Source organism: Microcebus murinus, chromosome 18 (genome assembly GCF_040939455.1).
Source record: "Microcebus murinus isolate Inina chromosome 18, M.murinus_Inina_mat1.0, whole genome shotgun sequence".
NCBI classification, from domain to species: Eukaryota; Metazoa; Chordata; class Mammalia; order Primates; family Cheirogaleidae; genus Microcebus; species Microcebus murinus.
The window spans coordinates 15,330,792-15,615,405 of NC_134121.1; the positions used below are offsets into that span (position 1 = coordinate 15,330,792).

Here is a 284,614-nt window from a genome sequence, read left to right on the forward strand (position 1 = left end):
GTACACTTTAAATATGCAGTTTATTTCATGTCAACTGTTAACTAGATCAGAATTTAATTAGCGAGGTGTATACTTTAGAAAAAGGAGAGCTTTATTTCTTGTCGAAGGTAGCAACCTGGTGGGGGACATTCCAACAGGTCGGGAGGCTGAGCCATGGCCAGAAGCCAGGCACACGTGCTTCAAAGCAGAGACAAAGACAACAGGGTTTTATGCTGAGCGAGGGGGTCAAATATACATATTTAACAAGTTATAGGAGGCATCATGAATATTTATGAAGGAAAGTCATATGCATGTGATTCTGCTCTCTTTCTCCCGTGCAGGCATGGCTGGGAACTCAGTTTTCAAGTGTTTCTGGAGCCCCCTTGGCCAAGAGGGGTCCATTCAGTTAGCAGAGGGCTTAGAGTTTTATTTTTGGTTGACACAATAATGCCTCAATAACTGGGGTGGGGAGGAGACTGGGTGTCAGAACATGGGGGACTTGCAAGCCAGAGCCAGGGGTGCAGGTGATCCTGGGGTGATGGGCAAGTGCCCGAGCGTTTCTGACAGGATTTGGCTGTGGGAAGCCAGCGCTGTCAGCGAGATCTGGAAGAGACCGGAGGGCAAGGCAAGGTGCTGTGGTCAGAGATCCTCATGATGGTCCACAGAGGAGTGGGGATGGATTCTAGAGAGGAAAGGAGGGAGCTGCAACTGGATTTCTGATCATTTAGGGCCCATCCCCCAGCTCCAAGGACAGTCATTTGATAAACCAAATCTAGGGCAAGAAAGGCTCTTGGGGCCTTGAAAAAAAAAATCCTGCCATCTCTGCTTCTTTCTGGTTTCTACCTTGTGAGCAGCTCTTTCTGCTGACCACAAGCTGAGTGTCACTGCCTGTCAAAAAACCACTCTCTCAGCCCTGGCTCACCCAGCAAGAAGAGGCCCTAGATCCTGCCCCTGCGCCTGCCTGGTCTCCAGGGCAAAAAGGGGCCCCGGGGGCCAAGGGCTCTTCCTGCTGATCTGGGGGGCGCTGCCTTTACCCAGCTCAAGCCAGGAACTGGTTTCTCTCTAAAGTCATATTCTTCCTTCTGGCTGCCCTCTCTCTCTAGGTGTAATGTGAGCCCTGCGTTTTTAGCCCACCCTGTGACTTGCTCAAATGAGCCTGGAGTCAATGCCTGGCTTTCCCACCCACTGCCTCGCTACCCCTGGTCCCACCTCAGTTTACTCCCAAAATGCAGCAGCTGCCACTGTGCCCTGATTAATAGATGACCCCATCAGGCGACAGAAATCTAAATATAGCTGTGGCTGACTGGCTGGCTGGCTGGCTTCCTGTGTGCAATCAGGGCAAGAGACCAGTACTTGTGCCTCCACCAAACTGCAGATCCAGATCCTGGCTGCCTGGAGCAGCTGCAGGGTACAAGCTTGCTATGGAGAAGAGGAGAGGGGAGGGGAGGGGAGGGGAGAGAAGGAGGTATGTGGTAGGAAACAGCTCAGCCCAGAGAAAGATAGAGGTCAAACCCAAGGCCAGAGGCAAAGTTAAGAGCCTTGCAGAGGGACATCTCTAAGTGATGATTTCCTATAAGGTTCATTGTATCCAATGGGGAATCCATGATGAGCCTTTGATTGGATGCTTGAATACACTGCCCAAACCAAGTGTTTCATTCTTTCATCCATTTATTCATTCATGCAGCAAATACTCATTGAAGTCCTGGTTGCAGACCTGCATCCTGCCTTCAAGGAGTAGAGACTAAAAAACAAATCTAAAAATTATAAGTACTATAAAAGGACTCTAAGAAGGTCTGCAACCCAGATCTGGGAGAGGTTGGGTCAGAGAAGGTTTGCTAGAAGAGATCCCATTCAGACTCAAGTCCCAAAGGGTTAGTAGGAATAAATGGAGAGAGGCATGCCGGGGCGGGACAGATGGGTGGGAGATACCTTCAAGGAGCTCTAAGTAGTCTGGTTGTTGGGCACTTAGAGTGAGGTGGGGTTGGGGGCTAGGACAAGGTGTGGCAAAGGTGGGCAGGTTGTCAGGCTCCTGATCTTGAAGGCCTTCATTCATTCACTAACTCATTGATCAAATACTCACTGAGCACCTACTGTGGGTCAGACATTGTGCTGGGGAATTAAGAACAGTCTTGGCTTCATTTAGAAATTTGCAATCACTAGAATGCTCTCCTGACTTTTTTTAACAACTAAACATTTTTGAGCACATACTACCAATGATTCCAATTATTTGTTTATAATTACTCATACTACCATCATTAGTTTTCTCAAAACAGACTGCACACTCAGAATGAGAAGCATTGTTAATAATAGTGGGTGTAAATATGTATTTCAAACATTCTTTTTAATAATTTCTCTCACTACCTCCTGCTCATTTGCCAGATTTTTGTCAGATCCTATTAGATCATTGTTTTTGCCTTACAACATGGGTAACAAAGGACTTCTACCGGGAACAGGAGAAGCCTCAAGTCTGCCATTTCCTTGTTTGGGGCCTGTCCTGGCTTTATTAGTTTATCTTCAATCTGGATATCTTTGTAAAACACACATCCAGTTTTTGAGGGTTGGTTTAGTGATAACTGGATTAAACAATCGGAAAATCTGTTTAGCTGAGCCCACTTAAGCTGCAATACATCACAATATCATGAAAGTAAAGATCCTGGTTGTTGTGGTGTCCCCTGTTTCCCATCTGCTAGGGGGCTCCCCCTCCCCATTCAAGACACCTGTGCGCCCCACCCCACCTCAGGTGAACTGCTCTACACACCAGGATGCCAGTGCCAATCTGCATGATATTAATATATATTAGCCACACTTGCTGTATGCCAACCTATTTAGATTTAATACAAAATTTGCGGATCTCTGGAAACAGAACCAAGGCCCACAGTAGCTGCAATCTCTTATTTCAGAGGTGGAGAAAGCTCTGACACAGCCTACAGGAATCGTTGAATATGGGATCCTTGATTTCCTGGCCTAACGGACTCCAATGGTGTCTCACTGATTTGAGAAAAATTCAAATCCATTTCCATGGCCCTCAAGTAGAGCAAATATATCATTGATTGTCCAAACCCAAACACTTTTGAAAGTTGAAGGGGCAAAACAAATTTTGTTTGTTTGTTTTTGTTGTTGTTGTTGTTGTTGAGACAGAGTCTCGCTTTGTTGCCCAGGATAGAGTGAGTGCCATGGTGTCAGCCTAGCTCTCAGCAACCTCAGACTCCTGGGCTCAAGCAATCCTTCTGCCTCAGCCTCCCAAGTAGCTGGGACTACAGGCATACACCACCATGCCCAGCTAATTTTTTCTATATATTAATATAGAATATGGCCAATTAATTTCTTTCTATTTATAGTAGAGATGTGGACTCACTCTTGCTCAGGCTGGTTTCGAACTCCTGACCTCGAGCAATCTGCTCACCTCGGTCTTCCAGAGTGGTAGGATTACAGGCGTGAGCCATCACGCCTGGCTGCAAAAGAAATTTTAAACCAGGCAGAATTCAGATAATAGGTCTAAACTGGAATGAAAGGCCACCCTAGAACATGACCCAACCTCTCCAACCCCATGTTCCATCATAGCTGCCCTCTTCCTTCACAAAACTCCAGCCATGCTGGTTCTTTGGTCCTGCACCATGCTGAGGTTTTCTCCTTTTCAGGGGGTTCACACTTGCTGGTTCCTCCACCTGGAACCCTGTTCCCTCGCTTTCCACATGGCTGGCTCCTTCTCATCCTCCCATCCTTAGTTCAAATATCACCTCCTCAGAGAAGTTGTCCCCAACCACCCTACCTAAGTGTCATTCTCACCATGCCACACATTCCACTCTATCACCACATTGTGTTTTAAAAATATGGTAGGACACTCCAAAATGGACAGAAAAAAAAATAGTAGTTATCTTTTTTTCCAACTTGGGCCTGGCAGAATGGCTCCACCAAGAAGGGTGGTGAGAAAAAGGGCCATTCTGCCATCAATGAGGTGGTGGCCTGAGGCTACACCGGCAACATTCACAAGTGCATTCATGGAGTGGGCTTCAAAAAGCTGTCCCTCCCGTGCTCAGAGAGATCCAGAAATTTGCCATGAAGGAGATGGGGACTCCAGATGCGTGCACTGATATCAATCACGCTCAACAAAGCTATCTGGGCCAAAGGCATAAGGAATGTCCCGTACCATATCTGTGTGTGGTTGCCCAGAAAATGTAATGAGGATGAAGATTCACCAAACAAGCTCTATACTTTTGGTTACCTGTGTATCTGTTACCATTTTCAAAAATCTACAGTCAATGTGGATGAGGACTAACCTCTCATGGTCGTGTAAAATTATAAAATCGCAAAAAAGTAGTAGTTAGCACTAAGTAAAATTGTCTTTTTATTTATTTGCTTATATATTACATCTTTTCCACTAGATGGTATGTTCCATGAGAGCAAGGGCATTGTCTCTTTCATCTTGGTATCCCCAATACCTAAAACAGTGCCTGGTAAGTAGGAATCACTCTTTAAATATTGAATGAATGAATGAATACATGAAATAAAAACATTCTTGGGGCTTGGTGGCTTGGCCACGGTAACCTGTCTAGTAAGGGCAGATCTGAGGCTTACATTAGTCAGTTTCCTTCTGTTCAGTTACATAGCAGGGGCCTCAGAGCCCAGCATGGAGAGTCACATGGCCCTGGGGCAGAAATGAGGCCATTTGGATAGAAGCCAGCCTAGGAAAAAGACCCTGTGCCTGCTCATCTCTGTGGACTTGTCTTTCTGGTCTCTCCATGTAGAACGCTCTTCCCTGTCTTCATCTGGATAACTCCTATCCATCTTTTAGTTAAATGACAGGATACGGCATAAATTTATAAAAAGTAGAAACCATAGGGAAAATAGTCAAACCAGTTTGACTTTGCACATATTAAAAACCAAAACCTTTCATGTAGAGATAGACATTACAAAGTTAAAACATAGGCAATAGGCTAGGAGAAAATACTTATAACACATAGACAAAGGATTACTATCTATAATATATAAAGGGCTCCCATAAATAAATAAGAAGACAAATCAATTTTTAAAACTCAGGCAAAGTGGGTAAACAAACTGTGGTACACCCATGCAGTGAAATATTATTCAGTGATAAAAGGATATGAGTTATCAAGCCATGAAAGGACATGGAGGAAACTTAAATGAATGTTGCTAAGTGAAAGAAGCCATTTTGAAAAAGCTATGACTCCAACTGTAAGACATTCTGGAAAAAGAAAAACTTGAAGAGATAATGAAATGATCAGTTTCATGCCAGGGATTTGGGAGGAGTGGATAAAAGATGAACAGGTGAAAGACAGGAGAATTTTAGGGCAGTAAAACTATTGTGTATGATACTGTAATAGAGGCTATGTGACATTATGCATTTGTCAAAACCCATAGAAATTTACAGCACGAATTAATGTATGTAAATTTTTAAAAAATCATTTAAGATTTCAGGGAATCCCAGGAAGGAATTCGGACTATGATGAGAGAATCTACCTGTATTATAAATAAGTGAAACAACCCCACTGAAGGTGGTGGGGGGAGAAGGTGATGACTGGAGTAATGTTGGAAATGAGTGGAGTCTGTAAGAGAAAACACAAAAAGGAAAGTATGTAAGACTGAATTCTAGTTGATAAAGTTGTTTCTCACATGGATATGGGTGAACAATTATGGTACTACTATACATGTATACTAGAATTGAACAATTAAGTAAACAGCTGCCAAATGATGGGAACCAGGTTTCTCACTCTTGAAGTGGGAATTTGCAGAATATCAAGGGGAAGAGTCTAGAACTATTCATGTGCCAATGGATTAGAGTTGGAGAGATCAGTATGAACTTATGGTTAGCTTAAGATAGATATATATGTTCATAGTAGAAATATTTATAGCTATGTGCATATACACAGGTTAGTATACACACATGTATTTCTTTGCTCTGTCCTCTGAGAGAGTCTAAAAGAAATGATACTCCAGGAACAAGGAACACACCTAGCACCTGTATCTAGGTATCTAAAACCATTTTCCACTAAAGGAACCAGAGATCCTTGGAGAAATGGCTTATTATAAGACTGGGAAAGGAAATATACAAAGTGAGACTGAAATATCTTGAATTGCCAGAAAGTAAGGACATATTCAAGAAAATGAAACCAAAACAAACAACAAACAAACCAAAACAAAAAAAACCATACTGATGGGCGTATGTCAAATGATCACATTGATGAGGATATGTAAAAGAATCACAGGAGTCAATTGAAAGAACTCTGAAAGAGCTCCCAATTTCCAAAGCTAGAACCATTTGGGCAAAAAGATTAAGTAATATTGGATTATAATCTAAAGTATAAAATAGGTATCGGCAGCATGTGGTGGCTAACACCCGTAATCCCAGCACTTTGGGAGATCAAGGTAGGAGGATCTCATTAGGAGGGATAAGGAATGAAGAGATTAAAAAAAAAGAAAGAAAGGTAGGAGGATCGTTTGAGGCTAGGAGTCTGAGACCAGCCTGGGCAACAAGCAAGACCCCATCTTTACAAAAAAAATTTTTTTTTAATTAGCTGGGTGTGGTGGCATGCACTCAGGAGGCTGAAGTGGAGGATTTATTGAGCCTAGGAGTTTGAGGAGGCACTGAGCTATGATGATGCCACTGCACTCCAGGCTGGGTAACAGAGCAAGACCTTTGTCTCAAAAATAAATAAATAAATAAATATGAGTCCGTGTAATAAATAGGTGAATAAATCAGCAAATGGGGAAAAAGGGACAAATCTCCTTTGCAGAATTCCAAATAATTTATGTGGATACTCTGCCCTCAAGGAGGGGGAACATAACATTTTACTCCTTAGGTATGGGTAGCACATAATGACTTTCTTCCAAAGAGTACATGGAAATGGTGGAAAAAGAGTAATTTTACAGTGGAGAAAGCTGACAAACTCCACCTCAACCGGGTGATGAAGGTCACCATCACCAATCATAAGTCACGTTGATAGTAAGTATGCCTGGTACAATGTGATGATAATAGCATTCTGCCAGTGTGGCCTTCCATCCAATAACCCATGACCCCAGTCTTACCATGCGAGAAACATCAGACAAATTCCAGTAGCAAAGCATCCTAAAAATGCTTGACCAGTACTCTGCAAAAGTACATCAAGATCATCAAAAACAGGGGGAGTTGGAGCAACTACTGCAGTCAAAAGGAGACTAAAGAGACAGGACAACTAGATGTAACGTGACATCATGGATAGAATGCTGAAACAACAAAAGTGAACATTAGGTAAAAACTAAGGAATCTAAATAAAATGTGGACTTTAGTTAATAATAATGCACCAACAATGGTTCATTAGTTGTAACAGATATATGATACTAAGGTAAGATGTTAGTATTAGGGAAACAGGGTGTGGGGGGTATATGGGACTCCACACTATCTTTGCAATTTTTCTATAAATCTAAAACTGCTCTAAAAAATAAATTCTACTTTAAAAACTGCCCAAGATGCTATATACTTCAGTTACAACAATAAAAATAAAGCAGAGGCCAGGACATTGGGAAAAAAAACTAGAAAAGGATATGAATAAGCAATTCAAGAATGGAAATTAAAATGGGCATTTAATTTAAGAATAAACCAGTAACCAGACAAAGGCAAAATAAGACTTCACATCATTTTTCACCTATCAGATTGCCAAAAATTTAAAAGACTGATAATATACAGTGTTGTAGGGAAATATACCTTATTGGTAAGAATGTAAATTAGCAAAGTATTTTTTGAGAAAAAATTTTCAATTTGTGTCAAAAATAACTTTTAAATGCACTCCCACTTTTTAAGGGACCTAACCTATAGGGATCTAGTTTATTGAAATTTACTGGCTAAAGCTCTATGAGTGAAGCTACTATTCATTACAGCAGCATTGGCTTAAATTAGAAACAACTCACGTATTCATCAGTAAGGTGATGGATAATAGAAAATATGGTACATTTATATACTAAAATACCATAAAATACTACAAAAATGAGATACTCATCAGTACCCAGATGAAAATGTCCATGATATATGTTCAATTAAAAAGCAATTTAGGGCCGGGCGCTGTGGCTCACGCCTGTAATCCTAGCTCTTGGGAGGCCGAGGCGGGCGGATTGCTCAAGGTCAGGAGTTCAAAACCAGCCTGAGCAAGAGTGAGACCCCGTCTCTACTATAAATAGAAAGAAATTAATTGGCCAACTGATATATATATAAAAAATTAGCCGGGCATGGTGGCGCATGCCTGTAGTCCCAGCTACCTGGGAGGCTGAGGCAGAAGGATCACTCGAGCCCAGGAGTTTGAGGTTGCTGTGAGCTAGGCTGATGCCACGGCACTCACTCTAGCCTGGACAACAAAGCGAGACTCTGTCTCAAAAAAAAATAAAAATAAAAATAAAAAGCAATTTACTTGGCTGTGGCTTACACCTGTAATCCCAGCACTTTGGGAGGCCAACGTGAGAGGATTGCTTGAGGCCTCACTTTCATGGTTGCAATGAGCTATGATCATGCCACTGCACTCAGCCTGGGCAATAGAGCGAGACCCTATCTGTACTAAAGAAAGAAAAAAATCAGTGTTTTGTTTTAAAGCTCAATTAAAAACTTTTCCTTACTAATTTATTATTACATTTAATTTAAGGTCTGTCATCATTGGCTAAGTGATTTGCATTATAAACATAGAAAAAGTTCATTACTGCCTTCCAGGAACTTCAATTAGAACAAAAACCAAACTCATAGAATGCAACAGATGCAGAATATCCTGAAAAAGGTTTGGACTTGCTGCCACAAAATTCTCAGTACAGACTTGACAGTCACCAATTGGTTGTGTGACTTCAGATGTCAACTCTTGGAGGCTTTAATCACTTATTTAAAATGGAGATTAACAAAAACTCTAATGTCGGAGGTCTGAGAAGCAAAGATAGGATTACTGAGGGCAAAGGGAACAACAATGAGCCAAAGTAAGTAAAATGTTGGACTAACATTTGCATGTCAGATCCCACACACTTTACCCTCTCCCATAGTCCATTCAGAGTCATAGCTGTGCGAGAGAATGGATTTACACTTGTGACTGAAGGAAGAGCCCCATTGCATTATTGAAAAGACAGCCACAATAATCTCGTTGCTACTTTTAAATAATGATCTGAAGCTTCTGGTGCAATGAGACAAGAACAAAGAATGCGCTTGCTAGAAGTGTGGACTCAAAATGATAAGACTCAAAACTTTAATCCAGCCTTGGTCTAAAAAAAAAAAAAAAACTATTGGTCACAATATTTGATGAGAAGCCTGGAGAGGAAATATATTTTTGCCAAAATTATTTGAGCATGCAAATGTTGTTTTGGTTATTCCTATTTTAGCAAGAGAAGGAACAAAAGGTTAGCACTGTTGGAGATTAGCCAGGTGTCACCGAATATTTAATTTATGATTAAACTATACATGTTTGCTTCCTTGTCATCATGATGACAGTTCTTCTCAATGTGTTTACTGGTATTCAAGGAGAAGGAAGTACAGAGGTTCCAAGAGATATTATCTGCTAGAGTACAAGAGGTTTTTGTTTTTGTTTAATCTCACAGGAATGTAACATTAAACCACAAGTTTGGGATAATCGTAAAACTTGTACAATGTATTTATTATGACAAATTGTATTTGCTCATTTAGGCCACAAATGCTTGTTGTAGGAAACTGAATTTGTCCACTTAATTCAATGAACTCAGGGTTTTATGAAAATTAATGTACTATATTATAATGAAGTATTTACGTTGCATAGACATTGGTTGGCACAAAGAATTGCTGGGAGAGCTGGAGAACCAGGTTTGAACCTGGTTCAACCAAAATTATGGCATAGAATTGGTCTGACAAGAGGTCAAGAAGACCTCTGCTGCCATTGCAGAGGGGTAGGTGCTATACTTACACTGCTGATGGCACTGGGAACGGGAGGCCACCACTGACCATGTTGCCATTACTGCAACCGTCTCTACCACTGTTGGTGAGAATGCTCCACTGCCTCTGTTTATGCCTTGTCTCCAAATGCCAAATTCAGGACAGTGCATCTCATTAGATGCACCGAGGTCATGTGCTCAGTCCTAGCTGCAGACTGGGAAAGTAGGTATCTGGCGGTTTCAGCATCTATGTTAGGAGGAGGGACATGCCATTCACCCAGCCTGCTAGGATGGAGAAAGCAGTTCCAAATATAGGAAATATGGAAAAGGGGTTCCGATACATAAGAAAGGAGTTCTGAGTCTGAGCAGCCAGTAAAAATGATAAAAGGCCATTACACCTGCTTAGTACCAACTATCCTATTACTCTGCACCTGTGCCCAAACAAGTGAATGTTATAAGACAAAACAACCTCACCACACAGATTGAATTCACTTTCAGTTTATAGCTACAAGTCTCAAATGAGCTTGCAGCACTGCCAAACTATTCTTTTTATCCACTTTCCTAATAAATTCATTTTTCTACTTTCAGAGATATTATTTCATATTACTATCCCCTCAAATCTCCAACATCTCCCCCTCAACCCAGTGGTGTCTTCGTGAGTGAGCCCTAGAAGAAACAGATGAAATCTCGGGGAGATCTACTGATTCCTCCCTCCCACCAATGCAACCCATCCACTTGTTCTCTGGATCTCATCCCTTCTCGCTTACTCAAAGACTTCACTCCTGCAACCTCCTCTCTTTCATACTCTACTGGATCATCTCACTGGTCTAGAAAGAAACATGTCAATATCACTCATCTCCAAAAACATAAACAAAACAAAAACTTGGTTCAAGACCATCTCCTCCTGTAACTCTGTTCTCTTTCCTAATAAACCTCGCCATTACAATGGTCTATTCTTTCTTGTTCTCACTCTTCCCCGTCCCCAACTTTTCCTCAAGCCACTTCAACTGGCACTTGTCCTTACTAAATCAAGGTCATTAACGACCTGCATCTTGCCAAAGTCAATGTTTCTTTGTTTAATTTTTCTGTTGGCATCTTACTGAACTTCTTAGCAGCATCTGAGACTGTAGAAAACTTTGTCCTTTGTAAAACACATTCTTCTTGAGATTCCATGGCTTCATACTCCCCTGGCTTTTCTCTTTCTTCTCGGTCTGCTTAGCTTTCCCAGGAATCTGTCCTTAGTAGCCTTCTCTTCTCTATACATTTGCTCCCTAAGTGATTTCCAGCCCCTTTACTTAATTTGTTTTTCTTCATAATCATGTTTCCTCTCAACGTCTAGTTTTGCAAGATTTCAAGCTTACCAAAAAATAACAAAAATAATAACAATGAATATCTATATATTCTTCAATGAAATTCATCAGTTGCTAACATTTTGCCCACATTTGTGCACTCTCTGTCTTCCTCTTCCCTTCACCTTTCTCCCTTGCCCTTTACACTTTTTTTTTCACGTCAGATGGGTAATGTGCCTAGGACGTGGTAACAAGGTTTAAGGGAGGCACATCTCACGCATGCGTGTGAAAACCCAATAATCACGCTTATAAACTACAAAAGGATCTACACTTTATTTTTTGCTGAAACATTTGAAAGCAGGTTTGAATCAACATGATACTTTTCCCTTAAATACTTTAGCATGTACATTCCAAAACTGGAGTAAAGGTTTTCCTAAATAACTATACTATTATTAATACATCTAAGAACTTAACAATAAATTGATATCATCTAATATGCAGCCCATGTTCAAATTTCCCCAAATCTCCAAAATATGATCTCTATAGAAGTTTTTCTTTTTTTTTTTTTTTTTTTTTTTTTTTGAGACAGAGTCTCGCTTTGTTGTCCAGGCTAGAGTGAGTGCCGTGGCGTCTAGCTCACAGCAACCTCAAACTCCTGGGCTTGAGTGATCCTTCTGCCTCAGCCTCCCGAGTAGCTGGGACTACAGGCATGCGCCACCATGCCCGGCTAATTTTTTTTATATATATATCAGTTGGCCAATTAATTTCTTTCTATTTATAGTAGAGACGGGGTCTCGCTCTTGCTCAGGCTGGTTTTGAACTCCTGACCTTGAGCAATCCGCCCGCCTCGGCCTCCCAAGAGCTAGGATTACAGGCGTGAGCCACAGCGCCCGGCCAGAAGTTTTTCTTTGAAATCCAATCAAGACTATTACATTTGGTCATTATAGCTCTATTCTTTCTTATTGTAGAACACACATCCCACACACTCATATCTTTTTTTCTTCACAAAATTGACTTTTTTTTTTTTTCTCCAGCAAGGCCCATTGCTTCAGCAAAAATTGACCTTTTTGAAGAACTCACTCTTGTAGAATGCATTGTAGATCAGCGATTCTTACCTGGGGTGATGTTCGCCCCCTAGGGGACATTTGGCAAAGGCTGAAGACATTTTCGGTTGTCACAACTGGGAAGGTACTACTGGCATCTAGTGGGTAGAGGCCAGGGATGCTAATAAACATCCTATAAGGCACAAGACAGTCCCCACAACTAAGAATTATTCTGTCCAAAATGTCAGTAGTGCTGAGGTTGAGAAACTCTAGTCTAGATTTATCTGGCTGTTTATTCATGATTACATTCGGGTTCAATATTTTTTGTTGAGAAAGCCACACAAATGATACTATGGCTTTTTAGTGCTTCTCATCAGGAGGACCTGCCTGTCAGTTGTCCCTCTTGGAGGTCCACAAGTCTCATCACTTAGTTAGGTAAAGACTACTGGATCTCTCCATTGTAATACTACATTTCCCCTTTGCATTTAGTGAATAATCTGTGGAGTGATACTTGGGGATCTTGTGAATACTCTATTGCCCCCCAAATATTTTTCCAATACTTTAGCATCCATTGACGACCTTTGCCTGAACCAAATATGACACCAGAGGTTGCAGAATGGTTGTTTTCTTTTATTCTGTTATTCCTTCTGTGATTATTAGCTGGTGCTCTTCTGAAAAGAAAAAGCTTTTCATTTCTCTATTTTTCATTTTGGTATTACTATGGACTATTGGCAATTTTAAATTCAGTATACTGTAAGAATCCTTTCCATAATTATTCATGTCTATGCTCAAATTGTCACTAACTTGGCCACTGAAGCCTCTTCAAGCTATCTCCTGTATCCTTTTGACAATTCCCATTAATCTTTGAACACCTCTTTATTTTCTGGCACAAAATTATGACCCAGGTTGATTTTTCACACTTCCTGCCCCTGCCCTGGAATCATCCATTTTTCCAGATATTCCACATTTCCTTTAAAGGGGCATGGTATTTAGAAACCAAGAACTGGGTGCTATGTGTAGTCATTATTACAAGGTTATCATTACTTTTAGGCCCTCTCAGTGGACAGAGCAAAAATCACAAACTCTTAGAAAATTATCTACATTAAAAAAAAATCATAACTTAATACCAATACCACCAATTCAAATTCAACAAATACCACTGCGCCTTTGTCCTTGTATATTTGAATCTTCTTTCTCCCACAGTGAGAATTCTGGTCCTCAACAAAATCAATGTATTTTCTCACTTGCTCCACCCTATAATATTCACAAAATAGTTTGAGAATTTCTGCCTATACCACTCCCTAATTACTCCTTAGTCAGTGATTTTTATTAGTCTCTATCCTGTGTTTCTTTTTGTTTGTTTGTTTTTGAAAAATATGAAGGAACATAGAAGCACTTCCACAATGGCAAAGATCTTTGAAAATCTCCTTCTCCATAAAAGCCACAAGAACATTGGCAAAAATAGTCAAAATCAACTTTTTCTGAACTCCGAAAATTAACCAAAGGCTTGCAAAATTTCGAGGAGAATGTATTAAAAAAAAAACAACAGCTAAATATAGGTAAGAACAGAAAGCTTTGTGTCATTTTAACTTACTCTAGTCCCATCACTCTCTCTCCAGCTTTGCTAGCCTTCAAACTACAGTAGCTGTGAAAACCAGCGGTCTAGTAGCCACTGGAAGGGACAGAATAGGTTTGAAACTCCCCGCCTCCAAACTCCTATTGCAGAGAATTATCACTGTTTGATTTGTTTGGCAGCTCCCTAAAAGATCTCCACTCCTAGGCTTGTCTTTATTTGAACTGACTCAGAGCTCATTCTATGCAAATAATCCTATCCCCAGGACATTTGTTGAAAAAAAAAAATCAGCTGCAATTGTTTAATATTGCAGCTTCCTGAGGCAGTAATACTAGTGGAGACTAAATAAAGCTGACCAAAGAGCTTAAAAGGGAAAGCTGGAGAATGAGCTGTCTATAGAGGGCTTTGATAATCTCTGATTTATTCTTGGGACTCTAAAAGGACATGTGCATGTGCAGGGCTGTGCACACGCCCAAGAAAGATCTATAAACTGCTGGAGCATTTGAAAGTGTGACCCAACACACACACACAGCCCCTTGGCAAAAGCTGTGAAACTTATTGGTTCAAGGCTCTGTCCAATTATTAGTTAATCATTAAGTTAGTTGAGTAGACACTTCAGTAGCTGCACAGACAAGAAATACAAACTTTATAGAATTGGTTCAGGAGAGTCAGCAAGAGCAGAAACAGTAAACTGAAATAGCAACAAATCCTGGGGATAGGGGAATCTGATTTCCAGAGTTGCCTCATGATATTATCATTATTATGATTATTTTTTGAGACAGAGTCTCACTCTGTTGCCCAGGCTAGAGTGTCATGGTGTCAGCCTAGCTCATAGCAACCTTAGTCTCCTGGGCTCAAGTGATCCTTCTGCCTCAGCCTCCTGAGTAGCTAGGATTACAGGTGTGCACCACCATGCCCGGCTAATTTTTTCTATATTTTTATAGCTAATTCCTTTCTATTTTTAGTAGAGACAGGGTCTCGCTCTTGCTCAGGCTGGTCTTGAACTCCTGAGCTCAAATGATCCACCCGCCTCAGCCTCCCAGAGTGCTAGGCCTCCCAGAGTGCTAGGCTTACAGATGTGAGCCACTGTGCTTGACCTTATGATATTATTTTAAATGTTCAGTTTTCAAGAAAAAATATGAGCTGCATAAAGAAACACCAACATAGGGCCCATACACAGGAAACAAAGTAGGCAATAGAAGTTGTCCCTGAGGAAGTTCAGACATTGGACTTATTAAATATTTAAATCAGCCATTATATATATATTCAAGGAAGTTAAAGGAGCCATATCTAAAGAACTAAAGTTTGGGCCATGCGCAGTGGCTCACACCTGTAATCAGCACTGTGCGAGGCCAAAGTGGGAGCATTGCTTGAGCTCAGGAGTTCCAGACTAGCCCGAGCAAGAGTGAGATCCTATTTCTACCAAAAAGAAATTAAAAAAGAAAAACCCAGCAGGATGTTGTGGCACATGCCTGTAGTCCCAGCTACACAGGAGACTGAGGCAGAAGGGCTTGAGCCCAGGAGCTGGAGGTTACAGTGAGCTATGTTGATGCCACTGCACTCTACCCTGGGTGACAGAGTGAGACTCTGTCTCAACAAAAACAAGCAAGGCAACTGAGCACCCTATATGTCCATTTAGGTGTTGATCAGTTAATACCAATTTGTTGGTGAGTACATGTGGTGCTTATTTTTCCATTCTTGGGATACTTCACTTAGTAGAATGGGTTCCAGCTCTATCCAGGAAAATACAAGTGGTGCTAGATCACCATTGTTTCTTATAGCTGAATAGCATTCCATGGTATACATATACTGCATTTTATTAATCCACTCATGTATTAATGGGCACTTGGGTTGCTTCCACATCTTTGCAATTGTGAATTGTGCTGCTATAAACATTCGGGTGCAGGTCTCTTTTTTATAGAGTATCTTTTGTTCTTTTGGGTAGATGCCCAGTAATGGAATTGCTAGATCAAATGGTAGATCTACTTGTATCGCTTTACAGTATCTCCATATTGCTTTCCACAGAGGCTGAACTAGTTTGCAGTCCCACCAGTAATGTAGGAGTGTTCCTATTTCTCCGTATCCATGCCAACATTTATTGGTTTTTTTTTGGCCTTTTCAAATTTATTACAATATCATTTACTTATAATAAATTGCTCATATTTTAACTGTACAGTTTAAGTTTTTTTAGTTGTACTAAAACATATAAAATGTACTCTTAACCATTTTTAAGTGTACAGTTCAGTAATTTAACTATATCACAATGTTGTGCAATAGATCTGTAGAACTTTTTCATCTTGCGAAAGTGAAATTCTATTCCCATTGAACAATGACTCCCCATTTCCCTCTCACCCAACCCCTGGCTACCACAATTCTACTTTCTGTTTTTATGAGTTTCACTATTTTAGATGCTGCATATAAGTAGAATCATACAGCATTTGTCTTTTTGTGACTGACTTATTTCACTTAGCCTAATGTTCTCAAGTTTCATCTAGCCAACATTTATTATTTGGGAATTTTTTGATAAAGGCCATTCTCACTGGAGATAAGTGATATCTCATTGTGCTTTAGATTTGCATTTCCCTGATGATTAGAGATGTTGAGCATTTTTTCATATGTTTGTTGGCCATGATTCTGTCTTCTTTTGGAAAGTTTCTGTTCATGTCCTTTGCCCACTTTTTGATAGGGTTGATTTTTCCTTGCTGATTTTCCTGAGTTCTAAATAGATTCTAGTTATCAGCCCTTTATCAGATGTGTAGCTTGTGAAAATTTTCTACCATTCTGTAGGTTGTCTGTTTGCTCTTGTGACAGTTTCTTTGGCTGTGCAGAAGCTTTTTAATTTGATCAGGTCCTATTTATTTATTTTTGTTGGTTGATGCTGTGATTCCCTTTGGGGTCGTCATAAATTCTTTGCCTAGGCCAATGTCTAGAAGAGTATTTCTGTTTCCCTCTAGAATTCTAATAATTTCACACCTTAGGTTTAAGTCTGTTATCCAGCGTGAGTTGATTTTTGTGAGAGGTGAAAGGTGTGGGTCCTGTTTCAATCTTCTACATGTGGCTATCCAGTTTTCCCAGCACCATTTATTGAATAAGGATTCTTTACCCCAGTGTATGTTTTTGTCTGCTTTGTCAAAGATTATATGGCTATACAAGGATGGTTTTATATCTGGGTTCTCTGTTCTGTTCCACTGGTCAATGTCCCTGTTCTTGTGCCAGTACTAAGTTGTTTTAATTACTATAGCCTTGTAGTATAGTTTGCAGTCTGGTAAATTGATACCTCCCATTTTGTTTTTATTGCCTAGGGTTGCTTTTGCTATACAGGGTCTTCTCTGGTTTCATATGAAGCATAAAATTATTTTTTCCATATCTGTGAAACATGATGGTGGTATTTTAATAGGGATTGCATTGACTCTGTAGATCACTTTGGGTAGTATAGACATTTTAACAATGTTGATTCTGCTGACCCACAAGCATGGTATGGTCTTCCACCTGTTTACATCCTCTGCTATTTCCTTCTTCAGTGTTTCATAGTTCTCCCTATAGAGGTCTTTTACCTCCTTAGTTAAATATATTCCTAGGTACTTTATTTTCTTTGTTGCCATTGTGAAAGGAATTGAGTCTTTGATTTGGTTCTCACTTTTACTGTTACTGGTGTATATGAATGCCTCTGATTTGTGTGTATTGATTTTGTACCCTGAGACTTTACTGAATTCATTTATCAATTCAAGGAGTCTCTTGGTTGAATCCTTGGGCTTTTCTAGATATAATATCATATCATCAGCAAAGAGTGAGAGTTTGATCTCTTCTGCCCCCATTTGGATGCCCTTAATTCTCCTCTCTTGTCTGATTGCTATAGTAAGGACTTCCAGCACTATGTTGAATAGAAGTGGACATAGTGGGAAACTTTGCCTTGTTCCAGTTCTAGGTGAGAATGCTTTCAATTTTCCCCCATTCAGTATGATGTTGGCTGGGAGTTTGTTATATATGGCTTGTATCATTTTTAGGTAAGCCCTGTCTATGCCTATTTTGTTAAGCTTTTTTATCATAAAAGGGTGTTGCATTTTGAATGACATGATAAATCTTGAAAATATAATTCTTACTGCAAGGAGCCAGACACAAAAGACCAGACATTGTATGACTCCATTTATACGGAATGTCCAGAATAGGAAAATCCATATACATGGAAAACAGGTTAGTAGCTAGTTGCCAGTGGCTGGCAGGAAAAGAGGCTGGGGAGTGACTGTAATGAGTACAGGGGACAAATATGGAAACTTTCCATGTTGGAAGGCTGCATTAATTTAGCTGTAATCAAATAAGGCCACATTCAAGAAACTACAGTTAGATATACTTTAAAATGTACATTATTTTATAAAAATCTAGTTACTATGTAATTTCAAAAAATGAAAACTATTAAAACTTAAAGTTAAATTTAAAGTTAAATTTAAAGTTAACCGAACCTTTTAATGACTTTGCTTTGTCTGCTTTTTGTTGGAAAGCATTTGAATCTGTGGTTGCAGCATTGAGATCCACAGTTTCAGTTGATCCTTTAGATGGGTATCAGTCATTAGTTACCTTAAGGGTGTCTTGATTTGGATTAGGTAGGAGAATGTAGATTCACACAATAAGTGATTGAAAAGCAAGAAAGCATTTTGGGGCATGTTGCCAAAGGCCTAGGTATTCTACTGCATTATTCCATATTTCAATTGGATCTTTCTTAGCATCAAACAATGACTTTAAAATGTCATCTACTGAGAGCTCAATCAATTCCACCTGTAGTTCTTTAGGGGCATTGGTAATAACAACTAGGTGATGCTGAAATGCTAATTTGAGTGTGATGTCATGATTCTCAAAGTCAGTGAATCTTTCATTGCATTCTCCAATTAATAGGTCTATCACAGCTATGTATTCTTCAAATGATTTGCATATATCATCCTGCTCATCAAAGACCTTTTGTAACTGGGGAAAATGTTCATCCGAAATTTCCTTTTGAAGAAGTGTTTTTTTTTTGAGACAGAGTCTTGCTTTGTTGTCCAGGCTAGAGTGAGTGCCATGGCGTTAGCCTAGCTCACAGCAACCTCAAACTCCTGGGCTCAAGCAATCCTGCTGCCTCAGCCTCCCAAGTAGCTGGGACTACAGGCATGCGCCACCATGCCCGGCTAATTTTTTATATACATATTAGTTGGCCAATTAATTTCTTTCTATTTATAGTAGAGACAGGGTCTTGCTCTTGCTCAGGCTGGTTTCAAACTCCTGACCTGGAGCAATCCAGCCGCCTCGGCCTCCCAGAGTGCTAGGATTACAGGCATGAGCCACCGTGCCCGGCCTGAGGAAGTGTTTTGAAAAAAGATAGCTTTTGTTGAAATGCTTAGATTTTTTGCCACAGATCATATACATAGTTTTATTTAATACCTTGTAAAGAAATATTCAAGTCATTTTGATTTGACATGATATCACACAGAAATGCTGCATTCCTATGGAAATCTTCTTTCAATAATTCACATTGCTGATTCTGTTCTTCATAAAATTTAACTATCTGTTGTAGCAGAGATAAAAATTTTGGCTAACACTTGTCCCTGTGATAGCCAACTCACTTTAGCATGATACAGCAAATCCACACTGAATACCTCATCGTTCAACTTTAGCATGTTATGAAACCAACAGATGCTGTGCTGCATTTGCATGAATATAGTTAACAATACTTATAATTGTTGCAGAGTGTCACTTAAAATAGTAGCTTTAACACAGAAATTTTGCTGATGCATGATACAATGAAAAGAAATGAGAGCATCTGGATCTGTTAGTACTTTTTATTATCTGTGCAATAAACCTTTCATGTTTTCCTGTCATGGAAGGTGCACCATGTGTTTATACGCTTATTAAATTTACCAAATTCAGGCCGGGCGCGGTGGCTCACGCCTGTAATCCTAGCACTCTGGGAGGCCGAGGCGGGTGGATTGCTTGAGGTCAGGAGTTCGAAACCAGCCTGAGCAAGAGCGAGACCCCGTCTCTACTATAAATACAAAGAAATTAATTGGCCAACTAATACATATAGAAAAAATTAGCCGGGCATGGTGGCGCATGCCTATAGTCCCAGCTACTCGGGAGGCTGAGGCAGCAGGATTGCTTGAGCCCAGGAGTTTGAGGTTGCTGTGAGCTAGGCTGCCGCCATGGCACTCACTGTAGCCTGGGCAACAAAGTGAGACTCTGTCTCAAAAAAAAAAATAAATAAATAAAAAAAATAAATTTACCAAATTCAGTCCAACTTCACAATATTTATTTTGAAAGTTGTTGAAAATATCTATTCCTTGTGTTCTGTTTGCAAGAGTGTCCAAATGAGTAACTCTTCGTAGCAAAGAAAATCTGTTATGGGGCCAGGTGCAGTGGCTCACGTCTGTAATCCTAGCACTCTGAGAGGCCGAGGTGGGCGGATTGTTTGAGGAGTTCGAGACCAGCATGAGCAAGAGCGAGACCCCATCTCTCCTAAAAAGTAGAAAAAATAAGCCGGGCATGTTTGTGCATGCCTGTAGTTCCAGCTACTTGGGAGGATGAGGCAGGAGGATCACCTGAGCCCAGGAGTTTGAGGTTGTTGTGAGCTAGGCTGATGCCACGGCACTCTAGCCAGGGCAACAGAGTGAGACTCTGTCTCAAAAAAAAGAAAGAAAGAAAATCTGTTATGACCCGAATGAAGTATAAAACCTGCGCTGAGTCAGTAGTATCAGTTGAGTCATCCAAAGTGATTGAATGAATATATGTTTTCCTTTTGAAGTACTGCATGAAGTTGTTCTGTTAAGTTGAAGACTAATTCATGCTGCCAATCAGTTATAGTTCTCCTTGAAAGAGGAAGTTGTATATACTTTGAGATGTTATCAGGATCTAAGCATCCTACAACTTCGACAATGCATTCTTTCACAATTTCTACATCACTCAATGGCTTCCCTTTTCCCCCCAAGTATATAAGCTACTTTATAAGTTGCTTCAGTGGCGTTATTTCCAGGTCTGATTGATGCTTAAAAGAATTGTCTTTGCTTTGCTTTTCATCTTTTAGTTTCTGCAATACAACCTTTTTACGTCTCTCCCTCTAATTTAAAATGTTTGTGGTCTGTATGAGTGTTATAATACTGATGAGCTTTGAATTTCTTTAATGTTGATATTGCAGTATCACAAACCAAGCAAATCATCTTATCTTTAGCAGAAATAAGATAATATTGCAATTCCCAATCCTCCTTAAAAAATCTGTTTTCTTCCTTCAGTGTTCTTTTGGTCTTCTTTGACATGCTGGGCTGCTAAGCAGATAGAATTAAAAAATACTGCTGAGCTGTGCAACTATCTACACATTCCAACTCAAACAGCAACACAGTTCACCCTTATCAAAAGCTGATAACAAACTGGTCTATTGACCCCCCATAAACTCTTGCCAACCAGCCTCATGTGGCAATGGTGCCAGTTATGCAGGGGAAGTTAGAACTAAATCATGAGTGTAGCAGCCATAATTTAGCCCTTATAGCTTACTAATGTTCTAATTGTGCCAGTAAACCTGGGAGGATTATTTTGTTGAAATTTACTTTATTCTTTGGTATTTTAAATAATGTTCCATCTTAAAAATAAAATAAAAATATAAAATACAAACAAAAATGTGTCAATAAAAATCAAAGGATTTGTTCTATAAAATTTGGATTCAGTCAAAAGGCTGCATTTAAGGACCTAGAAGGCCACATGTGGTCTTAAGACTGCGGGTTCCTGACCCCTGGTACAAGGTTTCTTTTTGTTGTGATGAAAATGTTCTAAAATTGTGATGATGGTCATATATCTTTGTGACTATACTATTGAAGTGCATACTTAAAAGACTGAATTTTCTGTTATAGGAATCACATCTCAAAATTGTTATAAAAAATCAGGAAATACAGAATATACAGTCTTATTTCCTTATTTTTTCTTAACAAAATGTAACATATGTTTTTGAACTCTTAAAAATATATCATGACATTCACTTCATATTAGTACATAGAACTCCTCTTCATTCTCATTTATGGTCTCATAGTATTCAACTGTGTATCTATACCATCTTGAATTCAACAAGTTTCCTATCTGTGTGACATTCGGGCTGCTTCTAACATTTTGCTATTAAAAATAATGCCATGATTAATAACCCTGTGCCCTTGTTGTTTCATTTTTTGCAGTTGTATCCTCTGGGTAATTTCCTATAAAAGATATTACTGAGTCAAAGGACAAATATATATGAATATATAAGTTTGTTAAATATTGCCAAATTTTCTCTCCATAGTGTCTGTTCCATTTTGCACTTCCAACATCAAGGGAATAGAGTGCCTATTTTCCTCACAGCTTTATTAATATAGTAGGCTGCCACCTTTTGAATTTTCGTCAATCAATGAGTAAGAAACAGTATCTCAGTATAGTTTCAGAATTCTCTCTTGAGTAAAGTTGAGCTTCTTTTCATTCGTTTAAAGAGCTTTTGATGCCTTTTTAAATGAATTTGCCCATTTTTCTATCAGGTTTTCGGTCTTGTTTCTCTAGATTCTTACAGAGCTCTTTATATATTCTAGCTCATTGACTATAAATATCATTTAAACCTTGTTGACTCCCAAATCCATATCCCCACACCTGAGCTCCAGATTTGTGTACCCAGCTATCTACTTGACACTTGAACTTAGATACCAAATAGGCATCTCAGATCTACTGTGACAAAAAACAGAACTATATTTTGTACCTTAGCAAATCCTTATCTCAATAAATAATACCCCCAAACCTGACCATTTTCCTGTATCTCCTCTGGTGTAAACCTGGACCAAGCCAACATCATTGATCTCTCTGACTATGGCAGCACTTCCTAACTGGCCTCTCCACTTGCACCTTTTCTTCTTCCCTCCCCTATAATCCATTTTCCCAATAGTGACCAGGGTGATGTCTTTATAAGTATAAATCAAATCCTAAAGCTCTCTTTTAAGACTCTCCAATGGTTTCCCCTAGAATGGAATAGAATAGAATCCCAGTCCTTGTTGTGGCATCCATGACCTACAGGATTGACCATTTCCTGACTCTCCAGTTGTTTCCCACCACTCTGCCCCTCAGTCCTCTTGCTCCAGCCACCACGGCTTTCTTCTGTCTCTTTTTTTTTTTTGAGACAGAGTCTCGCTTTGTTGTCCAGGCTAGAGTGAGTGCCGTGGCGTCAGCCTAGCTCACAGCAACCTCAAACTCCTGGGCTCGAGTGATCCTACTGCCTCAGCCTCCCAGGTAGCTGGGACTACAGGCATGCGCCACCATGCCCGGCTAATTTTTTATATATATATCAGTTGGCCAATTAATTTCTTTCTATTTTATAGTAGAGACGGGGTCTCACTCTTGCTCAGGCTGGTTTTGAACTCCTGACCTTGAGCAATCCGCCCGCCTCGGCCTCCCAAGAGCTAGGATTACAGGCGTGAGCCACAGCGCCCGGCCTCTTCTGTCTCTTGAACATGCCACGCTCGTTATACTCTCAGGGTTTTGCAAGTTTCTCCTCTTTTTGTGTGAATATTCTTCCCCTTCACTTCTTCCCATGGCTGTCTGCATCTTCCCACTCAGGTTGCAGCAATAGTAGCCCCGCCCCCATCCTTTTTTGCTCTAGTTAATTTTAATCACAGTCTCCCCCAACAACGGTGACATCTTGGTTATATGAGTAGATAAATTTCCCTTCTTTTCTTAAACCAGTCTTGAGTTATTATTATTTTTTCACTTGCCACAAAAATAATTCTGTTTATAAACACACATACACACACAGACACACACACATAGGAATTTATCAACAATAAATGTAGGCATTTCAAATCAATTGGGAAATAATGATTTGGGGACAATTAACTATCCTTCTGAAAAAAATAAACTTAGATCCTCTACCTCAATATGTAAAAATATATTCCCAGTAGATTAAAAAGCTAAACATGAAAAACCCAAATTATAAAAATATTGGGAAAATATTGGAAAAACTATTGAGAATATGTTTATGAATTTGGGGTGAGAAAGATCTTCTTGAACAAGATGAAAAATCCAGAAGATATAAAAAGATATATAAATTGACAATTAAAATTTAAAACTTATGTAAATAAATAACACTACTAGTGAAATTAAAAGGCAAATAACAAACTGAAAGAAAATAAGAAAATACATCATATATAATATACAAAAGATTAATATCTTGAATATGGAAAATAACACAGAAGCCAACCTACGAGAACTTCCAGTAGCCAAAGCTGGGACAACTAGAGCAACAAAATGAATAATGATAGTATTTTATTATAACTCAAAGAAGAGAATGAATATTCATGAGTTCATACTGATGAGTAGATAAATAAATAAATTGGGGACGAAGGCCAATTCTTTCTTTCAAAAGGATTTCAAATAATAAATATAGAAGAAATGAGGAAAGTAGACTATTGCCATTAGAACACCATAAAAAAAGTGTGTTCACAGGAGGGGATGAGGTGAGGAATGACAGAATCAGGTATTTATTGCTGGTGGGAATATAAAATGATATGGCCACTTTGGGAAACAATTTGCCAGTTTTTTATGAAGTTGGCCTATACTTCCCATACAACTTTGTAAGTCCACCCCCAGATATTTACAACCCAAATAGAAACCCAAACTTCTATCAGCTGGCGAATGGATAAATTATGGTTCAGCCATACACTGGAATACTACTCAGCAATAAAAAGAAAACAACTACTGACAGGTAACAACAGGGATGAATATAAAAAGCATTATTTTAAAAAAGATACAAACAGGATACAATAAGAGCACCTATAAATCGACAATAAAAGACGTCTGATGACAAATAGGCAAAAGATATATAAAATACATCTTCAGTAAGAGAATAACAACCTTGGCATGTTCAAGAGACAAAAGAAACCCATGGTGGCTGGAGTAGAGGAAATACACACAGCTAAGAAAAATATGAAAAGATTCCTAACCTCATTGGTATTCAAGGAAAAGCTTATTAAAACAACATTAATATATAATCTTTTGCTCTTCAGATTGGAAGACATAAAGAAGAATGATTAAAGCAGATGTAGGCTGTACAAAAATGAATATGTTTATAATCTGTTGGTAAACATGTACCTTGGTGTGATCCTTTTTTTTTTTTTTTTTTGAGACAGAGTCTCGCTTTGTTGCACAGGATAGAGTGAGTGCCGTGGCGTCAGCCTAGCTCACAGCAACCTCAAACTCCTGGGCTCAAGCAATCCTGCTGCCTCAGCCTCCCGAGTAGCTGGAACTACAGGCATATGCCACCATGCCCGGCTAATTTTTTTTCTATATATATGTTAGTTGGCCAATTAATTTGTTTCTATTTATAGTAGAGACAGGGTCTCGCCCTTGCTCAGGCTGGTTTTGAACTCCTGACCTGGAGCAATCCACCCGCCTCGGCCTCCCAGAGTGCTAGGATTACAGGCCAGAGCCAGCGCTCCCAGCCCTGGTGTGATCCTTTTTGAAGGTAATTTGCCAGTATCTATTATAACGAAAAAGTGTTCTTGACTTTTAGTCTAGTATTTCCAAGTGGGTAGGTATCTATCCTAGAAAACTATTCATACAATTGCCTAAATAGGTCTGCATGCTCTTTGCAGCATTGTTTGTAAATAAATTGAAAACTTGGAATTGGAAAAATTGTAATTAACCTAATCATTTACCAAAATAGAAAGCTATGTGGGAGTTAATAAGAATGAAGTAGAGCTATATGATGATTATTAAGGAAATGAGCAAGTTCAGAATAATATGTATAACATAATCTTATTTATGCGAGGAACATAAAACAGAGGCACAGGTTTCCACATGTTCATAGATGCATAGAAAAATGTCTGAAAGGATTCATATAAAACTGACAATAGCAGTTTACCCCAGGGAGAGGTATGGGATTGTGTGAGGGGAGAGAAGAGGTTGAGAAGATACTTAAAAAAAATCTGTATTTTTAAAAAAATTAGGACTAAAATTTTACTGGAGTATTAAAAAAAAAAAACAAGAAACATAAGGGAAGGTAACTTTTGAAGCAATCTTTGAAAATTCCAAAATTAATTCAGTTGATAATAGCATAAGAGTTTAGAGGTATTTGCTGGTATCTCATAGACGTGGTTAACTAGCACCAACAGCAAAAAGCATACACTTTGGAGTCAGATAGACTTGGATTTGAATTCTGGTTCTTCTCTTTACAGTGTGACTTGGCCAGGTCATTTAACCTCTCAGAGCCCCAAGATAATAATGGAACCTACTTCCAAAGGCTGTTATAAGGATTAAGGACATACAAAAATCTTTAGTGCATACCAAGTGCTCAGTAAGTGTTGGGTATTAATGGTTAAAATTATGATCTGTAATACAATGAGAAGTGAGAAGCAGACAAATGGTGACCAAAAGGATTCTTATTATTTGCTCCATATTCTCCTACTGTAACTCATTTGTTTGTTCATTTATTCATTAAGTATTTATTGAGCATTGTATGTATGGTGTTAGGTACTATACATACAATGTTAGAAATAAACCATGCTGTCCCTATTTTGCTGGAGTTGACACCTTCCTCCAATGAGAGACACACATAGCTAGCTGGCAACATAACATAGTGGTTATGCATGTGGGCATTGGACCCAGACACCCTGACTCTATCGCTTATTCTATGATCCTGAAGGAGTTACTTAAGCACTTTGGTCCCATCATCTATAAAATAGGCTCACAACACGTCCCCTCAACCAATATCTCCATCATAAGCTTCTTAAGAAGATTAAATAAGTCAATACAAGGATAAAGCACCTTGCCTAGTGCCTGGCACATAGTATACACTAGTAAATGTCAGCCATTTTTATTTCCAGGCAATTATGCCACTGTGTGGTTGATGTTACAAGAGAGGAGTTTTGAGAGAAGTTCTACTTCCACCAACTCTGAAGATACTTGTCTATCTAGTAAACAACATACATCAAGTAATAGTGAATCCCTCTTTGTATTATTATTATTATTATTAGTTTTTGAGACAGAGTCTCACTTTGTTGCCTAGGCTAGAGTGAGTGCCGTGACATCAGTCTAGTTCACAGCAACCTCAATCTCCTAGACTCAAGCAATCCTTCTGCCTCAGCCTCCCAAGTAGCTGGGACTACAGGCATGCGCCACCATGCTCGGCTAATTTTTTCTATATATAATAGTTTGCCAATTAATTTCCTTCTATTTATAGTAGAGATGGGGTCTCACTCTTGGTTTCGAACTCCTGACCTCCAGCAATCCGCCCGCCTCGGCCTCCCAGAGTGTTAGGATTACAGGCATGAGCCACTGTGCCCGGCCCTTCTTTGTATTATTAATCAACAGCCAATTAGAACTGGAATAAGAACTTTTAATCAGCATGAGATAAGTAATATGATACAATATCTGTCCAAAGCAAAGAAACTTGACATTTTATCTAGAGTAAATGGGACAGTTCTGTTAGGCTTTTGCAAATATTGACAATTTCTGCCCTGAATCCCTAGGGGTACCTTCACACACTGACTTCTATGGTCCAGGACCCTTTTTCCCCCAGGATGGAAACTACTTATCTAGGGTCAAAAGGAAGGAAAAAAGGAGAGAAGGAGGGCAGGAAGCAGACACAAGTAGAACAACTACCATGTGCTAGGGGTTAGGTATTTTATCTCTTTAGCCTCCTGATGCACCATGAGGCTGGTGTGTTATTTCCATTTTAGACATAAGTAAACAGTGGCCCACAGACATTAAATAACATGTTTTGAGTCAACAGCTAATCAGTGCTAGAATTTCTAGGTTTTCTGATTGTAAGCCTGGAGCTCTGCCCTCGATATCAATGTACATCTCGTGAGAACCTGAGAGAGAAGTCAGCCTTCGGTGGGGTACTCTTCTATGTATTCCTCACTTGGCAGAGGATGGGGCAAGGATGGATTGGAGCAATGATGACTGATTGCCATCTTCCTTCTCTAGGTCCCTGGAAGGGAAGGTAGCCACTCGTGGCCAAATGGAGCAGGGATAATTGGAGAGTGAGAAACCAGCCTGGGGAATCACCCTGGCTGAGGATATCGTGGGTGTCTATACCTGGCGGGGTCTTCCTGGGAAGTCTTGGTGAGGAAGCCGGCACCCAGTTTGTGACTTTGCAAGGGTTTCCACCTGCCTGAAAGCAGATAAGTGTCCCAGAAGTAAAAATCCTGATTCTGCTCCTTCCCCCATAACCTGCACTGAAGCTGTCCCTTACTGAGGGCCAGGGAAGTATGGTGCCCTGGTCCTGCTCCCTGATCTCTTCCTGTTCTGAAGAATCTGGGTCCCAGACGGAGAGGAAAACCATCAATAATGAGTACTGTCAGCTGAATCCTGTGTTGGGACACTGGTCTGCCAGCCATTTGTATTTATCAGAAACTACAACATAGAATTCTTGAAATGGAATTTATCCAGGAAAATTTGGTTTATGTACTCTGTGTCTACTGTCCTTGTTTTGGGAATAAAATGAAATGACATTTATGGGAAACACCTAATAAACTTTAAAATGCAAAAAAATTATTATTGTCGTTGGTATTATGGAATCTTTGGGCTGAAAAGAATGATCGGGGTAGTTCAGTGTAATATCCTTACCCTAGTAGAAACACCTTCTCCAGCGTGTCTGACCACTTGCCAGCCAGCTCTGCTTGCATAATTGCAGTGACAGGCAGCTCACTCCCTGATAGGCAATCCCTTTCCTCTCTGGTCAGCTCTGAGGGAGAGAAAGTTCTTCTTTAGTTCAAGTTGAAGTCTCCCTTGCTGCAATCCCTGGGCATTTATACCCACCCCTATAAATGAGGGAATTGAGGACACTATTATACCCACCCCTATAAATGAGGGAATTGAGGACAGTACTCATGGCCCGAGTCATCTTTTTTCCCCCCAGTGTAACTTTCTTTGATATCTCCATGTATTTTACACAGAATAATTTTCAGATTCTTCATGCCTTTGCACTGTATCCACTGCAGCTGGTCATTGTCTTCTTGAAAATAATGGTGCCCAGAACAAACACAACAAAAGTCAGCCACTGATGTGATTCAATTGCGGCAAAGTGCAGACGTATCACCTCCTAGAATCTACACTGTGTTACTCTATTGATGAAGCACAAAGTGAGTGCTTTCCCAGCACTTCCATGGCACTTGCTCGTTTTAAATTTGTAATTGGCAAAAATACACCCAAATCTTTCTTACCCAAACTATGTCAAAGTTTGTGCTTCCCAGAGTTATAGATTAGTTTAAATGGACTCAGGTTAGGAAATATCAATTGCCAGCATGCTAGAAGGTACATTTTTAGGCGCCCTTTTTATTCATATACCTGTCCCTCTCTGGTCCAGAAACCACCATCATAACTTCTGTGATACTTGTTCTCTTCCTGTCTTTACAGTTTACCAACTATGTATGCAAAACGTTTAGTTTTGTCTGTTTTGGAACTCTGTGTAAGTGAAATTAGCCTGTCTGTATAATTTTATAATTGTCTTCTTTCCCTCAAAATTATGTTTGTGAGATTCATCTGTACTGAATATGTAGCTGTAGTTTGTTCACTTTCATTGCTGCAGAGTATTCCATTGTATAAATATTTTTAAAAAATTTAAATCCAGTCTACTGTTGATAAACATTTGGATCTTTTATTTATTTATTTATTGTATTATCAACTACGCCACTATGAATATTCCTGTATGTGTTCCCTGGGGCATATGTGCAATGTAATCGATAAGTAATTATTTCATGTGTTTATATCTTATCTCGCAATTTTCTTCACAATACTAGGAGCACATCTTTTATAGTTAATAAAGGCTTTTTTTTTTTTTGAGACAGAGTCTCGCTTTGTTGTCCAGGCTAGAGTGAGTGCCGTGGCGTTAGCCTAGCTCACAGCAACCTCAAACTCCTGGCCTCAAGCTATCCTTCTGCCTCAGCCTCCCGAGTAGCTGGGACTACAGGCATGAGCCACCATGCCCGGCTAATTTTTTATATATATATCAGTTGGCCAATTAATTTCTTTCTATTTATAGTAGAGACGGGGTCTCGCTCTTGCTCAGGCTGGTTTTGAACTCCTGACCTTGAGCAATCCAGCTGCCTCGGCCTCCCAAGAGCTAGGATTACAGGCGTGAGCCACCGCGCCCGGCCGTTAATAAAGGCTTTGAGCACACACGAGTTTACTCTAGAATATACATTTAGTAGTGGAATTGCTGGGTCTTAGGGTTTACCTAAAATATGAAAATGTATATAACTCTTGATGTTCTTATCTGATTTCAAAATTGCCTTTTCAACCACCTCTTTGGCACTGGGAGCTCTAGGTGTCCAAACCAGATGCCTGACCATTTTTGAGTGACCTTGATGTGGTCTGGCTTCAAGCCCAATTACCAATGGCAATAAATGTGTCACTCACTCACTGAAAGGAACCTCTTCTGTAGAGGGCATCAGCACCTGCTATCTTTATAACCCCTGCCTCATGTTAGTCATCACAAGGAGACAGAAGATGCCCTGGGTTGCCTGATCCTGGCCAAAGGTCTCCCTGCTGAGAGCATGGATTTGCTCATGCAGGAAACTCATTTATGGTAGAGCCCTGCATGATCTCTCAAAGGCACACTAGCCATCTGGGGATATTAATTGCTCAAAAACCTCCCCATATAGGCCCTCTTCTGACGTTAGCAAGGTCTGGGGCAAAAGTATAAGTGGATAGCACATGTGGACCTAAGTTATCTAAAATTATAAATCACTCCAACTAACTCCTAACCTTAATACATTCCACTTTTGTACTTTTTTTTTGTAGAGACAGGGTCTTCCTCTGTCACCCAAGCTGGAGTGCAGTGGTGTGATCATAGCTCACTGCAGCCTCAAATTAATGGGCTCAAGTAATCCTCCTGCCTTCACCTCCCAAAGCACTGGGATTACAGGAGTGAGCTACCACAGCTGGCCCTATTCCGCTATTTTGAAAAATATATATCTATATACCTTTAATGACTTGAAAGACGAGGTTCAAATTTAGAATTCCTGAACTCCTGACATTTATGCACTTGAATGAAGTGATGAGGGGAGCACAGGCTCTGGCCTAACTTTGGCCTATAACCCACCTGCATTCTTTTCTCTCCTCTGTCTTGCATCCTTAGGTATCTGTGGACATAGCTGCTCGAAGATCCAAGTGCTGTGCCACCTCCCTAAAACACAGCTGCCCTTTAGCCACTTTTAGGGATGCCCAGACTCTGCCCTAGAGAGGATGAACCTGGGGAGAGGCCACAGCTATAGCCATCTGGGGAGGGAATTCTGGGGTCACAGCTACCCAGAACTTGGTCCTTAAGCGCCAAACTCCGTGCACTCCTCACTTTGGGGGAGGAGTGTGGCCATCGGTGTGTGGGTGGGAGGTGAGAGAGGAGTCTAAAGTACCGGCCTAGGGCAGGTTCTCCGCCCAGGCATAAAGGCCGAACTTTCCGTATATGATTTGTCCTCTCAGGTCATGAGCGCACGGACTGTATCGGGCTGTACCCCCTGCACTTATCAGCACAGAAAAGCCAGACCGAGTGGCTTAATGGAAAGTACACTGGCCTATCCCTCAGAAGACCTGGAGTCTAGGCCCAGTACTGTGGGAAACAGTTCACACTTCATTACTTCATTTAAACTTCCCTTAGCTATTATACTGATAAAGGTTCCAAGGGGTTAAGCGACTCTCCCAAGGTCACGCAGCTAGGAGAGGTAGAAGCTGGATCTGCACTCCACCAAACGGCCTCCTCTTCTTTTTCTTTCCCCTCTGTGCAGGGGCAGAGACCTGGGAGCGGCCATTCGGAGAGGGCGCCCCTTTCCTGCCGCCCCTCGAACTAGCCTTCCCCCCGCGTCTGCCGCGCTCGGGCGCTCGGGCAGCGGGCGCGCTCCACCTGGCGCCTCTGCTCCCCGGGTTCTCTCCCACCCCGCGCGGAGCCCCGCCCCTCGCCTCAGGCCAGAGTCACGTGCCGCCCCATCCCCCCGCGCCTGCGCACTGCTTATTTCCCGCTGTCAGGATGAGGAGGCGGAGGTCGGCGCTCGGGTCCGTCTCTGCCCGCGGCTGTGGCGGCGCCGGCGGCTCCAGCCTTAGTGGTTCCTCCCTGGGCGGCGGCGGCGGCGGTTCGGTCGACGCCTCTTCCGCCAGCTGAGCCCGCGGGAGCCCGTGACGCCGCTTCCCCGCCCATCCCCGCTCCCCGAGGCCGGCCGCCTGGCCATGGCGCAGCCGGGCCCGGCTCCCCAGCCTGACGGTGAGGCGCCCACCATGGCAGGCGCGGCGGGCGCGGCCTGCCCGGCGTCGTCGCCGCGGAGGGACCTCGGGGCGGGCAGGCAGTGGGCGGGCGGCGGGAAGGGCGCCCGCAGGCCCCGGGGGTGACCCCGCCGGGCGAAGGCGGGCGCGCGCGGGCTCCGGCGCGGGCGGCGCGCGAGGGCGGCGCGGGCGCCTCGGCGGCAGTCGCTGGGGAGGGGGCGGGTGGCGCCGGTGGCAGCGCTCGCTGGAGGGCGGAGGGAAGGGCGTGGGGAGGCTCCGGAGCGTGGGAGAGTGTACAGAGGGAGGTGCTGTGGGTAGCGGTGGGACCGGCACGTGGGTTCTGCCCGTGGGGAGGATGGAAATCGAGAACGTGTGCTATATTCGTTAACGAAAAAAAAAATCTTTGCTTAGGAAGTGGTAGTGTGTCCTCCCCCTGCCCCCTATCGCCCCAGTCTTTGGTGTAGAGCTCTTTGCTCCCACTTCTGTGACATGTAAAACCAGGTGGCATCAGTAACTGGGTTTAGTAGCATTCCTTGAGTGGCAGTGTGGCTTAATGTAAGTGCTAGGGCCTGGAAGTCTAAAGGACCTAAGCTTCCACTAAGAAGCTCTGGGCGCATTTCTTAGCCTCTTTGAGCCTCAGTATTCTCACTCATGAATTATCTCTTGGATATATTTTGTCTATAAAGATGGCAACGTGTATGAATGCAAAGTGATAGGTTGGTATTATTATGGGAGTATTAGGAATAATGAGGAGGGTGGTGTTTGAGGATGCCGAAATCTAGGAAATGTGTCATTTATAGCATTTATATTTTATGAAGGATTAAGAGCCCCATGCCAAACAGTCTAAATTGGTTGTCAGAACCCTTCATGATCTTCTGGGAAGTGGACTAATCTCTGCTTCACAGATTGACCACGTCGTTCCAGGTTTTACTATGTTTGGAAAGAGTGTGCTTGGTCTTTTGCAAGATTCTGAAGTATCTGGTTGTGAAAGTTCTTTCAGGTGTATTTCTATTATCAGCATGTGTGCTTAGGCATCTTTAAGTGTGAGGAGAATGTTGGAAAATGGTGCCAGGCACAGAGTAGGTCCTTAAAAACTTGCCTTTGCCAATGGTTGTCTCTTAAAGTAATCTGTTATGAAAACCTTAGTTTTTGTTGCTGCCTTTGGGGAACTTGAAACTATGTTATCAGATTTTAAGGCTCTGGCTGCTGTCTGGAAGTGTGCTGCAAAGCTTGTTAGCCTCTGGTTTTGGGTTTTGTTAGTTGCCTAAGGGGAGATCTTCTGTAAGCCCCATCAGCTATTTCTGTTCCAGTAGAAGAGAAGGGAGACATTTGAGGGGGTGGGCTCTCAGAGAGAGGAAACTGGGATGTTTTCAGGCTACATTTTAATTCTCACCTTTTGCATTTGGAGTTAGGAAAGAAAACTTTGTTCTTCCACAAACCCTCTTTGTTACAACAGACAGAGGCACAATACAGAGAGCTCAGTGGTTTCTGGTTCTGATATAGTGTGGTAGGTGTATGCCTAGCTGGCTGCTGCCTTCTCTTGAGTTGCATGGAAACAAACGTCTAGGGCAGCTCAGGTGACATGATAGTCTGGAATTAAAATTCCCTCCCTCTTTCTAGATGTGAAATGGTCTTCCTTGTAAATAGGCAGAAGTGACTAAGCACTTGAAAGAGGCTAGGAAAAATTAGCTTTAGGAAATCTTGTATTCTTGCTATTCTTAGTGCAGGTTTGTTTCCTATTTTTCCAATCTTGTGACTAGGATGAGATTTAGTTTGCATAGATTGCAGTTTTTATTTTAAATTAATGTATTAAATGGGCAGCCACAACTGTTGTTTACAAAAGGAGAGATAATTTGGTATATTTGAGTGTTTTGTGTCAGTATTATCTTAGAAGTTCATCTTGGGGATTTAATTTTTTAAGGTGAACTTGTATAGACCACTTTAATTTTAGGCACTCTTGAATTTCCTAGTCCTGCTGATTTTTAAAAAAAACTATTGCAGAATTCTTTTGCTTCAAACAGGCAGTAAAAGATAACTGCATTGTCTTTGACTTTATCTTGTTTTTATCCCATTTTAGAGGCAATTGTCTTCCTTTCCTTTTTGATATATCTTGCCATGTTTTTCATGGAGGTATGGTAGATTAAGAAAAGATTTGTTTGTAAATTGACAGGATGAAATGTAATCATTTTCTTTTTATTCACTTAATTCCTTATTTTGTACATTTTTGGGAGAAAATTTGGCTTTTTTGATAATGCATCATCATTTACTTAGTTTAGAATAAAGGTAATTTTCAAGTTTCAATAGTCAAGTTTCAATTGATTAGTCTGTTTTCCCTTGAGAATTCAAAGATTATGTAAACATTTTCAAATTTTATTATTTATTTTAATCTAAGTTAAACTATATCTTAGAAGCATTTGCTCTGATTTTACTTCATTACTTTTTTATTCAAAAATACTGTCTTCTATAATTCCTCCATTAAAAAATATGTACAGCATTTTAAAAAGTAGAATTGTCTTCCCCCATCTCCCAGAAGTAATCACTAGTAAGTTTTCTGTCCTTGCTGACTCTTTTCTATAATTATGTAGGTATGCTACCTTTTACCCCCAGATAGATATGCTGTGTGTATACAGGTCTGCAACTTGCCTGTGTTGCTTAATAAATGTTAGCTGTCATTATTATATGCTTGTCAATGGTTATGTGGCCATGTAATCTGCTATAAGCACTGTAGGTATTATCTTGGGAAATCTTCAGGTTAGTGAGGTGAGTACTATTGTAATATTACTGCTCCAGTTTTATTGGTGAGGAAACTGAGGTACAGAGAAGTTAAAGAAGATAAACGTGCCTGAAGTTATACAGTTTGTAAGTAGGGGAGTAGGATTCAAATCCAGGCTATCTAATATCAGAGCCTTCTGGCCCATTTACTAGATCATGGACCATTTTTCAGGTCAGTGTTAAGGGTCTGCCTCATTCTTGTTAAGAGACTATTTCATTACATGCATGTACCAGGCGTGATTTATTTGCCAATTTCCCTGTTGATTGAAAAGTATATTGCTTTCAGTTTTTTCATCATTTTATAAACAGTGGTATAATATATGCCCTTGTGCATGTTTTCCAGGTACTCTTTTACTTCTGGATATATCAGTATATAAGACTAGTGAATTAAAGGACATAAGTTCTGAGTGATTTAAATTTTAATAGCTATTGCTAGTTTAGTGTCAAAAAGGCATCAATTTATGTCAGCAATTATGCCAGCAAGATAGGAGAGGGTGGATTTTTGCTACAATCTTACAAGTTGCGAATGATGTCAGTTGTTTGAAATTTGTGTCTGCCGGTAGATTTTTTTAAATTTTTTTGAGACAAAGTCTTGCTTTGTTGCCGGGGCTAGAGTGCAATGGTATAAGCCCAGCTCACAGCAACCTCAAACTCCTAGACTAAGGTGATACTACTGCCTCAGCCTCCGAAGTAGCTGGGACTACAAGTGTGTGCCATCACTCCTGGCTAATTTTCTCTTTCTTTCTTCCTTACCTTTCCTTTCTTTCCTTTCCTTCCTTCCTTTCTTCTTTTTTAGAGATGGGGTCTTGTTGTATTGTCCAGGCTGGTCTTGAACTCCTGGGCTCAAGCGATCTTCTTATTTCACCCTCCTGAATAGCTGGGATTACAAGACATGAGCCACTGCACCTGGCTAGACTAAATTTTAAAAGTATGGTGATATGCATACAAATGGAGCAGTCACTTGAGGGAGTAGTGTGGTTATGGCAAGGTGTGTGTTTTAAAAATAAAGATTTAAATAATGAAATAATTGTACATACTGGAGTAACTGCCAGTGGAAAGGGAGAAACTGCCTGGAGATGTAAAATGAAGGAGATGATAAGTAGGGCTAAGTTTCATGGGACTTGAGAGCAGATGAGGTGGAATAAGAGCATGGGTGCCAGTAAGAGAGACAAGGACTTCATCCTCCAAAACAGAAGGGAAAAAGGAAAAGATGATTAATAGAGAAAGGTAGAGAAAAGTGTGAGAAGAGAGAAACTGACTAAATATATGTAGTCTCCATTCTTTTATTCATTTATTCAAATATGTATGATTTGAGTATGTATTTTGAACAAGGCAGACAAGGTACCTCTGCTCATGGAGGTTATAGTTTTGAAAGCTTTATCACAGTCAAGTAGATAAGGGTATTTATACTGTCCTGGGTTCCTCCTGGGTTATCTTAACCAAAGAATACAGGAAATAATTTGGTTCTTTTCCCAGTTATCCTAAAGGTGATATAACAAGGACTGTTCCAGATGCACAGGAAAAAAGTTAATTCATTATATACATTGAATGCCTGGGCTTTATGGCTTAATTCTCTCGTGGACTCTGGTAGAGTACTAAGTACAGGATATGATTGAGACTTTACTGTGGGAGTTTGATGGGTTGGGGAGAACAAACCGTGATGTGGGTTGTCATTCCTTTGGTTAAGGCTATGAAAAATCAAGATAGGCTGCCAGGCTTGGTGGCTCACATTTGTAATCCCAGTATTTTGGGAGGCTGAGGTGGGAGGATAGCTTGAGGCCAGGAGTTTAAGATTAGCCTGGGCGATGTAGTGAGACTCCATCTCTACAAAAAAAATTAAAAAGAAATTAGCTGTGTGTGGTGTTGTACATCCGTGTTCCCAGCTACATGGAAGGCAGGAGGATCACTTGAGCCCAGAAGTTCAAAGTTACAGTGAGGCATGATCATGCCACTACACTCCAGCCTGGGTGACAGAGCAAGACCCTGTCTCTTAAAAATAATTAAAAAAAAAATCAAACTTGTTTTGCTGTTTAATCCTCAGTTGTTATCTACTTTCTCTAAACACCTGCTCTATTTATTGTCTATAAATAAACAACTGCCCCTATGTAGATCTTATCTCCCCAGCCTTCTTAGCTACTCAAAAGCAGAATCTTTTTAGCTGGGCATGGTGGTGCACACCTATAGGTCCAGCTGTTTGGGAGGTTGAGACAAGAGGATTGCTTGAGCCCAGGAGTTCAGAGCTTTAGTGTGCTATGATTGTACCTATGGAAAGAGCAGAAACTTTCTGAAACTACTGCTGTGTTTCATTTTGTGAACCTAGTAGGGGCTCTGTAGGGAGCAATGGAAGGACATTAACAATTTAGGTCTGTCTATATTGTAAAAAATTATTCTGCATTTATTCCTAATAAATGGAGATCCAGTCATTTTAGAACAGTCCACTTTTTGTGGTAGCTGTTTAAGTATTAGAAAATTCTTGATTGTGTTGGGCCAAAATTATTTCCCTTTTATACTTTGGTTATGACCCCTTGAATGAGTCAGAATTAGGCTATTTTCTATTCTATAAGAAAGGTATTCATATTTTAAAGAGCTTTCTTCTATGGTGGCAGTTCCTCACATAAAGATTCTCTACCCTCACCAGTTTGTGTGACCTTCTCTGCTAGGCTAGCCATATACTCTAATGCCATGTAGTTTTTATCTAGTGCTCTTCTTACAATGCTACACCTAAAATTGGTGAAAATATTCCAGGCATAGAATCCATGTGACTTGGGCAAAGAATAACAAAAACATTCTTTTGTAGTCAGGACCCTAAACTCTAATGTAGGCTAACATTCCCTTGATTTATGTTTTGATCCACTGTGTCATATTAATTGATAATAAAAAGAGCAATTCCCTAGTAACATATGACATTGAAAAATTTTTCATGTGATTAATTGACATCTGTGTATCTTCTTTGTTGAGGTATTTGTTCTGGTCTTCTGCCTGTTTTTTAGCTGGGTTTTTAATTTTCTCATTGGGGTTTAAGCGTTCTTTGTATAGTTTGAATAACAGCCCTTTATCAAATATGGTGTTTATAAATATTTTTTCCCGGTTTATGGCTTGCCTTCTCATTTTCCTGACAGTATCTTTTGCATAGCAGAAGTTTTTAATTTTAATGAAGTCCAACTTATCAATTATAGTTGACCCTTGAACAACATGTGTTTTAACTGCATGGGTCCACTTACATGTGGATTTTCTTTTCAATAAATATATTGGAAAATATTTTGGAGATTTGCAACATTTTGAAAAAACTCACAGATGAACTGTGTAGCCTAAAAATATCGAAAAAATTAAAGTATGGTGTGAATCCATGAAATGCTTGTAGATATTAGTCTCTTCTATTATTTACTATAAAATATATATACCAGTGTATAAAAAGTTAAAATTTATCAAAACTTATACAAACACCGACAGTACATATGCCATTTGCAGTTGAAAGGTAAACAAACCTAAATATCCAGTATTAAATCATAACTGCCTAAAACTAGTACATACTGTATTACTGTAGTAAGTTTGTAGTCACCTCCTGTTGTTATTGTGGTGTGCTCAAGTGTTGGGAGTATCTGCTTAAAACACTGTGTGGTAGGATGCTAATCATCTGCATGTGAGCAGTTGGTCTCTCTAGTAAATTGTGTATCACAGTAAAAAGTGATCTCTTGAGGTCCTTACATATTTTCCAGTTTTTCATCATGTTTAGTGCAATACTGTAAACTGTGAATAACACCATAGAACCTATAGAAAGTGCTGGAAACGCTTTCAAGAAGTAGAGAAAAATTATGACATTACAAGAAAAAAGATGAATTGCTTGATATGTAGTGTAAATCAAAATCTGTAACAGTGGTTGCTGGCCATTTCAAGATAAATCCAGCATAAGGACCCTTGTTTTTCTTTTTTTTTAAAAAAAAAAAAGCAAAGGAAATTCATGAATCCACCCTTGCAGCTACGTCAGCAGGTGTGAAAACTATGCACTTTTTGTGAAATACCTTTTTATAGAAAATGCAGATTTTATGTGGGTGCAGGATCGCTATAAGAAAGGCCTATATATAGACTCTCATAAGATTTGAGAAAGAGTTAAGTCATTATATGACAACATAATGGCAAAGGGAAGGTGAAGGATCTAAAGTTGGAGAAATAAGTACCAGCAAAGGATGGTTTAATAATTTTAGAAAGAGGTTTGACTTAAAAAAATGTCAAGATAACAGGAGAAGCAAGTTCTGACCAAAAGGCAGCAGATAAGTTCCCAGACACTATTAAGAAAACCAGTGAGGAGAAAGGATATCTATTTTGAATAGGCTTTTTTTTTTTTTTTTTTTTTTTTTTTGAGACAGAGTCTCACTTTGTTGCCCAGGCTAGAGTGAGTGCCGTGGCGTCAGCCTGGCTCACAGCAACCTCAGTCTCCGGGGCTCAGCGATCCTACTGCCTCAGCCTCCCGAGTAGCTGGGACTACAAGCATGCGCCACCATGCCCGGCTAATTTTTTTTTTGTATATATATTTTTAGTTGGTCAATTAATTTCTTTCTATTTTTGGTAGAGACGGGGTCTCGCTCAGGCTGGTTTCGAACTCCTGACCTTGAGCAATCCGCCCGCCTCGGCCTCCCAAAGTGCTAGGATTACAGGCGTGAGCCACCGCGCCCGGCCTGAATAGGCTTTTAATGCGGGCAAAAGTACCCTATTCTGGAAAAAAACTGCCACAAAGGACATTTATTAGTAAGGAAGAGAAGCAAGCACCAAGATTTAAGGCAGCAAGGGATAGGCTAACTCTTTTTTATCTGTAAAGCTGCTAATCACTGAGCCTTAAAGGAAAAAGACAAACACCAGCTGCTGTTCTTCTGGTTTTTGTAACAAGAAGGTCTGGAGAATGAGAACGTTTTCTAGATTGGTTTCTTTAATGTTTTTTTCCCTGAAATCAGGAAGTATCTTGCCAATAAAGGACTGCCATTTAAAGTTCTTTTGATATTGGGCAGTGCCTCAGCCATCCGGAACCCCATGAGTTCAACACCGAAGGCATGGAAGTGATCTACTTGCCCTTACACACAACGTCTCTAATTCAGCCTCTGGATCAGGGGTTATAAGGACCTTTAAGGTTTATTACACATGGTTGTCTGTGGAAAGGATTGTCAACTCTATGGAAGAGAACCCTCGTTGAGAGAACATCATGAAACTTTGGAAGGATTACACTGTCGAAGATGCCATCATTGTTAAAGAGAAAGACCTGATAGCTGGTCCGAAGGTAGTGTATTATCAGAACTTATTAACATTAGTGTCACTAAGGTTGGTATACAACCATCCACTGCTAAATTTGACAGGCTTAAAAAAAAGTGAAAACCATCAAGCCCAAAAGTGTAGATTCCTGCTGGATAAAATTGTGTCTACATGTCTTCAAAGAGTTTAAGATAGAGCCAATGGCCGGGCGCGGTGGCTCACGCCTGTAATCCTAGCTCTCTGGGAGGCCAAGGCGGGCGGATTGCTCGAGGTCAGGAGTTCGAAACCAGCCTGAGCAAGAGCGAGACCCTGTCTCTACTATAAATAGAAAGAAATTAATTGGCCAACTAATATATATAGAAAAAATTAGCCGGGCATGGTGGCATATGCCTGTAGTCCCAGCTACTTGGGAGGCTGAGGCAGTAGGATTGCTTGAGCCCAGGAGTTTGAGGTTGCTGTGAGCTAGGCTGACGCCAGGGCACGCACTCTAGCCTAGGCAACAAAGCGAGACTCTGTCTCAAAAAAAAAAAAAAGATAGAGCCAATGAAGGAAATCATGAAAGAGCTTGTAGATGTGGCAAACAAAACAAAACAAAACAAAACAAAAAAATGGTGTGTGTGTGGGGTGTTGAAAGGTTTCAAGATACAGATCTTGGAGAAATTCAAGAGCTAATAGACACCATACCAGAGGAAGTAACAGAAGACAACTTGATGGAAATGAGTGCTTCTGAACCAGTGCCAGATGATGAGGAAGAAAACATAGAAGAAGCAGTGCTGTTAAACAAACTGACATTAGACAGTCTGAGAGAAGGGTTCTTCTGATGATTCAAGACCACTTTTGACTTCTTTCATGACATGAACTCTTACGTAATACGGGCACTGAAACTAAAGAAAACAGTGGAAGAAGGATTGGTACTGTGTAGAAACATTTTTAGAGTAATAAAAACACGAAAAAGTCAGAAATTATGAGGGAGTTCTGTAATGTTACATTGAGTGTGCCTACCTCCCCTTCCTCCCCATCCACCTCCTCTAGCTCTTCTGCTTTGCCACCTGGAGACAGCAAGACCAACCCCTCTTACTCCTCCTCCTCAGCCTATCAACGTGAAGACATCAAGGATCAAGATGTTTATGATGCTCTACTTCCACTTAATAAATAGTAAATATATTTTCTCTTCCTTATGATTTTCTTTCTTCTTTTTTTTGAGACAGAGTCTCACTCTGTTGCCCGGGCTAGAGTGCTGTGGCGTCAGCCTAGCTCACAGCAACTTCAAGCTCCTGGGCTCAAGTGAATGCCTGAGTCTCCCAAGTACTACTCTCTCCTGGGACTACAGGCATGCGCCACCATGCCCGGTTAATTTTTTCTATATATTTTTAGTTGGCCAATTAATTTATTTCTATTTTTAGTAGAGATGGGGTCTCACTCTTGCTCAGGCTGGTTTCGAACTCCTGACCTTGAGTGATCTGCCCGCCTCCACCTCCCAGAGTGCTAGGATTACAGGCATGAACCACCTCGCCCCGCCCCTTATGATTTTCTTAATAACATTTTCTTTTCTTTAGCTTACTTTATTGTAAGAATACAGTTTATAATAGATATGGCATACAAAATATGTGTTAATTCACTGTTTGTGTTATTAATAAGGCTTCCCGTTGGGGGAGTCACATTATACATGGATTTTTGACGATGCAGGGGATCGGTGCCCCTTACCCCTTTGTTCAAGTGTCAGCTGTGTTTCTTTCATGGCTCATCTTTAGTATAACTAAAAAGTTACTGCCAAACCCAAGATCATCAAGATTGTCTCATATGTTATGTTGTAGGAGGTTTAGAATTTTGCATGTTTTACATTTTGGTCTGTAACCTATTTTGAGCTTATTTTTGTGAAGCATGTATCTATTTTGTGAAGTCTTGTGTCTAGGTTCCTTTTTTTTTTTTTATGACTATCCATTGTAGCACCACCATTTGTTATTGCCTTTGCTCCTTTGCCAAATATCAGTTGACTATATTTCTGGGTGAATCTGTTTCTGGGCTCTCTATTCTGTTCCTTTAATGTATTTGTCTATTCTTTCATGCTGTGTGTTTACACATTTCTGAATTAAATATTTTTTCCATCAAAAATGTTAAATGCTTATGGTAAAAAGAAAAGCCGTATAAGTGAAATAGGTCATCCGTTAGGGATAAAAACACTTGTTAAAGAACTGGTGTCTGTTTTTCCAATTTTTAAAAAAATGTGTATTCTGGTTATTTAAAAGTAGAATCATGCTACAAATGCTGTTATCAAGTTTCCTAGTCTCATCTTTGTTTTTAATATAGGTTATTATATCATTTTAAATAAATAATTATTTTCATGGCTGCATAATATAGATGCACAGAATTTTTAAAAGTAAGTTCCCCATTGATGAATATTTGAGACAGTCCAATAATACTGCAGTGAGTGGTCATGTTCATGTCCTTGCACACTTCTGTGAGTGTGTCTGTGTAATAATTTCCTTGAACTGGAATTACTGAGTCCAAGAATGTGCATTTTAAAAAATTTAATGACAAGTACCAAATTATCTTTCAAAAAGATTTGGCAGTTTATAGGCTCATCATGGTACAAGAGAACTTACAGCACCTTAAATTAAAAAGTTAAGTTATTTGCATATGGGAGAGTTGGCCTTCGTGATGTTTGTAACAAAAGTAGCAAAACTTCCTCAGTTTTTAAACTTTGAGATGTGTAGACATATGGAAGTATCTTAATTTTTATGTAATTTGGTTATTTTTTCCTTTATAGTTTCTAGGTTTATGTTCTGCCTCTTTGTCTATGCTATCTTCTATTTACTTTTAAATATTTGATCACTTTGGAACTTATTTTGATGTAAGGAGTGAGATAGGAGTCTAACTTTTACTGTTTATTGTCAGATGGCTAGCTAGCCAGTTGTTTTTGTACCATGTGATTTCTCTTCATTGATTTTTTTTCTTGATTTAATTGGAGATATAACATGGAATTTCTTCATTGATTTTGAAATGCCACCATTTATCATATGCTAAACTTCCAGGGATACTTGGGTCCATTTCTGAAGTTTATTTTGTTCATTTGATTTATCTATTCTGTCATACCACAAAGTCTTAATTACTGTTCCTTTCTACTTTTTATTGTTTGAATATTTTAAAGGATCAGTACCCTTCATTCATTTTCTAGAATTTTCCTCAGCTATTCTTAAGTATTCATTCAAATAAAATTGGTAATGAGCACATTAAATCCACCCACTGTGCTCCCTTTTCTTGTCTAAAAAATAACAAAAAGGACTTAAAAAATATTTCATTGAGAACTGGGTATGGTGGCACATGCCCATGCTCTCAGCTACTGAGGAGGATCCTTGAGGCCGAAGTTCAAGACCAGCCTGGGCAACATAGTGAGACTCCACCTCAAAAAAAAAAAAAATCTTACTGAGTTTATAAGCTAAGGAGAACATATATCTTTACCAGACATCTCTACAATTAAAGTAAAAGTGCATTAATTTAAATGCATTAATTATTCATTCTAATTTTTTAAAGGTGGTATTTACCCAATTGCACAGTTGAAGAAATGCAAATTTAGTGAGTTACCCAGAATCCAGGTTCCTATGACTATTTTCATTCCATGTACTATCTCTCAGGTCAGTTTTAGTGAAGTAAACTTTTAGATCATTAAAAAACAAGGGCAAAATTAAAACAAAACCCCTGTGGGGAAGTAGTTGAGGCAGGCCCATGAGAAGATCAGCTGCTTCTCCCCGCTGAGCCAAGTCCCTAAGATAGGATACAGAAAATTGTATCCACAGTTGTATCCTCTGTATCCACAGAGGATAAGGAAATTGATAGGAAATAGAATAAAAGAATACACAGACACTAAGGTATAGTTTATAGTTTTATATAAAAAGATCAGATATAACAGCAGGGTTACTCAGGAGACTGGACACATCTCCATGGACGTCCAGTAATATGGTTAGAGTCATACAGGTTTTTATAATCACAGATATCAATTACCAGTTGCCAGGGTAACATATTTGCATATCCGGGAATGCAGTTGCTAGGGGAGACAGGTAGTGGGTTAGGGTCAAAAGTCCTCTCAAAGGGCTTCTAATCTATGTAGGTGAGCAAACAGGTACAAAGTCTTTCAGGGGCTAACTTCTAAATTCTAAGAGGTAATTGTCAATTAACAAAGGTGTAACAAAAGAGGTGTAGTGACTATATATTTCTTTGATTAGTTATTGTGGACTTATAGGTAGACAGGAGAGAGCAGGAAACCGATCTCTAATAAATAGGTTGTTTATAACCACCAGGCGAATCTCTGGGCAAAGGGCACTCATTGTCTCTGGCTCCCATCCTGTGGGCCATGTTTGCCTTGTCTTGTCTATCAAGGCATAGGGAAGCTCACAGATTTTGAGATACTGGGGAAGCCTTCCTGGAAAACATCCCTACCAGAGATTTGAGAGCTCTCCCATGATAGCAGGCTCTAATAAGTGAACCGTTGAGTTCACATATTCCTTCAGGGCAAAACCCTGCAAACTCCTGTTTCTGTGTTAATATAGTAATATAGGGTGATACAATAAAAATAATGGTCTTATGAGCTACATTTTATTAATTCCTCAATCATATTTTCCCAACAAACTCCAAGTTTCTTTTTTGGTCATAAAGAAAGTGTAAAGGGCTGGGCGTGATGGCTCATGCCTGTATTCCTAGCACTCTGGAAGGCCGGGGCAGGCTGATAGCTCAAGGTCAGGAGTTCGAAACCAGCTTGAGCAAGAGTGAGACCTGTCTACTAAAAATAGAAAGAAATTAATTGATCAACTAAAAATATATAGAAAAAAATTAGCTGGGCATGGTGGTGCATGCCTGTAGTCCCAGCTACTTGGGAGGCTGAGGCAGAAGGATCACTTGAGCCCAGGAGTTTGAGGTTGCTGTGAGCTAGGCTGACGCCATGGCACTCTAGCCTAGGCAACAGAGTGAGGCTCTCTCAAAAAAAAAAAAGAAAAGAAAATGTAAAGAAAGCTGGACTTACCCATAGTTCTATCCTTCAGAGTAGTTTTTTTATTGTATATTTCTAGTCAATTTTTATACCTACAAATGTTATTTTAAAATAGTTAATAATTGCACATGATTTTGCATTCTATTTTTATTTTAATTATGATGTGAACAATTTCCCTATAAGTTATAAAAAATTGGCTTTTAGTCTGTTATTTATCATATCAGTGTATCATTTTACTATTACCCATTTTGATTATGTATCAGTTCTTACTATTAATAAGTAATTCTACAGGAAATGTTCTTGTACATTAATCTTTGATCTCATCTTTGATTATTTCCTAGAGTGTTCTGGATCAGAAATATGAGGTTTTGATGTATATTGCCAAATTGCTTTCAGAAAGCTAATTCTAGTTTATATTTCTGTCATTAATGCTGATGTCTGTTAGTCTCACCTTATCCTTGTCAGCATTAAGTATAGAATTAAAAATGTTCTTGCCAGTAGGATAGGCAAAAATACCCCAGATATCTTATTGATGTTTTAAATTGCATTTTTAGTATAATTGGCCTTTAAAAAATATATTGGCCATTTGTTTTCTTTCTTTGTGCATTGCCTCTTCATGCCTTTGGTATTTTCTTAGTAATTTTAAATATCTTTTGTTTTTTAGTTTCAGCATATCACAGGGGTACAGATGTTTAGGTTACACATATTGCCTTGCCATGCTTGAGTCAGAGCTTCAAACATGTCCATCCCCCAGATGGTGTGCAGCTCACCCATTAGGTGTGAATGTACCCATCCCCTCCACTCTCATCTCCCCAAACCCTGATGAGTGTTACTGCTATATGTACATGTAAGTGTTGATCAATTAATAGCAATATGATGGTGAGTACATGTAGTGCTTTTTTTCCATTCTTGTGATACTTCACTTAGTAGAATGGGCTCCAGCTGTATCCAGTTTCAAATGTCTTTACTTCATGCATATTGGCCTTTGTCTTTTATTTGTTAAGAAATATTTTCCAAGTTTGTCCTTTGTCTTATTTTGACTTTTGGATAATTTTTGATACAGAGAAAGCTAATATTTCATTTGAACAGACTTGCTGGTAATACTTTGACACTTTACAGAACCTCTTGTATCTGAAAATCATTTAGATAGCCGCTCATACTTTCTTTGTTTTGTATTTAAATTTCTTTTTCTAGATAGTGGCCAATTTTATCAATATAATTTTTTTTTGAGATAGGGTCTCACTCTGTTGCCCAAGCTAGAGTGCAGTAGCATCACCGTAGCTCACTGTAACTTCAAACTCCTAGGCTCAAGCAATCCTCTCCTGTCTCAGCCTCTGTGTCAGAGTGGGGAACCTGCAGTCTCAAGGCTACACATGGCCTTCCAGAAGATCCCCAAGTGTGCTTGACCAAATCCAAACTTCACAGAATGATTTGTTCTGTGAAATTTGGGTTCAGTCACAAGGCTGCACACAAGGATCCAGAAGGTCACATGTGGCCCTTAGGCTTCAGTTTTCCCACTCGGCTGGTCTCTTAACTCCTAACCTCAAGTGATCCTCCTACCTCTGCCTCCCAAAGTGCTAGGATTTCAGGCATGAGCCACCATGCCCGGCCTTCAATATGATTTTAATTATTAAGTTGGTTCTGTATGATCTGTTTGTCAGGTTTCTACATCTTGCACTTGTCATTAATTTTCTTTCTGCAAATTAATTTTAGGTAAAATTTGTATTGCTGGTTGCAACCAATTCAGAAAATGCCGAAAAGCTTCAAGAAGACAGTTACCACACAAAGCTAATGTTCATTAACATTTTGGTGTATAGTCAGCCCTTCACATTCATGGATTCAACCAACCAAGGATTGAAAATATTTAAATAAAAAACAATACAAGAGGCTAGGGCAGAAGGATCATCTGAGCCCAGGAATTCAAGGCTACAGTGAGCTATGATTGTTCTACCTCTTTTCAGCTTGGGTGACAGAGCAAAACCCTGTCTCTAAAACAAAAACTACAAAAATCCACTAAAAATTAACTATACAAATAAAAATTAATACAAATTAAAAAAATACAGTATAACAAGTAACAACTTTATATGGCTACATTGTATTAGATATTATAAGTCATTTAGAGTTGATTTAAAGTATACTGGAGAATGTGCATAGGTTATGTGCAAATACTAAGACATTTTATATAAGGGACTTGAGCATCCTCATATTTTGGTATCCACAGGGGTCCTGGAACCAGTTTTCCTCAGGTACCAATGGAGGACTGTGTTACCTTTCTGGCATTTTCATATGTACGTAAAATATGTAAAAAAAACAACCTCTTAACATTTAATTAAAAAATTATAATACATTTATAACATGTTTTTTCCTGCACTGAAGAGATGTCCATGATGTATTATTAAATAATAAATGTTATTTTTAATGGTATTTAACAGTTAATCATGTTCTAATGTATGAATCCACAATATGTTTAATTAATCCTCTATTGGTAAATATTTGTCTTGTGTTTTTTTCCTATTTCAAATGACACTGTAGTAAACATACGTATGTCTCTAAATAGTTGCCCAAATACTTCCCTCTGATAAATCCTGTTGTTTCAAAGATTATATACATTTTATATTCAATACTTTTTATATGTTTAAAGTTTGATGTATTCTTTTAGGAATGCCTTTATGTGAGAGCATTTGGGAAGCCAACCCTTAATGACTTTAGTTTTTTTTTTTTTTTTTAACTTGGACATTGACTTGGAATTATTTATTAGTTTTTTTTTTTTTTTACCTTAATGACTTTAAAAAGTAAAGAATTCCATTTTTGTGTGTGTAACATGTTCAGTAGTAGAGCACTCCAAGGCTAGTTCAACTGCTGAAGGATGTCAAAGATATGAATTCTTCCATTTTCTACTTTCCTTCTCAGTGGGCCTATTTGCTCACTTCTTTATTTTTCCTTGTAGATTCAGTTCTGATTTCATTTTGGGAATATTTATTTCCTTAAGTCTTTTAGTATTTTCTTAGTTACATTTATTGGATATTCTTTGTTTCCCATAGCATTTCTTTTCTAATTGCTTTACTTTTCTTTGTAATTCATGGAAATTATCTCTGGTCTTTTTAATCTGTTTAACAAAATGAATTCTATTAATGGATTTCCTAATGTTAGATAGTTTTTATATACCCGAGATTAAACACAGCTTGGTTATGACGGATTGTTCCAGTTTATAGCTAGATCTGATTTGATAATGTTTGAGAGTTTTTAAATTGTATTTATGAATGAAATTGACCTGTGATATTCCATTTTGGTACTGCATTTGTTTTGGTAGATGATCCAAAATAAGTGACTGAGGCAAAGATCTCAGTCAGTGGAGGTTTATTAAGCCAAAGTTTGAGGATATGCCTGGAAAAGCATAAACCACAGAAGCATCTGTGCCTGTGCTCTGCCAAGAGGGATTTGGGAACTCAGTATTAGGGGAGAGGGCATACACAAAGAAAGAGGAAGAAGGGGATGGGCAGTGAGGCAAGTGGTTACATTCTTGTGAGACTTTAGCTAATGCCTAGGAAGTGTACACTTTATATAAGATAAGGTGAATATTTAAGAGAAAAGGGAATAAGGAAGAATCAATTATATATTAATAGATGTTCTTGTGTAGGTAGAAGAATGATTGATCTTGTCTCTGTTCTGCAACAAGAAGATAAACTTTTAATCAACATTATTAGTATATGCAGTGGCTCACACCTGTAATCCTAGCACTCTGAGAGGCCGAGGCGGGCGGATTGCTCGAGGTCAGGAGTTTCAAACCAGCCTGAGCAAGAGTGAGACCCCATCTCTACTATAAATAGAAAGAAATTAATTGGCCAACTAATATATATAGAAAAAAATTAGCCGGGCATGGTGGCGCATGCCTGTAGTCCCAGCTACTCAGGAGGCTGAGACAGCAGGATTGCTTGAGCCCAGGAGTTTGAGGTTGCTGTGAGCTAGGCACTCACTCTAGCCTGGGCAACAAAGCGAGACTCTGTCTCAAAAAAACCCCAAAAAACAAAAAAACATTATTATTGTAGAATCAAGCAGACTTTAGTTTTAGGAGCTAGACTAGTCTATAGACCTAAAGTTATAATTTGCATATCCTTGTTTGTGAGAGGCCAGCAAGGAATTTCCTTATGTATGATCTGTGGGAACACTTCTTGTAGATGCCTGAGGCCTTTTGTCTTTCCCTGGGGATCTGGCTAATGCATAACTTTAGTAACAGCTATTCATTTGGAAGGAAGTATTGTATGACCCAACCTTTAGGCTTGAGGTTCCCTTTTGCACAAGGAGTTGAGGGGGGAGAGGGGGTTCGAGATTCTTATTTTCCTTTACATGGTATATTGATTATACTAGCTTGGTAAAGTAAATTGGGAAACTTTCTTTTTTTTTTTTGTATGCTGAGGACAGTTTTAAGTAATATAGAGACATTTATTCTCTGAGGATTTGATAGAATTTTTTATGTTCCGTTTTAGGTTTTATCTTGAAACTTGTATAGATATTTCATAATATATTTTGTCAATTTTCTATTATCAGATACTTTCTCTCATGGTTTGGAATTTTAACTAATGGTGCAGTCAACATTCTTGCAGTTACATTATTATTTATATCCATAATTATTTCCTTAGGGTAAATTCCTGGTGGTGAAATTGCTTGGTTAAAGAGAATACAAAATTAAGGGTATTGCTATTGATTACAATAGCCACATGTCTTGAAATGCACCCTAGATTTGTTTTAATCAGGTGTGGTAAGGTGTCAGACAAGGAGACAGCTGCCTTTGAAAAAAATTTATTACTTTCAGTTCCCAAGAGGAAGTGGAAAGGCCAGGCAACACAGGGTCCCAATGGGGAGTCACCAGGGTCTAGAAGGATTTTGAGAGAGCATGGCCTAGAGCCTTTATTGTGCTTTCCGCAGGAAGGAAGTGGCAGGGTAGGCAAGTTTGTGCAAGTTTAGGATTGGATAGTTTGAATAGTGTTGGTAGGCTTTGGGCTATATGTAAGATGTGGTTTCTAGTTGTTTGATACCTGCCTGGCACTGGGATGATTTAGGACACTGGAAATATTAGCTTAGTGCTTGAGAGTAAAATAAAAGTAGTGGTTAGGGATATGGGTTTTAAATTGGTTGGTTTACAAATGAATAGCACACTCACTGGGGAGTTGTTTGCTATCTCTAGAAATTAGCTAACACTGGGTGGATCAGTATCTCCTTGGCTAGCAAAATCCCCAAGATGTCTAAGAATCATGAAGTAGAGAAAATAATAAAATGTGATGAATATGGCATCCTTTAAGATTATAGCAGTTTGTGGTCCCACTAGCAATGTGTGAGCATGCCAGCCCAGGAGTTTGAGGTTGCCGTGCTCTCCTTAATTAAAAAAGTCCACAAAGAAGTTGGCTAATTTTGGTGATCCAGAGGTCTTGTGTAGGTTTGCATTTCTTTGATTTCTATTGTCATTTGGAGTTATTTTGCAAATTATCCATCTTTATTCTTTAGCCTTTGAAAGAATAATGTTTGCCTTTTTATGGATCATGAAAAGCCTTGAAGATCATGAACAAATGTTTTTTGGTGAAATTTTGTTGTCATAAACTTAAATTAATTTGGCAGAATGATGAAAAGAGAACGAGTTATGGAATTGGAGGAATTAACATGGGCATTGCTACCCATCTATCACCTGAGTTGACTGAACAGTTGATAGAAACATTGCATACGTGTGGACCATGTTTATTCCTTCAAGAGCCTTAAATGTTGTACAGAAGACACTTGAGGATAAAGCGTTTTCTTTTTATTCCAGTAACCAAATATTGCTTGGTGATGTGAAAATGAAAGCTTTTTCATTTGAGTATTATTGAGTGACCTGGTTGAATTTGGAAAAAGAAATCAAATTTATTTCTTTATGTATTGTCTTTCCTCATTTAAAAAAAGTTTTTAAACTTTGATTCTAAAACACCCATGAATATTTTATTTTTTATTTTTTTAAATTTCAGCATATTATGGGGGTATAAATGTTTAGGTTACTAAAATACCTGTGAATGTTTTAGATGTAGTGTTTGCATAATTTTTATAAGACTGCCCTATATTTCTTCAATATTGAAATCAAACTTTGTTTTTATGAAGTTGAGAGTATTGAAAAGTACCTAAGCAGGTATGCAAACAGATGCTAAATGAGCATTTGAGAGAGCTATTGCAAGTTTAGGAATTAATATATTTAATAGATTTGGACTACAATGAATCTCAGACTTTTAGGATAGGAAGGGACTTTCTGTCTTCTAGTCTGTCACTATATATCTGAAGTTCTCAGCCCTCTTAGTGTAAAACAGCTTTCTCACTTTTATCACTGTTGACATTTTGGGCCAGATAATTCTTTGTTGTGGGGGACTGTCCTGTATTATAGGACATTTAGCAGCATTTCTGGCCTCTACCCATTGGATGCCAGAATCCCAGTTGTGACAACCAAAAATGTCTCTGGGCTTGTCATGGTGGCTCATGCCTGTAATTCTAGCACTTTGGGAAGCTGAGGTGGAGGGAGGATCACTTGAGGCCAGGAGTTCAAGACCAGTCTGGGCAACATAGCAAGACCTGGTCTCTACAAAAAATAGAAAAATTAGTCTGGTGTGGTGGTACTTGCCTGTAGTCCTAGCTACTCAGGAGGCTGAGACTGGAGGATCACTTGAGCCCAGGAGTTTGAGGTTACAGTGAGCTATGATGATGCTACTGCACTCTAGCCTGGGTAACAGAGCAAGACCCTGTCTCCCAAAACCAAAAAACACAAAGATGTCTCCAGACATTGCTAAATGTCCGCTGAGGAGCAAAATCACCTCCAGTTGAGAACCAGTGGTTTATAACAAAATGCTTTAGAATGCCTGTTTACCATTGTGATATAAAATTGCACACAAGACTTAAACACCCCAGAGCCTAACAGTATAATGTCTTTACTGTAAAGGAAAATAATTTGTAATTAAGAGATACAGATTGTAACATGTAAATGATCAGTGTGGCTATATAAAAGAACACCCCTAGGAGTTGGCATTACACCTGCTTACCTTCTTGCTCATGTGATGCATGGATTTTCTGTATTTATCTCCTGTATTAAACACCTGCAATCACAGGGAAATCCAAATAGGCCTTGGAACCATACAGGTTAGTGTTTGAATCCAGTTCTGCCACTTATTTGCTGTATAACCACAGAGAGATTACTTAATCTCTTAGAGAGTATTTTTTCATCTATAACTGGGGTGATAATGCCTACTTTATGGTTTGTTTTGAAAATTCAATGAGCCATTGTATAAAATAACTTGCCAAGTACTTGATGAAAAGCTGTATGTAGATTATTTAATTCTTACTACAACCCTAGAAGATACACTATTATTAGTCCCCAGTTTTAGAGCTGCAAACAAGGAACCAGTTTAAAAGTGGTAGAGCTGGGATTCAAACCCTAGTTTAATTCCAGAGCCGGTGTTCTCAACTAATATGCTATACTGCTTCTCTTATAATATCTGATAAATAGGTGATAGATACTTAAGTGTTAGCTCCTGTTATTACCCATTTCATTTTTTTTTGTAGGCTTGAGACGACTACCACCTCCTGCCCCCAAGTCCCACGTATTAACATCAACATTCTCTCCTTGAAACTTCTTTTACCTCTTGGTTCTCATGTTCTTTTCCTGAGACATACAATTAATTTTCATCCACATGTAGGCAGGATAACTATTGACCAAAATTCTGATCCCTCGTTGTGTATGACCGAAGTATTTCTGAAAAGCTCATAAATAATTTACCCAATTCTCCTTGTAAATAAAATATAACCCCTGCATTTTTATTATTTATTTATGAAGAACTTTTCTTCTGTGATAAGTAACCCATAATGTAGATTTTGTAGCTATAGTGTAGTCTTTTTACATGGTAAGTATAGAGAAATAAGGAATTACATCTGTATTTTAAATTTTCTGTGTTACAATGAGGGGCAGTGTATACATAAGGAATTTCATTTGTTTTATAGTATGTGATCAAACTTTGTTCTAAGGGGCATTTCTTTTATGTTGCACTAGGCTTTTTTCCCTGTAAATGATAAAAATCTTCAGAATATTCTAAACCAATTACTATTATATTAAAGGAATTGTTAATAACGAGAGCTAATTATATTTTTTGTTAATAGTTCTCCACTGTGAATTCTGTGTGTACATGTGTAATGCCTTGTTATTTGGATTGGTGGAAGAATGATGTTTTATGGGTACAATATTTTTCATTTAATTTAGAATTAAGCCCTCAAGCACAGAAATGGTAAGTATTGAAAAAAAATTTTAACCTTAGATTCCTTTGCTCTTATTTGAAAATACTTTTATATGGACGTTTTTAAACATTTAAAAAGTAAAAAGATTAGTATGTAGACCTCCATGTGATATGTTATTAACGTATGGCCAATTTCATCTATAACCCCTACCTCTCCTGGATTTCTAAATAGCAAATCTCAGACATCATATGATTTCATTTAGAAACATTTCAGTGTGTATGTAAACATACCACAATACTATTACAATACTGAAAACCAGTTAACAGTAATCCGTTAATGTCACCAAATAATGCGGTCAGTGTTGAAACTTTCCCGTTTGTCTTGGGGGAGGTAAGTAGTGGGGAGCCTACCACATTGATATCCAAACTATCCCATTTTTTGGCCACCATGGCCTGTTTAAATTGACTCCTTTGATATAACCATTAATAGATGACAAGATGTTCCAGTCTTGCACTCCTTTTCTAAGGAGGCCTGGTTCCTTTTAGTGGCAAGTGGTATTTAGAGAACAGAATCTGTAGTGTAGCATGTATTTTTCTTAGCAATTTTTAAAAAAATGAATCATACATTATCCTTAAACAGTGAACAATAGGCATCATTTAATCTTTTATTGATGACTTAGTTGTTATTATGGACGTTAGTTTTGGTACTGAGCTCTTAGCTGGTGACTCCCCAGTGCTGCTGAAGTTTCTTTTAAATTAGGTTTTTTTGACCTTATATTAAATGGTTCCAAATTCCACTTCACTTCTAGTCATTGTTTTATTCTTGCTTTCCTGTAACCCACCCTCCTTGTTGTCATTGGGGTCTGTGCTTGAAGACTTGTTTTGGGGTAGAGGCAGTGTGGTGATGATATATGGAGGGGTAATTTGCTCTTTGCTGGGTAGTCAACATTGCCAAACCTCTGGTTACAGCTTTAGTAAAGGCGTTCATTTATTTGAATTTAAAACCCATTCAGAATTTAATCAATAGCATGTTAAAAAGTAAACTTTATTTTATATTTGTTTTACACTTACAGAAAGATTGGGAAGACAGTACTGAGAGTTTTCATAACACTGCACATCCTGTGTCCCCTGTTAATAACGATGTATATTAGCGTGGTACATTTATCAAAATTAATGAACTAATACTAATATACTATTCCTAACTAAAGGTCATAGTTTATTCAGATTTCCTTAGTTTTTACCTAATGTCCCTTTTCTCTCCCTGAATCCTATCCAGATGCTGTATTACATTTGCTTGCTATGTCTCCTTAGGGTCCTCTAGACTGTGACAGTTTTTCTGACTTTGTTTTGATGATCTTGCCAGTTTTAAGAAGTACTGGTCAGGTATTTTGTAGAATGTCCCTCAAGTGGGATCTGTCTGATGTTTTTCTCATGATTGGACTGAGGTGGTAGGTTTTGGGAAGGAAGAGCACATGGATAAAATGCCATTTTCTTTGTATCATATCAAGGGTACATACTATGAAAATGGCTTATCAGTGATGTTAGCCTTGACCACCCCTATTGAAGTAGTATTGGTCAAGTCTCTCTCTCTCTCTCTCTCTCTCTCTCTCTCTCTCTCTCTCTCTCTCTCTCTCTCTCTCTCTCTCTCTCTCTCTCTCTCGGGGGCAGGCAGCACCTTCGTTTACTGTACTTTTTAGGAAATAATCAATATGTGCTCTTCTACCCCCATGTAATGTTATGAAATCAGCCAGGTTGATTGTAAGCAGATTCCTCTGGAGTATTTCCTGTCATCTAACTGATATTAATTCCTTGTGGGTTTTGTTTTTTTTCTTTTTCAAATCAATGCTTTGCATCCTATAAGTAGTCTTCCAGAGAATGGTGATGGAAGTGACAGTATAGTGTGTTTCACTCATGGTTCTTTTTTGCAGATAAGACAATTTATTCTGTCTGGTTTAAGCAGAAAGGGTATTTTTGAGAGGATATGAGGTCGCTTACAGTCATTGGGAGGGCAGTGAGAGAGAGAGATGTAGGCCATTGGTTTTCAAACTTTAGCCTGCTTCTAAAGGGTTTGTTAAAACATATTGGGGGAGTTTCTGATTAAGGAAGGTCTGAGGTGAGGTCTGAGAATTTACACTTCTCACAAGCACCAGGTGATGGTGGTGCTGTGGTCTCAGAACCACACTTTGAAAACTCATTCTGTGCTGAACTTAATACCTAAAAGCTGTGCTAGAGCTGACCTGAGCCTCTGACACTATTGGCCTATGGAAGTTCGCTTTAATACTGTTGTTACTACTGCTTGCACCGATGCAACTTCTGATTCAGGAACTGTACCTATAACCACTGGGACATGACTAAAAGCCTTACAACAGTGAGAATGGAACCTTGTTTCTTTACACTGCTCAATTAGGAATTGAAGTTATGTTTGGGTGTATTTGGGAGCCTAGGTTACTTGCCTGCATTTCAAGAGAGGTTGGGGATTTGTGTTTGATTTCTGTTTCGGGAAGTTAAAACTCTTTAAATGTAGGAAGACATTTCAAAAGATGATGGACAGCATGGATATGACAGTTGTTCACTGCAGCAGTACTACTAAAAGTAACCTGTCTACAAACTGTTTTTAATGGTTTTTGAGGAGAAAAGGAGCTTGCACCAGAATATAACTCTGTGAAGAACTACTTTCTTCATTGAAAAATGCCAGCCGGGCTGGGCGCGGTGGCTCACACTTGTAATCCTAGCACTCTGGGAGGCCGAGGCGGGTGGATCGTTTGAGCTCAGGAGTTTGAGACCAGCCTGAGCAAGAGTGAGACCCTGTCTCTACTAAAAGTAGAAAGAAATTAATTGGCCAACTAAAAATATATAGAAAAAATTAGCCAGGCATGGTGGAGCATGCCTGTAGTCCCAGCTATTCAGGAGGCTGAGGCAGGAGGATTGCTTGAGCCCAGGAGTTAGAGGTTGCTGTGAGCTAGGCTGACTCTGTTTCCAAAAAAAGAAAAATGCCAGCTGAACTGAGCAATATACTTAGTGTCTTGGTTGATTTTACTTTCTGGCACAAACTCCTTATCTCATTCTTAGACCAGTAACAAAGAGTCTGCATACCAACTTAAGGTAGCATTGTGCTACTGTGCAAGGATAAAAGAAGGGAATCCAGTGCTGTATTGAGATGACTGACCTTGGGGTTTAGCTTGGCCTGTTTTCACTGAGCATATACTCTAGTATGCAGTAATATTTTAATATTCTAATACTCAAAGAAATAAATTTGGATAGTGATAACTGCTATGAGAATAATAAAATTGGCCTGATGAATTTCCTTCTGCCACCATCTAGCACTAAATTATTCTTGTAATCTTAAACTGATACCTCATTAAAGCTGATTAAAAATAATTTGCATACACTAAAATTCATTGAATTTTAAATATATAGATCTGTGAGTTTTCACAAACATACAGTTCTGTAACCATCACCATAATTGTGTTATGAATCTTTTTACCCCCCAAAATTCTTTCATGCCCCTTTTCAGTTGAACCCCTTATCCACTGCCTTGCAAGCGTTGATCTGCTTTCTAGCACTATAGTTTTGCCTTTTTAGAATTTCATATGAATGGAATCATACTTTTTGTGTCTGGCTTCTTTTACTTAGCTTATGCTCTTGATATCTATCCATGTTAACATGTATTAATCCTTTTTGTTGCTGAGGAGTATTTCATTGTAATTTGTCCATATTTATAATAGGCATTTGGGTTATTTTCAGTTTTTGGCTATTATAAGTAAAGCTGCTATGAGCATTTTTCTACAAATCTTTGTTTGGAAATAGGTTTTCATTTGTAGGATTCCTGAGTTGTAGGGTGTGTGTGTGTTTTCCAAAGTGGTTGCACTATTTTGCATTCCCACCAGCAGCCTTGACAACACTTGATATTATCAGGCTGTTTAATTGTAGCCCTGCTATGGAGTGTGTAGTGGCATCTCATTGTGGATGTAATTTGCTTTTTCTTAATCACAAATAATGTTGAACATATTTTCATGTGTGTATTTACCATTTGTATATCTTTTTTGGTGAAGAAAGTTCAAAGATTTTGCCCATACTTTTGTTTGTCTTCTTATTAAGTTGTAAGTTTTTTTAGTAATTTATTCTGTATACTAGTCTTTCATCAGATACATGTTTGCAAGTACTTTTCTGCTAGTCTCTGACTTTTAATTTTTTTATATTTCTTTGGAAGAGCAAACGTTCTTAATTTTGATGAAATCTAATTTATCAATTTTTTTCTTTTATGGTTTATGCTTTCAGTGTCCTATTGATAAAATTTTTGCCTACTCAAAGTTTACAAAGCTTTTTTTGTTTTGTTTTGTTTTTTGAGACTGGGACTCACTCTGTGGCCTAGGCTAGAGTAAAGTGGCAGGATCACAGCTCACTACAACTTCAAACTCCTAGTCCCAAGCGATCTTCTGGTCTTAGCCTCCCAAGTAGCTGGGACGTGTGGAGGCATGCTGAGACACCTGCCTAGTTAAAATTTTTGTTTTTTTGAGAAAGAGGGTCTCATTGTGTTTCCCAGGCTGGTCTTAGACCCCTGGCCTATACCAATCCTCCTCCTTAGGCTTCCCAAAATGCTAGGATTACATTTTGCTGGAAGGTTTTACTTTCCAGTTCTTCCATTTGGGTCTGTGGATTCATTTTGACTTAGTTTTTGTATATGATGTGAGGTAAGGATTGAGGTTCTTTCACACCCCCTGTTTTTTCTCTTTCTTTTTTTGCATTTTGATTTCTAGATGTTCTAGCACCCTTGGTTGAAAAAACTATCCTCTCCATTGAATTACCTTGGCTCATTTATCAAACATGAATTAAACATATTTGTGTGACTCAATTTCTGGATTCTAATCTGTTCAATGGATATATTAATATATATCCTTATATCAGAGCTGTACTATGTTGATTATTTTAGCTTTATAGAAAGTTTGAACTTGGATGATGTAAATCTTTCCATCTTTGTTAATTTTCAAAATGTTTTAGCTATTTTAAGTTTGCATTTATAGTGTAAATTTTAGAATCAGCTTGTCAGTTTCTACAAAAAGTGAATGGTGAATACTGGAATTTTGATTAGGGTTGTATTGACTCTATAAGTCAACCTGGAGAGAATTGATCTCTTAACAATGTTGTGTTTTTTCTAATATACAAGATGTTTTTTTTTTTTGAGACAGAGTCTCACTTTGTTGCCCAGGCTGGAGTGAGTGCCATGGCGTCAGCCTAGCTCACAGCAACCTCAAACTCCTGGGCTCAAGTGATCCTCCTACCTCAGCCTCCCGAGTAGCTGGGACTATAGGCATGCACCGCCATGCCCGGCTAATTTTTTTCTATATAAGTTGGCCAGTTAATTTCTTTCTATTTATAGTAGAGACAGGGTCTCACTCTTGCTCAGGCTAGTTTCGAACTCCTGACCTCAAGCAATCCGCCCGCCTCGGCCTCCCAGAGTGCTAGGATTACAGGCGTGAGCCACTGCGCCCGGCCTATATACAAGGTGTTTTTAAATTAAAAATGAATGATGGAAAGGAACTTCTGGTTATTTAGACAACTGTACCTCTTCTATTAGCATTTTATCTAAGGCAATTATCATACAGATCAGCATATTAAAAGTGTCTTGGACAATTTAGTTGTTGTAAACATGTAATTCACTTAATAGTGTAAGAGCTTTGCAAATTTTTAGTGCTGAAATTCAGGTACAAAAGTAAGATGTAAGTTTAATTTCATCAACAGTGAATTCTAAGAGTCCCAAGCCAAGTCTTGAAGTGGCATGATATAGTTCTATTATGAATATAGGTGGAGTTCTAGGCGGAAAACTGAATTCTTTTGGCCTATTTCATTAAGTAAGCCTAATGTTTAAGTTTTGAATAGGTGTCTTTGTCTTATAATTAGAAAACTAAAATATTTAAATATCCAAATAGTTAAAAATATATATCTGCTATTAAGTCCAGTGATATTCATGCCTTTTCATCTGGCTTGGCATTTTATAGTGTTTGAAATACTTGGGAAGTAGTATAACACCTGTTTGTACAAATCAAATAGGTAACAAACCATTTTTAACCATGCATACTTACATTAGCTGTTGAACAGCAGCATTTTGACAATTGTAATAATTGGACTAAATGTGAATCAGAAATTAAGATGGTTTAAAAACTAACTGGTAAAATTCATGTAATAGGGGTTGAACTGTATTTTTTTGTTTTTGTTTTGAGGCAGAGTCTTGCTGTGTTGCCCAGGCTAGAGTGCAGTGGTGTCATCATAACTCACAATAACCTCAAACTCTTGGGCTCAAGGGATCCTCTTGCTTCACGAGTAGCTGTGACTATAGGGGCATGCCCCCACACCTGGCTAACTTTTTAATTTTTTGTAGAGACAGGGTCTCGCTATTGCCCAACTGGTCTCAGACTTATGGCCTTAAGCAGTCCTCTCTTGGCCTCCCAGAGTGCTAGGATTACAGGTGTGAACCATCATGCTGTATTAAAAGAATATCTACAGTTTACTTCAACTGTATAGTTGCTTGTTAGTGAAGTAATCATTAGTAGGCAACCATTTGAGACTTTTTTTGTGGTTCTCATTGTCACAATGTATTCCACTTGGGAATACTTGGTGGACTAGTTCTAAAACATAATAATATAGGAATATACCCTGGACTATAGTTTATACTGCATTGTCAATCTGTTGAACATTCACTCAACATCCAGTGATCCCAAAATACTTGCCCTGGTTACAGTCCCTCTTCTTTGCTATTCTCTCTCTCTGTTTTTCGTATGCACCCTTTCCTGGGACAACTGACCGTTCTCCTTTGCTCCCATTTTCCTTCTAACTTTTTCTGTTATACTACCAGAAATTCCAATTCTTTTGTTCACAGCACTTTTCTGTATTTTTGTCTTTTTCTTAAAGTTTTGTTTACCTGCTTAATTTATAACTTTACAATTTAACATTACAATGTATAACTAATACAATTTCAGGAACATTTAAAAATAGAATATTAAGTGGCTTTATGAACATTTTTTGATGTAGTTATCAGTAGGAAATATTTCTGGAAGAAGTTGGAACAAATGAACTTTTAACTTTTTCCAGCAGAATTATGAACTTAAAACTATAAAATCCTGGAACTGTTAACAGTAACTATCATTTGAGTACCTGTTTTATTTGAGCTATTTTTATGGAAAGCTATCTCTAATTCTCACAGCATGTGACACTTTGCAAAAGGAGTATCATCTTTATTTTAATAATGAAAATTTGGAAAAGTTAAACTGTTTGCCCTAATTCATATAATGAAAGCTTGGGCTTGCGTTGAAGCACAAGTTTCTCTGACTTGACAACTGTAGATGGCTTACCTTTGAACTTAAGTAAGGCATTTGACAACACTATTCATGAAATCATAGATAAGGTGAAGAAATGTGATTTGATACTAAGGATAGTTGGAATGAATTTGTAATTCATATAAGTCTTTCTAATATGTCAATATGAATGTCTACCAAGATTTCAGGTGATATACCAAAGGGCTTTATCTTCAGTCCTAACCAATAACTTTGTAAATAAATACATAAACAAACAACAACCTGTACCACAGATAAAACTGTACTAGATTTACGGTAGAGGGAGCCTTGGTTTAATGGCAGTTCAAGTGGAAAAGACTTAAGGACAGTGTTAGATTATGTTAATCTTTTGGGCTAACAATCACAATGTGGGATTGTGGTCGAAAAGAGATAGGGCAAATTTACTCTGTATTTTTAAGAGTATAGCCCCCTGAAGAAGGAGATGATGTTTCCTCTAGACTGTAGGCTGGTATGGTGTTTAGATCAGAGTGTCATATTTTTTTTTTTTTTTTTTTTTGAGACAGAGTCTCGCTTTGTTGTCCAGGCTAGAATGAGTGCCGTGGCGTCAGCCTAGCTCACAGCAACCTCAAACTCCTGGGCTCAAGCGATCCTACTGCCTCAGCCTCCCGAGTAGCTGGGACTACAGGCATGCGCCACCATGCCCGGCTAATTTTTTATATATATATCAGTTGGCCAATTAATTTCTTTCTATTTATAGTAGAGACGGGGTCTCGCTCTTGCTCAGGCTGGTTTTGAACTCCTGACCTTGAGCAATCCGCCCGCCTCGGCCTCCCAAGAGCTAGGATTACAGGCGTGAGCCACAGCGCCCGGCCAGAGTGTCATATTTTGTGTAGAATTTCTACTAACTTTAGTGTGAAAGGGGATAAATGAAACATTTAAAAATTATTGAAGGGTTAGGAGGTATTTTTTTCTGGAGAAGAAAAGAGAGTGGATATGGAATGTTGGATATAGAAATTAGATATTCCTAAATAGTTTAGGATGATCAGTTATCCAAGGAAAGAAGGGTGGAGGGATAATCTAAAATTGTCTGAACAGTGGAATTGGCTACACTGTGAGGCAGTGAACTCAGTTTTCAGATTTATGTTCATGCGGGGGCCACATGATCACTTGTCTGTGATAATGTAGGAACGGATTTCTATACAATGGATACCTGCAAAATTAGGAATTGGTGGCTTTCAAACTATTTTGACCTCTATCTACAGTAAGAAACATTTTTCATTGCAAACAAGTGTAAGATATGATTATCTGGAATAGAAGTTTTTTGAAAGAACATGTACCTGTATTAAAAGTGCTAGTGTTTTCCATTGTGTCTCATTATTTTAAAAAGATCATTAATCACTAAATTGATTTAACAATTCACTAATGGATTGTGACTCAATTTGAAATATACTAGACTAGAATAAATCTCTAAAAAACACTGAGATCCTGTGATTGTCCTTACTCAACTAATAATGTAGAACTGAAAATTAGACCCAGAAAATTCTACAGTGGAAGCTATTAATTTTGATCATCAACCCCTAGGAAGGGTGTAAATAACAACATATTCTTGTGCCTTTTCATTTTTCTACTGTCATCTTTGCTACCTCCTTCCCCCTCCTCCCCCAGTCAGGCTACAAAAGTTAAAAAAAAAAAAATTAGCTGAGTGTGGCAGCATGTGCTTGTAGCCCCAGCTACCCAGGAGGCTGAGGTGGAAGGATCAGTTGAGTCCAGGAGTTTGAGGCTGCAGTGAGCTGTGATCTCCTCATTGTACTCCAGCCTGGGTAACAGAGCAAGACTCTGTCTCTTTAAAAAAAATTAAATTAAAAAAAATTTTTCTTTCTTGAAGAAATTAACCCTTACCTTATTGTTAACTGTTTTCTTTTATATGCTTTTTGATTTTTTTTTAACTTTTTGACTCTTTTGTGATAACACTTAGCTTAAAACACAAACATACTGTGCAGGTGTACAAAAATATTTTCTTTATATCTTTATTAGCCTTTTCTACTTAAATTTTTTTTGGCTTTTTAAGCTTTTTGTTAAAAACTAAGACAAACATACATATTAGCCTGGGCTTACAGGGTCTGGATCATCAAAATCACTATCTTCCACCTTTACATCTTGTCCCATTGAAAGGTCTTCAGGGGCAGTGACATGTATGGAGTTGTCATCTCCTATGATAACAATGCTAGCTTCTGGAATATTTCCTGAAGGACCTGTCTGAGGCTGTCTTACAATTAACTTTTTTTTTCAAAAGTAAAAGTGCATTATAACAAAAGTATATTATAGTAAACATATAAACCAGTAACGTCATTTATTGTTATTATCAAGTATTATGTACTGAACCTAATTATATGTGCTATACTTTTATGTGATTGGCATCACAGTAGCTTTGTTTACACCAGCATAATTGCAAACATGCGAGTAACATGTTGCTCTGTGACACGATAACTACGAGGTTACTAGGTGGTAGGAATTTTTCAACTCCATTATAATCTCATGGAACCACCATTATATATGTGTGGTCCCTTGTTGACTGAAATGCCCTTAATGTGGCACACCATTGTATTTAAATATAAACCTAAAGAAAGCATAATATAGTGGATAGATTTGCAGCAGATAATAATAATCATTTTTAGTAATTCCTAGAAAAGGCTGGAGGTGATAAGTTTTAGATCACAGAGTAAAGGTGGTTTGCTAGGTGGAAGGCCACTTCTGAAACAGAAAAAGAGTTTATGGTTTATTTGGAAGTTTATTTTAGCAAATTGCCAGCCCTGGGAAAATCTAGGTGTAGTTTAATTATTTTGCTTGTTAACATATTTTAAGACCATTAAAATGTATGTGCACTTTTTATCAGCAAAGAGGTTGATTTGAAGCAATAATATAAAATTATAATTATTAAAACACAAAAAGATAAACCATTTCATTACTGCTTAATTTTAATCTGATCAACATAATTTATCCTTTTCTTGATCAGAGAGACAACTATGAATATCATTTAGCATATTCTTATATTTATCTATTTATTGAGATACAGTATCCCTCTGTCACCCCAGGTAGAGTGCAATAGTGTCATCATAGCTCACTGCATCCTCAAATTCTTGGGCTCAAGGATCCTCCTGCCTCAGCCTCCAGAGTAGCTGAGGCTATAGGTACATGACACTACAACAGCTAATTTTTTCTATTTTTAGTTGCCTGGCTAATTTTTCTATTTTTATTAGAGACAGGGTCTTGCCCTTGCTCAGGCTGGTCTTGAACCGAGCTCAGGCAATTCTCCTGCCACAGCCTTCAAGAATGCTAGGATTATAGGTGTGAGCCACTGTGCCCAGCCTTGGCATATTTGTTTCAGTCTTTTTTTCTATGTATTTTTTGCATAGCTCATATTGTGCTATATATAATTTTGCATTTTATTATTTTTGCTTAATATGCTTTTTCTGGCTTGGTATTTTATTGAATAGATGTATCTGCTAAACTTAATATATTGTTTCATTTTAAAATCCAGTGATACACAAATTAAGACTTCTGAGTTTCAGGAACTGTTCACATTCTTCCACTGTAGTTATGTTCTGTTGTACATTGCTTGAAATAGGCATTTTCTTGGATCTTGAATGGCATTAAAAAGATTTTGATTGTGGTAAAATTTGACCTAGACTGCTTTTTTCCTTTTCCCTTTATCTCTTATGAAATTTAATACAGTGTTGTCATTGTTAGAGGAATACAGTAGGAATGTAGCAGGATACAGCTTGAGACTTAAAAATATTTTTAAGTTATGCAGGTACTCTCATTCTTACCAAAATTAGAGAAAGATATATCTAATAATTATTGGGGCTTTCCACCATTTATTTACCTTTCTTTTTCTTTTGCCTTTCTTTCTGTATTATTGTTGGTTAATTCAGATATTATGAATAAGTGATATAGTAATTTTTCCCTTTGAATGTCAGGTATTAAAAATAGCCATTGTATTAGTTCCCCCTTTTTCTTATTACTCAAATGAAGGTAACAGATACGGAGTGTGTGGGATGGTTTGTGAAGACTGGGATGCTCCTACTCTCAGCTGCCAAATTTCAGAAGGTATAATATTGTTGAAGGCTGGCATTGACAATAATTTGTCTGTGATACTACGAAGGTACATGGGAATACGGAAGGGTATGAGCTGGAAGTCTAAGCATGGAACTGAATCAGAATCATGAGGTTGGAAGGGATTTCTGGTCTTTTCTGGCTGCATATGAAGTCACTTGATCACTTTTTTTTTCTTTATTCATTGAAAATACCTATAGTTTAATAGTAATAGCTAACATTTATCAGTTTTTTTATATGCCACACTAAGTACTTTTTACATGAACGGTTAGCTAATTATTGTGACCTGTTAGTCACTGTGTTAGAAAAATAATACAGCATTTTGTGTGACGAGAGCTATTTTCAGTTTGATTTGTGGTTGATTGCTAATGCATTTAGGATATGCCTATTTGTGAACTTTCTTGTTGCCTTATCCAGAGTGAATTAATTTTTCTACATGAAGCAGTAAAGGCATTTTTGTAAAATGTGGTTATTTTGGCCTGTGTTGTAGCATTGCAGTATGTTAGAAGTAGTTGGCGTGGGTTATTACTTTTTTTGGCCATTTTTCTAAGGAAAGCATATTAATTTTAAAAAAGAGAATAAGTGAGTTATACGGTATATCCTCATAGGGATCAGGATTTCTAGGATTGAAAACTGTGCGGAAGCCTGGAGAGAGCCAGTCAGACTTGTGGGTAGAGACTGGGTCTGAACTGTGGGTGAGAGTCAGGATGGGGTGGAAATCAATGGAAACACATTTAATCTTGGCTGTGGCTTTAAAGGCTGCATTTTTGTTTTTGTCGATTCATTAGCCTCAGTTCCTAAATATAAATATAACAAATGTTGAACAATGTGGTGTGTGTGTGAATGTATACATTTTGGTAGAAGGTAGGGGAGGGTGGGGATATAGGTTTTAGGGGAAAATAAGAACAAAGAGATCTTATATTTTCTCCTTTCTTGATTCCCCAGAACCCTTCCCTGTCTCTGTACTAATCAGTAGCTCCCAGTAATACTAAAGTGTTAAGTGGAAAATTTGTTTAATTGATTTAACAATTAGGATTTAGCAATAAAAATACCAGCAAAAATAAATAGCACAGAGAACAAATTTCCTTCATAATTGCAAATGGTAAATATGAGATAATTGCATATTTTCCCCTTCCAGTGGATTTGTCAATCCTCTTTTTCTCAAAGTTATCAAGCTTTCAGATGACTGGATGTCATTGCTTTGACCTTTAAGACCTTAGATGTTTGTTCCTCAAAATGACATCTCTGTGATGACATGGAGCTTATAGCAGCAGTCATTTTCTTTTTGTGTCATGGATTGTACTGATTCTGTTCAGTCTGTAGTGAGACTAGTCTGGGGACATCACAGGAATGGACAAATACAAATGCTCCTTGACTTATGATCCATTTAATACACCTGCTGTCCTAGCTTAGCTTAGCTTAGCCTACCTTAAATGTGAGCCAAGAGTTGGGCAAAATCATGTGACATCTAGCCTATTACTTAATAAAGTGTTGACTATCTCATGTAATTTATTGAATACTGTGTGGGTACCATAGTAAAGTTGAAAAAATCATAGGTTGAACCATTGTAAGTCTGGGACTGTTTATATTGGGTTTAGTTGATTTTTTTTTTTAAATTTTACAGTATTATGGGGTACAAATTTTTTGGTTACATGGATTGCTTTTGTAATGCTTGAGTTAGGGTTAAAAGTGTGACAATCATCCAGATATTGTTCATTGTGCTCGTGAGGTAGGTTTTTGCTCATCTCCTCCACTCCTTCCCCTCTGCCCTACTTGATTTCCATTGAGTTTTAGTCCTTGTATGCGCATGTGTGCTCATCAGTTAGTTCCAGTTTAATAGTGAGTACATGTGGTGGTTGCTTTTCTATTCTTTAGATACTTCACTTAGGATAATGGTCTCCAGTCCATCCAAATTGTTGCAAAAGGCATTAAGTCATCCTTCTTTAAGGCTGAGTAGTATTCCATGGTGTTGGTATGGCATAGTTCATTATTTATTGTCAAAGGAGTATGTATTCTCATTTTAGAGAACTTTTAAAAGCATGTGGAAGAAATTAATGAGCTATTACTCAGAGATAAATCATTGGTACATTTTTTCCAATGGTTTTTCTATGCATTATAAAATTAGCTCTCAACTAAATTGAGGGATGGGTTGGGGGAGGGGATGACCTTCAAACATATCTCAAACCTCAGTTAAAATTATAGGCAAATCATCATTATTTAGAGTCCCTTGTAGTAGGGAACTGGCATGTCTGCTGGCCTAGCTAATTAGATAGTGGTTGATTCATACCCATAGATATTCCCTGAAGGGCTTGTGGTCATAGCTTTAAGGCTGGGATGTTGTTGGGGCAAAGGATGAGGTAGAGAGTTTGGACAGCTAGACCTCCTACCCTATGCTTCAACCAAAAGAGCCCTTGGGTTTGGTCAGGGAAGGCAGCCATTTAATCACCTGTGGCAATATTGTAGAGCCTGTAAAGTAAAAAATGTGTCTCTGTCCCTGCCACACCATGATCAACATTAATCTGAAAACCAGATTATCTTCTAGTAATTAAGTGTTCATACAGAATGTGTAGTTCTGTGTCCTCTCCATATGAATGAGTTCTTGATTATGATTTCAGTATAATGGTAAAGGATCATTTTGAAATTGGAAGAATAGTTTGGTCTGTTATGGTTGCCCTAATCAGGGAACCTATTGGAGTGTGCTTATAACACTTGAGAGAAGCAGGAAATAGCAAGATTGATGGTGGGTTCATTTGTAGGATAGATAGGTCCATTAATCTAATATTTAACCATCCAAAAATAGGTTGACATTCCGTCAGTTGGGCAAAGGAACTTTAGAAGTTCTTTGTATTTTTTTTTTTTTTTTTTTTGGAAATTGGCCTTAGTGATTTTCTGTATATATGCTATTTCACTTTGTGTGACTCATTCACAGTTTGTGTATTAGGTCTAATAGAAGTGTGTGTTTTAAAATTAGAATTTCCTAGAATATAGTGGTTTTTTGGAAGGACCTTGACTACTTGCTTCATGTATAACAATGAGCAGTGGAATACTAATTTATTCTTGAATTTTAATTTATAAATAAAGTTGATTACTTGTTAACTAGTATTTTTTTTTCCAGTTTCTCTTCAGCAACGGGTAGCAGAATTGGAAAAAATTAATGCAGAATTTTCACGTGCACAGCAGCAGCTTGAGCAAGAATTTAATCAAAAGAGAGCAAAATTTAAGGAGTTATATTTGGCTAAAGAGGGTAAGTTCCTGTCTCCCACCAACTCCAATACTAAAACTGCCTTAAAATGTTAAGTTTTTTTGTCATACAGTGTTAATGTGTTTTTTTTTGACTCAATACCCAGTGAATACAGTGTTAATTTTTTTATTTAATAAACCTTCATTTTATTTATACTTATATTGCATAATAAAAAAAAACTATTTGGAGGCTAGATTTAAGAGTGGAATTGAGAAACAAGTTGAAAAATGCGTTCTCCAGATTTGTCTTTGTTTTTTGATTTTTGTGTTGATATTTAATACAGTAGGTACATAGTCCTGAGACATGAGTCTTTGCTCTTAACATTTGAGATAGAGGCCCAGGCAAACCAGGACTGTTGGCATTCTACTAATAGCGTTAGCCATGTTATATTAAAACTGACATTTCAGGAAATTAATCTAACAAATGTTCAGTTATTTAGCAATAATTATTTAATTCCTGTTATGGAGCACACATTGTACTCAGGTGCTGTGTATAAATTCATGTGGTTCTTTAACTTGGTTGGACTCCAGTGAGGAAGACAGATGTTAAGTAATTGTGTGAGATGACTTGTTAAAAAGGAAACTATTTAAGGCAAATACATGAGAGAATATGATGGGGGGACCTGGTTGGAAGAATGAGGGAAGGAGTTTACATTTTGGGTATTGGCCAGATATGGTTTCCACAGTTCACTAGACCAGCATTTCTTAGAGTGTAATTGTGGAACAGCAGCATCGCCACCACTATCCACCACTATCGCATGGGACAGTTGTTAGGAATGCAGATGTTGGGTCCCACTCAGATTTACTGAGTGAGAAACTGTGAGATTAGGGTCCAGGGTCAGTGTTTTAACAGGCTCTCTAGATGATTTAGATGTAGGCTAAAGTTTGAAAACTACTCTTTAGAGCAGTGGCTCTCAAACTTTCTTGTGGATAAATATCACCTCGAAAGCTTGTTAGACCATAGTATGTTTTGGTCAGAATTTGCATTTCTAATAAGCTTATAGGTGATTCCAATTACTGCTAGTCCAAGGACCACAGTTTGAGAACTCCTAGAGTAGTATTCATGCAACCTTTTAATTTATATACATAAAATATTTATATACTTATATGCACTCCATACATTTTCAAGTTGATGTGTAAAATTTTTTAAGTTTAAAAAGATGTGAAGGAAGCCAGGTGTGGTGGCTCACGCCTGTAATCCTAGCAGGCAGATTGCTCGAAGTCAGGAGTTCAAAACCAGCCTGAGCAAGAGCGAGACCCCGTCTCTACTATAAATAGAAAGAAATTAATTGGCCAGTTAATATATTAATTAATTAGAAAAAATTAGCCGGGCATGGTGGTGCATGCCTGTAGTCCCAGCTACTCGGGAAGCTGAGGCAGTAGGATTGCTTGAGCCCAGGAGTCTGAGGTTGCTGTGAGCTAGGCTGATGCCACGGCACTCACTCGAGCCTGGGCAACAAAGCAAGACTTTGTCTCAAAAAAAAATAAATAAATAAAAATAAATAAATAAATGTCTTTTGTATTGATATTAAAATTATTAGAAATATACAATCACACTATAGATGATAATTCATATATTTTACAAATTAATAAAATGAAAAAATTATTAGAAATGTAGCTCTTTTGAGATATATTGGACCTCCCAATTAAATCATGATTCTGTGGATGAATATTATTTACTGCTAGAAAAAGATATGCTTCAGCATCAGTTCTATTTCAGTTTCTGAATTTTTGTTTTTTTAAGATATAAATGCTGAGAACTCTTGGTTTATAAATAGTTTTATTTTAGTAATTATTACTCAATTCTCCCTTTTCTGAATTATATGTTAAATTACATAGTGGTTTAGCTTCAAAAATATTTTTGTTCTGAATTGAAGGAAGATCTTCCTTCAATTTTGTTGAAAGTAGACTTTGCATCCACCTGACTTCCAAGGAATTTGTTACACAGTTAGTCATTCACTGTGTATTTTTGACAGTGATATTTTAAATTGTCCCTCTGGTTTAATACCACAGAGGAGTTTTTAATATAACAGGACGGTATACCATAGTAAAATTGAGGATGGGTGAAAAGCCTTTCTTTTGCTACATAGGAGAAGGGTGATTATGAAAGGGAAGTAAAGATGGAGAATCTGTGTTTAACCCTGTGTTTTAGGAAAGAATATTTTTGAGAGTTGAGGATCTAGAAGTTATTTCCTTTAAAACAACGTATGCCTATGTATCCCTTGGGAAACCTTTGAGTAACCCCAAGAACACAGTACCCGACTTTGAAGACCACTGCTTTGGAGCAGTGTTATTCAGACTGTAGGTAGTAACCCATTGTTAGATAATAAAATTGGGTTGTGATCTGCAACTTAAGAAGGAATAAAATGGAAAATGACAGCACATTATACTTGGTGTGGTTACGTAAATACAGCTACACACAATTTTTGGTTTGTTACATATGTATATATTTGTATATGGTTGTGATATAAAATATATAAAATATATTTCTTGTGGTTTATTCAGGTGAAAGAAGTTTGAAAGCCATTATACTATAGGTTGGAAGGTTCACAGGCCTTGCAGAATTTAGCCCTGGCTGGGAAGGTCTTAGTGACTGTGGTATGGGATGGGATTCTGTTTTCTCATGGCTTGCAGGAGGACTGTTTTCTATTTAATTTTGTTCCTCCATAGGCTGATAAGGAGACGGGAAAGCTGACGTTCGTGTGTAGGCATGGTGGCATTCTGCAAGACTTACTGTGGCGGTTGGGATAAATGAGATGGTTTATATTTTCCAGGAAATACAGTCTATTGTGATAGATAATATATTTTTCACAGTATCATCAGTGTTTGAGTATATGTTAAGTTTCATGAGAAGTAAGTTCTCTGTGATTATTTAACATGTTCATGTGAATTTGTTATCCTCCTCTCCATGTTTAAATTTGTTTCCATATTTGAATTGACAGAGCACCACTGAAAACTCTGTGCAGTGGTATGTTCTTGTCAAGATGACCTGTTATACATTTAATGTATAAGGTCATGGTAGTGTTTCCTCTGATAACCAGTTCAAATTTAATGTAATATTGGCCACTGATGTACTTTTTACCCCTTTATCTCTCACACCAATACTTCTGTGGCTTGGTTGTCCTTTCCATAGATTTTTCTTTCAGTCTGTCTTTCTTTATTGAATAAATTGTTCACTTGACCAGCCTAAAAAACAAAAAAATGAATAAAATAAATTGAATCTTGTCCAAAACTTGTTTCTTCTGCTTTCTGTTTTTCTCTGTCCCCAAATAAAGCAATTAGGGTTTACCTTGTTTTCTTTGAAATTATAAAATTGACTTTTCTCTAAAACTTTAAATGAAAATGGACCAACAACATCTCATTTATGAAATGTATTATCAATTGCAATTTTATATCTCTGAAATAAAGAGTTTATAATGTGGGTTAGTTTAGGAATCATACTTGGTATGTTAAAATTGCTTTGATCATATCTACAGCCAATAAATAATCTTTTGTGTACTATTGTATCTTTAGTATCTGAAGTTCTCAATAAACTCAAGCTGACCATAGAGCACAGTTGAGTTTAACTTTTTACAAAATTTCAAAACAAATACTGTGATCTTTTTTGAGAGTTTTTGGAGCCATTCCTAAAGAAAATGCATAGTGTGTAAAAGGTCAGTGCTGGCTATTTAGTTTCTGTCTTGCTTGTTTACCTATATCATAATAAAAGTCAAATTCAAAGATTTCCTCTAAAGCAGCAGTGTATCTTACTGCATCTACTGTGAAGTCTAAATATAGGTTTTATGAGTGTCACAGGTGTTAACAGTATAAACCATGATTTTGATGTGCTCAGCAGTGTTTATCTTTGAGCAAACCAGGTCATAATGAACCGAAGTCTAAACATTGTTTTTCCCCAGTAGTGACACCTTTTGCTTTGGTGTTATAAATAGATGTGCTTGCATTTATTTGGAGAATAGCTGACATATAAGTGCAAACATTAATGATGAATGCTAATAAAAGATTATTACCTTTGACACCTCTTACTGTCTATTCTTGCCTTAGTACTCATTCTTTTTTTTTTCCTCTTCTTTCTTAGTACCCATTCTTTTCCCAGCTGACTTCAACTAGGAATGTTATACAAATAGTTTTGAAAGTTTTGTTGTTTCCTTCCTTAAACAACTTCAGTACAAAGCTTAGTACTTCAGCAGTGTTTGTGTTTTGGAAATCCTTAGTTTTGGGCAACGAGTAAGAGCCTATTATGTGAAACACCAAACAAAAGGCCACAGAGTTCTCAATTTGAGGTAAAATAGAAATAGAGATCATGGATCATCACCAGAAGACGTTGAAATTTTCTAGTGGTGTTCAAAAGGACTTATACGTGGTCATAATTTATATAAAGCTCTGATGCTAAATAATTGGAATTTCAGTAGTGAAAAGCTAGGCTTAGGAAAGCTATTTGTGGTTCAGATGCCATAAGCTTGTACTTAGACATGGAAATGAAATAAAAGTATGTAAAAATTAATGTAAAAACCATTAGAAATCTTGTAAATAAAAGATTAGAAATTGAAGTAATATTAATAAATGGTGTAAATTGTAGAGAAGACACAGGTTTTAAAATTAGAAAACAGTATTGAGGAGTTCTCCCTCCTCATGAGATAAAGAGAGGAAACTATCAAAGAATATATCGAAGACATAGAGGATGAATTGAGAGCCTCCAACACACATCTAAAAAGAGTTCCAGGAGAAGAGAATGGAAGGAATGGTAGACAATATTTGAGGAGATAATACCTGAGATTTTACAAGCACTAATGAAAATGTGAGTCATTACCATAAATACAGAGTACTAAGCAGGGTAAACAAGTAAATTTGTGCCTTGACACATGTCTTAAATGGTAGAATGTCAAGAATGAAAAGATACAGAGTACCAAGCAGGGTCAACAATAGTAAATTTATACCTTGACACATTTCTTAAATGGTAGAACATCAAGCATGAAAAGAAAAGCTACCAGAGAGAAGAAACAATTACACTGACAGACAACACCACATAAATACAAGAGATGCCAGAAGACAATGAAATAAGATCTTCAAAGTGCAAGGAAGAGAATAATTTTCAACCTAAAATTTTATATGCAGCTAAATTATTTAAGTGTGAGGGCAAAAATAGATATTCCAGCCATACAAAATCTAAGAGCATTTATCACCTTCATAATCACTAAAATGACTAGGCGATATAAACATTTGCAAAATGAAAAGTAAACAGAGAATAAATATTAATATATAGGATATAAGAAACAATACAAAGGATAGAAACTGGTAAATATATTTAAAAAACAAATTTTCCAATTCACTTTTTTTAATTAGTCAAAGAGAAAAGTAAAACTAGGAAATAACAATGCTTCAATATTTTAGGTAAAAAGCATTGAAGGATATAGAATGTTACCTCATAATAAAAGAAACAATCTGTCAAAGAAATTTGATTTACCTAACAAAATAGCGTTTAAGCATATGAAACGAAACATGGTAGAATTACAAGAAGAGAAATACACACATGGGAGATTAACACTCTTATCAATTTCCAGATGAAGATTAAGTAAGGTAGAGTATAGTAGCTTTGAATAACAGAAATAAAAAGCTTAATTTCCCAGGAAATCTATATTGAAGAAACAGTGCATTCTTTTTATGTTCATACTGAATATTTAAAAATTTGTCTATGTACATCTCAAAGGAAGGTTCAACTTATTTCAAAATCAGGATCTGTACCATGTTTTCTTATTTAATGCAGTTAAAAGACACAGATTGAAAATAAATGATCTAAGGGTTCAACTCTGGAAGCTAGAAAGAGAAATGAACTTAAAGTAGAAGAAAATAATTAGTGATAGAAGTTAATGAAATAGAAAGGAAAATACCAGTTAAGAAGCTCAATAAAATCAAAAGCGTATCTTTGAAAAAACTTATTAAAAAGACAAAGAGGAGACATAATTACTGGTATAATAGAGTTGTAAAAGCGTAAGAATATAGTGTGTGTCTACCAAAAAATTTGGTAATTTAGATAAATAATTTCCAGGATATTTTAATTAACAGTATTACCTAAAATAGAAAAGCTGAATAAGCCAATAACCATGGAAGAAACTGAATCAATAAAACAAATTTCTTTTACAAAGGATGCCTCAGGCTTAGAAAGTTTTATAGGCAAATTTTGTTAAATCTTTAAGGAACAAATGTTTCCTATTTTTAATATACTGTGTCAGAGAGAAGAGAGAGCTATCAATTCATTTTGTGGGATTAGTATGACTTTGATGATACTTAATTAAGAGGTATTGCTACTTGTATAATAGACCAATCTCATGATTATGGAGTTTAAAATCCTAAATAAAATTGCCTTTAATGGAGGATGAACAAATACTATGCCATAAATAAGTGAAAGTGCATACTAGAACTGCAAAGATATTTTACCATTGGAACATTTATTGATATAACTCACCACATTAACTGATCAATGAGAAAAATCAGAAAAGACATTCAATAAAATTTTTTTTTTTTTTTTTTTTTTTGAGTCTCGCTTTGTTGTCCAGGCTAGAGTGAGTGCCGTGGCGTCAGCCTAGCTCACAGCAACCTCAAACTCCTGGGCTCGAGTGATCCTTCTGCCTCAGCCTCCCGAGTAGCTGGGACTACAGGCATGCGCCACCATGCCCGGCTAATTTTTTTATATATATATATCAGTTGGCCAATTGATTTCTTTCTATTTATAGTAGAGACAGGGTCTCGCTCTTGCTCAGGCTGGTTTTGAACTCCTGACCTTGAGCAATCCGCCCGCCTCGGCCTCCCAAGAGCTAGGATTACAGGCGTGAGCCACAGCGCCCGGCCACATTCAATAAAATTGAAACACACCTTAGTAGTATGAACTCTTGGTAGACTAGGAATTCATAGGGACCTGCTTTATCTTTCTAATACAGGTTTGTATTGGACCGGACTGGGACACTTTCCTGCTTACTCTGTGAGGCTAGAATTTTCCTGATATCAAAACTAGAAAAGACATCATTAGAAACAAACTTAGACCAATATTCATTAGAAATATAGATACAAAAAATTTCAACAGTGTTCCAGCAAATCAAATTCAGTAGCAAGTAAAAAGAATCACGCAGCATGAAGAAATGGGATTTGTCACAGGAATGCAAGGTTGGTTCAAAATCAATTTTTGTAATGTACTACATCAGTAGTATAAAAACTAGAAATACATGATCATCTCAATAAACACAGAAAAAGTATTTGACGAAATGCAACACTTTTGCAATAAAAACACTAAAGTAGTAATAGAAAGGAACTTTGCCAACCTGATAATGGGCAGCTATAAAAAACTTACAGCTAACATCATACTTTAATGTTTAAATATTGAATGCTTCTTTGCCTAAAATCTGGAACAGGCCAATGATATACACTTTCACCACTTCTATTCAACATTGGAATGGAGGTTCTATCCAGAGCAATTAGGTTAAAAAAGAGAGAGAGAGAGAGAGAGACAGAGAGAGAGAGAGAGAGAGAGAGAGAGAGAGAGAGAGAGAGAGAGAAGGAATCCAGATTGGAAAGGAAGAATAATAAACATATAATTTCTTAATTTCCAATCTGGAAGAAGTATTGAAAGGACTATTCACTGTTCTCTGATGGCATTCTTTTTATATACAAAATCCAAGGAAATCCACTAAAAAACTATACTAATAAATGAGTTCAGTTCAGCAAGGTTTGGGATACAAGATCAATATACAAACATCAATTGTATTTTTTACACTTGAAACATTTGAAAGTGAGATTAAGAAAACAATTCCTTTCCTTCTTGCCTCCCTAAAAATAGAGAAAAAAAAAAAAAGAAAAGAAAACAATTCCAGCCAGGCGCAGTGGCTGGAATCCTTATATATAAATTCTAGGTATCTAGAATAGCTTCAGTAATCTTCAAAAAACAAAATTGCAAGACTGAGATTAATTTCAAAACTTACTACATAGCAGTAGTAATGAAGACTGTGAATGTGGCTTAAGTACAGACATAAATCACTAGAATTGAATTAATCAGTTGCTTTTCTACAAGGTGCCAAAACAGTTCAGTGGGGGAAAGAATAGACTTTTCAACAAATTGTACTGAGACATTTGAATATCTACCTGGAAAAGAATGAAGGTGGACATCCATCATCTATAAAAGTTAACTCAGGACCTACATGTAAAGGGCAAACTACAAAACTCTTAGAGGAAAACATAGGGGTAAATTTTTGTGACCTTGGGTTAAGCAATGATTTCTTAGATGTGGCACTAAAAGCCAAAGCAACCAGAAAAAAATTAGACAAATTGGACTTTATTAAAAAAAATATTTTTGCTTCCAAGGACACCACAGTGAAAAGAATTCACAGAATGGAGAAAAATCTTGCAAGTATTATATTGGATAAAGGACTTTTATATAGATTACTCCAGGAACTTACAACTCAACAATAAAAGAGAAAAATAACCCAATTAAAAATGGGCAGTGAATATGAATAGACGTTTCTCCAAAAAAGAAACACGTGGTCAATGTGCATGTGGTAAGGTGTTCAATGTCATTAGTCATCAGGGAAACACAGATCAAAATTGAAAGATACCACTTCATACCCACTATTAATTGATGGTTCAGATTACAAATAGTGGCAAGAATGTGGAGAAATCAGAACCTTCATACACCACTTGTGGGAGTGTAAAGTGGTGCATTTGTTTTGGAAAACAGTCTAACAATTCCTCAAATAATTAAACAGTGTTACCATATGACCTGTGTTAGTGTGTCAATGGAAAAGAAGCCAAAGTCTATGAAATAATTTAAAGAGGTTTACTCTGATCCAAATTTGAGGACCGTGGCCTAGAGCCACACCAAAGAAGCCTTGAGCAAGTTGACTTGCTCTGGTTGGGTTACAGTTGGTTTTATGCATTTCAGGGAGACAGGAATTATAGGTAAAGTCTTAAATTAATACATGGAAGACATACATTGGTTTGGTGGTGGGGGGAAAATTTAACGGGGGGCTGTTACATTTTATAGGTGGGTTGAAGACTCTGACTTGGAATTGGTTAAAGAAATGAAGCTTTGTCTAAAGGCTTGGTATGTTTTAAGATAAAGAAGTCTGTTAATCAGAGACAAGTTACCAAGCATATATTTGTTGTGTAAATTGAGGACCTGCAGATTTGTCCTTAGACCTGTTAATGATTTACAAAGGATATCTACAAGAAGGGAGGGAGGCATGATGAGGTATGTCTGACCTCCCTTTTCATGGCTGGCAACTCAGTTTTAGGGTATCTCCTTGGCCAAGAGGGGAAGGGAGGCTTAAAATTTTATTTGAGTTCACATCTGGCAATTCCACTCCTTGAAATTTTCTTCTTCACAAGAAAAATGAAAACACATCCATGTATAAACTTGTACTTGGATTTCTAAAGCAGCATTATTCATAATTGCCAAAAAGTAGGGAACTAAATGTCTATCAACTAATGAATGGATAAACAAAAATATGTTTTTTCTTATCCATAAAAAGGAATGAAGTGCTGATACTCTCTACAACATGGATGAATCTTGAAAACATGCTAAGTGCAGAAAGCCAGTCACAAATGATCACAAATTATATGACTCTGTTTATATGAAATGTTTACAATAGGCAATGTATAGAGAACTCACCAAATCAGTCACAAATAGTTGGTGTCCTTAAGGGTTGACTAAGGCTGATGGGCTTGGGAGTTGGCAGGGATAAACAGTATACAGTTTCTTTCTGGGGTGATGAAAATGTTTTAAAATTAATTGTGATGGTTGTACAAGTCTGTGGCTATACTAAAAAATCGTTGAACTGTATTTTTTAAATAGGTAAATTGTTTGGTATGTATGATATTGTAAGATATATATTATTTGGTCTTTGTCCTCTTTGCTGGCATGCAACTTTAAAATCCTTAAAATTTTTAAGTGATGTGTCTTTTTGTATGTTAATGAGTTGACTGATGGCTTACAGCCCTTGGGTAACTTAAGGATAGGAGCTGGTCACCAGAGAGACCAAGGCAGGATTAGATTTCAGCTCTATCCCCCAAACTCTGGGGAGGGGAGAGGGACTAAAGGTAAAGCTGATCACGAGTGGCCAATGATTTAATCAGGCATGCCTGCGTAATGAGGCCTCCATAAAACTCAAAAGGACAAGGTTCAGAGAGCTTCCAGATAACTGAACATGTGGAGGTTTCTAGAGGGTGATGCCCCAGAAAGGGCATAACTGCTCTGTGCTTGTTCCTACATGCCTTACTCTGTGCATCTCTTCCTCTGTATTTTTTGCAATGTTCTTTATAATAAACCAGTTAATGTGTTTCCCTGAGTTCTGTGAGCCTCTCTAACAACTTAATCAAACCTAAGGAGTGGGTTGTGGGAACCCCAGTTTATAGACGATTGTTCAGAAATACAGGTTAAATAACCCTGGGGCTTAGAATTGGAACCAGTAGTGGGGCTAAGTCTTGTTGTACTGAGTCTTCAACTGTGTGATCTAACACTATCTTCAGGTAGATAGTGTCACAATTAAATTTGAGGACTCCCTGCTGGTGTTTGTTACAAAATTTATTGATTGGTTACTGGTGGGGAAAATTTGTATTTGAATTATATCTCAATAAAAGTGTTACAATAAAGTACAGGAAGTCCTTAATGTCCTTGATAGGTTTTTTGAAACAGGGTCTTTAAGTGCAATAACGTAGAGGTCCTCCAATAACATTGTTTAATTCAGTGTTGTTGCACTATAATGGTGATGAGAAAAATAATTGGGTTTGTTATATGTCATTTCCCTTAAAAGGAGTTTCCAAGAACCTCTTGGTGATGCTAAGTGAGATTTATTCTATGGAAAATCAGTGGAGTGGAAAACAGTAAATTAATAGAGAAAATCAATAAAGTCAAAGGTTGGTTTTTGGAAAAGATCAATAAAAATAATAAACCTCTACTCAGGTTAAATAAAAAGATCACTAATTACTAATAACAGAGAAAATACTGGAATAGAAATAATAGAGAGCCCAGAAATACACCCACATAAATATGCTCATCTACTTTTTATTTGAGACAAAGTCTTGCTCTGTCGCTCTGGCCCCTGGGTAGAGTCCAGTGGTGTCATCATAGCTCGCTGCAACCTCAAACTCCTGGGCTCCAGGGATCCTCTTGCTTCAGCCTCTGGAGTAGCTGGGACTATAGGCAGGCACCACCACGCCCAGCCAACTCTTCTATTTTTTGTAGAAACAGGGTCTCACTCTTGCTCAGGAACAAAGACAACATAGTAGAATAAAAAACATAGTCTTCAACAAATGGTGCTCGAATAACTGGGCATCCATATGCAAAATGATGACTCTAAATAGAGTCACCCTTCAAAAAAAATCAACTCAAAATGAATCTTGGACTTAAGTTAAAATGCAGAACTATAAATCTAGAATATAACATAGTAGAAAACCTAGATGACCTTGAGTGTGGCAGTGACTTTGTAGATACAAAACCAAAGGCATGATCCATGAAAGAAGCATAGGCTGGACTTTATTAAAATGAAGATTTTCTGCCCTGTGAAAAATGCTGTTCAGAGAATGAGACAATAAGCCACAGACTAGGAGAAAATATTTTAAAAAGACACATATGATAAATGACTATTATTCAAAATATACAAAGAACTCATAAAATGCAACCATAAGTTACTCTAGAGGACTTCTGGTTCTGGAGTGGCCCTGTGGAAGCAAGGTAACTTCACTCCCCCACAGAATACCAAAGCTGAATATAGTGCTGAGATTATTACCAGAAATATCCCAGAACTCAAATATGAAGATTAGCTTCCAGGGCCACAGAGAAGTAAAAAAAACCCTAGAAGACAATGGGAGACTTTGACATCTGCCATGCTGTTCCTCCCATTCTGTCCGGCACCAAGTGCTTAGAAAATTTTCCCTCAACTCACTGTTTTTACACTAGAAAAAGAAAGATCAAGGTGGACAACCAGTTTTCCCACCATCTTTGGTTTCCCTGGCAGGAGACCTAATAATTATGGGTGTTCAAGAGGTAGTTGAGGGAAGAGCAAGGTGTAGAAAGCTTATTTAAGAAAAAAACAAAATGTTCTCAAACTTAAGGAAGATGTAAATATCCAGGCATAGGAAGGTCAGAGAACACCAAACAGATTTGACCCAAATAAGACTGCCCCAAGCCATACAATAATGAGACTCTAAAAGGTTAAGGACCAAGAGAGAATCCTAAAAGCAGCAAGAGAAAAGAAGCAAATAATTCTAAAGCCGCTCCAATTCATCTGGTAATAGACTTCTGAATGGAAACCATATAGGCCAGGAAGGAGTGGAATTATACCTCCAAAGTACTGAAAGAAAAAAAAAGAAAACCTGCCATATAAGAATATGATATTGGCCGGGCGCGGTGGCTCACGCCTGTAATCGGATTGCTCAAGGTCAGGAGTTCGAAACTAGCTTGAGCAAGAGTGAGACCCCGTCTCTATTATAAATAGAAAGAAATTAATTGGCCAACTAATAGATATAGAAAAAACCTTAGCTGGGCATGGTGGCTCATGCCTGTAGTCCCAGCTACTCAGGAGGCTGAGGCAGGAGGATTGCTTGAGCCCAGAAGTTTGAGGTTGCTGTGAGCTAGGCTGACACCACGGCACTCACTCTAGCCTGGGCAACAAAGTGAGACTCTGTCTCAAAAAAAATAAAAAAAGATTATGATACGGTGCAAAATTATCTTTCAGATACGAAAGAGAGATAATGTCTTTCCCGGACAAACAAATGCTGAGAGAAATAATTATGACCAGATCTGTCTTACAAGAAATGCTAAAAGGAGTTGTTCAATCTGAAATTAAAAAACACACACACACACACACAAAAACCTAACGTGCCCTGCCCAAAATATTTGAAGGTGTAATACCCACTGGTAGAATTATGTATATGGACAAACCCAGAGTACTCTAATACTATAATGGTGGTATGCAGTCCACTCATGCCTGTAGTATGAATCCCAGAAGACAAACTCAAAAACAGTAATAGCTACAGCAACCTATTAAGATATAGGTAGGCCGGGCGCGGTGGCTCACGCCTGTAATCCTAGCTCTCTGGGAGGCTGAGGCGGGCGGATTGCTCAAGGTCAGGAGTTCAAAACCAGCCTGAGCAAGAGCAAGACCCCGTCTCTACTATAAATAGAAAGAAATTAATTGGCCAACTGATATATATATGTAAAAAATTAGCCGGGCATGGTGGCACATGCCTGTAGTCCCAGCTACTTGGGAGGCTGAGGCAGTAGGATCGCTTGAGCCCAGGAGTTTGAGGTTGCTGTGAGCTAGGCTGACGCCATGGCACTCACTCTAGCCTGGACAACAAAGTGAGACTCTGTCTCAAAAAAAAAAAAAAAAAAAAAGATATAGGTAATATAAAAATATGTAAATTGAGTCTAAAAGTCAAAACGGGGGTGAAGTTAAAGTGTAGAAAGTTTTTTGTTTACATGTCTGTTCTTTGTGATCTAACATGAATTATCATCTTTTTAACTTATGTCTCTAGGATGTTTTTTATAAGCCTCATGGTAACCATAGGGCAAAACACCTATAATAGCCTCACTAAAAATAAGGAACAAATTTAAATTTATTACCAGAGGTATTCACTTAACAACAAAGGAAGAAAGAGAAGAGTCTCAAAACAACCAGAAAATAAGGAACAAAATGGTATTAGTAAATTCTTATCAATAATAGTGAATGTGAATGGACTCAATTCTCCATAAAGGCATAAAGTGGCTGAATGGATTAAAAAAAAGATCAATATATGTTGTCTACAAGAAACCTACTTCAGCTGTAAAGACCCACATATACTGAAGGGATGGAAAAAGATGCAGTTGGACACCAAAACAGTGCAAGAATAGCTATACTTAGATGAAATAGACCACAAATCAAAGACTAATAAAACTCAAAGGAGGTCATTTATATAATGATAAAGGGGTCAATTTAGCAAGAGGATAAAACAGTTAAAACTATCTATGCACCCAACACTGGAGTTCCTAAGTTCTAAAGGAAGAGGTAGACAGCAATACAATAATAGCAGGGGACTTTTTACCCCACTTTCAATAAAAGACAGATCATCCCAACAGAAAATCAACAAAGAATCGCAGGAGTTAAACTACACACTCGACTTAATAGGTGTAACTGACATTTATATAATAGAACATTTCACCCAACTCTGGCACAATGCACATTATTTTTATTACATGTGGAACGTTTTCCAGAATAGACCATATCTTAGGGCACAAAACAAGTCCGAATAAAATGAACAAAGTAGAAATATTAAGTATATTTTCTGACAATGAAGTAAAACTAGAAATTAATAATGAGGAATCTTGGAAACTTTAGAAACTTATGGAATTTAAACAATGTGTTCCTGAGCAACCAATGGGTCAATGAAGAATTAAGAAGAACTAAGAAGTAAAAATTAACTGGAAATGGAATGTAACATAAAAAAATATGGGATAAAACAAAAGCAGTACTAACAGGGAAGTTTATAGCAATAAACACTTATATCAAAAAAGTAGAAAGACTTAAAATAAATGACCTAACAATGCATCTCAAAGAACTAGAAAAGCAAAAACAAACCAAACCCAAAATTAGTACAAAAAAAGAAAGAATAAAGATCAGAGCAGAAAGAAATGAAAACCCACAGAAGATCACCAAAATGAAAAGCAGGTATCTTGAAAAAGATAAAATTGACAAGCCTTTGGCTAGACTAAGAAAAAAAGAGAAAAAGCCGGGCGCGGTGGCTCACGCCTGAAATCCTAGCACTTTGGGAGGCTGAGGCGGGCGGATTGCTAAGGTCAGGAGTTCGAAACCAGCCTGAGCAAGAGCAAGACCCCGTCTCTACTATAAATAGAAAGAAATTAATTGGCCAACTAATATATATATATATAAAAATTAGCCGGGCATGGTGGCGCATGCCTGTAGTCCCAGCTACTCGGGAGGCTGAGGCAGAAGGATTGCTTGAGCCCAGGAGTTTGAGGTTGCTGTGAGCTAGGCTGATGCCACGGCACTTACTCTAGCCTGGGCAACAAGCGAGACTCTGTCTCCAAAAAAAAGAGAGAAAAGACCCAAATAAATAACTTCAGAAACAAAAAAGAGACATTACAACTGAGACCACAGAAATAAAAGAATCATTAGGTACTATTATGAACAACTGTACATCAACAAATTGGAAGATCTAAAAGAGCTGGGCACAGTGGCACTTGCCTGTAATCCTGGCTACTTAGCTGAGGTGAGAGGATCACTTGAGAACAGGTGTTCAAGATCAGCCTGGGCAACATAGTGAGACCCTGTCTCTTAAAAAAAAAAGAAGAAATAAAAGGAAAACCTAGAAGAAATTGATAAATTCTTAGACACATACAACCTACCAAGATGTAACCATGAAGAGGTAGAAAACCTCAATAAACCAATAATGAATGAGAATGAAGGCATAATTTAAAATCTTTCAATAAAACTGTAAGCCAATATCCCTGATAAACATAGATTCAAAAATTCTCAACAAAACACTAGCAAATCAAATTTAAAAAACACATTAAAAAGGCCAGTGACCATTATCAAGTGAGGTTTATCCCAGAAATGGAAGGATGGTTCAACATACACAAATGAATAAACATGATACATCTTATCTACAGAACCAAGCACAAAAACCATATGATTATTTTGATACCAAATAAGCATTTGCCCCAAAACCTTCAACATTCTTTTATGATAAAAAACCCTCAATAAACTGCATATGGAAGGAACATGCCTGAACATAATGAAGGCCATATATGCCAAACCTACATTTAACATCTTAGAGAATGGAGAGAAATTAAAGGGCTTTCCTCTAAGTTCTGGAAGAAGACTAGAATGCCCACTTTCACCATTTTTATTCAATATAATACTTGGAAATCCTGGTCAGAGCAGTTACACAAGAGAAAGAAAGGAAGGGTACCCAAATTGAAAAGGAAGAAGGCAAATTGGCCTTGTTAGCAGATGACATGATCTTGTACCTAGGAAAACCTAAAAAAGATTCTACCAAAAAGCTATTAGAACTGATAAACAAATTCAGCAAAATTACAGGATACAAAATCTTCATAGAAAAATCAGTAGAATTTGTATATGCCAGCAGTAAACATTCTGAAGGAGAAATTATAAAAGCAATCCCATTTACAAAAGCTACAAAGAATATAAAAATACATAGGAATCAATTTAACAAAAGAAGTGGAAGATTCATACAAAGTGAATTATAAAACACTGATGAAAGAAATTGAAGACAGAAAAACAAGAATGATATTCCATGCTTATGGATTAGAAGAATTAATATTGTTGTGGGGAGGGGGTCATAAAAAAATTTATGTTGTTAAAATGATAATGCTGTCCAAAGCAATTTATAGATTCTGTGCAATCCCTATCAAAATGCCATTGTCGTATGGAGGAAGGACACATTTGTGGCGCTGGCTTGAGCGAGGCAAATATATTTCATGTAACCAAAATGTTTGTACCCTCATAATATCCTGAATTAAAAAAAAAAAGAAAATTTCAAGACTTTAATGCTCAAGAACATACATACAAAAATTCTAATAAAATCCAGCAAAATGTATAAAGAATAATATATTATGAATAATTTGGATTTATTTCAGAGATGCAAATAAGAGATGCAAGGTTGATTTATATATGAAAAATACATGTAATCATTTCTATACAGGTAGTAATAAAAGCATTTGGTAACACATACTGGTTAAAAATAATATTTATTGCAAGCTAAAAATAGAATGACCTCAGTGTACCAAAAAAAGCGAAAAAAAATCATACTTAATGGTTAATGAGTAAATAAAGCTTTCCCTGTGACACCAGGAAAACACAAGTAAAAAAAAAAAAACAATATGAATTCATGAAAGGAAACAAGGAAAATACTGAAAATTATTTTGTGTTCTTATACTTGCCTAAGTATCTAATTTTTAAACAGAAAAAGACATAAAAATCATGTTAAGCATATTATAAATAGTGAATTACTGAAAGCTATGCATAATACTAAAATTTTGAGAAACTTTTTTATATTTCTAGTATTTCCCTTTTATAAACTTGCTCTAAAAGTCATGAAGATATTATAAACATCACAAATTAAGTCAAACATAATTTGATATTATGTATTTTCCATAATTCATTAAATCTTCTTAAATAACATACACAGTAGAAACATTACACTTTCTGAAAATCATAAACTATTGCATTTCCAAGTAAGTCTTTTTCAATCCTAGAGCTCAGAAAAAATCCATTTCTTTACTTTCCTAATGACAGTAATCCTTTCTGTATTGACAACAAAGGGTAGTTCTTGGAACACTCTAAATTCACCCAGAATGGAATGTCCATTTATTTGATTTTGTCATGAAATGAGGTCCTCCACATAAATGACCTTCCCAAATAACTTGAGCATATCATGCAAAACTTTTTTTATTTTAATAAGTCTTGTGATATAGTCGTCTTTCTTCTTCAACAGAAGATACTGAATTTGTACTGAAATTTTTCCTGAACACTCCCTCAACATTTTCTTGTCTCCTTTAATGTCGCATTGTGAGACAGTGCCACTCCTGCTAACCTTGTGTCAAGCTTTAGAAAATACCATCACCATTTTCCATATGAATAAACTGAGGCCCTTGATGAGTCAAGTAACTTGCCAAGGTCACAGGCCAGTGTGTGGCAGAAACTATTTATTCCAAAGCTTGTGCTCCAACCACTATGTTTAAATAAATAAATACGTTTTTAAAAGTTAGTTTTTTAAAGAAGGTATTAAATAAATGTCAGTGGGGCTTAAGCAAGAGTCCACTACCTTGAGCTATGTGCATAGAATCGCCCTAAATGTGCAGTCAGAAAAACTGAGACCTGACCAAGTCATGTTCTGCTCTACAAGTTATTTGGAAGTGGGCTGTTACGGGCTAACCTGTGTCTCCCACCCAAATTCATATACTGAAGTTCTAACCCCTAGTACTTCAAAATGTGACTGTATTGGGAGACAGGGTCTATGCAGAGGTCATTAAGTTAAAGTCATTAGAGTGGTCCCTAATCTAATATGACAGGTTCTTATAAGAAGAGGAAATTTAAACACAGACACATATAGAGAAGAGGCAACATGAAGACACAAGGAGAAGACAGCCATTGACAAGCCAAAGAGAGAGATCTCAGAAAAAAAAAGCCAACCCTGCCTATACCTTGATCTTGGACTTCCAGCCTCCAGGACTGTGTCAAAATGAATTTCTATTAAAAAAAGTGCCATTGTCATTCTTCACAGAAATAGAAAAAAAAATTCTGAGATTTGGATATATCTGTACACACACACACATACACACACGTGCATGCACACACATGTATTTATATACACACCAGAAATAATCAAAGGAATCCTGAGCAAAAATTACAAAGCTAGAGCATCACACTACCTGACATCAAAATATACTACAAAGGTATAGTAACCAAATTGGCACAGTACTGGCATAAGAACAGATAGACCAATGGAACAGAATAAAGAATCCAGATATAAATCCACACAGGATATTTACAGGATAAATGTGTGGATACAGTTACTCATCTTCAACAAAGGTGCCAAGAACACAATGCGGAAAGGAGAGTCTCTTTACTAAATGATGCTGGGAAAACTGGGTAACTATGTAGAAGAGTGACACTAGACCCCTATCTCTCACCATACACAAAAATAAAAAGTAGATTAAAGACTTAAACCTAAGATCTGAAACTGTGAAACTACTAGAAGAAAAGATGGGGGAAATGCTCCAGGACATTTGTCTAGGCAAAGATTTTTTTGTGTAAGATCTCAAAAGTAAAGGCAACCAAGGCAGCAGACAAATGGGATTATATCAAGTAAAAAGCTTCTGCACAATAAAATAAACAATCTGCTAATTAGAAAAAGACCTGGGCAGACACCTCAGCAAAGAATATATGCAGATGGCAAGTAAGCATATGAAAAGATGTTTAGTCCATGGCTCACACCTGTAATCCTAGCACTCTGGGAGGCAGAGGTGGGCAGATTACTCAAGGTCAAGAGTTCGAAACCAGCCTGAGCAAGAGCGAGGCCCCGTTGCTACTAAAAATAGAAATTCATTGGCCAACTAAAAATATATATAGAAAAAATTAGCCGGGCATGGTGGTGCATGCCTCTAGTCTCAGCCACTCGGGAGGCTGAGGCAGAAGGATCGCTTGAGCCCAGGAGTTTGAGGTTGCTGTGAGCTAGGCTGACGCCACGGCAGTGTAGCCAGGGCAACACAGTGAGACTCTGTCTCAAAAAAAAAAAAAAAAAAAAGATGATCAGTATCATAAGTCCTTAGGGAATTGGAAATTAAAATGAGATACCACTACACACCTATTAGAATGCCCTAAATCCAAAATGTTAAAAACAGCAAATGCTGGTGAGGATGTGGAACAACAGGAACACTCATTTGTTGCTAATGAGAATGCAAAATGATAAATAGCCTCTTTGATAGTCTGGCAGTTTCTTACAGGCTAAACATACTCTTAGCATTTGATTTAGCAGTCATGTTTCTTGGTATAACATGTGCTTAAATGACTTGAAAACCTATGTCCACACAAAAACCTGCACAAAGATGTTTATAGCAGCTTTATTCATTAATTGTCACAATTTGGAAGCAACCAAGATGTCCTTTAGTAGGTGGATGGATAAATAAACTGTAGTATATCCAGACAGTAGAATATTCTGTGTTATAAAGAAATGAGCTATCAAACCATTAACAGACATGGAGGATCTTTAAATGTATATTACTAAGTGAAAGGGCAATTTGAAAAGGCCCCATACTATTTTATTCCAAGTGTAAGACATTCTGGAAAAGATAAAACTATGAAGATAGTAAAAATGTCAGTGGTTGCCAGGGGTAGGAGGAAGAGAGGGATGAATATACAGAGCAAAGAGGATTTTTAGGATGGTGAAACTATTCTGTTTGATACTACCTATAGTGGTGGAAACATGTCATTATACATTTGTCAAAACTCATAGAATGTACAACACCAAGAATGAACCCTGGTGTTAATTATGGACAGGGGGTGATAATGTGACAGTGTAGGTTCATCACTTGTAACCGGTGTACCACTGTGGTGCAGGATGTCTGTACTAGGGGAGTTTGTGGGTGTATAGGGGCATAGGATATATGGAGAATCTTTGTACTTTCTGCTAAATTTTGTTGTGAACCTAAAACTGCTCAAAAAATAAAGTTTATTAATAAAAACATAGTCATGCATCACTTAATGATTGGGATACATTCTTAAGAAATGCTTTGCTAGATGATTTTGTGCTTGTGTGGACATCTTGGAGTTTACTGACACAAACATAGATGTGTAGTAGGCTATATGGCGTAACGTATTGCTTCTAGGCTCCAAACCTGTACAGCATGTTACTGTATTGAATACTGTGGGCAGTTGTAATACATTGGTAATTTGTGTATCTTAACATAGAAAAGACAGCGTGTTGCACTGTGACATTACAGCAGCTAGATTTGACTAGGTGATAGAAATTTTTCAGTTTCATTCTAATCTTATTGGGACCACTGTTGTATGTACTATCTGTTGTTGACTGAAACATCATTAGGCAGTGCATGTGTCTATGTCTGAGACTTATCTCAAAATAATATATGTGGAGTGCATACACATGGATGGGGAAGATTTGCCAGGGGTGTATGGTTGCTGAAGCTGGCTGGTGGGTACATAATAACTTTTGATATCTACTAGGGCAAGTTTCCCTACCTTATTCAAAATTACAATGATATTTTGTTAAACTTTTTATTCTGTAATATTAATATTTTAAACATACACAAGAGTAGACAAGGTAGTATAAATAATACTATGTTAATTTAGACAGTATAGATAGTGTTGGCATGAGAATAGACAAATAGATAATAGAATAAAGTTCCCAGAATCAGTCCTTCAGAAATGTGGAAATTTGATAGATAATAAAGATAGTATTATCAAAATGGGAAAAGTGTGGGATAATAGACATAGAACAGTGACAACGTCTACATAGAAAAACTAGATTTCACCTTCATACCTGAGCACCTGTCAACATAATAAATGATATATTGATACTGTGGTATTCATTCAGGTTAAGAAAGTGGGGTAGTTATGTATATGAAAAATCAACAATCTTGAGGGGTAATTTTATGTCATGAAAACATAAGATTTTAAAACCTGCGTCACAGAGTAAATGTGAAAAATATGCACCATAATGATAAAGCTAAACTTCTGATAGTTGTTACTTCTGAGGAAGATAGGGTATTTGTGATGTTTTACTTCCTAACGTTAAAATGAAATTGAAGGAGATATAGCAAAATATTAAAAATTGATGAATCTAAGTGATAGGTAATAGGTATCTGTTAATTTTTTATAGTTGTTTCTATGCTTTAAATAGTTTATAAAGTGTTTAGTAATAACCAAGTGAGTTGTCTGAATCTTGTTTCGATACTAATTCAAATGTTCAGAAAGAGTTTTTTTGAAATTTTACCAGAGATTAGGTATTAAATATCAGTCAAATGTTAATTTTGTCTGTGTGTCAGTGGGACTGTGTTTATATAAGAAAATATTCCTACCTTTAGAGATGCATGTGTAGTGTGTTAGATGATGTAATATTTCTGGTGCTTTAAAATACTGCAGCAAAGAAAAAGGATAGTTGAAATAAATGTAGCAAAATCTTGAATAACTCTGGAATCTTGGTGAAAGGTATATGAAGGATTTTTATATCATACTGTCAAGTTTTGAGTATGTTTGAAAACTTTTATATTTACATATATAGAAGTAACAGGAATAAATAAATAACTTCTGTTGGTAAATGTAATGCTTGAAATGCTTTGCTCTAAAAAATTAAGTTTTTCTAACTTTATTTTTTTCTTAAATTTTAATAAATTCAGGGGGTATACATGTTGAATTCTGTTACATGTGTATGTTGTATAGTGAGTTTTTGTTTTTAAGGCTTGGACTTTACTACTATACAGTCTAACTTTTTTAAACTTCTCTTTTTCTCCTGGGTTTTATATATATGCAGAAATTAAATTCACATATAAAATATGCAGTATATTCATAATTCATATATATGTCAATCTTAAGTCTTCCACCAGGCTCTATGCCACTTTTAAGTGCCAACAATTGATACTTATATTTGGTATTGGTTTATAATTTTCTATTTATAATGACAACATGGTAGTAAATAGCTCTGGGTTATCGGCAGTAAATCAAAAGTACCAAGGATAATTGTCATGAGGAGGTGTTAAGTACATAAATTGAGCCTTGATAAAATTGTAGTTCCCAGAAATGAATAAAGTGCCCCAAAAGTAACCCTCTGTTTTATTTTTACAGTTTATGAAAGTTTAACACTCACCATATACTGTTTTCACATACATACTTTACTTTTCACATATTTATATTCAGTTTCTGGGTTAATTCTAGTCACATGCCTACCCTGACTTTCTAGGTATTCATCTTTAAAATACTTCAGATAATTACTTTCTATAATTAATGTTTTTATAACTATCCCTGGCTTGCATTTCAAAATACATCAATGGTTGTAGGAAACTGATATTGAGAGAGTAAAGATTTCCGAAATGACCTTACTTAAAATTAGCATGACTGGGTGTTTCTCCTTGTGACTTATACTACCAAATCATTAATTCCTGTGATTGTTTGATAACAATGAATGTCTTCACCACTTTTAAAAGTTCTTTTTTGTTGAGACAGAGTCTCACTGTGTTGTCTGGGCTAGAGTGTTGTGGTGTCAGCCTAGCTCACAACAACCTCCATCTCCTGGGCTTGAGCAATCCTACTGCCTCAGCCTCCTGAATAGCTAGGACTGCAGGAATGAGCCACCATGTCCAGCTAATTTTTTTTTTCCTGTATATTTTTAGTTGTCCAGCTAATTTCTTTCTTTTTTTTTAGTAGAGACGGGGTCTCGCTCTTGCCCAGGCTGGTCTTGAACTCCTGAGCTCAAACAATCTGCCTGCCTCAGCCTCCTAGAGTGCTAGGATTACAGGTGTGAGCCACTGCGCATGGCCTAAAAGCTCTTTAATTGATATTATCTATTTGATTTTTATAAGTAGTTAGATATATATGCCAAAAATTCAAAAAATAGTTGCCAGTATCCTTGTGAGGAAACTGAGGCTTGAGGGTTTTGTGATTCCCTTGAAGTCATACAGCTGGTTAGCAGTAGAGTTAGATCTTCAGTCAGTTACTTTTCATGGCCAGTTTGGTTTAGTTATTGTGCTCTGTAAAGGAAATTGATGAGTTTGCAAAGATTAACTTTTTTTGTTATTTGTTTAAGACAGGATCTCCCTCTGTTGCCTGGGCTAAAGTGCAGTGGCATCATCGTAGTTCACTGCCACTTCAAACTCCTGGGCTCAAGCAATCTTCCTGCCTCAGCCTCCCAAGGAGCTGGGACTGTAGGCATGTGGTACCACGACCCGTAAATTTTATTTTTTGAGGAAACAGGGTCTCACTGTGTTTCTCAGGCTAGTCTAGAACCTCCTGGCCTCAAGCAATCCTTCTGCCTTCCTTGACTTCCAAAAGTGCTCTGCCCAGCCAAGGTGAACAGTTTTCTTCATAAATATCACACAACTTTTAAATGCCAAAAATATTTTAAAAATTGAGACAAAAAGCAGAGACTGGGAAAGTTTTGTAAGAGAAGTCATATTTAATATCTAGAATCTACAAAATGCTTTTTCAAATCAGGAGAACAATTCATTAGAAAGAAATGTCAGGGATATCACCAAACAGGAAATACTGGTCACTAATAATTGTGTTAATAAATGTACTCTTTATCAATGAGGAAATATAAATTACAATAATGACTATTTTCTACCTGTGAAGGTGACACAATTTCAAAAAGATGGCAAATAGTGACTGTTGGTGAGTATATCAGAAAAAGGCACACCCCTATATATTGATGATAGATTCCTCTTTTTTGGAAATCAGTTTGTCCAAACTTAAATCACGTAGCAGGCACATCATGTAAATTTAGTATGTAAGAGATGTTAAGGAGAAATTAATCCTAACTTAAGAGAACCTGGATCTTGTAACTGCCCTGAGCTCTGGCTTTCTTTTTTCTTTTATGAAGCATTTCTTGTATGTTTAATTTGTGAGAGCTACTGTACTAAATAGCATTTCCAATAAATTACCATTACAGCAACCCTGTGAGGTGGATGTTTTAAATACCCATTGTGCAGATATGGAGATTTAGGCTAGAGAGATTAAATAACTTGACCAAGGTCATTTTAGCCAATGGGTAGAAGAGCCTAGATTTAGCTCTAATACCACGCACGACATTAACCACTGTATTGTTAGGTAATAGTAATTGATTTGTGATGCTCAGCATACCTTAAGTCTCACCTCTATTAAAAGGGTGTCATTTTGTATGTTAACATTTAAAACTTTAATGTCTGGTTCCTTTATTAGCATATCAGCTTGATAAAAGTGAACCCCTCATTCATGACAAATCTTTTACTTTTTTCCCAGAGGATCTGAAGAGGCAAAATGCAGTGCTACAAGCTGCACAAGATGATTTGGGACACCTTCGGACACAGCTATGGGAAGCCCAAGCAGAGATGGAGAATATTAAGGCTATTGCCACAGTGTCTGAGAATACCAAGCAAGAAGCTATAGATGAAGTGAAAAGACAATGGAGAGAAGAAGTTGCTTCACTTCAGGCTGTTATGAAAGGTAAAGACAAAGAAAGATCAGTTTTATGATTTTCTAAGATATCTGATTCTGGTGATGGAGAATATTTTCAGAGGATCTTAAAATACATCCTGAGTTGGATTTGTGGCTTTATGTATTATTATCATCAAGATGTACTATCAGATAAAAGGAAAGTCAATGATATTCTAGATGGGTATATGAGTATATCATCTGTATCTTTAACAAATTCAATAGTGGGGAGTGATAGTAAGAGTGTTCTAGTGATAGTACATTAAATGAGGAACTATAAGTTCATCCTAAGGTTTAAAGTAGGGCTTAAAAGTGGATTTGTGATAGGAGTCAGCCTAGTAATGTCAACGAATAAAGCTGTTAGGCACAGGGAACGTGCTGGGCTGGAGGGAGCCATCCAGCGGGTAAAGTGGCTATTTACTGATTAGCTCCAGCTCATTATTGCCCTTCCAGTGTAGTGTTGTGGTATTGTTTAGATTTTTAAGAAAACTTTGTATGTGAAATCTTCACTGCAGTGTATGGGGTAGAATGGCCTATGGGCTAGAATAGGCTTTATGGGCTACCAGCTTGTGACCCTTGGTCTAAAGGAGGAAAACTAGTTTCATCTCTGTCTCCTTTTGGCACTAGTGCTAATCGCTCTCCACATTTCTGAGGTGATGATGAGGATGAAATGAAGTTGCCCCCTGAATCTTTGGGTTCCTGGAATTATTTTAGTTAATATTCTAAATATGAAATAGTGATGACTTTATTTCACTCTGTGTTTGCATTTGTACTTTTTTGCTTTAGTGTTCATTGTAAAAAGGCAGGTAAAGGCTAGCCCTATATGTGAGTATATAGCTATCACCTAGGGATTACTCTGGGCCTCGTGTAATAAACCTGGCTATAGCAGCTTACCCAGATAGGGCTTCATTTGCTCACAGAACACGAAGTCCAGAGGTAGGTAATCTAGGGCTGGTGACAATGGTTCCATGATGTTGGCAGTGCCAGCACCTTTAGTCCTTCTGTTCCTTCAACCTTAGCATATATGGTTTTCAATGTCTCATTTGCCTAATTTTTATAAATAGCTGCTCCTTCTCCAGTCTGCATCAGAAAAGAAAAAAATTTCTAGAAATCTCCAGCATATATTCTCCTCACACTTTGTTGACCAAGTATGTGATCACCCATAGCTACCAGGGAAAGTGGGAAAAAAAATTTTTTTTAAGGGCACATTGACTTCCTAAACAAAATTGGAGTCTTATTAGTAAGGAAGAAAGAATGGAATTAATGGGCAACCAGCAGTGTCAGTTACATAATGTTTTAAGATTAAAGATAGAGCTCTTTTATAAAGACTTTATAGAATTTGTCTCAATTTAGAATATTGGGTTATAATAAAATACTCTAGAAATAGATCTCTTTTCTCACACTTTTAGGTAGTTGAATTGGGGTGACATGTTCTCTTTGTTTTGGGAGCCATAGTGTAGTGTCTTAGAACATAGATTTTGGATTTGGCCTTGAGTTTGAGTTCTACCTCTCCTTCTTTCTGGTTGTGAAACACTGGCCAGACTATTTAACCTTTCATAAGGTTTCCTGATTCATAAAACATGGCATAGGTTTATTGTGAAGATTAGAGTTTATGACTTAAATCCCTTATTTCTACATGTTATGAACTAGAAATGTTAGTTTTGTTTCTTTTTTTTAGTGAATTAAACATTTTCCAAAAATTAGGTATAAGCTTTTTATATAACTTTAAAATTTTTAGTGTGCCAGAAAATTTTTTTTATAATGCTTAGATGTGAAATGTGTGGTGATGTTTTGTAGAAACAGTTCGTGACTATGAACACCAGTTCCACCTTAGGTTGGAGCAGGAGCGGACACAGTGGGCACAGTATAGAGAATCTGCAGAGAGGGAAATAGCTGATTTAAGAAGAAGGCTGTCGGAAGGTCAAGAGGAGGAAAATTTAGAAAATGAAATGAAAAAGGTATGAAGGAATGTGTTCATATGTAGAAATATTTGAATCCAAATGCAAAGTGCTTTAATATTGTGGTGGTAATAGAAGTACTTTTGTGTTTTCTGTTAGAGAAATTATTTGGGCACAGACTTAACTATAGTTCTAAATAATGTCATGCGCTTCTTCCAGATACATCTATGGCTCACTCTCTCTCCCTCTTCAAATCTTTGCTGAAATGTCTCCACCTCATGAGGCCTATCCTGACCACCCACCCTATTTAACAGTGCAGCCTGCCCTCCTCGTTCCCCCACCTACCACTACTGTACTGATCTCCCTCATCCTGCTCTGGGTTTTCTCTTTCCATAGCACGTATTTCCTTATAGTACACAGAGTTCACCTATTTATTGTGTTTATTGTATACTGCCCTTTCCTCCTTGCTAGAATGTAAGCTCCATGAGGGCAGGAGTCTTTTGTGTATTCTACATGCCTAGAATAGTGTCTTGCAGGTAAGTGCTCAGTAAATATTTGTTGAATGAATGTTGTTGCTCGATGATTATGTCTAAACCAAAGTTTTAGAACAGATGTTAATTTTCCTTCTTTCTCCATATCCTTTGGTTCCCATGTGGTAAGTGTACCACATATATCATATAATGCCTTGACATAGGGCAGCTAGACACATAAAGTGGGACATTCTATTAGGGAGAAAATTTAAAAAGGTTTTTAAGCAGTTTGATTGTATGAACGTTTATGCTATTTATATACAGACAGGTATTTAAAATTACATATTATATAATGTAATCTTTAGAAATTGATTTTTCAGTTGGATTTATCATTGTCTTTGGTTCCTAATCCTTGGTCCATTCTTTAAATATATATATATATATATATATATTTTCATGATTTGTACAGTCTTCCCCTTCTTAACATTCTTAAAATTTTAATTTTTAAATTAAATTTTGCTTTTTAGAATAGTTTTTGAGTAACAGAAAAATTGCAAAGATAGCATAGAGTTCCCCAATACTCCATGCCCAGTTTCTCCTGTTATTAATATCTTACATTACTAGGGTATGTTTATCACAGTTAATAAACCAGTATGGATTCATTATTATTAACTAAAGTCCATTTTTGTATTCAGAGTACATTAGTTTTTACCTCTAATGTCCTTTCTTTATGTTCCAGGATCCAATCCAGGATACCACATTGAATTTAGTCATGTCTCCTTATCCTTCCCTCTTGGCTGGGACAGTTTCTCAGATTTTCCTTAGTTTTGATGACCTTTCTGTCATTTTTAAAGTGCCCTTTAAGAGCTTTATTTACAGTGACATCCAGTAATTGAAATTGTGAAGTTATCTTTACATTAATAAATAACTCAATCTGTGGTAAATTCTTTGCTTTCTTCCTTCTGTTTTTTTCTGCTGGTTTTTATCAAGTGACCTTTATAAGCATTCCAGACTAGCCTTGACTAAAGATATTTTAACCTAACTTTTCTTTTCTAAGCAATACTTTGTTCAAAATAAAATAACAGCTTTATAAGGACCTGAAAACAAAGTGAACCTGAATCCTTATTTTCTGAAAGATGTGTTTTTCTGAGGAAACTCCACCTCACATTTGGGCATTTATGATTTTGAAATTTTTTTAAGAGACAAGGTCTCACTCTGTTACCCAGGCTGGAGTGCAGTGGCCCAGGCATAGCTCACTGCAGCCCCAAACTCATGGGCTCAAGTGATCCTTCCCCCTCAGCTTCCTAAGTAGCTGGGACTATACAGGTATAGCAGTACACTGGCTAAGTTAAAAAAAATTTTTTTTTTGAAGATGGGGTCTTGCTGTGTTGCCCAGGCTGATCTCTAGCCCCTGGCCCCAAGCAATCCTCCTACCTTGGCCTCTAAAGTGCTGGGATTACAGGTACCGCCACACCTAGCCTGTATAATATTTTCCTTATCCTGAACATTTTAGGATAAGTTGAAAATCATTTAAATTCAGTAAATTACGTTAATTTTCATTTTCAGTAGGAGAAAAATCCAACTTTTTTTCCCTGACTAACTCCTAGTACCTCAGACAAAATCAACTTTTTGAGTCTACCTTTGTTTCTCTTGTGTGTTTGTGTATATGTGTGTGTGTGTGTGTATATATATCTATGAAAAATGAAAATTTAGTTTTTCACTGGTTCAATAGTTTATGGAAGTTGTTTTAATCCATGTTTTTGAGAATGGAGTTTGGAAAACAACTCTGATAGTTTTTGAGTTCATTTTTTAGGTTTTTTAATTTAGACATTAAAAATAAAATATTTAAAGTACTCTGTTTAAACAATTGGGTAGAAGTCTTTTTATAGCAACATAATTTTCTGATATTTTAGAAAATACATTGTTCTACTTTGTGTGTTTAAGATATCATCAGCCCTTTCAATATTCATACAAAATTATGGTCTAATTAACTTTGTAACCAGAAATTGTAAAAATTATTATTTGTACTTCCTTTTCTATATGGGATATTTTCTTAAGTGAAAAATGAAATTTGTCCTAGTGAACCCATTTTCCTACTTATTCCTAAATTCTAAATGGAATATTTGGGAAAACTCTGATTATGACCAGACATTCCCTGTAATATATTATTTAAAGTTTAGATGTGGTTAAGTTTTATGGGTGTTTATGTGGTTCCTGGTAGAAATTATTTGTTATGCTAATTTTCAACAAATAGAAGAGTCAGAGTTTCTTAGTAAAAGCTATAAATAAGTTGTAGCATTTAATTCTTTTTAACCATAGGCTCAAGAGGATGCTGAAAAACTTCGTTCTGTTGTGATGCCCATGGAGAAGGAAATTGCAGCCTTGAAGGATAAACTGACAGAGGCTGAAGACAAGATTAAAGAGCTGGAGGCCTCAAAGGTTGTGAAACATTGTAATCCATTTTCTTTGAACTCAAGATTCTGCCCTAATGCCATGAACAAAATTAAAATCAGTAAGAGGGAAAATACTGTAATTTAGAATATGCATCTTGAGAGTCTTTCTTTTTTTAAAATGTGGAAAACTGCTTTGAGATGGTTTTGCCCTTATGGATATTTTTAATAATCACAATAATGATGCTTTTTCACAAGTGGCTGCTTTGTCATAAAGTTAGTATTCATTTTCTTACCAAAGGAGACCTGGTCTCTTTCATTTTCTTACCAAGGAAAATAAACTGTTCAAAGTTGACTTTGTTTTGTGATGCCAGCCCTAGAATTGATCTTATCTTTTAGAGATAATCTAGCTATAGTATGCCTGAATTTGTTGGCCATAAAGACACAGGAGAGGAAATACAAAGGGAATGTTGAAAATTTTAATAATTAAAAGGAAGTAGGAACAAAAGAAACAAGGAAAAAAGGTAAACAAAAGCACAAAATAGGAATGTAAAAATGAATGGGAATGTATGAATAGTCCTATAAGTGTAAACTGATACCTACTTTTAAAAGAGATTATCAGACTGGATTTTAAAAATCTAACTTTAGGGAAGGTGAGGTGGCTCATGCCTGTAATCCTAGCACCCTGGGAGGACCAGGCAGTGGGACTGATTGAGGTTAGGAGTTTGAGACCAGCCTGAGCAAGAGTGAGACCCTCATCTCTATAAAAAATAGAAAAATTAGCCAGGCGTGGTGATGCTCACCTGTAGTCCCAGCTACTCAGGAGAATGAGGCAAGAGGATCACTTGAGTCCAGGAATTTGAGGTTGCTGTGAGCTATGATGATACCATTGTACTCTAGAGCAAGAGCCTGTCTCAAAAAAAAATTAAAAAATTAAATAAATAAATAATATGCACCAAGAAAAGAGAATAATAGACTAGAAAACACAGAAATCATCCCATATATATGTGGGAATTTGGTATATGATAGGTGGCATTACAAATCAACGGGGGAAGAATCGATTGTTAAAAAATGTTTTTCAAATAAGTTATAAGTACAGAATGAAGTCAAATTAATTTTCTGCCTCACACCTTACAAAAATCAATTTCAGTGAATTAAAAGCCTAAGAGTGAAAAGTAAACCTGTAAAACTTGTAGATGTTAAAAAAGAGATTATGTTGTTGGGGCTCAAAAAAGATTTCTTAAATAAGACAAAAATATTGACTGAAAGAAAAGTTGACAAATTTTAGCTACATTAGAATATGAACTTCCTTGTTAAAAGATATTAATACTACAAAAAGTTGAAAAAAGAAGCTATGGACTGTGAGAAGATAGCTATACCTCATAGTATAACTGACAAAAAATTAATATCCAGAATAATAAAAAATTGCCAAGTCTACAAGTGCCAAATGGTTCAGTAGAAAACCTGGTATAGCATAAGAGCGATCAGTTCACAAAATAGGAAACAAAATAGTAGAGCTATGTGAAAAGGTATTCATCCACACTGGAAATCGGGGAAATGTAAATCAAAGTGGGATGCCTTATTACCCTAACCAGGTTGCAAGTCTTATAGAACAAATTGGCACATTCCTCTGCTATTGGAGTATGCAAAACTCTGTTAGGAATTCATTATTAATTAGGTCAAATGTTTATTCTATAAAGTAATAGCTGGCAGAATTAGTGGTTATGTACAAGCATTTTATGTCTGCCCCATTGACTGTATTACCATCAGCTGAATTGCCATCCGTTTCAGGTGTGAGGGAAAGTGCGTCACAGTAGTCAGCACTTGGCCATTCTTTGTTAATCTCTTGTGGTTTACTGAAAGCCTTCAGTGAAGCCTCAAATGATGGCTTAAGTAATCATTTTAGTCTCTGATTAGTATTATGTGATGGTCTAGGAGTAAAGATAACTGAAAACAGATAATCCAGCTATTTTAAGTTTGAAAAAATAGAAAGATAAAAGGCATGAAAATGACCTTGAATATGAAATTAGACATAACCATTTGAAAAAGTTGAAAGTTAACCTAAGGGTCAGAATTTAGGATAGACAGTTTATAAGACAGAGTAAAGTAGTGATGTTATAATCCTAGGTTTTCTGGGGCAGGATTGTATTTTATTTTGGTTATAACTTTCAGATATTAGGCTGTATTGTTAAATATTTTGAGTATTATAGTTAATTATTCAAGGAAAAGCATTTTTTAAAAAGATGTGATTTTAAAAAGTATAATAGTGTTTCTATACAAACTTGCCTTCAAGTTTGTGTCATTGCAGTGTGAGATTATTTTTTCCATCATGACTTCCCTGTGTTTAATTGCCAGGAATATACATATCTGTGAAAATATTTCCCTTGTATAAATTTAAGGCATTGGGAATTACTTACCAGAAATCAAAGCAAAGCAAACTTTACGAGTATGGTTTAATTTTTATCCTGAGAAATTAACTACTTTTTAAAAAAAGCAAAAGATACCTGTGTTAGTGAATATGGGTTAAAACAGGCATGTGCATACCTTGCTCTGGCAATGCAAATTGGAACTACCTTTTTGAAAAACAAGTTACAAAATGGTTATTTGTAATATCAATTGTCTATTTACTCTGGTGATATGATTATCGACAGCATCTACTATTTTATTTTTCTAGTTTTTGTATTGGAAGTATGTGTTTGTTTTATAATTAAAAATTATAAATAGTAAATTTTATAGATGTAAATTTATGTGAAAGTAAATGTAGAATTTTTGAAGGCATAGCCAGAACTTACCATTATACCTAATATAGAAACTGTTGTAAATTTCAGTGTAATAGAATTGCATCTTCATTTAGGTTAAAGAACTGAATCATTATCTGGAAGCGGAGAAATCTTGTAGGACTGATCTAGAGATGTATGTAGCTGTTTTGAATACTCAGAAATCTGTTCTGCAGGAAGATGCTGAGAAACTGAGGAAAGAATTGCATGAAGGTAAATGTATATTTTGTATATTTTTATCTCAGTCTCTGAGACAACTGTGTAAGTAAAAATTGATATTGACTAATAACAGTAACAGATCCTAAAATAGCAATGTGATATGTTAGTGATTCAGTTTAAGCTTTGTAATTGGTTTGAATGTTCTCATGAAAAGCTGAAATTGTGACAACAACTAAAGATTCTTGGATTGTTAATGGCTTCTCTTATCTCCATGACCTCAGTAATAACTTTAAAGGCATAAGCTTTGGGCAGAAAGCCAATAAGGGTGGGAAGTATATTAGCAAAGGTGAAAATGAGAAGGAGAGGGCAATTTATTCTGGAGCCCTTAAGTAACATCTTTGTTTATAAGGGACAATTTTGATTTCACCAGTTTGGTAGCAGAGTGATTGTTTTCCAGGGATAGGAGAAGAAGGCTCACTTTTTCCCCATTAAAATAAAAATATACTTTTATCTTCAATTTTTCTAGTGACTTCTATATACCTGGGGTTCTTAACCTTTTTGTGTCATAGATTCCTTTGGCAGTCTTGTGAGCCCCCTCAGTATATTTTTTTTTTTTTGAGACAGAGTCTCGCTTTGTTGCCCAGGCTAGAGTGAGTGCCGTGGCGTCAGCCTAGCTCACAGCAACCTCAAACTCCTGGGCTCGAGTGATCCTTCTGCCTCAGCCTCCCGGGTAGCTGGGACTACAGGCATGCGCCACCATGCCCGGCTAATTTTTTATATATATATCAGTTGGCCAATTAATTTCTTTCTATTTATAGTAGAGACGGGGTCTCGCTCAGGCTGGTTTCGAACTCCTGACCTTGAGCAATCCGCCCGCCTCGGCCTCCCAAGAGCTAGGATTACAGGTGTGAGCCACAGCGCCCGGCCAGTATATTTTTAGTATATAAGATACAGTATATTTTTAGTGTGTAAAGTACAATATATTTTTAGTATATAAAATATATTTTATTACAAAAGAAACCAATTATATTATAAAATAGTTATCAAGATACTAAAAAAATCAAACATACAATATATAATACACTGCTTATATATGCTAATATCACTTATATAGTAGTAAGTATATAGTAATGTGCTATTTTATTAATATATTACTTGTGCTGTTTTGATAATGCATTAAATTATTGAGATATAATTCATATATCATGGAGTATACAGTTCAGTGGTTTTTACTGTAGTCACAAAATTGTGCCCCATTACCACTAATTCCAAAATATTTTCATTACCTCAAAAGGAAATCCTCTACCCATTTGCAGCCACTCCCTATTCCCCCTCCTCTAGACCCTGGCAACCACTAATCTTTCTATCTCTATAGACTTGTCTATTCTAGACTTTTATGTGAATGGGATTTTACACCATGTGCCCTTTGGTATCTGGCTTTTCTGAAGGGTTTTAATCTGGAGAGTGCTAATACCAGTTTTGCAGTTTTAGAAAGTTCGATCTAATAGCAGTATGGAGAATATAATAGAGAGGGGGCAAGACTGAGGGCAGGAAGGATTAAAAAGGGGCTACTCTTGTAGTTGTCTAAGTCATAATGGCTTGATCCAAGGCAGAAGTCAGAAGATAGATGTGTCAGACTGCAAAGGAGGCAGAATTAGTAGGTCTGTGTCACAATTGAATATATGGGGATGAGGAAAAGTAAGAAGTATGAATTGTCTTAGGTTTCTGGTGTGGGTGGCTGGGTGGATAGATCACGCTACCTATTCTTTTTTAGTAGATGGTTGAGCTAATGAGTATTAACATTACAGACATTTTAGAAAGATTCTTTGACTTTTTATGCATGAGAGGTCTAAACTAACTGGACCTAAGAAAGATGTCTGGATGACAGATTTATCAGAATGTATTAAACAAAAGTAGGAGTGGTTCCTACACTTTTGGTCTTCAGAGCAATGTTTCCCAAAGTATATTCCCTAGAATACTTACTATTTGAGTTGCATGTGACAAAGGGTTTATTTTGTCAAATAAATTTGGCAAATTTATATCACCTTACAAGAAAACATAGAGATAATTGTGACCCTCAGCTCAAAGTCCTGTAGTAAAGAACTCTTTAAAATTTTATTTAACCTGGGTTTTCTAAAAGTTACTGAGCACAGAAATTTTTATTTGATATGTTCCTATGGATACATTTTGGGAGACATTGCTTTAGAGCGATGGAGTGGGGATAGCTGCCATTTTCAGCTACAGGTTGCCTCTTGTTGCCACTCAAGGACAGAATCTCAGACACATGGACCAGTGGTCAGACCTGGGCTAGTAGTCCTGTGCTAAAGAAATTGCCTACCATTAAAATTCAGTGTTTTTGATCTGGGGGTGGTTCCTAAACAGTTTGCCATCTCTTGGAGCAAGAGCGACAACAGCACAACCAGTTAAAACATACATGGCAGAAGGCCAATGACCAGTTTCTGGAATCTCAGCGTTTACTGATGAGAGACATGCAGCGAATGGAGATTGTGCTAACTTCAGAACAGCTCCGACAAGTTGAAGAACTGAAGAAGAAAGATCAGGTGAATACCAATTTTGTAGGACTTGTTTGCTTTGTTAAAAACACATCCCCTACCCCCAACATGATTGTATTATTTTACGTATGTTAGAGATTAACTTAAGCTGAAACAAGGTGATGTGTGTGACTTTAAAAAACATAATAGTTGTGTTTGAGGGATTTTGTTTTTCAACTATAGGGAATGACCCACTAGAATGACCTAGTTTGTGGGAAAAAACTGATTTAGAAATGATCTTCTTCATAAACTGCAGGATGCGTATTTGTGAGAAAATGTTTCTCTGCAGTGCTGTCCAGTTCTCCATAGGCTCTGGAGTTTTGTCAGTCCAGGCCAAGGCTTTGGTGATGTTGCTCTAAAAGCCTTCTTAGGAGGTGATATGATATAGATGGAGAGGCTGAGTGATAGAAAAGGCAGGTGTCCAGAGTGCTGCATACTCAAGATCCTGTTTTCTCCTAATCTTTAAAAAACATTTTTAAGTTATATGATTAATACACAAATCTATTCTCATGTTAAATTTTTTTTTGTTTTAAAAACAAAGTGAAAGAATAAAATAAATATAAAGTAATCAAGTAAAAATCTCCCTTGACATCTACACCTCCCCTTCCCAGAAGTAACTGCTTTTACCAGTTTGGTAGGGAATCTTCCAGAATAGTTCTATGTGTTTATGAATATGTGTTTAGGGTGGTTGCCTCCTATTCCCATATAACAATAGCTAAAATGCTGTACTTATTCTATAGTTTATTTTTGCCATAAACATCCTGGATATATTGTCATATCAGAGTTCTATCTCATTAACTGGTAGCATAATTGATTTAATCCTTCTTTCTTGTAGTGGGCATCTAGGTGGTTCCCCTCCCAGCCCTTCTTTTTGTCATTTCAAATAGTATAACAGCTAATATCCTCAACCATGTTACTTATGTGGGCCAATATTACCCTGGAATAGCTACATAAAAGCATTCACTGCCTTTCTAGGTATTTTAAACAATATTTCAAATTGCCTTATATGACTTATATTAGATTTTGTTTTTCAGAAGTTTATTCTTTTTTAAGTTTGTTTTTTTTTGTCTCTTAGTTCTGACTCATTCATCTTGTGTGTAGACACAGTCAACATAAGGATTCATATTGTAAAGTACAGATACTGGCTGGGTGCAGTAGCTCAGGCCTGTGATCCTAGCACTCTGGGAGGCTGAGGCAGGAGGATCGCTTGAGGTCAGGAGTCCAAGACCAGCCTAAGCAAGAGCATGACCCTGTCTCTACTACTAAAAAAAGAAAAACTAGGTGGGCATCATGGCGCATGCCTGTAATCCCAGCTACTCAGGAGGCTGAGGCAAACGGATCGCTTGAACCCAGGAGTTTGAGGTTGCAGTGAGTTATGATGACGCCACTGCACCCTACCCAGGGCAACAGAGCAAGACTCTGTGTCAGAAAACTGTACAGATCTTATCATGCCTACCCTGAGGCCCATTAAAGCAGTCTAAACTTTACAAAGATGGTCTTTTATGGCCTTTATGAACATTTATTGAGCTTTCTATGTGGTAGCATTGTGCTAACGTTTTATATATAAAGCTTTATCTCCAGTCATTCTCAAAAAGCAAAACTCTCCATATGAGGTAGGGACTACAGTTATACAATTACTGTATTATAGATTAGGAAACAGGCTGAGGGGTTAATGACACATCTGCGATTTGAGCCAAATCTGATTCCAGAGTCAAAATACTTCATCACCACCCCGTTCTCCATGTCCCTCACTTCTCATGTGCCTACCCATTTTTCATTCATATTAGATTACTCAATATTTCTCCCTATGGCCTGCATTCCCATGCCTTTGTCTTTTGTATGTGCTTCCTTTCTCCTTAGAACCCTTGCCTGTCTCCTCTCATGCAACTGGCAAACTTAACTTCCTGGTCTCTAAAGATACAGCTGAAGTGTTACCTCCTTTGGGCCCCCTTTGCTGGCTTGCTCAGATGAAATGAGTCATTGTTTTTCTCCTTCAATAGATCCTTGTACATACTTGTATTGTGATTATTTGTGTGTTTGTCTCTCCTCATTAGACTGTTTTGGGGCACACTGAAAGTATTTTATTCATCTTTGAATTATTAGATCAACTTTAATCATTCCTTTTGTATTTCATGTAAAGTTGTTTCATTTTCTTTTTTTTTTTTTTTTTTTTTAGAAACAGGGTCTCACTCTATTGCCAGGCTAGAGTACAGTGGCATCATAGCTCACTGCAACCTCAAACTGCTGGGCTAAAGCAGTCTTCTGTCTCAGCCTCTCAAGTTGCTGGGACTATAGGCATGTGCCATCATGCCTGGCTAACTTTTTTACTTTTGTAGAGATGGGGTCTCGCTCTTGCTTAGTCTGGTCTTGAACTCCTGGCCTCAAGCAGTCTTCCCACCTTGGCCTCCCAAACTGTTAGGATTTCAGGCATGAGCCACAGAGCCAGGCCTATACTTTCTTCTAATGGATAATGTTATAGCTTTTAATTATTTGTTTTCTACAATAAATAGAAGGAATATTCTATGTAAATGTTCCCTTCTTAGATCAGTTGAAGGAGGTAGGTTTTGCTTTCTTTTGTTTTGCCACTTTCACACAGTATACTTTTCTTGGCAGCTGCTTCCTGATTTCTTCTTTATACCAGGGTTCCTACTTTGCACTCGTGGCATTAAAATGTTTTCATGACCAGAAGCCCTTAGATTTGATTACAAAACAAATAAGCTTAAGTGTCCAGTTTTCTCTAATCATAAAACTCAAAACAGAGCTCTTATTTGTTTTGAGTGGTTAAAGGACTGTATGACTTATTAAGGACATTACCTGGGTAATATATATATATTTTTTCTTAACCTTTAGGAAGATGATGAACAACAAAGACTCAATAAGAGAAAGGATCATAAAAAAACAGATGTTGAGGAAGAAGTAAAAATACCCGTAGTGTGTGCTTTAACTCAAGAAGAATCTTCAGCCCAGTTATCAAATGAAGAGGTATAGTGAATCTGTAATTAATATCATTAAATATACAAGGTCACCATTTTGAGCTTACTCATAATCATCAGTTAATTCTTCATATGGGAAGTATATAACCACTGGAAGCTGTATAAAATGACCGTATTATTTTCAGTTGTTTTTATGGCATTATAGGTAGCACTGTTTGAAACATGTTGCAGTTTGATTCACTGTCTGAAGTAATTAGATGTTCTTTTTTCCAATGGTTCCAAAATTTAATACATTAAAAGAAGTCTTTAAATAATTCTGTAAAATCGTTTTTGATGTGAACTATGCATGTTGTTAATACTTTGAGCTTTTTGTTTAAAAGTGATTCTCTAAAATGTTGAAACATTGTTCTTCCTGTAGCACATAGATGAGTATTAACTGATATTAGGTCTGAAGCCCTGAGAACCTGTGAGTGAGGTTTGGCAGATTGTGATGAAGCAGGGTAAAACATTTCAGGTATTTGGAATCGGGAGAGTGGAGAAACTGGAAGTATAAAGTGGTGTTCCTAGTGGCCTCATCACCTCACACCCATAATGTTTGCAAGGGCTTCCTCATCTGGTGTCCTGTCTTTAACCTGTCCTGCTCTGTTGCACCCTCAGCATTATTGTCACATTCATTTTCTTAAGGGTAGCTGCAGTAGCCAGTCCTCTACTCAGAAACCACTACTGACTTCCATACCTACATAATTATGTACAATTTCCTCAGGCAGATAATTGAGGCCATTCATTATGTCGATTCCATTTTAGCCACATTGCTCATCATCTTGTGCTAGACTCTCCACTTCCTTTGTTGGTCCTTTCATTTGGAATGCTTACTTCCCACTGCATTTCTGAGTATTGAAATCCTTCTACTCATCCTTCAGAGATCATGCTGTTGCCTTGTTTTCAATGAAAGAAATGCTGCTTTTATTGCCTTTAGGATAAAAACTAAAGTCCCTAGCTTGGTATATAAGGACTTTCACACTTGAATGGCCTTTCTAGTCTCACCCACTGCTCTCCACTTCTCTATAGCCAGACCTAGCTACTCACTGTCCACATTTTTGTGCCTTGTTTATACTGTCCCTGCTCTTTAGAAGTTTATGCTCACTTCCCCACCCCCACCTCCTTTCCTGTCCTAGTGAATGGGTTTCAGTTAAATTGAATAGGGTTCTTTTCTTCACTTGCAAAGGTATCACGTTTTTGTTGGCTTTGCAGATTTACTCTGAGCCATAAATAATCTACTTCCTGGTGGCTTATATTTCCATGTTTATGGATAATTTGACATTAAAGAAAACTTGAAAAAAAATCCTAGTAGTCACTGAAAAGTTCTGCATGTTGTAGTTATTTTTGTACCTTCTTTGTTTTGGGACATACACTGATGACCACTTGGCCTAATTCTACTGTGCATGTTTTTAATCATTAGACTCCCAGGAGAATGCCTCAATTTTTGGGTACAGCCAACTATTGCATGGTTTTTGCATCATGCAGTCATCTACCCAGGAATGTTTGAAAAGCAGGAAAACAGGAAAGGGAGATTTGCTATGATTTACAGAGAAGTATTTTTCTTATTTTTGATTCTGTGTTAACAGATCTGCAGACTTTCAGATCTAATAGTTTGCAATTTGAATGTTGGACATAATTGCTTTGGATTGCAAATCATGACACTTTAGCTGTTGGTTTAAAGTTAATATGGAATGCTTGGAGAGTTATATTTATTGCTAAAGATGTTTGAAATTTGTAGGACCACATATCTTCTTTAACCTGATATTAGAATACGCTTTTCTCACTACAAAAGCAATGCATGCTCATTATGGAAAATTTAGAAAGTATAGAAAATGTCATACAAGGTAAATAACTGGTAGATAATTCTACCACCCAGAGATAACCATCACTGAAATTTTGGTATATCTCTTTCTCCCCCCCCCCTTTTTCTATTTTTTTTTCCGAAAGATAACATATGTGTTTCTATTTGTACTTTTTAAACATAATCCAGATTGTCACTATATAATATTTTATGTACAATTTTTTCCCTCTTAAATCTACTTTAAGGTTTTGGCACATCATTAAATGTTCTTCCCCAAAATGGCATTTAATGGCTGACAGAATTTCAGCATATAAATGTGCCATAATTCCTGTAGCCAATTCCCAACTAATTGATTTGTGCCCAGGTTTTAGTTTATCAAGGTGACTGAGTGATGATACAGAGAGGTCAGTGCCATTGGAAAAAGTTGTATGTTCCTGGGAGTCCCCCTGGAAACAGAGGCACATGCCACACAGGGCCATATGGGGAAGCATCAGAGCTGGGCAGGAAGTAGAAGTAGGAGCCAGAGAAAGCATGGGCCACAGTTGTCATTGGAATTTCCCTGGGAAAAGCAAGGCAGGGCAGAGTAAACAGTTTAGAACTGGCTAGATAGTAATTCTGGCAGCGTTGGGGGCATAGGGCCTGTCCTTAGTTGTTTGGCACCTAGCCCTGTGGTGATTTAGGATAGAGGAAATACTAACTTGGAGTGTGAGGATTAGGCAAAGAAGGTGGTTGGGGATATGAGTTTGGGATTGGTTGGTTTGCATATGAAAGGTATGTTCACAGGAAGGTGAATTGTTTATTATCTGTAGGAATTAGCCCTGCTAGGCACAGTTTTTTTCCTAACCAGCAAGGTCCCCAAGAAATCCAAACATTCTGAAATACAGAAAATAAACAGCATGATTAATACACTCATAGTCAAGTTGGTTTCATTTTTTACTACTATAAAATTTTCATTATTATATGTCACAATATATAATTTTTCCTTTTTCAGAAATCATGGATGTATCTGATTTTTTTTTTAAGTATACATTCTTAGGAAAACAACTGCTGAATTCAAGAAAGTATACAAGAAAGTATATTATCTTCAAGGATGGTCCTTTAAATTTAATAAATTTAGTTTCAAGGAAAACTTGTTTTATTTTCCTTGTTTTTCTTGTTTCCCCACTAACTATGCAGCTGCCTCATGTAGTGGCACTGGTTTGCTTTTTGCCTTTGGGAATGTGCTGTACCATATGTTTTTTGAAAAATTCAGATAAAATTCACATAATATAAATTAACCACTTAAGAATACAATTCTCTTAATTGTGGTAAGGAGTAAAAAAGAAAAGAAAAAAAAAGAATATAATTCAGTGGCATTTAGTATAGACACAGTGTTACGCAACCATCACACCTAGTTTGAAAACATTTTTATCACTCCCAAAGAAGATCCCCATACCCATTAAAGAGTCCCTTCCCATTTTCCCCTCCCTCTAGCCTCTGGCAGTCACTAGTTGGCTTTATGTCTCTATGGATTTACCTGTTCTGGACATTTCATATGGATGGAATCTTTATGATATGTGGCCTTTTTGTCTTCTCTCACTTAGTGTACCACATTTAATGTGTTGATTACACCTTGCTTGCAGTTTGGTTTCCAGAATACCACATTCTTCTCATTTCCCTTGTGCTACTCTGGCCACTTCTTTGCCCATCCCAAAGATGTTAGTATTTCTCAGGGTTCCACTCTTAGCCCTCTTATTCTACACACTCATGCTAGGTCTTCTAATTTACTGTTGTGACTTTAATTATCAGTATGTGACGGTTATTCCCAAATGTCTACCTAAAGACTCAGTGTCCCTCTATTAGGTGGATATTTCCACTTGAATATACAGTAGGTACCTCATGCTTGACATACCAACCGCTGAATTGCAGGTTACCTTCCCCAGCTCCTCATGTCTGGGCTAAATTCCTGTCCTTGAGCTCCTAGAGCATTCATTACATAGTTCTACCCATTCTAGCCTATCATTTTATCAAATATAGTATTGTAATAGCCTGTTTACTTGTTTATCTTTTTTATGAGACTGTACTCATCTTGAGGTCAGAGATTGTGTGTCTTGCTCACAGTTGTATCCTGAGTGCCTGGTTTAGTGCCCAGCATATAGAACAGGCGTCCTCAAACTACAGCCCACGGGCCACATGTGGGTGTTTTTGCCCATTTGTTTTTTTACTTAAATAAAATATGTGCAATGTGTATAGGAATTTGTTCATAGTGTTTTTTAAACTATAGTCCGGCCCTCCAACGATCTGAGGGACAGTGAACTGGCCCCCTGTTTAAAAAGTTTGAGGACCCCTGATATAGAAGATAGTCAATAAATTTTTGTTCAGTAATTATATGTAGGTAGCACATTAATGATTATATCATGTGTAATGACTGGCAAAATATATTTATTATACAGATTTTCACTTTGAAGATACAGAGAATTGTCTAACTTAGCAATATATATTTTGACATTTCAGGAGCATTTAGATAGCACGCATGGTTCAGTCCATTCCTTAGATGCAGACTTATTGTTGCCATCTGGAGATCCATTCAGCAAATCGGACAGTGACATGTTTAAAGAAGGACTCAGGAGAGCACAGTCTACAGACAGCTTGGGAACCTCGGGCTCATTGCAATCCAAAGCTTTAGGCTATAACTACAAAGCAAAATCTGCTGGAAACCTGGACGAGTCAGAATTTGGACCACTGGTTGGAGCAGATTCAGTGTCTGAGAACTTTGATACTGCCTCCCTTGGGTCACTCCAGATGCCAAGTGGGTTTATGTTAACCAAAGATCAGGAAAGAGCAATCAAGGCAATGACACCAGAACAAGAAGAGACAGCATCCCTCCTGTCCAGTGTTACCCAGGCTATGGAGAGTGCTTATGTGTCCCCTAGTGGTTACCGCTTAGTTAGTGAGACAGAATGGAATCTCCTGCAGAAAGAGGTAAGTTATCTTTCTCTTTTCCTCCTGCTCACTCTAAGGGATAATGGGTAGCTCTGGGATTTGTTGTTCATTCAGTAGATGGTGTCTGGAGGCACCTTTTGACAGCCAGTGGATATTTGCCTATGTCATCTGACCCTTGTCATAGTCTGCTTTGGCTATTATGACAGAGATTGTAACTAGCCAGTGGCATCCAGTGTGAACTTCTCCACCTGATGTTACACCTCTGAAGTTGAAGCAACCTGCCTGACTAGCATTGATGAGTTTTTCAGTAATCTGAGTTTGGTTTGCTTTGCTGTTTTCTATGATCCCCATACATTCCAAGATTCACATTCTTTCATCTTTCCTTTAGATCTAAAGTGCAAATGCTTGTCAGCTGTTGATGCTGAGAGTGAGTCTAAGGAGAGGCTGGAAAATATAGGAGAGAAAAGAAGGCAGTCTTCAATGAGATTAATTGTCCTCCTTGAAGAACTTGTAAACTCAGAAGAAAGATTAGGAGATATAAGCTTAAATATGTATTTGCATAATGCTTTACAGATTACAAAGCCCTTTCTCATTCCTGACCTCTTTGTGCTTCATGATCATAATGAGGCAATCAGGGCATGATTATCCCCAATTTAGAGATGAGGAAACTGGCTCTGAAAGATCAAGTGAGTTGCTTGAGTGTTCCCCTTGACTTAGTGGCAAAACCTGACTTCCAGTGCTTTCCTTTACTCAGGGCTGCTTCTCTTTAAAGAAGCTGTTGGTCAGTAAGTGGAATAGGTTACTAAGTCAGAAGGAAAGTATTCTAAAACAAAAACAACAAAAAAAACTATTCTCATTAGTCTTATGTATATATAATATATGTGAGAAGGTGATACTTAATAGTTTCATAGCTATTTTGTAATTGAAGCTATTAAAATTGTGAATTGGCACTATTTTTGTTTTTTCCTTCTCATTGGTCAGGCAGTATTTATATATAAGTTTTGAGTGCCACAGTGTAAAGCCGTTTGCTTGCTTTGTGCTTTCCTTAAATGTTTTGTGGTGTTTTGTGGCCATTAGTCTCTTGGTGATAAGTTGTGTCCCTTGTTTTGCTATCCTACTTGAACTGGATTTTATGACTTTTAATCAACCCTAATATTACAACTTTTTGCCTTATATCCTTGAAGAAATTGTTTACTCCTTGCTCTACTTTGAGTAACATCGGTAAGACTGTGCATGTGTACCTCTAATACATGATGTAGAATTATTAATATTTTGTTCTGCGTGGTAAGAGGTAATTTTGGTGCCCTTTAGGTGCATAATGCTGGAAATAAACTTGGTAGACGTTGTGATATGTGTTCCAATTATGAAAAACAGTTACAAGGAATTCAGATTCAGGAGGCTGAAACCAGAGACCAGGTGAGTTTCTTTTGATGTGCCAAATTGGTGATCTGCTGTACTTTTCATTGGAGATGCAGAATCAATTGCCACATATGCATTAGGAAACCATATCCATCATCTTCTCTTCTGAATTTTTTTGTGAAAAAAAGTTATGAAATAATCTGCTACATGCATTGGCAGTTGCATTTGCAGTGGGTGCTCGCTAGGACTCTGTTGTAGCGTGTCTGTGCTCTGTTAACTTGCATCAGCACACGGGGCAGCCCAGCACCTAAAGGAGCACAGCTTCATTTCTCCCACCCTGCCCATTCTGCCCAAGGTCCAATAGTGAAGTTGTCATGATTTTATACACATGGAAAGTACTTTATTATATGGAGATTTGAGGAGATAAGAGGTAGACTGTTGCCTCTAACAAAATAAAAGCAGTTGAAATTTTACCCTGAAGACTTTGGGAGACATTCAGGGCTTTTAAGTTGGGAAATTATGTGATTTCACTTTTATTAAGTCATTAAATATGAAATGTCTGATTACGAATCAAAAGTGTATTGTATTATATCTCAGACAAGAAGCAGTATAATTAATCAGGGTATGCACCTAAACTATGCAGTTTTTGCCATCTTAAGGGTAGCTTGTTTATGCCAGCACGAAGAAGCCTGGAGAGTAAGTGGCTATGAAATCTTGAAAGGCGTTTTCCACAGCTTGTTGAGAATCAAATATTTTTCCTTGCAAGACTGGCCATTAAATCTTGAAAGGTGTTTTCCACAGCTTGTTGAGAATTGAATATTTTTCCTTACAAGACATGATCCAAAGCCTGCAAGAAGTGGTAGTCAGTTGGTGCAATAGTGAATATGGTGAATGACAGAGAGATTCCAAACCCAGCTTCTGTAGTTGGAACAGTGTTGTTTGTGTGACATGTGGTGGAATGTTGTCTTCCAAGAGATTTGGCCTGTCTCTATCGACCAATCTCAGCCGCCTAATTGCAAACATCCTGATCATTTCATCCAATTGGTTGCAGTAGACATCCACTGTAGTGGATTGATCTGGTTTTATGAAGCTGTAGTGGATAATAACCAGCACTGGACCACCAAACAGACACTGTTAGGTTTTTTTTTTGATGAATATTCGGGTTTGGACTGTGTTTGGCACTTTTTATCCATCCATTGTGCTGGATGCTTGCAATTGTCAGAATGAATCCATTTTTCATCACATGTAACAATATGGTGTAGAAATGGTTCACCTTTATGTTGTGACAGCAAAGAAGGCAAGCTTTGAGACAATTTCTCTTCTGACACTTGTTTTATTCATGCAGAACCCATCTATCCAGCTTCTTTGCTTTGCTGATTTGTTTCAAATGGTCCAATATTGTTGGACTAGTAACATCAAACCTTGCTGCTAATTCATGTGTAGGTTGAGATGGATTTGCTTCTACTATAGCTTTTAGCTGATCATTATCCACCTTGGTCTCAGGATGCCCATGTAGCTCATTTTCAAGATTAAAATCACCAGAAGGGAACTTCTCAAAACATTGTACTCTGCATTCATTAGCCACATCCTTCCCAAACACTTTGTTGATATTTCGAGCTGTCTGCACTGCATTGGTTCCATGACGCAACTCATATTAGAAAACAACATGAAATTTGGACTTGTCCATGGTTTCACAAAAATTGCTCTAAAAAATACCGAAAGATAATCACAAGCCAAAACATGCATTTGCAAGACTGAGGATGTACCTTCACAATAAAAATAAAACAAAAAGTGTCAAAGTAAAATATCAGAGATATCAACTGTCAAACTTAGTACTTAAGGAAGTTGGACATTTCATACTTAATAGCCTAATATATTATAAAATGGTGTTAGTGTGGATCAGGGGTCCTCAAACTTTTTAAACGGGGCCAGTTCACTGTCCCTCAGACCATTGGAGGGCTGGACTATAGTTAAAAAAAAACTATAAACAAATTCCTATGCACACTGCACATATCTTATTTTGAAGTAAAAAAACAAGTGGGCAAAAACACCTGCATGTGGCCTGCGGGCTGTAGTTTGAGGATGCCTGGTGTGGATTATAGATTGGAGGCCAAAGCCATGGCCTAAAGGACCCAGGGGGAGAAGCAAGTATTTTCAGGTGAGATAATGTTGGTCAGAACTGATTTGTTAACTGTATAGCACAGTACACTTGTCTCTTGAGGTCATTTATTTCATTTCTTTCTGAATTGACCAATCTGTTATGTTTCTCAGGAAAAAAAGTTAGAGATTTTTTAAAATGATAGAGTTAGGAATTCTTTTAAAATTTATGAAGAATTCTGATTTTTACTTCTAATTGACTTTTTAAATTACATAGGTGAAAAAACTACAGGTGATGCTCAGGCAAGCAAATGACCAGTTAGAGAAGACTATGAAAGATAAACAGGAGCTGGAGGACTTCATAAAGCAGAGCACTGAAGATTCGAGTCATCAGGTAAATGAGGGTTTTTAGAATGTGACCCATGGGGAATGATTGGGTTTTTTTTTAAATAAAAAATTTGAAAAATTCGGCTGTGTATGGTGGCTTGTGCCTGTAGTCCCAGGTGCTTGGGAGGCTGAGGTGGGAGGATTGCTTGAGCCCAGGAGTTCCAGGCCACGGTGAGGTACAATTATGCCTGTGAACAGCCACTGCACTCCAGCCTGTGCAACATGGTGAGACCCTGTCTCTTAAAAAATTGTTTTTTACAATGAGTGAGACGTGCAACATTTGGGGGATGGACACACTTGAAGCTCTTACTTGAAGCAGGGGGTGGGGGCATGGGCAATATATGTAACCTTAACACTTGTACCCCCTTAATACGCTAAACAACAACAAAAAACAGAATGGAGAAGCACACACACAAAAAAAGGAAAATAAAAAAAATTTTTTAAAATGTAGTCATGTTTCTTTTGCCCTGAAGATTTGGAATTTTATTTTCTCTCAGATAAAAAGATCTCTTTCTGATCTTTCTGTGGTATCTCTTTTATAGGTTTTTTTTTTCCAAATAACTTTTGAAATAATTGGTCAGTGAATGTCAGAGGCTCTGATTTTCCTTTCTCCTTTTACTTTTATTAGTTAGGTTTTTGTATTTTATAAGGAACTTGCTGACAAGTAAGATACCAATTATTTTCTTTTATGCTTTTAAAAAGTATAGCATGCATAAAAAAAAAACCCAAACATACACAGATATACCAAACATAGCTTGGTATCTGTGTACCACCATTGAGATCACACAATAGAACATTTGCCAGTACCCCAAAACCCCTCAACTTCCCCCTGCACCTACAACCTTCTTCTCACAGGGAACCACTGCCGTAACTTCTAACACCATTAGATTAGTCTGTTTTTTAATTTGGGAAAGTGAAGTCATATGGTATGTATGCTTTTGTGTCTGTCTTCCTGCATTCAGCAGTGTGAGATTCTTATTCATGGTGCGTGTAGTAGTTTGTTCATTTTTATCATTGTATAGTTATACTGTGGTATGGATATATCACAATTTATCCGTCCTAATGTTGATGGATGTTTTAGTTGTTTCCAGTTCTGGGATATTTTTATAATGTTACTTTGAAATTTCTGTGTCAGGTTTGGTGGACATACTTCTGCTAGGTATTTTTCTGGGAGTGGAATGCCTGGGTCAAAATGTTCAAAATATACATTGAAAATGCCAAACAGTTTTCCAAAGTGGACGTACCAATTTGTATTCCCACCGGCAGTGTATGAGAAGAATGCCTGTGGGTCCAAGGTCTTCATTTTGCTAGTTATTAAATTATAGCCATTTTGGTGGGTGTGTAACATTAGTATTTCGTCATGGCTTAGTCTGCCCTTCTCTGATGATCATTGAAGTTATTTAGCATTTTTCACATTTATTGGCCATTTGGATATTTTGTGTGTGTGAGATTCCTGCTTAAGTCTTATGCTTATTTTTCCACTGGATTATCTGTTTTACTCTTAACTTTTTTAAAAAAGTATGATTTGTAGATATTCTTTGTATAATCTTAATAGAGCCTTTTAGTGAAATGTGTTGCAGATATGTTCTCAGTAGCTTATGTTTTTATTCGTGGTGTCTTTTGATAAACAGAAGTTCTTAATTTTAATGTAAATGTATTGAACTTTTCTTTATGGTCAGTGAATTTTCTCCTGTTTTTAAAAGAGTATTTTTCTATTCTTGAGTTATGAAGATACTCTCATATATTGTAGAAGCTTTATTGTTTGTAGTTGTTTACATTTACATTATCTAAAATCCATCTAGAACTGATTAATACACATACATGCATACACACAATGTAGATAAGGATAAAACTTAATTTTTTTCTTATGGATAACCAGTTACCATTAGTGAAAAGATTATCTTTTCCCTATTACTCTGCAGTGTCATATTTTTCATGTATCAAGTGACAATATATGCATGGGTTAGTTTGAGGACTGTGTTCTGTTTGATTGGTTTGTTTGTCTATTTTTATACCAAATTCTACACTGTGATTTGTGTGAAATAACATTTTCACTTGGTTCTTTTTTTTGAAACAGAGTCTTGCTCTGTTGCTATGGGTAGAATGCAGTGGCATCAGCATAGCTCACTGCAACCTCAAACTCCTGGGCTCAAGCCATCCTCTTGCCTCAGCTTCCCAAGTAGTTGGCCCATAGGCATGCCTGGCTAATTTTTCTATTTTTTGTAGAGACAGGGCCTCACTTTTGCTCAGGCTGGTCTCAAACTCCTGGGCTGAAGCTATCTACCTTGGCTTCCCAGAGTGCTAGGATTATAGGCGTAAGCCACCATGCCCAGCCTACTTGGTTCTTTTTTTCATGTTTTTATTTCTCTCTTGAGAGCTATCTTTTTATTTGTTTCAAAAGCATTTACGTTTATCTCATGGAGCATAGTTGTAATAGCTACTTAAAAGTCTTTGATAATTCCAACCTGGACCATTATATGTTTGGCATTTGTTCATTTTCTTTCCTCTTGAGCAGGGGTCCTCAAACTTTTTAAACAGAGCCAGTTCACTGTCCCTCAGACCATTGGAGGGCCGGACTGTAGTTTAAAAAAAATGAACAAATTCCTATGCACACTGCACATATCTTATTTTGAAGTAAAAAAAAAAACACACACACAAAAAAAAAACAACGGGCAAAAACACCCGCATTTGGCCCACGGTCCATAGTTTGAGGACTCCTGCTCTTGAGAATTGGTCACATTTTCCCTGGTTCTTTCTCTGTCTGGTACTTTTATACTGCGTCCTGGGAATTACGAGTTTTTATTGCGAGACTCTGGGTTCTGTTAAAATCTTCTGGAGCATGTTTATGTTTTCAGTTTTTTGTTTTAGCAGGCAGTTAACCTGATTAGGTTCAGTTCCCAAGTTCTGTTTTGCCTTCTACCGGTGATAATTCTAACACCAATTCAGTTTTAAAAGCCTTTGCTATGCGGCTTTGGGTCTATCCTTGTATGTGTAGCTCAGAGATGAGTGTGGGACTTGTGCTAATTCATATGCAGAATTAGGAGATCCTTTTCTAGAGCTCTCCTCTCTGAGATTATCCCTGTGCTAGCTGGCTCACAGGAACCCTGTTTCTGGGCCAGCGGCCAGAAAACTTTTATCTCCTGTACTGCTGCAACTGTTAGAGTTTCAAAACTGGGGCTGCCATCAGGCCAGTGCTGATGAGACAGTAAGAAAGAAGAATAAATGAACAGGAAACTACTCCTGTATGGGTTGCTTCTTCTGGTTTTGATTTCCCTTCCCAATTTGTCTGCTTTTGTTTCCTTTTCAGAGTCCTAAAGTAGTTGTTTTTTGTATTTTGTCAAGAGTGTTGAGTTGTAATCAGAGAGAGAGAGACAGAGACAGAGAGAGAGAGACAGTCAGTCCATAGTGGGCTTAGTCCATCTTGGACAGCACCAGAAGTCTCAATTCTCTTATGTTTTTGTTTATCAGACATCTTTTTCTTTCCACTTCATTCAAAAAGATAATTTTGCTAGGTGTAGAATTCTCAGCACTTAATGTTATTTTCTTTCAGTGCTTTGAAGTTATTCCATTGCTTCTGGCTTAGCTATCTATCTTATTCTTACTCCTTTGAAGGTAAAATGTTATTTTTTCCCTGGCTATAAAGATGTTCTTTTTGTCTTTTGTTTTTAGCAGTTTTACTGTGCAATGCTTAGGTGTATTTTTCTTCATGTTTTTCCTGTTTGGGCTTCACAAGGATTCTTGCCTCATAATTGGACAATTCTCAGCCATTATGACTCGTTTAAAAACTTGTGTTTATTGACATACACACAGTAAAGTGCACAAGTCAATTGTACAATTTGATTAATTTTTAACGTGAAAAATTTTACCACGGTAATCTTCACCCAGATCAAGATGTACATTTCTAATATACTCATGCCCTTTACTAAATACCTCATCTACCTATACATAGAGGTAACCTACCATTCTGCCTTTTAACACTGTGTTTTAGTTTTGCTTGTTCTTGAACTTCATATTAAATGAAATTATAAAATATGTAGCCTTTTGTGTTTAGTCTGTTTGATCATCATTAGAATCATTGAGATTCATCTGTGAGATTCATCCATATTGTTTGGTGTGGCAGTAGTTATTTTTTTAATGGTTTGAATATTCTCTTATTGGGATATACCATTATTTATCTATACTACAGTTAAGAGACATTTAAGTTGTGTCTAGTTTTTGGCTATTGTAAATTTTCCGTGAATATTCTTATACATGTCCTTTGATGGCCATGTGGACTAATTGCTCTTGAAAATATATAGGAATGAAATTAGGCGGTTCTTACATAGGCTTAGTTTTCAACTCTACTAGATATTTCCATTGGCCGTTATTTCTTTGACCATTTATTCATGTTAAACCTCATTATGTCTATATGCTTTTTAACCTCTCTTCTATATTTTTCATCTTTTTGTCTATATATTCTTCAAATCTGTCTTTTAGTTCACTAATTTTTTCTTCAAATTGATTTTATCTGTAAGCCCATCCATTGAATTTTTAATTTAGGTAAATGTTTTTTTTAGTTTATTGTTTCCATTTGGCTATTCTTCATTGTTTCCAGTTCTCTGGTAATTCTAAATATTGTCTTTTAAATCTTTGAACAGACCAAGTCACATAGTTGAATTAATTGTAGACCTGTTTTTATTGTCCATTTTGTTTATTGTGCATTTTTATTTAAGTGCTAGACGTTGTATGTAAAAGATTGTGAAATAATAGAAAGCTTAAGATAATGCCATTTCCCTTATGAGAGGTAGGCAACTAGTGGTATTACAATTCTGAATCACTTTAATCCAGTTATATAGGAATTGAGATTATATACAGTTAGGAAGGTTGGATTATTTACAATTCTTTTCCTTTCTTGAGGGTGTGGCCTTTTGTGGGGACTCAACTCAAAGTGCAGGATGTTTACCAGGGGTCCTTTTTCTTGCTGGTTCCTGGACTCTTTTGCTACTCTATCCTGGGGCTCTCAAACTCTGCTCAGCTTCTCACTGTCACATCTATTTCTTTTGGCACATGTTGCTAGAAAACTGTTCCAGATGCTTCATTTCATTCTCCATGTGTCCTCATCCTGGTTCTTTTCTCTATGGTTCTTTTTTGCTTTGTTTATGCTTTTTTGCTTTGTTCTCCAAAGCCTTCCAGTAGATATATTTTATTTTTGTTCAGTTTTTCTAATTATCAATAGCAGAATTGGTTCACTTACCCAATTTGCCACTATTGGAATCAGAATAATGACAGTAATTTTTTTTTAATGTCTAAACAAAATTATTTCCATTTATACTACAATTTTTATGTATGAGTCATCAATTTTCAACTAAACCCCTGCTCAGGGACATTAAAACTAATTCAAGGAAGTTTAGAGTTCAATGGTGTTATTCAGGTATGTATTACTCTTAAGTAAATCATCTTAGAAGATTATAGCTAGTTCAGAAAATATTGATTTGTTGTTTAAATGTGTGCTTTTTGTGTGGACAGGGTTTCAATTTTTCATTGATTTTTCTCCCCCCTCTTTAAAAAATCTATGGCTGGGTCCCGTGGCTTATGTCTGTAATCCCAGCACTTTGGGAGGCTGAGGCTAGAGGATCACTTGAGGGTGGGAGTTGAGACCAGCCTGGGCATCATAGCAAGACCTTGTCTCTAAAAAAAAAAAAAAAAAAAAATAGAAGAAATTAGCCAGGCACATGTCTGTAGTCCCAGCTATTTGGGAAGCTGAGGCAAGAGAATTGCTTTAGCCCAGGAGTTTGAGGTTGCAGTGAGCTATTAATATGATGATATTACTACCCTCTAGCCTGGACAACAGACTGAGAGCCTGTCTCCAAAAAAAAAAAATCTAGAACTAGGTCACATGAGTTAATATCTGCCTAGAGACCCATGTAATGCTGTTTGTTCATGTATGGCAGCACATGACTCAGAGCTTTGGTACTGCCTTGTTATATCTAAAAGGCTGAGGCTTTTGCATACAGCAGACGTATATATCTGTTGAATGAGTGATGAGTGGTTAGCATGAGCTAATAAAATATCAATTCTGGGTACTAAATAATCAGGAGGGGGGAAGGGTTAGTTTTAGAATAACCAGTTTCTTAACTGTATATTTTCTATGTATGCATTGTTTTTAAAAGATCTCTGCACTTGTCCTAAGAGCCCAAGCATCTGAGATCTTACTTGAAGAATTACAACAAGGGTTTTCCCAGGCAAAGAGGGATATTCAGGAACAGATGGTAAGTTGACATTTTAAATAAATGATTACTATGTTATATATATTCCTTTTCCTTCTGTATTGACATCATCTTTGATATGACTTTATCACTCTGTCTAAAGTGTGGTTACTGTTATGTTCTCTAGTGCCTATAGACATTAGTAATGGGAAAAATATTGTAAAGACATTATTCCTTTTATAAACATACCTCCTAACCAAAAAAGGGTTTTTTTTCATCTTTAATTTCATTTATTTTTCTGATTTGGGAAGCCTAAACAGAATAAACTATGGACCAACATTTAATTTTCAGTTTCAAATATGAGCTAAATGATTGAAATCTCTGAGAGCCCTAGCTGGTACAGGCTTTAAATAGTCAATTGTGCTTTTCTTGAATGGCTGATTTACTTAGAACAACCTAGTTAATTTCATAGGGGTTATGGAAAAAACATGTGACTATTGTGGTGGTGGGGAATTCCAGAAGGCCATCAATTCTGAGAGGGATGGGGACAAAGAGCATCTTGAGCAAGGGCTGCTGGAATCTCTGTGGAACAGTTCTCCAGGTGTGGGCTTCCCTCCTCACCAGTCTGCCTGTGTTTGCCTTGTTCTTCCTTTTTCTCAAAGTTGGAACCCTGCATCTGATAGCCTTATATAAATTATAGCAGAGTTGTCCTGCTGGGATGATCCTACAAAGCTGCCTATTACTCAGCTCTTTCTGGGATGACAGTTAAAACAAAAATAAAAACAAATAAACAAAAATGCCTCAGGTAGAATGGTGATGGCTTGTTTTTGATTAGTATATTGAATGGCCTTTGGGCTGATCCCTGAATCCTAGACTTGGTCTGTTGGGAAGCCTCTCATCCTAATCACTGACCAGAGACTTTCATATCTTTTTTCTAATTAGAGAATACAAAATAATAACATTGGCCTAAAAGTTACTGTTAGATGCTGATAAAGTTTCCTACACTCTTTTGGCCCCTTACATCTTTTCTTGTCTTTTAAAACCCATTTGCCTTTGCAAACACTTCAAGTTGGTTCCACTTAAAATGAATGTTTGCAAGTGTCATTGGAGAATAGTTGTAACTAAGGCTGAGGTACTATGAACTCTAATACTTTGCTATTTTGTTGAAATTACTATGAATAGTTTCTGTGCTAAGTAAGAGAAACTCAATTTCTTAGGCCCCTTCTGAGAAGAATGTTTATAGTAGGGGTTGGGATCTTAGTATTTTCCTCTAACTTTTTATTTTGAAAAATTTCAAACTTAAAGAAAAATAGGGGCCGGGTGCAGTGGCTCACGCTTGTAATCCTAGCACTCTGGGAGGCCGAGGCAGGCGGATCACTCAAGGTTAGGAGTTCGAAACCAGCCGGAGCAAGAGCGAGACCCAGTCTCTACTATAAATAGAAAGAAATTTATTGGCCAATTAAAAAAAAAAAAATATATATATATATATATATATATAAAAATTAGCCGGAGGCCAGGCGCGGTGGCTCACACCTGTAATCCTAGCACTCTGAGAGGCCGAGGTGGGCGGATTGCTCGAGGTCAGGAGTTCAAAACCAGCCTGAGCAAGAGCAAGACCCCGTCTCTACTATAAATAGAAAGAAATTAATTGGCTAACTAATATATATAGAAAAAATTAGCTGGGCATGGTGGTGCATGCCTGTAGTCCTAGATACTCGGGAGGATGAGGCAGTAGGATTGCTTGAGTCCAGGAGTTTGAGGTTGCTGTGAGCTAGGCTGACGTCATGGCACTCAATCTAGCCTGGACAGCAAAGTGAGACTCTGTCTCAAAAAAAAAAAAAAAAAATTAGCCAGGCATGGTGGCATATGCCTGTAATCTCAGCTACTCCAGAGGCTGAGGCAGAATGATTGCTTGAGCCCAGGAGTTTGAGGTTGCTGTGAGCTAGGCTGACGCCACCGTACTCTAGCCCAGGCAACAGAGTGAGATTCTGTCTCAAAAAACAAACAAACAAAAAAGAAATAGGCATCAACACTTGTAAGACCTTCACTTAGATTCACCAGTTGCCAATATTTTGCCACATAAGTGCATACTTGTACTTGCTCTCTGTCTCTGTTTTTCTCTCTCTGTATATATGTAGGTATATTATGTGTGTGTATGTTTTGGTTTGTGTTTTTGCTGGACTATTTGGAAGTAAGTTATAGACATCGTGACACTCATAAATATTTTAGTATGTATTTCCTAAGAACAAAGAAGTTGTTTTAATTCTAAGGATTATTACATGCTTAAAATTTAAGGATGTTCAGTTGTCCCCAAAAGTCCATGGTTGTTTTTTGTTGGTGGTTTTTATTTTTTTATTCTTATTTTTTGATACAGGAACCAGTCAAGAATCACAGATTGCATCTTATTGTCATGTCACTTTAGTCTTCTTTAATCTAGAACAGTCCCCCATTTTTTTTGTTTTTTTTGCGCTTTTATGACATTATCATTTTTGAAGAGTCCAGGCCAGTTTCCTTATAGAATGTTTTTTAGGCTAATTGTCTTATAGAGTGCATTTGTCTGATTATTTCCTTATGATTTGATTTAGGGTACACATTTTGGTCAGAATACTACATAGATGAAATGATTCAATGGCAGGTTTATAATATCATGTAGCACATTAATGATGGGTAGTTCCGTTATTGGTGATGTTAAGTTTGAGCACTTGGTTAAGGTGGGACAAAATAGTTTCAGTATGACATCAATATTGCTACCAACAGCAAACCTGCTAAGTAAAGTTCAACACTACCTGGTAGTTCTTTCTGCCTGTAATGACATGTAAGGGTGTACAGTTTGGGTACTGTGTTCAAAAGGTTGAAAAGTTACTTGAGTTGATTTTTATTTCTGTGGTTGTATTATCAGCTTGATGTATAGTTAGTTCCATTTGTTTTTGTTTGTATTACATTTTCAAATTTGCTTTTTTCTTTTTTTATTTACATTTTTTGACTATAACATGGTTCTTAAATCAAAACTATAAAAATATATAAATATTTAGATCCATTCCCATTCCCTGTTAACCCATTTCCATCCTCTTTCATACATAATCATTTTATTTTTGGCTTATCCTTCTGTTTTTCTCTTTATAAAATAAGCAAATATATATGTGTTCTTCATATCTAGAAGGTATTGGTATGCTAATACTTTGTTGTAGTTGGGTTGAAAGTGATCGTAAAGCATAACTGATTCTAGTCAGAAGAAAATAAGAGCCAGTGGAGTTTAACCAAAGTTTATGCATGACTGCCTTCAGGATACAGCTCCGCCATCACCTCCTTTGGAAAATGTCCTTTAGCCCTCTGCCTGATTTCCTCCCCCTACTTAGGTTTCCCTTTGCCCTTTTATCACTGTGATACCCACTCTCTGTCACAGTGCTTTATGGTACTGTAGGGTAGCTGTTGGTTTCTGTCTTTCTCCTCTACTGGGCAATCAGCTTCTCCAGGGCAAAGTCTCTCTTTTATCTCTGCATTTCCCATGGGCAGCAAAACCAGTAGCTGCAAAATAAATGATGGATGAGTAAGTAATCTACATTTATATGACTTAGTATTAAAATTTAGCAGAAATTAAATACTTTTGCAGAACTTTATCTTATACTCAAATTAGTCATAGTATTTTTTAGTATGAAATGCCTAGAATTGTTTTACACATCAGTAAGCAGAAGTAGGCATGCGTCCCATTGTTAGAACAAGCTTCTTGATGCTCTGTGTTTTCTGCGCATGGATCCTTTTGATGACTTCCTGTATTCGAGGCTGCTAGGCTATTCTCAGTGATCCTGAGCTTGACCAGATGTGTATGTAATGGAAGGTGAAGACACTGCTTTTTGTTTCTCCATACTTCCTGTTGAATGCATGCCACGAGGAAACAGTTGTGTAGGAGTACATGTTCTATCTGATATGGGTCTTGATTGTAACAGCCACTTTCATTGAGCTAGAGATCCTGGTCCTTCTATAGTCAGGGATATGGAGGAAAGGGATTCATTATTTTTAGCCTGTTGGTAGAAACAGTGGAGAATGACCTCAGATACTTGCTTCATCACCTGCCCCCCCCCCCCCCCCCCCCGCCCATTGAGTGTATGTAAAGGCTGCAAATCAAAATGTCTGTGTGCTGCTTTTTGTAAATCTAGCAGAACTTTATTAAATGCCCCTCCATCATTAGCCTTTGTTTAGTTTGGCTTTGTTTTTCTCTGGTGTATCTATCACCAGACCAGATTTACCTTTCTGGCTGTGATTAGTATCTATTTCTATTTTAGGCAGTGCTGATGCAGTCACGGGAACAGGTTTCAGAAGAGCTGGTGAGGTTACAGAAAGATAATGACAGTCTCCAGGGAAAGCATAGCTTACATGTGTCACTACAGCAAGCAGAAGATTTCATCCTCCCGGATACTATAGAGGTAACTTATTTTCTACATGATCAAAAATATAAACAAGTACATTTTCTGAAATGGCTATAAATTCTTTTTTTAAATAGCTTTATTAAAATATAATTCACATACCAAACAATTAAACCTTTTCAAGTGTACAGTTCAGTGGTTTTCACTATATTCACAGATATGTGCATCACAGTCATTTTTATCACCTCAAAAAGAAACAGCTATCACTCCTATTCCCCCTCTCTCCCAGCCTTAAGTAACTACTAATCTACTTTTTATCTCTATAGATTTTTCTATTCTAGACTTTCATATGAATGGAATTATATAACATGTGGTCTTTTGTGTCTGGCTTTTGCGTAGCATAATGTTTTAACATCTATAAATTATTCTTGTGGGATCAGATTGAGAATGTGCCAGAAATTAAATGTTGAAGAGGTCATGAAACCCCTTGTCATGTTTGTTTTTGTATGTAGCATTTAAAAGGTTATAGCATACCCACCATATTTCTCTCCATAAAGATGACACTTTTGGTCACTTACATTCTTCTGTAGTTGAGTGAATATGGTTTACAAAACTGGTGTCCCAGAGATATTCATAACTGTCTCTTTAACTTTATCCAACCTTTATACTCATATATTTTTAAACCTTTCAACATATAAAAATGTCTTAGGCTAGGCCGGGCACGGTGGCTCACGCCTGTAATCCTAGCTCTCTGGGAGGCGTAGGCGGGTGGATAGCTCGAGGTCAGGAGTTTGAAACCATCCTGAGCAAGAGCAAGACCCTGTCTCTACTACAAATAGAAAGAAATTAATTGGCCAACTAATATATATATATATAAGATTAGCCGGGCATGGTGGCGCATACCTGTAGTCCCAGCTACTCGGGAGGCTGAGGCAGTAGGATCGCTTGAGCCCAGGAGTTTGAGGTTGCTGTGAGCTAGGCTGACGCCACAGCACTCATTCTAGCCTGGGCAACAAAGCAAGACTCTGTTTCAAAAAAAAAAAAAAAGTCTTAGGCTAAACCTACATAAACCCTATAAACAGTATAGGCAAAGATGAGATTTCTTAGAATAATTTTCAAAATAAAATAGAAAGATGTTACTTAAAGTTTCCTTTACATTTAAAAAAATAAAATTATAAGTTAAAGAAATGTATAAGTAACATCTTTCTATTTTGTTTTGAAAATCGTTCTAAGAAATCTCATTCAGAAATTTATAATTTTGTACATGAAAGTTTACCCTAATTGTACCCTTCAGGTTTAACCTGTACAAAGATTCAATTGCTTATTTTGGCATTAGCTCCTTGCTCTCCCTACCTTCCCCCAACTTGTGGTTATCTCAGCTCAGTTTACTAGTGCTCTGGGAAAAGCCTTTTCTCCTGTCTGGACTGGTGACTGCTTTCATCAAAAGGGTGTTGGGAACCGGGCTACTTTTGCTATCAGCGTAAAAATCACTGTTCTACCACCTTCTACCTCTGTTAGACTTTTCTCTCTTGGCAGGAAAGAATCTTCTCTTCCATGTTCTCTAGAGACTTTTTATTCTAGATTTAAAAAAATTTCAAGAATCCTTGAAGGATATAGTTAGTCTAGCCAGTAAGCTTTGATTCTTAGACCTGCCTCAGTAATAAACCTTATGAAATTTTTCTTATGTTGCAGTTTTTAAACTGTTGTCCTTTAATTTATATACATTTATTAATTATTTGACAGTCCAGATTTTAGAATTGCTGTAGGATATAATGGGAAGGATTTCTAAAAGAAGACAGACCTAAAATTTAGGGGAAAAAATAAAATAAGATTTAAACTGAATGTATTACGGAAAAACAGCTGACAGCTGATCACCTTAGAAAGCCATTCTTTTTTTTTTTTGACACAGAGTCTTACCCTGTTGCCATGGGTAGAGTGCTGTGGCCGCAGCCTAGCTCACAGCAACCTCAAACTCCTAGGCCCAAGTAATCCTCCTGCTTCAGCCTCCCAAGTAGCTGGGACTATAGGCGCATGCCACTACGTCCCGCTAATTTTTCTATCTTTAGTAGAGACGGGGTCTTGCTCTTGTTCAGGCTGGTCTCGAACTCCTGAGCTCAAGGAATCCTCTTGCCGTGGCCTCCCAGAGTGCTAGGATTATAGGCATGAGCCACCACGCCTGGCCAGAAAGCCATTCTTTGCCATTGCTTTCCTCTAGCCTAACATGGTTCTCTGCTTGTGGGAGATGTTCAGTAAGTGTTTGAATGAATGAATGAAGTGAATAAGTAAATACATTTTATAGTCTTAGCATTCATGCTTCTGAATTTCAGCCTTTGTCTTCATTCCCTAACTCCTCCCAAATTCATGCAAGTAATAATAGATGCTCCCAAGCTGTTATTCCTAGTGAGTGTCATATTGTAAGTCACTTAGCCTTTTTATTTTTCTGCTTGTGAAACAGTTTTGAGGAAATAATGTGGTTCACAACACATATTTTGGCTGGAAACGTCTTTTTTCTATAACATGCTGAATGTTAACCTGACATGGCATCTGTCCTTGAAGCCCTAAGTGGGTTAAAGTTCAAAGTCTTAATTTTTGAACCATTCAAAACAACATCTAAAATTCTGGTTGTAGAAAATATTTAGCTTCTTTATTTCCTTTCACTCTCACAAACCCAGTAATCATTTTACTCTTGAATCCAAGGCACTGCGGGAGTTGGTATTAAAGTACCGTGAGGACATCATCAGTGTGCGGACAGCGGCAGACCACATGGAAGAAAAGCTGAAGGCGGAGATACTTTTCCTAAAAGAGCAGATCCAAGCAGAACAATGTTTAAAAGAAAACCTTGAAGAAACACTGCAGCTAGAAATAGAAAACTGCAAGGAGGAAATAGGTGAAGATAAAAGTGATGTAGTTTTTAGAGAAACTAAATAAAACTTTCCTGATTGTAAGAAGTAATAGTGGCCATGGAATGTGGAAAATAGAAAAGTATAGGAAAGAATTTAGTAAGGACTCAGTCCATTTTTCCAGATATTCTGATATATCCAGTAATTGAGAGTAAAAACAAACAAAAAAACCCCTCATTGTCTTTTTAGGAGCTCTGTGGTTTTTTCTTTGGCAAATTATTCACAGATAGGTAACTCAGTGTTTGAACACAGACCCCAGGGGAACATGATTTGATGGGTGTTTTTCCCTGCAGAGCTTGGAAGTGTTAAAAGCTGGGAATATCTCCCCTCCTCTTGCCAGAATAAGCGATGTGAATACTCGATCTGGAGGTAGTTTATGACCCAGTATCCATTTGCATGGACTCTGCCTTTACTTGAGTTTGATTATAAGGCTGATTTGTTGGGGACAATTTTGAGAAACTCCCCCATGTTCAGTATATATTTGCTTTTTAAGAAAAAAAATTGTAATGCAAAGTAATAAATGAATGCTAATTACTTCTTTTCCTTCTAGCTTCCATTTCTAGTCTAAAAGCTGAATTAGAAAGAATAAAAGTGGAAAAAGGACAGGTGAGTCATGAGTTTTAAATTAATTCTTTCAGCAACCTGTGGTTATTTATTGACGTGCTAGAGCCAAGGAATAAAAGATAGTTAAAGTATGGTCCCTGCCTTTAAGGAACTTCCGTTTAGTGGGAAAAACAGAGTGGGGAAAAGGATGTGGTAGTGATGGAGAACATATATTGAGAATCTGCTGTGTGTCAGGCCATGTGTTAACTGGAGGAGGGATAGAAAAGGCTGTAGTCTGGAGTGTCCAGTGTAGAGGGAGGACAGGCAAGGTATGGCATGATATATGCTTAAAGCTGCAGTAGAAGTTATGTACAAACACTTTTTACAAATGGAGATGTTTTCTAGCTGGCTTAGTTGTCTTCTCTTAGACAATGTCAGCACCTTTGGTAATGACTGCATTCAATTCCCCGACCTCATTGTTTCTTGACTCAAAGCCCTTGACTCTACTGTGCCCTCCCTTCTCACACTCTGGGCTGCACCTTTCTGCACTCTGACACCTCATTCCAGCTTTACATTTCTTGCCCACAGCCTGTCATCCTTCCAGCTCTTAATCCTCATTCAGACCTTCAATTCCATGAACTCTTCTTTTCTCCCTGGTCTTAGCAGTTTCCTGATGGCCTGCTTTCCTTCCCTTAGACTGCCTCTTATGGGGTTGCCTCTTTGCCTCGCCTCCCACCACACTTCTGCTGCTGTTGTCCTCCCTCGACTGCTGCCCACCTGGTCTAGTCCTGCTGATGCCATCAGAATTGGTGACTCATGCTGTCAGATCAGCCTCTAGTGCTCCTCGGGTAGCCCTTTATTTGTCCTGAGTGTTGGCTTCAGAGTCACCTTACTTCAACCACTCCCTCTCAGTCATCAGGCAGGGCTACCTTCAACTTCTGTTCTCCTACTTTTATTCCCAGCCTTCTCTCTCTCTTTTTTCTTCAGAAAAAATGACCTGCTCTGACCACAGTGTGTCATAGGTGCTATGACTGAGTCCCTCCCATCATTTCCAGGTGTTCCCTCAGTCATACCCTCACAGTCCTGGGCCTTGAACCTCTACCTCTTGATCAGTCTTTTCCTTATGCATGAACATGCTCAGGTGTCTCCCATTCAGAGAGAGTAAGTTTCTCTTTGGATTGCACTTCTCTCTCAAGCTACCAATCTTCCTTCTTCCCTTTCTTGCTTAGGTATGGAAGAGTAGTCTCCACTGCCTGACCTCCCAGTCACTCCTCAGCCTGCTGCAGTCTGCCTCCTGACTCCACTCTGTTACTGAGATTGCACCAGCAGAAACTAACAGTGCGCTAAATGTGTCTCATCCTTTCCACTCCTGTTGCCACTGTTTGGGTTCAGACTTCACTTCTCACCTGGCTTATTGTAATAATCTAATTCATTTCCCTGCCTCCAAAATTTATCCCCTTCTAATTCATCTCCATATTGAAATCAAGGTGATCTTTAAAAATGATAAACTTGATTGTGTCCCAGTCTGGTTGAAAACCCTGCAGTGGTTCCCTTTATCTCCAGGTTTAACTTACCATTCCTTAGTCCAGCTGGACATCTCTTGCTCACACTGCTTCTCCGGCCTAGGCCTCCAGGGCCTAGCACTCTGTGCCATAGGCAAGCAGAACTCACCTCTGTTCCCAGATGCATTTTTTATGTATGCCATCCATTCCTTCTTTTTGGAGTATCTCTCTCCACTTTCCCCATACCACTCTTTTCCTTGGCCCCTGTAAACTTTTTCATCTTTTATGAGTCAAATGTCATCTTTCTTAGGAAGCTCTTTATAACTTCTCTGGCAGAATATAATGCTTGTTCCTTGTGTCTACATGCCATAATTATTTACATGTCTGTCTCTCCTGATTTCTCCATCTTGAGGCCTTAGAATATAGTAGGTGCCTAATAAATGGTTAATGAAAGAATAGGTCTAGAAGACTAAATTGGGGATCCACAGAGATTAAGGGGTGAGAAGAACATTCCAAGTGTAGCCAAGGTCCATGGCCTAGGGCCCGAGAGTTTGGGCATAATTCTCCAGGCTGCAGGCTCTTATAGGCGGTGTGCTATGGCCTACAGGAGAGTTTCTATGAGTTTCATCTTTTTCATTTTTAATTCCACAGTTGGAGTCCACATTAAAAGAGAAGTCTCAACAGCTTGAGAGTCTTCAAGAGATAAAGATCACTTTGGAAGAACAGTTAAAGAAAGAGACTGCTGCTAAGGTGATTTTTTTGTTGTTGTTGTTGTTCATTTAATTAAAAGCAGGGCTAAGAATGTAGGATCACATCTTGTTTGTTTAAAAGAAAAAAACACATTGCTGCTTTGAAGTGTCACCTTTTAAAAAGTTGGCACAACTGTCAGCTTCTCCCCTCCAAAAAATAATTAAATGAATTGATATATTAGAATTGAGTTAAACCCTTACTCTGTCAGCCCTGGAAGCTGGTGTCATAGGCCTTCCTAGTTTTAGACAGGGCCAATGACCATACTTGGGCACTGCCCAGTTAGAAGCACTGCTTTGAATTTTGAATTTTGCTTTTGAATCAGTCATTCCATTTGACTGATATATTAGCTCAGTTAGAATAAAAGTGCATGTGGCTAGTTATGGGGTAAGTTTCCCAGAAACATCTTAGTGAGCTGTGTGTTCAGAACTTGAAGTGTAGAAAAACTGTGTTGGTGTTCAAATAGCCTCTTGTTTTTAGAAACGCTCCCATGCATCCTGCTGAAGTGGTTTTCTGTAAGGAAGATTGGAGTTAGCTGGGGCTGCCTGGGGCATATTTACTGAGAATTTTCCTGGTGGATGCTTGACTGTTGTGGTTGTCAGAGGAAACCCCCAAAGTTTCTATCCGTGTTGCTGTGACAGCTACTGATCTTAGCAGCTACATTCTGATGATTAATCACTGTCACCAACTGCTGGTGGGGTGGGCAGCACTTTAATTCATTTCTTTTCATTTTAGAACCTAGAGCAAGTAGCCAGCTTGCACCCTTGCCCTATAGATAAAGAGAGTGATAGGATATAGGATTATGATAGATACACACACCTTCCTGCTCTAGTAGTAGGTAACTACACATTCCTAGATTTCCTAAGTAATTCTGACCTTTGGCTCTTTGGCATTAATCCTCATTCAATACTTGTATTTTTTTAGGCTACTGTTGAACAACTAATGTTTGAAGAAAAGAACAAAGCCCAGAGATTACAGACAGAATTAGATGTCAGTGAACAAGTCCAGAGAGATTTTGTAAAGCTTTCACAGACCCTTCAGGTGAGGCATTTGGGGAACCACTGCGCAGAGCATTGAAGCAGTTTTGGAGGCGAGAACCTTGCCAACCCTGACTTGACCACCGGCAGTAGCTAGAGGTTTACACTGTGGCTGCCCCTCCCTCCACTCCACATGTCCACCTGGTTATTCAAGCCAGGAACCTGGTGTGTTCTTCAGACTCGGCCCCCTTTCTTTTCCTCTATGCCTTGTCAATTTTGCCTCCTTAAGAGTAGTAAAGTATAAACTACTTAGCACACCACAAAACACTCTTTCCAACCTGGCCTACCCCTACATTTTGCTCATCTTTCTGCCTTATGTTTTATGTTCTAATGTTTTTTTTTGTTTGTTTGTTTTTTTTTTGAGACAGAGTCTCGCTTTCTTGCCTAGGCTAGAGTGAGTGCCGTGGCGTCAGCCTAGCTCACAGCAACCTCAATCTCCTGGGCTCAAGCGATCCTCCTGCCTCAGCCTCCCGAGTAGCTGGGACTACAGGCACGAGCCACCATGCCCGGCTGATTTTTTTTTATATTATATATATTAGTTGGCCAATTAATTTCTTTCTATTTTTATGGTAGAGACGGGGTCTCGCTCAGGCTGGTTTTGAACTCCTGACCTTGAGCAATCCGCCTGCCTCGGCCTCCCAGAGTGCTAGGATTACAGGCGTGAGCCACCGCGCCCGGCCTGTTCTAATGTTTTTTAACTACTTGTGGTTCCTTGGCTACAGCATGGTGTTCCCTCTGCTAAGCACCTCAGCCCCTCGTGACTCTTTTAAGGCCCAGCGTATGTTTGTCTTCTCCATGGAGCCCTCACTAGGTCCCTGAGCTGGGCTAAAGTGCCTCCCTCCCCCTGCCATGCTCCCTTGGCCATCTGCGAATGTCTGTAGTGACATTTAGTATATTGTGCTAGAACTCTCTGTAAGCATCTTTTTTCCCAAGTGAATTGTGGATTCTTAGGGGTCAAGAGTCAGGTCTCCTTTGTCTCCATAATCTTAGCACTTAACATTTTGTAGTCCCAGTCTATTACATAGCAGCTTTTGGTAATTATATTTTGAATTTAATCATTTGTTCTTCTTGCCTCCCTTCTTTGAAGTGACTACTTCTCTGGGGAATTAATCTGCTGCATCTCAGCTAAACCAAAGTAAAGTTCAGAAAATCTAGGCAGGAGCCACCTGCACTTATCTCACCATTGTTTCTCCAGGTGCAGTTAGAGCGGATCCGGCAAGCAGACTCCTTGGAGAGAATCCGGGCAATTCTGAATGATACCAAACTGACAGACATTAACCAGCTCCCTGAGACATGACACCCCTATAGCAGGATTCTAGCCTGCACTTTGGGTTTTTAACTCCTCTTTAGAGCAACATTAATTATTATTTAACTCTTAACTGAAGAAACAGAAGTCACAACAAAAGGAAGACTGGAGAAATGCTTACTTCTAGTGGGAGAAGACTGCAGCACAGGAACAGCAAACAGCCAGGGTGATTCGCAGCAGACTTTTCAAACGGGAACACTAACAAGACTCCAGACTTGATCCCAACAGGTGTGGGATCAGTTTGGTGATGGAAAAAGTGCTGTTTCCTTGCCTGCTTTCTCCAACATAGATGTTTGGAACACATTTCCCTACCCTAAAGCGACATCCCAATAGTGTTTGGAATTACATTTTCTGTTCATATATATTGGAAGAAAGAATTTTCTTTTTCTGTTGTCTAGAGCTCATCAGTAACAGTATTCAGCTAGCAGACAGAGGTGTAGTACGCTGTATGAATATTTTATATTAAAATATGAAGTTATGAGAGCAGGCCATTGGCTACTGACTGTATTTCCCTTGCTCAGTGCATTTTTTTCCCTTTTACCTTTTTATTTTGCATTGGAGGACCTTAAATGCTACTGAAACTTACCTGAGAACCATAGGACTGTGGCAAACAAAACCAATTCAACAACTGAATTAATTATGAAGATTTGGAAACTTGGCTAGGGCTATATATGTTGGAAGTTGAAGTTAAAGGAAAAGCACAAGAAAACTGTTTGGAAGCACTTTTCTGCATACCTAGATGATCTTCGTGGACCGACAGGTACCAGGGTAAAGCTGAACTGGCACCATCTACTTTTTTGAAGTGTTTTAGTTTAGTTATTGGATCAGTGAAAAAAAATAATAAAACAAGCTTTGTCTGACAACTAGTATACATTTATAAATCTGCTGCTTATTTTCAACTTGGATCAATGGGCTTGAGTACTGTTTTTTTCAAATGTGTCAAATATGAAAATGGTGGTAACTAGGTTGACAGATACTTTGTTTTTCTTTCATAATTTAGACCTGGAATGGAATGTGACAATGCTTATGGTAAAGTTGGGGGGGAAAATAGTTAGTACATTCATCATTTTGGAAGTCCGCTTTGTCATTTTATAAGAGGTTAGATTCCTATGTGAGAAACCTTCAATGAAACAGGTCTTTGCCATAGCTTTATGAAGTGTTGCAGAAAGCACAAAGAATGGGTTTGTATCCACTATTGACCTGTGGCAGTACTGTCCCAGGAATAGTCAGTGGAAGGCTACACTGTTTATAATTCATCATCCAGATAGTTCAAAAGTAAAATTGTTATTTTCATATAATTTTTGTGATTGGTTGCATAACAGCAGGTTATCTAATGGAAACTTATGGGAATTAGTGAACTAAACAGATTGTTTGGTTCACTTAAAACCACCATCAACTTACAGTGTAACGTGAATTATCTTTGTTATAAATGAAGTCATTATGGACTTGCCCTAAAGGTCTTTACTTCTGTCTTCCATAGGACAAATGATAAGGACTACATACCTTATCTCTTGGGTTATTATTGAAGTCTTGCATTCATGATTATGAACTTAAAAGTAAATACTAATTATGGGAATAGTGCTAAAGGCTTGTCACGCATGAAACATAACTCTAATTGGTTTGAAGTCCCTTTGTATAAAGTGCTATGTGGTTTAGATAAAGGAAACATATATCCTCATTCAGTTTCAGGGAATTTTACTAATTACAAAATGCAATCAATTTAAACTATATAGGTTTAAGACTAGTCCCTTGGATAGGCCCCAAGCTAATTTCAGATTATTAAAATTAGCACTGTAAATCAGGATAAGCAATTCATCATCTTTCTGAACCTACTGAACTATAGGTTCCAGTGAAGTGTTCTGCTGAGACTGAGCACCTTACAAATATTTTTCTTCAGAAGACGGTAGTGGGGCAATAAAATCATGATTAGGGAACTGTTACTGCTCCCTACTGTGGCAGATACAAATTTTTGAAATCCAGTTTATTGAGGAAAGTATAGAAAAACTCAAACTGAGACTCTAGGTTTTGTTTAACAACCTGTTTCTGATGTGAAACAAACTGTGACACTAGGCAGGAAACAATTCTTTAAGTTGGGTTTCCTGCATAAATGGGAACTAATGTAGAAGGTGGGATTTAGCCCTTCTAGACAAAAGAAAGGATCAGTTGGGTTTCACGAGTGTTCCTGTGCTTATGCTCAGTCTGTACACACGTTTTCACGCATGTCTAACCTGATTTACCTCTTATCTGTAACGTACCTTACCATGTGGCTTTCAATTGGCAGTCACTCAGCCATTTCTAGGCAGGTACAGTACTACCTTTCAGAATTCATATTGGCAGGTATAAAAAGATGATTGAAGCTAAAACCACATACTACATACCAAGCTATTTCTTTCTTCCTTTGCGGTGCCAAACTTGCACATTGTACCCACTCAGTAACAAGTTGTTTTGGGACATAGAGAATAGCCAGACTCAGCTCTGAAAGGTAATACTGCCTGTGAAGAAGTGAGCCAGCAGTGGCCTTTGCAGTTGTGGATCTTGAGCTCTGCTCTCAGCAGATTTCAGGTGTAACCATTTGTTAACTGTACTGAAGATGTGTCCTTAAGAAGAAAGTGTTCAAATTAAAAAAGCTGCTGCCGAGTATAATGTGTGGTCTTTTCCTTTGAATCCTAGGGTTCTGTCCTTCAGAGTCATAGTTCTGGCACTGCTGCTTTAAAACATAGCTCTTATTCTTGTTCATATATGGAGAAAACTCAGTAGGGTTCATGGAGATTTGGCAGTGTGCAGCTGAAAGTCTGTTCCTGAGCCCTTGCTAAATACAATCATAGACTTGAGTTATACCGCACATTGCAGTTTTTAAATAAAAGTATTTATTCAATAATTATAAAACATATTTAAAAAGATGAACCACACCATAGGTCTTCCAAAATGCCTCTTTATAAATTTGACAATGCTATTTGTTTTACAGTATGGGTTTAAGCCTTCAGTGGTGGTAACTTCCGTCGTGAATCTGCTCCTGGTGGTGTCAGAAGTTTACATGATTGCGGATATCATTGATTTGCTTCACCATTTCCCTTATGTGTTCACCCCTGTAAAAACATAAAGTTCATGTTTGGAAATACAATGAATGAGTAAAGCTATTAGTATGGATTCTTAAAAATTTAAACTAGTAATGTTGACATATCTAACAACTACTTTGCTGGGCCAGAGGAGTTTGACACTAGCCTGAGTAAGAGCGAGAACCCATCTCTACTAAAAATAGAAAAAATTAGCCGGGTGTGGTGGTGCACACCTGTAGTCCCAGCTACTTGGGAGGCTGAGGCAGGAGGATCACTTGAGCCCAGGAGTTTGAGGTTGCTGTGAGCTAGCTGACGCCATGGCACTCTAGCTCGGGCAACAGAGTGAGACTCTGTCTCAAAAAAAAGCTGCTTTGCTAAAATTCACAGTTGAAAGTTTCACATGGATAGCAGTGGTATTCACTATTTAAGATGACAAACACTGGTGCAAGTACTGGAAATATTTTTGAACATATTCATTGTGATATACCTTTGACCATAAAACAAAATCATGTTTTAGGAAGGTCATCATTTTTGATCCTCCTACCATACTCTTTGACTCAGGTTTCTAATAAGACAGATTGATTTGGGCATACTATAAAGGAAAAACTATCACAATAATAGCTGATTGTACGTATTTACTTACTCCTCCATCAGGATGGACTGAATGCACTTTCGCTGGTAAGCACTAAGAGTAATGGTGGGTTTTTGAAGACTCAACACTTTTTCCATCTTTCGCTGTTGATAGTCTTTTTTCATAGTAACCTTAAGTAGCAAACAAAACATAGATATATTTTAGCTATGGTTTGCCACACATTTTCACAGTATCTGTTTAGTATGTAATTTTTACATTTTTTAAAAAATTGGGGGGAGGGGGGTGGGTATATACATACATAATGAGTGAGATGTGCACCATCTGGGGGATGGTCATGATGGAGACTCAGACTTTTGGGGGGAGGGGGGGAAATAGGCATTTATTGAAACCTTAAAATCTGTACCCCCATAATATGCCGAAATAAAAAAAAATATATTTTCTGCAGAATAAGTGCTTAAAAATAAGTACTGAATTTAGCCACCTTGTATCCATTCCTACCTGTTTGATGGCATTGCCCAAATGTCGAAGTTGATCAGGAATCAGCTGTAATTCTTTCTTCATGTCTCGTTCACTATCAGAGAGAACTGGGAGCTGAGAGTGAAAACTGTGAAGTACTTTTTTCATCCTTTAGAAAAGGTAAGCAAACATCTCAGCTTAAGATCTCTATTAGGAAAAACATAATCACAAATAAAGCTTGTAATTCATGACTCTGGTATATGTGAAAGAGGCCCCCATATTCCTATAGGGTTAGAGGAAAGCATCATGTCTTCCCTAACATACACTTTAGAGAAGGGAATCAATTTAATTCTGTAGGTATGTGAGCACCTGCAAGGCCTATTTTCTTAATACCACTGGTAATACATAAGTACTTAATAGTATTGCTAATACCTAAGTAGGGAACTGTACGTCCTGCAGCCCACTGACCTGTTCATGATATCTTCTTGTTTTTCCTTTGCTTCCTCATATTTGTCAGCTAAGCGTTCAGCCATTTCTCGCAGACTTTTCCTAATGGTGTAAGAAACAAGATTCTTGGCCTCCACCGAGATGTTGAAGCCAACTGATGTGGCTCAGCCCCTTAGGGTGAGATGTAGTTTCAATCTTACTGATTTATTTTCCCTGGTTTTCACACTTACCTCTCCTCTCGACAGTAATTGAGATCTTCTAGTTGTTTCTTTTTTTGATCACATAGTAATTTGACCCTTCAAGAACAAATAAAGTTTAATCAGAAGCCAGGTCTAGGCTGTTACACATCAGCTACCAGCTAGGGACTGATGGTTTGTGAGCAGAGGACACGTCATACCTCCGCTGAATCTCCTCCTTTGCCAGGTCCTGTTTAAGAATGTACTGTTCTCTGAACACCTGGGTGGCTCTGCTGATGAGCTGAAGACATTCTTCAGGAGGAGGGGCTATATCCTTTTCCGATGATCTTAAAAACAAAGTTTCTACCATTATTTTCCTTAGCTGAGTAAAATAACTGAAAACAGATTCAAGTCATAACTGCTTTCTTCTCCCTCTATTCACTAGCTGATTCAGTGCCCTGTGTTTCCACCACAGTAAAAAGTATAGGACATAGCTAAGGACAGAAAGGATGCACAGCAATTATGAAGAAGAAGAGAACCCAGTCTTAAAACCTCTATGCCCAAGATCCCATACTTCAAAAATGCTGGATTGGCAACACTACGTTGCAAGATGCTTCTAATATGCTTTTCAAAGGAATCTGGGGTTTCAGCCAGAATGCGGAGGGGAGACTCTGCAACTTCAACATCTTCTTGGGTACAAAGCAGGGGAGGAGATGCTGGATGGACTGTACTTCTGCAAAATAAATAGATAAATCAATCCATCAAAGTCTACAATGGAATGATTTATCATAAGTATCATAGGAAAGTGTAAACCACATTTATTCAGAACTTTGAGAACGTAAGAAACTATAATAAGGTGTTACTTTTATTAAAATATAAAAATGCATGTTTTCTACCTTGAAAAGGTCACTTAGGGATGCTATACCCTTACTTCACCAATGCTGCCATTTCTCAAAGCATTTTAGACTCTGCCACTTCAAATTCTTTTTGAAAAGATTAAGGCAGCAAAAAAATATAAACCCATTGTAGACTTTTTGCAAAGGACTTGAGAGCCAGTTTATAAGCCAGAACCACACATCTAAATAAATCATTCATTTCTTTTCTAGGTATAGGTTGGATTTGATCAAAACCAATGTTAAGATACTACTATATATGCCATATTTGGTTCTATACAACTTGATTTCTAAAAATTACATCCATTCAAAAGCAATTTCAGAAAGAAGCTTGAAAGATTTCAACCTTTGGCAGCATTGGTAAGTGACTTACTTTGAAGGCAACAATTCAAATTTGGAATAGTTAGACAGCAACATTATAGATAATTTGTATTTCAGGGAGATGGGCAGAAACATGATTTAAAGATATTGAAATAATTGTTTTTTTCCTCCTTTGGGATTCACATTTTTATTCTGAAGTAACCTAGTATGACCAGGTTTTATTTTACTAAAGGTAGTATGGGTTTTTAAAAAAATATGCTGAGGCAACTGACAGGCAATTCTTTCCCTTGTGATTTTATTATTTTTGTTTAATCTTGCTAGAGTTTTTAGAATAAATAACACAAAATTGATAATCGAATTATGTATTTTCCCTTCTGAATATAACTAGTCAGTCTTCAAAGAGCATGGAACATCCTCTAAGGACAGTAAACTAATGCCAGTATTCCGAACTAATGTCATCTAGAAGCGCATGCTTTGAACTGACCCCAAGAGACTGGAGGTCCTGGTGACTTGGTTTTGGTACTTCTATTCTTGAATTTATATAACTCAGAATGACCCCCAGGGCTCTTAGAAAAGAAAATGGTGATTATAGCTTAATATCTGAGTTCCTTAAGGGGACCAAGGACTAGGAATTCAGCTTTATACCACTTTTGTTTCACAGTTTATATATTCTATGGTGCCCCTCTGAAGTTGGCAGAGATGGAGAAATTAAAGAGTGTAAGTATGGACTTTGGAGTTGGTCAGATCTGCATCTCAACTGTGTGACTTCAGCATTTATTTAACCTCTTGAGCCCTGTTTCCTTTTCTGTAAAATGGGGATAACAGTGCTTTCCTTACAGGGCTGCTGTGATGATTCCAGGAGGCAATGCAATAGCTTGCTTCCGAGCCTGGCGCACAAAGCTTGAAGATCATTAAATCTAATTCATATCAATAATGGAGTTTTACATTTACTGAGGGCATCTTTCCAGCTTAAATTCTACAGAATTAATGAGAGCTGTGTGGAGAATACAAAACAAGACGTACAATAAAGGCCTTATGAGGCATTCGTAGGTACTGGTGATGCAGATCATTGTGGGCCCCAGAATGTCAGGGACAATCCAGAATCCTCGAATTGGAGCTGGCTGCCTGAAAAAACACAGTTACAGTTAAATTACAAAGCAAATGCAAAGAAACCAAGAGCAAAGATGGGACTGAGGTCTGCGGTCTTCTCAGGTTGCTTGGGACATGCTATCTATCAGTGCAGTAACCTCACCCCCTCACACCTTCTAAAGATTGTACCATCAACTGTGTCATTTCAAAATCTCCTTATGTCTCTGTTACAAAGAAGCTCATATCTCTTGTATTCAAAACATTCTCTATTATAATACCCAGTTCTCCTTAATCTATTCTCTTTTTCCCTTAAGAACCAATAGTCTTTAAACAGTAGTTGACAATACTAGTTCCCCTTCTGTATTTCCAATTCGTCTTTTTTTTTTGAGGGCAGACAGATCTGGGAAGTACTGACATTTCAGTTTTCATTATTAGACTATGTTTCTTAGTGTATACTGAGTGCCTCACGTCTGAACACTCAGAGTCTAACAGAATGCCTCGCAGATATTCAGTAACTGATGAACAGAATAAAAGGAAGTGTCTAGAATGACTCCCAGGTTTCTACTGGGGATAACTGGATAGATGTGGTACCCTTCAGAAAATAGGACAGAGGAGAAAGAGCAGATTAGGAAAGACAGATGAGTCAAGGGAACACCTGGAGATTTACGATCCTATAGGACATCCAAGTGGAGGGGCCCAGTAGGCAGCTGGACATGTAGGTCTGCAGTTTGGAATAGACTGGGTAAAGATGATATGGATGTGGAAGCATCAGCACTGCAGCCATAGTTATGGCAAAGGCTACTCAGGAAAGGGCCTAGAACGATCAGAAGAGACCTGAGGGAAGAGCTGTAAGCAACACTTACTTATGAGCAATGAGTGGAGGCAGTGGAGCCCAGCCCAGGAAGGAAACTTGAGAAAAGGGCTGCCAGAGAAACTGAAGGAGAACCTGGAGAGAAGGATGTCAAGAATGCTAAGGAGGAGAATGTTTCAAAAAGGAGGTGTGGGCAACAGCATCGAATAAGCCCAGCAACACAGTGAAGGGCAGACTCTGCTCTCATGAAATACATATTCTAGCAGTGGTGACAGACATTAAACAAACACAGATATAAATTGTAATATGTGCTACAAAGAAAAAGAAGAGAAGAATCTTAAGTTACATTGTGAGTCAAAAGGATTCTCTCTGAAGAAGTGACATTAAGATCAGAAAGAAGAGTAAGCCAAGAGAGGATAGCACGCTGGGGGTAGTGCTAGGGGAAGTACCTTTCAGACAACACTAGGTGGAGTGAAAGCTTTTGATGAACAGGATACTCTTAGGGAAGAAGTAGCATGTCTGCAACTTAAACTTTCAGATGATTCAGTAATGAATCATTTGTATGTGAGCATAATGTACATATACGTATCTGCATTACTGAAATGAGCAATTGTTTTCTGTGTATGCAGGGAGAGGAAGCTCCTTACCTGCATGGCAATGGCTTCGTACAAAGGATATGTTCGACAAAGCATTTCTGTTCTGTAGCAAGTTCCTGTAAACTATCCTTATCTTCTTCATCTACAAAGGAACACATTATATAAATTAACTGATGCTTAGACAAGTCTCCAAATTATAATGCTAACGATATTAGTTAAATGTGATTAAGTTCCTGTCTCAAAACACTGCTTCTCAAGCATATGCCTTTCTGACCTACAGAAATATCCTTTCCCCAGGGGTCTAGATTTCTTCCCCAAAAAGGAAAGTAAGATTTTCCCTAGTAAGGTTTTTTTTTTTTTTTTTTTTTTTTGAGACAGAGTCTCATTTTGTTGCCCAGGCTAGAGTGAGTGCCGTGGCGTCAGCCTGGCTCACAGCAACCTCAATCTCCTGGGCTCAGCGATCCTACTGCCTCAGCCTCCCGAGTAGCTGGGACTACAGGCATGTGCCACCATGCCCGGCTAATTTTTTTGTATATATATTTTTAGTTGGTCAATTAATTTATTTCTATTTTTGGTAGAGACGGGGTCTCGCTCAGGCTGGTTTCGAACTCCTGACCTTGAGCAATCCGCCCGCCTCGGCCTCCCAAAGTGCTAGGATTACAGGCGTGAGCCACCACGCCCGGCCATTTTTTTTTTTTTTTTTTTGAGACAGAGTCTCGCTTTCTTGCCTAGGCTAGAGTGAGTGCCGTGGTGTCAGCCTAGCTCACAGCAACCTCAAACTCCTGGGCTCAAGCGATCCTCCTGCCTCAGCCTCCCGAGTAGCTGGGACTACAGGCACAAGCCACCATGCCCGGCTGATTTATATATATATATATATACATATATATATATATTAGTTGGCCAATTAATTTCTTTCTATTTTTATGGTAGAGACGGGGTCTCGCTCAGGCTGGTTTTGAACTCCTGACCTTGAGCAATCCGCCCGCCTCGGCCTCCCAGAGTGCTAGGATTACAGGCGTGAGCCACCGCGCCCGGCCTCCTAGTAAGGTTTTTAAATACAGAAATGTTTCACTGAGAACAATCCCAGAAATTATTGTCTTTCACAGTCTCTTCTTTACTAACACTGATTTTATTTTTATACAGGCTGGTATCCTTTATTCAAAATGATTGGGACTGGAAGTGTTCCAAATTCTGGATTTTTACATGTTTTGAAATAGTTGCATTATACTTAGTGGTTGAATATCCCTAACCTTGAAAATTCAAAATCCCAGATGTTCCAATGAGCATTTCCTTTGACCATCATGTCAGTGCTCAAAAAGTTTTGGAGCATTTTGGATTTCAAATTTTTAGATTAAGGATATTCAACCTGGAACAGCTTTTTGAAATATAATTCACAATACCATCCAAATCACCCATTTAAAGTGTACAAGTCAATGGGTTTTTAGTATATTACAATAATTATAAAACCATCACCATAGTTTAGAATATTTTCATTTCCCAAAAATGAAATACCCCCATACCCATTAGTAGTTACTCCCCAATTTCCACCAGCCTCCCGTAGGCAATCACTTATCTACCTGTAGATTTACCTATTCTGGACATTCCATATAAATGGAATCATATAATAAGTAGTTATTTGTGACTGGCTTCTTTCACTGAGCATGTTTCCGAGATTCAGCCATTCGTTCCTTGTTATTGTTGAATAATCTATTGTATGGATATACTGCATTTTATTTATGCATTCACCAATTAATGTACTTTAGGACTATTATGAATAATGCTGCTATGAACATTCATGTACCAATATTTATGTGGACATAGGTTTTCATTTCTCTTGAATTATCTGGAGAATACTGCCATTTAACAATATTACATTTTCTTATCCATGAATGTGGATTTCTTCACTTAGGAGTGGAACTGTTGGGCTTATGGCAAATCTATGATTAATCATTTGAGGAACTCCCATACTGTTTTCCAAAGTGGCCACACCATTTTACCTTTCTATTCATTTTTCATATCTTCATCAACAACACTTGTTAATGTCCATCTTTTTCATTTTTGCCATGCCAGTGGGTGTGCAGTGATATCTCACTGTGGTTTTGTTATCTCATTTCCATAATGACTAATGACGCTGAGCAACCTTCCATGTGCTATTTGTGTATCATTGATGGAACAATGTCTATGTAAATACTTTATCCATTTTTTAAATTGGGCTATTTATGTTTTTATATTGAGTTCTAAGGGTTCTTTATATATTCTACATCCATGTCCATTATAAAATATATGATTGGCAAATAATTTCTCCCATTCTGTGGGTTGTTTTCACATTTGTGCTAGTATCCTTGAAGGACAAAAGTTTTTAATTTTGATAATGTTCAATTTATCTATTTTTTTATACCTATTATGCATTTACTGTCATAAGAAACCACTGCCTAATCCAAGATCACAAAGATTTACACTTACGTTTTCTCCTAAAAGTTTTATAATTTTACTTCTTTCATTTAGGTCTTTGATCCATTTTGAGTTCATTTTTGTCTATGGTGTGAAGAGGGGTACAGCTTTTTTCTTTTGGATGTGAATATCCCACTGAATTGTTTTGGCACCCATGTTGAAACCAACTGAATGTAAATGTGGACTCTCAAATTCTATTCCATTGACCCATGTGTGTCTCCTTATGCCAGTATTTACACTGTCTTGATTACCATAGCTTTGTTCTTGTCTGTTAAGAATGTTTTGGCTATTCTGGGTTGCTTGCATTTCTGTATGCATTTTAGGATTGGCATGTCAATTTCTACAAATAAGCCAGGTGGAATTTTGAGAGGGATTACATTAAATATTTAGCTTAATTTGGGGAGGACTGCCATTTAACAATATTATTTTTTTTGATCCATGAACATGGGATGTTTTTCAGTTATTTAAACGGTTTTCTTTTCTTTTCTTTTGAGGCAGAGTCTGGCTCTGTTGCCAGGGCTAGAATGCTGTGGTGTCAAGCCTAGCTCACAGCAACCTCAAACTCCTGAGCTCAAGCAATCCTTCTCCCAAGTAGCTGGGAGTACAGGCATGCACCACCATGCCCAGCTAATATTTTCTATATATATTTTTTTAGTTGTCCAGATAATTTCTATTTTTTAGTAGAGATAGGATCTCACTCTTGCTCAGGCTGGTCTCAAACTCCTGACCTTGAGCAATCCACCTGTCTCGGCCTCTCAGAGCGCAAGGATACAGGTGTGAGTCACCGTGCCTGGCCATGGTTTTATTTCTTTCAACAATGTTTTAAAGTATTTAAGAATATGTTTTACACCTCTTTTGTTAAAGTCATTCGTATTTTATTCATTTTGATGCTAGTGTAAATGGAAATGTTTTCTTAATTTTCTTTTCATGTTGTTCACTGCTAGTACATAGAAATAGAAGTGCTATTTGTATATTGATCTTTTATCCTGCAAACTTGCTGGACTTATTAGTTCAAATAGATTTTAGTGGATTCCCTAAGATTTTCTATATAAAAAGATCATGTCATCTGAGAAGATGGTTTTACTTTTTCCTTTCCAATATGTCATTTTTCATTTCCTTGGCTAATTTCTTATATAGAAATTCCATTACAATGTTGAATAGAAGTAGCAAGAGCAGACATCCTTGTTTTGTTCCTTTATAGGGAAGAATGGAAAGCAGAACATGTAAGCAATTAAATTGGACACTTTCCAGGCAGAGTGTTGAAGGTGCAGCCTGTTTTCTTCTTGATAACAGTAAGAGGAAAGACATAAATGAGGAAAGAACTGTTAAACAAAAAGGAACAAGGACTTGATGATTTGAGAAATTCTCAGCCTATCTAGATGGCAAAAAATGCTACAATTAAGAGATTCACTGTCAGGAAAGGATGCTCTGGACAAAAAGCCATGGGTGTGGCTATAACACTTTCTGGTAATACCTCAGAAAGATAAAAAGATCAGAATAATAAGTCACACAAAGGCTCTTTGAAGAGATTAAGAGTGTAATTTAGATCAAACAACCTTCTCAACTGAAGCAGAAAAATAGATATGGGATTATCTATCTAGAAAAGATCTGTAGATGAACCTCACATCTACTACAGTGAATCCCTATGATATACAAAGGAGACCCAAAAAGTTCTTGAGAATTTTATAATAGCAGAAACATTATAGGTTTAGACTGAAAAGGTCAGAGAGAGGAGGAGAGAAGGCTGTTACACCCTTAAAATTCTACAGGCAGGAAAATAGGAGGCTGGTAAAACTATTTAACTACAAACAAATGTGACCTTTCTTAAAAAATGAAGGATGACTCAGAGGGCAGAGCTGTAAGCCCTGAGGATAATCCCCAGGACCTGAAATCTACTGGAATTTGGATTTTAAAAATTACTTGGACTTGTGAGTCCTTTTTCCCCTCCATGTTCTTACCTGTTGAACTGGAATGTCTGCAACTAGTATCCTATTCCTGTTCCACCATTGTGTTCTGGGAGCAGATAGCTTTTACTCTAGTTTCTTAGGTTCACAAAGAATTTTGCCCCTGAGTAGATTATACTCAGAGTCTCACCTATACTTGATTTAGATGAGATTTTGAATTTTGTGTTGATGTTATAATGAAACTTTTGAGGATGTTGGGATGAGGTAAATGGATTTTGCATTTGGGTCAAATGTGAAATAATGGACTTTCTAAAGATGTTCATGTCCCAAATCCCCAGCACCTGTTAAAATGTTAGGCTATACGGTAAAGGAGAATTAAGGTGTAGATGGAATTAAAGATGCTTATCAAAGGACATTAAGATAGGGATATTATCATTGATTATTTGGGTGGAGCCAATGTCACCGCAAATTTCTGTAACGACGACACAGGAGGGCCAATCTCCTGTAATCCTAGCACTTGGGGAGGCCTAGGTGGGAGGATCACTTGAGCCCAGGAGTTTGGGACCAGCCTGGGCAACATAGCAACTCCTTGTCTCTACAAAAAATAAAAAAATAAATTAGCTAGGCGTGGTGCTGTGCATCTGTAGTCCCAGCTACTTGGGAGGCTGAGGCAGGAGGATTGCTTGAGCCCATGAGATTGAGGTTTGCAGTAAGCTGTGATGATACCACTGCACTCTAGCCTGGGCAACAGAACAAGACCCTGTTTTTTAAAAAAAAAAAAAAAAAAAGTGAATCAAGGAAGCAGAAAAGGTCAGAGTGATACAATGTCAGAAGGACTGAACTCATTCCACTTTTGCTGGCTTTGAAGATGGAGGAAGGGGGGCTATAAGCTAAAGAATGTGGTAGAAGCTGAAAAAGGGTAGGAAATGGGTTTCCCCCTAGAATCTCCGGAAAGGAAAACTGTTCTGCAAATTTAACCCAGTTGAGACCCACATATAACTTCTAACTGTAAGATAATAAATTTGTGATGTTTTAAAACAGGTTTGTGAATTTATTATAATAGCAGTAGATAGTCAACACAGAAAGCATTCAGTCTTTTTATTATTAAGCAGAGCATTGGCTGTGGGTTTTTCATGGGTGCCTTTCATCAGCTTGAGGAAATTCCTTTCTATCCTAGTTTGTTGAGAAACACTCAAGGCTGTTGGATTTTCTCAAATGCTTTATCTGTGTCTATTGAAATTATCATATGGTTTTTGTCTGTTATTCTGTTGATAAACTATAATACATCAGTTGATTTTTGAATGCTAAACTAAGCTTCCGTTCTTGGGATAAATCTCATTTGGTCACAATGTCTGATCTTTTTTATATGTTGCTAGATTTAGCTTGTTAGTAATTTGTTATGAATTTTTTGCATCTGTATTCTTAAGAGATATCTGCCTGTAGTTTTCTTTTCTTGGCTATCTTTGTTTGGTTTGGATATCAGGGTAATACTGACCTCAAAGAACGACTTCGGAAGTGTTCTCTTATCTTCTAATTTTTTTGGAAAAGCTCGTGAAGAACTGGCATTAATTCATTAAATGTGAATCCATCTGGTCCTGGGCTTTTCTTTTTGGTCAATTTTTGGATTACTATAATCAGTCTCATTAGGTCTATTCAAATTTTCTATTTCTTCTTCAGTTAGTTTTGATAGTTTGTTTCTTTCTTGGAATTTGTCTATTTCATCTAGGTTATCGAATTGGCATAGAGTTGTTCACATCATCTTTTTTATTTCTGTAAGGTCAGCAGTAGTATCCCTCTTTCATTCCTGACTGTAGTAATTTGAGTCTTCTTTATTTCTTGGTCAGTCTAGTTAAATGTTTGTCAGTTTTACTGATCTTTTCAAAGAACCTTCTAGTTTCACTCACTTTTCTCTATTCCAAACTACTTTAATGGAACCTCTGAAAACTACTTAAAGGTACAGAAAGTTAATAAACTCACCTGATCCAAGAAACTTGTGAAGTTTATGAATCCAGGTCAGCCCAACGCTATGTACACCAGCTTCATGAGTACAATGATATCTTGAAGGGCACTTGGGATCTGAAAATGGAATCATTAATGATATAAAGGAAGCCATTAGAAAACTGAAAGAATTTATACCAGTAGCCTACAAACACATTTGTTGATGGAAGGCTTACAAGACTTTTATATGTGGCACTGTTAGGGGTTCTGAAATTAAATTTTTTATAATAAAGACAGGATCTCACTATGTTGCCCAGGCTGGAGTGTAGTGGCACAATCATAGCTCACTGAAGCCTGAAATTTTTAAATTTGAAGTCAGTTTTCAAATATATTTTAAGTACAGGCATACCTTGGGATATATACTATTGCAATAAAGCTAATATCGCAATAAAGCAAGTCACACAAATTTTTTGGTCTCCTAGTACATATAAAACTTATGTTTACACTATAATATAGTGCTAAGGTCAACAGAAGAATCTTAGTATTAGGATGTAAAAGAAATTTACTATGAAAAAGAGCCAACATATAGTTATTGAAATAGGAAATTTGTTAGATACCACCCCTATGTTATATAGCAGTCATTTCACTTTTGTCACTTAAGAAATCTGGGTGTGCTTCAGTGATTGTAATATGCCTTAAGCACAAATATGAACAAGTCAAAAATTTCTTAGTTTCACAAATGAAAATGTTACTCTTATTAGGAGAACCAAGAAAAAAATGCCTACACTTAAGATCTCCCAAAGATATATGTACCTATATAGAGAAACCAATTAGTTTTTATCACTTTACCTCACTAGGTCTGTTTCCTCATCTATAAAGTTCTTAGACTTAATAGTTAGACTGTATCTCTCAAACACTTTAATTAGACATGCCCCATATGAGTTCCTTTGCTATTTTATTAAGTAAGGAATACTAACCCCTTAAATGCTTTGGCTATACTTTAGCACAGAGTTGAAGCCATTATCACCAAACCTAGGCAAACTGGCTAATGAGAGGTACAAGCACATTAGGTCAAAGTGCTACCAGATTGAAATCCTTCTATGTTGCTGTGAGTGATGGAATTTTACTTTTTTTATGATCAAGTAGTTGTCTTTTTTTTTTTTTTTTGAGACAGAGTCTCCCTGTGTTGCCCAGACTAGAGTGAGTGCTGTGGTGTCAGCCTAGCTCACAGCAACCTCAAACTCCTGGGCTCAAGCAATCCTCCTGCCTCAGCCTCCCAAGTAGCTGGGACTACAGGCATGTGCCACCATGCCCGGCTAGTTTTTTCTATGTATATTAGTTGGCCAATTAATTTCCCTTCTTTTATAGTAGAGACGGGGTCTCGCTCAGGCTGGTTTTTGAACTCCTGACCTTGAGCAATCCACCTGCCTCAGCCTCCCAGAGTGCTAGGATTACAGGCGTGAGCCACCGCGCTTGGCCTGACCAAGTGGTATTCTATTGTGTGTGTGTGTGTGTGTGTGTGTGTATCACACTTTTTTATCCATTTAACTATTGATGGGCACTTGGGTTGATTCTGTATTTTGGCTATTATGACTAGTACTGCAGTAAACATGGGAGTGCAGATACCCTTTGACATACCTGTTTCTTTTCCTCTTGATATATACCCAGTAGTAGGACTGATGGATCATTGGTAGTTCTACTTTTGATAGGACCAGGAAAATTTTACTATTATAAATCTGTGTGGATCCAGACTGAAGACCACTATTTTAAAACTTGGGAAATTTGCTTAGTCTGTCTAGGACAGAAAGTATACTGTAGCAAGTGAAAGGCCAAAAGAACCCAGTCAACTTTTTAAAGGCCTGAACCACAGAACAAGTAAATTACATGTGAGTCTGTGATCATCATAGTATAAATATTATGGGATAAAAGCACTAATTGTAGTGATTATCTTACCTCTGTGAAGTTTGATTGGACAAGAAAAGTCGGAATCAAAGGGATCCTCCTCTCCAGATGCCAATTTCAAGGCAAGCTCCAACTCAACACATTCAAACACATACAGAGAAGGAATGAGGTCGGCTCTGGAATCCCAGGACTTTTCTGACTGTAAAAAAAAAAAAAGTGTTGTAACAAAGATATGGTAGATGTCCAAAGTGATGGATACCTGAATTGCTCTGATTTGATTAATTCACATTGTGTGCCTGTATCAACCCTATAAAGACATACCCATAATAATTAAAAAGTTTAAAAAGTGTTGTAATTTTGATTTTACATGTTTATTTGAAAACGTTCACAATTAAAAACAGAAGCAAAAAGCTGGGTCAAACAGTGCTTTCAAATTCTTCTTAATTCCACTCCCATCCTAATGGTGCACTGTTATTCTTAAAAGAGAAAAAATAAAGGTCTGTCTTCTTTTAGGAAGATGTTAGTAAATGAGTTGGGGAAAAAACCAATTTCAAGATTCAAAGGTTCTTTATGTCTAACACTAAAGAGATCAGAAAGAAATATGTAGGTTGGTAGACCAAGTAAGTCAAGCAACCTTCTAACTTTTACATTTAGATTAAGTGTGCTTCAATTACTTTTAAGTGTTTAATTTCCAAAATATCAGAAGTATTAGATATAAGCTAAAATTCCTGACAATGTTAAGCATTTATATTGGTTCAGGAACTATACTAGGTGTTGAAGGTACAAAATATACTCACACTAGCCTGTACTTACTGTTTGGTCATCTTCTTCTTCCCCTTCTAGTACAACACAGTGATACAGCATTCCTGATTCGGTAGCAATCACTAAGATGTTGGGCACGCAGGGTAAGCAGAGTATAGCACACGCATCATAACCATAGTTATCTTCAGCTGCAGGATGCATGGGCAATGGGCCCAACAGCTTTCCAATATTCCCAGGACTAAAGAAAAAGTGAAAACATATTTGGGAAATGTTGACAAAAGTTAAGCACGTTCATCCCTTAAAACAGCGGTCCCCAACCTTTTTGGCACTTTGTCTTCCTCCAGCTATCATAACCCCATTATAAATATAGTATATTTCCAATGTTTCCACTTTTTTGTCTTTCCATTCACATTCCACCACTCTGGTGGTTCTCAACCACAAATAATTTTGGTGATGTCTGAAGCCATTTTGGGTTGTCACAACTGAGAGTTGGGGGATGTTACTGGCATCTAATGGGTAGAGGCTAGAGATGCTGCTAAACACTCCCCCACAGGACGGTCCCTACAACAAAGAATTGTTCAGACCGAAATGCATCATGCTTTTACCATTCCACTGAAGCTACTCTGGCAAAGGCCGCCCATGAGATTTGCTAAATCCAAAAGGCACTCAACTTGACCTTCTGATGCATTTAGCACTAGTTAACAATTATTGCTGCTTGACATCCTTAACACCTATAACAATTCTTCCTTGTAGTTCTCTCTCCTTTCTGAATATACCTTTCTAATGTCCTTTTCTAATTTCCATCTCTTAAATATCTGTGTCCTCCACAGTTCTGTTGTAAGCCTTCATCTTTTTCCAAACTATACACTTACATGAGAGCATATTAAACTATGCCTGGTTTTAACTACCACCTATGTTCTGATAATAACTCCTAAATCTTTTCTTCACAAATGTAGCTTCTCTTCAGGGCTTTGGACCCAGAAAATTAACTTGATTAGACAGACACATTTATTGAGTGTTAGATGATACCTCCCAATGAACTGACAGTTTAGCTACTGAGGCAGACATTTAGCCAGAATTATAATTGTTAACAACAGAAGGATTTATAGGGTAACAAAGGAACAACAAAAGGGTATAAAGACATTGAAGCAGGTATTAAAGGTACCAAAAATATGCAAGATAAATAGGGAAAGAATGATTTCTGGGAATGGGGGAGTTCAACATTCCAAGTTGGGGAATAGCTTATGCAAAGTCCTAAAAGCATGAAAGACATGGAAGTAAGAGGAAGGAAGCTTATTTAGTATGATGAGAGGCAAAGTACAAGGTCTCAGGCAACAGAAAAACAGCTAGACAGATATCCAGGACTGGCTTATGAAGCAGATAATCTTGTAGGCCATGTTAAAGTATTCAAAGTCTATCTGCTGGGTGAGTATATCACTAGAAGTTTAAATCAAATAAGAGCTTTACTTTGCAAGGATCAATCTGGTATTAGTGAGGTGGATGACACGGAAGGGTCCAAAATGAGATTCAGGGAAAATATTTAAAAGAAGAATGATCTAAGCAGATGATGAAGTTCTGAAGCAGGGACAAAGGAAGGGAGAGAAGCTTATATACATTCAAAATATTTAGGCTGGGTGGCTCATGCCCGTAATCTTAGCACTTTGAGAGGCCAAGGTGGGAGGATTACTTGAGCCCAGGAGTTCAAGACCAGCCTAGACAAAATAGCAAGACTCCATCTGTAAAAAAAAAAAAAAAATTAGCCAGGCATAGCGATGCATGCTTATAATCCTAGCTACTTGAGAGGCTGAGGCAGGAGGATCATGTGAGTCCAGGAGCTAGAGGCTATTGAGGTGAGTGAGGCTAGAGGCTAGTAAGATGTTACTGGCCAGTGTACTCCAGCCAGAGTGACAGAGCAAGACCCCATCTCTTAAAAAAAAAGGAAAGTTTCTTCATCAAATCAATAGAAATTTGGGACTGATCAGATGTAAGATATAGGTGACTTTTGGGTTTTGGGCTAAGTTTAGATCTAGGTAGATCATGCTGTGGATAAATGAGGGCCTAGCAGTAAGAGGAGGAAGGGTAAGGAGAGCTAATAACGGTACCACAAAATCCTCCTGAGAGCGATCATGTAAGAAAGGCAGAGAACATTTCTGCCAAGGAGAATGCATTCAATAGTGAATCCTTACCATTCTGCAATGTCAAGCTCTTTCATATTTCTAATCTTTATCACTTCGCATGCTTTCTTCTCTCTCGGAACCACTTCTGCTTCTAATTCAATCTAGTGAATCCTTCAAGTCTAACCTTTTGTATTATCACTTCCTCAAAATATTCCAAGATTGCCAGGTCTAATCATTTACTCCATTAAACTCCCACAGCACCCTGAGCACATCACATTTTATTATACTTATTGGTTTAGTTGTATGCACTCCTGATGGACAAGGAACCACATAGCAGGGACCTTGTCTTCAATCCTACATGTCCTTCTTCTGCCACATAGTGGGCTCTGAATAAGTATCTGCTGAGTTGATTTATAAGTGAATAAACTCTAATGTTCAGCCCTTGGCCTTATGCCTCTGGAGTTACAAAATTCCCCAAAATTCTTATCCTCTATTGACTCTCTCACCATGACAGATGATTTGCATATCTTGATTTTTGTCCTCCTTCATTGTCCTGTATTTCCAACTATCTATGGAATATTTCTACTTTTTTGGTAGAAAAATACTGTTTCATACTGACCATTTGTAACAACAACAACAACAAAAAAAGAATCTTCCCCTCAAATTAGCTGCCTTTTCTGACCTCAATGTTTTTATGAATGATGCATTCCCTTATCCAAACAGAAACAAAATCTTATTGATCCTTCCTTTGTAGTTATCTACTATATTTCATTTCTCCCTTTGCACAACTACCACTCTAGTCCAAACTCTTGTAGAATATAAGCTTAATTTTGTAACAGCTTCTTTATTTTTTAAGAAGCAAGGTCTCACTGTGTTGCCCAGGCTGGAGTACAGTGGCACAATCATAGCTCACTGTGACCTTGAACTCCTGGGCTCAAGTGATCCTCTTGCCTTTGCCTCCCAATTAGCTGAGACTACGGGCATGCACCACCATGTCTAGCTAATTTTTTTTAAAAATTGTTTTTAGAGAGGGAGGTTTGCTATGTTATCCAGGCTGATCTCAAACTCCTGGCCTCAAGTGATCATGCTGCCTCCCAAAGTGCTGGAATTACAAGCACAAGCCACCACGTCTAGCTCTAGCTTTATCATTTAATGCTCCCCACATGAATCCTCTGCTTTAGCCCAAAATATCTAATCATTGAACCTTGAATGACACTTGCACTTGGTTGTTTTTTACTCTACTTTATGCTGCCATTGTGACTGAAATGGTCTTACTCTTCCTTGATGCTTCATTTCATCCTGCATGAAACCTTTAAGTCCCATAAGATATCAGTCCTTCTTTATGAAAATTTCCTTAACTTCTCCAGTCAGAACGATCTTTCCTTTCTCTTGGTTCTTACTGTCTGTGTACCAATAATGTGTTATAGGTAATTATCTTTTTGTGTGCATATGGCTTTTCCCCTACTACTGGGATATAAGATACTAGATTACCATGTCTAATCATCCTTATGGTGCCTTGCTCATATAAGATAAACAATAAGTACTTTTTCACTTGTAAAAAACAAGACTTGTAAACACAAATCCAGTCCTATCTTAAGTGATCATCCAAGAATTCTATAGAATTTAGCCAAATATGACAAAGTGAAAAGCCAAATGATCTATACCAACTCTTTCTCCAAAATATGCAAGCCAAGCATCTGAAGGCTGCAACACTTCCCCACACAGTCAAAATCATGGATCCCAAGTTCAATCATGAAAATCTCTACTGGAACACAAACTGAATGTTCATTTTAGGTGGGTTACACCCTCAACTTACCTGTGTAGCAGACTAACATATGTCAAGAAAGTCTCCCCATTCTCATATAAGATGTACAGTGGGTATGCCACTACTTCATCTTTGCCTTTTTGTCCAAAAATATTCTTTGGGACTGCTGCCAATGGCCCAAAGTCAAATGCAACCGCTGTCTCTCCTAGAGATGCAGTATATGCCCTTCTGGAAAGAGATTTAAAGTATCATTTAAAAGAGATTTAAATGAGATTTAAAACAAAATGTCTAATAACAGGAGGTGGGTTATGTATGGAATCTGTATTCAATGCAGTAAAAAGACAAAAAAATATGATTATAAAGAATGTTAACACTGGAAATTCTCATAAAATTAAGTGAAAAAATCAGGCCATAAAATTATTTGGCACTCCTTTAATTTTAAACAGTTTAAATATACAATACACAAAAAGCCAAAATATTCAAATATATACATGCATAAATGCAAAAAAAGGAACAGGAAGAAAACACATAAAAACATCAAACTGAATGTTATAGTTATCTCTGAGCAGCAGGATTCATTGACTCTACAAATACTTACTAAAGCACCTACTGTTCTAGGTTCTGAGAGAGAGAAGAGAGATAACAGAGAAAAAATAAACATATAATACAAATTCAGAAAATGCTATGAAGAAAAATAAAGTAGGGTGAGAGGTTACTGATGGAGCTGCTACTTTAAACTAGATGGTATGGAAAGGACTCTGATAAGATGATATTTGAGCCCGGGCGCGGTGGCTCACGCCTGTAATCCTAGCACTCTGGGAGGCCGAGGCGGGCGGATTGCTCAGGTCAGCAGTTCGAAAGCAGCCTGAGCAAGAGTGACACCCCGTCTCTACAATAAATAGAAAGAAATTAATTGGCCAACTAACATATATAGAAAAAATCAGCTGGGCATGGTGGTGCATGCCTGTAGTCCCAGCTACTCGGGAGGCTAAGGCAGTAGGATCGCTTGAGCCCAGGAGTTTGAGGTTGCTATGAGCTAGGCTGACGTAATGGCACTCTAGCCTGGACAACAAAGCGAGACTCTGTCTCAAAAAATAAAAAAAATAAGAAGATGACATTTGAGCAAAGATCTGAAGGAAGTGAGGAAACAGGGAGCAGCTGAGGTGGAGGGAAGAACACATGCAAAGGCTCTAAGGTGAAAGGACGGCAAGGACGGCAAGGTTGCTGGAGCCCAGGGAAAGAAATGAAGCTGGAGAGGGAGTCAGGTGGCAGACTTGTGAGCCCTTGTAGGCCATGGTAAAGACCTTAGGAAATCAATAGGGTGTGGAGAGCAGGGGAGTAGAATAATCTGATTAAACTGAAAGTATCACTTTGGCTACTGTATTGAAATAGGCTATAGGAGATTACAAAAGATTTTCATTTTCTTCATAATACTTGTATATTACCTGTATAACCAGGAAGGGCAAAAAACTATAAAATCATGCTGTTTATACATTTTAAAATTTAGTATAATTTGTCATCCAAAAAGATTCCAGTTCAATACAAAGTTAAAGAATATGGTTAAAATAAAATCACAATTTCATATAGTTGAGACAGTTAACATCATTGCAAAGTATTATAAATACTATATCTTAGTTCCAATCACATAGAGAGGTATATGGTATCAGGAGGTAAAAAATGAGAAATAACCAAACACTAGAATAAAAGAACTGCCTGAATTAAACTAAAAATTCAAGAAAATGAATGGGAACAAATAGATGTAGAAGTTAATTTAATGAGACTTAAATGACTCCCAAGCCATCAAAACTTAAATGGACCTTAAGAAACATAGTAATATATCTAATAACGGTATTTTATTTTATTTTATTATTTTATTTTATATTTTTGAGATAGATCTCACTCTGTTGCCAGGGCTAGAGTGCAGTGGTGTTAGCCTAGCTCACAGCAACTTCAGACTCCTGGGCTCAAGCGATCCTCCTGCCTCAGCCTCCCAAGTAGCTGGGACTCTAGGCATGTGCCACCATGCCCGGCTAATTTTTTCTATATATTTTTAGTTGGCCAATTAATTTCTTTCTATTTTTAGTAGAGATGGGGGTCTTGCTCTTGCTCAGGCTGGTTTTGAACTCCTGAGCTCAAATGATCCACCCGCCTCGGCCTCCCAGAATGCTAGGATTACAGGTGTGAACCACCACTCCGGGGCCTATATTAATTAATTAGTTAATTAATTGATATTACTCTGTACCAAGTCCCATGGCTAAGCACTTTGTTTGATCTCATTATTCTATACAATAACCCTAAGAAACAAGCACTATTATTTTTTATATTCATGAAATATATAGTCATGGAAATGAAGCTTAGTGCAATTGGAAAACTTGCCTAGCTACTACAACTGGCAAGTGGCAGAGCAGAGACTAAATCCCAGGTATGTTGACACCAGGGCCAAAGCCCTCAAGAATTGCATTTGCTCTACTGACTCTGATCCAGACAATGTACCTGGTCAAAGGAAGTTTGTGAGCTCTGAAAACATATTAGAGGATAGAAAATGCCCTGATTTAAGAACAAGACCTATCAACTCCCAGAGGCAGGTATTTCACCATTGTAGAAATGAACACACTGGTTCATCTGCAATTTAAGAAGCTGGTGCTATAAGGCATTCACATCATTTAACTGAAACTTTCAATTCTAGGGCTGTCAAAGAGATGTGAAGTGGTTCCAGGTCAGTAGCAACCCCTGGCTCCTAGCAGCAGCAAGATGAAAATCTTCTCTAAAGGAACATACCTTCAATTCAGGCTCTCGATATTCTCAAACATTAAGATCAAATAAACATAAGTTCACAATTAGCAATCACAAAGAACCCACCATGATTGTGAGTCAGAAGAAAGAACAAATATAGATTTAGATTCCTCCTAAGGACTTGAGATATTAAAACTGTCAAATATAGAATAGCTAAGTATAAAATATTCAAGGAATAAAGGTTAGAATAACAAAAATAAACAAGACTATTAGATATGACCACCACAGAGACATGAAAAAAACTAAATGGAACTTCCAAAAATGCTACTAAAAGTTTCACTCCATAAGCTTAGACATGAAATCTTTAAAAAAAAAAAAGTTTCACTCCATATGCACAGTGTAGGTGATTATGTGTGATAATCACCAGAAAGACAGATCAGTAGCCCAGAGGAATGGGGTTTTTTCAGTTCAAAGGGTGATTCTATTAGTGGTCAAAGTAGCCAGGAACTTGTCCCTGTAGTGGTTAAGAAAATATAAAAAGAAGCAAGGGTCATATGAGAATCAGAAGGGCTATCTATATTCCACTCTAGGTTCTGGGATATAGATGCTGTTCTGGGAGTTCAGCAATCTGCCTTATCCACATTGAGTGAACAGCTGGTAGGCCTCTAGCCCAACATTCTCACCTTTCACCTTTTCTATAATTTTGCGATTTTATGATGTATTCTCTTATCCAAGTTACAACAAGGAATCAGTTTCTGCCATTCACATTTTAGAACTTTTCTTTAAAAAAGATCAAGCTAATAGTTACAGTGACATTCAGATTTGTACCTTCTTGTTACTTATTCGTATTGCCTATTTTTGCTTACTTCTCACATTACCAAAAACATACGTAAAGTCATCTCTGGAAAACCTTGCAATCTCTGTTAAAATTACATTTATAATCCTAATAAACTAATTTAAAAAAACATTTCATGCACAAACTTACCCTTTATTGAGTATTAGACTTTCCTCTTCTGCTTCTGAAAGTACAATCACCTTAGTTGGTATCTGGGGCTCACGCAGAGAGTAAATTCTAGCAGTCAAAAGAGAAGAAAACCAAAACTTAAAATTCTCTTTCACTTCCCCAAATTGCACTTTTCTCTCCATCCAGTTAGTTCTTGAGAATTTTCCTACCACTCACCACACCATTTCTTTGCCAAAGATCTTGCTGTAACCGACAAAGTAGCCTACTTCATTTGGTCTTTAACTACATGAGATGGAGGTTTCCTCAACCTGACAAAAACATTCTCTATCCATACCAAACTTCTTTAATAGTTAATCCATACCATTGTACCTCTGTCTCTTCTGTCCTGAGCCTTCATCCATACTCACCTTGTCTAGTCATCTCCCTACTGACCCTAAGCTTGCCAGTTTCCCTTCATCTACATCCATCTGTATCTGCCTAGTGAACACCAAATCCCACCAGAGAAGGAACCATATCTGATTCTTATTTATTTATTTATTTTTAGAGACAGGGATCTCCCTCTGTTGCCCAGGCTGGAGTGCAGTGGTACAATTATAGCTCACTGTAGCCTCAAACTCCTGGGTTCAAGTGATCCTCCTACCACAGCCTCCCAAGTAGTTGGGACTACAGGGGAACACCTCCATGCCTGGCCAATTTTTAAATTTTTTTGTAGAAATGGCATCTTCCTATGTTGCCCACCAGCGTGTCTCAAACTCCTGGGCTCAAGCGATTCTTCCACCTCTGCCTCTTGAGTAGCTCTTACTCTTCTTTATATACCAACTGGCCAGCAGAATGAGTGACATTTAGCTGGCAACCTATGTTTTTGTTATATAAAGACCTAATATGCCAGGCATGGAGGTGAGGTGTGTGCCTGTAGTCTCAGCTATTCAGATGGCTGAGGTGGGAGGATCCTTGTGCCCAGAACTTCAGATCTAGCCTGGGCAACATAGCAAACTTCAATTCCTAAAAAAAAAAAAGAAATCCAATATTATGTCATACCTGTTTTCTCAAGAAGTACCAAACAAATTTTTTTAACCAAATCATATTAATTTAAAGTAACTTATATTTGACAACATAAATGGCTATTATTAAAGGGAGAAAGAATTTTCAAAAGACCAGTAATGTCATTAGAAATCCCTTATAAAGGGGTCAAAACATCCTTTATAAAGTCTTCACCAAAGTACTTACTTTGTCTGACTCCACTAAGAATTTTTAAACTTGGTTTTGTTCCATTATCAATAAAATACAACATATATATTTACTAAATGTTTTTAATGATAATTTGATTCATTTGAATACACATTCATTGTGGTCTTCCTAGGTGCCTATAAGCATTACTGACTTCAAAATATACATGAATAATAGACAGTAATATCATGTTGGGGAGTAGTGGGGAAAAAAAGTAAGTGCAACAGGGCATTCACTCAAAATCTACTTTTGCCTTAAAGTTGTGAACAGGGTCCAAAGCTTAGGAAAAGAAAAGTGTTAAGTACCTTGTATTTTTTTAAAAAACCCTTCAATATTTAGGGATAGATACTGCCTTTAGGGTTTAATTTGAAGAATTGTATCTACAACATCTCCCCACCATCTCCTTTTCCAGCACAGTATAAAAGGGAGACTAAGAGAGGGTGTCAAAGAGGCTTTAGGAGTACCACATATTTGTAATGGGAGGATTTTCCCTCCCCTCTTTCTCTAAAGCCAAATGGATAGGCAAGAAAGGCTCTAAAACACTCAGCCAGATTTGGAGGTACTAGTGATAAGGGAGATTTTGGTGCATTTCCTACATGAATGCCTGTTAGTCACTTGGAAATTGTCTCAATCAAAAAAACTGTATACACTGAGTTCAGTAGTATACATAGTTTCAGGCATGCACCGGGGGTGGAGGGGTCAGGGGGGGTGTCTTAGAACATATCCCCTGCAGATAAGGGGTATTATACTCTATCTTGAAAAAGAGTTCAGGGCATGCATAGCTGACAGGAGCCAATGGGAGACAGGGTTCCTCAGTCATGGGGGAGCTGGAGGTTAAACACTACCCTCCAAAACACACATACACCATCTATGCAGAGACTACCACACCAACAGAGGTCACTAGCAACAAATGGAACTAGAGTAAACCAAGATTAGCCATACCTCCCCATCACTGACAGGCAACCAGTTAGGTAAGATCTCTGCTTCACCTACCCAACCTCCCTATCCCCACTCTGAAGGAGTCAGAGTCAGAGGAAGGAGGAGGCAATTCCACTCCTTACACTTCACCACGTACCCCAAAGTGCTGGGATAAGAGGAAGAGTAAAAGATCAGACCATACCCTCTCCACTCATTTCAGATCCCTTTAAGACACAGATCTGATCTATGAAAGGGATAGGACAGAGTTTTGAAATGAATTTGAGATCAGAGTTTTGAATTGGACATATTACATTTTAATAACTAAAAGTAACTAGAAAGCTATGGGAATCTGTATAAGATGCCATCAAGGGGGATCAATCATTCATCAGGGAAGGAAGATTTAGAAGAGCACAGTTAAAAGCAGTGATTAGGAAAAATAACACTGGAGGTATTTGTTAACCTCTGTTAAGTCCTCCCAATAAACTTTTTACATAAGGTAGATCCAAAAAGTTAACTGATAATATAGCAGAAATCTAAGTAGGATCAGGGCATCTAATCATAGATTACAAACCTTGGAAGCAGCTTTAGAGATTATCAAATAAACCTGCTCAATTTGTAGATCGGAAGCTGACCATTCCCACCCTCACTCCCCCCAAAAGAAGTTCAAGATCTCAAAGATGATAGAAGTGGCACTGGGATAACATTTTGAATCCTTCGATTTCTAATTATATTCTCTTTCTTGATGTTACGTCATCACCAAAAGAGTGATATGATGAAGAGTTTGGGAAAGATTTTTCTACCAGTATTTACAGGTCAGATTAGGAGAGACTTGGAGGCAGGAAGACTAATGGAGGGAATAGTAGTAATAGTTAGGTGATTCTTATGATCAAGAATGGGTTACGACAGCCATCAGATAAAAAGCATTCCAACATTTAATGAATCATTTGGTGATATGCTGAGCTGTTAACTGGCAAAAAAGAACAGAGCCTTCCCACAAAGCTACAAGAGAGATAAAAATAAAATTTACCTTATTACATTATCTGATGTTAACAGCACTATGTGGGGATCCAGCATTTCACTTGGATACCAGGCAGCATGCTTCAGAGTCAGAGAGGTAGAACTGGTGAAAAATCTCTCAGCAATTGGAGTGGTACTAAAATAAAGATAACATTTTTCCAAAACATTTTGTAGAACTTGGATAAAAAACCTTCTAAAGGAAAATCTATTTTAACACTCTTTCCTTTTTTTTTCTTTAAATTTCTTTCCCTTAAATCTTGCTGAAAGAGCAAAGCATCTATTCAATCAATATCAAAGAATCAAAAATACTTTTGAAATTATAGCATATTTTATAGGATACAAGTGTTTTCATATATAGTATCTTAATGTGATTCTTTTACTAGCCTTGTAAGGGAACTATAAGGTCAGATACTATTATTCTTATTTTGAAAATGAGGAAAACAGATTTAGAAAAGAAACAGTTTGGTCAGGCACAGTGGCTCATGCCTATAATCCTAGCACTTTGGTAGGCCAAGGCGGGAGGATCACTTGAGCCCAGGAGTTTGAGACCAGCCTGAGAAACACAGCAAGACTTCATCTCTATGAAATAACAGAAAAACTAGCCGGGTGTGGTGGCACATGCCTATAGTCTCAATTACTTGGGAGGCTGAGGAAAAAGGATTGCTTGAGCCCCAAGAGTTTGAAGTTGCAGTGAGCTATGATGACACCACTACTGTCTAGCCCAGGCAACCGACAGAGAACCTGTCTCTTAAAAAAAAAAGAAAAAGGAAGAAAGAAAACAAACAGTTTAAGGGGACTCAACTTATAAGTTGTGGAATGAAAGGTGAGTTTTTACCTTATACTGATGGGCCCGACTTACTATGGATAGACTTGGGATTTTTCAACTTTATGATGGGTTTTTATCCATCATAAGCTGAGGAGCTCCTTATGACTTACAATGGGGTTGTCCTTCACAAAGTCAAAAAATCCTAAATTGAACCATCCTAAACTAGGGACCATGTGCTATACTGCCAGCATTAAATGCATTTCCAACTTAAAAATTTTTCAACTTGCATTGAGTTTATTGGGACATAACCCATCATAAGTTAAGAAGCATTTTCACTACAGCTATACCACCCTGAACAAGCACAATCTCGTCTGTATTCTTTTCAGATCATTCAGAATCATGTTTCTGGATTTGTTGAAAAAGATATTACATAAAAATAAGATCTAGAGGCTAGGCGCGGTGGCTCACGCCTGTAATCCTAGCACTCTGGGAGGCCGAGGCGGGCGGATTGCTCGAGGTTGGGAGTTCGAAACCAGCCTGAGTGAGACCCCATCTCTACTAAAAAAATAGAAAGAAATTAATTGACCAACTAAAAGTATATATATAAAAAATTAGCCGGGCATGGTGGTGCATGCCTGTAGTCCCAGCTACTTGGGAGGCTGAGGCAGGAGGATTGCTTGAGCCCAGGAGTTTGAGGTTGCTGTGAGCTAGGCTGACGCCACGGCACTCACTCTAGCCTGGGCAACAAAAGTGAGACTCTGTCTCAAAAAAAATAAAAAATAAAAAAATAAGATCTAGATAAACTTCTAAGCAAACTTGTGGCTCACAGAATAAAATCTTATTTCTACCTAATTGGAAAAATGGCCTAACTTCCAATGAGTCAGGGATGTATTAATTCAGGCAGAATAAAAGTACAACTACACATACAGTATGAACATTAATATTACAAGATGCCAGTCTGCAGACCACGTGGAGTGCTCCAATATTTCAACAGTAATATACTAAACACACTTTAGGAACCTCTAGTTTTGAACAATTTTCTGTATGTATTACAAATTTTTTTTTTTAGACAGAGTCTCACTCTGTTGCCCCAGGCTAGAGTGCTGTGGCATCAGCCTAGCTCATAGCAACTTCAAACTCCTGGGCTCAAGCAATCCTTCTGCCTCAGCCTCCAGAATAGTTGGGACTACAGGCATGTACCACCATGCCCGGCTATTTTTTTCTATATATTTTTAGTTGTCCAGCTAATTTCTTTCTATTTTTAGTAGAGACAGGATCTCGCTCTTGCTCAGGCTGGTCTCAAACCCCTGAGCTCAAGCAATCGACCTGCCTTTGGCCTCCCAGAGTGCTAGGATTACAGGCATGAGCCACTGTGCCCAGCCTGCAAATTATACAGATACACACTAAATGGATATAGAACTTACCTACAATTCACTACTGATTTTCCGCCTTCAAATTCAGAATTCTTCCCCCATCTTTTAGGTAATTCTAATACCATAAGTCCTTTTATTCCTATAAGTGCTGCGTGATGTTGTGTTGGACTTAGCAAGACTTGATAGATCTCAAACAGGGGTGGATTTATGCAAAGCAATCTCTGGAAATTAAAGCAAACCAGTCAAAATAGTTAATTTTAATTTAAATATACGCAACAGTTACTTGAATCTATATATGTGAACAGTAATGCTTTAGTTTTCTATAATTATAGGATAATGAAGCATCCTGGATAAGTACTAACATTTGGACCATTAATTGATGAAACATTTTTAATCATTTAGGTTGGGATGTTATATAAAATAAATCAGATTTCTTTACCTTGATAAATAGAGACTACTAGACATAATTTTCCTTCTTATGATCCAGCTTCAGCTTATCATTCAGTTTTATTTCTTTACCATTCTCCCCTTGTACTTTACAGTCCAATCAGATTAGCTTATATTTCTGGGAAATCATTATTTGCTCTGCCTCTGTATCTTTGCATAATTGTTTCTCCTCTTGCAATGCCCCTGTTTTTCTTTTTTAGCTGGCTAACAAGACTTATTCATTCTAGGAGACCCAGCTTCTACGTATTATACTTTCTACCCGAGAAAGTATTTATGTTCTTGCCAGGAATAACTGCATCTTTTCTGTACTTCTGTAGCACACTCTGATAAATCTATTATAGTTCTTATCACACTGCATTCTAACTATCCTTTTTACTTGTTCATCCCACACAACTCACTATGAATTACTTGAGATTTGTGTCTTTCCTCTCTGTATTCTTAGCATTCTGGCACATCGCTGGCTCTTAACAGATACTTACTAAATAGATGTGAACTCATTAGTACTAAGAAATGATAATTACTATATTACAAATAGTACAATAAGATAAAGAATGACTTTAAGAGCTTCTGCAGCAAGCAGAATGCTGCTTTACCTATGCAGACTTAGTAACTGTGATATTTTCAGGGGGTTCTGATAAGTTATTTGTCTCAGCATCACATGTCCTCAGAATTCACTTCTGCTGATAATTTCTATTTCTCTCATGACCATCTCAGATTCCCATTTTATTTCTTTCTACTTTCAGTAATACACCATGAGTAATTCACCACTGTTTACCCTATATATGAAGAATCAACCTAAGCAAAATCCTTTTAGATGAGACTGTGCTGAATACAATGAAATTCCTATTAATTGCTACTGATGCCTGAAACCTGGTTTTTTTTGTTGTTGTTTTTTAGTTGCCCTTCACTGATTCTAATCAATTTTTTCTTGTCAGTGATTCTTTTCTTCTTTCCTCCATACTCAACCCCCATCTTCTTTCACATGCTGTTGGCTTATCAAAAACAAAAATCTCTTCCCGCTGTGGGAATGGCCGAATTTTCTAAAAGACCAAAAAAAAAAAGAATTAACAGAGGCTTCCTCCTCCATGTCAAGAGAGAAAACCTGGTGTTTTCAAATCTACCATCTGACTTGATGCTCACAACAACCCCAAGAGAAAGTTGGTTATACCTATTAGTTTATCGGTGTCACGTAATGAAACAGGTTTCTCTTCACCAACCACTAAAAATAGCAACTCCGCCTACACATTCTCTATCCCTTTACTCTGCTGTTTTTCTTTGCAACACTTAACCATCACTGATACTGATTATTCCACGGTCCTTCCTTTCTTCCCAGGCCTCCAGAACTTAAGCATCTTGAGGGCATGACTTCTTATAATAGTGTCTGGTAGTGTCGGAATCTCAAACATTTGCCCAAGGAAGGAAATACGGAATCTGAGGCTCTAAAAGGTTATACGGCCATACTGAAGCGGAAAAAAATTAGAGTGAAGGACTTTCCCACTGAAATGGGACGTCCCCGGAAAGACGTCAGCTTACGCCTTAACAGCACACCTACCAAAAGACGAAAACAGCCAAGATGGGAAGGCAACAAAAAAACTAGTTCAGATCGCGGCCGAGGGTCACTACCAAGAGCTGCCTGGCTATACCTGGTACTGGGAGAGGGGAGGCTCCTCACCGCCACCGCTGGGGCCCCGAAGGCGAACGACTAGAAAGGAGCTGCCTTCTCCGTCCCACAGGAAGAGCTCTCCGCTGAGGCCGAAGACCAAGTTTCTCGTCAGCAACGGCACCGGCGGCGACGAAGGTAATGATGAAGAATCTGGTTTCTCAGCCTCGGCTGGGCTCTGGTTTTTCAGTCCCTCCCGGAGCCGCAAGAACACGACATGGCTAGGAAGCCAGGTCTGCCACAGCTCACCGTCGCCCATGGGCCCTTCGGCAGCCGCCATCTTGGCCCAACTGCTTCTCTCACTCCAGTTGCTCAGCCCGCCGCAGAGCGCAGCCAATCGGCGGCCAGCTGTCCACTGCTTCGGCCAATTACCGAGCAGGCGGTCCGACAGCGCGAGAGGCTCGTGCTAGGGGCGGGACGAAGGAGCGGGCAGCCCATCAGGCGGGTGCATCGACAGAGGAAAGCCAATCGCCAGTCTAGCATTTATTCTGAAGCCAAAGGGGGCGGGGCGAGAAGTCAACACAACAGTACCTGTGGAGAGAAAGCTTTGGTGCTGCTGAAGTCTGGTACCTGGGAGAGTCTGAGACCTGTGTATCTAATTGCCTAGTGGACATCTCCACGCATCCAGAACTTTCTTTCAAGACTTATCTCGGTCAGTGCAGGTTGGGTTTACTTCACAAGGATCACGACTTCAGCCACCCATCCTTGGGTTGCCGGAATCTGTCTTCGTGGGGGGCCCGTCGGTAAGACCACACTTCCCAGAATTCCATGCGATGTAAGTGCGTTCAGCGCACAGAAACAACCACTCCCAGAGTTCCGTGCGCGCCCCTAGCGGGCGGTGCTTTTGTTGGCGACTCCGGCAAAGAGGCGATGGCGGAGCCGTCGGGGTCTCGGCACCGTTCGCTGTACAAGCTGCTGGGCTCGCCGTCTTGGAAAGAGGCTTTCAGGCAGGTGAGTGCGGGGTGTGGGCCGTGGTTTTCTCCCCTAACCACTCGCGGGGACTGCTGTCTTCTTTGCCTTCGCTTCAGCCCTGCTCCGTGAAGCAGGTGCCGGGAGCGCTTGCCCAGCGGAGGTGGACCGTGAACCCAGACCTCCTGCCTGAAGGCTTGGGTCTTGGCCACCCCCTCCGCTCCCCCGCCTCCAGGAGTGTTTGGTCCCCTGACTGTGGGACTAGCCTGGGTGGGCTCAGTCCCAGGAAGCCTTGTTTTTGGATTTGGGTGTGTTTTCAGTTTGAATTGTGGTCATGACCGTACGTACCCTTTGCACCTCTACAATAACACCACCTACTGTTGTTGGGTAGGTGGGCGCCAAGAGAGGCACTTTGTATATATACGTCATGTGAGACAGAAATTATTTCTGTTCTAGAGAGTAGTACACCGAGGCTCAAAAGAGCCTTCGTTACTCTTAGCAGAGTTGTGCTCTACCTCAGTTGTGGTCTCTTCCCAACACAGATGGGTGCTAGTAAGTAATGTTGCCTATTTCTCCAGGCATCTCTAAAGCAGTGGATGTATCCCAGGAAAATAGTCTGACGCTAGAAAGATTGTGTACATCAGGGTTTCTCAGCCTTGGCTATTGACATTTTGAGGGAGATCATTTTTTATTGTGAAGAGCTGTTATGTACATTGTAGGATGTTTAGCAGCATCCCTGGTCTCTACCAGAGATGTGACAACCAAAAATACTACAGTACTACAATAGTACTGCAACCGTAGATGTGACAACCAAAATATCTCCAAGCTTTGTCAAGTGTCCCCTGGGGATAAAATCATCCTAAATTTAGAAACACTGTTGTACAGGAAGGCCTTACCACAGCGGTAGCTAGAGTAGAAAGAATTTGGAAGCAATATAAATGTTCTGTAATAGGACAGTGGATGCTGAGATATTATACATCCAGCCATTAAGGAAGCTGGCATAGAAGATAGGATATGAAATATGGTTATCTAGAAATACATGAACTAATTGTATGTATCTCCAAGTGGATAAGGACTAGAGGGGAATATGCAAAAATAACAGTAGTTAGGATAATAGTTAAAATTTTGTGTCTATAAATTTCTTTTAATGTTTTACCAACTAATCTACGAGTTTTGTGTGTGTTTGTGTGTTTTTTAATGGAATTGCCCCTGCTCCTATCTTTCTTTTTTTCCCCTCTGCCAAGAGATGCCTGGAGAGAATGAAAAACAGTCGGGCCAGACTCCTGAACAGGTACCGCCAGACTGGAGGCAATATGCCAGGGAGAGCTCAGAACACCTTTGTAGTGCAAGAGGTGATGGAAGAAGAGTGGATGGCTTTGCAGTCAGTGGAGAACTGTCCAGAGGCTTTGGCTAAGGTCAGTCTGGGCTATGTGTTTTCAAGGAGGGGGATTATACCCCCAAGAACTAGTGTCCTCTCTACGGTTTATGCAAGTCCTCTAAGCCCAGCCCCCAGCTCCCAATTGGAATTCTAACAGCCTTTAACTCAGGCTCATCTACCTTTAACTTTAGGCTCTTCTATTATTATAGTAGGTCAATGGTTCCTTAGTACCCTACTGTAGACCTGCTGTATAATTGCACCATCATCACTTATGAAACTAAAAAGAAAGAAATTTTGTTTTTTGCCTTCACCTTTGGAAATTATTCAGTAGGCATCAGCTAGGAATCTCTTTAAAAAGCTCTCCAGGAATTTTGTGATTCTAATTTCAACCAGAGTTGGGAACTGGGTATGGATAGGAAACCATTTACAGTGTATCAGGAAGAGCACTGGATTGGAAGTCAGGAGTTCTGGATTCTAATCCTGGTTTTGCTCTTGACTCTTCTGCCTTTTTGAGCTTTAGTTTTCATATTTATAAAGTGGAGAAGATAGTGTTGTCCAAAATGTGAGTACTATGTAAGAAAACATGTGAGAAACTGCTTTGAAGCCATCAAAGCAGTTGAATTGTGAAATACGATATTCCGTAACATTTAATTTTAAAGTGACATGAAATCAAGACTTCTAACAAGTTCAAGGTTGTGAAAAAATGCACAAATACAGCTTGAAACCTCTTTGAAAACTCAGTGGTCCCTCAATTATACACACTATTGCAGCTCTTACTACATTCTCCAAACATGTCTTAAGTATCTACTATGTGCTAGACACTGTTAGGTGCTGGAGTAAACTTAATGGACAGCAGCCTATGGAATGTCCAAATAATGGGGAAATATATAGCCATATTACTATATAATAATCGGTATTCCATGGCTTCTGTGTGTCCTGCAGTATGCTAGTGTTTGCCTTTCCATCACCACAATTAGTGCTGACAATAACACTCTCAGGTAGGTTTTATTCCCACTTCACAAAGGCCAAAACAGAGTTTTACAGAGATTAGGAACTTTCCTGTGGTCACATAGCCCTGGAAGAACATATACTTAATTGCTGCCCTATACTGTCTCTCCCAAAATTGGTGCTGTTATTTTGTCATGGATAGTTTTGATCATTTGTTGGTGATTTAGCATGACCACCTTACCCTGTAGTCAGCATATTCTGCAGGAGGACTGGATTGATTTTGTCAGGTAAATCTGGGTTCTTCAAGCCAGCTTTCAAGTATGAATCATTGTGGGACTTAGTGGCTGATTATTACTTCAAACCTCTGATGACTCCACTTTCTCTTGCAGTTGGAGGTGATGGACCTGGCTGTACTGGAAGAAATCGAGCAGGAGCTGATTGAGCAAGGTAGCCCCTGGGAGTAGTCCTTCCCACCTGTATTTAGCTACTTTAATGCTGACCTTTCCTTCAACCAGGATTGATTCTTAACTCCCCTCCTTGTACCTCCATCTTCAGTCAAGTGGCCAGAAAACTGTGTTTGTACTCTGAAGTTTTGACTGTCCATCTTCCCAATAATAAGGGTTTTCAGGGTATTAGGCTTTATGCTAAGAACTTCTCAGTTCATGATACTGTTTTGTCCTGTGACTACTGTACAAGATAGTACTATTTGACAGAACAGAAGGTGGTATTTTCATGCAGATCACACAGCTAGTAAGTGGTGGAGTTGGGAAGCAAAATCAATTGTGTGAATCCAGTTCCCATGTTTATTCTACTATCTTGCCTCTCTCTTAATAGGTTAATAGTAAATCTGCTACTTTGCAAGAGACAGTGCATGGTTGGATCCCTTGCTCCACCCAATTTAAGTGCCCTCCCTCCCATCCATTCTTTAGTGACTCCCCAGGGTCTTGTGACACTCTTTGAGGTGTCCATAGCACCGTGTGGGGTGTATAATTTAGCAGGTCATTTATTCCACATATCTTGTCTTGACTAGGCTTCACTTTTATCACCTGTAGAGATAATAGACTTACCTTATAAGTTTTTTGTAAGGCTTAAATAATATATGTAGAAGACGTTAGTGCAGTGACTGGCATATAGAAAGCTTTCAATAATTGATAGCTATTGTTATGGGGAGGCAGAAGCACATACTCTGGAGCCACACTGCTAAGATTCACTTCTCAGCTTTATGACTTGACTGAACAAAGCATTTCATTTCCCTGTGCCTCAGTTTCTTCATCTTTGGAATAAGGATAATAACATTGAAGAGGTAATATCTATATAAAGAACTTAAAATAGCATTTGACACAGTAAATTCTATGCAAGTGTCAGTTGTTCTTATGCTTGTCATTGACTCCAGTTAGACTGTAAATTCCTTAAGTTATCTTTTTTTTTTTTGGTAGAGACATGGTCTTGCTATGTTGCCCTTGCTGGTCTCAAACTCCTAGCCTCAGGTGATCCTCCCATCTTAGCCTCTCAGAGTGTTGGGGTTACATGCATGAGCCACTGCACTTGGCCAATCTTTTTACTATAGATTTGGCCTTCTCCCACCTATAAACATATCTTAGTGGTAAAATATATGACTCACTAAATATTTCTTATGGTATATACTTAAAAACTCTGAAGTGATAAGGATTTACTATGTTGTGCTATGCTTACAAAAAGCCATAAAGAACATTCTACAGCAGGGGTTGGCAAACTTTCTGGGAAGGGCCAGATAGTAAATATTTCTGACTTTGCAGTCCATGTGGTCTCTGGCACTGCTACTCAGCTCTGCTGTTGTTGTGGAAAAGCTGTTATAGACCATATATAAACAAGAGTGTGGCTGTAGTTTGCTGACCCTTGCCTCTAGATTGTGGGCTCACAAGGGCAGGAGTCTTTTTCATCTGCATATCCCTATGACTAGTACATACTAGGTACTGTTGCATGTTTGCTGAATGAATGAGCACACAGATTCTGAACATAGATTCCAAGTATATGGACATTGGGAAACACATCACTTTAGGCTCAGCTGGATAGGCCTAGTGTCAGAAGTAAGTGCTTTGTAAGTATCAGCTTTCTGCAATTGCCCCTGGGATTCTGTCATTCCACATCTGTGCTCCTGTGGCCTCCAGAGATGTATGTGAAAGTTGTCTCTTTGTCCCTTATCCTCCCTCTTCATAAGGAGAGGATGGAGGGGAGGGGAAGAGATACAAAAAGATTAAGCTAACCTGAGAGAGAGGTAAATATCAGTAATTGTACTGTGGCATCTCTCCCTTATTTGGAAGAAGCCTTTGAAAGTGCAGCTTAGCATTAAATACAGGACAACCTGAGTGAAGCATGGTGAAGCATTCCAACTTCCTTTGCCTTGCAGAACAGTCCATCATCAGCGAATATGAGAAGAGCTTGCAGTTTGATGAAAAGTGTCTCAGCATCATGCTGGCTGAGTGGGAGGCAAACCCCCTCATCTGTCCTGTGTGTACAAAGTAAGAGTTTATAAAACCTTTTTAGCATTACTGGTTCCCATCCCCCACTCCAAATTTCCCTGAAAATTTGTTGCCTGAAAAGTTTTGGAGATCCAGGTCTGGGGGCCATGATGCTATGGGATCCTAATTCTTCTTCTAGGTACAACCTGAGAATCACAAGCAGTGTGGTCATGTGTCAGTGTGGCCTGTCCATCCCATCTCACGTGAGTGTTCCACATACAGATTTCGTGCCACTTCTTCCCACATATATCTACTTTCTTGAAGAACCTCCAGTGGTGGGCTGGAGCTGATTGTGCACATCTCTTCCCAATTTCATGTTCAGTGATGTCACATTGGGTAGCTTCAAATCAACCATGGTGAGAATATATACAGCATGAAAATTGGGAAACACTTGAGAACAGGGCTTTTATGTCCCTGGAGGCCCACACTGCTTTAACATCTTTATAGAGATTTAATATAATTTTCCATATACAATGACAAACTTAATTCAGAATTTAAGCTTTAGTAATTTAAAATACAGGAACCCTCTTATCTGAGATGATGGGGACTGCACGCTTGCCAGTTAACTGAGTAATTAGTTAAAGTGACAAATTATAAAAATGACTCATTTTATAATTTCCAGACATACAGATTTATTTGCCTGTCTTTGGGGCTCTGCTGACTAGAGAGCTGGGTCATCTTTTTTACATAAACAACCCCTGTAATACATAGTCTAGAGTTACCAGTTTTGCTTCTATAAAGTGGATCTAGAAGCAGAGTACAACTTTAGGATTTTTCCCTCATCTTTTACCTAATTCAAAAGCTCTCTTTTTTTTCCTAACTTTAATTTTTATTTTTTGCGACAGGGTCTTGCTCTGTCACCCAGGCTGGAGTGCAGTGGCACAATCATAGTTCACTGCAGCCTTGAACTCCTAGGCTCAAGCAATCCTTCTGCCTTAGCCTCCTGAGTAGCTGGGACTACAGGCACACACTACCACGCCTGGCTAAATTTTTTTCCCAAATTTTATAGATGGGGTCTCACTGTGTTGTCCAGGGTGGTCTTAAACTCCTGATCTCAAGGGTTTCTCCCACCTTGACCTCCCAAAGTGCTAGGATTATAGGAGTGAGCCACTGAGCCCAGCCTGCTCTTTTTATATTTTATTTTTTGAAGCAACTTATCTTTTTGGGTGTTTCATAAACTTTTAAGCTTATTATAAAAACAAAACTTTATTTCCCTTCCCCTATGTCATTACTTTACATATTATATAATTAAATCACTGAGTTCAATTAGCACAGACAGATGTGGGAGCAAACACTGCTGATTCTTGGTAAAAATACACTCAGCTGGTGGGGGCAGGAGCAGAGGGAGGCTAGAAAATAGCTCACTATCTTTTTTAATGTTCTTTGTGCCATGAGTGGCAGTCAGTATGTTTTATGGCAGGAGTGGAGAGCATTGGTAATCTGGAGAAGGGGTTAAATGGAGATTGGTTAAGAGATCTTCTTAGTACAGTCATGGACCCAAGAGGTTCTTGAAAGCTCCAAGAAATCAAGCCATCACAGTAAGCCAGAGTATATTGGTTAGCAGGAGGAATCAGGATTTTTAAACTGTTGATTATCAAGTTGCTAAGATTAGGTTGAACGTTTATATTTTTTAGTGTCCGGAGTTGACAGAGCAGAAGGTTCGTGCCTATTTAGAGGCAAGTATAAATGAGCACAGTGCACATTGTTCCCACACACCTCAATTTTCAGTCACTGAAGGAATAGAAGAAAAGTCCAGTCTTCTTATGAGCTGTCTGGTAAGCCTCTCATGGGACCCAGTGCGTGGTAAGTGGGGGTTGGTGGTTGGTTTTATTCCCACCTTGGTAGAAATAATGGCTTAGAAACAGCTGGTGGGGGCAGGAGCAAAAGGAGGCTAGAAAATAGCTCACTATCTTTTTTAATGTTCTTTGTGCCATGAGTGACAGTCAGTGTGTTTTATGGCAGGAGTGGAGAGCATTGGTAATCTGGAGAAGGGGTTAAATGGAGATTGGTTAAGAGATCTTACCAGCTGTTTAATGGCTGAGGAATTTACTTGCATAGAAAAGTGAAGGTCACAGGTCACTTCAACGAAAAGGTCAATCATCCCCTGAAAGGGGAAGGGAAGAGGCTTTGTAGGAGTGTGGCAGGAGCATTGGTCTGGGAGTTAGGAAGCCTGGGTGCACTGTCTGCTTATTAGGTCAGCTGGTCATTTCATAACTGTCACACCCAGATAGGCCTTCTTGGCATCACTTTTGCAGAAGGCAGCAGGACAGGAAGCACAGCAGGGCAGCATCAGGCTTATTCCTCAGCAATAGTCTTCACAGAGGTTCAAGGGTTAGTCTCTAACCTGAGTACCTGATGCCATGTCACCTCTAATACTGTTGCAGTTACCTGTTCATATGTCTTTGTCCTTGAGGCCAAGGACTGTATCTTTTACTCTTAGTGCTTAGCACATAAGTAGGTGCTGAATGTGTTTATGCAGATGAGTTAAGGTAGGAGAGTTGCAGAGGCCTAAGTCAGGTGGCTTTGGCTTCTTCTGCCTTCTTAGTAAAGTGAACAAGCGAGTCATCCACAGATTGTAATGGTAGTAGAGCTGGAGTGTGGAGGTCCTTGAGTGTGAAAGTTTCAGACCAAGTGCTGGAGGGGATGGCAAGGACAATTAAAAGGACTGCTTAACTGCTGAGTGGACAGCTGCAGCTCAGCAGGTGTTTGTCAGGGACCACGGTCATCTGCTCACCTAACCATTGGTGCCCTGGAGCTCAGAGCAGCAGTGATGCCAAATGGATGGTGAGGTTTGAAAGGTGAGTGCTGTGCAGCAGTCCTAGGGAGAGCGTGACTGACAATGCTGGCTCTGGAGTGGGCAGGGAGACCATTGTTGGGAAAGGGGATGTCACAGCAAAGATGGGCAACCGGTGAAGGAAAGACAAAATTATACTCAGCAGGCTCCCAGAGTTGAACACTTTGAAAGGTAGAAATTTGGAATGTTCTGGAGTTCCAGTTTGCCACTAGACCTTAGTTTCCACTTAAGGGGGGAATGAAGGACCCTTGGGTTAAGATCCAGTGAGGTCAGGCTTATAGGGTAATTCAGCATACATGATGAGGATGAGGTGGAAGAAGATAGGTGTGGGTTACAGAAGATGGTGATGTGTTTCAAGGACTTGGAATATTTGAGATATGACAGTGGTTTGGTGGTGGTCATGCGGATAGAATATGCTGCCAAACCACCCATTAGCAGGATTCAGTGCCTTCCAGAGAAAGCCAAATATATTACCAATGAAGTAGAGTCAAGGTTAAGGATAGACAAGATCCCTTAGCATGGAATCAGGAGCCAATTTTATACTCACATGCTTACTGATAATACAGGTCAAGGGAAGGGGTGGTATAATTAGCGGGCTGCCAAGTTGTTTCTGCCTGTAGTGAGCATGCCTGTGTCAATCTTTTGTTGAAAGAGTCTCACCTCCTTGCTGGGCTCTAAGCTGTAAAGAGTTTGAATAATCTTTCAGGTCACAGGTTTCTTGAGGATGAGGATATTTGATTATTTAAGCTCCAGGATTTGATCTTAGCTTGAAGACTACATGGCTAATGGTTTCCAAAGCTGTTGAAGGCTACAGGACAGCAAAGACCCAGCCAAACAGTTTGACAAACACCACTGAACTAATTTGTAATTGTAACTGAACTCAGTTCTAGTTATTGATTACAACTTTTAACCAAATATTATGATCCAAATAGTAAGATAATTTTCATGACGAGAATATAACTTAGGCTAATTTTTTTCTAGGCTTGTGATACTTGGGCTGTGATCCTCTAAACAACTCATTCACTCTTGAGAAGGAGCCTTGTATATACAAACCTTTTATTTGTAACTTTTTTGTATTAAAACTTTTCAAACATCTCTGCTCTTGGCGTTTTGTGATGCAGGTTGGAGGGGAAGAAATAGAAATGGAAGACAAACTACCTTGGAGGAGATAAACCAATTTTATTGTCCATCATTATGTTATACAAAAATCTAGATTTGTACAGAAAAAAGCAAATGAATACTAAATGAGAATGCAAAAGAAATAATTTAAATTTGCTATTTCTTCCATGATAGTAGGATGATAACCATTTCAAAGCACATGTGTCTGGTTTCAGAGGATTTGTTCACCAGCCAGAGCCTGCCATAAAAGAAAGGCTCTCAGTGTCCCTGTATGCTCTACTGGCTCTTGATAAAACTCTTGAGATCTTCAAGAAAACTAATGTACTCCTGGTGTTCCAGGGCTGTGCTGAGCTCCACCAACTCATCCGCAAAAGTGTTGTCCACCCCTCGGTCCGCAAGGAAATCCATTAGGTGGTCATACAAGGCCTATGAAGAACAACATTAGTTAAAGAAAAAAAAAAAAAGGACAATCTGTAATGCATATTAATTAAAATACTTCTTTGTCTTCTTGAATTAGGACCCTGCCATGCAAAGCCCAAGAGCATCCCCCCTCTTATCAAGTACTCACCCAGTCTAGGGAATCTGTGTTGAGTGTGTAATTAGTGTCCTTCCATTCAGAATCACCAGTGGACTGAAAGCTAACTTCCCTGATAGAGAAAATGTCACTCTCATCCTCCTCCTCTTGTCCAACCTGAAAGGAAGCATATTTGGGGAAACTGAAGGGTTTTTCAGGACAAGCCAGACTCAAGCAAAGAAAATGACCTTACAGCTTTACACTCACCAGGTCTTACTCTTATTCCCTCCCTCATCCCCCACCTCTCTTCCCATGGTCTAAGATACAAAGTCTTTTAAATGTCTGCTAAAAAGGACCAGGAAGGTCCCCAGAAACTCCTTGTTCCCAAGGGGCTGGCAATTCCACCCTGCATACCTCATCCTCTGGATAGTGGCAATCTAGCACAAGGGCCTTCTTGCCATCATTCTTTGTAACTTCAACCACGAAATTAGGAGTTGACGTCAATTCAGGCTGGGGAAACAAAAAGTCAGTACATGCCATTGTTGGAAAGGGTTAGATACCTGGACCAAAGGTCTCAGACAGTTCAGAGTGTCTGATGGCCACTACTATTAGGATATTTTTTAGCCACTTTAATAGTCTTATGCTATAGCATTCCCAAATAAGCAGCTTAGAATCTTTAATACAGGATATCTCACTTCTGTTAGCATCCTACTTGGTTAAAGAACACACTGGGTTTAGAATGAAATGTGCATTCTGGCCCTAGCTATGTGCCAATTATTTGACATTTAGATCAGTCCCTTTAAGTTTCTTGGGCCTGTTTCTCCATCCATACGCTGCAAAGTTTGCTTAAGTTTCCAAGATCTCTTTCCAGCTTGACTGTTTGAGGAGTCTTCCTTTACTACAGACCACAACGGCTGGTGCACCTGGCTAAGTGGCCATCCTAAGGGCTGAATAATGGCAGCAGCTCTTCTTTGATGGTGAGCCGTGGGAGCCGACTGAGTCCAATGTCAGGGAGATGCTAGTCAGGGTGACTAAGATAGAAGCACCTTGGAGGGCTGTACTCTCCACACTAGGCCAAGAGGCAAGACTGTACTGATGCCTGCTTGGTCAGATCTAGGGAGTCAGTGGCTCCCATACTGGTTTCTAGGCTGGGTACACCACTTCCCAAAATGTTTGAAAACTGGGTCCCATCCAGGTCCAACCAAGAGAGCCAGAAACCTAAGGAAAAGATCTCTACCTGGCCAAGTGTTAAAATCTCTGTTGCCCTTGGCTTTCTTACTTGGTTAAGTGGCTAATGTTTGTTACCAGCTTGTGACGTTTTAGGAACATTCCTTACATGGAAACACACCAAATGATAATCTCCCATATCAAACATCTCTTCATTATGAGAGGGGTTGAGACAGTTTCAGTTCCTTTCTGCTAAGAGAATATGGGCCAAACCATAAAGCCTGACCCTGCCGATGGCAACTTATTCAGTCCCTGGAGAAGAGAGGCCACAGCCCCAGTGCTAAAGCTGGCCAGAAACTATCGATTCTGCCACTCAAGTACCAAGGATGGGTGTCCTTTGCCTTATCTCTTCTAGCATTAGAGGGAATTTAAAAAGAAAAGCTCCTTCTCTAAGCCCCTGGAGCAGCTTATCAGAACTGAGGTAAAAGCTAATACTGTGAGGAGCTTACCTCCTGTTCCTCAACCTTCTGCCCTTGGGAGGACTCCTCCTCACCATCAAACGTAGGTGGGATGCTGTTGTTAATGTTGAAAGTGACAGTGATCCTAGAAAAGAACACATAGACAAGGCAGTTTAACCTGAGCAGAGTAACAGATAAGCCTGGAGACATGCAACAGTTAAGGTTTACTGAAACAATGCCTCTACCCTAGCTGACTGTATATCTAAATTATTTGCAGGCTGGGTGTCTACATCCAACTCTGAGACTGACTCAGCAGGTCCAGAGTGTGCCTACTATGTGCCAGCTGCCGGAAGTCAAACCTACAGGCCCTAGTTTATCTCAGCCAGTCATGCTCGGGCTACTTCCATCAGGCCAGTGCCCCAGGGCTCACTGCCATGTGTCTACTGGTTGTCTCACGGCCACAGCCCCTGACACAGTCCACCCTGCTCTTTCCAGGGAACCCTGGAAAAAGTGAGCAGCTGAGAAGCTGGTAGGATGGAATAGAAGCCCCTTTAAGAGTTTTTCTTTACCACAAAATCTGCCTCTGGAAGGAGGAGCACTGAGGGCTGCATCAGTTGAGGACCAAGAGCAGCCCTAGCCCTAGCCCTAGGAAGGGGAGGCCTCACAAAGAACAGCATGCTGAGGACAGACGCATTCTTCAGAGTACTCGTGAGAAGTTTTATCATCACAAAGCATGCCAGAAACACCAACTAATGACAATTTTAAATTTTAAGGCACGAGAATTCTCACCTGACAAATCATGATCCAAAACCGAGTCAAAATTCCTAGGATAGGAGGTTTGGAACTAGAACTGCTGGGCCACACAACTCCAGAAGTTCTGTACAAGAGTAGGCTAATTGCTGCCCCCTGGAGTCGTGCTAACTGGCTGGCTGTCTTGCCATGAAGCAGCTTTCCCATAAGAACTGCAGTTTGTCTGGGAGGCCAAGGTGGGCGGATTGCTTGAGGTCAGGAGTTCAAAACCAGCCTGAGCAAGAGCGAGACCCTGTCTCTACTATAAATAGAAATTAATTGGCCAACTAATATATAGAGAAAAAATTAGCCAGGCATGGTGGTGCATGCCTGTAGTCCCAGCTACTTGGGAGGCTGAGGCAGCAGGATTGCTTGAGCCCAGGAGTTTGAGGTTGCTGTGAGCTAGGCTGACGCCATGGCACTCACTCTGCCTGGGCAACAAAGCGAGACTCTGTCTCCAAAGAAAAAAAAGAACTGCAGTTTGAGGCTCAGCCACAAAATTTGTTGAATCTGCAACAGTGCTGACTAAGCTGAACTGGCCACAGAAATGCAGTGATGTTCATCAGAACATTTATTTATAACAACCCCATACTGGTAATGAAATACCTAGGAAAATGGTTTAGGTGAGGTTACAGAACACATAATTGACCTATATATGGGAAAAGCACTATATGCTAGGCAAAAAAGAATCAGAAGCCTACTTCACACCATACACAAAAGTTAACTCAAAATAGATCATAGACTTAAACATGAGCTAACACCATAAAACCCTTAGACGAAAACATAAGTATAACTCTTCACAACACTGGGTTAAGCAGTACTTTCTTAGATGTAACACTAAAAAGCAAAAATGACAAAGGGAAAAACAGGTAAACTTGACTTCCATCAAAATTAAAAACTTGTGTGTGTCAAAGGGTACAACCAAGAAAGTGAAAAGAAAACCCACAGGACAGGCAAATCCTGTATCTGATAAGGGAATTATATCCAGAAAATATAAAGAACTCTTAACAACAATAAAAAGACAAATAGCCCAATTTAAAAAAAAATTTGGACATTTCTCCAAGGAAGAAATACAAATGGCCAATAAACACAAAAAGATGCTCATCATCAGTCATTAGAGGAATTGAATCAAAATCACAATGAGATACCACTTCACATCCACTAGGATGGCCAAAATGATACAGTCTGACAGTTTCTTCAAAAAGGTCAACATACAGTTACTGTGTGACCCAGCAATTCCACTCGCAGGTATATTCAACAGAAAAATTTGTACATAAATGTTCATGGTATTATTCATATAGCTAAAAGGTGAAGTCAGATGTCTCTCAACTGATGGATAAAATGTGGTATATGTCCATACAATGGAATATTCTTCAGCCATATAAAGAAGCTAAGTACTGATACATGCTACTGTCAATACGGATGAACTTTGAAAACAATGCTAAGTTAAAGAAGGCAGACACAAAAGGCCACAAAATGAATGATTCCACTTATATGAAATGTCCAAAATAGGTGATGTACAGAGAAAGTAACTTAGTTGGTTGCCAGGGGCTAGAGGGAGGGAGAAATAGTGACTGATAATGGGTATTGTTTTGGGGTGATGACAATGTTCTAGAATTAGATAGTGGTGACTGATTATTGTATACTTCAACAAAAGGGTGAATTTTATGGCATATAAATTAAAATTTCAATAAAGCTGTTACTTAAAAAACAAGATACAGAATTGCAAGCACATTGTGAGGTCAACTATAAAAAAATTTCAAGAAAAATTAGGAGATTCTAAGTGTTTATCTGAGTAACAGGATTATGGATGACTGCATGATACAAGTATAAACAACACTTAACAGTCTAGGAGGGGCCGGGTACGGTGGCTCAGGCCTGTAATCCTAGCACTCTGGGAAGCTGAGGCCGGTGGATCATTTGAGCTCAGGCGTTCAGGACCAGCCTGAGCAAGAGCGAGACCCTGTCTCTACTAAAAACAGAAAGAAATTACTTGAACAGCTAAAAATATATAGAAAAAAAAATTAGCTGGGCATGGTGGCACACGCCTGTAGTCCCAGTCCCTACCCTGGGACTTTTTTTTTTGAGACAAAGTCTAGGAGGGAGGAGCTAAACTAGGTTAAAAACCCATGTCTCTTTCTGATGGCAATCCTCACTACATTGTAACGCTATCCTGTTACATGGAAGTTACATTATTTTGTATTTTCAAATGTTGTAAAAATTAGGGGGCAGGAACAGGCCAGTGTTCTGTTTTTTTGACAGTTTCTCTGTCGCCCAGTGGCATCATCATAACTCACTGCAACCTCAAATTCCCGGGCTCCAGTGATCCTCCTGCCTCAGTCTCCCAAGTAGCTGGGACTACAAGAACATGCCACTGCGCTCAGCCAATTTTTTTTTAAAGTAGAGACAGGGTCTTGCTCTAGCCCAGGCTGGTCTGGAATTCCCAGCTCAAGCGATCCTGCCTCAACCTCCCAGAGTGCTAGGATTATAGGTGTGAACCACTGTGCCTGGCCCCAAGCCAGTTCTATCAGGACTGTAAACCAGAGATCAAACTAATTCTATCACTACTATAAGAACTTCTGAATCTTCATGCCTAAATTTAGGCAGGGTATGGCTTCCTTCAACAGTAAAGATTTACTGAATCTCTACCTTTCAATAGACTTCCAGCTACATACTTTTGTGCTACTTTCTTATTGTCTCTTTAGTAACTAGCCCACAGCAAATCTGTGTTCAATGAATGAACTATCAGGAGCTTATGAAATTGTTCAAAATGAATCCTCTGTCTCTTGAAAACTCTCTCTCATACCAAAGTATCCACCTCTGGGGATGACCCAGGACAGGTCCTGTAGAGTCACAGATTTGGTCCCCTGGAGTTCAGTCCCCAGACCAGTACTTACTTTTCCCCAGCAACTTTCCGCACTAATTTAGCTTCTGTCCCATTCACTTCCAGCTCCCAACCTCCAGACATCTTGGGGAGGGACTTATGCTTCTGAATTTTCTTTTCCTCCTTAATTTCATCACTCAGAAATTCAGCAAAAGCTTTGTCCCCTAGAAAAGAAATCCATATGATACTCAAAAACACAAGCCAATTATTTTAGTATGAAACAATTACCCAGGTTACTGCAGCCAGACATCTGGATTTGGAGAGTTTCTAATCCTTCAGCTATTATGGTTCCTCTGAGACCTTAACCCAATTCACACTTTTAAGCATATTTCTTCAACTGCAAAATTACCATAATAATATTAGTAGGTAGTTGAACTTGACTCAGGCAAAGTGATTTCCAGTGATACACCCATTACCATTTCCCAATTTCCGTCTTCCACTTACCAGCAGATATAACCAGGCTTTCAACCACGACCTTGGGCCTTCCTAAAAGCTCAGTTTCAAGAAACTAAGGATAAAAGTGCCCTCAAATATTCAGTCTTATCATCGCTCCCAAATATTGGGTGGGTGGGAGAGGAAGGGGAACATTTAACACGTGGGTTTTACCCGCTGGCTGCCAAATGTCACGGACCCCGGTTCAGGGCGACCCACTACTGGCACTCCACACCTTCCTGCTCCGGACGACTCCCCCAACCCCTGCCACAACGCCCCGCCCCGCGTGCGCGAACCTCACCATCGGTGTGCAGCGCGCCGCAGCCGCAGCCGCAGGCGCAGGGCCCGGGAGGCCGCAGGAGGCCCGGCCGCCGCACAGAGCCCGCGCGCACGCTGAGCAATCCGAAGGGCCGGGCGCACGGCCGGGGCGCCAGCTGCAGTAGCTGTCGGAGCGGGGCGGCGGGCGCGGCGGCGCGAAGGCCGGTGATGGCGGGGCCCAGGGCACGGGGCACGCAGCGGAGCAGAGGGAGCATCGCGAAGGCGGCGGCAGACACGTGCGTGTGCGAATGTCGAGTCGGGCCCAGGCTCCCAGTGACCTAGCGCGCCGCCGGAAGCCCCGCCCTCGCCGGAGGCCCCGCCCTCGCCGGAAGCGCCGCCCGCGCCGTCGCTGCAAGATTGAAGGCCCCTGGGCGGGATCGCGCCCTCTGCCGGGGACCTCCGGTACAGCCCCAGGGAGGCCTGGAGTTCGGATTCCTGCCTGCGCTGTCTCGCTGAGTCCAGTCCGTCTGAGTCTAGTCTCCGAGGCTTTCTGTTTAATTCTCTCCAGTGGCTGATTATACTTTCTCAATTTCCTCCTACTGTTCTCAAAGCACGCTAGACTTCCTGACTACGCAGATTGCACCCCCAACTCCCAGCAGGCCTGACTCCGAGGTCACTCCCTCTTGGAACCTCCTCTCTTCCACCTGGTAGCTCATGCTTGTGCACGCCCAGCCCCTATGCTTCACTCTCTGCAGAAACCTCCTGCCTTTGCTGGTTACCAGGAGGCATCTCCTCACTCCTGCCAGACTATGAGATCCTGAAGGCCGGATATGTGACTAATTTTTGTCACCTTCCCACTCTGCACCCTCCAACCTTGCATCCAAGTTCTAAATGGGACATCATTTTTCTGGGGACAAGAAGCCATGAGTAACAGATTAAGGTTAAAAACAAACAATCCTACCGTTCTAGGATACACAGTAAATATAAGGTGCCAAGAAGGTATGTCTTACCAAATTAGTGACAATAACAAGACTAATACTATTTTCCAAACAGTTTTCTGTGAATGGAAAACAGACCCAAGAAACATGCCACACACATCATGTGCAAGATTTGTTTTTAATGGATTTGATAGTCAAGTGCAAGTTGAGCATTATATACAAAAGCTGATGTTTCTACAGTTACAAGAACAGACTCAAAATACATCTTAAGCTTGAACCAACTGGATATATTTTCTATTTTTTTATGCAAGTTATAATATTCTGATCAAATACAATCCACACAGATGCAAGTGTTTCCTTACATGTTCAAGGAATGGCATCTTAGATGCATGGCCACAGTGCCAAGCAGTTTCTGATAACTGCATTAGGCAGATTCATGTATCAAAGTACAGTACATAATCAGTTTCCTCCACATAGCAAAACTTGCCTCCATTCTGGTATCTCCTTACAACTAGCAGAGATGCAGCATTAAGGGTTTTTATCAAGGACCTGGTGTTTGCAGTCTCTCCCCTTGTAATGAAATGTGTGTTGATCTGGATGTTCCACACTCCATGATTACTAGAAGTAGAAGACAAATACCTGAGGCATGCAATCCACTTGGAGTGCATCTATTTACATGAAGCTGCTCGTGGGAGCTGGTGATTTGTCCAGATATGGATTTCACAGGTTGGAAAAGAGGTTGGAATCTCACACCACCAGAGATTCCACCAATTGAAAAAGTTGCTGAAGATTATATTGCAGTATCATTGTGAAACACTTAACTTTCTTAAGAAAGTTTAGGTATACTATCCCCTGCAGCTCAATATGAATAACCATTTATTTCTTTGTAGTATTATGTGGAGTCAGAATGGGTTTTCCAATCTGATTTAATCCCTGAGCAGCTATGTTAAAAATTAACTTTTTTATTTAAAAAGCCCAATAAAAAACTAAATACTGTTATTAAAACTCTACCACAATGTTACAGTGATAAACATATTTCTGTACAGAAACATTAAAGCTATGTAGAAGCTATTTAAATTGTTTACCCTTCAGAAAAAAATATACATTTCTGCAAACTGTTCGGGTACCTAAGCTGGACATAAATGACTCCAAGTTAAGTTTTACTTGACCCAGAGGACACCTCTAGCTAGAGAAATAATTTGCTGAGGAACATAAATAAAGTGTCCCACCCCTAATGTTTTACCAACATGATGCATGTTTTATTAAAAATACAATATTTTCTTTTACCAAGTCAGGCTAAATATCCTGGCTTCCTGTTACATGAATGGGAAAAATACACTAAAAAAAAAAAAAACTTTCTGGAAAACTTTTCAGAAAGTCATCAATGGTAAGAACAAGTTAATCTTTGGAAGAACAAAGTTTACGAATTTAATAAGATAAGGTATCTAGGATCTGTCAAATCTTATTTGTCCTAAATATAACCATTTCTAACACAAATAAATCACAAGTACTCAGGTACCCCTAAACACTGGCAAAAAGCTTAACTGCTCAGGACCATGGCTAATGTTATAAATAAAGACCGAGGCAGATTTGACATGTACAACTGTGGACAGATGAGACCCTGGAACAGAGGATACTCTAGCAGGCCACAGTCTCTGAAAAGCGCTCACTGGATCTAGAATGAAGAGACTGTCCATGGTCTTTGAAGAGCCTCTTAGGCATTTTGGCCCTCTGCTAATAAACTGTTTGATTCATCCTGTAAGAAGTGACAAAATACTGGACAGATGTGTTTGGACCAATTATAAAAATGGCTAAATCTTCATTTCTTCTAGGGCAAAACATTCTCTGGGGAAAGATTATTTGCTTTGGATAATTAAATAGTAAAGAAGAACTAATAGTGTCTTTTCCCTTTTCAAAGTATCAGAATAGAAAGAGACTGTCGAGATCCTCTCATTCCCTCTGAGGAATGTAGACAATGAGGGTTTGAGAGGTGCCTGGCAGTTAGGAAGTAGCAAAGCCTGACTGTCTCCAAGTCCCTATGAAGAAGGAAAAAATCATAGAAAATCAGTATGAGGCAAGAATGTAAGACCAGATGTGGTGGCTGGAATGAACCAATGCTCTCTGGGTTCTCGCTGACCATGCTCCTCCTCCTTCCCACCCCCAACAGCTCTGGCCAGGGGCCCTGCCCAAAGAGAAACAGTTGAAATGGAGCATAGAGTCATTCCTCATGCTCACAGAAAAATGAAAAACGGGTATGTGACAGGATTCAGAAGGTAAAAATCAACCTTTGCCCAGGAAACTTAAGTCTCTTGAAAGCACTGAAAGGGAACATGCATCACAGAAGTATGGAGGACCAAGTGACGCCTCCACTGGGCTCTGCTTGGAGACAGAGGGGAGTCCACCCCCTGAGACTTGAGGGTTCAGTAGGGATGGTCATCCCAGGAGGTAAGAAACAGCACCTCCCCCTCTGGAAACTTCTACAGAAGTCAATTGTTTGTATTTGCCATTTTAAAGCTTCCTACCGATAGACATTAAAATAGAACCAAGGACAACAAACATCCAAGCTCTGCAACCTCCTGTGGCCCCCTTCTAGAAAATCCCCCTCAGTCACAAGAACTTGGTATTTTGTGGTACTTAATTCACATCACGTAGAAAGCAGTAACATTAAGCATAATGGCTCACAGCTCACTGTGTGTCTTTCATGTGCCAGGAATAGCTCTGGGTACTTTCTATTCACTTTCTCTACACTTCACGACCCCAGTAAGTATTACTATTATTATCCCCATTTGGCAGATGAGGAAACTGAGGCTCAGAAGTTAACCAAGCCACCCAGCAAGAACCAAAAACGTAATTCTGAAGTTTTCAGGATATAAATGATATGTACACATCTACATGGCTCAGTGCCACACGTTTAAGCAAAGATGCTTTCGAGCTCCTGGAAGTTGGGCACATTTAGCTGCACTAAAATCTGCCGCTTCTCTAGGTGCCAACCTGGAAGTCTGCTATGAGGATAGCTGTGGTCCACGCTCCCAGGCACCAGCAATCCTGGCAGCACCCTGGAACAGCTCAGTTTCTGGCGGTTCTCAGCTTCCTCCTAAAATACTCGGGGGCGGCCTCATACAGCCACTCGGCATCCACAAGGCAGAGGTCCCGCATGTAGCACTTGTTGGTATAAAGCAGCTCGGTGTACACGACGCAGGCTGGCTTGCAGTGGAAGAGGACAGATGAGGGGTGGATGGCCACTGGCTGGTGGGTGTCCGTGGTGGCATAGGTACCATCTGGCTGAAGCTCAGCGGTGCTCATGAAGAGGCTGTGAGCCAGACAGCGGCGGACGCTCTCCATGTCTCCTCGGGATGACAAGATTGGCATTGACATCTGTTCCAGGAGAAAGCAAGAAATGAAAGAAGACCCTGAACATAACTACTGCTCACTACTGCTCAACAATGCATGGTGTGTTAGAACTGGACCTAAAATGCAGCCTATACTGCAAGCCCAACAAAGTGGATTTTGACATGCAGAGGTGGTTACCTCCCATGCCTTCAGGATCAGCAAGGTCAGGGAAAGAAGGCAGAGCTCAAGGAGGATGGGCTGAAAACTGGGAAACCACAGCCTGGGAGCGTAAGGACTGGGAAGGAGACACTCATATAAACCACAGGCAGGTTGGGTGACCCAGGCCCGTCCCCTAAACATCCATCAAGACATCCCAGGAGGGAAAGGCCTTTCCCTGTTGTGCTGACTATGTCTTCATCTCCTCACTCCAATTCATCTTACCCAGTGTTGCCAAATTAATCTTCCTAAAGCACAACTCAAATCATTCTCACCTGCTCAAAAACCTTCAATGTCTCTATTGCTCCTGGCAAAAAAGAATGCCAACGTCTTGAGGTGAAGCCATGAGCGAGCCACGCTGAGCCTGCCTCGCCTGTCTTCTCTCTCACCCATCTTCTTGGACATTGCATGGTCCCCCATAGTCGCTGCCTTCTTTCCCCTAGCCCCGTTTCACGATTCGTATCTCTGTGCCTTCACATTTGCTGCTCCTAGTAGAAATGCTGCCCGTCATCTTTGCAGGGGAAATGTCGGCTGTCAGCCAATGTCCTTGCTCTTACCGCCCTTGCTGAGTGGGTCATATAACCTTGTACCTCTGGCCATAGCCAAATAGACCAGTGGTGGACACTTGTTTGACCTAACTGGCCAGCTTCTCTCTTCCAGGCATTTAGGTCTTAAGTGGTAAATCCAGTCAATCTGTTAGGCTGTTGAGTGGAGAGGCCATGTCAAGGAGGTACAAGGTGAGAAGAGGGCAGAAGCCATAACAAAAGGACCAGCTGGTCCAGAGAAAGGAGCTGCTTTCTCCAGTTCCTTGTGGGGTGTGACTCTATATCCTGCCCATAGGTTCCAAGAGATACCTCTTTATCCTTTGAAAATTCTCTCTTTTTTCCTTTATGATGGCTCAAGGGCTTTTGTTTTTAGCAATCAGCTGATCCTTGCCTGATGAAGACACTTTTATCCCTTTATCAGGGAGGTAGCTCAATTGTGGCCACCTCCAGGAAGCCCTGAGGCTAACTGGTGGTCTCTCCGTCTAGACTGCCAGCTGTACCACTCACTGGCTGTGTGCTTTGGGGCAAATCACTTAATCTGATTAGGCTTAGTTTTACCATTTGTAAAATGGGAATAACAACAGAATCCTTGTGGGTTGAAGTGAGGAGTAATCACATGAAAAGTATTTAGATGTTCTGCAACTTGCAACCAAGTGGTATACTTTGCGGTGGACACTTTGGCAATATCTATCAAAATCTAAATCCCCCATTCTAGAAATTCATACTATGTGCACCAGAGCACAAAGACATATGTGGGAAGATGGTCATTATAGCATAACGCAAACCACCATTAGAGGCATTGTTAAAGAAATTATAGTGAATACTGTGAACTAAAATAGAAAAATCTTAAGCCCCCCAGCTGACTGAATGGACCCCCTCTTGGCCAAGGGGACCCCAGAAATACCCTAAAGCTGAGTTGCTGGCCAAGGAAGGTCAGACATGCCTCATCACGCCCCACTCCCTTCTTAGAGATACCCTTTGCAACTCATTAACAGGCCTAAGGTTACACAAGACAAAACTTCAGCCACACCTGCAGATCCTCAATTTACTTAAAAGACCACCTGAATCTGGGTATGTTGGGTGGCTTATCTCTGATTAGCAGACTTCTTATCTTAAAACATTCCAAGCTTCAGACAGAGCTTCATTTCTTTAACCAATTACAAATCAAAGAATCTTTAAACCCACCTATAACCTGTAAGTTCTCCCCAAACCCCGCTTTGAGATATCCCATCTTTTCGAGCCAAACAAACATATGCCTTCCATTTATTGATTTATGACTTTACATGTAATTCCTGTCTCCCTGAAATGTATAAAACCAAACTATAACTCAACCACAGCGAATCCACTTGCTCAAGGCTTCTTGGGCATGGCTCTGGGCCATGGTCCTTAAACTTGGCTCAGAGTAAACCTCTTTAAATTATTTTACAAAGTTTTGGTTATTTTCCATTGACAATACAATGAAATGCTATGAAGTCACTAAAAGGAATGAGATACACATACGCAGACATTGAAAGGCAGCTCAGACACAGTAAGTATTCAAGAAGTATACCACTTCGCTGCAACTTGCAGAACAGCATGTACATCATATTTGTTGTAAAAGAAAAATTTGATATACATATCCGTTTGTATGTCTGCACATAGAGACAGATGCACAAAAACATACATATAAAGAAACAAATTTTAGAAGAATCTTCCCCCAATCTGTTAGCAGTGATTATCTCTGGAGGGGCAGGATTATAGGAGGCTTTTAAAATTACTGCATTACAAATCACTATTTTCTGCATTGTATCAGTATTTACAATTATGCACTGCTTTTGTAACCTGAAAAAAATAAAGATAATACGACTAAAAAAATCCTTAGAATTCCAATAACACTAGAAAATGCTTATAAAGTTCATAAAACTTAATATAAATTACACATATAATGTAACTATATAAAAAATATAATAAAAATAGGTTATTAGGAAATAACCAAAATACTGAGATGTAGAACTGTGGCTAATTTTTCCTTTCTTCCTGATTTGTGAAATTTCCTTCAATGAGAATTCGTTTTATAATCACTAGCAATAAGCAATTTAAAATTGTTCACCTGGGGGCCGGGCGTGGTGGCTCACGCCTGTAATCCTAGCACTCTGGGAGGCCAAGGCAGGTGGATCACTCAAAGTCAGGAGTTTGAGATCAGCCTGAGCAAGAGCGAGGCTCTATCTCTACTAAAAATAGAAATAAATTATCTGGACAACTAAAAATATATATAAAAAATTAGCCAGGCATGGTGGCGCATGCCTGTAGTCTCAGCTACTCGGCAGGCTGAGGCAGAAGGATTGCTTGAGCCCAAGACTTTGAGGTTGCTGTCAACTAGGCTGATGCCATGGCACTCTAGCTTGGGCAACAGCGCCAGACTCTGTCTCAAAAAAAATAAAATTTTTCACCTGGAAAAAAGTGACAGTTTAGTGCCCCAAAGAACACCAGGAAGAGATAATACCTTTAAGCAGATGTCCCTCAGCTGTGCTCTCACTTCGGTTACTAGCATCATATTCTTGCTGTTGACAAAATTCTCTTTGCACCAATCCTGTATAGGAGAAAAAGAGATATTATAATTCTCTCATTTCTATAGAGGAAAGAATATTAAAAAATTTTTAGAACAGTTTGATTCAGAGGAAGAACTTCAGATGATAAAAAAGAATGTGGGAAAATATCTTTATATCAAAAAGCACGAACCGTAAGGGAAAATATTAATAATTTAAACTAAAGTAAAACTAAAAATTTCCTTATGCTAAGTCACCATGACAAAAAATACAGATTTGGAATACTTGCACCACCATAATCAATAAAGAATCAGTACCTCCAGAATATTAAAAAAAAAAAGTCCTACAAATCATCAAGAAGACCAACAATCCAGTAGAAAAATGGACAAATATATGAACAGACAACTCACAGAAGAGGAAATATAAATGCCCAATAAGGTTATTAAGGAATCTTCATCTCTTAAGGAATCATGGCAATGAAGTTTAATATAACTTGAGATACTATTTCACATCCATCCACTTGGTAAAAATTAAAGTCACTTTAGCTAAGAGTTGGAGAGGATGATGGAAATGGAAACTCATATTTCTATGGGGAGTATAGAGAGGTGTTGCCAACTTTGGGGAGCCACTTGTCAGCCTCACAAAGCTGAGAGAGTACCTCAAGCCCCAGCAGGTCTACTCTTAGGGATCGGCCTTAGAGAAACTCTGCCCCATGAGCACAGAAGACCTGCGCACGATGTTCATTGCAGTGCAGGAAATAGAAACAAGCTGCAAAAAGACAGTGTAAGAAAATATTTATATTTATCATATAACCATATTGATGGATTTATTTTTTCATTTTTATTTTTTGAGACAGAGTCTCACTTTGTTGCCCAGGCTAGAGTGAGTGCTGTGGTGTCATCCTAGCTCACAGCAACCTCAAACTCCCAGGCTCAAGCAATCCTGCTGCCTCAGCCTCCAGAGTAGCTGGGACTACAGGCATGCGCCACCATACCTGGCTAATTTTTTCTATATATATATATTAGTTGGCCAATTAATTTCTTTCTATTTATAGTAGAGATGGGGGTCTCACTCTTGCTCAGGCTGGTTTCGAACTCCTGACCTTGAGCAATCCGCCCGCCTCGGCCTCCTAGAGTGCTAGGATTACAGGCGTGAGCCACCGCGCCCGGCCTTGACGGATTTATGAAGTATACTCTCACCCATGGAGAACACACCTCAACTTCAAGCCAGTGCTTACATACAGGAGGAAGGACTAAGGAGCAGAACAGGGCTTTTATTTTATCCACAGCATTTTATTTCCTTAAAAATAAATTGAAGCATAAATATAACAAAAAGTTTACAGCTACTAAAACTACGTGGTGGCTTTTTTGTTTTAAGTGAAAGCATGCACACTATGGCATGATTACTGATTTTATCACTAGAGGAAAGAATATATTGCCATTTTCCATCTTGGTCCAAGGACCTGAAATATCGTAATAGCAAAAACTATTAAGAAAATTAGGGATAGGTGGGGGGGGGGAAATCTTTGGCTAAGAAATCGAGTCACCAAATTTTTAACTAACTTGCCCATATAAAGTAAGAGTTAAACAGAAGCAGAACGAAAGCCAGAACGACATTTCTGCCTTAGTAACCTCCCAGTATTCATACATCTCTGAAATGACACCTGGCTTTCTTTTCATGGCTCTTTAGGTGATTCAGCCAAGGAGGGAAGGAAGGTGCACTTCACACGTGTGCCTGAAAGCAGCAGCATCATTTGAGAAAAGGAGCAGGACAAGGCTCACCTTATTTCCACCTATGTTTTTGAAGGTTCGGTAGATATTGAGCAGGGTAATGTGATCCCCCTCGCTGGATATGAACTTCTTCCGGACCCCCTGCACTTCATCCCGCCGGGAAGGTGGGTTGTGGAGGACGCTGTCCACAGACAGCAGGGAGACAATGGTCAGGATCTCCTCTGTACAGTGGAATTTGGGAGACAGGAGGATGGTCTGCAAATCAGAATTAAAAATTGTGTAAACCCAGCTTTTTCCTACCTCCTGAATACAGTATTTCTGTATATTACTTTGGAGCTTCCCTTCTAAGGAGTTCAAGGGCAAGTGTTTCTAAAACCATGACTATGTACATTAATGTTACTTTACTTTTTTGTAAAACAGATGAATGCCTTCCCCACAGGATTCCAAATTCCTTGTGGTTTAGTATGTCTTTGAATCCCACATAGAACATAAATCAGGGTTATATACAAAGTAGGGGCTAATAATCATTTAAGAGAAAAAGTGAGGTTAATCTAGAAGCACTGGTTTCAGGAGTCAACTTTGGGATGGCTAACCTGTAATGTACAGAAAGGGGACTGAGGAGAGGGTATCATTTACTTTGGCAAATTTGGGTTCTAAAGGAAATGCTGCCATCTTTCTTCCAATTGGAGTCAGGGTAAGCTGGTCATCCTTATGTTCAAGAGCACCTAACAGGTCCAGTTGGGCAATGGCCGCCTGAATGTGATCTAAAGAAACAGAGGAGCCAAAAATCCAAAAAAAAGGATGAAGTTGCAGCTAGTTCAGTACTTCCAGGAACTTTTGATAACTCTATATCAAACAACAGCAAAGATCACAACCACCACTGGCCCCTTGACATGCTTGAATAAACCAAAATGTTGGTTTAAAGCTGTTAACAACATTACTGTCTTCATTTCAATTCCCTTTTAAAATGACCTATATAATTTGGTAACGTGTAAGTAAATTTTGAATACACATACCCTTTGACCCAGAAATGTTACACTTATAAATTTCACCCCTAGATACACTCATACATTGTACAGAGACCATATCTCCAGAAGCAAACACAGAACAATGGAAATACCAGTTGCTTCAGAGGCCACCTGGGAGGCTGGGGGACAAAGGATGAGAAGGATGATATTTACTATTACTCTTTTATACTTTAAAAATTTTTAACCATGTAAATGCATTACCTATTAAGGAATAAAAAAGAATTTCTAAGGATGTCATAAATATATACATACTAACAGGGAATGATCTATATAATACAGTAAGTGAAAAAAGCAATGTGATTTTCATTGCTTTTCTAAAGCAATGCTTATCAGTAGAAGAATGGATAAATGCATTTTGGTTTATTCACAGAATGGAAGAGCATTTAGTGGTGAAAAAGCATCAACACAAATAAACCTTAAAGTATATGCTGAATGAAAACAGAAGGTTACTGAAGAATAAATACATAAACATGCAAACTGAAACAACAGATTTAGGGACATATACTCATATAGGAAAACAATAAAGAAAAGTGAGGGAATTACAAACAAAATGAGGGGGAGTGGTTACCCTAAGAGAGTGGAAGGAGCTAAGGGTGGCCAGGGAGGGCTCCCAGAAGCTTGGATGGCCCTGGGAATGGGTACACAAGTGTTTGATTTTATTACCCCTTATACCTTACATATGTTATTACATTGTTTGTAGGGATTGAGCACTGAAAAGAAAAAAAAAATCAAACGTAGAACAGTGTACAATGTGTGTTGTTGCTATTTGTGTTTTAAAACAGACTACATATACTCGCATACACATAGGTTTTTCTAAAGACTAGAAAAATGGTCTCAGTAGCTGCTGCTCCAGGGAAGGAAAACTATGAATCTGAGGATCAGGGTGAGACCCTTGTGTACCCATCAATAGTTTACTTCTTTCTTCTTCTTCTTTTTTTTTTTTTTAACCAATTCTATTTCTTCACTTAGAGGAAAAACAAAAAGGAAAAATGATGTACTGATGAGAGGCCAAGTGCCAAAGCTCCTATCATTAAGAATCCCAATTATTGTTTTCTTCCTCCATAGACAGATTACTTTTGTTTGTTTTTTTTTTTTTCAAGAGAGAAGGTACAGCTCTGTTGCCCAGGCTAGAGTGCAGTGGACTGATCATAGTTCACTGCAACCTCAAACTCCTAGCCTCAAGTGATCCTCCTGCCTCAGCCTCCCAAAGTTATGGGATTACAGGCATGGGCCACCTCACCCAACAAGAGATTATTAATGAAGGGCAGGGACTGATCAAATTACAGATAAAAGCAAAGAAATATGATCTTTGCAGTCTTTGTGCTGATAAAGTACAATTTCATTAGGTTTCTGTAGCATCCCATGGAGCCCCCTCATGACCTTTACTGGTTCCAGAGGTCAAGGAACCTGATTGTGGTTCCCTCTATGATGATATTGACAACACAGAATCCATCATTCCACAGCCAGGCGCGGTGGCACGCACTAATCACTGCGCCTGTGAATAGCCACTTCACTCCAGCCTGGGCAACATTTCAGACCCCGACTCTAAAAAACAAACAAATCTATCATTTCATAATTTTGAGATGCTTCTCTGACAGCAAATATTGTGATCCACAAAATTAAGTAAATAAAAGGAGATGACCAAAACACTTTTTTTCTTCCAAATATTTAATTTTTTGGAAGAGCCCATTTGTCGTTGTTTACCTACTCCTCTACCTTCCACTACACTGAGGACTCCGCTTACCTGGAGACGGTTTGGACATGAAGTCAAAGGTGAGCACGTTTGGGACTTTCATTGCTAGGAGCTGAAGCATCACACTGGCCAGGTTACACCTGGGAAGAGTGAGAGACGAGGGTCGTTCATCACGCCCGTCAGTGAGTCAGAACCTCTCACCAAGGAGTGCGAGTGAACGCTGCAGCTCTGGGCAAGCACTAGCAAACAGGAAGGAGACATGGGGACACATGGCAGGAAGGTAGGAGCAACTGGAGCCTACCTTTGGATCTCTGGCACAGTCATCTTCTCAAACTTCTCAAACTCCTCCTCAGTGTACAACCGGTAACAGACGCCACTGTCCTCTCTGCCAGCCCTCCCTGTGCGCTGCCAGGCCTGGGTCTTTGATACCCGCTGCACCGCTAACACCTCAAGACCACTGTCTGGAGGGAGAATGGGCCCCATCAGTGCTTTGCTTGTCACATAAACCAACTGTTTCTACAATGTTGAGAAAAAGGAGCACTCCTCAGAACACCAGTGATTCTTTCTGCAATACAGGGGTCCAGAAACTCAAAGCTAAATTAGAAAGCACAAAACAAGGCTGCTCTGCAGTGGTTTAGCCCCATAGTGAAACAAGGTTTTGTGATGAGCCCTGTATGAAATTTGTTAGGAAAGCATCAAAAAAATCTCATGCAGGGAGCAAGGTGCCAGGAGCGTAGTGTCAGAGGTATTGGCTTAGATTACAGGATGGCTAACAACTCAGTCTGCCTGGAACTGAGGATTGCCCGGATGCAGGACTTTTGGTGCTAAAACTGGAACAGCTTCCAGCAAACTAGGATGGTTGGCCATATCATACCAACCAATCAGTGAATACCATATCAATCAATGAATCAGAAATGAAATGCCTCAAGTCATTTGTGTGCTTTATCCTCCCTTTTAGTTCTATTTCTATTTCTTTTTTTTTTGAGACAGAGTCTCACTTTGTTGCCTGGGCTAGAGTGCCGTGGCATCAGCCTAGCTCACTGCAACCTCAAACTCCTGAGCTCAAGCAATCTTCCTGCCTCAGCCTCCCGAGTAGCTGGGACTACAGGCATGCACCGCCATGCCCGGATAATTTTTTCTATATATTTTTTTAGTTGGCCAATTAATTTCTTTCTATTTTTTTAGTAGAGATGGGGTCTTGCTCTTGCTCAGGCTAGTTTCCAACTCCTGACCTCGAGCGAACCACCCGCTTTGGCCTGCCAGAGGGCTAGGATTACAAGCGTGAGCCTGGCCTACTTCTATTATTAAACAGAGATACTGTGATGTTTGTTTCCTAGGAGTAAATGAGATTCATCTGCTTGGTAAAAGTATATTCTGTGTCAGGCACTGGAGACCCAAGCTCTTTCACCTACATCATCTCTAGGAGATACACTTATGAAAGCACCCTCAAATATTTACTATAGCATTTCAGTTACTTATTTGGGATCAATAATTTCAGCTGCTTCAAATCCTCTGTGGAATAAATCAAGATACAAAACACACATGGGTAAAAATGACTTCAAGCCAGCTTCCCAATGTACCTTCTCAGGAGATAGCTAGTGTTTCACTTCCATCCTTTACCCCATCCCAGGACATCTGTTTCCTTCCTGGAAAACCTGGGCACTCAAATCAGCCACACTTAAATATAATTTATGATGAGAGCCTTTCACTGGCCTAGGCTGTCCCTGGCCTCCGTAGAGCTATCAGTCTTGTACAACTTCTAATGGGTTCCAGACCTCTGCCCAGGTCCCTGACCCTCTGTTCCCAAGTTTGCTAAACCTGGGCTCTTCCTTCCTTGACTTATTGTCTCACCTATCTGCCTCAGGTCTCCTTTCTGGACTTGACTTGTGGATTGTCTTACCCATGGTGCCTGCCACCCAAATCTCACTTAGTCACAAACATGACATGCTCACTTGGTAGAAAACTGTGGGACTAGTGCCAATGGTTGCTCGCTATACACAGGAAAGACATTCATGAGCTACAAATTCTCACCAGGGTTATACTTCTTTGCTTTAACCATGCCAGTGTCAACTACATATTTTATTCCTGTAATGGTTATGGAGGTTTCAGCGATGTTGGTTGAAATGATCACTTTGCGATAGCCCTGAAAGGAGGAAGAAAACCAGAAAGCTGTATGATACACATATGAGTCAGAAGTGTTAAAACATATTCTCACCATTAATTTCCACAATTCACTCATGACCAAGAAAAGATGACTTCATTATTAATGGCAGTCATTAATATTAATGGTAAGTCCTTAAAGTGGGCAGGGGTACAGTGGAAGCTGCAGTCCTAAAGGTTAATTTCAGGTGATGAGATGTAGTGGAACAAACATAAAATTCAGAAGAAAGTAGCTGGGTTGGAAAGTGGGTTGGAAACCTGGCCCTGCCAGTTACTTACTGTGTGCCCCTTAAGCAACTGTTCCCCTCTTGGGGCCTCAGTATCTCCACGGGGTCATAACCCACCTTGCTGGTTCCCGTGAGGATGAGAGACAGTGTATGTAAGTGTTAGCATGGTGCCTGGCAGCAGAAGCCCACAATAAATGGCACTATGGACAAACGTAGTTTATGCTGGCCCTTAGATGCGGCACTTGTTCACCTTTCAGCTCTTGTCTTTGCACTCTCCCTCATTCTGGCAATTGTTTCTCTGGAGAATTTTTTTTTTTTTTTAAAGAGATAGGGCTTCACTCTGTCACCCAGGCTGGAGTGCAGTTGCAGGATCATAGCTCACTGTATCCTTGAACTCCTGCCTCAACTTCTCAAATAGCCCAACTCTTTGAGACACTGAGCTTGAACACAGGCCCACACCACATCTTGCTAATTTTTTAATTTTTTTCTTGTAGAGACAGTGTTTCCCTATGTCACCCAGGCTGGTCTCAAACTCCTAGCCTCAAGCAATCTTCTTGCCTCAGCCTCCCGAGTCACTGGGATTACAGGTGTGAACCACTGAGCCCAGCTGTTTCTCTGTTTTTACCACAAGAGAGCTCTACCTGTAGCTGTGCGTTATATTCCTGCACCTTCTCAACTAGTCGATCTGGTATCTGAGCATTCCATCCCATACACCTTGTGTGGAGCCTGGTGACAAGCACACAGGCGCCAATGGTGGATCCCTCTGAGTGCCCAAGGATGGGGCTGGATAGACGAGATAGTGCACTCACCTTTGGGGCCCCTTGGAAGACACGGAGCTGCTGTGCATAGGGCAGGGAGGCGTACAAAGGAAGGACCACCATTGAGGGGCAGCCGTCTGGAAGGTGCTTTGCAATGTCTCGGCAGGTCTTGCTCATTGCTTCAATTTCCTCCTGACCCGTGAGGAACACCAGGATGTCCTGAGAAGGAGGGGCTTCCTATAAAAAAGGTGGAGTGGGATCACCAGGCATTGGCAGAAGTGCACAGAAAAATACAATGGCCATTGATGATGTTTCCTAGAGTTATTTTTCTTAACTATGGAGATGTAAATGAGCCTAAATTCTAATGTCTCCCACCAGCAGTGTATGAAACTGTAACATATGCGAGTTAGCCAGCTAGGCTTAAAAACCAATTAAGGAAATTCTGAAAGAGAATCACTAGATTGCTTTTGTAATAAGAACAATACCATGAAAAGCAAAATCAGGCAGGCAAATAAAATCTGCAAGAAGCTTCCTTCCTTTCATAAGCATCTTGAAAGATAAAGCTGACAAAAACAAGAAGACAACTTGTGGAAATCAAGTAGTCACGCTGGAAAAGGGGCCTTTATTTTGTGATGCCATCAAAAGCACTTTCACACACCCAAAAAAGTACACTAAATTTTGACAACTGCTTGAGACACTGAGGTTAACAGGATTCTTCACCTTCAAAGGGAATAACATCCAAGTATTGAAGACATATCCATTTATTTGATCTTTCTTTGATGTTTGTACAGATATATTAATTTGCTTGATATAAAGTACTTGATGGCAAAATAATTTTTAAGTGTTTAATAATAATTATATGTGTGTATTTATGTATGTATGTAAAAATATATTTATATATGGGTTTTTTTAAAGCCCAGTACTAACAGGTCAAATGTTCACAGGTATATACAGCCAGGACAAAATCTAAAAGTTAAAACTTCATCAGTGGGAGAATTCATCAAAGCTATCATGTAACCTGAACGCACCAACAGCCATCATTCCTGAAAAATTCTCATTTCAAGTTTCAAATACTATCAAAATGTCAGTGAAGGTCATTGTCCCAGAAAGACAAAGACAATGGGAGATGAGAGAGTTTGACCCATTTTTAAAAGATGGGCTGAATGACTTGGCTGGGCAGAGGAAGCTATAAACTTGTTACCTGCTAAGGGGAATAGTGACAGGAGATGAGCCAATTGCCTGGAGAAGCAAAGAAAACTTGGAACTTAGGGGAGCAAGGCAGAAGTGTGTTTTGGGAGAGTAAAACTCAGGGAATGGCTCAAAGTCTGAGTACAGTGTGGTTAAACCCCCAGGTTCCCTCCTTTACACAGCGCAGGCAGGAGGCTAGGAAGTCATGGGGTGCAATAATGGGCTTCACCCAGGAAAATGATGAAGGGAAGAATCAATATGACAGCTGCAACAGAGGCCTAGAAGAGCCACCTGTTCTAATTGGAACAGCAGCATAACAGACTCTGGGAAAAGATGGACTGTGTCTGAACACAGAACAAATATTCATTGGTATATGAGAGATGTTGGAACATTTGAGGAGAAATTAGTCATAGCTACGTAGGAAACTCACACAACTGTGTTGTCCAAGAAACAAGTTACAGGGATGCTACTATTAATTGCAATATAATCATAATATTGTTAATACTGATACTGGATTTTAAAAACATCACGTTGTGCAAGCTGTTGTCCCAGCTGCTTAGGAAGCTGAGATGGGTGGATGACTTGAGCCCAGAAGTTCAAGATTAGCCTGAGCAACATAGTGAGACCCTGATCTCAAAACAAACAAACAAATATTGTGATAGAACTATGTCGAGAGGACAGAGGAAAGAGGGAGTAGGAAGGGGCATTTCTAAATCTTCATCATGCATACTCAATGATATAGTTTGTTAGAAAATAAAAGAAATGAAGATAGCAAAACATGAAAACAAAAAAGATCCTCATCACCATGGCAAGAAATTAGCACATAATACCTGATATTGGTAACTCAAGAAATAGCAGTATAAAGAGGGTATTTTAGAAACATAAAAGTAATATCTAAAGGAAACAGCTAAGATTGAAAGTGGGTACCCTAAAGATCAGGAATCTGGGATAGGAAGTGAAAGCAACTGTTATTCTTTTATTACAAGCCTTGTAATATTAACTACTTGACTTTTTAAAACTTTAAACTCCACATGCATCACTTAGTTTAAGATAAAAATAGCCAGGCATGGTGGCTCACTCCTATAATCCTAGTACTTTGGGAGGACAAGATGGAGGATCTGTTTAAAGGGCAGGAGTTTGAGACCAGCCTGGGCAATATAGTAAGACCCTATCTCTACAAAAAATTTTAAAAAATGTTTTTAAATTTACTTTAAAAAGTTTGTCCCTAGAGTTTCTCAGAAAGTTAACTGGAAGGTAAAAACAGCCAATTTTATACAAATTAAACAGAAATGAACTTATCAGTCACTCTAATTTTTAAAGTAAATATTTAATAAATTGAGAAGTGATTTTGAAATATCTCCCTGATATAGTTTAGAAAAAAGAAAAACCTCTAAGTTGCAACCCATTATTGGGTCAACATCAACTTTTTTCTTTTTTCAATGAGATAGGAAATATCAGAGTATATCACATGTAGTAAAAAGAGGTAGTGTTTCATAGACTTATTTCAGTTATAAATATATTATGTACTGGATTGCAACACAAAACACACTTCTTTCTGGGGATTATGATTAAAAAAATGTTGGTAAGCCATTGCTCTAACATATGGAAGTTTCCTGGCTCAGCAGAGGATAGATGATGATCACAGATGAATTATTTTTCTTTTTGGAGAAAATAAGAGATACCATAAATAAAGGATTAAAACTGGACATGACAAATGAACACCTTATCCATCTCGCTGACACACCTCACAAAGCTGTTTTACTCAGTAGGTTTTCTTTTCAAGGCTGAATGCTCTTGCTACCAACTGCAAGGTAAAACAGAGCTTTTTGGGAATTTGCACCCCACTCCATACCTGGTGGATCTGGAAGACTGAGACAAGCGCTGCGTGCAGGTAATCATGCTGAGGCTGTTTGGTGTAAAAAACCTGGATTGGATGTTGCCGCCCCTCCAGGTAGAGGACAGGGGCGCCATTGAAATACTGAGAGAACAGGTCCACATCCATCGTGGCTGACATCACAATCACCTACGAAAGACAACAAAGAGGAAAACGGGAAACAAACATTGGGACAGCCTTTCTGTGTCCCTCCCAAGCCTGAAAAGCAGATGACTGAGGCCCGTGCCACCCCTGTCATGATTAACTTTCTTCCTCGCTTCCGAAGCAGAGAGGAGGAAGCAACACAGGCCGGTTTCGTTAAATGTGCCGTACATACTTTGAGAGGCAGTTTCCCCATTTCCTTTCGCTTCTTCTGTGCAGCTTTCACCACCCCAAAGAGCACATCTGTGTGGATGGTCCGTTCGTGAGCTTCATCCAAAATGACACAGCTGTACTTCCGAAGCAGGGAGTCTGAAATTGCTTCACGCAGAAGCATGCCATCTGTTAGAAACTTGATCCTGGTGTCTTCTGAGGTGACATCATCAAAGCGCACCGTGTAGCCAACCTGTGGGAAGAAACAACGTATTCATTCATAAAACACTTGCTGGAGCACCCACTGTGTCCAGCACTGGACTAGGCACTTGTGCTATCACAGTGAACATGACCAACACCAATCCTGCCCTATTCCCTCAGGGAGCATGCATCTAGTTGGGGAGACAATGCATATACATTTGCTTAACTGCAATTATGATAAATATTAGAAAGAACTTAAAATTAACCTCCTATCTCAAGCTATTTAACAGTTTCACGTGAAACCATATATAGCTATGAAAAGATGTTCAAGATGTTTTTAAGTGAAATGGGCATACACACGCACACAAAGTAAATCTGTAATAGACACAGTTTTGAGAGTCATTCTCAATACTAACGATACACACTAGAATAATGCTTACACTTTTCCCAGAAAGATATATAGATAAGAGCTTTAACAGAGGTTACCAAAGACAGAGGTCAAAGCCTTAAAGATGCTCAAGGAAAACAATTAATTTATCCAATTGAAAACAGATTTTGAAAGCAAAGCAGATGGGCCTGATAGCCTGTTGGAGCCTCTGATCTCTCAGAGACTGTAAAACTCTGAGGTAGGCCTAAATAATTAGAAAAATAGGTAAGAAAGACACTCACTATGGGGGAAAAAGTCTTACTCAGAAAAATAAAAGGCAGGGGGCACAGTGGGAGAACTGTGTAGTCAACAAGTACTGATACTAAGGAAGGAAATGAGGTACCAGCTTCCCAAGTTCAGCTCTCTTCTCATCTGAGACTCTAGTAGCAAGAGAGATGGCAGCCACCCGACGAGGCTGGGTCACAGCAATGACGCCCTGGCGGCTGATCCCCCCTTCATACAGGTACTGAGGGATCTGAGTTGTCTTCCCTGAGCCAGTTTCCCCTAGGAAAGAAAACACAGCTTCACTGAAATACAAAGTGAAACAGATTTCACCAAACATCTCAAAGTCAGAAGAAAAAGACAAAAGAAAATACTCTTGAGTTGGTAAAGCCTCAAGAGAATGGGCACTCATGCTGGTGGAGTGTTAAGTGTATTGTTTCTTGGGAGGCCAAATTGTATTTTAATAGTCTTTAAAATGTTTATATCCTTTGATCCACAATCCTACTTGCAGAAATAGATTCTAAAGAAATAATTAAAGATGTATGTAAAGATATGGCTACAAATATGTTTTATTCAACTTTGCCCATAACAGAAAAAAACTGGAAATAATATAAATGTTCAATGGGTATCTGGTGCAGCTAAAATATTAAATAGGCTGGGTGCAATGGCTCACACTTGTAATCCTAGCACTCTGGGAGGCCAAGGCCAAAGAATCATTTGAGGCCAGGAGTTTGAGACCAAGCTGAGCAAGATGCCAGCTCTACAAAAAATATAAAAACTAGTCAGATGTGGTGATGTACGCCTGTTGTCCCAGCTACTTGGGAGGCTGAGGCAGAAGGACTGCTTGAGCCCAGGAGTTGGAGGTTACAATGAGCTATGATGATGCCACTGCACTCTAGCCGGGGTAACAGAACAAGATTCTGCCTCCAAAAGAAAAAAAAATTACATAAAATAAGACCGTTATATACATTTGTATGTATTGACATGAAGAGACATCCACTCACGTACTGTAGCCTTCACAAATTCTTCGCCATTCCATAGCCTGCTGCTTTTTTCCAAATCCTCCATCTTTGCCCACACTATTACAGAATACCTGCTCTCACACTGACTGCCTGGCAAACTATAGGGTGAGTCAGGCCTCAGACTCATTCCCCTGGGACTGCTCAGGTGGCCCTCCTCTGGGCTTCTTGGTGCCTTGTTCATCTCTCTTCTACCACTGACCACCCTCCCTATATTGTACAGAAGTGTTTAAATGTGTCTGTCCTCCTCCAATACCTGAAGCTCCTGGAGGGCACAGAAGGTCTGAATATCTCTTGCATGAACCTGAACATTCTGCATACAGTAAGTACCCAGTAAATGTTATTTCCTAACCAACGTGTGTTCTTTTAACAGTGCCTAATTAGAACAAAAACTCAGAAGAGCTGTGCATCCTTCTCCCTTGCTACCACCACACCTCTCTGACCTCAGAGTCCCACAGTACCACTATTTGTGCATTTTCTCCCAGTCCACCAGTACTCCCCATCTTGCCTGCTCATCCTTCCTGACCCAGCTAAGAATTATAGACTAAGAATTTCATTATTCTGCAGTCTTCCCGCTGAATCCACCAGGTTAAAACCTGAAACTTGGATTAATGTCTCTCTGCCAATCTTTCCTGCTCTTATACCAGGGCAACTGAGCATTGCTAAAGTCAAATACAGGTTGAGTATCCCTTTTCTGAAAGGCTTGGGACCGGAAGTGTTCTGGATTTCAGATTTTTTTGAATTTTGAAATACCTGCATTATACTTATGCGTTCAGCACCCCAAATCTGAAAATCTGCAATCCAAAATGCTCTAAAAATCCAAAACTTTTTGAGTGCCCAACATGACATTCAAAAGAAATGCTCACTGGAATATTATAGATTTTGGATTTTCAGATTTGGGATGCTCAATTTGTAATTTGGCTGTGTAGAGGCAAGCCTGAGTTTGTGGTGGGGCCAAAATGCACCCAGGCACCAACACTACCATCAATGTTTTTCTTGTTTTAACAGCCTGTTGTCTCTCTCCATCCTCCCCAGTGTCTATGTGAAGCCATGTGACTTCCTTTCTCAGCAGAGCTCCTGCACCTGTTTCATAGGAAAAGTGAGCTTCTCAAATGAGATCTCCCTCTGCCTTCCCCTACAAGCTTTTCTACAATCACACTACTCTCACCCCCTTCTCCAGACCCATAGCCTCTTACATAGGAGTCCTCCTCTTCTAGGCCAGCACTGTATCTAGCCTTGTTGTCAAGTGCACCCCCCTTCCCCATGCCTCCTGATCTTTACTCTGTTAGCTCCATTCCATCTTCAGCCTCCCTCTGTACTGAACTACTTCGTCCCCTCAACTATGAATATAGGTGGTCCCCAACTTATGATTTTTCAACATTAGGATGGTGTGAAGCAGAAAGCAAAGCAGAAACTATACTTACCCATACGATCATGCTGTTTTTCACGTTCTGCATAATATTCAATAAGTTACATGAAATACTCCATAATTTTGTTATAAAATAGGCTTTGTTTTACATGATTTGGCCCAACTGTAGGCAAATGTATGTGTTCTGAGCATTTTTAAGGTATGCCAGGCTAAGTTATGATGATGTTTCATAGGTTAGGTGTATTAAATGAATTTTTGAGATGGTATTTTCAACTTATGATGATGGGTTTATCACGACATAGCCCCATGGTAAGTCAGCTTCCCTCCCTCTTCTCAAAGCAGAAGCCTGCTTCCACTGGCTTCATTCCCTCACCTCCTACTTACTCTTCAGCCTAATGACAAATCAGCTGTTAGCCCCACAGCTCTCTTCAAATAGCTGTCAATGGGATCCACAATCAATACCCCACAGGTCCATCAGAGGTTCCAGTGGGCATTTTTTTTTTTTTTTTTTTTTGCCCACATACTCCACATATTACTGACCTCACTGTTGCATCTTTTCACTCCTTTCTTACAACCTTCTATTCCTTTGACTACCAGCTCTCTCCAGGCTCCTTTCCCTTCAGTAATAGCTCATCCTTTAGTAGCCCTTGAAATCAGTCCTTGCCCCTCAAGGCTGCCTCTTTTCATGCACCAGAAACTACTACTTCCCATTCAAGGGGATTGTTTACAGTCTCTCAGGCAGCCTCTTGCCCTCTGCCTAGAATGCCTCCTGTCCGGGACCACCTCCCCAGACGCCTCCACACAGCCTGGACCCTATCTTCTACCGAAAGTCCCCAGTACGCCCCTCTACCCTTTCACCCGGAAGGTGAGTCTTTGCCTACACAAGTCGGCCACTCCCAGGGGGATGCCAGCGCCTCCAGGGCAAGGCTGTGCACTCTGCTCCTATGCCCTTCTCTAGGGCTGGCACAGAAACACGTTCAGGTTAGCTAAAGAAACGAACCAAAGTGTGTGAGAGGCACCTAAAAAACGCTGTTCTCGAAAAGCCAGGGAGAGCAAGCAAGGGCCCTCCGGCGCGGCCACTCACCGATGAGGACGGCGCTGTCCAGGTTTCGGAGCTGGGCCAACAGTTGCCCCCGCGCCTGGAAAATGGGCAGACTCCGGCGCTGCAGCTCCACGGCCTCACGGTAGGGACTGGCCGAGGGCTGGCCCAGGGGTGGCTGCTGCCTACGGCCTCCTCCTCCGCCTTTGCCGCCGCTGCCCGCAGTCAACAGCATCACCACTCGCCTCCCGGGAGGGAAGGACCCTGAGCGGCTCGGAGGCCCAGAGCCCGGCCGGAATCTCTTGGCCGGCGGGAAGCCCGCCTCCTCCGGCATGTCGGGAGGGCACCGCGGCGGGAGGCGCAAGCGCCGCCAGCTCCTGCCCCTCACAAGTGAGGGCAGCGAGCGCGCACCGCCCCTTACCCGCCACGTGCTAACGGCTCCAGGCGACCACCGATGACCTCACGGCTGCTCCCAGGCTTTAGGAAGGGGACTACAACTCCCAACATGCATTGGCTGGGACAGGGGGGAGGGGGCGAAGGCTTTCACTTCCTGGGGACGGAAAAAGGAAGGGTCTGAGGTACAACCAGGAAAAGACCCGGAGCGACAACCGCGAAAGACGGCGTGTGTGGTTCCGTTCGACCATAGTCACGGATAACGACGTTATTGTTATAGTAACACTTCTTGCTAGTAAACACGCGTTTTTCTCTTCTGTCCTCAATAGTCACTCTTCAAGGAAAGTACTTAGTTCTTAAAATCAATGAGAAGCACATTTGCATCACTTAATTCTCTATACAACTTACAAATTATATGGCAGATACTGATATTCACAATTTACAGTAAAGAAACTACTTAAAGTCATTCAGATGTCATAAAATCTTAAGTTTGAAAAGGATATTGATCTTGTGTTACAGAAGAGGAAAGCGAATTTTATGATTCTATGACAACTATGTATTTTCCTCAGTGACTATTTCAATGAATGTAGTCTGCTCCAGTAATACAAGCAAAGAGGGAGTTCAATGGAACTAAAATTTGTCTTCCCTTATTCCTCAACCATTCCTGCCAGACTCTCAAGTTCTCTACATGGCTCTGTTAACTAAAAACAAATTAACAAAATTTATACTTTGGAAAAAGGAGAGCTTTAGTTTTCATTAAGGGTAGCAACCTGCTGAGTGGCCATTCCAACAGAATAGGAAGCAGAGTCACAGCCAGAAGCTACGCACATGTGCTTCGAAGAAGAGACAAAGGCAACAGTTTATACCGAGAGGGGTGGTCAAATATACATATTCAGCAAGCTATAGGAGGAGTCATGAATATTTATGAAGGGAAATCAGACACATGTAATTGTCCTCTCTCTCCTTCCTTCATAGCTGGATAACTCAGTTTTAAGGCGTTTTGGGGTCCCCTTGTCCAAGAGAAATGCAGTTATAGTAGAGAGTTTAGGATTTTATTTTTAGTTTACAGCTCTTCAGCACCATCACACACACTCCAACCAATGAAGATTCAGAACTCCAACAAGGAAAATAGGATATAATTTGTTTCTCCTTTCCTTCCTAAATTAAAAGCTCTTAGATGATTAGCTAATTAGCTACAGAAAGACTAGCAAGCAGTTGTTTGTTCTGCATACAGGAAATGTGATTTCCAGAGGATACATTATAAGCTTCAACCTCTGATGGACATCTTAAATTCATTTCCATGAAACTCACCCGCAGTAAGAACCTGTTAAAGATCCTCCTTCTCCTTTCCTCCAGGTCGGAGGTAATTTTCCTCTAGTTGCTGATAGTGTAGTAACAAGAGGGGTTACTGAAAATGTGCATGTTGAACCAATAGCAGATACGTGTTTAAGAATAAATTGGCAAATTTTTGCTTCCTACCCCCTTAAATATTAACTTAGAAAGGCAACCCAAAACTACACTGTTATTTAGTTATGTTAACTCTCAAATTATGGACTTTGAGTTAGTAAAAGACAGATCCCACCCCTTTTTCCCAGTTTGCTTTCCAGAATAACCTAATATGGGAGTCATATATTCCAAATGATTATAAGAATTTACATAAAAATATTATAAATGGGTGAAATCATCTCTTGATAGAGCACATGTCCTGTCTCTAGATACAGCCAATAATCACTTCTGGGCAATCACTATCATACACGCCTGCTATTGCCAGATCTTCCAGTTTTTTCAAGAAAAGCCAAAAATGAAGATTATCATGTGAAATCTGTCAATTTTATTAATAAATGTTGGCTCAGCTGGGCATGATGACTCACATCTGTAATCTCACCACTTTGGGAGGCTGAGGCAGGATATCATTTGAGGTCAGGAGTTAGAGACCAGCCTAGGTGACACAGCAAGACCCCATCTCTATAAAAAAATTAAAAAATTAGCCAGGCATGGTTGTGCACACCTGTCATCCCAGCTACTTGGGAGGCTAAGGTGGGAGGATCACTTGAGCCCAGGAGTTCAAGGCTGCAGTGAGCTATGATTGTACCACTGCTCCAGCCTGGGTGACACAGCAAGACTCTTATCTCTAAAAATTAAAAAAAAAAAAAAAATTGGCTTAATTTAAAAAAAATGATATAGGCAAAACAAAGCACATAGGTAGGTAATCTATCTGTAGGTAACTCATGCATAATCTCTGGCCTAATGATCCAGCTATTCTGTAGCCTCAAGGCTCAGAAATCCAAAGAGTTGAAAAATTAAATCTTATATAAGCATCAAGCCAGGTTGCCCACATTTCTCCCATTAGCAGTATTAAATCTGTTGCACCTCTAAAATTAAAGTCTCTTGTAGTTCAGTATGCAGATGCTGAAAAGCTAATAACTATTCAAATATCCTGGTTTCATTCTTCACTTGTCTGGGATGGTCTGTGGACTTCACTATCCTGTCTGGTGACCATTCCAGCTGGTGGTTACCTTGGCTTCTCTGACCACCAAACCATGGCCTTTGATCATGTTCAGTTTTACTCCATCCCACTTCCAGAGACTAACATAAGCTTCAGCAACTAGGCACAAGCTTGCATGCATACACATTAATCCCTCTATAATTAAAAATACCAGTAATAGTTTGCTGATCAATAAACAAAGTATTTATTCAGCACCCATGTGCCAAGCACTGTGCTAGGCACTGTGGTGGATACAAAAATTAAGACATAGTCCCTGCCCTTAAGGAGCTTACATTCTCATGAGGGAGACAAGACTAATATACATATACCAGCTAGGAACAGTACAAGACAATATATAATTTGGTGTAAGAGTATGTCATACAGACTTGAAGCTTTATAGGGGTTCAAAGAAAACGGACAATGAAATAGACCTTATGTCAAGATTTCTTGAGAACAACGCCAGGCCTTGAAGGACTGAAGGGACTTAAATTAAGGTTCTTGTTAGGTATTAATAGAAGTGGGAGTAAGGTTCAGAAAAACAAAAAGGGTGCATTTGATATGGGAGCTTACCAAGAAGTCCCTGTGGATTTCTGAGCAGAGAAGTGACTTGATCGTCTGAGCTTCAATAGCCTTAATGCAAACTCATAAAATATGTAAGTACCTTAGGGACACCCTGCAGAACACAGAAAATAATGGCAGGATCATAACAATACAAGTGGAACTCACCTGTCAAAGGAAAACATATCCACAACATAAAAAAAACACTGGCAGGATAGATGACATCAATTCTAGAAAGCCCATCCATTACCCAAGATGGCAATAGCTCCACTATTTCCTAATTTTCAGAGGCCCTAGGGACAGAGTGAGGGTTTCATTACCAAGATCCAGGACTGGGTGCCCTGCTTTGAGAGACTACATAAGAGGTATGAAAGATATTAGGATGTACAAGTGACACAGAAAAAGAACAAGTGGAAGAGAAACAAATAGAAATCCATAGTGAAAAAAACACACCAAAATGTACATAAAATGTATCTCCTAGGGAGATGAAATTTGCACGTCCATTTATTTTTAAATGAACATTTCTGTAACAAAAAATCCTATGCTTTAATCAGGTGTGCTTTTCAGTATTACTGGTAGAAACCAGGAATCCCTCAAGTTATGTGTAGGTAAGGTGAGTTGGTTACAAAATTTCATATATCTAATCTTGCTTTAAATTGACTTGGATTATGAAAAGAAAGTATGTTCTCGAATAATCAAGATTGAGAGGAAAATTGGGGAAGGATTTTTCCTTATGTCCAGGCAAGCATAGGTATCCTGTCAAGCAACACAAGGATAGTGGTGGTAGTGGGACTGCCCAAACTGGTAAGAGGTGATTGAAATTATCACTGTCAGGACACAGTGTAGTCACACAGCATGGCACCCTGCCACTAGGAATTTACATGCCATAAAATCACGATAAACCAAAATCCCGTAACTGACTGCCTTTAGGCTATACATTCAAAATGTTTTCTGCTCTACCCATCATTAACATGTACAGATATTCCCTCCTAAAACGAACAGTCAGTTCATAGATTTTAGGCTTAAAATTTTACCACAAAAATTCCATTAATTGGATAACTCAATGTTAACTCAGGAATCCTCAGCACCAGATTGCATGGGGAAAAAAGTTAACTCAGGAGAACAAACAAAACTAGAGAAACTCATTTCTAGTCCAAAAAACAGTTTTAAAAAAAGGTTCTAATGAAAATCACTGATAAAGCTTTCTTGAATAAAACAAGATATGCTAAAACTTAAGAATCCCATAAGGATTATATACTCTAAGACTGGTATTTAAATTTTAAAAAGACTTCTTAAACTGTTTAGGAAAAAAGGCAATCCCATTGACCCAAGTTCCATAAAATCACAACATACATATTTAAATAGCAACATGTAAAATACTTAAATTCCATCTTTATGTAATTCCATTTAAAGACATTAAAATATTTTTCACCTCAAAAACAATCTGAAAATTCCCATTTAGGATGTTTATTATGTTTAAGCTTATGTTGATCTTTCTGAGGAAAACCTCACACTCTAGAAAGCTTCTCCTTAACCCAGGTTGAACTACTACTAACAATCGTTTTGGGAAGGCTTGCTGTGCCTGCACACAGTTTATGAAAGCTAATTGAAATCACCTGTTTCCTAGAGGTGCCCTTTTCACTTTTGTGGGGTCTCTGAGTTACTTAAGCACTATGAACACAAACCTGAGACCTAAGATAGACTGCATATTTCGGGCAATATTTATTGAACCACAGGCAGGAAGTGCCTATTTCTGTGGACCCTAATTTCTACCTGTTTGAAAGGTAATCCAAGTACATGGCTCTGAAAATGTTCTTAGCTTTCACGAAGCAAATGACAAATGTTAACCAGCCAAAGATCCACAAGGAACATATGCTCTAATGATACCTGTTCATCTGGCTCCAAATCAACATTGTAACTTGTTTTCCAGGTTTAATGAAAATCTTCCTGTAGTTTTCCAAAAATGTGGTCATTACCAGTCTTTCCCTGAATATTTCTTAATGGAGAAATGTAAGCAAAGCAAATAAGATGCCACATGAGCTTTCTGTTTACAGCTGACTTTCCTGTAACTGAATTCCTGCTGCTGCAAGAACCACCCTCTCCCCCTTTCCATCCCCACAACTTGAAGTTCTGCAAAACCCAGATAGAGAACAATCTAGATGACAGAAGTAAATTGTCTTCCTACTGAAGCTCGCATTTTGAATTAGTAAAATGTATATAGTTACAGCATAACAGCCACATATTTCCAATCTTGAAATAAAATTCAGTTGAAAGCTGTGAAGACACAGGAAGCACAGGCATGTAAACTGATGAGCTTGAGACCTATGCAGGAGAGCTAGAATACATTATAATTTAAAAGATCACACACAAAAGCTTTAATACAGTGAGAGAGAGATGGAATTCAGTTTTATTTTGTCCTCTCTGAAACTTTCATTTACACCATGGCCTTGTCTATCAAAAAAGAGGAAGAAAAAGCCCTGCCTTATACCATAGAATTCAAGTACTCATGTACTTGTTAAAGGTGGCAGGATATTTGTTTCTCCAGTTTTTTGGCTCCAAGAGATTACACTTTCAGTACCAGTGTAGTGAGGAACCACTGGCGAACTGCTGGAAATGTCTTCTGGATTAGTCAGTGTACCATTTCATAAAGTGCTTCTGGAGTTAAAATCTGTCAAGCCATCAAAAGTGTCCACACTTTTGCAAAAGAGGATAAAAGAATCCCAATGGGTATTTCACGGAGTCCTTCCCAGTGGGATCCCATTATTGGCACTGCTGCTTTAACCTCCGAGGCGCTGACCCTCACCCCAGTCAAAGCCTCCTGGCCGCTCTTCAGGTAGTGGATTGTAATTTGGATCCTCATCTGGTGTATCAAAGATAGCTTTCCTAAAAGACAGGTGACAGATATAATTTAGTCCCAGAGTCATCTTAGGACCTAAGTACTGCAAGGTCAGTTCAGCTCCCACAGGGTCTCCACCAGTGGATAAACATTACATTTCCCTGCCAATGAAGCAGTTATCATATCTTAAAAGTATCCATAAGTATTTAATATTTACGTTAGCTTTTACCTCCTTTACTCATTTTTACTACAAAAGTAATTCATGTTAATTGCAGAGCAAAAAGGAAATATAGATGAGCAAAATATCCTAAATCCCCAGAGATAACTATTCTTGATATTTTAATTATTCTTTTGGAATTTTTACATATGTAATTTTACAAACGTTAGATCACAATACTTCTGTTCTGTAACCTTTCACTTAATTTATCATGAATGTTTCCCCATAACCAAGGTATCACCCAAGTGTCCACTGACGACAGATGAATACATAAACAAAATATGGTATAAACATATAATGGATTATTATTCACCTTAAAGAGCGAGGAAATTCAGACATATGCTACAACACGGATTAACTTTGAGGACATATGCTAATTGAAATAAGCCTATAACAAAAGGATATATACCATATGATTCCACTTATATGAGGTACATAGAGTAGCCAAATTCATAGAGAAGTCAAATTCATAGTGACAAAGTAGAATGGTGATTGCCAAGGGCTGGGGTCAAGACAGTGGGGAGTTGTTTAATGAGAACACAGCTTCAGTTTTGCAAGATGAAAGGAGTTCTGTGGATGGTGGTGATGGTAGCACAATGATATGAATGTACTTAATGCCACTGAACTGCATATTTAAAAATGGTTAAGAGGACAAATTTATGTGAAGTGTTATTTCACCCCAATTAAAACTTTAAAAATTTAACAAGCTTTCCCAAGAAAAATTACTGTAGAGCATAGGAAGGGACAGTAAATGTCCAAAAGTCTTTTAAAATACTATTATATAGTAATTCAAAATCTCATTAAGGAAACAAACCATTAAAACAGCATCCTCTATCTGCTCTTATATTTCTAAACTGTAATTGCCTACAGTTGATAAAATTAGAAATGTATCTGAAAACTTCTAATCTATACGGGAGTCAGAAAAAGTATTTCAAAACAAGCTTTTAAAATTCTTACAAATTAACAATGAAAACAACACACTAATAGAAAAACGAGCGAAGGGCTGAACAGGTAATTCAGAAAGGAAATCTAAGTGGTCAAGAAACATGAAACTGTTTGCTCTCACAATAAAGGCAAGTATATTAAAAACTGAGATCACTTCTACTTCCCAAACACTCAATGGGGCAGAACAAAGTAGGTGTCCATGTAGAGGAGGAGAGCCTTAGTGGCCCAGAGCAGGATGGGGTTAGGGGGAATAGCCTGGTACAGGGAGTCAAGAGCCCAGCTGGGTCATGCACACAGGGAAGTAGCCTAATGAAGATGCCAGCCTGAGCATGACAAAGGCCTGGGGGCATCTGAGGATGAGAGAGAACAAGGCATCCACATGGGGGAGGGGGCTGATGACAGACTGGTTATATATGGGAGCTGAGTAAATATAATAATGATAACTGGAATCAGGTTTTTTACTGTCAGTGGAAAGGACAGATGGAAAAAGGGTGGTACATTCACACAATGGAATACTACTCAGCAATAAAAAGTAACAAATTCTGATACATTCAACAACATAAATTTCAAAAACAGGAAGGAAAGAAGCCTTATACAAAAGAGTTTGATCATACTATATGATTTCACTTATAAATCTGTAGAACATATAAAATTAATCTATGGTGGAACAAAATCACAATAGCAATTGTTTCTTTGGGGACGGGGTAATGATTGACAGGGAAGGAACATCAGGGACCTTAATTGTAATTTTGTCTTGATAGTAATGCAGGTTTGTGCATTTGTAAAAACTCATTAGTTGACACATCTATGATTTGTGTATATAAATAAATTTTTGCATATAAATAAATATTTGTTGCATATAAATAAATATTGAACTCTAGTTAAAGATATATGCATGAAGTACACAGGGAATTAAGTGTACATATAATGGTACATAAATTTTGATGGAGGGATAGGTGTGCAAAAAGAATATTAAAATATAATTATAGAATCTATATAGTAGGTCAATGAAATTTGCTGTACATTTTTTTTCTAGTTTTCTGTAAGTTTGGAAATTTTCATAATAAAACACTGGAGGATAAATATATAAAGCAAAAAACTTAGATAAACTGGGTAGAGTTGTACTGGAACTGGGAGTTATCAGTATAAACCCATGTTTTAAAAAATATTTGGACAAATGAAGTTCCACTAAAAAAAAAATGCAGAGATCTAAAAATATAGATGTACATATACTATTATGCATACATATAATTCTATTGTTCTGTTCACTGAAAGGATCAGGAAATAGCAGCATTTCAATAGCAGTGAACACATTTAGCACCCAGATCTTGGCTTCTAAATACCATTCTTCACTAAAAAGGAACTAGGCTCCATGAAGAAATAGATGATTCTAGAACTGAATCAAAGAGCACAAGATGAGCCTGGTTTATCTTAATGGGCTAAAAAATAAATTGCTAAAAAAGAAAAAACAATGGGGACATGTTGAAAAGGACTTAGAAGCAGTCTGGAAGCTTTCCCCATTGGCTAAATCTGGGACAATATGATTATCAAAATAAATAATGATAATAAGGATTATGATCCATGAATAAAATATGAAACTGTGAATCCACAAAGATATATATAAATGAATTGAATTTTGTTTTTGAGACAAGGTCTCACTCTGTTGCCCAGGCTAGAGTGCAGTGGCATGATCATAGCTCACTGCAACCTCAAACTCCTGGGCTCAAGAGATCCTCCTGCCTCAGTCTCTTGAGTAGCTGGGACCACAGGAGCATACCACTGACCAGCTAATTTTTCTATTTGTTTTTGTAGAGATGGGGGTCTCGCCCTTGCTCAGGCTGGTCTCAAGAAATCCTCCTGCCTTGGGCTCCCAATGTGCTAGGAGTTCAGGCATAAGCCCCCCCCCCCTCAGCCTTGAATTGAAATTTGAAGAGGAAAAAGATATTTACATAGCCTCAAAGTACCTTTCCACAAAACATTTAATTACAAAAGAAAAAAGAGTAATTTTACAGCGGAGAAGCTTGGCAGATACCTTAACTAATCAAAGACATGACTGCTACTTTGACAAATATAACAAATTGAAATACTGTGCTAAGAGGCTGCAATTAGAAGAATGCAGTGTCACTTGTCTGATATTCCAGCCAAAAATGCAAAACCTGAACCTAAATGTGAGGGAACATTAGACAAACTCATACTAAGAGACATTCTGAAAAATGGACCCATGATCCTCAAAAATATCAATGTCATGAAAGTCAAGACTAAGCAGGTGTTCCAAATTGAAGGAGACTAAAGAAACATGACAACAAAATACACCACCTGAATCTGAACTAGATTCTTTTGCTATAAAGAATGTTGTTAAAGGCAACTACCAAAACTAGAATTGGGTCTGAGTACTAATGTTTACTTCCTGATTTTGACTCTGTAGAAGAATATCCTTGTTTATAGAAAATATACATTAAAAGGGGTCAGGGGTCATTAGATTCACAATTTACTTTTTAATACCTAAGAGGAAAAAGATAGTGTCCTTTGTACTGTATTTGTAGTTTCCTATAAATCCAAAATTTTTTAATTTCAAATTTTTATTTTTTAGTTTCAGATTTTTTTTAAAAAAATCATAAAAAACAGTGAGACACTATCTTATAGCTATCAAACTAGGAAAGGGTAAATAAAATACCTCCTTTTTCTGATGAGGGCATGGAGAGATGACACACATTGCTGGTAGAAATATAAACATGAGCATTACCAAATACCTGTTTTGTAGGCATTTTGGTAATAAAATAGCAATTTCACTTCTAGAAATTTATCCTTTGAAAATAATTACGGATGTGTGCAGTGATTTAGCTACAAGGTTTTTCACCTCTCCAATTATAGAAGGGAAAAGCAAGAACCAATGTCAATGTCCACCAATAAGGGACAACTAACACAGTAGAATTATGCTATACTCATACCATGGAATATCACGTAGCTGTTACAATTTTATAAGACACTTACGATGGAAAAATGATTATTAAGTTTAAAAAGGTTATGAAATAGCGATTTTTTTTTTTTTTAGAGACAGGGTCTATGTTGCCCAGGCTGGAATACAGTGGCTATTCATAGGCATTATCATAGTGCATTACAGCCTCAAAGTACTGGTCTCAAGCAATCCTTCTGCCTCAGCCTCTTGAAAAGCTGGGACTACAGGCTCGGTGCACACCATCACACCCAGCTAATGTTTAAAATTTTTTTGTAGAGATGGGGGTCTCACTATGTTGTCCATGTTGGTCTAAAACTCCTGGCCTCAAGTGATCCTCCTGCTTTGACTTCCCAAAGTGCTGGGATTATAGGCATGAGCCACCACCCTGGCCAGGCTCAGTTATTTTTTAAAAGTAAACAAACAGTAAAAGACTGAAAAATACATAGTAAAAAGTTAACAATGGTAACCACTGCTATATCTAAATGGTAGGATTATGGATAGTTTAACTTTTTTTCTTTTTGCTTAACTATTCTACAACAAACATTATATAACAAAAACATTTTATTCCTCAAGTGTCCTTTAAATAAGAAAGCACTTATTTAAAATCATATGACTGGTCAGTAGAACAGCTATACCTGGCTTCCAGCCCAAAGCTATTTCTACTCTACTTCACTGCTTATCCCAACCACTGGCTTGGCAGGCCATAAATTCCACTTGAAATTTTCGTCAGTTTTGCCCATTTTGCCACCTAACCTCTCTAAACTTGGACAACAGCTTTTATAATACCAATAGGCCTCTCCTGGGACAGGAAGTTTTAGCAGTCATCCAAGACAATTTACCAAGTCACCCCCATGACATCCTGAGCTTGTTAACCTAACTCTTGCCAGAACCCCTGCACTGTCTGCTCCTATCCAATCCCAGTGCTCCTCAACTGCAGCCAGATTGCCCAATCTGCAAATATTTACTGATCTGAACTGTGTGTACTAAGAGCTATGGGAGCCCCAAGAAAACACAGATCATGGACTCTGTTCTGGTTGGTCTGCAAGGAACACATAACCTTGTGTTAAATACTCACAAAACAGATGGTGTTTTCAGAATTCTTATTCCACCAGGTTGATTGGGAAACACATCTTCCAAGAAAAAATATATGTGTCCAACTGCAATCCCTAGAGTCACCCAGAAAGAAAGGATGAAGGAGAGGATTAAGATTTCTATTGCAGGTGAACCTACCAACATAAATTACTTACATTTAGGAAAAATGTCAGTATAATTATTAGATATTAGTGAATATCATAGTCTTTGAGATGTTACTAAAATACAATCCTATACATATGTACAATAGGTGCATATGAGGGCCAGACAGAATAAATGTGAAAAATAGTAACAAAATAAATTTATAGGTAAAATAACAGGAAAAGTAGTGATAAGACTCTTACCCAAGAGATCCACAATGATTGAGTTCCCCAACAATAAGGAAAACCCCATGAGCACCCAGGGCAGAAAGGGGGCCTGGAAGTTGAGAAGGCCAAAGAAGTTCATGCGGACATATGGGTTCCTTCGGCTCCACACGTAGACGAGCATTATCGTAAAGGCCTGGCCCAAGAAAACCAAGCTCACAAACAAACCAAAAAGCTAGCAGATGGCATTAAGGAAAATATCAACGTTAAAAGCATACTAGGGAAAACTTAACAACAGAACTAAAGAGTGTGTTCTAACAAAAGTGTGAATTGGAAAAGTCGGTAAGTTACATCTTTAGAATAGATAGAAAAAAGCCTAAAAAATAATTACCCAGAGCAATCAGGCAAAAACTTACTGAGGCTAAATTATCTGGATTATAGTTACTTCTAACTCATATTCTGCTTTAGTGAAGTTCTTGCCTCTTTGGAAAATGTTTTAATTCCATGGTCAATAATTACATTAAAGCTCACTCAGCACCTTTACAGAGGTGAATAAAGCCAACTGGAACAAGACTATCTCTCTGACAGTACTACCTCCAATTCTGTTGTATAAATCAAAATTATTATTTTTTAAATAATTTACCAGTCTTGATAGTGACCAAATAAATGTCTTACCAAATTAGTTCAAAAGTGAAGTATACTCATTAACAAAGATATAACTGATGCTTAATAGTAACCCACCTGGGTTAAAAGTTCCTCTGACCTGCTTACAGTAGAAAAGCATCCTGTCCAACATCTAGGCTTGAAAAGCTGTCACAGAAAGTGTGCTGTAAAATAAATGGTAGTGCCCTGAAGCTAAAATCTGGAGGCCTACTTTTTACCTGTTGGTTCAGAATATCTAGTGAGTCATGGGAGACAGAGGAAAAGCTTTAGGAAGAGACAGGGTGTCCTTTAACATTTTACTGTATTTGTTCTGTTTATTGAAGGATACAGTCATTAAGAATCCACCAAAAAGGAACATAAATACAAAGTCTGCTGTCCGACCTCGGAAAGAGCCTTCTTCTAGCATTCGACAGTAACGATATCTTAAGTTCCAAGTTAAGAAAATATTAAGCACACATATGAAGAAAGTAAAATCTAATATTATCACTTTAAGTCCACTTGGACTCCACATTATTAAGAAATCAAGCCTTCCTTTCTAGAATGTTGAGTGGTAATGTGATTACTCTACTTTTACCAGGCATTTTAGGCAAGGTCAAAATCAGCACCATATTTTACAGACTGTCTCTTGCTGGGGAATGAATCCTGATTCTGCATAAAAATGCTTCTAGTCGCCTACTAAAACCTTTTCAAATTTGTATTGTCTTTTCCACTCTCAGCCAAAGCTTAATCTGTACCATCTTTGTTTCTCCATGACCTAACTTTAATACCTTTGTCAATAAAGATGGATTATGTTAAAAAAAAAACTCTATTAGAAACTTACCAGAATGATATACTATATAGGAGACACAGGAATCCTGTCACCCCTACAAGGCCCTCTGTCCACTGCAGATGAGCTCAACTGTAACTCCCCTCTTAATCCAGGGTGTAGGGGGTGGGAGTAGAGGAGGAATGCCCTGCTCAGTTGGCCAGAGCATGGCTCTTCCTCTCTTTCAACAAACCAAAACACAGCAAGCCTGGCAGACATAGCACTGTCTTTTCAGCCAGTAGAACCAGTACCAAGATCCAAGGAGATCTCAAGTTCTCCACCTCATGAACCCACTCCCAAACCCATGTCAAAAATCTGTTAATTGAACCATCACTGTATTCAGGTTGTGTTTTACCACTTTGTACTTGCTGATGTTATTTTGGATGTATGCTTCAATGAAATCACTTCTCCCCTCCCTCAGTCAGATTTGTAAGCAACTTAAGGGCAGAAATGATATATTTTTATGGTTAAAACCTCCCATCTGAACAAACAGGGTCCTACGAACACTTTTGAAACATTACTATCTAACTACTCTATGTACCACTGATCCAGAAGTTGCAAATGGTACCAAAAATAAATACCAGGATTAATAGTTTCAACTTAATATTGTACTTCTTAAGTAAATGCTAAAGTTTTGATGCTGATCCCACTTAATAAAGGATACAGAAAAATCATGTTAAATAAAAAATTGAATCCAACTGGCCCAAAAAATAAGAAATTGGTGATTAACCTCCATATCTGTTAAAAAAAATTTCAAAGAAAGATTGATTAAGTAAAACATATTACTAGGAAACATTTCCATATTAAGACAAAAGAGACTATGATGGTTGAAAGACTTTGGACATATAGATATTTTGTTCTGAACCAAAACCTGGGGCACACAATCTGATACTGGATTTCTGTGCTGCTTTTAGTTGAAAGTCTGAAAGATATCATTTGGACCATGAAATTTATAAAAATAGGACAGAAAATTTGAAATTGTCATTGTCTTTTTAAAAGCCTACATCACACATTCAGGTAAATTATAGAAAAAGTTTGATGGAAAGACTAGTTTAATTTGCAGAAAACAGCACTTTCATAAATGGAATATCACAAGATAATGAATAGTCTTGATATACCAGAGAAAAACTTCAGGGACATAAATATAAATTGCCAAGAAGTGGTTCTACATTAAGCAGTCAGAAACATCCTGAGGAAAAAAAAATTCTCATGCAAATACTCAAGTTCTAATCTGCACAAATGGCTAACTTCCTACAACAACTAATGCTCTAATAATTAGACTCTAATTGGGAGATATAAGGACAGTCATTTTCTTGTTGGAAACTCTGATACACCCTTACCTACCTGACCCATCCACACCCACAAAAACTACTCACAATGGTAGAGTACTTAACATTTTAAAGTGTTTTAACATAATCTACTATCTCCTGTGATCAAAAAAAATCCTGAGACAAGCAGGATTTCACAGATAAGGAAACTAAAAGAACTGAATAATTTTAAAATGGCTTGCCCAAGGCCCCACAGCTTGTAGACTGAGACTCTAATCTCAAATCTAGAACTCCAAATGCAGATGCACAAGGTCATCAAGTGTTTAACTCCAGGCAAAGGTAAACCAAGCAAGCTAGTAGAAAGCAAGGCTTGGACAGAGCTAAGCTCCCAGCAAAGGCCATGTAACTACTGACAGAAGAAGACAGTGACAAGGAATGACTGACAGGATTGCTTTATGCATTAAATTCTTTAGAACTGGCTGGGCGTGGTCGCTCACGCCTATAATCCTAGCACATTGGGAGGCCGAGGCGGGCAGATTGCTCGAGGTCAGGAGTTCAAAACCAGCCTGAGCAAGAGCGAGACCACACCTCTACTATAAATAGAAAGAAATTAATTGGCCAACTAATATATATAGAAAAAATTAGCTGGGCATGGTGGCGCATGCCTATAGTCACAGCTACTTGGGAGGCTGAGGCAGGAGGATTGCTTGAGTCCAGGAGTTTGAGGTTGCTGTGAGCTAGGCTGACGCCCTGGCACTCACTCTAGCCTGGACAACAAAGCAAGACTCTGAATAAAAAAAAAAAAAAAAAAAAAAAATTCTTGAGAACTGGTAACTACTAAAGTTGAAACAATTCAGTTCTTCATAATAACTATATCTCAGATTTTGAAGTCCTCATCCTAATGAGGAGACAAGCATATAAATAAGTGCGAGTAAGGGTGAGAGATGCTCTAAAACAAACGAGGATGAATACAAGAGGGCTACACAAAAGCTGTGTTTTGAAAGGCAAGCTACAGTTCAGTGGGCATAAAGTGAATGAAACACATTTGGGATAGAGGGAACAGCATGCGCAGAAGCAGAGTTAACTGGCTTCTGGGTCCCTCCCTCCACTCCAACTATAGCCTGTATAATCATCCTGGAAGCAAAATACATCTTTCTTTTAGCATTTTTATCACTGGAAAGGACTACTTCTAACTGGAAAGGACCATCTCTCACTGTAATCTAATAAACCAGCATGTTGTTTTACATGTTGATCTCTTAGAGTTTTGTTAATATGATCTGATCCCTGAAAGATGGATCAACTTAAAAGCACTAATGAAATTGAGTTTCCGAAATGGACCATAGTGATAACACCAAGGTGAGTTAGGTCATCATGTGCGACTGTCTCCTCCCTGGGCAGCTATCTGGCCAGTCTCTTCTTAAACTACAACATTCATTGTATTCTAGATCAATGATACCCTAATAAAGGGCCCGGACACATCAAAACCATGCAAGGAACTTTAAATACAACACAGATTCTTAAGTTTTACTGTTGCAGATTCTGATTTGGTACATGAAGAGGAGTTTGAGAATCTCTTAAAAGTCCCCGAAGTGATTCTGAAGCCCAACCAGGCTGCAGAATCACTGCTTTACACCTTAACAATAAGATTTATAATCAAAAGTCCTCACTGGATTCTTTCTTGGAATAGTATAGGGTAAGATTTGCTACTAAACAGCAAGAAAAATAAGAAATGGAAGCATTAACCATGACTGTGATGGACCACTTACTTGAAAGTGTTTAAAGATTAATTCAGGATTGAAGTACAACTGAAAAGGTGTGATCAATTCCAACTGCTGAAATAGAAAAAGCTTTTTAAAGCAAATCAATAAAGAAACAAAATTTCAACATTTACAACAAAGGATTAGTAGGTCTAGCAATATCCAACTCTCAGTCACTTAGTCTAATTTCCTTTAAGCCTTCCTTTTCTAGGCCACTGGAAGAGGCTGGTAAGGAATTCTCAAGAATTGGTACAATTCTTTGTACTCTCAATATCTAACACAAAATAAGTTTGTTCTATGTTGCAATAGTTGAGGCTAACATGAACGCATGGGAGACAGACAGGTGGTATTTTAGACACAGGACAAGAACAGCTGCTACGAATCTGCCCATTACATGGGCACCACCTAAAACAACTGTGTGAAACAACACAATTCACTTGAAATATCAGAGAATCGAGGCCCCGCCACAGTTAGGGCTGGGTGCCTCTAGCCAGCCCCCTAGTATCTACATACCCTCTTTATCTTAAGCCGTTTCCCTTTCGACAATGTTCAGCTTGTTTTCCTCCATACTTAAGTTTCTTCACTTAATGGACCTTCCTCCCGCTAGTCACCACAGTAAAACCTGGCATTGTGAGAGCTCTCCGACACGTTTCTTAGGTGGGCGGCTCCCGCAGCCCTGACCCTCTATAGGTCCGGCCTTCATTTCTTAGAAACTGATCTGACCCTTTAAGAAGCAGCATTCCCTTCTCTGGTCACTGAATAAGCATTCTCGGCGCTACCTTGAACCCCAGAATAAGCCTTGTACGCCTCAACCCACCCCTGGGACCAGCCCCTCTGGGCCTCCCGGAAGCCCAAACCCCAATTTCCTGAAGACCCACTCATATCCAGCCCAGATAATGAGAAGGTGGCTCTGCAGCTGCTCACCACAGCGGCGGTGGTGAGGACGCAGGCGGTGGTGTAGGCGCGGCTGACCGGTGGGATCTGCAGGTACTCCAGCCGGAGGCTCTGGTACGCCATCTTCCCCACCGCCACCTGCCCCCCCTTCCCCTTCCGCCAGTAGGCCCAGGCAGTGGGGAGGGCTCGAAGCGCCTCCCCTTTCACCCTAACCCGCTGCTGTCCAGTCAGCGACGTGCAATGGACCAGCCACCAATCGCCAGAGCCCTAAGAAAGTCACACCCGCCAATCACGAGTTGCGTCTCCTCAACGCCCCAGCCTTGCTTCTCCACCCAGCAACGTCGGGGGAGAAGAAAGTACCGGTTCCTTCCGCCAATCCCCGCTGGCCACAGCTAGCTTTCCCGCCTGGCCCCTTTCCGTCACCAGTCGAGATACCCCTTCCCAGCCCTCAGCCAGCCAATCAGAAGCGCTATAGCATCCCGCGTTGGCTTTCGTTCGCTGAGGCACTCATCAGCAGGGGAGCCAGCGGCACCGCCCATCTCGGGCAGCTAGCAGTAGTTTAAAGGAGGTGGCGGTAAGCTGGTGTGCGGTGGAATTTATCACCCTCATGGTCTCTACGGTAAGTGCCTCGGGGCTGCATTTTCTCTGAGGAGGAGCGGGAAGGGTTGGGACTAGATCGGCATCATCGCGGGAGTACCGCAGTGGCCTGTTGAGTCAGCCTCTCCGGCCTGGCCGCAGGCTCGGTCTTGCAAGTCCCGGCATGCAGCGGGGCCGCAGGGCCCGACGGGAGCCGGGAGGCGGCCGGAAGCCGTTCCTGCTCTGCGGTTTCTGTGTTCTTCCCTGCGTGGTGGAAATCTCTTAGGAAACTAGACTCGTCGGCGTCTGGGCACCTCCGCGTTAAATCTGCAATTACTCAGTATGCCGTACTCATCCTGCCATCAGGAACTTTTAAATCTATCAGAGAAGACGAGGCGGTAGAACTTGATCAGTCACTACCCGGAAAGAGGTCTTGAGGGGAACTGAAAGGAGAGAATTTATCAGAGAAGTGTGTTTGAACTGGCCCTTGAAAGATGTTTGGCCAGGGCATCCCTCCGTGAAGGAAAGAAGAACTTTGGTTGGAGCAGAGTAGCCAGATCATAGCAGAAGTTAAGAACATCATATTTTGTTCGGTGGGTTATAAGGAAGCACTGAACATTTTTGGAAAAAGGGAGTGACCATCATATATGGTAGTATGTAAAGAAGGACCTAAGTAAAAGGCTGGAGAGAGTGGTTTTTAAAAAGCATGTAAGCTGTTCATTCACAGGAGAAATTTCCCCCAAATATGCAACTATCACACTCAGCAAACTGTTGATAAAACAATGCTGGTTTATTGCTTATTGTAGTAAGGGAGAACATCACCTCAACCTAGCTTTGGCAGTCTCATAGGGAAGAAAGGCAAGATCAGAATTTTTTGAGAATTGGAAGTTTAAGTTGGGTCTTTCAGAGTGGAGGCTTAATTAGAATTGGGTACAGATTATGATACAACAGTACAGGATTGATGGAAAGGTGAGGCAAGGATTTCAGAGAATCTTAGGTTGCATATTGTTGATGCTTTCCACTGAAGAGTTGATCCATCTATTAGGTAGTGTGTATTGAACAATTAAGCCATTTGAACAGTGAAAATACTCTAGTCTCCTAGAATAGTAAAGTCATGCTAATGTAATCATTGGGTGGTATGTGTGGGGGGGAGGAAATGTAGGGTAGTTTCACTTCTGTGTCCAACTTGTGTGTGGTTCTAGGTGGTTTTGGTTTTCAAAGAATAACCAAGTAAAACAATTTTACACCTACAAAATTGGCAAAAATTTGAATGTTGAATAGTATCAAGTGTTGGCAAAGATGTGAGAAAGAAATTCCCATATACTGCAAGTAGGAGTGTAAACCAGCCTGCATGTTCAGGAGAATATTTTGGCAGTATTTACTGAAATTATGATGAATAAACTCTATGGCCAAGTTATTACTTCCCAGTGTAAATTCCCTTCAGGTCCCTAAGAAGACATCAAATAGAAGGGTATTCATTGTAACATTTTTGATAGCAAGATACTGGAAGCAAACTAGGTGTCTGTCACAAGAAGAATGGACACATTCTTCTATAAGTGTGGGATATGCAAGTGATAAAATGGATGGGATACCTCAGTTAGAACCAATGAAGTAAACTTGAGTATAACATGAAGTTATCACCAACAAAGAAAAATGTAAACATACATAAACAAAACTATATTTTTCAAGAATATATATCTAATAAATGTTAAAGATGAATTGAAAAGGCATACATTAAAAACGCTAGATTAGGTTACTACTAAAGATGAGAGATGAAAGGTAGAAGAATAAAATAAGGGAGAACCTAGCAGGGACCAAAAATAGAGTGCTATGAAATAGGAAAGATTGTCAACTCAATTACGTACATGTAAGTACTTAAAAAGAAAAACATAGTGTGGTAAGTAGGGTCAGGTGATTAAGGTCCTCATAAGCCATTTTGAAAAGAATTTGAACTTGATCCTGGAGGCATAGGGAAGTGTTGAGGAAATAAAAGTCCTGCCAACTTAGAGAATCCTCTCCACAAGACAGAAAAGAGAGCAGCTTTATTATTGAAAAAACATATGCAGATTACAATGTGTTATAGGTAATTTGTGAATGAGATTACAAAACCAGAAAGAAATTCTATGCTATTTATGCAGCCGAGCAGTTATAACCACTCTATTTTTAGCCATTACGTAAGATTAACAGCACCTTATCTTCCCATAAAGAGACTTGACTGCACTATTTGCTGCAAATTCTTAATAAACTCCATCCTAAATTCACCCGGTATTTGAAATAGTAGTTTGTTTTCACTAATTGTCTTTATCTGAAAGAATAATAAAACTTCTATTGCTTCTCAGCCTTTTGGCTAAGATTAAATGTAGGAACAATAAAACTTCTTTTATTTCTATGATAAACATAAAGTTACGTCTCAGAAAAAGATGCCTAGGATAAACTCACACAATGACAGGGAGATGTTTACCTTTAAAAGGAATGACTCCTAGACCCTTGAAAAAACATTTTAGGGTTCTAAATCTGATAAGAGGCTTGCGCATTTCTAACTGGGATTTTTTTCAGATGGCTAAATTGGAAGACAAGAGAACTGAGAACATTCCTAGGGAGTGGTCAAAGTGATAAATCATGGGGCCTAAAATCAATGGAGAAAGAAACGATGTGGGAGAGACTGAGACTAAGAAAGAGGGTTGGAGGGCTGTAAATCTTGAAGATTAAGGTATAATGTGAGTATGCAAATGAGAGTTGTTGGCAGAATAGCATAGGAGATTGTCCAAAAGTAGGAGCAGTTTGGAAGAGTAGTTAACAATTACCAAGAGCCAGGTGGCTAAGAGAGATGTAGCTCACTGAAGAAACTGAGAGTCTCTAGGGCAGGGATCCTCAAACTTTTTAAACAGGGGGCCAGTTCACTGTCCTTCAGACCGTTGGAGGGCCAGACTATAGTTTAAAAAAAACTATGAACAAAGTCCTGTGCACACTGCACATATCTTATTTTGAAGTAAAAACACAAACGGGCAAAAATACCCACATGTGGTCCACAGGCCATAGTTTGAGGACGCCTGCTTTAGGGCATTGGTTAGGTCATCTGTCTAGACTTCAAAGTTGTCTAGGATGATAAAAAAAATTCATAAGATTGAGCTATATGCCAGAGTCTCAGAGGTGAGGGGATTACAGAATGAGGAAGGAGATAGGGAGGATATAGAGCCTTAGAGAGGTAAGGATTTGTATCCTGTTGTGGACAGTAAGGCTGGAAGTGGCATCAGTTATCAAGGAACACAGATTTATTTTTTATATGTTCCTTTGTTTGTGTGCTATCTGTGATGTGATTTGTTACTTTCCTCAGATTTTTTTTTATCCAAATGAATTTTTTTCTTTTTACATTTGCAGATTTTTCACAATAGAAAATAACAGCAAAATAAGCCAAGATGTCTGTTGATCCAATGACCTATGAGGCCCAGTTCTTTGGCTTCACACCACAAACGTGCATGCTCAGGATCTACATTGCATTTCAAGACTACCTATTTGAAGTGATGCAGGCTGTTGAACAGGTTATTCTGAAGAAGCTGGAAGGCATCCCAGACTGTGAGATCAGCCCAGTCCAGATTCGCAAATGCACAGAGAAGTTTCTTAGCTTCATGAAAGGACGTTTTGATAACCTTTTTAGCAAAATGGAACAGCTGTTTTTGCAGTTGATTTTGCGTATTCCCCCAAACATCTTGCTTCCTGAAGATAAATGTAAGGAGCTACATCCTTATAGCAAGGAAGAATTTCAGCATCTCCAGAAAGAAATTGACCAGTTACAGGAGAAGTATAAGACTGAAGTATGTACTAAGCAGGCCCTTCTTGCAGAATTAGAAGAGCAAAAAATTGTTCAGGCCAAACTCAAACAGACATTGACTTTGTTTGATGAGCTTCAAAATGTTGGCAGAGATCATGGGACTAGTGATTTTAGGGAGAGTTTGGTGTCCCTGGTTCAGAACTCTAGAAAACTACAGAACATTAGAGACAATGTGGAAAAGGAAAGCAAAAGACTGAAAATATCTTAATTTCTAAATAGTAAAAATAAAGAGCCTGTCAAAAAGAATGATAAGGAATTTACACCAATGACTGTTCAAGTGAACTGTATAGTGTATTAGATTTTCTTTGTTCACTCTTGTATTCTACATCTTCCTCTTTTTTGGTCCACTCTCCTGAAGTGTCTATGTACTACCTTGAACTAGTCAGAAGCATCTGTTCTTTAGAGGCCTCTCATAGGTGAGAAGGGATTCTTGATTTAATAACAGTTTATTTGGGGGCATGATTGGGCATGATTGAAGAAATAAGCCACGGCCAGTATTTGTAGAGTTAGTTGTACCATGGTCATGAGCCCTTTGTGACCTTGATTCTTTTGGCTTATTCTTTGGATGAGACCAAATGAGAAAAGGGTTAAACGGGTGGCTTCTTTATTTACCAGTCATTACGCTATTGGGACAGCCAACATAGAATGCTTGCTCTTGCCCAGTAACTTTTCTTACTTGAGGGAGTTGATAACTGGTTGAAAGAAACAAGAGCAAAAAAGACAACCTCAATCTTTGGTAAAGAAGAACATTATTCTTGTTTCCAAAATGAATCCTTCCCATGACCAAGGCCCTGATAATGTTAAGCAGCTTACTATCTTGGAGTCCAGCAGGAGAAGACCTTGGACACAAAAGGAGCAGATCTGGTATAGAAAAGGAAGCTTGGACCATATCCAATAGTGAAATTTATATTTATTGACTGTTGGGTATTTATATCAATTTCTTTTCATACTTCAGTTAATTTTGGAATCTGCCTTTTTCCTAATATTTAATTATATTATTTATTTACGGTCTTAATTATCAAATATTTAGAACCCTCGGGGAAATTTTAGCTGCATCTTATGCTTAAATTCAATGGAATCTAATATTTCTTTTGTAATTGGTCCATGTAAAATGTTAGATCACCCATGGAAAGGGAAGAAATAGTAATGGTTGCTCTTAAGTATTGCTTGCCCTTCACGTCTTCTTAGAGTACAGATTTGAAGTTTCTCCTTTATGTAAAGGAGGAGTAACTTAGGGTTTATTTTTAATATTTGCATTGAAATACATGTAGATTTAGAAAGCTTATGTTTACCTGAAATATGTTTATTATCAAGAAATCATTTTTCTAATCCTATACATTAAATGTATGCATTTTAATGGCTTTGGTTTTTTTATTTTCTGCTATCTTTAATGTCATGTTGTGTTCTTTCCTCAATATGACTTTTTACCCAGATGAAAACGTTCTATTCACATTTGTAGCTTATTCAGAATCTACTGTAGTGGGTTAAATGGTGATCCCTCAAAAGATATGTTTATGTCTTAATTCCTGTAACATGTGAATGTTGCCTTATTTGGAAAAAAGGTCTTTGCAGGTGTAATTAAGTTAAGGATCTGGAGATAAGGAGCTCAGGAATTCAAGACCAGCCTGAGCAAGAGTGAGACCCCATCTCTACAAAAAATGGAAAAATTAGCCAAGCACAGTGGTACGTGCCTGTAGCCCCAGTTGGGAGGCTGAGGCAGGAGGATAGCTTGAGCCCAGGAGTTTGAGTTTGCAGTGAGCTATGATGATGCCACTGCACTTGAGCTAGTAACAAGAGGGAGACTGTCTAAAACAAAACAGAACCACTAAGCCTGCCAAGTGGTGAGTTCTGTTTTTAACAAATTAAGCTCTGTGAAGTTAAGGGTTGTGTCTGTTTTGCTGATCACTGACTGCATGCTTGGACCCTAATAGACAATGACACCATAAAAAACTTAATCCATTATTCTCCCAATATTAGGTTCCATTGTCTCCCACAACTTAAACTTACTGCTGTCCCAAGATATTCAGAAACTACCACTCATTTCACTGTCTCTATACCCACCACTGACAATGCAATATATAATAAATAGGACAATTGCCCAAAACAATTGGCTCTGCCTTCATCCTTTGTGATCTGCTGAAAGTCAGTTTATCACATGTCTGGTATTTTTTACCTGCCTAGCATCCATGACACTTCAGTTTTCCTCTGGGAAACTCTTTTGTTACCCTATTTTCATGTGATTGCCTATTAAAATATCTCTTCTGTCTTTTGGCCAAAAGTAGGCTCGTAATCCCAGCCAGGCCAGTAAGATTCTAGAATTTGATTCTTGAGCAACATGGTGTAAGGACCGAAAATGGGCCAATTTGTTTTTATGGTCAAATGCTGCAATTGCTGTCCACTAATACTTGAGTGGACAGGTAAAAGCTTGATTTTTTTGGACAAGGGAATTTCTTATTGGAAGCCCAGAAATTGGAGGACAGTGAAGAACTCAGTAAAGGAAGCAGAACCTGTGAAATTAGGTGGGCAGTGGAGGGATTATGTGAATACTTAAAACTGTATGAGGAAAATTGGCTAGCTCAGACACATCACGATGCTAAAGGGACACATACGTGGGTGATGTGAAAGTAGTGGAGAATTAATACTGGTTAGAAAATGCAGGCCAAACCATTGGAGCTCTATGGAACTAGAAATTTCAAAAGTGAGTATCAGGTATGAGGAAAAGTAACCAGCTGACAGGAGAGAATATGGGGGTATGGGAAGAAAGTGAGTTTTGGGGCTGGAGTGAGCTTAAAATTGAGGATAGCAGCAATGAGGTGAATGTTAAGGAAGACTGGATTACAATATTGAGACAATAATTGCATTTTTGGGAAACACTGCAATGAATCCTGAAATAAGGGGATCAAATGGGGCTGGATATTTATGAGAATATGAAAGCTAATGTTAAGATTGTAGAGGCCATAGGCTTTAATAGCAGCGTAGTTATGGGAACCAGATATTGGAATTTGGGGTAGAAAATGGAAGCCCAGATTTGGTAGCACAAAAAGGGTCAGGATATTGTGAAACAATATATCAAATGTTGAGCAACAGGGAACTGTGATTTTGAGAATACAGAGAGGAGCCTATTGTCAGGGGATTAGTTGAGGGAAGGATATTGAGTAGTCATTGAAGGACTGTATAATGAGAGATAACAGGGAATGTGTGAATGGGAAACAATGAGATCGAATGTTTGGAGAGCACCAGGCCATATGCTGGGATTCAGTGGGTAGTCAATACTAAGAGGTAGTAGAGGATCCAGTATCCAAGATTGAAAGTTGGAAAATAGTGAGATACATATTGTGGTACCTTGGAGATGTAATTTTGGAGAATAGTGCCACTGATTGTTGGAGAGAATTATTGTAATAATATGTGGCCATAAAGCACAGGCTGACAATTGGGAACAGTGGAAGTCCTACTTGTGGCACTGAAAAAGGTATAGAGGGGCAAGATATCAAGGCATATAGTGATGTGGGATTATGAAGTCAGAACTGAAAACAGCAAGGCCCCGATATTGGAAAACAAACACCCCAGGCTTGGTGAATTGGGGTGAATTTCAGAGCTTAGGCGATGTACTGGGTCAGAAGTGTCTTGATAATGGAGGCAAGAGGGGACTAAATACTGTGGGGCCATAGGTAATTCCACACTGGGATAGTGTCAGACCTGCTGTCAGGGGATGGCAGAACCAGATACTGGCATGCTGTATGGTCCTAATATGGACAAAGATGCCACTGAGGGGTCTGTATAGCTATTTAGTGGAGGAAGACACTGTATCTTAAAGTGGAGGGATGTAGTGAAGATCATGGGGTTATGCTTGGAGCAGACTGGGACAAGTCTGGCAGGGCCCACTGCATAGCTGCAAATTAATGGAGAGGTGAATATAGAGGAGACTGAAAAAGAGGTGATTTATTCCATCACAGGTACCACAATTACAGACATTTCCAAGTAAAGTATATGCTGTGTGACAGGGCTTTAACATTCATGAGTAAACGGAGATGGCAGGTGGGTGAATAACCTGCCAAGGTGGGTTCTGGTATTGAGTCTGAGATGACAAACCCTAGGGGGTCAGGTGGCTTTCTAGCACAGACTCTTGCCAATGACAAACCCATCAGCCCCTTAGTCTTGGGTCCCACAGTTCCAGAAAAGCTCCGGGCCAAAATGAAGCCATCCCAGAGTCCCCAAGGACAGTCTTCTCGAGGACCCCCGCTAGGATCCCTAGAGTCTCATCCTGCAGAACTGGCGAGCTCGGGGCCTGCGTCCAGGAGGGTCTGCAGCCATAGGTCCCACGAGGTCCTGACACATCCTGAACGTGGCCTCCCGATAGGACAGCTCCTCTGGCTACGGATCTTGGCTCTGCCCAGAAGCGACACCAAAGTCTAAGGCAGAAAAATGCACCGTACATTTAGCCGGAACCCCTGGGGGCGCACCAATATACACAGACAATCGCCACTCACCGTGTCCTGGAGCTACGTGGTCCTGTCCTTCTCCCTTGCCCCGCACCAACTCTGGGACACAGCTGGCTCCTCCTGGGGGCGATGCAGCATCACAGGGCTCCGACCCAGCCTGGGCCAGGGCGCCGACCCTCCCTGCCTGGCCTTCTCTGGAAGGCTCCAGGCCCGGGTCTGGCTTACCCCTTAAAGAACAGAAGGTTGGGCGCGCTCTGCGCTCCCGAAACACAAAATGATGAGTCCCTGGGCGCGTTCCCACGTCATACAGTGGTAAGCTCTAGGGACATTATCCTAATTAAAAACAGATTCAATCGCACCACGGAATTCTAAACATTAGAGGCTGACTGTGCCCCCGCCTCCAACTGCAGGTACAAATAGCACCCTTATTTCATCGCTGGCAACTACTTTGAACCTTCCCACTGGTGGACAGTTAGAGAGTAACAACAGAGGGGATAATAGAATGAAAGAGGCAGTGACAACAGAGTAGGAAAGAAACTAGCATCGAAAGCTAGACGAAGGGGGCGCAGCGCTTCTCCAAAACACAAAATGCTGAGCCCTTTTTTCCTTTCCCTCCCCGCTTGGCCCTGCGCCCACCCCGTCCCGCCCTGGCCACTCAGGCGAGCTGTAAGTGGATATAGGTAAAGATGCAGGAGGTGATGGAGAAGGCGATGGCCACGTAGATAAACATGGAGAGGTGCGGAAAGTGGTCGAGGTAGCAGCCCTGGTCCAGTGGAGGCTCCTCGTCCTCGGGCGCGGGGCGCGCGGCGGCCTTCGGGGACTGCCAGGCGCGGCCGCCCTGCGCCCTCCCGCCGGCGCGCCGACCCGCCTTCCTGCCCGCGCGGGCGGCTGGGGGCTCTTCCGGGGGAGCCTTGTCAAACAGGCCTTCAGACTCGGGGTCGGGGTCCCGGCGAATCTGCTCGGGACCCCAGGCTCTGCGCTGAAAGAGTCCGTCAGCCATGGGCGTGGAGCGCGGGCAAGTCGCTCAGCTGGGTCCGGGAGGTCAGGTCCACGCCGGGTCCCAGCGCTGTGCACTGCGGCCGGGGCTGCGGGTGTGTTTCTACCGCCTAGGGTGGGGGCGGCGGGGGGCGGAATCCGCGGGGCTGGTGGCCTCTGCAGGGTCCGCTAGGCCTCTCTGCTGAGGCGCCGCTTCCCCTGGCTCCGCCTTCCGCCCCCAGCCTGTTGCAGAGGTTGGCTCTCCGGGTTCCAGCTCCCAGCCTGTGGCTCCCAAGTCTGCGCAGCCAGGTCTGTCTCCATGGCAACCAGACAGGCGGCACGCGGGGGGCGGAAGCGCCAGCCGCCTACTGGGACCCTAGGGGCCGAAACCGGGCTTGGCACGCTAGAGGCTGAAATGCTGACGAACGACCAGGCTCCCTCCTGTGTGGGAGCTTCCCCAGGGCTTTGTGTTTCCTTTAAAAAAAAAATGTTTATCGTGGGGTCTTTTTTCAAATTTTTAATTTTAATGCATGAAAAACTAACACATAATCTTTGTGGAGAACTTGAAAATTAGAAAACAGTATAGGCAAAAGCAATTAATAAAATAAATCCTTTCACAATCCCCAGGTCCATAGACAGCACGGGTAAAGACTTAGTGCATTTCTCTGCCTTCCTCCTTCTCGCTCTTTCCATCTCCATCTGTATCTACACATCCTGCTTTCTCTTCTTGCTCTTCAGCCATAAAAGCAGCGTTCCAGCCTTTTGAGCATCTCACATATGATTACGAACAAATCCTTTCAAAGACCCGCCTGACCTGAGCCTGTTTCTCAGACTTCCCTTTGGTCCACTTAGGCTCCTCTTGGTATCCACCAGGCCCTCTCTGGTTTCAGCTGGCAGCGACACAGACTGCTGGGCACCAGTGTCTCCTGGCACCTCTCTTGCACCCAAGGTTCCAAGGCTGGTTGGTGTTCCCTCCTGGAATGGGGGGAGAACAATCACCTGAATTTATATGGGTCCCAGTGGGTTGGACGGGTCCACTGGCAGGCCCTGTCAGTTCAGCAGATCCAACTTAAAATGCCATCAAGGAATTCATTGTCTCCAGCAACTGAAAAGCCCCAGGGGGACCAGGACCAGGGTGCTGAAACAGCATTACTAGGGTGCTGTTTCTTACCATCCTACAGTGTTGCCAGGGTCTTGTTGCATGGCCAGAGCCAACCAGGTAGTGGTAGGTACTCAGATAATATTTGCTGAATCAGTGATGCAGCCAGTGAATGGCTGTTACCAGCAGGAGGCTCACATTCTCACAGCGTAGCAACTCCACCTTAAAAGAGCTTCCAGTTGACTAGGATAAGGAGAATATGGGACCCTCATATGTGCAGATGAGAATGTCAGATGGTGCAGCTACTGTGGAAAACAGTTTGGCAGTTTCATGAAAAGTTAAGCATACATTTACCATACGACCCAGCAATTCCACTCCTAGGCTTCTGCCCAGGAGAAATGAAAACATATGTCTACATAGAGACTAGAACATAAATGTCCATAGCAGCATTATTGGTAATAGGTAAAAACTGAGAACAATCCAAATGTCCATCAAATGGATCAACAAAATGTGGTTTTATTTATCAATTACCTATGTAATTGATTACTATTCAGCAATAGTAAACTACTGATGCATGCTATAACTTGGCTGCATCTCAAAAATGTTACAATAAGTGAAAAAAGCCATATGCAAAATACCACATATTGTGTGATTCCATTTATATGAAATGTCTAGATAGGACACATCTATAGATACAGAATAAGACTGTCTTTTTGGTAGAAAGAAGGGGTGTCTAGAGTGGAATGGAGGGGTATGTATGATGGACTGTAAGAGTGTAAGTTGGAATGGAAGCGTGTGTAGGGTGGAAAGGAAGAATGTATGCAGTGGAAGGGATGGTTGTCTAGTATGGAGTGGAAGGGTATCTAGGGTGAAATGGAAGGGTGTGTAGGGTGAATAAATAGGGATTTTGGGGTTGTAATGGAAAAGTGTGTAGGGTGAAATGGAATGATTTGTAGGGTGGAATGGGAGGGTATATAAGGTAGAATGGAAAGGTGTCTAAGGTGAAATGGAAGGGTGGGTAGGGTGGAATGGAGAGTGTATAGAGTGGATGGGAGGGTATATAGCATTGAATAAGATGAATTGTAGGGTGGAACAGAGGGGCATCTGGGGTGGAATGGAACACTGTCTTGTTGGAAAGGAAGGGAGTATAGTATGAAATCCCAGAATGTATAGGGTGGAATGAAATCATGAGTAGGGTGATAGAAAGGTTGTATGGTGGGATGTTACAGGGAGCATTGGGTGGAATGGAAGGCTGTGTAGGGTGGAATGGGAAGGTGTATAGAATAAAATGGACAGGTGTGTAGGGTTGAACAGAAGAATGACTAGGATGAAATGGAGGTGTGTGAAAGGTGGGATGGAGGTGTGTCTAGGGTGGAATGGAAGAGTATCTTGGGTGAAATGAAGTGGTGTGTAGGTAGAACAAGAGGGTGTCTAGTGTGGAATGGGAGGGTGTGTAGGGTCTGTAAGGTGGAATGGAAGGGTATGTTGGGGTAACCAAGGGATGTGTAAAGTGGTATGGGAGGGTGTACAGGGTGGAATTGGAGGATGAGTAAGGTTGAATGGGAAGATGTATAAAGTGGAATGTGCGAGTGAGTAGGGTGGAATGAAAGGGTGTGTAGAAATAATGTGATAGTGTGTATGGTGGAAGGGAAGCATGAATGGGATAAAATGGGAGAGTGTACAAGATGGAATGGAAGGGTGTGTAAGGTGGAATGACAGGGAGCATAGTGTGGAATGGTGGAGTATTGGGGGTGGCATGAGTGGATATTTAGGGAAGAATGGGAGTGTGTTTAGGTTGGAATAGAAGAATGTATAAAGTGAAATGGAGTGGTGTGTAGGGTGGAATGGAAGAATGTGTAGGGTTGAATAGGAGGATATACAAGGTGGAAAAATGGTGTGTAGTGTGGAAGGGAGGGTTGTAGGGTATAACGGGAGGTTGTTGGAATGGAGGATGGAATGGATAATTGTACAGAGTAGAAAGGAAGGGTGTGTAGAGTGGAATGGAAGTATGTGTAGGCTGAAATGGAAGGATATCCAGGGCAGAATGAAGTGGTCTGTAGGGTGAAATAGAAGAGAGTGTAAGGTAGAATGGAGGCGTATGTAGGTAGGAAAGGAAAGGAGTGTAGGGTGGAATAGAAGCATGTGTCAGGTAGAATGGAAGAGTATCTAGGGTGGAAGGGAAGGGTGTGTAGCTGGAATGGGAAGTTATGGAGAGTGGAACGAGAAGATCTATAGGGCAGAATGGAAGGATCTTTATGGTAGATTGAAGAGGTATGTAGGGTGGAAGGCAAGTATTTTAATGTAGAATGGGAGGGTGTTTAGGGTGGATTTGGAGGGTGTGTAGGGTAAAATGGGTGGATGTAGAAGGTGGAATGGGATGGTATGTAGATTAGAAGGGTGTATGGGTGGAAAGAAAGGGGGTGTAGGATGGAATGGAAGAGTGTGTAGGGTGGGGGGAGGCTATGTAAGGTGGAATGGGAGGGTGTGTAGAGGGGACTTGTGTTTTTTGGTGAAATGAACGGGTGTCTAGAGTGGAATAGAGGCTTCTTTAGCGTGAAACAGAAAGGCGTCTGGTGTAGAATGGAAGAGTGTCCAGGACTAAATGGGAGGGTGTGTAGGATGGAATTCCAGAATGTGCAGGCTGGGAAGGAAGTGTGTGTAGTGTGGAATTGGAGGATGTGTGTGGTGTAGTGGGAGGATGTGTAGAAAGGAAAAGAACAGTGAGTAGAATGGAATGGGAGAGTGTGAGAGTAGCAGAAAAGGATGGGCAGGGTGGAAAGGAAGAGTGTTTAGGTTGGAACAGAAGTTGTACAGGGTGAATAGAAGGGTGTCTTCAGGTGGAATGGCAGGCTGTGCAGGGTAGAATGGAAGAGCCGTGTGTGAGTCTGCAGTGCTGAGAAAGCTTCACAAACCTGCCCATCAGGAGTGGGCTGGAGAGGCAGGGGGAGAAGGCTCAGAAGCTGGGGTGTCTTGGGGCCAGCCTGTGCGAGGGCTTGCTGGAGAGGGGGTGGAGGTAACTAAGGAGTGAAGGTGTTAAAATGCTTTAGCCACTGCAGTGGTCCTTGCATATTAAGAAGGCGTGAGGTTAAATTTGGAGCTCAGACAACAGAGATTCAGTGTCCCCAGGACACCTTGTTATTTTCCACCTGGCTCATCTTTACGGAAATGAACATAGTACAAAACAACTCTGGTCTCAGTCTGGTGACCTCTGGGGGCTCTATCTGTCAGGAATTGAGAGCTTGGCTGACTCCATGGGCTCACCTTGCTGTAAGCTCTGCCTGTGCCTTGAAATGAGAGAGCTAAGTCTGCCCCTGGCCGGGAACTTCAAGGCCCCCAGGCATCCCTAACAAGACAGATACCTAAAGGTCTCAAGCTCCAGTGTCACTCCATGTTTGGTGCCTGAGTGTTCCAGGGAAATCCCCATGAGTTCAGGGCCTGGAGCCAGAATCCACCAAAAGGCCCTGAATGGACAAAGGCTGCCTTTAGCTCCTGCTTCTGGGACCTGCCCAGAGCACATAGCCCTCTGGGTATATGAAAGAGAGGCCCCTTCTGGGAGGATCTCTGCTCCTGAGCTGTGCCTAGGTAGATTTCTTTCATCCATTTAGCAGGATTTGCCAATGGACAAGGGATACACTGTCTGAGTGAGCACAAATCAGGGATCTGAGTCTGCCAGGCCAAACACCAGATCTGCACAATGGCCAGCTCTCCATGTTGGTGATGCCTCCTGTGAGCAATCCCAGGACACACACAGGTAATAACAGCAGCTGCCACTGCTGCAACAGCAGCTGATTGCTGAGCACAGACTGCGTGCTGGAAACTGTGCTCAACGCATGGCAGATGTGGCCTCACTTAATTTTCATGACCCCATAAGTTAGGCGCTAATATTCCAGTGAGGAAATGGAGGCTGAGAGATGAAGGAACTTGTCCAGAATCTACCACTAGTACTGACAGTGCTGGGGTTCCTACCCAGGTCCCCCTGACCCAAGTAAGAGCTATACCTTCCAATCCCCACCCCCAGCTGGCCACCCCAGGCCTGCTCACCTCCAAAGACCAGGTACACTGAGCAAGAGGCAAAATGCACAAAGGCCACTTTTAGCTCAAAGTTCTCATGCCCAGCTCAGGAAACAAGCTTTGGTGGCAGTGGTGGTGATGCCGCACATGTGTGCCCATGCATGTGTGTGCACGTGTGAATGGCCAGGCGGGTGGGAAGGACTTTCCAGGAATCCCTGCTGCTGTCTAGCCTATAGCTATTTGTCATCCTGGAAACCATGACCGCTTTGAAACTGGCTGCTGAATTCCTCATCCTGCCAACCTCTGAATCTATATGTCATGCCCTGACCAGGGGCAGGGAAGTCAAGCTCCCCTTTCCACAGGCCCATCACCCAAACCCATAAGAGGTGGGAAACATCCAAATGTACTGCAGCCTCCACACCAGGATGTACCAAGATGAGTGGGTGGGTAAAAGGTCTCGTCACCTGCTGAATGGGCCATGGCACTTCTGACCCAATGCAGGGACAGCTGCTGTCACACCTGGCACCACCTCGAGATGCTTCAGGGAAACTGTGCCCAATCCCATGCCATGCCCAGTGCCCTGCTGGGGGTGGGGGCAGCAGTGGTTGCTGAGCAGGGCCGAGAAGGGGAAGTTGAGGGGAGCCTGGAGCACCGGGGGGTGGGGAGTGAGCAGCCACGAACTTGTCCAGGGACTGTGAGGAAGCACCTGGGGGACAGGACCCCACCTGAGCTGAGGCTCCAATCCTCCCTACCCTCCCTTCCTGCCCCTGTTCATGCTCCATGGTCCTAGCAGATTTCACGAACAAAACACAAATTCAAAGATAAAATTAGTAAGAATTTCAAGGCAGTGACTGCCAAGCATTAAGCCCCAAGTGTGGGGGACGTGTACAACTGCACGGTGGTACATCCAGGAAGCTGGCCCTGCTCACAGCCTGTCCCAGTCCCAATTTAGCCTACTTGGTCACTGACTGGTTCTTCATAGTCATCGCAGAGGTTCTACATCAAATTATGAACTTTCCACGTTGGGTTTTCCTCCCATTACAGAGAGCTTAGCGCTGTCAGCACCTCAGCTTCATTCTGGGGCCTGGCAGAACTCCCCACTCCGGGAATTCTTACCCTCTTCCCCATTTCCTTCAACACACACAGACCCCTGCTCTCTACGTATGATCTTCCTCAGAGCAAATAAGTTTGGTCGCTTTTGTTCTGACCTCTTCTCCCTCTGCTGCTACTAGAGAACAAGGATAATCAAACAGCTGATTCAGCAAGGTCATTCTTCTTCCCCTCCTTTCATTACCCTCCCCAGGCCAGGAGCTGACCCAGACTGAATGGTTAAGAACCATAGAATGGTCCAGCAAGTCCGTTTCTAGGTATATTCCCCAAAGAATTGCAAGCAGAGTCTCAAAGAGACATTTGTACACTCATGTTCATGGCTGCGTTGTTCACAATAGCCAAAGGCAGAAGCAACCCAAGTGTTCATCAACAGGTGAATAGATAACCAAAATGTAGCACAGACATACAATGGAATATTTTTCACCTTAGGAAGGAAGGGAAATTCTGACATATGCTACAACATGAATGAAACTGTGCTTTGAAAATGTGCTAAGTGAAAGAAGCCAATCACAAAAGGACAATTGTTATATGATTCCACTTACATATGAGGTTGTGAGAATAGTCAAATTCAAAGAGACAGAAAGTAGAATAGTGATTCCCGGGACTGAGGGGAGGGAAGAATGGGGAATTAGTGTTTAAAGGGTACAGAGTTTCAGTTGGGGAAGGTGAAAAAGTTCTGGAGATGGATGGGGGTGGTGGTTGCATATCAGTGTAGATGTACTTAATGCCACAGAACTGTATGCTTCAAAATGGTTAACATGGTATATTTTATTTTATATATTAATATAACATACCACAATAATAAAGAAAGAACCATAAGGATATTTTGTTTTCTCCCAAACTATAATGTGTTCAAACTAAGACCTTCTGAAATTACAAATAAAAACCAGCCTCTAAAGAATCATGAAACTCTTTTGGATCAGCATGCAAATCATATCAAATATATCAGCAAAAACTGTCTTAGGCTGGTATTAGCGCTGTTCCCTCCCCAGTCCTCATGGGTAACAGGGAGGGATGAGCCGAGCAGACTGAGTGTGAAACGGGTTTGCTCAAATGTGCTAAGAGATATTTAATGATCAAGTTGAGTGACTGTAAAGATTCTGTCTTTTAAAGATGTAGATCCTGGTGCTTCTTCTTGAGTCTGATACAGGTTGAGTATCTGTAATCCAAAAATACAAAATCCAAAATGCTCCAAAATCCAAAACTTTTTGAGTGTTGATATGATGCTGAAAAGACACGTTTATTGGAGCATTTTGGATTTGGGCTTTTTGGATGAGGCATGCTAAACTGTATAAGTATACAGTATAACTGTATAAGTATAACTGTATAAGTATAATGCAAATATTCCAAAATCCGACAAAGTCTGAAATCTGAAAGACTTCTGGTCCCAGGCATTTCAGATAAGGGATACCAAACCTGTACTCTCAATAGCTCACCAGAGCCTACAGTGTGCAGGTGACCCATCTAGTAGGGAAAGCAGGAAGAAGAGAGACCCCAGATCCCCAGACAGTGGCAGTAGGAGTGATCTGAAGAAAATATGGGCATGTGCTGGGAAGAGTGGATGGAGCCAGCAGACTTCTGGTTAGAGTATGTCTTACTGAGTATATGTCTTACTCTGTGTCATTTATTAATTCATGATCACAAGCTCCATGACCCTAGGGACCATGTAGGACCAGCTATAGCCACATGATCTGCCATACTATAGCATTCAACAAACTTTGTTTAATAAAGGGACGTGGGTCTTGGTCCCAAACTCTGCCACAGATGAGTTGTTCTGAATATTTCTGAGACCAGCCAAAGGTAGCTCCAAGTACAAAGGCTTGGGCTTTGTGCCAATGGTGACTTGTCCAGCTACCCCCAAGGATTCTCTCCTTCAGACAGGACTTTCCAAGTATCTTTCTATCTTTCAATGCAAACATACTCTCAAAATGTTTGGGTGGGAAAAAAATTGCACAATAGCCTGTGGCTTAGTCAATAAGAGCTAGAAGATTAATTAGGAGATGGACAGGACCTTCTTTTCTTTTCTTTTCTTTTTTTTTTTCTTGAGACAGAGTCTCATTTTGTTGCCCAGGCTAGAGTGAGTGCCTTGGCGTCAGCCTAGCTCACAGCAACCTCAAACTCCCAGGCTCAAGCAATCCTAGTGCCTCAGCCTCCCAAGTAGCTGGGACTACAGGCATGCGCTACCATGCCCGGCTAATTTTTTCTACATATATTAGTTGGCCAATTAATTTCTTTCTATTTATAGTAGAGACAGGGTCTCGCTCTTGCTCAGGCTGGTTTCGAACTCCTGACCTCAAGCAATCCACCTGCCTCGGCCTCCCAGAGTGCTAGGATTACAGGCGTGAGCCAACGCGCCTGGCCGACAGGATCTTCTTGAATTCAATCAAACTCAGTCACAGAATCATCTGGTGTCGATGTCCTAAATTGGGGGATCAGGCCAGTGACCTAGAATTGGGGCTGGCACTGGCTGTGGGACATTGGGCCAGTCCCTTCTCTCTAGAGAAATCTCATCTAGCAAGTGAAGGAATTATAATACCATAGCAGGCAATATCATAGAGATTAGTCAGTTTTCAGTGCTAGGGAAATTGATACCATCTCTGAGGGGAACAATTTTCCAAGACATCAAAATTCATGAGAATACTCACGTCCTTTGATGCAATCATCCCATTCCTTAGTATTGATTTTAAGACAGTTATATAAAGGATGATGAAAAGCTCCTGTAGAAGGATGTGTGTTGCAGTACTCTTTATCATGGCAAAAAATTGGAAGTAAATGCAATGTCAGAAGAAGAGGAGAATAGTTAATTAAACAATGTTACATCCACTGCATAGAGTCCTGCAGTCATCAGAGATGATTATTCTGAAAAGTCTGAAGTAGCTTGAGGGGTGCTTGTGATTATCTAAATCAAAGTAAAGAAAGCAAGATTTAAAGCCACATGAGCTAGGATGATAACAAGATGAAAATGTGTTCCTGCAGAGAATGGAAAGAGTAAAGATGGTAAGGTAAATTTCATATTGTTAGGATAACAAGATCATGGAGTGACTTCCTTCTCATTTTTTCCAGATCTGCGCACCAATTATTATATTATTTTTTGTACAACAAAAGAAATTAATAGATGAGAAAAATCTAAGTAATGGATTCAGTAACCATTTTCAGGATTAACAATATCCTGTGATGTTCTGATCTGCACCCGTGCAGACTAAGGTCCTTACCCAAGTGTCTGGAAGGCCCCACATTGCCTAGCAACCACCTGCTCAACAGCAGTTGCTAGGAAACCAGGGACAGAGCTGGACTCCTGACTAATAGTGCAATATCCATGCCATTGCCAATCTCTTTCCCTCACGTTCTCTCCAGCAGTGTCATGCTCTTGTGTAGGCATTCCTCTTCTTCTCCTGTTCTCCTGCTCCAGGTTCCTACCTGCCTGGTGCTAACCTGCCAGCAACACTCCATGGGCCCCCACATCATACAGCCCAATACAGAACAGGTGATCACAAGTTCCAAAAGACTCCCTTCCTTTCCTTTCTCTAAGATTAGGGCCTAGACCAGAGTATGTGCATGGCTGGAAGTTTGACTCTATAGTTATCCCATCGTTGAGACAAGTATTGCCTGCAACCTCTGCAGGGTTCTAGACTCTGCCAAACTCTTCTTTCCCTGGGGAGTGATTCCTTCAGGAAAGGCACTGAGCTCAGCCCAGTGCTCCCGCCACCCTGGCAGAGTGCCTGACCCAAGGGAAGCATTAAATCCATGACTCTTGAATGAATTCTTTGCCAAGGGTCATGTGGGAATCTCCCTGTTCCAAGCAGCTCACTTTAAAGAGAAAGAAAAATTCGTCTAGGGTAGATTCATCCAAACATAATGGTCCTGGAAGACCCTCAATTTTTCACCACTGTTGATAATGGTCCATGCTGCCCTGCACTTCTCATTCTCATAACCTCTACCTGTGGCTCTCCTGTCACCTCCATCCTGAAGAAGTCACTATCCACCTCTACCTGATCCTCAGTGACCATCTAATCAGAAAGAGAGCCAGAAAGGCTGGGCCAGGGTGAGCTGATGGCAACTATGAAATGCAGCCAGAGAGACCCCTAAACAGGCCCTCCTGGGAACAGCAATAGTTCCATCAGTGGGAATCTTTGTGTCAGTGAATGAACCCACCCTGTGTTCAGCCATGAATTGGTTCCCTGGCTCACAGAGGTCTCCCTGGTATGTGTCTCAGCTCAATGATTGGGGCCTAGATTGCCTTTTCTTGGCCTACTCACAGATCCAAAGGATCAGAGATGTTTCCATTGTCCATGATCTGAGGTTCTGAAGGATCATACATGTTTTCTGAGAACCAAGGAAGCAGGAGAGAGAACCAGGTAAAGGGAAGGTCCTCTCTTCTAAGTGGGATAATGGCAAATCTGATTGTCAGCCAAAGAACTCTTAGGGTAAAGGATGTCTAATGTACAAAGGCAAGAGGTTTGAAGGATGTGACACATTGTATTTTCCAATGATGGCTGTACTAATATATGCTGTACTGATATATCCCATCCTACATGCTCATCTTACACAAAGTGACTGACCCACCACCAACTGAGAGGTGGGGTCTAGTTTCCTTTCCTTGATCTAGGCAGGTGGTTGTGATTGTACTGACCATTAGAGTATGGTGGAAGTGATGCTATGTGACTTCCAAGGCAAGTCATAGAAGGGTGCAACTTCTGCCTGACTTTCTCTTGGGACACTCACCCTTGGGACCGAGCCACCATGCTGTAAGGAGGCCCATGCAGGTGTTCCAGCCTGCAGTCCCAGCTGACATCTTAGCCCACTGCCAGCATCAACCATCAGACATGTGAGTGAGCAGCCTTTAGGCCTCCAGCTTTTGAACTCCTCCAAATAATACTGAGTGGGCCAGGCGCAGTGGCTCACGCCTGTAATCGTAGCACTCCGGGAGGCCGAGGTGGGTGGATCATTTTAGGTAAGGAGTTTGAGACCAGCCTAAGCAAGAGCGAGAGCCCTGTCTCTACCAAAAATAGAAAAAATTAGCTGGGCATGGTAGCTCATGCCTGTAGTCCCAGCTACTCAGGAGGCTGAGGCTGGAGGATTGCTTGAGCCCAGGAGTTTGAGGTTGCTGTGAGCTAAGCTGACACTGTGGCAATCTAGCCCAGGCAACACAGTGAGACTCTGTCTGAAAATAAATAAATAAATAAATAAAAACAAATAATACTAAGTGGAACAGAGACAAATTACCAGTTTTCAGTGTCCAAGCAAAATAAATTTTGTCATTGTTTAGGCCACTAGATTTAGGATGCTTTGTTATTTAGCCTTAATAACTAGAACTGTGGAGCAACTAAGCAGGAGACTCGGTTGGAAATCCAGAAAAGCCACTGAGCCCTGAGCGATTCAACAGTATGGTCATCCTAACTGCAGGACAAACCCCTCCAGCACAGCTGGGGCTCTTCTATCCCTAGTAGACCAGCATCTGGCTCCCAGGAAATTTTGTTGATGCTGAGTCTAACTGCTGAGAAAACATGTTAATCATCACATGTAGTATTAATGCTGTCTGATCCACAGGGCTTTGCTGAGCTGCCATAAAGGCATCCTTGTGCATGTAGTTCAAAACAACCACCCCACAAAAAGAGGACAGGGCCCCACCCACAACATTCAAAGACAAAACTGCCCAGAGATGGGATGAGCCTCAGAGGTAGTGAGCTTCTCATCACTTGACATGTTCAGGGATGGGATGACTTCCTGTTTGTGGTGGCATTTTACAGCTTTACTAAAGCATAATTGACACATAACAAATTATACATATTTAAGGTCTGAAATTTGACGTTTGACATGTGTATACACTGTGAAACCATCACCACAATCACAATAATGAATATCTTCATTATTCTCCCAAATTTTCTCATGTTCCTTTGGAATCCCTCCTTCTTGTCCATCCCCAAAATCCCTCCTCCCACAGGCAACCACTAATCTGCTTTTTCTTACTATAAAATTTTTAATTTTATTTTTATCTGGATATCATGAATTGTATCTTACTATAGATTTGTTTGCATTTTCTAGAATTTTATGTAGTTGCAATCACATAGTGGGTACTCTTTCTCCTCTGGCTTTTAAAATTCAGCACAATTATTTTGAGACTCCTCTGTGTCGTTATATGCATTAGTAGTTTGTCCATTTTTATTGTTATGTAGTATTCTGCAATATGGATATACCACAATTTCTCCATTTACCTGTTAATGGGTATTTGGGTTGTTTCCAGTTTCTGACTATTGAAAGAAAGTTTCTACGAACATTTGTGTACCAGTCTTTGTAGGGACATGTGCTTCCATTTCTCTTGGGTAAGTACCGAGGAGCAGAATGGCTGGTGTTATACTCCTGGCTGCAGCATCCTGAGGTTCTGCCATGGAAGGGTGGCAGTGTGCGTGTTTCTCATTGGGAGGATGCAGACCTTAATTAAATCCTCTCTTTACAGCACAATACCTCTCCCTGCCCTCCCAGTTGTGGCTGATATTCCTGAACCCAGAATATGTCTGGTTCAGCCTCTTCAGAGACCAAACATTCAGCCTTCTGCAGAGGTAAGGGAGCCATAGTGAAATAGCTTTGTGGGCTGGCAAGGGTGGGAGAGGTCTGGGGTCTAACTCCTACCTGCTCGTAATACAGACTTTCAACAAATCCCATTGCTTTCAGTGTCCCCACACCTACTTAGGAGAGACCCAGCACTGCTGATTCCTGACTCTTTCCTGAGTCCCGCAGCACAACTAGGCTTCTTCTGAAATTCTGTAGGCTTGGGTTTCAGCTTGGTTCTGCTAAAGCAGAGCTTGTGTTCATCTGCTCTCCATCTTCCCAAATTTTTGTTGACATTTCTTACTTCTTGTTTTATCTCCAATTCTCATTATTCTTCTGGGATTGTGCTTGCTCTATTCTTTTATGAATGTTTTAGTGGGATTTCTGGAGGAAGTGAGATGACCGTGTATGTAGAATCCATATTTAACTGGAAGTTGCTGCTGATTTCCACGATGTAAATTATGTATGTATTTTCATTTATTCAACAATTTATTGATGACTATCATGTGGCAGGGGCTCCTCTAGGTACATATGGTGCAACAGTGATTTATGCATAAAAATAGAAAAACTGAAGTAATTAGGGCAGAATAGAGGAGATCAGGAATATGGGAATGGGGTGTGTTGCAATATTAGAAAAGGTAGGCCTGATTGAGAATGCAAGATTGGAGCCAAGTATGAAGGAGGCAAGGGATTTAGCCATGTGGCTATGGGGGAAAGATCATACCAGGTAGAGAAAATAGCCAGTAGAAAAGCCCTAAGATAGAAGCATGTCTGCTAAGGAGATCACATGACAGGAATAAGTAGATTGACAGGAGTTGGAGAGTTGGGGGTAGGGATAGATCTTCCAAGTTTGACACTATTTTTGTAAGACAGTCAAAAACCCTGTGTGTGTGTGAGTGTCTATACTTTGTTTAAAAAAATGTGTCATCATGTTGCTGAAAGCTGGGCATTGTCCCAGAGGCCGCATCAGAAGAACAGGGACAAGTGGTGTGAGGAGAAAGATAGGGAGGTTTATTAATTTGCCACCAAACGAGGAAAAGGCAGACTTCTGCCTTAAAGTACCAATTTTCCTAACTATAAGCAGAAATACAGAGCTTTTAAGGAGAAGGTTTTAGCTTCAGGCTATCGCTGTTTATAGTTGAGGATTCTGACCTGTCTCATCTCCAGACAATCTCCTGATCTTAGTTTTGTTGGGTCATCTCCTGTGGTACAAAGAACAAAGGACACTCCCCGTCCCTCCCATCCACTGGCAGGGAGGCAGGTTTTAATTCCCCAAAAGATTGCTGGGGGTTTTAAAGAGACAGCTTGTAATACATTTTGCCAGTTTTCACACCATTCCCTCTGTTACAATGACACTTGTTAAAACGTAAGGCAGGCTTCTCCAGGACTACCTCAATAGATAGGCATAAGGACGACTGCAATGGGATTTTGCAGTTGGGGAGAAAGATTAGGCTTAACCTGAATATAACAAGGAAAAGTTGGGGACTTACAGCCAAAGAACAGAGTGGGGCTTGGGAGGAGAGTAGTTGTTAGATGGAAGATTATTAAGGGGGCCGAGTAATTCTTTGCTAAGCTGAGCTAACAAGATTCTTGCTGAAGGCAGTCTAGGGTGATCAGATACCACCTGGGGGAGGATGGGGAATGACTAATGTGATCAGATATCCAGGACGAAGGGATATAGAGAGAACAGAACTCTGACTAAACTGAGCAGGAATCTTGCTAAAATTGGGCAATGCAGAGAAAGCCATGAAAGTCCTAAAGTTGAGGCCCAATTGGGAAAGATTAAGAAGAGCCTGGCTAAAGTTTGGTCAAGGAGACTGTTTGATTATAAAAGTATATGATTATATGAGAAGGAGGTTCAATTCTTGGGCAGGAAATGAACTTGTTCTGGTTTGGTATTTATGTAACTTGTGCTAAAAGCAGAGGGGAGATGGGTAGGGCTGCGATGTAGTAAAGATGCTCAACCCAAGTGCAGTGCGAATTTACTTTACATGTATTTATACTTTAACTCCTATCATTGTCTAAACAATAAAAAATGAATATATACAAGTTCTTAGGGTGAACACCATTATACATGATGTCCCTCCAGCTAGGAATCATTTCCTTAGCAGAAATCAAACTGCTGTGTCAGAATATAAGCATTTTTGAAGATCTTTAGACACAGAGCAAAACTGGTTCTCCAAACGATTTGTGCCACATTACTCAGTTGTAGCTAGCAAGAAGAGTCAGCAAGCAGAAGACGAGAGAGGCCTAATTGGAGAAAACAGCACATTTACAAAGACATTGTAAGAAAATGAGGAATCTGTACATGAGGAACTAACCACAACTGGGGAGCAACTGGGAGAGGCTTGGAGAGGCCAGACTAGGAAAGATGTGAAGAGACTGGAGTCTGGACTTCAGCCTGAGGGGAGATGGAGAAAGTGGAGGCATTTCAAGCAAAGGAAGGCAATCAGATTTGCATGTTAAAGAGATCATGCTACAGCAGGGGGCTATGAACTGGTGGGGAGCTATGGAACAGCCAGGAGGCTGCTAAAGGGTCCAGTCTGGCCAATGGGCCTCAGAGGTAACCTCTAAGGGATGGAAAGGTCTGTTCACAGGCCCTAGAAACTGGCAAGGTGTGGTTAGTGCAGGAAAGAGGCACAACCGTCTCCTTAGTTTCTAGCCTACCTGACTAGGGAGAAAACTCTACTATCAGAGACAAGCCACCCACATTAACCAAAACTCAAGTGATGGGTCTAGCAAATTGATTGCCTGCAGGTGTGGTTTATGCTCTGTCTTGCATTGCCTTAGACCTGTTAATGATTTAGTATCTTATTGCAAAGAAAAACTCCAAAAGGGAGGAGGCCTGACCAGGCTTCTCTTTTCATGGCTGGCAACTAACCTTAAGGTTTTCTGGGGGGTCTCCTTGTCCAAGCGGGGGTCCATTCAATAAGCTAGGAGCCTAAGATTTTATTTTAGTTCACACCAACGGCTTTGGCTTAACTCTGTTGGGATATTGGGAGAGGGAAAGGGAGGTGTCAAGTGCTAAAATTCTTATCGATTGGTCAGGCATGGTGGCAAATGCCTGTAGCCCCAGCTACTTGGGAGGCTGAGGCAGGAGGATCACTTGAGCCCAGGAGTTCAAGGCTGCAGTGAGCTATGATCATGTCACTGCACTCCAGTCTCCCCTCTGCCACACTTAGGTATGGATGAAAGATGTGGTCTTGCAGCTCCAGAGCAGTGGGCAGGACCCACCTGGTCTTCCCTTGGATGACACCCTGAACCTACACTTCAACTTCCAGCTTCTTTACCCTATCAATTAATTTCTAGAATATAATTTCCATATGGTGACTTCAATGAATTGGTTTAGAGCATGAGATAAAGCAGCTGCAGCCAGCTGTCCATGCAGTGACAGCTTATTCTCAGTATTCTTTATTGGCCTTGGAAAATGCTTCAGTACTTTATTGAAAGAAAGCAATAAATAATACTGTGATAAATATAGTTCAAAAGTAGACTGTAGCTGGATGCAGTGGCTCATGCCTATAATCCTAGCACTCTGGGAGACAGAGGCAGGAAGTCTGCTTGAGCTCAGGAGTTGGAGACCAGCCTGAGCAAGAGTGAGACCCTGTCTCTACTAAAAATAGAGAAAATTAGCTGGTGTCATGGCCTGCACCTATAGTCCCAGCTACTTGGGAGGCTGAGGCAGGAGGAATGCTAGAACACTGCACTCTACATGGGGCAACAGAGCAAGACTGTCTCTAAAAAAAAAAAAATAGACTGTACATACTTTGTTATATAATCAGGAATTTCACAAAAGCTTAATAGAAAAATAGAATAGTAGCAATGAATTGTACAAGTAAACTAAAAAGCAGAAATCAAATGTAAAAAGACATGCTGTCTCTATCTGTATTGGTTGAATAATAAATAACACACCACCACGACCTGACACATTTTTTGCTGGCTTTTTAATATACCACTTAAAAAATAAAACTTACATTTGCTACTTATATAGTCCAAAATGGCTATATCATCAAAATCTAAAAATGTACAACTAGGTTCATTCTTTGAAGAAATTTACAAACAAATATAAAAAGATGATTTACATAAGAAAAATAAGGCCCTTATTAGTTACATGACATAGTTTTCAGGATCTCCTGCCTTCATCTGTAACACGCATCGATGTCTGTGAGATGAGAGTGCAGTGCTTGGTGACTGGTTCTCGAGGAGTAGTTATATGGGTGCCTTTCCACCCTTCTTCCAAGGATGAAGGCCCGGGGAGAATGCTCAGAAGGCTGGGGCTGGTCCCCAGGGTACCCGACCCCTGAGTCTTTCTCCCACTGAGAAAACTGCTCCCAGCTCTCAGCTTCTGTCAGTCATTGAAGACAGGCTACTGAAGTCCAGAGACGAGGCTAGGAAAGAGTTAACCAGTGCTACAAGATTTCATAGTGTTTGGATAATCCTTTCAGTCCAAATTTTATTAGAATCTGATATTTAACACCAGATATTTTAAGTCTGTTCACGATGCAGAGAAAAGCATTTCTTGCTAGAAAAAGTATAGTTAAGGTCAATCATTAAAATATGACAATAATTATTTGAAATTAAATATGCTCATTTCAAAATGATTGTTGTAGGGCTAAGTTGCATTTGTAAAGGATAATGCACATTGCTTGTGTCATGACAATTTTATAAATGTAGTAAAATCTTTGTCAGGGTTTTTCATTAACAAATTAAACAGTGATAGTTACAATAAATGCATAATTTACAAAAGCCCCATATTTACTCATAGCATTTATACATACAAGCATTACAGTACATTCATTTCAAACACTACAATTAGATATAAGAACATGAGTTGATTTGAAAGGATAGTTATAGCCTGGATATACATGAAAAAGTATATAAATGAAGAGTCATAAATTTACATAAATATAAGAAACATTAAATTCTAAAATATTTTCTCCATGGTATTCATCAATTTTTCAATAATGAAAAACTAAACAAAAATATACATGAAAAAGTAAAAATATAAACAAAGTCATAATTTATGTAAATATAAGAAACATTAAATTCTAAAATATTTTCTCTATGGTGTTCATGAATTTTTCATTCGCTAAAAACTCTTTAATAAAATATCTTAGGGTCCATATAACAAGTATTAACAGATTAAAGATTCCACTGAATTCTAAAATGTAGTTTGTTGGATTCAAAATGCTGCATAATCATCTTTGAAGTAGTATGGGTAAACTGGAAAATAAAAAGAAACAAAAAGCCACTCTTAATACAAGCCACATGGAGGAAGACCTATATACTCAGGTGCTGGGGCCTAAGCAGCCACCCACATGGAGTCCCAGGTCCTCCCCTGACCTTCTGTACTTTAGCTGCTTTGGGAATCACTAGATAGAACACTAAGGACTATGCATATCAATGAAGGAATTTCTTAATTGACTTCAATTTGGCATATGTCTAAAAGTTATCAATAAAAAACCAATCCACATTTAAACCAAATGGAGCAGAGAGAGCTCCGCTGCAAGAGTCAGAGCTGTGAGAGAAGAGGGCAGGGACAGCTGTACCCCTGCCTAGGTGAGCAGAGGCCCTAAAACAGCAGGGACAGAGAGAGGGCCGGTGGGTTCTCAGCAACCAGAGCCTGGAATAGCAACCCAAGAGTTTGTTTTGAAAAACCATTCTCTCCTCGCTAAGCACTGTGGCTCATGTCTGTAACCCCAGCACTTTGGAAAGTGGAGGCAGGAGGATCGCTTGAGCCCAGGAGTTACACTGAGCTATGATCCCACCATGATACTCCAGCGTGGGTGACACGGTGAGCCCCTGCCTTTAAAACCAAAAACAAACAAAAAAAAAACAATCTCTCCAAATTGAAAGGCTGTTAAGTGTCACACAACCAAACAGCTTTATGAAACTCATTACATGATTGACCACAAAACTTTGGGGCTTATTTCATTCAAGAATGTGCATTTATAACAAATAAGCTTAGGAATTAGATCAGTGTGCATGAAAATGTCAAAGTGGCAGAGATGTCCCCATTGCTCTTGACTACTGGGGCAGTTAGCCGAGAGCTGAGTTATCCTCCCTTCTGCCATGTCCTGCTCTCTTGCCCACCTCCTCATGATATTAGCAGACACTTAAAATGAGCCAGCATTTTCAGGTTTAAGGAAAAAGTGAAAATAGGAAAAAGATTTTTCCTTAAAAAATAAGGACACACTAACCTCTTTATGAGCAACTGTAACACCAAAATCATATTAATAGGTGCAGAGAGCTTATGTGTCTATAGGTTTGAAATTCCCAAATTAACTGAAGTTGGCTTTCATGGTCCAAAGCCATCAATTCTACTTTGATATTACTGCTTCCTGCTTACTGACGGCTGTGCCTCTGAACAACCTCCAGAGATTAAGTTGCTCTCTACTCACCAACAGGAGGCTTTAGCAGGAGTAAGTCCTGACTGCAGCAGAATCCAACCTTTGTGTTCCTGATGCATTGCCTGTTTGGACAACCAGGGGAGGAGGCGTGCAGTTAGTGTTGAAAGGTCACACGAGGGCACAAGTACAGACACACGTTTTCACAGCTTCAACAGCACCTACTGAGAGATCTGAGGGGAGTCTGCTAGAGGCGGTGGGACAGAGCTAGAGAAAGAGAAAGTGTCATCCAGTGGTGTCTCTCCCCAAGTCCCAAGGGGCCCTGGGATTCACTGGAAGATAATGCTGAACTATCATCAGTGGAGCACCCAAGGGTATAAAAACAACTTCAAAATGTACATCTGCATCAGTGCTAGCTACTTAGCCATCACTTTGTTTCTCCTTACACTTTATCTTCACAGACCAACTGCGCTTTTCTTTCTGCCCTGAGGACTGATTCTCTAATCGTGGCACAAGGGAAGTGACTGAGTGGCGCTGTATGGTGTTCCGCAGCCCCAGCGAGGGTGGAGGGACACAGGGTGGCGGAAGTTGCTGGGCTGGGTGCAGAGTAGGCTGAGTGGTCTGGCTGCAGGGGTGGGGCCTGGAGAGCAGTGGGATGAGGACAATGACTGATCTAAGAACACTGAAGCCCAGTTTCAGTTTCTGCCAGAAATAACGGAGACCACTGATTTTTTTGCTTCCTGTTCCAAGAAACACACGGCATTGCCATAGGTAAGCCTGATTCCCACTCACAAACTGGCCAAGAAACTTTCAGAAATCTATAGCAGACGTTTGCTGCTCCCAGTTACACGTTTTTTGTTTTTTCCCTCAGGTACACCAGGAATACTTTTTTTTTACTAACATTTTGCGGTGGTTTCAGAAAACATGTAAGATAGCTGGGACTGCTGGCAAATGGATAATCTTTACAAATTCTTCCAACAGACCAGGGAACCTGCTGAAATTTACCTTACATTCCCTTATTTAAGAAGCCATTAAAATGATCCATTTTACCTGGTTAGTGCCTTAGCATAAAAAGTCTTGTGTGTAATATATTCCCTACAGTTCTTTCTAGATTTAGTTTTATTCTCACATACTTAATATTGCTGTTAACATTTAACAGGGGAAATGTGACTTATAATGACGAAAACTTAAATTAAAGCTACAAGGAAAACTAAAAGGCACTCAGTTGGACCACCCAATAACTGGTAGAGGTTAAGTTGAAGGCCAAAGTTACACTTTGAGTTACAAGTGTAATTCTTGAGTTACAAGAATTATCTGCATGTTCCTTGGAGGAAAAATACTAATTTTTTAAAACTTACTGGTTAAAAGACATTCTGAATTTTTCTCAAGTATATTACTAAACTCTGGCAACCCCCCCCCCAAAATGCAGCTTTTTATTAAAAATGCTGCCCTGGGCTGGGCCCAGTGGTTCATGCCTATAATCCTAGCACTCTGGGAGGCCACGGCATAAGGATTGCTTGAGGTCAGGAGTTTAAGACCAGCCTGAGCAAGAGTGAGGCCCCCATCTCTACTAAAAATAGAAAAGTTAGCCAAGTATCATGGTATGTGCCTGTAGTGCCATGTACATGGGAAGCTGAGACAGGAGGATTGCTTGAGCCCAGAACTTTGAGGTTGCAGTGAGGTGTGATGATGCCACGGCACTCTAGCCCTGGTGACAGAGGGACACTCTGTTTCAAAAACAAAACAAAAAAATGCTGCCCTATAAGCCATTCTCACCGAGTGTCCTGCTTAATTAAGGTTTTATAGAAGTGTACTTTTTTCTTGATTTTTATATAGGCGAGAGAGAGCAAACCTACTATGGGACGGGCTAACAAAAAAACTGTCCAACGGCCATCAGTGCAGTTCTTAAACTTACTTTCCAACCCTATTCTTCTGCATCAGAGATGAAAATAAACAGTGTTTACATGTAACACAGGGGCTGCCAAAATGCCTGGACAGCCAGCACTGATGTAGCACCCATCACTCTTCCAGCTTAAGAATGACTCATTTAATCCTCACAACTGCCCTGTGAGAAAGATGCTATTGTGATGACCATTTTAAAGAGAGGGAAATGGAGGCACAGTGCAGGGAGTCTGGTTTTTGATTCTGCACTCTGTCTTTCATCAGATGAGTACAAGTTCAGAGCTGAGAGAGCTGTCAGGAAACCATGGTCAACTCTATTTGTATTTATTTATTTATTTTTGAGACAAGGTCTAACTGTGTCATCTGAGCTTGAGTGCCCTGGCATCAGCCTAGCTCACTGCTGCCTCGAACTCCTGGGCTCAAGCAATCCTTCTGTCTCAGCCTCCCGAGTAGCTGGGACTACAAACGAGCAACACTAAGTTGGTGGTGCCATGCCTGGCTAAGTTTTCTTTCTTTCTTTCTTTCTTTTTTTTTTTTTTGAGACAGAGTCTTGTTCTGTCACTCTGACTAGAATGCCATGGCATCAGCCTAGCTCACAGCAACCTCAAACTCCCAGGCTCAAGCAATCCTTCTGCCTCAGCCTCCTGAGTAGCTGGGACTACAGGCATGCACCACCATGCCTGGCTAATTTTTTCTATTTTTTTTTTTTAGTTGTCCAGCTAATTTTCTTTCTATTTTTAGTAGAGATGGGGTCTCACTCTTGTTCCAGCAGGTCTCAAACTCCTGAGTTCAAAGGATCCTCCTGCCCTGGCCTCCCAGAGTGTTAGGATTACAAGCCTGAGCCACTGTGCCCAGTCCCCCAAACTTAACAACTTTCCTTGAAACTCATGATATTTTTCAGCCTGTCCCCCTAATTTGCTAAGTCCCAAGGCATCTTGTGATGAATTATCTGTCTTTGAAACACCAGCTATGCGGAAGCAGAACAATCCCCAACAAAATCTACATGGCAGAGTTGTGTGCTTTCATAAATAGGTGGCAGCACAGTGGCAGGTACAGTGATAATTTCTTGGATTAAGTTTCTGACTAGAAAACCAATACATAAAAACGCTGAAGACAGTGAACTCATTACATCTCTGACTGGCCTATGAATTAACTATTGTTTTCGGTTCATGCCTTCGAAGGTCTTGTTCTCTGGAGAACACACCCCTGCCACCCTGCTAGGGAATCACTGGTCAGGCACCCAGTGGGCACACAAATGACAGTTTCTTTCTCTCCCCAACCTGACTGTTAAGACATATCCTGGAAACCAACCAACCTGGCTCTGATGCCACTTTGTCATTTTCTGCAGGTCGGCCCTTTTTTTTCTTCCCAAACCAGAAGAAGGACTTGATGCCCTTCCTCTTCCTGGCTTTGTTCACCGACTCCTGGCTGCCGTCGCTCCTCCCTGGATTAATTGTGGAACCATCCTGGGAGTCTGTGGAGCTTGGAGGAAAGAAAGGGATCCTTACCATGTGCCCTTATCAAAACAGAACATTCCTCTGATGCACATTACAATTCTTTGCCTTTTTTTTTTTTTTTTTTCTTTCTTTTTTCTCCTCTTGCAGCTTCCTGGGTAATTCTTTGCCTTTTAACACTTGTTCTTCATACTTTCTAATCAACACTTCCAGTGTCTTCTATACACATCTCCCACATAAAGTGAGCTACACACAGTACAGGTGGCTCCCAGGGTGCTAACGTGGAGACCTGTTTGTGAGACACCTAGATTGCCTCTGAGGTGGCGCTCCCCTTCAGAGGAGGGCTGGACTCCAAATCATCAGATGCGGGAGCCCAGTGACCTGAGTCGGGGACACCTTCCAGCTCTCCAAAACTGCACTCTGGCCTGCGGTGTGAAGCAGCAGCGGCAAGAGCAGAGTCCTAGGAATCAGAACAGCTGGAGTCCCCACCCCTCTGGGCAGCTCCCACAGCTGCTGTGAGCTTTACTCCTCAGCTGCAAAACCAGGGCCATGTCAGCTGCCTGCAGGGAACATACATGCCCTCCATCACCCACTGCCTGGTACGGAACAGAAATTCAATAAACAGTAGTTTGAAAAAGGATAGTACATTTGTAACAAAATGTTTTATTGGTTTCCTGAGAGGAAGTACTTAATCAATGGGTAAGGACCACATGGAACTCTCAACAGCTTATAAAAGGCACAGAGGGCCTGTGAGAGGCACACATTGCCCTACACAGCAGTGCTAATCAGAAATCTGTCTCCACTTGGCAAATTGTCTATCAAGAATAGACAGAAAGTTCTCAAAGTGGTCAATCTGTACAATCTGAAGAAATGAAGTTTTTCTAAACTTTGCTGATATTTTACTCCTCTCTTCCCAAACTGACTTTGCCCAAACGGATTTCAGTATGGTCCCCGGAGCAGTGGTAGGCATTCTAGGTATAGCATTTAAAGAAACTCAACTGAGTTAACTGGTAATTCCTTAAAGTCACTGGGTTTTTTTCCCCAAGTAAAAATGAATAGGTTTCTTAAACCTGAAGACAGACAGACAAGCACGTTTCGATGGGAGTTGCTGGGATGGCACCTGATCTTTACTTTCTCACATACCTGATGTCGTTGTGGCAGCCCATGTGCGGCACTCCTTCCTGTGGGTTGTCCACCCGGAGGGACACCAGGGAGGTGGTGGGGATGGTTTGACACTCTACAATTGTCTTGTCATCTTCTCTGGAATATGGAGACTGAGGGGTGAGAGAAGTGCAAAGTTAGGTAACAGGGGACTGTGAATAAAAATCACAGAAGCCTTAAATTATAACCACAAACTTATTTCAAAATCTTTTAGCTATGCTTTCTGGGAGAACAAAAAGTCTCACTTGAGTCTCATGCCATTTTCAAGGACTGTCTTGTTCCTGAGAAGCAGGACCATGTGGCAGGGTGAGCACAGAGCTGCCTAGAAGCACTAGAAGCCTGCCTGAGAGTGGGGCCCTGGGCGGGTCACAGGAGCACCCCTCAGCCTCCTCTGCACTGCTCTAGGTTCTACCTTCCTGGAGTCCTAGGCACATCTTGAGGACAATCACTGAAGGGGCCACAAAGATCTGAACCCCCAACTGCATTGTTATAAAATTTTGATAGCGTGAACTCAAACTGATACAGATCCCATGACAATTATGTTTCTCTCCTGGCGCCATTCAAAAGAAACTTTAGAGTGGGCCTTAACTTCTTGGACAAAACCATCAATATCTTTCTGTCTGGGGAGCAGGGGAATAAACATGGAATAGCCCATGACCCAAATATACATATGTACGGCTTATATTTATTACTCCATATGTTCACACTGAATACTATAAACCCAGCCAGTTATTTGCAGTTCAAAAACCTTTTTTTCAATATGGTTTAGATAAAATAATCCTAGGTTTATCATTAACAGATGATCTCTTTCAGACTCCACATTTTCTTTGTTTTGCACTAGAATGTGAGTACGCCTATGTGCTGAGGGATGCAGGATAGTAGTAACAGTCGTGAATAGATTCACCCCTTCAAGGTCTAGGCAGGTCTTGCTTATACATTGTGTTTTCTGGTTGTGAGTAGGACTAGATTTCAGGAAACATGAAGAGCAAGTGTCTGTATAAACAATAAGACTTGAAGTGTGAACTTCTGCTTTTTGTTTTTTTTTTTTTTTTTTTTTTTTGAGACAGAGTCTCGCTTTGTTGTCCAGGCTAGAGTGAGTGCCATGGCGTCAGCCTCGCTCACAGCAACCTCAAACTCCTGGGCTCAAGCGATCCTCCTGCCTCAGCCTCCCCAAGTAGCTGGGACTACAGGCATGTGCCACCATGCCCGGCTAATTTTTTCTATATATATTAGTTGGCCAATTAATTTATTTGTATTTATAATAGAGACGGGGTCTCGCTCTTGCTCAGGCTGGTTTCAAACTCCCGACCTCGAGCAATCCGCCCGCCTCAGCCTCCCAGAGAGCTAGGATTACAGGCGTGAGCCACCGCGCCCGGCTTGCTTTTTGTTTTTTAATTTGTTTTTTAGAGATGAGGTCTCACCACGTTGCCCAGGCTGGAGTGCAGTGGATATTCACAGATGCAATCATGGTATACCACAGCCTGAAACTCCTGGGCTCAAGTGGTCCTCCCACCTCAGTCTCCTGAGTAGCTGGGACTTCAGGTGAGTGCCAATGCACCTGCCTTGAATTTCCGCTTTTTAAATGGGATTGTGCAAAAGTACATTGATTCCATTGTAGCCCAACAGTGGCTGAAGGAGAACAAGGAAGACTAGTGCATTAAGGGCTGAGGTCATTGAGGGCATACTTTTAACTAGCAGGTAAGATGCAGATAAATCCTGCTTCCTTTCTCAACTTCCGATTACAATCATAAGACAACACAAGGCTATTATGGCTAGATGTTGTCAATATGAAATTTGAGAGTTTCAAAATTCAGGTTAAAACAATCATTCCTTTATAAAAGCGAAAACAAAGAACAGCACAGGCAGTGATACATGTGATCAACTTGGCAATACAACTCACCGTAAACTACCAGAGGTCCATGAGTAAAGCCCTGCTAACCTGGACCAGCTCCCTAAGGAAATCCTCCAGGCACACCCAGCCCTGACACACTCTGCCCACTGCACTCCTACAGCAAAGGCAGCACTGTGACCCACCAGATTTTTGCCTCTGTTGCATCTCAGATGCTACTAGAAAGCAGGGAAGTCATCTTAGTATATACGAATAATACTGAAGCAGAGGAGGAAGGTGACAGTAAGATGTGGGCTGTGTCTGGCATCGTGCCTGGCATTCTGCACACACAGCTGGCTGAACCCTCACAATGACCTGAGAATAAAGCTCCTCAAAGCCACCAGGCAGCACCTTGAAGTTACCCCTGAACAACAAGACTAGGTTACTAGGCCTGAGTGTTAGTCAACACACTGCTTCTTCACTAGGAAATCTTGCTATCAGAGAAACAAACCCAAATACAACTCATTGGATCTACAGGGTGTGCTTTGCATCTTGCTGCAGCTGGTTTAAGCTCCTGATGTCACTGTGGACAGACACAGGTCTGCAGCTACCTCAAGTGGCACAATCCATTACCTTTGTTTGTCAGGAGCACAAACAAAGGTACAAACAGGTCGAGTAACAAACCCCAGGTGACAAACTAATCAGTGACTGAACAAGCAGTTTCACCAGTCACCACACTGCTCGGCCCAACAGAGCAGCTCACACACAGCAGTAAGTCACGTTCTTTTGTCAGAGAACAGCTGCCTTCACATCTCTGAAGGGCTATCCTGTCATCGCACAATCAGGCAGGTTGTGCATCTCAAATCCAGAACTCCAAGATTTGAAATGCTCCAAAATCTGAAACTTTCTGAGTGCTGACAGGATGCTCAAAGGAAATGCTCATGGGAGGATTTAGGATTTCACATTTCCAGATTTGGGATGCTCAACCAGTAACTATACTACAAATTCCAAAATTCAAATACTTCTCTTCCCCAGCATTTTGGATGTGGGATACTCAACTGGCTGGGCGAGGTGGCTCACACCTGTGATGCCAGCACTTTGGGAGACCAAGGCAGGAGGACTGCTCGAGGCCAAGAATTCAAGACCAGCCTGGGCCACATAGCAAGACTCCATCTCAAGAAAAATTTAAAAAATTAGGCTGGATTTGGTGGGTCTGCCTGTAATCCTAGCCCTCTGGGAGGCAAAGGCAGAAGGATTTCTTGAGATCAAGCGTTCAAGAGCTGCCTGAGCAAGAATGAGACTCCGTTCTCTCCTAAAAGTAGAAAAAATTAGCCAGGTGTAGTGGTGTGGGCCTGTAGTCCCAGCTACTTGGGAGGCTGAGAGGAGGATTGCTTGAGCCCAGGAGTTCAAGATTGCAGTGAGTTATGACGATGCCATTGCACTGCAGTCTGGGCTACAGAGCAAAAATGCCTCTAAAAAGAATGAAAAAGGAGAAAGAAAATAAGGTAGGATGATAACTCATTTGTTTCTTAGATAGACTGTCTTGTAATATTAATGTCTTAATGTGTATGTGAGGCATTTCTATGACAAGACAAACCATGGGAAAATGTCAGAGTCAGAAATGAAAACTCGAAATTAGCCAGGAAGGGTTGAGGGGATGAAGAGAAATCTGGTGTTTGATTTATCAGTAGGGTGACTCTTGTTAACAGTTGATTATATATTTCAAAAAATCCAGAAAAATTCAAATGTTCTTAGCATAAAGAAAAGGGTAAATATTTACATGATAGCTATCTCAATTATCCTGATTTGACTATAAAAGGTATCAAATTATCACGTGTCCCCAAAATATGTACATATAATATATATCACTTAAAAATACATCTCTTCCCCAATTAGCCATACTAGTGGGACATTTTTAAAAAAATCATATAAATCCACATCAGTTGGGTTGCCCTCAGTGGCCATAACATTTTACAAGTGTTATCCAGTAATATACAACTAATCTGAGTTTCTAAATCCCCTTCCCTTTTCTGAGGCTGGTTCTAACAAGCTCGGCAACAAGCAAAAAGTGTAAAAAGAAAGAGACAAGAGCAAGCCCTGCAGATACACTGCTTCTCCCCACCCATGTACCAGCCAGTTCTAGAGAAATGCAGCTCAGGTAGAAAAGGCATCTCCATGCCAAGCAACCCTGGCCAAAGAGTCACATGTATCATCAGAATACATATAGAGAAAGTGTGCGTGTCGGGGGCTAGGTGACCCCTCAGCCCGATGTGATTCCTCCTGGCCCTCTCTCTCTCTCCCAGCCAATGACCTTGCTGCCCACTTCATGGATAGAAAATCAAGGCCCCTGCACCCTCCCATCCTTTCCCCTGGGTACCAGACACAGCCTGTGGCTTACACAAGGGATAATCTGTTTTCCACTGATTCATCCCTATCAGCACAAGAACATGTCCCACCTCCCACCTTAAAACACCAGAACAGAACCCCCAAGCCTTAACCCCCACCCCTGCCCCAGTCTCCTCCTACTCACCACCCCAGAGTAAAACTACTCCAGTGAGCTGCCTCTACCCTGTCCTCTGTGTGCAGGCTGCCTTTGGGCACCTCCCCTCCAGCAAAACTACTCTACTCATGTTCCAACAACTCCACGGTCTGACACCCACTGGCCATCCCTTGGTGTCATATGTTCATTGGATCTAGCCCACCAGCACGCTCAGGCTCGGCTGCTCCCCTTTTCCCTAGTGCGCCCTGGGCCCAGGGCCTACCATCTCCTGGCTTCCCGCCTCCTCACTGGTCAGGCCCCATCTCAGGCTGGCTCCTTCCCAGTCTCTGTGACCTGTCACTCTGGGGTGCTCAAGGCTTCATCCTTAGACCATCAAAGGCATCCATGGATGACCTCATCTTGTCCCATGCCTCTAAATACCATCTGCATGATCAGGACCCCCCAGTCTTTATCTCTAGTTCTAGACTTCTCTGTTGGGTTCAGGAACAGACTGTTCGATAGCCAACCTGACACCCTCCTTGGATATCTGACAGTTCTGGCTGCCTGATGATGGTCAAGGCTGGACTCCCTGTGTCTCCCCAAATCTGCAGTCTTCTTCATCTCAGGAAGCAGACTCTACCCTGCCAGCTGTTGGGGACAAACCCTCGAGCCATCTATGACTGTTTTCTCTTTTCACCGTTTACAATCCTCCAATCCCTCAGCAGGTTTTGTTGGCTCCACCTAACAATGTACCTGAACGGCTCCTTCTCTTTCCTCCTTCAGGCCCTTGCTTGTATGTCACTGTCAGGTGATATCTCCCTGGCACAACACTTGAAATTCTTATTCTCCTCTTGGCTCTGTAACTCAGAGTCCCCTGGGTCCCTTTCCCTGCTTATTACCATCTGACATACTGGATGGCTCAAGAGTATGTCTACAAACTCTTTGACACTTGTCCCTTAAGAAGCGAAGGGTGATTCTCCTCCAGCTACCGACTGTGAGCAGGACTCAGCTATTCACTTGAATTAACAGAATAAAGTGGAGTGAAGGTGTGACACAAATGGCTTGTGAGTTTTCTCTTTGCTCTCCCTTAGGGAATGTGAGCTCTGGGATAAGCCTCTGCCAACTGAGAGGATCCTCGAGCAGCCTCGTGGATTGGCCCACATGGTGAGGGCTCAAGGCCCCCTGCCCATAGCCACATGAGTGCACCTGGCAGTGGAGCCACCAGCCCCTGCCAAGCCTCTCTGTACTGTAGCCTGTCATGACCCTGAGCCAGAACCACTCCCTCTGCTGCTCTTGAGTTCACGGGAGCTGTGAACTATGAAATGTTACCTGTTTTAAGCCACTGAGCTTTGTAGTAATTTGTTTCACACCAATAGATAACTAATCCACATGCACTTATTTGATTTGTTTTCTGCCTGTTACTCCTCACTAGAACGTGCATGCTGGGGTGTGGCATTACATTTTTCACACACGGCCATGGCCCTAGCTCTGTCACGGGACCTGGCCCTGACAGGCTAGTCAATGAACATGGGTGTTCAAATGACACAGACGTGTATCACACACCAGCTGCTAAACAGACCAAAGTAACAGGGTATTTAAACCTTCAAATGTGAAATCCTTTCAGTAAATGATGAATGCATGTATTCATTTATTTTTAATTATTACTTCAAATCCATAGTAATTAGCATGGTATTTAAGAGTAGACTGTATTTTTTCAGATATTTTTAAAGCCCTAAAATTAAACTCTTAGCCAGAAAAAGGAGAAAAAGGAAAATGAGAGGAGAGCAAGAGGGAAAGTGACCTATTAATACTTTCATTCCCAAATAGTCTCAGAACCACAGAATGAAAGTAGGTAACTTTTACATAAATAAAGATTTCATACGAAGGCCTTGCCTCAGAAGGGTCTTCCCTCAGGGCTTCCAGGGTAAGGTGGGGGCGTCTCCTCAGGGCTGCCAGGCGGCCCTTCTTGGGTCGCCGCAATGCCGTGCGGGTGCTGGAGGAAACTGTGCGCCTGTCTGCCACAGGGAACCCGTGGGCACTGCCCAGCTGGGGTTGGCTGAAACATGAAGAATAAAAATGGTCATTATTAGAAGAGAAATAAACGATCTTTCAGACTTCTGGTGAAGGCAGAACCTGTAAATTTGGAAAACAGGTTTTTGACACAGAGGAAAAGGTCTCCAAGGAGGGTGCCTCTCTTGCTGCCCCAGTAGCTCCATGGTAGCTGCTCTTGGCCAGTGTTTAGTCTGTCAGCCCTGCCAGGTGGAAAGCTTCACTCTCCAGGAAAACCAGCACACACGGCCATGGCCATGGAGACGAGCCAGATGGAGTCCAGCTGCCTGGAATGTGGAGAGACCTGGGGTCCCCCTCAGAGTCCTCCTCTGGGTCCCCAGTCCAGGCCTGCATGTCTGCTCTGTTTTCCCATAGCTGACGCCCACTTCATTGCTGACCTCCAACCACTCTGCCATTTCCTCACTTATGCATGAGATCAGCCTGGCACCCATGTCCCGATCTGTAACACCATCTAACATGCTGCTATTAGGCACCCAAGAGGCATCCACTGCAGATGCCCCTTTCAGCCAGAGCTAGGGCTTCTCTGAACTGGGTCTGGCAGCTCACTTCAGTGTCTGAATAAAAAACACAGACTTGTGTGCAATTAGATTAGCAGAAAATCAACACCGCTGGCTGAGGAAGTGCCTGGAAAGATGAGGGTAGGGCTCTAGGCATCAGGCGCTGGCATGAGCCACTGTCCAGTTCCCCTCAGCAAAGGCCTGGGAGAGGAGCCAGGCGGCAGCAGGGGGTGAGTGCTACCAGTATCAGCCAGGACACATTACCTGCCACTTATGTCTATGACAGTCATGTTTTCACTTCTCTAGTAACTCCTAGATCTCTGGGAAAGAAGAGTGGCTCTCTTCATTTTCAGAAACCCTTAAGCAGCAAAGAACTTTGGAGATAGAGCCCGCTAATCTGATTACAGTTTGTTAAACAGAGAACTCCTCAGGACTCTCCATAGAGAGTCTGGCAGTCCTGGCAGACAAGGCCAGTTCCACAAACCCAACATGCCACCTCACCCACCTTTGATTCACACCCCCTCAAAGTGTGTGAAAGAAATGGCTCTGCGTAGTGTTATATGAGATTATCTCTTTGTAAGAGACCAAATCCCGGAATTTCCCTTTGCCCACAACTTTCCTTTCACTTCCCCCATTCCCTTGTTCCGAAGTAAACTTCTCCTTCCTTCTGAGCATCATTTCTGTCCTAACTGCTCAGGGTGGTGACATGTTCCAGAGCGGGATAAAAGCTACGCACTCACAATATCGTGTGTATACTTTTGGATGGCTCGGGCATCCTCTGAAGCCCACCAAAGCCTCCTCATTTGGATGCCCTCTCCCGGGCTTACTTTCCTCCAAGTCAACCACGGGCCCAAACCCAGCCATTCCCACCCTGATCTGTGTATGGAGCCTAGCTGTCACCTTTCTTTTTCACTCCCCAGGTGAGGCCATCTTCTCTTGCTGGAGATGATCACAAAAACAAGGTGACTTATTCCACCATCAGGGCATGTGGAACAAGCACGTGGCCTGGGGGCCAGGCCTCGCTTCATCCCTCCCCAGGCCCTATGCCACCCCCTGTACTCGCGTCTTCTCCACACTCACAGCCTCTCTTTGCAGCCTCCTGATGTGAAACCTTGAGGTCTGCCTTTTTGAAACAAACCCTGTTCTCCTCATCCAGCCTCCCCTGCCTCCTGTCTTCGGACCCTCACACCACTTCAGACCCACTAGGACTTGGTACATCCCTCCTGCCTCCTTGGGGATCCTACAACAATTGGTCCCTCTCTTGTCATCCTTCACTTTGAAAGTAGCACACCTTTGGCTGGCAAACGTGTCAAGACTTCTCCACCTTAAAATCCACCCGTGACATGACTTTACTACCTTTCAGTTGTGGCAACAGTTCTCTCCTTCCCTGTTTTACCACAGCTCTTCATTTAAGACAGTGACATGCACTGCGCCTGCTTCTTCTCCATCTACTGCTCACAGGGTACTTTTTAGACACACAAATTACTGACTCTGTCTATGCCACACAAATGACACTACCTTTTGACCATTGAGGATCTTCATCACCAAATTGAGTGACTTTTCTATGGCCTTACCTTCCTCAACATTTCCTCTGTGAGAATATAAATTCTCCTCCTGGAAAGTTCACCCTCCACTGGTCTCAGAGACAGTGAGAGTTTCCGACTCTGACTCTGTGTAGTTCTGTCTTTACTGATTTCTGTTTGAGCTTTCTAGGAGTAGAGTCAGGGGGAAGGGCCAGAATATACCCTGGACCTTCACAATACTCTAAATTTGCAAATGTAGAACTGTGTATACAGGCCCCAAGCTTTCACCTAAATCATGTTTCAGGCAGGAGCCCGTTTCCTATAGAGTAATGTTGCCAGTTAACCATTTCACTCATGTTTGCTAAAAGTTTAACTCTCATTTGAAGACCATCTTCTATAAGAAAACAAAAGAAACATGTTAATACCTTAATGAGAATGACTGCCTCTGTAACAATGAGTAGGAAAAAAAATAAGAATGCTGGAGGTTCACATGCTGGGCAATCTGCTAGACGCATTCACAAGGCAGGTAATTCCCTCCGAAGTCAGCCAACTCAAAGGCATATCTCAACAGACTTAAATCAATACATTAAATTTGTAAAAAAAAAAAAAGGCCATGTATGGTGGCATGTGCCTGTAGTCCCAGGTAGTAGGGAGGCTGAGGCAGAGAGATAGATTGAGCCCAGGAGTCTAGGCCAACCTGTACAACATACCAAGACCCCATTTTTAAAAACATAAAATGACATGTCATGAAACTTCAGTGTTTCTAAAAAAATATCAAAAACTCCAAATAGTGTACTAAACCATGACTGTCAAAGTGTTTCTCAAACTCCTGTTGTGTGACACCTCCCTCACTTGTCTCATCCTGTGGGCACAGCCACCCTTCCATGAATACCAGCATTGTATTTCTCCACTTGGGGGTCTGTCCTCTTGTCCCTATATCATCAAGGTCACACTCCACTAGGTATCTAAATTCATAAATCTCAGTACTGATTGATGATTCCTAACTTTCCCATGTTTCTGAGTTTTGTCAATGATATATCTCTTAGGGACCAACTTTAACCCTTGGAGTATTTTATCTTGCTTCTTGCTGGCTACTGAGCTATAGGCTCCTTGAGGTCAGACCATGAGCTATATCCAGCTATACTGCCCACATGGCCAGGAGCAGGCCCTTGTAGACATACAATAGATGCTGAAAACCTAGTTGGTTAACATCATACCTGTGATGAAGTGAAGCACCTCTTAGCATCATCTGGTCTAGTTCAGCCCTCAGTTTTTCATGGGTTAGGACAAGCTGATCCTATAAAAAAGCAAAAGACTTACATTACACCTATCTCTTTTAGGTTTTCTTTTTCTTTTTTTTTTTTTGAGACAAAGTTTCAGTCTTTTGTTTGGGTGAGTGCTGTGGTGTCAGTCTACCTCACAGTAACCTCAAAACTCCTGGGCTCAAGGGATCCTCCTGCTTCAGCCTCCCGAGTAGCTCGGACTACAGGTGCATGCCACCACGAGCAGCTAATTTTTTCTATTTTTAGTAGAGACAGGGTCTCACTCTTGCTCAGGCTGGTCTCAAACTCCTAAGCACAGGCAATCCTCTTCCCCGGCCTCCCACAGTGCTAGGATTACAGGCGTGAGCCATACTTTTAGGTTTTAAAATAATTTGCTTCAAATGTGCTCAGATGTTGAGCATAACCACAACAGGTTAAACCAGCAGTTTAAATACCAAACACTTTGATTCTGAGAAACTCTTCTCTAAGAATACTGTGGAAAACATCAACACTGAGACTGCCAAATTAACTCTGTAAAGCTTAATGAAGAAAAGCTTTGTCTTAGTCATAGAAAAGTTTAGAGGAGGACAAACACCAAACCATTAACAATCTTTAATCTTTCAGAAAGTAACAAATCTTCTGGGGGAAAAGGGGAACGATATTCAGCTTCTACTCTTTGTCTCTGTATTGTTTTTAATGGTCTCCTACCAAGCATGCATTCATTCCTGTGTCACCTGCATAGCGGATCTCATTTCTAGGTCTTTGCTGTCCAATACACTAGCTACTAGCCACATGTGGCTACTGAGCCCTTGAAATGGGCTAGTCCAAACTGAGATGTGCTGTTACTATGAAATATACAGTGAATTTCACAGACTTAATATGAAAACAGAATGTAAAGTAGCTCATTATTATTTTCTATTAATACATTTGGAAATGGTAACATTTTGGATATATTGGGTTAAATAAAATTAATTGTTTCTATTTCTTCTTACTTTTTATAATGTGGCTATTAGAAAATTGAAAATTATGCCAGGCGTGGTGGCTCACACCTATCATCCTAGCACTTTGGGAAGCCAAGGTGGGAAGATCACTTGAGGCCAGTAGTTTGAGACCAGCTTGAGCAATATAGTGAGACCCTATCTCTACAAAGAACAGAAAAATTAGCTGGACATGTTTGCACTTGTCTGTAGTCCCAGCTACTCAGGAGGCTGAGGCACGAGGATTGCTTGAGCCCGGGAGTTTGAAGTTGCAGTGAACTGCAATGACACCACTGTAGTCTAGCCTGGGTAACAGAGTGAGACTCTGTTAGTCTCACTAACAAAAAAACAAAACCAAAAAACCAAGCAAACAAATAAAAAAAAGAAAAGAAACTTTAAGATAATATATATGGTTCATATTATATTTCTGTTGGACAGCACTGTTATGGATGAAAGATTTATGCTAATATTTTAACTTCAAATAAACCCAGAAGGGACTCAGAATTCTGAACCATCACGTTGCCAGACTTGAAATACATCTAAAACACAAAGGCATTCAATGTACACATCTAAGAGTGCTATAAATCTTATGGCAGTGGACTATGAGAGCTACAGAGAAAGTTTATCTGAACTTCTGCCAAGCATCTATAGTAACTGTGATTGTAATAAGCTCAGTTCAATTCAGCTCTGAACAGTTTCTCAAGGAATTAGAGAAGACATTTTAAGTACCTTAGCACGTTGCGTTTCTTCTAATAGCTTTTTTGCATTTTCAATTTGGTGAAACAGAGAATTCTGAAAAAGACAGAGATAGTCTTTTAGTGCTTCTTTGAAGAGTTTCAATACATAATATGGTTACATTTATTTAAAAAACAAAGTGCCACAGAGAGGGAAAGATCAGGCGGGTGCTCTAAGGAGCTGTGTCGTGGTCCCACGGAGTCTAATGCTGACCGTGCAGCTGTGATCACTTCTAATCATTTCTCTTATTCATATAAAATTTACTCCTTCACTGACCCTATTTTCTAAATGTAGGTATGTCAGGTTCACAGTGTAAGCTTATTTTAATCAGTTAAACTGGTTTATGTTAAATACTAACATCTAGATTTTGTATTTCATCAGTCACTTGGGAAACCTAAAATTAAGTTTCAAGTATATAATTAAAATCAAAGGTACAAATATTCCTACCTTAAGATTGATCCACCCATCAAAAACGTGAGTGAGCTCTATGTATTCTCTAACAATGAACTCCATAGTCAGGTATGTGTAAAATAAATTTATCATATAATGAGTAGTAATCATTATTCTCCCCCACATGAGCATGACCCCAGTGCTAAGAACCAGTTCGGGGGAAGTTTCTGAGCCTTATCTCTAGGGACACTGGTGCAGTCTGAATCCAACTGCAGCCCATTAGAACTTCTCTGACAGAGATTCTAGGAAGTCCCTTCACTCTGGTGATAGGTAACACTTCTGTGACAGTAGTCAGCCCAGGTTAAACCAAACGATAAAGAAAGAAAATGGGGGTTGGAATGGGAGAGTGTTTGGCTTTAGCTGATTAAATCCTCTGTATTATACCACATTCCTTTTTTTCTTTCTTGAGACAGAGTCTCGCTCTGTTGCCCAGACTAGAGTGCCGAGGCATCAGGTTAATTCACAGCAACCTCAAACTCCTGGGCTCAAGCAATCCTCTTGCCTCAGCCTCCTGAGTAGCTGGAACTACAGGCACGCGCCACCATGCCCAGCTAATTTTTTTCTATATATTTTTAGTTGGCCAATTAATTTCTTTCTATTTTTAGTAGAGATGGGGTCTCGCTCTTGCTCAGGCTGGTTTCGAATTCCTGACCTTGAGTGATCCACCCGCCTCAGCCTCCCAGAGTGCTAGGATTATAGGCGTGAGCCACCGCGCTAGGCCTATATCACATTACTTAGTGTTCTGTTTATTTACTCATTTATTTTTGAAACAGAGTCTCACTCTGTAGCCCAAGCTAGAGTGCTGTGGCATCTGCCTAGCTCACAGCAACCTCAAACTCCTGAGCTTATGATTTCTTGGAGCTCAATTACCTTAGCAAGGTCTTCCTCATAGCTTAAAGAACCATCAGAAGATCTCTGATGGGGGAAAAAAGGACTTAAATAGCCTTGTTTGGTTAGCTGTAAAATAAAATACTTCCAGATAATAGGTCAAATCAAAACTGACTTATGCAATCTGTTGGATTAGGCAACTTTTGTGACCACTTAAGCTTTATACCAGTGTTTTAGCAATAGATTCCTAAAACAGCCAGACCCACATACTATGGCCAAATGACACTAGAATAAAGAGAAAGCCTAAAGACTTGCCTTTCTGTTTACACTGGATGTATTTTCTTGTGCCATCACTCCCTCTGTGGGTGATTTTTTCTGATTTTTCTGTTGTTTAAGAATCATGACCTAAAACCAAAAAACTGATATGAGAGTAAAATACCTTACATAGGAGACATTAAGTAAAGACAGCAAAAGTCCTTTTGGAAAAGCACAACTATAAACTGCTAAACATAGTTAAAAAAAAAAAAAGCATGTGGCATTATTATCCAATCTGTACATAACCAGATCATTAAAACTGGAATTTCTTATCTACTGTACAAATAGGAACTTAAGAAATAAAAGTCTAGTTTACTAGTAGCTAAAAATGACCTAGATAGGTTGATCCTCAGTCAAAAAGATAAATAAATTTGATATCCACTACTACAGTCCTTATATATATATATATATATATTTAATTTAGGGATAAAAATAAAAACCTCTCAATATGCTATCTCAAGCTTACCTCTCTCTGTGTGGCACCTAATTCTTCTTCTAACAAATGGCATCTTTCAACTGCCACTCGTAATTTCTCCCTCACCTGAAAATAAAAAGGGGTTGAGTTTGTGTGCTTGTACATGTATATATATTTGTTTTCTTCTTTTTTTGACAGAGAGTCTTGCTATGTAACCCAAGCTAGAGTACAGTGGCACAATCATAGCTCACTACAACCTCAAACTCCTGGGCTCAAATGATCCTCCTGCCTCAGCCTCCTGAGTAGCTGGGACTATAGGTACATGCCATTGCAACCAGCTTTATTTTTTCCTAAATGTACAGTTCTCCTAATATTAGTGCACTATAACATAATATAATATCATTACTTTCTTTCATTGATCTTATTGTCAAGAAAATTCCTCGTAAATGGCTTTAATTTTCTTTCTTTCTTTCTTTCTTTTTTTTTTTTTTTTTGAGACAGAGTCTCACTTTGTTGCCCTGGCTGGAGTGCCATGGCATCAGCCTAGCTCACAGCAACCTCAAACTCCTGGACTCAAGCGATCCTCCTGCCTTAGCCTCCTGAGTAGCTAGGAGTACAGGCATGTGTCACTATGCTCTGCTATTTTCTTTTTCTGTTTTTACTAGAAATGAGGTCTTGCTCTTGCTCAGGCTGAATGGCTTTAAATTTTAAGAAAAACTTCCTTCTAAATAAATTAGATTACCCAATTCTTAGCAGCAATGCAATATACAGAATTAATCAATTTTAAGATATTTATGCCAGCCATATAGAAGAACCCTGTCTTTTAAGGGAGAAAATTTGTTTGTAAGAATTCAAGAAGCTGCAAACATAACATTCCCCAAACACGTATGAAGCCTGCCTAACACCCAGCATGCGCACAAGCCAAGACTTGTTATGTGGCTGATGGCACCTTTTCATCCAGAGTTTTGTGGTGTTCAAACAATGACTTCAGTGCATTAAACACTGTGACTTCGTTGGACAGGCCTCCTGATGAGCAAGCCTGTCTCTTCACGGTCTTCCTGAGAGCCTTCTCGTGCCTGGAGATGAGGCGCTCCAAGTGCTCTACCAGCAACTGAAACAAAAGGTGCAACACATTTAATTTCATATCTGAATTGGGGGCTCATGGTAAAACAAGTTTGAATCTTTTCCATTCAGTGGAAGGTTATAGAAATTTCCCTCAAATATCTTAAAATAGCATTAATTTCCATCACGTAATTTAAGCAATGTATGATAAAGGTGAAGTGATTGACCACAGTCATCTCAGGAAGAAACAGTATGAAATGTGTTGAAAACCAAACAGCACATTGCATTTCCTTCTAAGACAGCATCACTGATCCTGATACTCACTCCAGAGGTGAACGGTAAATAGTTAGTTCCAACTACTCACCCTGGTGTTGTTCCTTTCTGCTTTCAATTCAGCAATTTCTTCTTCCCTTTCAAGGAGCTGCTCCCTGCATTCCTTGAGCTCTTTCTTAAGGGCTACAAACTCCTAGAAAATAGCAAAATAATTAAATAAATAAAAACAGGTCCTCTAAAGAATTCACACAAAGACAACCCTGCTGTATGATGTCAGGGAGGGATCTCTGTGATCCATCAGAGAGAGAGGGGATCAACCAGCTGGCCTAAGACCACACAGAGTACCGAATAAATTAGAGCCTGACTCAATGTGACTTTCCTCTACCCCAGGCCCTGGCACTCAGAAGACAGGGGGCAAGGAGGAATCCAAGTTACCTTCTCAACGGCCAAGGCAGTCTATTAATATTCTCCTGAACAGGGAATCTGACACGAAGGGAATGAAAACTTTTTTTTTTTTGAGACAGAGTCTCGTTCTGATGCCCAAGCTAGAGTGCAGTGGTGTCATCACAGCTCACTGCAACCTTGAACAAATTTCTGCCTTTTTAAACTTCCCCATGGCAATAAGGGGCAGATTAAAATACTCTACTATATAACAGTAAAAATAATCATAAACCTGTGATTCATTAGCTTGATATTCAAGTTATTAATTTTATTTAAATATCACATGAATACTATCTATGCCCAAATAAGGCAATTTTGAGTACGAATATTCCCTATTTTCCTACTAAGGTAACTGCCAAAAAATATTTTTTTGGCCACATTCATGTATACTTTTAGGAATGTAAATTAAATAGTGGACACTTAGACTCAGCCCTACACATTTACTAAAATAAACAGATGGGTAGATAGGTCAGGTTGGTAGATAAAACTGTTTAGTCGCATGTTAAGGTATTGCTAAGGTACTGTTATCTAAGGTCCTGTTATCTAACAGCCTTATTTCATACCTATAATTCTATCGCAAGCACTTAAAACATTTCTAAGAACCCCTTAAACTAGGCTTTCTCCCATTTTTTGCTATGAAAGTTGTCACTCACCCTTTGGGGAACCATTTGGGTAACATTTGACACCACCCTTAGGCAGTTTCGCCTTAGGGAAGCCAGCAGTTGGCGCTGCCTGCAGGACAATGGATCAGGCACTGCCATCCTCGTCACTCACAAACTGCCACCTGGTCACTCAAACAAACTGCCACCTGGTCGCTCACAAACTGCCACCTGGTCACTCACAAACTGCCACCTGGTCGCTCACAAACTGCCACCTGGTCGCTCACAAACTGCCACCTGGTCGCTCACAAACTGTCACTGTGTTCTAGAACACGGGGGTCACGCCTCGTGATGTTAGCAGTGACAGAACAATCTAAACATGGAGCATGCTGGGAGGGTGCGTGCCAGTGTTTCAGGCACTGTGATTTTGAGAAGGGAAGGGCAGGGCACTCGATTAACGTCCTCACTCCCATTGACGTTGTGCTGGCCGCCCTGGCTATGACAGGAAAAACCAAAGTGTTTTTCCTACTCTCGCACACACCACTCAACACTTCTGACACCACATGTGGGCGTAGGGGTTGTTCCCACTTATGACACAGTTCTCTAGTGCACACTAGAGAGGTGTTCTCTAATTCAGTTTGATTCTCACGCTGCCTACCTGGAAATAGGGTCAGATTCCACAGGTTAAGAGCTCAATCCCCAGGACCGCCTCACCCCCACCAGGTGCCAATTCCAAGCCCCAGGTTGTGGCCTGTGCTTCTGAATGACAAGCTGTAAATAGGGGTGCCCATGACCTCCTCCTTAGGTTTGATTAATTTGCTAGAGCAGTTTACAGAATTCAGGGAAACACTGACACTTACCCATTTATTACAAAGGATGTTATAAGGGACACACATGAATAAACACCTAGATGAGGCATGTGGGAAGGGGTGTGGTGCTCCCATGTTTTATCTGGGTGCACCACTCTCCAGAAACTTCCACATGTGCAGCAACCTGGAAGCTCCTTGAACCCTGTCCTTCTAGGGTTCTACAGAAGCTTCAACACGTAGGCATGAATTACCGGCCATTAGTGATCAGACCAGGAGGGTGGGGCTGGGGCTGAAAGTCTAACTCTCTAATCCTGCCTTGGTCTTTCTGGTGACCAGCCCTTACCTTGAGGCCCCCTAGGGGCAGCCAACAACTGGTAATAATCTCATTGGCACACAAAGACACCTTGCCACTGTGGAGATCCCAAGGGTTTGAGGAATCAGTAGCCAGGGGCAGAGACCAAATATATATTTCTTTTTATTTTTTTCAAAGACAGGGTCTCGCTCTGTTGCCCTGGCAGGAGTGCAGTGGCTCCATCATAGCTCACTGTAATCTTGAACTCTTGAGATCAAGTGATTGTCCCTCTTAATCCTCCCCAAATCCTGGGATTACAGGCGTGAGCCACTATGCCTGGCCCAAATATATTTCTTCGTATGTGATAATATGCTGGCACCACTCGGGAACTGCTTCACAGTTTATAGGTTAGCAAGCAATTCTCCCTAAAAACCTGAGGGCTTGCACAAGGTTTCTCTGATTTAATTCCAGTTTTAGTTAGCATTTTTCAGGCTTGTCATTAGTTCATTTTAGTGCATTGATTCTGTGAAGAAAGCCCCAATTGACTCTTTTACATGTGATTCAGCGATCTGCAAAACTATTCCCATGACATTAAATTGGAAATGTCCCAGACTTGTTAGCATTCTGACCCCACTTTACAAGGCTCTTCACCAAGCACATGTGCACAGAAAGTTTCTGCAGACAGGACTTGTTATGCAGCATTTAGACCAAGCATCACTGAAGAGTAGCAATCTAACATGCAACAGAGCACCCAGGACCACTCCAGATTGGGGTCTAGAGCAGTTCTGAAATAGCAAAGCAGTTCTGAAAGAGCCCAAGAAACACTGATCCAAAGTGCTAGCCAGTATCTGAATGGGCAGAGGTGACCACAACTGAAAACTCAAGCCTCAGTACGCACATGACCAAGGAAAACTGGGCAGGCTGCTTTCTCTTTAGTCTCTGACATGGTTTAGGAGACATCAGGTCAAAGATGGGAAGCTCTCTAATTCATAAGCAGCTATCTCGGTATGAATCAAAGGTCTAGGTATAAACATAACTGAAAGGTGCTTTATTAGGCATTTCCTGCCGCAGCTCTATTATGCTTAGTAAATACAAACAGAGGCTAAAGAATGAGTGGTCTACAAGGATCTGCGGCTACACTGACAGCATTTCCTACTATTCTGCTGATGAGTCAAAGAAACACAAATGCTCCAGTGCTTAAGTCCATATAGTTAAGGCTGAATGTAATAAATATAACGGGACTTGATTCCCTCTCTTGTAGTTTTCAACTGCCTACCAGAAAATGACATAACTGACTGATGGAAATAATGAAAAGAAAGGATTTATTGTCAGCCAAGGAATCCTCTCAAGTGCCCTGTCTTCCTGCTTGGGGCGTTGCCACAGCGCCCTCCGTCTGTCTCTACTGTCCATTGTCTCAGAGAACCCACTCCAGCCCTCAGTACCCACTTTCCTGTGAGTTCACAGCCCTTGATGCCTCTACCACGGCCTCCCCGGCGAGGCATTCCCCTTCCAAGGACCAGCGCCGTTGGTTCCACCCAGGTTCTCCGCCCAGCCGAACTTTCCGTATATGATTTGTCCTCTCTGGTCATGAGCGCAGGGACTGTATCGGGCTGTACCCCCGTCACCTATCACCACAGAAAAGCCAGACCGAGTGGCTTAATGGAAGGTACCTCAGGAGACCTAGAGTCTAGGCCCAGTACTGTGGGAAACAGTCCACACTTTATTACTTTATTTAAACTTTCCTTAGCTATTATACTGGCAAAAGTTCCAAGGGGTTAAGCGACTCTCCCAAGGTCACGCAGCTAGGAGAGGTAGAAGCTGGATCTGCACTCCACCAAACCGCCTCCTCTTCTTTTTTTTCCCCTCAGTGCAGGGGCAGAGAAGTGGGAGCGGCCATTCGGAGAGGGCGCCCCTTTCCTGCCGCCCCTCTAACTAGCCTTCCCTCAGCATCTGCCTCACTCTGGCGCTCAGGCAGCGGACACGCTCCACCTGGCGCCTCAGCTCCTGCCACGTTGCCCCACCCCGCGCGAAGCCGGGCAGCTAGCGTCAGACCAGAGTCACGTGCCGCTGCATTTCCCGCCCAGGCATGCGCACTGCTGCCGCATCCCCTGTCAGGATGAGGGGGCAGAGGTCGGCTCGGATCCGTCTCTGCACTGCTCCAGGCTTAGCTGTTCCTCACTGGGCGGCGCCGGCGGTTGGTTGATGCCTCTTCTGTCAGCTGAGCCCGCGGGAGCCCGTGACGCCGCTTTCCCGCCCATCCCCGCTCCCCGAGGCCTGCCGCCTGGCCATGGCGTGGCCTGGCCCGGCTCCCCAGCCTGACGGTGAGGCGCCCACCATGGCAGGCGCGGCGGGCGCGGCCTTTCCGGCGTTGTCGTCGCGGAGGGACCTCGGGGCGGGCAGTCAGCTGGCGGGCGGTGGGAAGGGCGAGGGCCTCCTGGCGAAGGCGGGAACGTGTGGGCTGTGGCTGAGGCCGTGCGGGCTCCTCAGGGGCGGTCGCTGGGGATGAGGCTCTAGACGCAGTTGGCAGCGCTCGCTGGAAGGCGGAGGGAAGGGCGTGGGGAGGCTCCCGGAGTGTGGGAGAGTGTGCAGAGGGAGGTGCTGTGGGTAGCGGTGGGACCGGCACGTGGGTTCTGCCCGTGGGGAGGATGGAAATCGAGAACGTGTGCTATATTCGTTTACGTAAAAAAAAAAATCTTTGCTTAGGTAGTGGTAGTGTGCCCTCCCCCTGCCCCCCACTGCCCCCACCGCCCCAGTCTTTGGTATAGAGCTCTTTGCTCCCACTTCTGTGACATGTAAAACAAATTGGGATCGGTAACTGGATTTAGTAGCATTCCTTGAGTGTCAGTATGGCTTAATTCATAGTAAGTGGTAAAGGCCTGGGAATCTGAAGGACTTCTTTCTTTCACCAAGAAGCTCTAGGTGCATTTCTTAGCCTCTTTGAGCCTCAGTATTCTCACCTATGAAGTATCTCTTGGATATATTTTGTCTATAAAGATGGCAACGGGTATGAATGTGAAGTGATAGATTGGCATTATTATGGGAGTATTAGGAATAATGAGGAGGGTGGTGTTTGAGGATGCCAAAGTCGAGGAAATGTGACATTTTAGCATTTGTATTCTTGGAAGGATTAAGAGCCCCATTCCAAATAATCTAAGTTCTTTGTCAGAACCCTTCATGATCTTCTGGAAAATGGACTAATCTCTGCTTTACAGATTGACCACAACATTCCTGGTTTTAGTATGTTTGGAAAGAGTGTGGTTGGTCTTTTGCAAGATCCTGGAGTATCTTGTGAAAATTCTTTCAGGTGTATTTCTATTATCAGCATGTGTGCTTAGGCATCTTTATGTGTGAGGAGAATGTTGGACAATGGTGCTAGGCATAGAGTGGGTTCTTAAAAACTTGCCTTTGCCACTGGTTGTCTCTTAAAGTAATCTCTTATGAAAACTTACTTTTTGTTGCTGCCTTTGGGGAACTTGAAACCATGTTATAAGATTTTAAGGCTCTGGCTGCTTTCTGAAAGTGTGCTCCAAAGCTTGTTAGCCTCTAGTTGTGGGTTTTGTTAGTTGCCTAAGGGGAGATGTACTGTAAGCACCAGCAGCCGTTTTCTGTTCAAGTAGAAGAGAAGAGAGACATTTGAGGGGGCGTGGGCCCTCAGAGGAAACTGGAATGTTTTCAGGCTACATTTTAATTCTCACCTTTTGCATTTGGAGTTAAGAAAGAAAACTTTGTTCTTCCACAAACCCTCTTTGTTACAACAGAAGCAGGATACAGAGAGCTCAGTGGCTTCTGGTTCTGATCTGGGTTGGTAGGTATGCCTAGCTGGCTGCTGCCTTCTCTTGAGTTGCATGGAAACAAATGTCTAGGGCAGCTCAGGTGACATGATAGTCTGGAATTAAAATTCCCTCCTTCTTTCTAGATGTGAAACGGTCTTCCTTGTAAATAGGCAGAAGTGACTAAGCACTTGAAAGAGGCTAGGGAAAATTAGCTTTAGGAAATCTTGTATTCTTGCTATTCTTAGCGCAGGTTTGTTTCCTACTTTTCCAGTCTTGTGACTAGGATGAGATTTAGTTTGCATAGATTGCAGTTTTTATTTTAAATTAATGTATTAAATGGGTAGCCATAACTATTTACAAAAGGAGAGAGAATTTGGTATATTTGTTTTGTGTCAATATCATCTTAGAAGTTCATCTTGGGTATTTAATTTTTTAAGGTGAACTTGTATAGACCACTTTAGCTTTAGGCACTCCTTTTTTTTTTTTTTTTTTTTTGAGACAGAGTCTGGCTCTTTTGCCCTGAGTAGAGTGCCATGGTGTCAGCCTAGCTCACAGCAACCTCAAACTCCTGGGCTCAAGCAATCCTTCTGCCTCAGCCTCCCTAGTAGCTGGGACTACAGGCATGTACCACCATGCCTGGCTAATTTTTCTATATATTGTTAGTTGTCCGGCTAATTTCTTTCTATTTTTAGTAGAGATGGGGGTCTCACTCTTGTTCAGGTTGGTCTCAAACTCCTGACCTTGAATGATCCACCCGCCTCGGCCTTCCAGAGTGCTAGGATTACAGGCGTGAGCCACCACGCCCGGCCTACGCACTCTTGAATTTCCTAGTCCTGCTGACTTTTTTAAAAAAAACTATTACAGAATTCTTTGCTTCAAACAGGCAGGAAAAGATAACTGCATTATCTTTGACTCTTTGTTTTATCCCATTTTAGACAGCATTTTATTTTATGACATTGTTTTCTTTTCCTTTTTGACATACCTTGCTCTGTTTTTCATGGAGGTATGATAGATGAAGAAAAGAACAGATTTGTTTGTAAATTGACAGGATTAAATGTAATGATTTCCTTTTATTAATTCACCTTAATATTATAGTCCGAAGTGTGAGAAAAGACCACCTTAGAAACCAAATTGGGCCAAATTGTGAGTCTTTATTTACTGGCCAGGACTATTCCTGTTCTGCAGAGAGGCAGGTTCAGAAAGTAGTAGTGAGAATGGAAAAACGGCCCCTTTTAAAGGCAAAAAACACACTCTAAAAATCTGATTAGCAAGCACTTTTACAGAAGCAAGAGAAAGCATTAATCTTACAATCTTATCTTGTTTTAGCACAATGGGGGGGCTTTGGAGCCTTGAGATGGGTTTTGTAGGAGTCACCGGCTGTAGCTAAGATTTAGCCGAGAGGACACCTCTGAAGTATCCTAATTTATGGCCAACATCAATCTTAGTTGAATTACATCCTGCATCCTATGATCTAAACCAGAGCACATTTTGCTGGGCACATGAAGCATGTCAGGTGGCTCTGGGGTCCAGGACGCTTTGACCCTGGCCTAGAGGCTGTATTTTGTAGGCAGTTGTGCCATGCACCACTGCCCTTCTTCTTAGTTTCTAAACTTAATCACACTAGCAGAGTCAGGATGGTGGGTATGGAGTGGGGGGTGTGGAGTCAGATAAGGGTCAACTGAAAATTTCCCACTCTCCTAAGCAAGCAAGCAAGCATAATACAGAAGCTAATGGCTGGTTATTGGCTATCTGTGGGCCCTGGGCCCTACCACTTAATTCCTATTTTGTACATTTTTTGGAAAAAGTTTGGTTTTTTTGATAGTGTACTATAGTTTACTTAGTTTAGACTAAAGGTAATTTTAGTAGTCAAATTTCAGTTGATTAGTCTGTTTGCCTTGAGAAGTCAAAGACATGTAAAATTTTTCAAATTTTATTATTTATTTTAATTTAAGTTAAACTACATCTTAGAAGCATTTCCTCTGATTTTTACTTCATTACTTTTTTTTTTTTTTTTTTTTTTTTGAGACAGAGTCTCGCTTTGTTGCCCAGGCTAGAGTGAGTGCCGTGGTGTTAGCCTAGCTCACAGCAACCTCAAATTCCTGGGCTCAAGCAATCCTGCTGCCTAAGCCTCCTGAGTAGGTGGGACTACAGGTATGCGCCACCATGCCCGGCTAATTTTTTCTATATATATAAGTTGGCCATTTAATTTCTTTCTATTTATAGTAGAGACGGGGTCTCGCTCTTGCTTAGGCTGGTTTCAACCTCCTGAGCTCAGATGATCCGCCCACCTCGGCCTCCCAGAGATCATTACTTTTTTATTCAAAAAATACTGTCTTGTATAATTACTCTGTTATAAGATATGCACAATATTTTAAAAAGTAGAAGTATGTCTTCCCCCATCTGCCAGAGGTAATTACTATTAAGTTTTCTGTCCTTGTTGACTCTTTCCTATAGTTACATAGGTATGCTACCTTTTACTCCCATATAGATATGCCGTGTGTATACAGGTCTGCAACTTGCCTGTCTCACTTAATACATGTTAGCTGTCATTATTATGTACTTGTCAATGGTTATATAGCCATGTAATGTGGTACAAGCACTGTAGGTGGTATCTCAGGAAAGCTTCATATTAGTGAGGTGGGTACTATTGGAATATTACTGCTCCAGTTTTATTGATGAGGAAACTGAGGTACAGAGAAGTTAAAGAAACATGCCTGGAATTGTACAGCTGGTAAGTAGGGGAGTAGGATTCAAATCCAGATCATGTGATGCCAGGGTCTTCTGGCCCATTTACTAGATCATGGACCACTTTCCAGGTCAGTGTTAAGAATTTGCCTCATTCTTGTTAAGAGACTGTTTCATCACATGCATGTACCATGCATGATTTATTTGCAAATTCCCCTGTTGATGGAAAAGTAGATTGTTTTCAGTTTTTTCATTTTTTTTATAAACAGTGCTATAATGTTTGTCCTTGTGCATATTTTTCAGGTACTCTTTTACTTCTGCTGAATTAAAGGACGTGAGTTCTGAGTGGTTTAAATTTTAATAGCATTGCTAGCTTATTCTCAAAAAAGGCATCAATTTACATACCTGCCAACAAGATATGAGAGGGTGGGTTTTTACTACAATCTTACAAAATGCAAATGATGTCAGTTTGAAATTTGTGTCTTCTGATAGATATTTTTTTTAAAAAGTGGTATTCTTCAATTAACAATATTTTTGTGCGTAATCTACGCTGAGCCCAACGCTAATATGTAGTACGGACATGGTGAACAACACCAGACCCAGTTCCTGTTCCTAGATGAATCACTTATCTGTTAATTAGATAATCCCACAGACAAGTACAAAATTATTTATTTACTCAAGTAATATGAATGTATACTATTTGTCAGGTACAGTTCTAGGTATTTGGAATACATCAGTGGGCAACACAGATAATAACCCTGCCCTCGTGTGGAAGAAACAAATACTAAAGCACAAACATAAGCAATTGATATGGATTGTTAGGTGATTAAGTGTTACAGATAAAAGAAAAAGTAGAACAGGGTAAAGGAAAGAGGTGGGGGTGGTTTTATATAGGGTGGTCATGATAGCTTTATTGAGAAGATGACATTTGTGCAAAAACTTGGAGATAACATGAGTTAGCCATGAGGATATCTGGTGGAAGACTGTTTCAGACACAGGGATCCATTTTTGCAGATGCCTTGAGGGAGTATGTCTTGCATGTTTGAGGAATGGTATGGAGTCAGTGTGGCTGGAATGATATTATGGGGGCAAGGGAAGGAGAGTACTGGGACATGAGGTCAGAGGTAATGGGATTGGGGTGATCGGCAGATTTTGTGGGGCCCTAGAAACATTATAAGGATTTGTCTACACTATTGGGAACCCTTGAAATAGTTTTACCAGAGGAAAGATGTGATTTGACATATATTTTAAGAAATCACTCTGACAGCTGGATTGGCAGTAGAGTAATAGAGGGGCTAGAAAGCATGGGTACAGGAAGAAGATGATGGAGCTTGGACCAGGATATATCAGTAGAAACTATAATTTGAAGGTGTGGCCAACAGGATTTGCTGATGGATTGAATATGGTATGCAAAAAAAAGAAAGAAGTCAAGGGTTACTAAAAGGCTTTTGGTCTGAGCCACTGTGAGAGGTATACACAATGCTATGAAAGACTGTATTTGAGGCCTTTGACCTATTCTGGGAGGTTAGGAAAGGTTTCTGAGGAAGTAGTCCTGGAGCTGAGATCTGATAGATTAGCAGGATTCCTGTTTTGGGAGAAAGCAGGATGAGTAAGATAACTGGAGAAAGGTCAGTGTGCCTGGAGTAGAGAGACTGAGAGGATGTGAAGCAGGTATGGGCTGGCTTGAGTGGTCTTTATTCTTAGTGCTGTAGGGGAAGACATTGAAGGGTTCAAGCAAGTAGATGACTTGATGGCTTTTAGGGATTATGGTGTTGATAATTATGGCATCTTTTTTGTTTATTGACGACCTTAATTTCTTTTATGAATTGGCTCTTTGTATCTGTTCCTCATTTTTCCATTGGGTTGTTCTTTTACCATTAATATGGAGGAGCTGACACAAGATCAGAAAAATGGGCTTCACATGTACTTGGTGGTCAAATTGGTACTGACTGATTAACACTATGGTGCTCAAATGGTGGTGGTGTACATCAGGGTTTCGGGGGTTAGGGGGGTAGACTCACATCTGAGGGATATGGTGAGCACTATGGAGGGGAAGGGCAAACCTAACCCTTGCAAGGGAGAGGCAAAGATATAAAATGTAACCAAAATGTTAAAAAAAAATACAGAGGAGCTGTATTGCAAATTATGGCCTCCCAGGTTGTCATTTAACTCTATTTTTTCTTGTACAGAAAGCTTTAATTTTCATATAGAGTTGACTTTTTTCATTTATGATTTTATTCTGGGTTTCTTGTCTTGCTGAGGAAGACCACCCCACCCCCCATGTTTGTTAAAGAAAAAAAAACTTTTTATTTTAAATACCTTTATAGTTTGTGTTTTATGTTTTCTTAGTTATTAGTATTTATTTATTTATTTATTTTTTGAGACAGAGTCTCACTCTGTTGCCTGCCCGGGCTAGAGTGCTGTGGCATCAGCCTAGCTCACAGCAACCTCAAACTCCTAGGCTCAAGTGATCCTTCTGCCTCAGCCTCCCAAGTAGCTGGGACTACAGGCATGCGCCACCATGCCCAGCTAATTTTTTCTATATATTTTAGTTGGCCAATTAATTTCTTTCTATTTTTCATAGAGACAGGGTCTCACTCTTGCTCAGGCTGGTTTTGAACTGAGCTCAAATGATCTGCCCGCCTCGGCCTCACAAAGTGCTAGGATTATTGGTGTGAGCCACCTCACCTGGCCAAGTGTTTTATGTTTAGTAGTTTAATCCATCTGGAATTCATTTATTATTAAATTTAATAAGAGAAGTTTAATACAAAGAATTACTAACTTTACCCACCAAGAGAAACTGAAACCCTGAAGAATACAGGAAGAACAGACATAAGGAGCAGTCACCACTTCCAGGGCTTGAGGCAGAGCACCCAAGGGAGAAATAAATCTGGAAGAGACCACTCTTAGACCTGCGATTCAGATCTTGTTGGAGAGGGTGCAGCTATGACTCTCTTTAGGGCGCAGTTCATTGAGGGACTGCTGCAGCACAGCTTGCATAAAATGCGCTTTCTAGATTGCTGGAGCAAGCTGCCTACATCTGGAATTTATTTTTGGTATGACATAGGGATGTAACTTTATTATTTTTCCAAATGGATAGCCAGTTGTCTTAATATTTATTCAATCTATGCATTTTATTTGTTAATTATAACTTGTAAATCTCCCAGTCATTGAATTTGCAGAGATAATTTGTTCTTTTTTTTTTTTTTTTTTTTTTTTTTGAGACAGAGTCTTGCTTTGTTGCCCAGGCTAGAGTGAGTGCCGTGGCGTCAGCCTAGCTCACAGCAACCTCAGACTCCTGGGCTCAAGCGATCCTCCTGCCTCAGCCTCCCGAGTAGCTGGGACTACAGGCATGCGCCACCATGCCCGGCTAATTTTTTGTATATATTTTTAGTTGGCCAATTAATTTCTTTCCATTTATAGTAGAGAGGGGGTCTCGCTCTTGCTCAGGCTGGTTTCGAACTCCTGAACTCGAGCAATCCGCCCGCCTCGGCCTCTCAGAGAGCTAGGACTACAGGCGTGGGCCACCACGCCCGGCCAGATAATTTGTTCTGAAACACAAAAGCCCTACACTTACCCCACAGTCATATTATCACTTTTGGTATCCCGACACACAGTAGCCTGGAATTGTGTAATAGCTTTAATTTTTATGTCTTACCTGAGCACCTGTGGACAGAACTACCTTTGAATGTTAAGGACTCTTAATTTCTAAAATATCTCTATTCCATCATACGCTAGGTTTTTATCTAGTCAAGTTTGATGTCCTCTTCTTGTTAATACATAGTTATTAAATTGAGTTTAGTCTTTGTGGGAGTATTAAAACATTCATTGTTTATTTTGGTGGGGTACAGTTGTGCTTGATAATGTGTGTGTGTGTGGGGGGAGGGAATATAGAACTAAATGATGTGTAGTTCTTCTTTCAAGAATTTGATGATCTAGTGGAGAAATAGGCCTTAGGAAAACTAATGTGAACTGAGAAGGTGACTAGTGAGGAAACATGTGCAGTCAGGGCTTTGAAATTACAGGAAGAGCTATGAAGGAAGGTATCTTTTTTTCAGTTTTCTCATCAGATAATTGAATCTCTTCCAAGTGAGAGTCTGAGTTTTCTTCCTTCTGCAAAAAAAGAACTCAGTACCTCCTAGTGTTGACTGGTTTTAATGTCTTATTTTTCCTTTAATTAAGCTGAAACGTGCCCCACTATAAATTCTACCCATTGGTTTTAGTTCTCTAGGATCACATAGAGGAAATCTAAGCATTCATCTGTATGTTAGTCTGGAAGAAATTTGATAATAATGTTATGGCCTTTCTAAATATTCTCTTTATTTCTCCTGTCACATGGATGGAATCTACTTTAACAGTCTTTGGATTCTCTTTCAGATGGGTTCTAGTTAATGACTTAGTGATACGTGATGTTCTCTAGATGTATTTAACCTATAGAAAGCAATAGCTAAAGATTAATATAACTTATAGGAACCATAGAGACTATTTTCTCTAATTTTATAGATGAGGAGGCTAAGGACTAAAGAGGTAGAAGTGACTTGGTTGGTAGCAGAACCAATACCAGAACTCAGGAATAGGGTGGGGTTATCACCTCTCATCTGGTAACTGCTTTTTATGTAGAATAAGCTTTCTCTAGAAGCCTCATTATGATGTTGCCTGAAAAGAATCATAGAATTGACATAAACTGATTAGTCAGAACACATAAGACTCCTTGGTAAAAATTTCTTTTTCTTTAATACTTTTATTCCTTAGTTATTGCTTATGGTTATTGATAATGGGCATTTTGTTGGGGATATTATAGCAAAATAGAAATGTTCCTTTCTTGTGATTCTGAGGGGGATTTAGGCAAAAACAGCCCCAAAGACTGTGATATGGCCCAAGGCATGTCCAAAAGAAAAGAAAGAAATGTTCCTTTCCTTATGGGTCTTAAAAGTCTAGTGGTGAATACAGACAAATGCCATGAGGAAAGGGCAATTTGTCTGACTGATAACCTAGCACAATGCTTATCATAGAATAATTGAGCAGTAGATATTTGTTGAAAGAATGTCAAATAACATGCAGTTACAGTAATGTACTAGCTTTTTCCCATTCACAATATTTTGATAACACATAGCAGAGACATCCAGAAAGGTAGTTAATGTGGGACTCTCCCCCCACCCCTACTGTACCCCAAGTTATGTTGAAGAAAGTGGCATTCAAATAGATCCTTGAGAGTTGTGTAGAATTTTTAACAGATGGTAATGGTGCCTTGGAAAAAGATGTTAGAATAGGGGGATAATCTTTGCAGGTTAGGGATAAAGATTGTGTAGTATAGGTGAGATGTGCAAATATCTGGTATCATGGGAGTGTGAATCCTGCTTAGAGACAGATTTGAAAAAGGAGATTGAGCCTGGATGGTGGAAAGCTTTGCTGCCAGCCACGGATTTCAGGTTTTTCTAGATGATGTGGGTAGAACTGTGTGTTTTTGATAGAGTAATCCTGTGATCCATAGTGTGCTATAGGAAGCTTGCTCTGAAAATTATACTGAAGATAGATCGGCCATGAGGAGATGGTTGGTTAAGGCAATGGAGTAGGCTATTGCTCTGGTCTAGGAGGGATTATAACAAATGTCAGAGGGTACTGAGAGAAGGAAATAATAGATGGGAGAATACTGTGGTGGCAAAATAGCAACTTGCTGAACATTTGATTTGGGGTTGAGGCAGGAAAGAAATCGAAAAGGATTCTGAGCCTGTAGATGTGGTTTACCCTCTAGGCAACCAGCAGAAGGGCACAATTAGTAGTAGAAAGTGGCAAATTTGGTTTTAGATCTGTTGATGTGGAATATTGGTGGGGCAGCCATGTAGAAATGTCTAGTAGATAGCTAGAAATACAGGCCCAAGCTCACGGAAGACATCAGAGGTATAGATGTACTTTTGGGAGTTAAATGCTTAGGAATCATCAAGGATGAACACTGCTCAAAGAGAAAAGTATAGGTTATGAGGAAAGCCACAGAAAAAATGAAGGGGGTGGGTGAGGAAGGGGTAACAAGTGAACCTCATTAAAAAAGGAGACTAGGGAGGAAGATTAGTATTAAAAGTCAGTATTAGAGAAAGTATGAATGAGAAGGTGGGTGGTTACCAGGACTAAGTGGTACAGAGAAGTCAGATGGAGACACAGTGGTCATTGAAATCAGCAATTAAATGATCATCAAATCCTGTTTAGAGTTTCGGTAAGGCAGGAGTAAATAGATAGAGGCTGTATATATAGACTAAATTGTTTTGACTTTTTAGAGATGAGGTCTTGCTCTGTTGCCCAGGCTGGAGTGCAGTGGCATGATTATAATTTACTGCAGCCTCAAATTTCTGGGCTAAAGCCATCCTCCTCCCTTAGCCTCTGGAGTAGCTGGGGCTACAGATTTGTGCCATTACTCCTGGCTAATTTTTTCTTTCTGTCTTTTTTTCCTTTTCAAGAGATGAGGTCTTTGT

At 39.8% G+C, this 284,614-nt stretch overlaps 9 protein-coding genes and 1 non-coding gene across 16 annotated transcripts; 3 read left to right on the top strand and 7 right to left on the bottom strand.

Moving 5' to 3' along the window:
- Positions 1-11,347: 11,347 nt before the first annotated feature.
- LOC142862352 (small nucleolar RNA U13) lies at positions 11,348-11,454 on the bottom strand. Its single transcript, XR_012913414.1, has one exon. It is a non-coding gene; the product is annotated as a small nucleolar RNA U13 (small nucleolar RNA).
- A 20,262-nt stretch (positions 11,455-31,716) lies between these two features.
- RABEP1 (rabaptin, RAB GTPase binding effector protein 1) lies at positions 31,717-135,528 on the top strand. Its single transcript, XM_012779350.2, has 18 exons — positions 31,717-31,956; positions 67,695-67,823; positions 92,329-92,532; positions 94,318-94,478; positions 97,208-97,327; positions 100,133-100,268; positions 102,597-102,775; positions 105,617-105,748; positions 110,033-110,500; positions 111,773-111,877; positions 114,195-114,311; positions 120,454-120,552; positions 124,770-124,910; positions 127,548-127,737; positions 128,301-128,356; positions 130,447-130,545; positions 131,467-131,583; positions 132,775-135,528. The coding sequence occupies exons 1-18, from the start codon at positions 31,923-31,925 to the stop codon at positions 132,874-132,876; spliced, it is 2,589 nt and encodes an 862-aa protein (XP_012634804.2). The 5' UTR covers positions 31,717-31,922; the 3' UTR covers positions 132,877-135,528.
- A 201-nt stretch (positions 135,529-135,729) lies between these two features.
- NUP88 (nucleoporin 88) lies at positions 135,730-165,677 on the bottom strand. The gene is made up of 17 exons (XM_012779351.3): positions 165,250-165,677; positions 163,211-163,380; positions 161,031-161,156; positions 157,880-157,966; positions 154,213-154,389; positions 150,331-150,517; positions 149,569-149,716; positions 147,655-147,753; positions 141,374-141,464; positions 139,850-139,951; positions 138,187-138,345; positions 137,834-137,959; positions 137,667-137,732; positions 137,458-137,538; positions 137,032-137,158; positions 136,585-136,703; positions 135,730-135,971 (listed from the first exon to the last, which is right to left on the bottom strand). The coding sequence occupies exons 1-17, from the start codon at positions 165,544-165,546 to the stop codon at positions 135,908-135,910; spliced, it is 2,226 nt and encodes a 741-aa protein (XP_012634805.1). The 5' UTR covers positions 165,547-165,677; the 3' UTR covers positions 135,730-135,907.
- A 91-nt stretch (positions 165,678-165,768) lies between these two features.
- Positions 165,769-174,999, top strand: RPAIN (RPA interacting protein). Of its 4 annotated transcripts, none has more exons than XM_075994212.1 (7): positions 165,769-166,217; positions 167,420-167,590; positions 168,891-168,948; positions 170,888-170,999; positions 171,139-171,202; positions 172,634-172,675; positions 174,775-174,888. In XM_075994212.1, exons 1-7 carry the CDS (start codon positions 166,035-166,037, stop codon positions 174,802-174,804), a joined length of 660 nt encoding a protein of 219 aa, XP_075850327.1. In that variant the 5' UTR covers positions 165,769-166,034; the 3' UTR covers positions 174,805-174,888. The 4 variants fall into 4 exon arrangements, with proteins under 4 accessions (XP_075850327.1, XP_075850326.1, XP_012634809.1 ...); XM_075994211.1 differs by lacking the exon at positions 174,775-174,888 and adding an exon at positions 174,915-174,999 and having other exon boundaries at positions 165,800-166,217; positions 172,634-172,774; XM_012779355.3 differs by having other exon boundaries at positions 165,803-166,217; positions 172,634-172,802.
- C1QBP (complement C1q binding protein) lies at positions 174,953-181,780 on the bottom strand. The gene is made up of 6 exons (XM_012779354.2): positions 181,458-181,780; positions 180,738-180,888; positions 177,103-177,196; positions 175,841-175,936; positions 175,481-175,603; positions 174,953-175,338 (listed from the first exon to the last, which is right to left on the bottom strand). Exons 1-6 carry the CDS (start codon positions 181,687-181,689, stop codon positions 175,189-175,191), a joined length of 846 nt encoding a protein of 281 aa, XP_012634808.1. The 5' UTR covers positions 181,690-181,780; the 3' UTR covers positions 174,953-175,188.
- A 733-nt stretch (positions 181,781-182,513) lies between these two features.
- Positions 182,514-209,902, bottom strand: DHX33 (DEAH-box helicase 33). The gene is made up of 12 exons (XM_012779352.3): positions 204,260-209,902; positions 200,909-201,069; positions 199,963-200,190; positions 199,605-199,775; positions 196,616-196,801; positions 195,451-195,562; positions 193,721-193,880; positions 193,471-193,559; positions 191,335-191,462; positions 190,750-190,953; positions 188,926-189,012; positions 182,514-185,727 (listed from the first exon to the last, which is right to left on the bottom strand). Exons 1-12 carry the CDS (start codon positions 204,546-204,548, stop codon positions 185,419-185,421), a joined length of 2,124 nt encoding a protein of 707 aa, XP_012634806.1. The 5' UTR covers positions 204,549-209,902; the 3' UTR covers positions 182,514-185,418.
- A 122-nt stretch (positions 209,903-210,024) lies between these two features.
- DERL2 (derlin 2) lies at positions 210,025-221,615 on the bottom strand. 3 transcript variants are annotated; one of them, XM_012779345.3, is made up of 7 exons: positions 221,419-221,607; positions 220,504-220,566; positions 218,134-218,207; positions 216,993-217,086; positions 216,041-216,236; positions 215,680-215,770; positions 210,025-210,533 (listed from the first exon to the last, which is right to left on the bottom strand). In XM_012779345.3, the coding sequence occupies exons 1-7, from the start codon at positions 221,509-221,511 to the stop codon at positions 210,428-210,430; spliced, it is 717 nt and encodes a 238-aa protein (XP_012634799.1). In that variant the 5' UTR covers positions 221,512-221,607; the 3' UTR covers positions 210,025-210,427. The 3 variants fall into 3 exon arrangements, with proteins under 3 accessions (XP_012634799.1, XP_012634798.1, XP_075850328.1); XM_012779344.3 differs by having other exon boundaries at positions 220,504-220,569; positions 221,419-221,594; XM_075994213.1 differs by lacking the exons at positions 210,025-210,533; positions 216,041-216,236; positions 216,993-217,086; positions 218,134-218,207 and having other exon boundaries at positions 215,693-215,770; positions 220,504-220,569; positions 221,419-221,615.
- A 198-nt stretch (positions 221,616-221,813) lies between these two features.
- MIS12 (MIS12 kinetochore complex component) lies at positions 221,814-227,154 on the top strand. Of its 2 annotated transcripts, none has more exons than XM_012779347.3 (2): positions 221,814-222,007; positions 225,343-227,154. In XM_012779347.3, the coding sequence occupies exon 2, from the start codon at positions 225,381-225,383 to the stop codon at positions 225,999-226,001; it is 621 nt and encodes a 206-aa protein (XP_012634801.1). In that variant the 5' UTR covers positions 221,814-222,007; positions 225,343-225,380; the 3' UTR covers positions 226,002-227,154. The 2 variants fall into 2 exon arrangements, with proteins under 2 accessions (XP_012634801.1, XP_012634800.1); XM_012779346.3 differs by lacking the exon at positions 221,814-222,007 and adding an exon at positions 222,207-222,557.
- A 2,555-nt stretch (positions 227,155-229,709) lies between these two features.
- Positions 229,710-230,776, bottom strand: LOC142861841 (uncharacterized). The gene is given in 5 exon segments (XM_075993898.1): positions 229,710-230,087; positions 230,090-230,202; positions 230,268-230,514; positions 230,517-230,565; positions 230,771-230,776. Coding segments are annotated over 5 exon segments (453 nt in total). The 3' UTR covers positions 229,710-230,049.
- SMIM48 (small integral membrane protein 48) lies at positions 230,561-231,520 on the bottom strand. Its single transcript, XM_012779343.3, has one exon. The coding sequence runs from the start codon at positions 231,230-231,232 to the stop codon at positions 230,888-230,890; it is 345 nt and encodes a 114-aa protein (XP_012634797.1). The 5' UTR covers positions 231,233-231,520; the 3' UTR covers positions 230,561-230,887.
- Positions 231,521-284,614: the final 53,094 nt, after the last annotated feature.

Coding starts and splice junctions, on each gene's coding strand:
- RABEP1 (XM_012779350.2), top strand. CDS start 31,923: ATGGCGCAGCCGGGCCCGGCTCCCCAGCCTGACG. Junction 92,533..94,317: donor ACTTCAGGCTGTTATGAAAG/GTAAAGACAAAG, acceptor GATGTTTTGTAG/AAACAGTTCGTGACTATGAA. Junction 110,501..111,772: donor GGAATCTCCTGCAGAAAGAG/GTAAGTTATCTT, acceptor GGTGCCCTTTAG/GTGCATAATGCTGGAAATAA.
- NUP88 (XM_012779351.3), bottom strand. CDS start 165,546: ATGGCGGCTGCCGAAGGGCCCATGGGCGACGGTGAGCTGTGGCAGACC. Junction 163,381..165,249: donor CTCCCCTCTCCCAGTACCAG/GTATAGCCAGGC, acceptor TTTAATTTCCAG/AGATTGCTTTGCATAAATCC. Junction 136,704..137,031: donor TGGGCAATGCCATCAAACAG/GTAGGAATGGAT, acceptor TTGCTACTTAAG/GTTACTATGAAAAAAGACTA.
- RPAIN (XM_075994211.1), top strand. CDS start 166,035: ATGCGATGTAAGTGCGTTCAGCGCACAGAAACAACCACTCCCAGAGTT. Junction 171,000..171,138: donor ATCTGTCCTGTGTGTACAAA/GTAAGAGTTTAT, acceptor TTCTTCTTCTAG/GTACAACCTGAGAATCACAA. Junction 171,203..172,633: donor GCCTGTCCATCCCATCTCAC/GTGAGTGTTCCA, acceptor TATATTTTTTAG/TGTCCGGAGTTGACAGAGCA.
- C1QBP (XM_012779354.2), bottom strand. CDS start 181,689: ATGCTCCCTCTGCTCCGCTGCGTGCCCCGTGCCCTGGGCCCCGCCATC. Junction 180,889..181,457: donor CGGCGCGCTGCACACCGATG/GTGAGGTTCGCG, acceptor TTTCTTTTCTAG/GGGACAAAGCTTTTGCTGAA. Junction 175,937..177,102: donor AGAAGGTTGAGGAACAGGAG/GTAAGCTCCTCA, acceptor TTGTTTCCCCAG/CCTGAATTGACGTCAACTCC.
- DHX33 (XM_012779352.3), bottom strand. CDS start 204,548: ATGCCGGAGGAGGCGGGCTTCCCGCCGGCCAAGAGATTCCGGCCGGGC. Junction 200,191..200,908: donor GAGCTGAACTTGGGAAGCTG/GTACCTCATTTC, acceptor TTCTTCCCACAG/GTTGGCTACACGGTGCGCTT. Junction 199,776..199,962: donor TGGGGAAACTGCCTCTCAAA/GTATGTACGGCA, acceptor TGTCTTTCGTAG/GTGATTGTGATGTCAGCCAC.
- DERL2 (XM_012779344.3), bottom strand. CDS start 221,511: ATGGCGTACCAGAGCCTCCGGCTGGAGTACCTGCAGATCCCACCGGTC. Junction 220,570..221,418: donor TCCTCACCACCGCCGCTGTG/GTGAGCAGCTGC, acceptor TTTCTATTTCAG/CAGTTGGAATTGATCACACC. Junction 218,208..220,503: donor TAATCTTTAAACACTTTCAA/GTAAGTGGTCCA, acceptor TTTTTTTAACAG/ATATGGAGGTTAATCACCAA.
- MIS12 (XM_012779347.3), top strand. CDS start 225,381: ATGTCTGTTGATCCAATGACCTATGAGGCCCAGTTCTTTGGCTTCACA.
- SMIM48 (XM_012779343.3), bottom strand. CDS start 231,232: ATGGCTGACGGACTCTTTCAGCGCAGAGCCTGGGGTCCCGAGCAGATT.